Genomic DNA, 270,931 nt, shown 5'->3' on the forward strand with positions numbered 1-270,931 from the left:
TTGTCCCAGACCACATCCAGGTCCCTGTGCAGTCATGAGGAAGTGGAGCAGGGATGTCCGCAGAGGGCTCTCGGTCCCCATGGAGGTGCGGAGGTGACACATGGGGCACATTTCTCTCTCCTTGCTCATTAATACCTGCCATTGCCTGTCCCCTGTATGTCCCCAGAGGAGGGAGCAGGGGACCCCATCGATGTTCTGGCTGTGATGGCTCCAAGTCTCACCTTCCTTTCCCAGCCTGGGCATTGCATCCTTCCCCTCCATGTTTGCTTCTCCTATTGACCAGAAAGCGTGATCCACGGAAAGGACGGCAACAAGATGCCACGTTTAAACCACAGAAAGCACCAAGTCTTCACAGAGGTCACGAAGGCTGACCTCAAACCAGCGGAGCCCCTGGCAGGCTTTGACCTGCACCCCATCTTTTCCAGGCTGGCTCACATCAGCCTCAAACTCCCCTCACCCCAGCCAAGGTGCACAGCTCCCCATGAAATGTGCGGAAGATGTCACAATAAACCAAGCAGATGCTGAGGATTCTGCACGGCAGTAAATCATGAGCCCGCTGTACCTCTTCCCCTTCAAGTGCCGTGTCGAGCCGCCTTACCCCTGCCCGGGATGGGTAAAGGCACAGGTTTAATGGAGTGTGGCCTCATTTCTCCCCGGGGGGAAAGGAGGGAGAGTTATGACCGTCGCTCTCGCACTCAGACGCTGGATCTCGGTGCAGGCGCTGGCTGAGCTCCCAAGTACCTGGGAGAATTGATCATTTTGTGCCTAATAGGCTGGAAAGGGAAACGGGTCCAAAGGCCAGAAATGTGCATAAATGTTGAGATCTGGGAGCTGGAAGGAGCGTGGTTTGGGGCTGGAGGTCTCAGTCCTCTGGGATTTGTCTCTTCCAAATGTATTTTTCCTCCTGTCAGGAGGCCCAGGAGCTGGATACTGGTACCAGTATCCCCAGCACTAGTAACACACTGGTTAGAGAAATGCCTCCAGGCTACACTGCTGGGGTTTGGATGGGCTGAATTTGGGCTTTCAGGACCCAGAGACCTTAATCATTTCCATTAGGTACTGAATCAGCTATGAACTCCTTCAAAAACTCCTTTTCCCCACCAGTAAACCAACCCAACACCCTCTGGCTTTCCCGATGAACCCAATTAGATGTTTTCTGAGGGCAGGACTCTCGGCAGCACTGAATAAAAGGGAGGACTGATCTCTACAGGTGTGCCTAGGCTCTTTGCTCGTCACACCATAGATACTGCATCAAAGCAGCCTAAGTGGCTGTGATAAATTAAGCCTGTCTAAGAAGCTGGATTTGGGGTTTGTTTGCCCTGAAGAGCTGTTTGTGCACATGCATTTCTGTATTCTTCCTGATAAAATATCCCACCGTGTCCTGCTGGGATGGGGAGTGGGACCCCTTTGGCTTGCCGAATTTCACTATCAGCGTTAAAGGCAGGTTAATAAATGTAACTACCTCATCCTCCAAAGCTGACACATGCCCCAGCCCATGCTGCTCCTGGGCTCAGCTTTGGCGCAAGAGGGAACTGGTGTGGCTCGAGGTGTGGCTCGAGATGTGGTGTCCTCTGATCCCAGCGTTGGGTCTGGGGTCCGTGAGCATCACCGAGCTTTGGGTGAGGTCTGAGCATCGCTGCCTTCAAAAGGCAGGCTCCAGATTTGCACCCGAGTTATGGGGAGCAGAATTTGGGTCCCGACCGCTCCTCCTGCCTCCCTTTGTGCCTGTGTGGTCTGAGACAAAGCAGCTCCTCTAAAATATCAAACTATTCTTGGAGGAAAAGGGTGACCAAACCTCCCCTCTCCCTCCCCAGGGCAGTGCCCAGGAGGGCCCCTCCGGCGCTGCCCTTTCCGGGCTGGGGGGCATTATAAAGCGGGGTTTTGCCTTTCCCCACAGCGCCAGGGTGGGCAAAGCTGAACCCACCCCTTCTGCCAGGGCTCACTGCTATTTTTTTCTTTACGCAAGAACCCCCCTCAGAGATGGGGGGGGGGGTGGCCCGGCACCCCAGCTTTGACGTGCAGCCCTGGTGACTCAAGCCTGCGTCAGGGGCTGCGTGTCCCTTCTTATTTATTATTTTTTTTTTCCTTTCTCTCTTTATTTCTTTTATTTTCGGAGCCGAGCGGAGTTACCTTCCCCCCCAGCGAAGGGGAGCGGGGCCGGGCCGAGCCCAGCGCGCATCCGCCGAGCGGTGGCGGGGAAGGGGGGGAAGCAGCGGCGGAAGGAGAGCGGCTGCCCGGCGCGCAGCCACCGGTACCCGCGGAGCTTCTCCGCCCGGTTCCTTACAGCACCGGTAACCGGTTACCGGCCCCGCCGCCCGCTCTCAGTCCCAGGCCGTGGAGGGGGCGGGAAACCTGGTCAGTTTCCCCCGGACTTGGTCAATTTCTCCCGGGAACGGGTCAGGTTCAGCCTCCCCGGGAGCCGCCGGGCAGCCGCCGCAGCGCCGAGGTAAGGCTGCTCCCTTCGCTCCCCGCCCCGGGGGCCCGCTGCCGGGGGTCTCCCCGCCCCACCGGGTGCTGCCTGCTTTGTTTGCCCCCCTCCCCACCGTGCTGGCGGGGTTGTTTTCGGGAAGGAGCTCAGGGCTAAGCTGGGAGGGGGGGGACGCACCTAAGTCTGGAGCCATCAGGCGTGGCCCTAAGGGTGGTGGCTTCGAGGGCTGTGGGGGACATTTAGAGACGGTAGATGGCTTAAAGCACCCCGGAGAGGCTGGGGGTGGCCACCGGGGGGGGTGGCACTGGCCACCTAGCTGAGGTTGGTGGGGGGGCTCATCCCTTCCGAGCCGCTGCCTGAGGGTGGGTAGAAATGCAGCTTCCAGATTGACCTTGACAGTAACATTGGGAGAGGAGAAAGCATTTGGCTGCATTGAATATTTCCTTCCTGGTCCCCCGAAGTGTTGGGGGTTTATTTTATTTATTTATTTATTTATTTACTTTTTTTTTTTTTTTATGCTGCCCTCTGAATGTGGATGGCTGGTTTTGAGGCAGAAAAATGGGGCTTGGGGGCCTGGTTTTGTGCAATTCTCAGTATTGGGTGTGGGGAGTCCTTATTCCCTTCTGTGCATTTATTGCATCGCTGACTGTGCCCAAAGGTGCATGTTTCGGGCTGGCATCTTGGCCAGGTGCAGATTTGCATCACTCCGGGGACGTGAGGCTTAGACCGTCTGAGAAATCTGGTCCTAGCTCTTTGTAAAGGACCCAGAAGGTGAAATCCTTCTGCTTCTCAGATCATGCCTTGTGTCTGAGGCACCTGAGGTTTGAATCCATCAGGAGCTGATGCAACTGTTTCTGGTCTTGGTAGGAAAAAAACCTGAAATGCCACGGCAGCTGAGCTATTCTCGGCAGGGCGTAGAGTTTCTTGCGAATATCTCTCTAGAGGTGTCGGGACTAGGTCAAGGAACCTGGATGGTGGTTTGACTGCTTGGAAGGGAAATAAAATGTGGGTCTGAGCTGTCCTCCAGAATAAATTGGAGACAGCTCCACTAGAATCAATAGGAATAAAAGGGTTTGGTTTAAATCTGGAGTGACTCCACTGCTGCTTCAGGCTTGCACAGAGCAGGAAATCTGGAGTTATAGCAGAGCCAAGCCAGAGTCACGAGGATCAAATGTACCCTAGATCAGATGCTGACCTATGAACATCCAGTCTAAACCATTGCCTTGAGGAGAGACTCTGATTTTACCCGATCCTGGGTTGCATTTGGACTTGTTTGTTTACAAACGTAGCAGCAGCTTCATGAATTGCAATAGGGAAAAGCAGACCTTGCAGAGTGATTTGGATGCTGCCCGTTTGCTGCCTTTTAGGATAAACCCAGACTGGTTTTGGGTTCAGTCACTAACCTTCAGCCGGAGCGGGTGAGTTAAGAGGGATCACTGAGATCTAGCTGGAAAAAGATCATCTGGTGAATCAAAGAGAGCCCTGAAGGAATCATATGATGGTTGGCTTTGGTACAGTGTCACGCTATTGCAGCTGATGTATGTTTTCATGATACTAAATGAGGGATGAAAGGAGACCAAATTCAATGAATCAATGGGCTCATACGCTTCGTGACAAACCCAAGTGCCAAGGCTTCCCCTCCTCCGGTGCTGTTGTGTCTGTCTCATGACCCATCTGCAAAACTGCCCTTTCTGAAGGTTTCATGGTACCTATTGAAGAAAAGAGTCGTCGTAATGTCACAACCTGCCACGGGGCATAAAAAACCCCTGAGCTGGGGGTGGTGAGAAACCGCTGGGGTGGAGCGGGTGGCGATGGCTGGGGTAGCCCCACCTCTGCTTGCTCCTTATAGGAGCTGGGGGTTATTTATAACATCTGGGCGCTTTTGCTGGCAAAAGCCACTTGGGTAGGTGTAAGACAGAAGCGGAGGCAGCTCTGATTCATCAGCGAATGTGAACCGCTCCTGTGTCATGATGCTAAAGCAGGCCTGAGTGTTTGCACGGGAAGGATGTGTCGCAGAGCATCTTCAGCTCCTCCGGCGGGGAAATGCCGGGTGCGTGCCACTGAGCTGCTCTCAACCCCACGCCGAAGCCGGGAGCTCGGTTTCCAGCAAAGCTTCTTGTGGATGCCCTTGTCCTCAGGCACTCCTGTGCTCTCCCATCTGCTCAAAGATGTGCCTGTCCAAAGTTTGTGCCTCTCCACACGTGGGTATAAGGGAGGGAGCACACCAGGATGCAGCTCCGCTGGTGGGACTGAGTCACTGGGTGTCATCTCTGCAGGGCGGTGAGAGCCTGGTGCTAATTAACAGGGATCGTTTAAAGAAGGGGAGAGAGAGGGAGCAGCCCTAATGAGCCCAGATGGCAAAAAACTTCCCTGTGGAGCCAGAGGGGATAAGCAGGGATGCTCCGGCACCGAATAGCTTTAAGATGAAGGCATCTTGCGCTGGCCTTGGCTCATGGAAGGGAGGTTTGTGTGACAGAGGCTGCAGGAGGGTCCTTGGAGCAGGGCTGGGGGGGATCAGAGCTGCAATGCTTCTGTGTTGGGCAAAAATCTCTTCTCAGGGCTTTGAAGCAGAGTTTGGATACTGCTGGGAGGGTCCTGCCCTTGGCCTCTTGCAGTTCGTAAGAGTGAGATACCTCCTGAAGGTGGGATACCTCCCGAAGGACCCACTCTGCGAGGGTGATCCCTCTCCCATGGCAGAGGCACTCCTGACTGTGGGGAGCAGCAGGTAGGGGCCTGGAGCCGGTTTTCTCATGATTTGGTCTCAAAGCTGGGATGTGCATCCAGGGCTCCTTCTCTTTGCTGTATATAGACAGAAAATGGGAGGGATGCTTGTTCCTTCCCGCTGCCTCTCCTCCCCGACCTCTCTGGTTTCTGGGTGACCTTGGATCCATCCTTTCCTCTCCCTGCCTCAGTCTCCCCATCTGCACCAAACAGCCCGACCCTGGGTACAAGGTTTCCCTGGCCCCGTGCATGTCGGGGAGGGTGAGGAGCTGCAAATTGATGCTCAGATCTCCCAGCCCAAACCCAAGAGTGCCCTTCCACCTCCTGAAATCCCTCTGTTCCTCTGGACCTTTTGCTCTTCCCTCCTTTCCCTGCTCTGTGACCTTGATGGAGTGAGCTGGACCTTCCTGGGCCCTGTGAGCTGGATGCTTCACCAGGAGCATCCTTCTAGGAGCTGCGGGGGATTTGCCTGGAAGCCAAGCGCAGCGGGGTCGCAGCTGAAGGAGGAGAGGTGGTGGGGTAGGGAGGGACCAGCAGAGAGTCTCTATGGTTTGCATATTAATTTTGAATTCACGCAATCTCAGCCTCTGTTTTTTTCTTGCCTCGGTTTCCCCTTTATAGATGCACACAGGGTATAAATGTAGAATTTAGACACAGGAGAGGAGAAATCTCCCCCCAAGCTTGTCCTTCAGACCCAGAGCATGTTTGCTGCTGGTGGCTGCTCTCCTTGGAGGCTGCTGTAAATCCCTACCTCCTCCCCACCTGCCTCTGCGCTCTGAGGCCCAGCTGAAAGCTTTGCTGACACGTTTCCAGCCTGCTTTATTGCTCCCCAGCTGCCTTCCTGAGAAAGCAAGGACGGGCTGAGGCAGGACATGCGTCTTGGAGCATCCCTCTTCTGCTGAACCATTCGTGACGCTGCTGGCAGGGCTGGGGGTGCAGTGCCCTCGGCTCCTGGAGGTCTTCGCTCATCCCAAATAGCAGCTTTTCCCCGGTGGGTGTTTCCATCTCCAGCTGGGATTGATGGGAACCTCTGGGCAGGGATTAAACCCCCTGGATGTAGCGCAGCAAGAGCTTTTCCATCTCTACCCCTTTCCCGGGTGGGGTGAATCCAGCTTGTGCCCCGGCAAACCATTGCCACGTGCCTTCGACCCGCTGCAGCGGTGGCTCCTGAGCTGTCAGTGCAAAGGGATACAGTGGCTGAGGCCACCCCTGTGTCACCTGGATGGGGGATTGTCACTTGGTGCAAGCAGGAGCCCTGGGCTCAGCCGGTGAGTCTGGTGTGGCTCGGGGGATGGCGGTTGCTTTGCAAGGGGGCTGAAGCCCTGCAAGGGGTTCGACGTGAAGGCATCCACTGGGGACCATGAAAGTGGGGATCTCATTCAAGGACATACCTAGGGATACCGAGAAGTGGGAGATGCAGGAGGTAAGTTATCCCCAGGGACAACCTCGTGATGCTTTCCCCAGTGTTTCCCCTTGTAACGCCCCACGGGATGTTGTTGGCTGCTCTCAAGCGATCTCTAGAGACACCGGCACCGACCGCAGCACAAAGTGATCTCTTCCCTGGTCCTGCTGTGGGAAAAGCTGTGGTCCCTCTCCAGGCACCTGTGTGGGTGGCATCAACACTGGTTTTACCTGGACAAAGGCACCTCTGGTCCTGCAGCACAAGTGAGGTTATTACAAGCTGTGGGCTCTGAAAGACCCTAATCTGTCTTCTTAAGAGAAAGAAAAAATGCACATTTAAGAAAATTAAGGTCATGAGGGCTAAGTAAACAAGCTGAATCTCCATCTGTCAGTGACAAGGGTTTTCTATCTCTCTCTGGCCTGGAAAGCTCCTGGTTGTCAGCTGATCTGTCTCGTCTTTCTCGCAGGGTGGTTATTATTTTTGGCAGATGAATTTTTGATTAAATTCCTTTTTCAATCAAAGAAATGAGTGGAAATACCTTTCTCAGATGGATTTGGACTGTGCTATCCAATTTGAGGGGTGCAGACCATGGGGCTGATGCACAATGCTGGGGAAATTAGTAGGAAGAGTCCTGTTGATCTCACTGTTCCCTGGATCGAGTCCCCATGCTGTGTGGGTTGGTGGCTTTGTGCTGGTTCTGGCTGGACTCAGCTCGCAGTACCAGCAGGGACGTGGACAGCAAAGGCTGGGTACGCTCACGGCATCTCTGTCGGGAACGGTCCCCTCTCCTTCAGGCCTGGATCTCCTCTGGACGCCACCACCAAGCCCAGGCTGGGGTTGAGCCATTTGGGAGACAGCAGGACCTCCCTCAAGCAAGGGACACAGTGACAGAGCCAGGCCTGGATCAAGATTTGGATGTCTTCCGTGGATTTTCCCTGCTGTAGTTCAATTTGGGCGCATCTCCCATGGGGAGGAAGTCTTGTACCTCTGCTCATTCACTCTCATCTCATCCTCTGGTGTTCTCTTACCCTAATGCCTAGAAAATCCTTGCCCCAGGAGAGCAGCTGAAGATCAATAGATCCCCTTTTGATGCCCAAATCCTTTGGGAATGTCGCTGTCTCAAGCATCCCCCAAGGAGCTGAGAGCTGCTGGGGCTTTGGAGGTGCTTGAAGAAACCTGCTCCTCGAGGACTGCTGTGTCCTGCTGCCTCTCAGCTCTGAAGGATAACACTGGGGGGGCTACACTGAGGAGGGAGAGAGGTAGACATCCAGAGAGAGATGCTGTGGGGTCTGTCCTGACCCCATTGCGCTGGCCTGGCTCAACATCACCTTCCCTGGAGCTGGGTACCTCCCAGGCTTTGCTCCAAGGGGTTGAGCTGTCCCAGGAGAGCAGTTTTGGTGCCCTCGCCATGGGGCACTGAGCTCTGGGGGCTCGGCTAGCAGATCCTAGCTCTTCTGGGCTCTGTCCCTGATATAAAGAGAGACTTTAGCCCCCAAGGGCTCCTGAAGGAGCTTAAGTGGCTGCTGAGCAGACAGAGAGCAGAAAACAACTTGTGGGTGATTCAACCAGGTCCACACTAATCTATACAGAGCCTGATCCAAAATTGGTGGAAATCCCAGTGATTTCCTGGCTGCTGGCTGAGGCCCTTCCCTGCCCTCTGTGCCTGTCCCCATCCTGGCTGAGGATGCTCCAGCCCCAGGCAGCCACATGCCGGTAATTGCCACGATCGAGCCATGAGTGGTTTACGTGAATGAGCCCTCGTTTGGAAATGAAACATTGCAGGGCCAGGCTTGAAAGAATAATTCAAACGGCTTCTCTGGAGGAGCCGGATCCAGGAAAGATGCGGAGCCGACACGGTTGCCTGGCAACGGATGCAGCCAACAGCCGAAAATAGCTTTTTTAATAGGAACGGGGCCTGGCAAAAAGGGAACTTTCTTCAGGAGTGAAAAACCACCAAGCTGAGGGTGAGGGAGGGTGAGGTTTCCTGTTGCCGATGCTTTGCTTCCCTCCCGTGCTGGGTCAGGACCTCAGCTGCTGGTTGGGGACGGGCTTTGCTGCTAAGGCTGAACCTGCTGCTGTGAAAAGGTTTGGGCTTGTGAGCTGAATTGGGTCAAAAAGATGGATGTTTGTCCAAAGGAAACGATTGCTGGAGATGGCTCTGGCAAATCACAGGAGAGTTTTCCCTCAGCTCGCCAGAGGGGGGACAGTGGGAGGCCCGTCCTGCATCACCCATCCTGGTAGAGACTGGCCGCCCACACTGAGGGTTGGCTGCCCCAAGGACTGTGCTGATGGGTTGTGTGTGAGATGCCACCTGGCTCTTATACGAGCTTTGAACTGAACGAGAAAGCCCCCAGGGTAAGGGTGAGATGATGCTGTGGCCAGGCTGGGGTGGGTGAGGTCCCTAGGCCTGGCACCATCGCTCTTCCAGGAGCTGGTGACCAGCCTGGTGTCCCCTGGGAAGTAGGGATGGAGGTGAGAGAAAAGAAGCAAACGTGGCCCTTTGGGAGAGTCATTTTTCCAAGATGTGAGTTTTCTTGTGAGGTTTCTGAGCCGGGTCATGGGCACCCCCTGAAACCCCTCCGTGCAGGGTCACTCCTGCAGCGGGAGCAGTCCCTGGTTCAAACACATGGCCGCCTGTTTGCAAACACGACCCACTGTGCATATCCGCTCATCACTGTGCTGGTGACAAACCCACGCTCCCTCCATGGATCCAAAAATTATCCTGCCTGCACCCATCCCGGCCCTGCACCCATGGGATCTGGTGCCATCAGTTTTGGGAATGAGGTGGTAGGGGCAAACTGGTGTAACTGGTGTAACTGCGTGGATGTTGTGGGACTGGTACAGCTCTCCCTGGCCAAGGCTGGCTGACGGTGAAGGCTGGGAAGGTGGAGGGGTCGGGAGGATTGATGGCTTTGCCTCTGCTGCTGCTGTTTTGCAGCCATTATCTGTTGTAAGGCTGCCTGGGAAGATTTAGCTGCAGGCTCCCAGGCTTTTAAGTCACTCCTGATAATGTCTGGGGATGGAGAGATAGCCTGGGCGTTTGTCACTGTCCCCCCAGCGCTTTTGAGCTGTTGTGGGGCTGAGCTCGGGCTCTGCTGAGGGGCGAGAAGGGGAGGGAGTGGGGCAGGGAGGGCAGAACCCTGGCCAGCCTGGGATGTGGCGTCTTATCAGCCCTCGCCAGTGCTGCTGGCCAAAGAACGGGGTCGTTAGAGGATAAAAGAGGTGTCACAACGATGCGACTGGCTCCATCGCTTGCCACCATCCCCTGCAGTCCGGGGAAATTCCTTCTTCTGGGTTGCAGGAGGCTCTTCTCCATGAATGCTGAGCCACGGGGTTGTTCCTGGACCATCATTCATAGAGAAGGGGGCCCTTAGCATCCCCCAGCCCAGGGGAGGTCCCCAAGGTGTGGGGTGGTGGAGACCCTTCTCCCCATGCTGCTGCCACTCCTGCCAGCACCAGGACACCCTTGAGGAAAGGCAAAACTTTCTGTTGTCCCCTTCCCTGCCCAGGTCCTGCTGATGAAGAGGAGGTGAGGCTTGAGCTGTAGCTCACACGGGTGTTGTTCCCTGTGGGACATTCATCTTCTCCCCTTGCCCCATCCCGTCCCCGGGACCACGTGGAGCCATCCTGATGCCGAAGAACAGCAAGGTGACGCAGCGGGAGCACAGCAGCGAGCATGTCACTGAGTCGGTGGCTGACTTGCTGGCCCACGAAGAGCCCGTGGACTACAAACGCAGCGTCCTCAATGTGACGGGGGAGACCTGGGACAAGCAGAAGGATGGAGAGGAGGAGCTGGATGTGGAGAACCGGCCGGCGTGGAACAGCAAGCTGCAGTACATCCTGGCACAGATCGGCTACTCCGTGGGGCTGGGCAACGTCTGGCGCTTCCCCTACCTCTGCCAGAAGAACGGAGGAGGTGAGAGATGGGGCAGGGATGGGCTCAGCCCTTGGGGAAGGGGGTATGGCCCAATCCTGCCTCGCTGCACGCAGGCTGCTCCCATTGGGGTGTGGGGTTTGGGCTCTGAAGGAGGAAAGGGGCAGTTGGGAGCTGCTCACCACTCTGTGTGCATCGGTGCAGAGATGCAGGATCCTCCAGGATGGCCTCCTCCAGGCCAGGACACTTCCAGGTGTCTGCCTGCCTGCTCCAAAGTCAAGGTGAATCCCAGGCTGGGAGCCAGGATTTCTCACTGCAGACCCCAGTTCCTGTTGGGGTAATTTGGAAACTAGAGGGGAAAAAATGAGAGTCCCTCCATTTCCCTAGGTCCCAAAGCTATGTTGTGTTGGCTCCAGCCCCTTCCCAAACCCTCCTTCCAGCCAGCCCATCCTCCCACCCCACACCATACCCCCTCTTCGGGATTCCAGGAGCAGCCTGGAGGGCCCGGTCTCTTTCAGCCATGCTGAGACCCCACACCCTTCATGACACTGGTGAGAAGGCAGGTTGCTCATCATTAATCCAAACCCAGCCCTCGAGGCCTCTCCCCCGCAGCCCTGACCTTCGCAGCAATGGGAAGCAGCCCCCCCCTGCGCACGAAGCCAGTATCAGCCCAGCTTTCCCCTCTCCCCCTTGCCCTTGCCTGCTCCCGGCACTGCATCGTCGAGTGTGCCCTGAGCCCCAGAGCTGGCAAGCCCACAGCACTCTCAATAATTAAAACATCTCTGGTGTCATCTTCATGATGAGTCATCCTCCCAAACAAAGACCTGTGCAGTCAGCACTTCCCACCCCGGGGCTGCTCGCACCCTCATCACCTTCCCTTCCCGGCTGGGATGGAGTGCGCTGTGGCCGGCATCTGCATCCCAGCATCTCCCCAGCTGCTGGCACACTTAGCTCCTGGTGTCTTAGTTTGGGTCCAGGCTCAGTTTTGGTGCAGCATGGCTTTGCACGGTGTGTTTGCCGTGTTGCAAAGCCAAGGAAGGGGTCTTGGCATGATGTTGGGTTGCAGCGAGCACCTGCAGGCGTTGCAGGGCTCGAACGCCTGTGTTAGCTGCATTGCACGTGCCGGTGCATGTGTGCATCGGACGCAGCGGGGAGGGGTGTATGGTGGCCCAGAGGAGGTTGGAGGCAGAGCCTGGAGTAAATTCAGAGCTGGGATAGATCGATACGGCCATGCTGGCTTCATTACACAGCTCTCCAGTCTGGACTGTGACTTCCAAGCAGGTTTTCTCGATTAAATGAGATCAGGAGCCAGCTCAGACCTGGAGGTTAGAGACCCCGGGTCCCGCTTCTCTGTGAGCACTTAACCCAGCTATGCCTCAGTTTCCCCACTGGCACAGCAGCCAATAACCACTGTAGTTAGTGCAATGAATGAAATGTTCTCAGTTTATTCTGAGGTCTCTACTGTCCTGTGTGTCTGTGGGGCTTTAGCCTCGGCTGTCTCAGGTGCTGGGTAGCACGAGGGGCAGCTTGTGTTCCCCAGCTGGGATTTACCCTAGCAAATCCAGGGCTGAATTGGCTGTCTCTGGGGGGGAAGCGTTAAACAACTGGTTTTAGACAAAAGGCCAGATGGGATGCAATGTGGGGTAAGGGAATTGAACCTGCAACAGCCCTGAGACCTGCTGCAGTGGAGGAGATGGGTGTGCTGGGTTTGAACCCAGCGGCTCGGCCCCATCCTGTGGTGGGACACAGGGGCACTGAGCCAGGCACGTATTGGGACGAGCAGCTGGTTTTAGGAGCTCCTTGCTGTTGTGTAACATCTTTCTACAGCAGATCTCAAGAAAGGCTTTACAAGCTGCCCCAGCCGCTGCCCCAACCATTGCCCCTATTTTACAGACAGGAAAACTGAGGCACAGAGCTCGAGCAGCAGATTGCTCAAGTGCCCTCTCCTTTTTCCCTTCTTTTCTTTCTTTTCCCTTCTTTTCTTTCTTTTCCCTTCTTTTCTTTCTTTTCCCTTCTTTTCTTTCTTTTCCCTTCTTTTCTTTCTTTTCCCTTCCGGCATCATCTCCCCTGTCCCCGGGGGCAGACACTGATTTTCTGCCTTTTCCTCTTGGTCCCTGGCTGGGGTTCCAACTGGGCTGTGAAGCTGGTGCCCAGACGGATGTGGGAGCTGGGGAGTGATGGACAGACCACTTCTGGGTGTGCTGAGCAGCCCCAGGATGTGGTGGCAGCTGCTCCTTTCTCTCCTGTTCCCCAGGTGGGCGTCTGCAGGGGAGAACAGCTACATGCTTGTAGCAAGATGTTCTGGAGCCAAATTTCCAGGACTCGGGGTGCCGGCTCCTGGCACAGGCTGGCAGCGCTGCCCGCTGTGCTTCCATGTTGGTGCTCCTGGGCACAGCAATGCACAGGCATAAGCTGGTTCCTATCTTTCCAGAGATCGCAGGAAGAAAATGTCCAATATTGGAGAAATTTGCATCTGAATCTGTCCATCTGTCTCGTCTCCATCCATCTGCAGGTTGAGATGTGGATGCCCAGGAGGGCATTGCAGAGATGGGTCCTTCCCAAATTACACTGGGCTCCAGCTCTGCTCTGCTCTCTGCCTCTCCTTTCATCCTGCTAATCACCCTGGGCTGCTGCATCTTAATTTATCTCCCCATGAACACATCAATCCCCAGCCCACTGCCAGGGCACTCGGCTCGGGACACTACTGTGGGCTGAATCGCTTTGCAGCACCACTGCTCTGGTGGCTGTCACCGGGGTGTAAATCCAGCCAGGAATTTGCCCAAAGCAACCGGGCTCCGGCATGTGCCTTTGGATCACCTGCTGCCGCACGAGAGCAAGCCACATGCTCCCGAGCCCGTTCCTCAGCCCCTGGCAGGAGGTTGGAGTAATTCATCAGCTGGGCGCTGCAGCGTGAGTCATCGCATCCTTTATGGTCATTTGGTTATGCTTCAGGAACTGCTAATTCTCTCTGGCCTCCTCAATTAGGCAGAGATTAACCGTGTTTCTAATTTGAGCTGTTTCTACCTCTACCAGAGGACCTCGCTGCAGGCTGGGCAACATGTGGAGCGGTGAATGCTGCTGCCAGGGATGTGGGTGTCTGGGGGGGTGCGTGTTGGTGCAGGGGGCTCGGCTGTGCTCAGACACACATGTGCAGGTAGGACCTGGGTGAACAGGAGGATTCCTACCTGACCGTGTGTCTGAGATGGCTGGGAACATGTGCGTGTCCCCATGGGGTGGGTTATGGAGGTGTCTCCTTGGGTGTGGGGTGACGTGCCTGTACAGATGCAGTGTGTCTTTAGGGGTTTTGGGGTCTATTCCACATGTACCCACACTGGCAGGGGATGTTGCACCCTTCCCTTCCATGCATGTGTGTTTGCTCCTCTCTACAGCTGTCTTCTCTGCTGCCCAAGCACTGACCTCCATTCGCAGATCCATTGCAAATGAACTGATGGACATGCAGAGCCTGCCCTAGCTCTGCCCTGCCTGTCCATCCCTGTCTGTCCATCCTTGCCTGGATGAGAGCAGGCAGAGATGGGGCTGTGATGAGCTTTCTCTCCTCTGCCAGGTGCCTACCTGGTCCCATACCTGGTCCTGCTCATCATCATTGGCCTCCCCCTCTTCTTTCTGGAGCTGGCGGTGGGGCAGCGGATCCGCCGGGGCAGCATCGGCGTCTGGAATTACATCTGTCCTCGCCTGGGGGGCATCGGCTATGCCAGCTGCCTTGTGAGTGCACCCATGGGTTCCTTCGGACCCCCGCCTTGGGGTGCGTGGGATGGCTTTGCAAGCCGCAAAGTGGGGGGGGCTGGCCTGGAAGCAAAGCTCGAGGGGCCCCGCGTGGAGGTTTGAGAGGTCAAGCTCCACCATGGGCCTAGGGCTGGGTGGGAATGGGCCCATCCCCTGATCCTAGCAGCCCTGCTCCCCCTGGATCCCTGCCCAGTGGGAGGTGTGCTGGGGATGGTGTCACTGCCCTGTGATTTAATAGTGTCCTCCTTTCTCCCCCCCAGGTCTGTTTTTTTGTTGGTCTCTATTACAATGTTATCATCGGCTGGAGCATCTTTTACTTCTTTAAGTCCTTCCAGTACCCTCTTCCCTGGAGCGAGTGCCCCATCGTGAAAAACGGCTCAGTGGCCAGTAAGGGACGGTTGCTGGCACAGGGGGAGGCTCAGCTGGGAGGGAGCAGTTCCCAGGGAAGGGGGGCTGTGGGACACTGGGGACCCCCCAACATCTGTAGCTATGACAGGTTGGGAACACCAGAGGCTGAGGTGTCTCCTGGGGCACTGGGTCCTCTCCAGTCCAGCTGCCTTGATCATATGCAGATGTTTCCTTTGGGTTGGATGAGTCTCTCCCATGCCCTCCCCTTGGGGTCTGTCCCCACTCATGGGATTTGATGCCGTTTTGGGAATCCAGAACTTGGGTCTCCAGGTGCCTCAGTGCTCGTGGCCAGGATCTGACCCAGGATCATGGAGGGAGGTAGCGGCAGCCAGGCAGGGCTCACCTGGATGCTCCATCAGTGCCCAACAAATGCTGATGGAGCTAATGGTGTTTAATAGCATCTGAGCACCTCCTTGAGACACTGTGGGAGGTTTTATAGCAAATGCAAATGTCTCTCCCTGTATTGAACATCTTATTTTCACTTGACAATGACTTTATGTCCTGACTGTTCTTTTTCCTGCTAAAAGTGAGCCCCATTAATTCCTGTCCCTTAGTTTCCAGGGGCGCCTGCCTTCCCTGGCCAGCTCCAGCAGGTCTTTGACCTTAATTGACATTCATTCCTTAAGAGATGGTGGGTGACTCTCCTCCAGCCCCCTCGCACTCACCTGCCTCTGTTTGGTTGCAGTTGTGGAGACCGAATGTGAGAGGAGCTCGGCCACCACCTACTTCTGGTACCGGGAGACCCTGGACATCTCCAACTCCATCTCGGAAAGCGGAGGGCTCAACTGGAAGATGACCCTTTGTCTGCTGGTGGCCTGGAGCCTTGTTGGCTTGGCCATGATCAAAGGCATCCAGTCTTCAGGGAAGGTGGGTATCAATGGCCACCTGAGCCTGGCTGGGGTGAAACCTCCTGCTTGGACCACGCTCTCCTGCCCTGATCTGGGGTGGCTGGAGTGGTGGGTGGAGGGTGCTGTGTCTACTGGGGGATGCTCAGACCCCCTCCAGAGTTGGGGCCATCTCTGGGGACATCCAGAATAAGATCTGGATCTTTAGGGAAGAGATTTAGTCCAACTGACACCAGTGGCCATGGCCCAGGGCTCAGCCAAATTGCCGGCCCAGCCCCTGCATTCAGGGGCCATCAACTGTCGATCCTCTGATGCATGCCATCTTGATGGATGCTCGTAGAATGTAGGGGTGAGAGCTGAGCCCTCCTTCGGGGGGGAGCACTGGAAATCTGCACAGGAGAAGCATGGCAGCTTTGGGAGAGGGGATGCAGTTAGCTTGCAGAGGCTGTTGACATGTCAAGCAATGCTGTGGAGTCAGATGCAGAAAGGTATGGTCTCCCAGGACACTTGAACATCCCTGTCTCCAGATATGCTCCGCAAAACACCTGGTGCGTTAGCAGGTAGCACAGGGTATGAGAGCCCTGCCCTGCAGCCCCAAGAGCAGCAGGGTGGGAGTGAGCTGCAAGAGCTGGACAACAGCAGCAGGTCTCTTCTGCCCAGGACAAAGTCCCATCTACAGCTGCTCATCGAGGAACTGGAAATGTCCCCCATGCCAGGAACCAGGTGGGGCTGGCTGTGGCCCTGGGCAGATGCTGGGGAAGGGGATGGGAGGGTGCAGAGATGTCCTTCCTTGGGCTCCCTGGGCACCAGCAGTTTGTGTTTCAGGGATTTTCTGACCCAACACCATCATCTCTGCATTCAGCAGCCCCAACAGATTTTCTTTGTCCAAGCACTTTGAAAATCCATTTGAGCTTCAGCACTTGTGGCATCCTGTGCTGCCTGAGGAGCAGACCTCATTTGGGGAGGGGAACCTTCTCTTCGCACCCCTGTTGAGCTGTCCTTGGGTTGTATGGGGAGGTGGTTGAGCTCAGCGGGCGGTAAATGAGATTGTGCCCGTGTTGCATCCCTCTTGCTCTAGGTGATGTACTTCAGCTCGCTCTTCCCCTACGTAGTGCTGGTTTGCTTCTTGGTGCGGGGACTTCTGCTGCGCGGGGCAGTGGATGGGATCATGCACATGTTCACACCCAAGGTAAGAGTCTCCAAGCAGGTTCTCCTCCTGGCTGGTCAGACCCTATTTTCCCTTATGGTCCTCACCCCAAAAGCCAGACTACCAACCCCAAACTACCTTGGGGATCCTGATACATCATCAGGACGTGGCAGCAGCACCCTAAACGCAGGGTATGGCCAGGACAGCCAAGAGCCTTGCAAACTCCCCACCCTGGAGCTGCTTTGAGCCTTAGCATCGCTCCCATCACCTTTAGGTGCCCAGACACCAGTGTGGGGGGAGTGGGGGTGCCTGAGGCAATATATTTGAAGACTTCATGGGAAGATGCTGGCTGGCAGCAAAACCTCCGCTGGTGGTATGCATCCATTAATTAACCAGCTATTAATTAATTAAGCAGAGATGTAGATGAATCAGCTCAGCTGGTGAGGCTGTTAAAGATATTAATTATGATCTCTTGATGAATGATGCTCGGAGGCCTCCAGCCTGCAGCTCTGGCTCGCAGGAGAGGGGGGATGTGGTTGCGGGGAAGGGAGGTTAAACAAAGCTGCCAGCCGAGACATCTGATTTCCAGTGCTCCAGGTGCTCTGGAAGCAGGAGATGGCTGGGGGAGGATGGAGACCCATCGCTGAGTGGCACGTGGGTCCCTTGGGTGGGAGGACGGGGACACCAGCTCTCCAGAGCTGCTGGGTAGTCCACTGGGAAGCTGTAGGGCTTTGCACTGGGAGATTGGGCACCCGGCTTGGGCTCTGGGGCAGATGGAGCATCCAGAGACATGGTCAGGTCAAACCTTCGCCTGCCCTTCTCCGTGCCTCTGTTTCCTCCTCTGTGGGAAGAGCAAAAGGACCTATGAGCGCTTGGTAATGCAAGACCTGATAGTGGTAGATCAAAGCACGTCCATGGCTGCTCCAAAACCATCCCATGTTGTAGGTGCAGCAGCCTTTTAATTTAGCTCTGGCTCCACTGGGATGAGTTGTGGGGCCACCAAATCATGTAACTTCTGTCTCCCCTCCAAGCTGGACAAGATGCTGGACCCCCAGGTGTGGCGGGAGGCAGCTACACAGGTTTTCTTCGCCTTGGGCCTGGGCTTTGGAGGGGTCATTGCCTTCTCCAGCTACAACAAGCAGGACAACAACTGTCACTTTGATGCCACACTCGTCTCCTTCATCAACTTCTTCACGTCTGTCCTGGCCACCCTGGTTGTGTTTGCTGTGCTGGGCTTCAAGGCCAACATCATGAATGAGAAATGTGTGGTGGAGTAAGAGGATTTGCTTTTTCTCCGTTTGGGGTGGGCAGGTCTTTGCTACTGCTGATTGTGGTGGATCTGGAGGCAATAGAGTAAGTGCCCTGGAGTTGGGTGATGCTGTGTTTTGGTGGACCCAAGTTCCTGATGGTCAAGACCTGACCTGATGGATCTCCAGAGATGTCCCTTTGTAGCTGAGGGAGTTGAGTATTCAGCTCCTCCAATCTAAAAATCCAGCCGTAAGATGGGCTCTTAGTCTGCAAATTGAGGGTAAATCCAACATGTCTGGTCACATCACCTGGGTTTCCCCCCAGTTTCCACTTATCGTAGGCTCCACTTGTCTGCAAGGTTAAGGGAGCTGCTGTGCTGTACCCTAGAAGCAGCTGGAGGAAGGTGAGTTTATGCACCTGATGTTGTCTTTAGGCAGTGAACTGCATCCATAAAAACTCTGGCCATGCAGCATGGAGTCCCAGAGCAGGAGATAAGCCTGCAAAGGAGGTGCAGAGAGCCCACTCCTTGGTGGTCCCCCATCTGCATCCTCTGTCATGTGGCCTAATGCAATGTTTACTTACACCTCGTGCAAAGAGGTCCTCTGACTGGGACCTGGGTAACGTGATCCAGGGAGGTTCATCCTGCCTGGTGCAAAGGGATTCCATGGTCAGGCCCCATCCTCCACCCTGGGAAGAAGGGGACATCTCTGGGTGACCAGCTCTGCTCTCCCTTAGGAACGCTGAGAAGATCTTGGGCTACCTGAACACCAACGTGTTGAGCCACGACCTCATCCCACCCCACGTGAACTTCTCCCACCTCACCGCCAAAGACTACAATGAGATGTACAGGGTGATCATGACAGTGAAAGAGGGGCACTTCAAAGAACTGGGCTTGGATGCCTGCTTGTTGGAGGACGAACTCAACAAGGTACCTGGTGGCACTCCTAGTAGGACCAGGAGGTCACCTACCCCATTGCCTCTCCCTGGTAGGATCTGCTCTACTTGTGTCACTCCTGGCACATGGATCTGGAAAAACTGTTTTTAGAGACTGTCCAGGGATGGGGATTCCCTGTCCCTGTGGTCTTCCCTAGCACACAGTGGTCCTTCCCGGGGTGGGGGAAAGGTATCACCATAGCAAGTCTAGCAGGGTCATCGCTGCTTCCAGGCTGGGGTACCAGACTGGATTTTTCTTTCCTTGAAGAGAGGTTCAGTGTGACATGAGAGACCTGAGCCACGCAGGGGCTTGCAGTCTGTGTTGCTGACATGTTTCTTCTCATCTTTTGGTCCTCTCTCCCTCTGAACAGTCAGTGCAAGGAACTGGCCTGGCCTTCATTGCCTTCACAGAAGCCATGACCCACTTCCCAGCCTCACCGTTTTGGTCTGTCATGTTCTTCCTGATGCTGATAAACCTGGGGCTGGGGAGCATGATCGGGACCATGTCAGGCATCACTACACCCATCATTGACACCTTCAAGGTGCGGAAGGAAGTGTTCACAGGTGAGATCTTTTCTCTTGCATCCTCCTGGGGAAGGGGTGGAGGGTCCCCATTGCCCTGGGGAGTCAGTCCAGAAGAGTGTGGACATGGTGGATTGTACTGGGGTGTGTAGGGAGTGGACTGTGTGGCAGAGACATTGCTTCCTCTTGGGGTGCTCTGCTGACCATGCCCGTTTGCTTCACACAGTCGGCTGCTGCATCTTCGCTTTCGTAGTAGGACTGATCTTTGTGCAGCGCTCTGGGAATTACTTTGTCACCATGTTTGATGATTACTCAGCCACGCTGCCGCTTACAGTCGTGGTCATCCTGGAGAACATCGCTGTGGCCTGGATTTACGGCACCAAGAAGTAAGGCATTTTGTACAACAGAAAGAATAACTGTGCTCTAACTCCTGGCTAAAAACCCCCTCCTTCCAGCTCTTGTCCATATGACTTTTTCCCCAGGAGGCCAGCTGTGATGGAGCAAATGCCCCAGGGACAGCTACCTTATAGAGGCAGGAACTCAGTTCACCTTGATCCTCTGCTCTGCCCTAGGTGTAACCCAGCCCCAGGAGCAGGTCCTTCTCATGGGTATCTAGTGTTGGTTATGGTGCTCTGTCACTTGTGATCACACTTTTGTCTGAGGTTTCCAGGTTCTTCTGAAAGAGGACCTTGTTCCTCCAGTGTCTGTTCTTGTTGTTCATGAGTTGGACAGAGCAAGGGAGGTTCTGGCTAATGATCAAATGGCCTTTTCCTGTGGAGGTTCCCAAACAGTCCTACGGACTTGAAGGACACATAGATGCTTGCCTGGATCAGCTGGGCTCTTCTTCAGGCCATGCCTTGAGTGTAACTCACAACGGGAGCCCCTGGGAGGGAGTTTCTCACTTGGAAGTGGCAAATAGCATGTTCCTTCTCTTCTTCTTGGCAGGTTCATGCAGGAGCTGACGGAAATGCTGGGTTTCCAGCCCTATCAGTTCTACTACTACACCTGGAAGTACGTGTCTCCCATCTGCATGGCCGTGCTCATGACAGCCAGCATCATCCAGCTGGGAGTCAGCCCCCCAGGCTACAGTGCATGGATCAGAGAGGAGGTGAGCACAGCTCCCATCCCCACAGCCACCTCCTCCCCAGGTCCAGGCTGAGCAGGGGGCAGCTGAGAGCTGCAGACCACACTGCTCTTCCCAGCTCTGCTCACTTCTCCTCCCCTCTCCTCCTGCTGGGAGATGTCCTGCCTGTGGTTGTTCATCCTCTGCAGGCAATCAGGTTTGTCTACACTGCTCAGAAGTCTCCAGCCAGCTCTGACCATGGGCTGAAGTTTGAGCTTGGATTTTGGTTTGCTTCCACAGCTACACACTACTGTGTGCAGGACTATGTCTTTTTCCTTGGTTTGAACCCACCTTCTGGCAGCTTTGTGTGGTGCCCCTGAGGATGAAGTCTGGCAGGAGGCAGCAGGAGTTGCCTACTACTGAGGAGATGTTGTACCTGGTATGCATCACCTTTGCTGTATCAGCCCCTTGATGCTAATATCTCTCTCTCCCAGGCTGCAGAAAAGTTCCTTTTCTACCCAACGTGGGCCATGGCTATTCTCATCTCTCTGATCATCCTGGCATCCCTTCCTCTGCCTCTGGTCTTCATTCTCCGGCAGTTCCACCTTGTCTCGGATGGCTCCAATACCCTCTCTGTCACCTACAAGAAAGGCCGGATGATGAAGGACATCTCCAATTTGGAAGACAACGATGAGACCCGCTTCATCCTGAGCAAAGTGCCCAGTGAGACCCCGTCCCCCATGCCCACACACCGTTCCTACCTGGGTCCTGGGAGCAACTCCCCCATGGAAATGAGCAGTGCCCCCAATGGACGATACGGGAGTGGGTACCTTCTGGCCAGCACCCCTGAATCTGAACTGTGATGGTTGCCTGCTGACCACCCCCACCGGGAGAGGAGGTCATTGGGGAGTGGATCCTGGCTGTCCAGGCAACAGGAGAATTAATTAATAAGGAAGATGAAGAAGAAAAACCCCTCTTAAAATCGTAACCAAAAGCAGCTGTTTCTAAGGTGACATCGGGAAGAAGGGACTGCGGGAGGGGCAGGACTCCTCCGACAACCCTCATCTGAAAGGCAAGACCCCCCCGGGCTTGCCTTCAGGGAAGGGAGGAGGAGCAAGAGATGCTGCAATATCTTTCCAAGAGTTGTTCTCACGCAGCTCAAATCTGAAGGGAAGAATCTCTCTTTTCTAAGCAGCTAATGGTTGGATAAAGGACCTGGTGTCAGGTGGAAAGCCAGTCATGCTTTCTCCTGTAACCCAGCACTCTTCCGTCCCCATCTGTTGTCCTTTAGCCGGGAGGAGTCATGGCCTTATTCCAACGAGCACAATTAACCATCGATGTTCATAGCACAAAAAGGTGCTGTTGTTGTCACCATCGTTGCTGTTGTTGTTGTTGTTGTATCTCCTGTAGTTTTTATAGCTGTGGACACACCTAGATAACCCTAAAATTTTGACCAGGGTTGGCAGGGAGCAGCATGGGGCTGGCTGAGACATTGCAACGTGTGAGGCTGCGGATGGTGGATCCTTGGTATCTGTTCTGTTACCACCAGCATGGGGACAGCATCTGTGGGTTGTTCTGAGAGATGGAGATGTCGTGTCCATGGGATGAAGTAGTCAGCATACTCCGTGCTTGGGCATTTATTGTGCTGAGTGGCAGAAGGACCTCTGAAGTTGAGGGTGATTTGGGTATGTGAGCATGTGTGAGGTCTGGATAGGGCTACCATGATGGGGGTCAGGACCGCTCTCCTGGATTTACTCCTGACATGTGGGAAGCTCTGCTGAACCAAAATACCTGGCATGGTGATCGTCTCCTCTTGCCACTCTCTTTAGATGTCCCAGAGGGACAAGCAGAGAAGCTGTGGGGCATCCAGTCCTACCACAGTCCTGGTTTAGCTCTCAGGAAACCACTCCCTGACTTATCTCCCTTGCACCCACCGGCTGAGGTGAGCTGGGCAGTGATTATATCTGCACGTGTGTCCTCATTTCTCATAGCTTCAAACCAGGGCATCTGCATTGCCTCCCGTTGCATCTCCACAGGGGCTCACCAGCCTTTGGATGGGGGTAACCAGCTCTTGGGGACAGCAGGGGTCTGCTGAGCAGCAGTTGCTGGGAGTCGGTGCCAGGTCCCAGTGTCCCTGTTAGCTCTTGATCCAGGCTGGTGAGCCCTTGTTAGAGCTCAGGGGCCTCTATCGTGCCCATCCATGTTATGTGAGGACAAGACTGATGTAACCTTATGTTATTTCTCCCCATGCTGTCTAGGAAGGGCTGGGATCTCCCAGCTCAGAGTCTCTCCTACTGGGCCTGAGGATCATTTCCCTGAATCCTACATGTAGCCGAGCATCTCTGTCAAGGGTACCAGTATTATGTGGCATCTTCCTCCTCTCCCCATGCAGCCTGCTCCCTCTTTTCCTCTTAGCATGTTGCTATGGCCTCCAAAAGCCAAAGGAGCTCCTCATCCTTGGTCCTGCTGGGCTCAGATCATGTATGATGGTATTTCAAGCCAGTGTGAAAGCCAAGTTTGTAGGTGCTTGTCCACGAGCCCTTCTCTCTCCTGCTTTCTTATCAATGGGTTTTCTTCCACCTCAATTCTCCTTTTGGTTGGGAGGTGAAGGCAGAAAGTACCTGGTCTGTTCACCACATCCTTGGCTTCTCTTAGCATCCTTGGGTCCAGGAGGTCCCCCACAATGACATTTCTCTTGTGGGTTGTGATCCTTTATTTATAGTCCTTCTCCATGAGCCTGGCTGGTGACCTGGGGACTCTTCCTGGACAATTAGCTCAGGCCCTTTGTTAACCATTTTTTCCAGGGGGAAAACAGAGGCATGGACTGAAGCAAAGCAGCTCAGTCTTTGATGGATCTGAGAAGCACGAGCCCCATCTGGCCAGGATCAGCCATGCTCTTGTCTCTCCTCCAGCGGTCCCCCCTTCACCATCCCTCCTCTGTCTTTCTGTCCTTCCCCTGCCTGTGCAGAGGGACATAGAAATATCCTCACTGCATTATCTTGGAATGGGAGAAGAAGCACAAAACACGTGGCATTTCCCCATCGTTAGGTAAGATGTTCCCTCCCATCTCTTACTTCTCCCTCTGTCCCCAGTTTCTTCCACCCAACCAGCAAAACAGAGGATGAGCCAAATCGTTGCCCAACATCAACTTCCCCGTGCCTCTGAGCCCAGGGGCTGGATTCCCACCATAGCTCCCATGGAGTTAATGGCGCAGGACACCTCCCGTAGCCAAAGTGCTCGGTCCCATCTGCTCCCATGGCATGATGCTCTTCGAACCCTGGGCGGGAAGGATCCGACCCTCCGTCTCTCCCATCACCATTCCCAAACCAGCCAGGGAGGTACTCACTTTCCTCCCCTCTTCTTGCAGCATCAATAAGAGGCAAAGTCAGTAAGAAGGTAACAAAAAAGCTATATTATATATATATAAAATATATACAGAGAGAGGAGATGGAATAATAACCTAGAGATTCTCTATTTCTATTGTATATTTATTCTGTAAATGTCACTGTAAATGCTGTTAAATGACAAAACGTATTCCAAAGTGGCCCGTGACCTATTTTCATTCCCAGTGCTGTACAGATCAATTCTCGTTGTATATCGGGACATGTTTTTACCTTTTTATTTCTTGTGTGTGGCAGGTGGCTGTCGTCCCTCCCCAGTCCCAGGGGTTGTTCCAGCTGCCCTGGGGATCCAGCAGAGAGGAGGAGGAGGGAGGGACACCACCTTTGTTTTTATCCATGGAAATACTGTATTTCTTCGTGGCATTTGCTTGGTGTTAGACACAGGGTGTTGGGGGGGGTGTGTGTGTGTTAAATTTTAAGTGATCCGTGTCATCGCCATGTGAGCGTGCGTTCGTCCGTAGATGCTGTGCGTGGGGGTGCGCACGTGTATGTGTGCGCGGATGTGTTTTGTTTAGGATTCACTTCTCGCTGTACTGGGTCACTTTTGGAGCCTGTGTTGGGGGTTTCTCCCGCTCGCCGGGACAGGCTCTCCCTCCACGCACCTTCTTGGGGTCCTGGGTTGTGGATCGGGCTGACTGCCAGTGGCTTTTAGCCCTAGAAATCACTTTTTTCCCTCTTTTTCTCCACAGAGGCACAGGGAATAGCTGCTAATTGTGAGCACAGGCACTTTTCAGTTTTCCTCTGGGTGGTGGGAGAAGGAGGGGGGAACCACTGTCCTCTCCCCCCATATCAGCTCCCTGCTCGGTTTCCAGCCCTGATCCTGCTGCTCGGAGCAGGATGGTGCCCCTGGCTGGGGGACAAGGAGGTGCTGGGTAGCTCAGGAGGGGTTAAAACCCTGTCCCATCTCTGGGGCAGAGCTGGGGATGGGTTAAGTGGGTCTGGAGAGGGGATGGCTGGTGCTGAGGGCAGAAAGGAGCTGTGCAGGAGGGTGCCCACCCCATGACAGCAGTGCTGTGGTTCCGAGGGTGTGTGCGGTCCCCGTAGGGCTGGAGCTGGGATGGTCCATCTTGGAGCATCAGGCTCAGCTGCCGGTGCAATGGGCAGGGGCTGGATCTGCCCTTGGCCCTGGTGCAAAACAGGGGGACGGCTGGTGCCGGCTGTACTCTGCTGATTTGCACCTTCCCTGGGCGTCCCTTGGCCCATTCCCCTTCATCCCTCCAAAACAGCCCCTGCTTCACGTCCTGGCCCCCCCCCCCAGACCCCGCAGGTCACGTTAGACCCCAGCACCTCCCTGGAGTGACTCCCACTGCCTTCCTCCTGTCCCCCATCCTCCCTTGAGCCTGGGTCTCGCTGGCAGGAGCGGGGAGAAGGGCTGGGCGGCCTTGGTGGCCGGGAGGCACACGGCACAGCCCGGGCAGAGCCATGGCAGCGCGCAGGATGCAGCCGCTTCCCCTGCAGGCAAGCACAACGCTGGTGAAACCCTCCTGTACAGGTAAAAGCACAGATCTCGTAGTAACTTGTCCCATGTATCCTCGTAGCCGGTGTATTTACCACGCGTGCCGTGCTGGCCGGACTCCTCGGCAGTCGAGAGAAACCCTGTAACAGCTGTAACGGAGTCTGATTAAAAGTCTCTTCTTACCAAATCTCTTCTCACCAAGTCTCTTCTCTGCCTCCGTTTCCTTTCTTGGGGTGGGCTTTGGGGTCTCTCTGAGGTTTGGGGTTGCAGAGAACTAAAGCAGTGGGCATTGGGGCTGTCAGCACCCACAGGCATCAATGTCTCTGTCCTTCCCTGTCCTGTCACCCTTACTGTCCTGTCTCCCCTCACTCTCCGGTTCCCTTCCTCTGTCCAGCATCAGCCCCCGGAAGGGGTTTGCTTGGGGCACAGCTGCCCACAGGTGCTTCAGGAGCATTGTGGAGATGGATCTTCCATCCTGGACCACTTCAACCAGTACACAATGGCTTTACGGTGCACACGGATGGGTAAGACACAGTGTCTGCTCCTCTGCACGCTGTGCTGCTAACATTGCTGGTGGCTTATCCTGAGCACTGGGGGTACTGGGAGTCTGGAGACCTTCCCTGGAGAAGATCTAGAGAAGATTTTCAGCAACCCAAAATGACTTCAGTTGCTGGGTATTAGCTTAGTGACAGGCCTGGTGGGGAGCAGAGCTGCCTCTTCCCTTCCCTCCCTTATTCTGTAGCTCCTTTGGCTTCCCAGGGCTGCTCCAGCCCCGAGGAGCATGAGGAAGGGGAGGAGAAAAAGAGGATGGATGGGACCAGATGAGATCCGCCAGCACTGGGGGATGCCATCAGGGTACTGCAGCTGTGAACCGAACTCGTCCCCCTGCACTGGCAGCCGTGTAGGAGCAGGGCAGTTTTTCTGAGCACCTCTGCATCATCTGGAGATGGTGTAGGATAGGGGTGAGCATCTGCAAGGGGAGCTGGAGGAGCAGCACTGCCGGCGCTGGAGGCAGGAGGTGGCACATGGGTTATCTTTGCCCAGAAGCTGTCCAGGACCTGGCTCTGGGGGTAAACATCCCCCAGGAGCGATGACCAGGGGAACGGGACGTGTGGGGCAGCTCTGACCCCAGCACAGCCCCAGTCTGTGGGAGGAGGGATGGAGATGCTCCCAGCTCCTCCTCATCCTCAGTGAGACGGCACAGAGGGAGATACAGGATTAAGGCTGCAGCACCCATTGAGCCTGGCTCAGGGTGATGCCCAGGACTCTGCGGTACCCACATGTGGTGCTCACTGCTGTACTGAGCTGTCCAGCCTCAGCTTGCCCCTGTGCTCCCGCTGCTGGGTGTGCTGGGTGGCTCTGGGCTTGGGAAGAGGCTCAGATCCTGAACCCAGGGAGGGGACACGTGTCCCCACTGCTGGACTGCGTCTGAGGACAGGGCACTGGCAGGCTGCTGTGATGCCAGCTTGTCCCCAGGCCACCCCCCGGCGCGGAGGGGCTGTTTTGTTTTATCCCCTTTTCCTCTCCCAGGCAGGGAGACAGGGCAGCTGCCTGCAAAAGCAAACCCTGCCCACCCCCCACGTAGCGGCTCTGCTGCATCTTTGGGATTGCAGCAATCGTACGGGTCTGGGTGAGCTGCTGCCATGGAAAAACCCTGGGCCAGGGGGGTGAGTGGGGCAGGATTCGGCTCTGTCCACCCCGCAGGGGACTGAGAACGGGTCTGGGGGGTCAGAAACCCCCTGCTCCCAGTGCCAGGGGCTCCCTGCTGAACAGATGAATGAAACAAACTGAAAAGTGATTCTGGCCCTTGTGGGGGCTAGAAAAAAGAGAAACAGGCCCAAATGTTAAAATTAAGCCCAATACATGCTTTTTTAAAAAAAAATAAAAATGAACTGCCTGTGACAGTGAGGCATGGGACCTGCAGAGCTTGGTGTGAGGGGAAGGCTGGTGCTGTCGGATCGGAGTGGTGGTTGTGGGGTGTCCCGTCTCAAAACAGCTCTGGACTGGGGTACAGAAGCATGGTGGGTACAGACACATGGTGGAGCTGCTAACAGCAACATCTCGCTGCGGTTCCCTGAGCACCTCAGAGAGAAAAACAGAGGCAGTTATCCTGACTCTTAAAGACGGGGAAACCGAGGCACAGCACCAGCTCCTGAACCGATGACCACCCACCACCCCTGCTCCAGCCCAGCCTCCTCCCGCTCCCAAAGTGCTTTTATGGAGCAAAATTGCATCAGCGCCGCCGCAGATGGAGCCAGATTCTCTGCTGGACGGAGACACCCTCCACTGCCTTTTATTTTTTTTCCCTGCCTTGTCTCAGGCAGAGTTGCAGGACCCACAAGATGGCACTGTGTGACAGCAGCACGGGGACTCTGCCACCCGCGTCCTCGGGAGAAATTTGGGGTGCAGACCCTACACAAGGCTCAGGGAATGAGCTAGCTCTGCTTCCAGGCAGAGATTGCAGAGGGATGGGGCTGCAAACTCTGTCCGTGCAACCTCTGCAGCACAAATATCCACGCTCGGCTGGCAACGAGCAATTTTAGCTGAAAAATTCACCCCGGCAGAGGCGGATGGCAGAGATGAACCTTGCCCACGGCTTGCGACAGTTTTTTCCGGAAGATCCACCTCCAAGAGAGCGGCCTAAAAGGTTGCTTGGCGTTCATGCCTTGGGGAGCCGCTCTGTGCCATCAGCACCCTGTGGTGTCATGGGTGCCACAGATGGGAGATGGACCTGTCCCACCAAAAGCATGAAGAGAGAGGGCAGAGACCTTGTCTGGAGCATCAATAGGTTGTTGAGGTCAATGTATCTTTTTGTTAACAGGATCCTGGGCTGAAAGGACCTGAAGAGGTTGGTTTGTCCATCTCTGCCCCAAAGCAGGATTGCCTCTCCCCCAAGTGAGCTGCAGTCCACCTTCCTCCTCCATCCCTCCATGGATGGAGACGCTGCGTGATTCCGCTGTCTCCCCAACATCTCCTTTAGGCCACACGGCCCTCTGATCATCCTGTGGCCCGTTACATTGGTCTTGGTGTACCAAGCTGGGGATGTGTCTGATGTGCTGGGTGATGGGCAGGCCCTGGGGTGCTGTGCCGGGTCACGGGCAGACACAGCACAGAGAGCAGTGGAGGGGAGCCAGAGACCCCTTACCATGTCCTCAGGACCCACCCAATGGCTGTGGCTTTCCAGGTTGGAGCTGGATCCTCCTTGAGAACTTCCAGGTCCTTCTTTTTGTTCCATCCTTCACCTGGATGTTATCCGAGATGCCTTCAGCCTTGCAGGAGGTCCCTGCAGAAGTGACTCCCTCTTGCTCCAAAAAGGCCCTTATTCATCAAGCTCTTTCTATTTTCTCTCTTTCTCTCTCTCTCTTTTTTTTTTTTTTCATGGACATTAAAAATCTGAAGGCATATTTAGAGAGCAGACAGCTTTGGGCGGGTGTTGCTGGCTAAAAGATCTCTTCCTTCCCCAGATACAACCCATTTGTCTGCCTGGCCACCCCCTCCCACCCCAGGAACGGCCGTGCACGAAGATCTCTCTGGGATGAAAGTCGCCGGATAAAATATTAGCATCAGGTCGCAGCATTCCTTCCTCCTGGCCAAACTCGCATTACCGATGATGAGGAGCTGAGCTGCGATGCCTGGCCGGTGATGCAAGGCTTGATTTTTCCAGCACGGTTTTCCCTCGGGCTCCACGCTCTCCCGCTGGTGCAGCCCCGGGTGGTTTGGGTGTGGAGCTACGCCAGCCTCCACCCGCTCAGGATCCGGCCCTGGAAGCTGTCGAGTTGCAGTTACAGTTGGAGCAGGGCTTTCTTGGTGGTAAGATTTTAAGCGCGGCTCTCATGCCTCGTGGCTTTTTGGGTGGATCGTTTGCCCCAGCCATCCCAAAGCCCCCCAGTAAGGGGGTGAGAATGTCACTGAGGGGACGAACCTGGGCAAGGGGTGAGGAGGGGCCCTGGGGGGGGACCCTCTGCAGAGCCCAAGGAGGTGCAGAGAGGGATGCGGGGCAGCATCCCACACTCACCATCCCCTCACCCTGCACCAAAGACCCTATTATCCAAGCACTGACTCCCCCCACCCCAATATCAGGTCTGTGCGTGGATTCCATCTGTGACCCCAAAGCAACCATCTGCATCCCCCCTCCCCAGCACTGCCAGTGCAGGAGTAAACAGTGCTGGTGGGACTGGGTCCCTCGGGTCTTCGTCTTGGTGACAGGCTCGTCCCCTGGGGCACCGCAGCTCTTCACATCCTCCCCAGCCCCAGGAGATGGGGCTGAGCATCACCAGCACCCCGGGGGTGTAAGAGCCCCCCCAAAGAGGGGGGGTTTAGGGGAAGGTCCCCTGGGGCAGGGGTGGTTGGTACCCTGTGTCCCAGCCCTGGAGTCGGTGGGCACAGCTCCGGGGAAGGGGCATCTTTCAGGCAGGAGCCGAAACAGGATGGAGATGTGCTCAGAGAGGGGGACAGGGGAGGGTCGCGGGAGGGAAGGACGGCCAGGGCTGGCTGCAGCCACCCTGCTCCCCACCGGCCACGGCCCCGCGCTTGGGGTCGGTCTCTCCTGACCTCTCGGTGAGCGAGGGATTGCGAGCCAGGGAGGGATGGGATCTGCTCGAGCCTCTGCCAAGAGCTGGCTCCAGATCCGCAGGCAGCTCTGGGCTGCATTTCCCCTCCGGCGCGAAGCAGAGCTGGGGTGTCCGGGGTTCACTCCTCGCTGACACTGAGCCCCCCCAGAGCCTCACCGGCACGTCGGGCCCCGCGGGGAGGTGAGCCTGTGGCTGGGGGTGCGGGGGGCCTGGGCGGGGGGGGGGGGCTGGGATGGGGGTGGAGGGGATGGAGGGATGGGAGGATGGAGGGAGGGATGCGGGGACGGAGGAGCGTGGTTGGGAAGGAGGGCAGCGGCGGGGGGCTGTGGGGCTGGGCGCTGGGGCGGGGGGGGGTCCCCGGCCCCCCGGCGGGGCGGCGCCGGCTCCCGTAACCCCGCCGCTCGCTCCCAGCCCCTATAAAAGCCCCGGGCGGCGGCGCTTCCCCCGCCGAGCCCCGAGCAGCCCTCGCCGCCCCCCCGCGCCCAGCCGAGACGGGAGGCAACTGCCGGGGCGCAACAGGCCTCCCCCCCCACCCCCCCCCGCCACACGGGGCTCCCCCCGGCACTGCAGCCCCCCCGCGAGGGCAGGGCCTGGCGGGGGGGGGGGGGGAGGGGAAAGGGGCGCCCCCGTTCCCCCCCCCGCCGGGATCCGGGGAGGCGACCCCCGGCTGCCGCCCCCTCCCCGAGGCCGGCCCGGGGGGGGTGAGGAGGGAGCGCGGAGCCGCTGGAGCGGGAGGGGCGGGCGGCGGCCCCCCCCCGCGCCTGGCGCTGCAGGTACCGGGGGGTGGGGGGGAACGGGACACGGACACGCAGCCCGGCGGGGCTCAGCCCCCCCCCTCCCCCCCTCAGGCCTTGGCAGCAGCATCGTCCTCCCCAGCCGGGCCCGCATCCCCCCGCGGCGGAGCCGGGGCTGCCCGACTCCCCACACCACCCCCCCCAGCTCTGCCCGCGGCCCCCTCCTGCCCGCACTTGTTGCTGCCCGGCAGGGCTGGGCTGGCTCCCGGTGTAGGGCGGTTTTATTAAGGGGGCTGGTTTTGGAGTGGGTGGAGGTTGCAGCCTCCCCTGCCGTCCCCCCGCAGCCAGCGGTGTCCGGCTCGGCTCCAGCCTGCTCCCACTGAGGCCAGAGCCAAGCCTGAGCCCCCCCCTTTTCCCCTCCCCAGTCCCATCTCTGCCCCCTTCTCCCGCCTCCGCTGACCCCCAGCTCCTCGCCCGGAGGAAGAGTGTGCGTAGCGTGCATCTCCCATCCACCGAAATCTATGATCAGCTCGGTGTGTGTCTCCTCCTACCGTGGACGCAAGTCTGGGAACAAACCACCCTCCAAAACATGCCTGAAGGAAGAGATGGGCAAAGGGGAAGAGTCGGACAAGATCACCATCAATGTAGGTGGCACCCGGCATGAGACCTACAAAAGCACCCTACGGACTTTGCCGGGCACCCGCCTGGCCTGGCTCGCCGACCCCGATGCCCAGAGCAACTTTGACTTTGATGGTAAAAGCAATGAATTCTTCTTTGACCGTCACCCCGGGATCTTCTCCTACGTGCTCAACTACTACCGTACCGGCAAGCTGCACTGCCCCGCGGACATCTGCGGACCCCTCTTCGAAGAGGAGCTGACCTACTGGGGCATCGATGAGACGGACGTGGAGCCCTGTTGCTGGATGACCTATCGCCAGCATCGCGATGCCGAAGAGGCCCTGGACATCTTCGAGAGTCCTGAGCCTGGCGGAGGGGCCAGTGGAGAGGAGCCTGAAGAGGAAGGGGGTAGGGAGATGGCCCTTCAACGGCTGGGCATGGATGACAGGCCACCGGGGGCGGCAGGGGCTGCCGGAGGGGGTGGCTGCTGTCGGAATTGGCAGCCCAGGATGTGGGCACTCTTTGAGGATCCCTACTCATCCAAGGCAGCAAGGGTAAGCTCCCAAAATGTGCCGGAGGGGAGGTGGGATGGGGCCATGCTGGGATTGTGTCTTCGTCTCCCCATCCCCTTCAGGGAGAAAAACTATCCCGGTGTGTTACATGCACCCTCCTGTAGCCATCTCCCCCCTACCATGGGGCACGTCGGCCATCTTCCATGCTACAGGAAGTCTCTTCCATCATATCCTCGTCCTCTCCCAACACATTGCTGAAACTGGGGGCAAGCCCACTCCCTGCACCCTTCGCACCCTCGGGTGCTGCCTGGGCACCTCCTGGGCACGTGGAGATGAGGGATTGTCAGGAAGAGTCCTTGGCAGGGCTGAGTCCTGCAGATTTTCAGGATGCTGTAGGACAGGCAGGATGGCTTGGGTTTCTCTCACTGGGTTGTGTGTGTTGTGCCAAACCGCATGTTTAATGGCCCAGGCATGGAGCAGGGGGACAGGGCTGGTGCCTGCTGGCACCCAAATCAGGTCCTGAAGCAAACGGGATCCTCATGGTTGTTCCCAAGGAGCTCGCGCTCCTCTTCTACAGCAGCCCCGAAGGACACCCCATGCCTCTGCGCAAGCATCCCTCCCTGTGCCCTGCAAGTGCCCTCGTCCCTGCACCCCTGTCCCCCACTGTCGCCGCGTCGATGCTGCCCACACGCAGCATACGGTCCCCATCAGCACGTGCGAGCACAGGCTCTCAGCTACGGTTAAGGCACAAACATCCCCCCCCCCAACCCCCTTCATCCACGCACTTCCCTGGGGACCCAGTACACTGTGTACACACACACACACACACACACGAGCACATACATGCACTGACATCCCCCCCGCCATGACCTCACCTTGCACACACAGACGATCCCTACCCACAGACCCTGACGTGCCCGGGATGTATCCCAGGAGCATCTTTGGGTTCCCAGCCCGTCTCGGGCACTATTCTGCACACGTGTTTCCTCTCCAGCTACTCTTAGATCATCCCCAAAGTGCTGCCCACCGACCCCCAGACACCCACCCACGCCGTTCCATACCCATCCGGTCCCATCCCCGCGTGTGTGTCCCCTGTCATGCCCAGCTGATAAATCTGCTGCAGACACACATACAGGCATTTGGGTTCTAAATGAATTCTGGATGCATTTAGAGGTGTAAAAAAACCATCAATGGTAAGAAATCCTGCAGGCATTTCACGCCCACCATCAGCACGCGGGGCAGGGGGTCAGTTTGTCAAGGCGGTGTTTTTGCAGCTAACGTAAGAGTGGCACACACACATGCAGAGGATGCTTGGGCAGCAAGAGGTTTACTCATTTTTTGAAAGGGGTACCCGATCTTTTGCCCATCTCTGAGGGCTCATTGCCTCTGAGAGATGCTCTGAGTGGTGCAAAGCTCCAATTTAAAAAATAAACCCAAGCAGAATAATTCAACAGAGATTTTTCACATTATTATCTGGTCCTGCTTTTCCCATGTGCCGAGCTGCTCTCAGAAAGGCATTTGCTAAACAGAATCAAGAGGAGTGTGTCGGAGGGAGCAGAGATGACTGTGACGTGAGCCCTGACTGGGGTGGGAGAGGGACCAGTCTGTACTGGGAGCTCCCTGCTTCCTTCTTACTGCTCTAAGATAAAGGCTCAGCTTAGCACCACAGGCTCTTCCAGGTCCTATTTTCCACTCTAAAATATCAGTATGGTTGTGCAATAGCTTAGGAGAACTGCTTTGGCAGAAGGGGAAACTGAGGCACAGAGCAGTGCAACTGACCCAAGCAAATGCAACCTGCCCAGTGCACCCAGTTAATGCAGGGAACCGTTACTGGTCTGGAGTCACTATTCAGCACTAGAATGCTCAGGGACACATGAGCATCTCTGCAAGTGCAACATTGATGGTGCTGCCCTGGTGTTTGGGGGTGGCTGAAGTGGGATTTCTTTAATATTGCCCCATTTCGGAGTCTCCCCCTTCCTTTTCAGAGCAAAAGGGGTGCTGCCAGCTGTGGCATTTGGCCCGGGGATGCACCGGAGCAGCCGGTGTGGTGCGCCTTGCCAAACTTGGGCAGCAGCAGTCCCAGGTTGCGTGCATAAACCCTCTCCCTCCATCGTGCGACAGCAGTGACTGAGAGTCTCAGGGGCTGAATTTCTCCGGTCCTTGCTCCTCCTTGCCTGTGGAGCAGCTCCTCGGGCCCTGACTCAGTTGGCTCCTGGCTATTTCCATCTTTCCCTTCCACCAGCACTTCTCCCTCCTGGCACCTCCTGAGTTGGCAATTGCGTGAACGTGTGGTTAGAAATTCTCTCCCCAAGTTTTTTAGCCTCTTTTCCTTGTAGCATCGATGCCCAACAGGATCTTGGCTCCTGTGTCTAGTCCAGTCTCAATGAAAATTTGGTCCTTAGTGTAGCTGCTGTCCCAGCTGGAGTTTAAAACTCTTTTTCTCCCCATGGGCAACTGCCCTGGTTATGATTTTATCTCTAATTCCAAACTCTGCTCACTTGTAGCTCCTCATTATTTTTGACTTTGCAGCCCAACTTGTGGGGTCCTGACCTCACTTCCATTGGGACTTCCAGGCTAGTGAGCCCTTGTAGGGTGGTGGGTTTTTTGGGGAACACCCATCCCATGCTGTTGAGTGCATGTTGAGATCATGCAGATCATCGGCAGGTTCTGGAGGGCTTGTTTGGTGGGGATTTTGGTGCTGTATTGGTGGTCGCTGGGTATATACATAGATTTTATTTTATCCTTAAGACAGTTTTGGAAAAAAAAGTTCAGCTTGGAGCAGAGGCCAAAGCTGAATTAAGACATCTCGGGTCAGACCTTCAGCTGACACAAAACTGGAGCAGCACTATTGACTTTGGGGGGGCGATGGTGGTTGGCACTGGCTGTGAACCTCACTCTCCTATTTTTAGAGGTTGCATTTGTTCCTGGGGCTGAATCAGATCTCACCTACACGGCTCATACAGCAGGGCTGTTTCATTGCCTGAGTGTTTGCAGGTTCCCGCTCTCTTCCTTGATAAGTTTTTTTTTCCTTCCTACTTTGCTTCGAGTCTAAGTTTTTACTCTTCAGGTTTTCCTGTGATTCCCCATATGGCAAAACTCGGGAATGTTACTCAGCCCTCAGCTGGAAAGCAGATTATTTTGGCCATGCCACCACTGTATAGACACGTTTGTCTGGTTAAACTGGCCTTGCTTTAAGATCCCACTGTTTTGTTGGGTTTGCTTTCTGAACTGCGCATGGCTGATGGGCAAGGGCTGCCTTCAGAGCTGCATCACAGCACGTGGTCCAGCGTGGTCTGACCTGAGGGGTATGGAGCATCGTGGCCCATCCCTGAGCAGGTGTCTATCATCTTCCAGGGGTTTCTCCATCAATAAAAGCCCAGCTTAAACTTCACACCTAACTTTTGGAGGGCTGATGCTCCCTGTGCTGGACCCACACAGGTTTGCCCTTGGGGACGTCCCTCAAGGATGCTCTCAGCAGGCTCAGGATTGCCGGCATGGTACCATTGGTGTCCGGGGCCAGGTTTTTCTCAAGCGTGACTCAGACTGTCTCTGCTGCTGATTCACGCCAGCCGAGGACCCGGGCTGTTGGCTTGAGCAGGCTCATGGTGCGGCTGCCTGCTGAACGCAGCCGGTCGGGTGGGCTGGACAGCAAAAGGTCGCATCCTGCTCAGTGTGGGCAGGGTATGCTAGCAGCAAAGGGTGCTGTAGCAGAATCTGCTCCCAGGCAGCCAAACTCACTGTGCTTTTATGCTGGAGGAAGGTAGAAGAAGAGCTTTTCTGCTCGGAGGCTTTTTTTTCGGGGGCTCTTTGGAGACAGATGCTCTGGGTAATGGACTCATCATGAGCTCATCCTGTCGGGGAGGAGCACTGAGCAGGACTGATGGGGGGGGACAACAAAGTCTTTTCTCTCTGACACAGCCTGTGATTTCCACCGCTTGCTGCCAGCCCCTCCTCACTCGCATCCGAAGCGAAGTGGCAGCGTGCTGCGGGGAGGAGGCGGTGTGGAGGGGACAGAGGTCACACTGGTCGGGTGGAGGGGAGAGACGGGAGCATCTGGGTGTCACCAGGTCCAGGCATCACTGAGACACTGAGCTCTGCCTGCTCCTCTCCTCCTCGTCCTGCCCTCTCGGTCCTGGGACCATTTGTGGGCACAACGTACATCACTGACCCTTAGGGAGCAGGGAGGGGGCAAAAGGACGTCTCTGATACATCCAAACCCCAAACCTCACAGTCAAGAATGTGCAAAAATCTCATCTGGGGGCAAGCTCTTTGACTTAGTCCTCTCAAAGTTCCCTTTTCACGTGTGTTCCTAGTGGAGGTTTGCTCCAAACCCAGGCTGTTGCATGTCTCCCTTCATCCCCATCACTGTCATTTCTGGCACATCTCCAGCCACAGCCGGAGCCCAGCACACCTTCCCCTGCACAGATAGATGGTAGCACTTGGAGAAACGTTCTGGACTGATGGCCCCAGACACTGAAGTTTGCTGTCAACTCATGGAACAGGTCCAGGGAGCCATCCCTGTTCTCCATCCTTGGTCTTGGGGAAGTTGGTGGCAGCAGCATAGCTCCTGGGGTGTTTTGAGCCTGTTGCACTCATTTTTATTGAATCTGGACTTCTCCCATCACTGCTATTGCTATTCACTAGCAGGGATTAGAAGAGATGTACCAAAGGCAGGTGTCACCAGAGGTATGACTCAGGGCTGCCCCAAAGTTCTTGTCACAGTGGCTCATAAAATTTCTGCTCTTCTCCAAAGAGGAGAGGCTGACCCAAATCAGCTAATGGCCCGTGTAATTTCTACTTTTGCAGGTAGTTGCTTTTGCCTCGCTTTTCTTCATCCTGGTCTCCATCACAACCTTCTGCCTGGAGACGCACGAGGCCTTCAACATTGATGTCAACGTGACGGAGACCCTCGTGGTTGGCAACACCACGACGATCCTGCTGACACATAAAGTGGAGACGGAGCCCATCCTCACCTACATTGAAGGGGTCTGCGTCCTGTGGTTCACCCTTGAGTTTCTGGTCCGCATCTTCTGCTGTCCAGATAAGCTTCTCTTCATTAAAAACCTGCTCAACATCATTGACTTTGTAGCCATATTGCCCTTCTACCTAGAGGTAGGTCTCAGTGGCCTGTCCTCCAAAGCTGCCCGGGACGTGCTGGGCTTCCTACGGGTGGTCCGTTTCGTCCGGATCCTCCGGATCTTCAAGCTGACACGGCACTTTGTGGGTCTCCGGGTGCTGGGCCACACACTCCGGGCCAGCACCAATGAATTCCTGCTCCTCATCATCTTCCTCGCCTTGGGGGTCTTGATTTTTGCCACTATGATCTACTACGCTGAGCGGATTGGAGCCAAGACATCTGACCCCCGCGGGAGCGACCACACTCACTTTAAGAACATCCCCATTGGGTTCTGGTGGGCTGTAGTCACGATGACGACCCTGGGCTATGGTGACATGTACCCCAAGACCTGGTCAGGCATGGTGGTGGGGGCTCTCTGCGCGTTGGCCGGGGTGCTCACCATTGCCATGCCTGTGCCCGTCATTGTCAATAACTTTGGGATGTACTATTCGTTGGCCATGGCCAAGCAGAAGCTGCCAAAGAAGAAGAAAAAGCATATACCGCGTCCGGCCCCGCTGGACTCCCCTACCTACTGCAAATCCGAGGAAAACTCCCCCCGTAACAGCACCCAGAGCGACACTTGCCCGTTGGCGGTAGAGGAGGGGGCAACTGAGCGGAAACGGTCAGGTGAGGCCCCAAAGGTGGAGCAGAGGGAGGGGGGGACCTCTGGGAGCCCCCAAAGCAGCAGTTTTAGTCCTTTGTGTCCCAGAGTCCCTGGGGACTGTCCTGTTGCAGTACGTGGCCCCCAGTTCTTGGGTTGGTGAGAACTTGGTGCAGAAAGGGCTGGGGCCCTCGGGTGTCTGGGTATTGGGTGCCGTATTGGTGGCCCAGGATGCTGAGATCAAGATCCCCCTCCAAGCAGCGGGGGAAAGGACATATCCTGCTCTCCTAGTGGAATAGATCAAGTCACCGTGGTGTGATTCAAGGTGTCCCTACCTAGCCAACCTCTTCCTCACGCTGACAGAAATAAGACCATTTGCCCGATTGCCATCTTAGCCTGGTAATGCCTTTGGCGTAGATTTTCTCTTCCTTCCTTCCACCATAAATCAGGGCAAGTTTCACCAAAATGGATAAATCCATGGATATTCCCCCCCACCTCCCCATTCATCTTCTCATAGATGTAGCATCCCTGCATGGCAAGGCCAACACAGCTCCAAATCCTGTGCTCGGGCAGGAGCAAAATCAGCTCCTGTACAGTTATTATTTGGTCTCATGCACTGAGCTGAAGTTTGGGGTTTGGCCAGTCTTTCCTTCAGGTCAGGAGAGGGTATGGCCCCAGCTGTGGGCTGTTGTCAGTGAGCAGCATCGCTTGGGCTAAGCTTGGGAGACCGTGAGAGCCCAGCCACGGTACCACTGCTGGCCATGCAGGCTGCTTTGCCCTTTTTGTCTTGGTTCGCTGCCAGTAGCACCTCCGGAGCAGCCGGCTTTGCAGCGTGGAAACAGGAGGGACCACGGTGGGGTTGTCCCCCGCACCGATGTGGCATTCACTGCCCTGAGCAGCCGCACATCTGGCCACACGTGTTTAACAGTGATGGTCCTGTGGGGACACAGGGAGCTCCAAATGCCCCAGATAGGTGTTTTCCTTTATAAATCTCCTTCTTTCACATGCCTAGGCATCCTGTCTGCCCCAGGAGCCCTGGCAGCGGGGAGCAGTGAGAGTAGCTGTCCTGCTCTGGAGGAGCAGGTCAGCCCCATCCCTTCACCCCAATGCCCATCCAGGAGCACAGGCCAGCCCCTCACCTGTGTCATTAGCATAGCATTCTCTCAGCTAATGAACCACAGAGTCAGATGACATAAATTAGCACTTCACCACTAACCTGAGCAGCCTGTATCTCAGTGGTGTGAATTTTGGAGAGCTAATTCCCACCAATTAGGTGGGTGGACCCCAAAGACCAAGGGTGTTTCTTCCTTGGCAAGCCCCTCTTGGCTTCGCTCAGGGTATATAACCCTCAGCAGGAGTAAAAGATGCTGTTTGGGATTAAAATCTGGCATGGTCCTGCTCCCCTGGTCACTCTGAGTTAGCACATTCAGGTTGGGATCAGTACCTGAATTTGTGGGTGTTGCTCTGGGCCATCTGCAGTCTGGTCTTCTGTTTCCTTGCGTGGTCTAAGCAAACTCTTCTGGCCGCCCCGAGCACCTTGTCCTGTGGGTTTGTTGACTGCTGATGGGTCTCTGCCACCTTCTTGCAGACTCTAAGCAGAATGGTGAGGCCAATGTGGTGCTGTCAGATGAGGAGCAGCCGCTGTCGCCGACTGATGAGGAGAAGCGGCCCATGCGGCACTCCAGCACCCGGGATAAGAACAAGAAATCCTCCACGTGCTTCCTGCTGGCCACGGGTGACTTCTCCTGTGCAGCGGATGGAGGCATCCAGAAAGGTATGGCTGCTGCTGGAGTTGTGAGCTGGCCTGTGGGCTGGGGAGGGTGAGATGGAGGAGCGAGGTGGAGGTTTGTTGCATCGATCTGAGACAGTGGTTCATCTCCATCTGCCTGGCTGTTGTTTTCTGCTCCCTAAATCCACTTGTCTTCCTGCCTCTCCATCTGCTTCATCTCCATCCACCGTGTCTCTCCGTGCTAGCTCTATCCTTTTTGTTTTCTCCTCCCCCAAGTTCTCCCCTGATTACCACCATTTGGGGTCTGTGACCTCATGCTGGCTGTATTGCCCTCCTTGGGGACAGCTCTGTCCCTTTGCTGCCCTGTCCCTCCAGCTCTTCTCCCTGGGCTTCAATCACCCATCTAAGGGTGGTGTGGGGGGGACATCTCTCCCAGGGATGTGGTGAGGTTGTGACTGAAGGTGTTCAAAAGGTTTTCAGTTGGGAAAGAAATCCACAGGCTTTTCCTTTCCTCTCCCCCTCTGATGTCTTTTGGTGGGTTCGAGCGTGGGGAGCCGCGATGTGTCAAGTGTTGCCTTGCCAAAAGCACTGGGCTGCCAGAAAGGCTGTCTCCTCTGGGTTTGGAAAGTGAGCTTTGCTAAGTGTTGAGGTTTTCTATGGGAAACTGTGGGGGAGATGAGTCAGGAAAACACAAAACTCTTCCTCCCATGACAAAACAACAGTCTTCTTTAGCCTGGTCCCTTCGCACCATCCTCCAGCCTTCTCTGCTCCACCAGCGAGCATGCCCTGTGCCCGTCTCCCAGCACCCCAGCCCTGGGAGGGTAAATCCAGTGCCTACCTTGAGCCACAAAATCCAGCTTCACCCTTGATTGCTGGGATAATTCTCATTTTTTTAATTCTGCAGTTCATCTTGTGTGTCCAGGGTGGTGTGGGAGGATGTAGCTGCAGAGCTGACCTACCTCTACCTCCTTGGTGCCATCTAATCCCACTTACTCCCAGGGAATGGTGCATGCGAGCTGGGACCAGGCAGGAGAGAAGATGATGTGCTATGTCTCTAAGCTGTACACCAAGATCTGGTGGCTCGTGGTGTTGATGCTTTGGAGGCCCTCAAGGGTTTGTTGCTGTAGCACTGCTTGGGTTGGTAAAGACTGGATGGGTTTGGGAAATTAGGGAGGTGTTTAGGGGCAATTGCATTTATTACATTAGTAGAAGCAAATTGATTGCTTCCTCCTGGGAAATCAAGGATTCCCTTTGGTGTTCCTGCTCAGCCTTGTCCCTTAGAAAGAGGAAAAAAATGAAAAGCTTTGCTCATCTTTGGGCAGAAGGGTACTATAGAAATATTTGCTTGAAAAGCCTCAGGTTTTTCCTGGAAGTGCCTTTTTCTGTGAAGTTAGTCTCTTTTCTTAATGCCTGCTGATGAGAAGAGGTGAGGGGGATCTAGTCCTGCCCCAGGCTGGGGGGGGGACACTGAACTGGAAGGGATGAAAGAGATAGATGAAAGCCAGTGCTGATCTTCATCCTTACAAGATGCTCAAGTCAGGCATCTCTGCAGCTGAAGCACTTGAGCTTGGTCCCAGTGAAGCCAGGAGAACTAGAGTAGATCTAATAGCTGAGGACCCAGTGCTGCTCTTGCTGGGTTCCCAGATCACATTACTTGCAGGAGACCAGGAGGTTTTTTCATGCATGGTGGCAGCAACAGCTATTCAAAAGCACACTTTGGTGATCTTTCTGGTTTGTTCTGGTGTCTTTCCTGCAAATGTCAGAGTGCTTTTTACAATTAAAAGTGTACATGGGTTGGTCACCCCCACCTTGCTGAAATGGTCTTACACCTGGAAGAAAGGTGGATGGGGTGTCCAGAGGGGCTCAAGTGATGCACAAGACCTCTTGGGAAGAGGGAACCTCAATGTCTATATCCTGCTTGGGGCTGTTGGGGCTGGACCATGGGATGCTGTCCCAGGAGGTCAGGGCTGGTGTCTTCCCTGGTGAAATGCTCCAGTGTGGTCAGGGTCAGTGGTGACCAGAGATGATCAGAGGGGCAAAGCAGCCTCCTGTGCTCCAGCCAAAAGCCGTTGGGAGCCGCAAAGGCGCCTCTTCTCTTGGTCCTGATTTATCTCCTGCTGAGGCTGTTTGTTCTGGTACTGGGATGTTGGCAGCTCTGCAAATTGAGATGAGCTTGGTTCTGAGCCCAACTTGCTGATGGCCATCTGTCAGATCCTGGGACAGGTACTGAGGTCTGTACAAGCTGTGGAAATCAGGAGATGGAGCTGGTTCGGGAATATGCTGCAGATCTCAGCATCTGTCATGGTTCGAGCCCGATTCCAGCGGTTGATCTCCTTGGGGCAGCTCAAAGAGAAGAGCTACTCCTGTCCACCACCCCTTGGACCTGCACCTCAGAGAAGACTGAGCTGGATTGCAGTGGATTGCCATGTGGCATCTGTTTCTTGTCCCTATTGCTGCTTCCAGTGGTGTCGCCTTGCTCCCTTGCTGCTGGGGATGGCTCCAGACCCCTTATCTCCCTTCATCACTCAGGTCCTGCTCAGCAGTTCCCCAAAATGTGTCCTGCTGGGGCCCAGACAAGTTGGCATGGATCTGTCTTGGCATGTGAGACCCCGTCCTCTGCTTGGGTGGAGGCATATGGAGGCAGGATGAGTTCAGCATCCCCTGTGCCAGCAAGATTGGCTATGATGGTGTAGGAAGAGGTAGAGATTAGCACCAGAGTGGGATTTCAGGAGGAGCTGTGGGGAACGGGTTAAAGGGAGGGAAGGGCATTTACCCTTTGATGGCATGCTGGCAAAGCAGCAGGTTTTGGCTTGTTTGCCAGAAGCCAGAGCATCATGCAGCTGATTTTACTCTGTTGTTTGCTATCAGTGCAGGGCCGTGACCGGCACGTGGCTTGAGCCGTGTGGGATCGAGTGTGGGCATGCTCATGTGAGCATCCACCGGTGATGCTTGCCTGGGGGGATGAGCAGGGACAAGCTCACGTTTGCACAGGGACACACATGTGAGTGCGTGCAACACGCAGATGAGCGCCAGGCCGCCGTTATAAACAAGCACAGGCGTTCCTGGGCAATGCTGCCTGCTTGCGTTACCCCATCCCCATCTGCTGCTGGCTCAAAGCATGTGCGAGCGTGCACGTGCGCTCGGGAGCTGCGAGCATTTGCACGTGGGGAGCGCGGTATTGCCAGGTCCCTAGTAAGATCCCCCGGGGGTTACCCGCTGCCCCACCACTCTGTTTATAAGATGCCTCCACACGGCACCTTGGCAACAAACCCATTTAAAAAGCAATCCCGGTGACCTCAGTTAGCACATATGTGAGTTGCTGGGATACCGGTTCCGTTAACGAATGGCACCGGTGGCAATTAGCAGAGCACAACCCTCCTGTCCTTTGCGGTTTGACTCCGTGGTGGCACCTGGCCCTGAGCTTGGTGGAAAACCACAATGGCCTTGAGGGGTGGAGTCCTGAGCTCCTTCCCAGGTGCTCCCACGAGTGTGGCTTTATGTGCATTGGGAATTGATTGATGGAGAAAATGAAGGGTTGGGCTTGGGGCAGGTTTACCCTTCACTCAGAGTCACATTGCTGAGGGGGTCTGGAGCAATCAAGCATCTTTATAAAGTGCTGCCCCAAACTGTGATGCTTGAGACTTAATCAAACCTGGCAGCATGATTTTGGCACTGTTCCTATGCTGATTTCCATCCTTTTCTATTCTGTGATCTGAGCAAGCATACAAAGAGCATCCCTATAAAGTGCTCGACCACATCAGCAGGTACTTGCATGGCCAAGGTGGCTTCCAGCAAGCCCTGACCCCATAACACCTCTCGACAAATTGATGTTGTTTGGGTGCCATTGGTAACCCCAAACTTTCAGGAACCAGTTGCATCTCGGCACGCTTGTTTCCCACACATGTGGCTCAGGGTGGGATGTGGGCAAGGAAGTGCGTGAGTTCTTCAAAGAGCCTCAGTGCTTCTAGAAAAAGAGCAAGGTTTGCTGAAGGAAAGGTTTGCAGTTTTTTGGGTTTTTGGGGAAAAAGGGGATCTTTCCATTGGCTGCTGTAGGTGGGAAACATCTCCAGCTCAGGCTGGGGGTCCCCCCTGGCTCGGGGCTGTGCCTGCTTCCCTCCTCGCTCACTGCGTGGATTCATGCCAAAAAGTAAATAAGGAAATTGCTCTTCTCTTTGGGGCCTGATTCTGCTCTTGCTTCCACTGTGGGAAATGGAAAAGCTTTGCTGAAGTCAGCAACAGGTTTAGGCAGGCAGCCCTCTGTCCTCCAGCCCTCTCTCTGCTCTGAGGCTGGAGGAGCTGTGTCTCCTGGGGTGGCTGAGTTTTGGGAAGTGGTTGAAGACTCCTGTGCCTGCCCTGCTGGCTGCTGTGGCTGGGAAATGAAAGGGGCCATCCATCACCTTGTTTTTCTGCTGTCAGGGAGGCACCCCCCTCGCTCGCACACCCTTGCTTTCTCTGGAGCGTGCTGGTGCTTGCAGGGAAGGAAAGGTGAGGCTGGATTTGCTCGCTCGGGCTCTCTCTGGGAAGATGCAGTGAGCATGGCGTGGCGCAGGATCGTTGCGCTCATCACAGCTCAGAACTTCCTTAGTTTTCCGTATTTTAGCAGCAGAGTTGTCTCTGCAAGGTGCAGAGATCCAGAGAACAGATCTTGGGGCTCATCTTTGAACAGGGCTGCTGTTTGGTCCTAAAAATGCAATTTTCAGTGCAAATACTTAGTTTCTTTCTAGAAAGAAAAGTGGCTTTTGACCTGCCAGAGCATTTGTTCTGGCTGTTGCTTTTCAATAAAAGCTGGAGCAATTTCTAGCTCTTTGGGAGAGTGTGAAGGGTTCCCATGCTTAAAGCAATAGAAATATTTCCTCTTTAGTGCAATTTCTTATGTAAAATAATGAGCACGTCTACCTGCTCCTCTCCATACAGAAAGGTGTCAGCAGCAGCCTGCTGCTACAGCTGGCTTAAAAACCAGAGCCAGGGGAATAACTCCTTCCAAATCTCATATTTGTTTGAGTTCTGCTGCTTTTCCCCATTTGCTTCAGCCCACAAAATCCCCAGACTCATTCCTCATTCAGAGCAATTTGGGAAACAAAACCCAACACCCGCCAGGACCGATTTGGTCTCCCAACATCAATGACTCTTGAGTCCTGGATTCGGCCAACGCTGCTAGACTGCATGGAGAGCCAAGGGGAAGGGAGGGGAGGTCTGGAGGATCTGCAGAAGCTTGGTTGCCCTCAAAAAGCCCTTTCTGAATTCTTCAGGGGGGTCAAACTGGGGTGCGGGGCTGGGCGATGCTCACCCTGGTGCTCTCCGCTTTCCGAGCCGTGGGAAGGACGCTGCTTGGCTCTAACCTCTCCGTTTTTTTCACCAAGGCTATGGAAAATCCCGAAGCCTAAGCAGCATAGATGGTGTGGCAGGATCCACGGTGGGCTTGGCTCCCCTCACGTCCCGCTGCAGCTCTCCCTGTCCTCTGCGGCGTCCCTGCTCTCCTGTCCCCTCCATCCTCTAAAACGCCGCCTGGATCCCGCTTTGTTGTGTCGTGTCGCTCTGTCCCCCCCTTCCCCGTGACGCTGTGTCTCCACGGCGGTGCCTGTGCCCAGAGGAGACTGAGCTGGGACATTTCCATCGCTGAGAAGTGGGTTCTGATCTTCTCCAGCCCAGCGCTGCCGCCGTGCTCCCCCTGCCCGGTTTGCAGGATGTGTAACGTCTTCATTGAATTTGTCTCATGTCCATGTGTTTGGGACAGTCCCTGGAGTAGGTCTTGGTTTGTTGGGTTTTTTTTCCCCCTCCCCTTGAAACCTTATTCATCCTAAATAAATTAGGCCAGCCCATGCGATTCCCTCTGGTGTTGAGCCCTCCTTCTCGTGGGCCGTTTGCACTTGGGCTAAAGGGTGGTGGAAATGCAAGGAGGACATGTTGACTCATAAAATTATATATCATTGTGCTGGAAATGGCTGAGTTCGTATAATTTTAGGTCTTTTTTTTTAAAAAAAAGAAAAACAGCCTCAAGTTTCTGAAGGCAACAGATGAATAAACCTCTATTCCCTGCCCAGCAGCAGTTCCCCTCTTCTTTTGTGCCTTTTTCTGCCTAAATCACACTCGTTCCCTCTGTGCTTGTGTCTGTTTCTCCATCCAACCTCAGGGATGCTCCTGGGGCTGAGGGTGGCTTTGGCAGCCTGGAAAACCAGCCCCGAGGTCCCGTGGAGGTGGGAGGCTGTCGGGCCCCGGGCTGGGTGCGGGATCACACAGAGGCAAAGGACTGGCAAAGTATATGCATGGATGCTCCCATGAAGAGCTGGGAGGTGGTGGGGAGGGGGAATGTGGGTCCCTGGGAGTGGTTGAGAAAGCTGCTGCTGCTTTTGAATAGTGGGGAAATGAGAGATTTGAGACAAAATGATGCCTGTATGGATGGGGGATGAATCCTCTTTGGAGATGGACACAGGGTGGTGGGGCAGAGCATCCCCATGGGGATGGGAGCTGGGTTTGAACCACGTCCTCCTCTAGCCTTGGGAGGTTGGAGTGCTGAACTCCCTGTTGCACTGCTGGTTTTTGCTCGTAGATGTTAATTTTTGGGATGATCTGGAAGGATCTCAGGTGTCTTCCTGAGCTAGAACAAAACCTTCAGTCCCCTGGCTTCTGGCTCATTTCTAGCTCCGTTGCCTTGGCTCTGCCTCCCCGGAGGTGTCTGGGTGTCGGGTGGCTGAAAGGGGCTGGTTTGGTCTCGGCTCTCATCCTGGTGCTCGCTTGGCCTCTTTCCTTACTCTGAGCAAATCCAGTTCGGTGGGGCTGCAGCCTGGGGACTTTCAGCCAGAGGAGGGGCAGCAAAGCTTAGCTCTGGGTAGGTTTAAAAAAGAAAGCCCCAAGAGCTTTTTGGGGGTTGGGTCCTTCTCCCCCATCATGGCCAGATCGGAGCTGGTGCTCAGGGGATGATGCGGAGTGAGGATCCCCTTGGTGCAAGGCTGGTCCCCACAACCCCAAGGAGCCGGGCTGGATTTTGGCAGATCCTGCAGCCAGGACCCTCCTGCTCCTTCTTGGGCTCCCCCTGCCTCAGTTTCCCTCAGTGTAGAGAAGATTTAACACTGAGAGCCTCCTGCAGTAAAACTCTTTGCTGCCACAGTGGAAGAGATGCTACGCAAGGAGGAAGCGTTAAATGCCTTGTCTGGCTTATTTTTTTTTTCCTCCCCACTGAGTTGAAGGAGCTGCCAGGAGGAGCCAGTCACTACATCTCTGAAACAACCCCCCTCCAAGCCCTACACGGGGCCAACAAGAAGCCTTTGCCTTTTATTTTGCTTTTCTTCTTTCCTTCCTGCCTTGCCCTGCCCCAGCCGTGCGAGCGGAGCAGCGAGAGTTGAAAGGAAGCCAAAAAGAGGTGAAAAAACTTGGTGCCATGAGCTGGATCCTGGGACTTGATGGCAGGAGCCGAGCACCACATAGACCCAGCGCTGGAGATGGAATTTCTCTGCATTTGAGGACAAATTAGGATGACCTTCATCCCTCCGCTGCCCAGGATGTCCCATAGTGGTTTCTGACTGCGGTGCTGTGAACCGTGTGCCGCGACAGTGATTCACTCCTTGTGGCAGCACCGGAGTTGTAGCTGCATTCCTTGAAGTTCTGTAATTAAAGTGCGTTCCCACACCAAACGGCTGGGGTACATCGGCACATTCAGGAATCACCCAAAAATCCCGTGAGCTGGACGAAGTGACGAGTGTGGCGGCACCACGCAGGTGCTTCTCCGGTGCATCCTGCCCCTTGGAGCGAGCTCTCTGGAAGCAGCAGGAGCTGAAATATCCCCAGCCCGTGCAAGAGGGAAGGTCACCCTCTGTGATTTCAGTGGTCTCTGAATCATAAATGATTTAACCAAGGTCACGCACTGACTTTGGGGACAAACCAGGCATGAAAAACCAGCTCCGCTGCCCTGTCTCTTGCAGAAGAAGCAGATCAAGAGACTCAAACTTTGGGGTTTTTGTCTCTTGAAAGCAGAGGATTAACCCCAGAGCAGATGCAGCCGCAGATCCCAAGAGATCCCATCCCCTCCGCATTCCCCCCACCAGGCTCCTAAATCAGCTCATCCAAACACCAAAGGTGGTTGCCCCATGTGGAAAACCCTTGGTGGACCCCCAAAAAATTTCATCCCCATCAGAGCAACGAGGGTTGTGTATGAGAGCTGACATGGAGCTGGTTCGATGCAATTTTTAGCAGTGGCGTTATGCAACTTGGGAGAAGGGATGACTAATGTGCAAAAAGCTCCTCTAAAACAACCGAGCCCCGAATGGGAGACGGAGGGATTTCAGTGGGAGGCACCAAACTGTTGAAAAACCCATCGCATCATCTCCCTCTTCCTCCCCACCTTCTTCTGAACAAGTGATTTGGGGGATGCAGGAGGGGGAAAACAGCATGTTGTTATTTTTAGGTGGGGTCTGGGTTGGTTTTGGGGGTGAGTTTGCTGGGGTTAATCCCCTGGATAGGATTATAAAAGGAGCTGTAGTGCAGCAGAAGAGCAGACCGCTAAATATCTCTGTAGCCCAGGGTTTTATCTCAGTAGCCAAAATTGGCTGCCTAGAGAATAGGATAAGAATAGAGCAAGAATATACGATACTTCCCCCGAATATCCTCCCAGCCGCTTATCTATGTTTAGGGATCTGGCGAAGAGCGCACGTTCCAGCTAAGGCAACAAGCAGCGGGAGAAAGCAAGGTTGTTTGATTTATTCTTGACGAGCTGAATAAATCAATAGGAGTCCGGCTGCCTCTGCCCAAGTCCTAAAATGGCATTTAAAAAAAAAAAAAAAATCAACTGGTGTTCAGTGACTGTTGGGGCAGTGAGCTTGCTGTCGGCATCTTAGCCGGGAAAGGAGAGTTTCCCATGGGATGGGGTGAGCGTGTCAGGTCTGCACTGCTGTCCTGTTCTCAGCAGGATGCTGTGATTGAGCAGGAACATACAGATAAAGCTCTGTGTATACCATATATACCTGCCCCTTGCCCATGTATAGCCCGGCAGCGTGGTACCCAGGGCAGCTTTAGTGCGCCGTGCTCCTCTCCCCATCGCAGCTGCAAACGCACGTGATGCTCAAGAGTGGGAATGGGATCAGAGATGCTGCGTAGCATGGGGCTGCCTTGATGTTGTTGGAGTCCCTGCATCTGTCTGTCTGCTGAGACCGGCAACGCTTTGGGATGAGGACCAAACCCCTGCAACCACCCACGCCCGGTGCAGAAAGCAGTCGCACAAGGAGCACAACCCAAGCGGCCTCATCCTTTGGATCCGGGGGGATCTGGGGACAGTTCCCCCCTCCATCATCCAGCAGCAGCTTCTTCCTTCTCTCCTCCTCCTGGGAGCCTTGGAGTCCAGTGCTGCGTGGAGACTGTGCCGCCATCCCGGGTTGCATGCGAAGTATTAATTGTTATTGTTGCAACAACTGCTCTGTTTCTCGGGAGATGCCTGAAAGAGCTGAGAAAACACAAAGGCCTGTCAGGCAGCCGGGCAGGAGGTTAAGATGTCAAGAGAGTAATTGCTCTGCCCAGAAGCAGCCTGTTTCTGGCTTCCTCAGCACTGCCAGGAAAAATCCTCAGTGCTTATTTGATGACAATAAAGAGAAAATAAAATAAATAGCAACCCCGTCCCTTGCCCATGCTGACGAGGAATGGGGAGAGCAGAGGCAGATGCAAAATAAGATGCAGTTGAGCTTATAAATAGGTGCCTCCCAGCTCCCAGTCTGTTACTTCGTTACCTCCGCCCGGGCAATCCATCTTCACACTTTTCCCCCATGAAAAGGTAAATGGAGGCTCAGAAAGTATTTTACAAACTGCTGGGGAGCAGGTCGTGCTCCTCCTCTTGCACCTCACTGGGGTAGCACCTCCAGTCCTCACAGCACAGGAGATGCAGGTGGCCGCTGGCTTTTGCTCCATCATCATGAAATCCCCTCGTCTTTACGTGGTCCACGGCGACGGGCGTTACGGGAGATGCAGATGTTGGCTGGGAGATGTTTAGCACCAACACCTGGGGAGCACGGTGGGGTGCTCTGCCCCGCGGCTCTTCACACCCCTCCTGTTGCAGCGATGAAAAGAAAAGGGACCTGCAAAGCGTCCTGGGGTGGCCCGGGGAAGCCTTCGAGGGGGTCTGGGGGCAGGGGGGGGTTGCGATCCCCATCCCTGTGGGACTGTTTTGGCTTTTGGTGATTTCTCTTTCAGCACCTCCTGAGCCTCTTGTCTGCAAACAGATCTTCAATGGGGGGGAAAGAAAAAAAAAAAGAGGAAAAATACAAAATAAAAAAGCAAGTGCACTGGCAGACCAAAGCGGAGTTAGTGTAGGACCTATCCAAACATTGTGCTGGAGCAGGTGGAGGCTGGCAGCTCGTGGAGGCAGCACCTAAGGGTGTTCAGGGAGAAAATTTTTTCGCTGAAGGGTTATCAATCCCTGGAACAGGCTGCCCAGGGAAGTGGTGGAGTCCCCATCCCTGGAGGTGTTTAAAACATGCGTAGACGTGGAGCCTGGGGACGTGGCTTAGTGGTTGGACTGGGCAGGGCCGGGGTTTCATGGTTGGCCTTGATGAGCGCAAAGGTCTTTTCCAACCAAAACGATTCTATGATTCCATTATTCTGTGCTCGTAGGGGGAAAGTGGGACTGTGTGAACTCACCGTCCCTGGAAATGTGGGGAGGTGGCCCTGGCAGCACCGCAGCAAACCCTGGGGATTTTCAGGGCTCGGTCTCGGCCAGGCTGTGCCAAACCTCCTGCCTTGCCCAAGGAGGGGGTGGTGGGGCATCACCCCACCGCAGCTGGGCAGCAGATCTGCACCCAAAAAAGGTGGAGGAAGGAGCTGGACACTGTGGAGCGGCTGCGAGGGCGAGAGGGGCTGGGACCCACCGGCGGTGCGGAATCGAGCTGGTAAGGATAAGCTGAGACAGGAGGGCAGTCTTCTCGTGGCGGCTTTGTCTGGGGGACAGCGATTAAACAACAAAAAAATAAATCTCGGCTGTTGTTATTTATTTTTAGTTGTGCTAATTTTTTCTGAGGCTGGGAAGCTGCTTTCCAAGGCAGGTCCCTGGAGGATGCGGGCAGCAAGTCTCGAGCTAGCACACAAAATGGCTTTGAACGGGGAGGAGGAGATGGGAGTTAAAAGCCGAGTCGTGTCCCTGGTAAATCAATTGACCTGACGGGGAATGTTTCTAGCAGGCCACGAGCCCTGCTGAGAGCTTTTAGCTGCTTGCAGGAGTGATTGAACCAGGAGCCGTCATATTTTTTAGCAGCTGCTTTGTGCGTGGCCAGTGCTGGTCCCCAAATTGTTGCTGGGGGATGATGCTGGGTCCCCTGAACCGGTCCGTCGTGGCAGCTCGGGAAGAGGTGGGGACCTCTTCTGAAAGCCCTGGGATTTAGGGACTTCAATCCCAAGGGTTTTTCTGGGGTGTGGGGCTTTGAAAAGTCTCCATGTCTGGGCACTGCTCGCCCAAACTGCGCAGCGATGCTCGACGGAGGATGAGACCTTTTATTTTGGGGAAAATGAGATGCTTTTGGAGCTGTGTTTGGTTTGTGGCAGGGAAAGCCAGGTCAAACCCATGGTCAGGAGCTAGTGTTGGGTTTTGCAGCAAAATCCCTGGGTGGAAAGGGCAGCAACATGGCTTATCGGGTGGATCAGGCGCTGTCTCCCCGTCTGATGGCCCCTCGCCTGGAAACCGGGTTCTGGCACATGGGTAGAGGCGGTGTTGTGACTCAGAGCTCCAATCAATGTTAATTAATTCAATAATAACAAAGGAGAGGGAGAGAAAGAGAGAGAGACAAGCAAAAACACTGTGAGATATTAATGCACCAGGCTTGGCTTTGGGACATCTGGTTTGGGGTTGGCTTGGGAAGTTTTGGTCAAGAGCAGCTTTCTGGGAGGAGAGGGCTGCAGCAGGGATGACTTCTTTCCTCTACTCTTCCTTTTTACCCTCAAAATCGCTCTGACTCCACGTCTAGTTTCTCTCAGGGAAACTCTCAGATTTCCTAAGTATCCATCTCTGGGTCCATTCTGAGGCTTTTTAAAAACATTTTTTCCTAATTTACTGATGGAATAGCAGCATTTTATCCCTCCAGAGAAGGCCATTTCACTTTGTAGTCACTCTGTTTTCTGCACCCTGCAAAGTTTGGGTCCCCTTGAAGTTCATTCTCTCTCTCCCTCTCCTATTTCTCCACAAACAGCCGATGAAAGCAGTGTCTAACGGTGTGTTTATTACTTGTCTTTAATTGCAGACACCTGCCAAGACGTCCTCTCTTCCAGTTACCCCCAGGGTGAGGTGGTCACCTTCTCCTGAGCCCCAGATGGATGCAGGCAGCGCCCTGGCAAGCGATGCCTTCCCCGAGGGCTGCTCTCCCCAAGGGATGCCTTCCCCAAGGGATGCTTGCCCCAAGGGATGCCTTCTCCGAGGCAGAGGGATGTGTGCCCCATGGGATACTTTCCCCAAGATGGAGGGATGCTGTCCCTGAGGCTAAGGGATGCTTTCTCCAAGGGATGCATTCCTCAAGGCCAAGGGATGCTCTTCCTAAGGCTGAGCGATGCATTCCCCCAGGGATGCTCTCTCCAGATCGCAGGGATGCTCTCCCCGAGGCTGAGGGATGCATTCCCCAAGGGAGATGCTCTCCCCTAAGCCCAGGGACGCTGTCCCCGAGGCTGAGGGATGCTCTTCCCAAGGCTGGGACATGCATGCCCCCAGGGACACTCTCTCCGATGCCGAGGGATACTCTCCTCAAGGAGCTTTGCTTGCCCACCACAGCCCAAAGCTCTGGCTGCCAGCTCTGTGGTTGGGGCGGGGGGGGATAGGCAGCCAGGTCCCCCCCAAAAGGTGGCACAGAGCAGCGGGGCCGGGAGGGGAGGTCGGGGTGCTGGGGACAGCCCCGCTCCCCTGCCTGCTGCCAGCCCTGCCATATACACGCTGCCCGTCTCCCTGGCGCACCCCTGGGCTGCCCCCCTCCCCTCGCCCACGCTTTCGGATGCACCTCGCCCCTCCGCGTCCGGAGACGCGCCAGCTGCTCACTGAGACATCACCGCCTGCGGCTCCATCCATGCTCTGACCTCCTCCGTTGTCAAACGGCCGCTGGGGACCCTTCTCCGGGGTTTCAAAGGCTCCATTTGAGGTGCCGTGAGCAGGTCGCTGCACCATCGCCCCCCTCTCATGGGTGCTTACCCCAGGGTGCAGACCCCGAGTGGGCGGGGGAGGGACGAGCGGGTCAGTTTGGGCACGGGGACAGGGATGGGAAGCAAAAGGTGAATGAGGTGGGGGGAACCCGGCTGGCCTGGAAGGGTCAGTGTCTTTCTAATGCTGTTACATATCTCTGTGATCAAGGCAATACTACTCCCATTTCCGTCGGTCCTGTACGCATGCCTCTACCTGTCCAACCGTACTAGAGTTTGAATAAAGACATCTATGAGCTGAGTCAGCTCCCATACCCCTCCTGCCTTTGTGTTTCCTCACCACCGGCTCCCTGCGTGCCCACGAAGCCCTGTCCTGACCCCAGGTGTCCCTGGCAGCAGGGACGGTGATTTCAGCAGTGACGTCACCTGGATGTTGTGGCCAGGCTCCTTGCTTTCTCACACAGCTTGGAGCAGAGCCCATTGGAAAGCCCAGGGCAGACTAGTTTCAACATCCACGCGATATTCATTTGTTGAAGGAGAGGCACTGCAGAGCTGACAACTGCATTGGCTCTGCCTGCTCTGACTATCAGAGATGAAAAAAAATCAGCATTATGGCCACAGCAGTGCCATCCTTAGGTTTCAGAGTGAACACTGCATTGAGGTGAACAGGCTGGTCCTCCCTGAGCTGTCTGGGCAGCCTGGCTGCAGACACGAGCAGCTGGCACTAAGCTGATTCACGGCTGTAAAGTTAATATTTCACATCCTTTTGGGGCTGGGCTGCTCATGGTATTGCCTTTTGACTGGCTCCGAGGCACAGCGTGAACCCCCAGAGAGCCAAAGAGACCTGGCACTACTCCGATCACTGCTGCAGTGAGTTGGAGTGGCCTCAGCTGACACCTCCAGGACGGCAATTTTGGTTGACAACCTGCCCCAAGGGCATGAGGTCTCTTAATTGAGACCGGTGGCAAAGGGAGAGGCCGGGATGGTTAAAAGCAGGGGGGGAACTGAAAAGCTGCCACGAAACCCAAAAGAAAGCAGTCGCAAATGTGAGCAATCAGTGGCCGGGGGCCAAAGAGCGATTAAAGCAAGAGCCTTCCTGCGAGGCCGGGAGCGAGATGCTCTGCTTCCCGCTGCGGCTGCAGAAAGCCCTTGCGAGAGCCCCGCCATGCTGCTGGATGTGCTGCGGCCCTTCTCTGGCATGGCCGTGGTCACGGATTGATCATTGGATTGATCATCGGATCGATGCCGAGTGCTTGGGCCGGCTGTTGGGGATGCTCGGTCCAGTGATGCTGGATACCTGCATCCCCCCAGGGTCCTGCTCACACAGCATTTGGGGACCGCAAGGGCTCGGATCATCTCAGCGGTGCTCAGGAGCTGCCAGGCTGCTTGAGGATGACCTTGAGGGGACCGGGACAGCCTGAGTCTTTGGGAGGTGGTCACATTGTGGGTGGTTGGTACAAAGGAGATGTCCCCTGTAGTGTCCCCCAGCAGCAGGACAAGGTCCCTTCTCCATCCTGGACAAAGCCTTGTCCCATCACCATTCTGTACCACACCGGCCATTTGCCACCTGTTCCCCACTGACCCCTGTGCAAAAAATTAATCAGAAGGAACAAACGAGTGGCTCAAGGACTGAGTGTGTCCCCAGGGAGCCCCCAGCTCTCCAGGGTGCCCCTCTCCTCCCTCTTTGGCTGTCGGCTCCGTGAGAGAGGTAAGTCCCTCTATGCCCGACCTATAGGATGAGTGCGAAGCATTGCCAAGCCTTTCTGAACCTGCACCAAACTGGACATGAGCCATCAGCCAGGTAAGGTCCTTCATCCCAGGACACTCTGTGGGTGTCTGAGTGCAGGAAGGGGGAGGAAGCCCCTATCCCACCCCCCCCAGCTGGTGCAGGGCTGTCTGAGCTCTTGCTCTAGATCCTCCATCACGCTGGGCTGGCGCTCTGCACTGGCCTGCTGGGCATGGCTGTGGGCACCCTGACTTCCCAATGGACCACAGAGACACAGGAGCATCATGGCAGGTTGGGGGATGGAGATGGGAAGGTCTGGACCCCCGAGGGGGGCAAAACCCTCTTGGGGGAGCACTGGGACCAGCTATGGAGGAGTGACAGCTCCCGGAGGGAGCAGAGAGCCCGAAGGGGAGCAGAAAGTATTTATTGATGCTGCTTGGGACCCTGCCCCGGGGTCCACCACCACGTGCCACCTTGACCGTCCCCACAAGGAATTCAAACTGGTTTTGGATCCAGGCATCCAGCTCCCCAGCGGGCAGTGGGATGCTCCTGGCGTTTGCCATATCCCCACAGAGCAGCCCATCCCCACCAGCAGGCAAGCCTGGCTGAGCCTGACAACTCCAGCAGCCCCAGCCCAGGGCCGGTGGGGATTTCATTAGTGCCGTTGCTCGTTTGGAGCTGCAAGGCTTGGATTTGGTGAATGGAGTTAAATCCAGTTGGCGGCTGGTCACAAGCGGTGTTCCCCAGAGCTCAGTACTGGGCCAGTTCTGTTTAACACCTTCATCAATGATGCGGACAAGGGGATCGAGGGCACCCTCAGATGACACCAAGTTGGGTGGAGTGTTGATCTGCTGGAGGGTAGGAAGGCTCTGCAGAGGGATCTGGACAGGCTGGATCCATGGGCCGAGGTCAGTTGTATGAGGTTCAACAAGGCTCAGTGCCACGTCCTGCACTTGGGTCACAGCAACCCCAGGCAACGCTACAGGCTGGGGGCAGAGTGGCTGGAAACTGCCCAGTGCAAAAGGACCTGGGGGTGTTGGTCGACAATGGCTGAACATGAGCCAGCAGTGTGCCCAGGTGGCCAAGGGGGCCAACAGCACCCTGGCTTGTGTCAGCAATGGTGTGGCCAGCAGGACCAGGGCAGTGATCGTCCCCCTGTACTCGGCACTGGTGAGGCCGCACCTCGAGTGCTGTGTTCAGTGTTGGGTCCCTCACTCCGAGAAGGACATTGAAGTGCTGGAGCATGTCCAGAGAAGGGCAACCAAGTGGTGCAGAGTTTGGAGCACAAGTCTGATGAAGAGCGGCTGAGGGGACTGGGGGTGTTTAGCCTGGAGAAGAGGAGGCTGAGGGGAGACCTGATCGCTGTCTGCAGCTACCTGAAAGGAGGTTGTGGCCAGGTGGTGGGGAGTAGGTCTCTTCTCCCAAGGAACAAGCGATAGGAGAAGAGGAAACGGCCTCAAGTTGTGCCAGGGGAGGTTTAGATTGGAGATTAGGGAAAATGTCCTCACCCAAAGGGTTGTCAAGCCCTGGAACAGGCTGCCCAGGGAAGTGGTGGAGTCACCATCCCTGGAGGGATTTAAAAGACGTGGAGGTGTGGTGCTTGGGGACATGGGTTAGTGGTTGGACTTGGCAGTGCTGGGTTAACAGTTGGACTCAATGATCTTACAGGTCTTTTCCAACCTAAATGATTCTGTGATTCTATGATTTGGGCACTTTTGGCACGACTCCCCTCCTGGCCCGCGTTTCTTGGCTCACCGTCCCTCTGGGTATAAACCCAGCACCAGCCAAGTGGGAGGAGGGAGACAAGGGTGCAGCCTGGCACACCTTTACACCCCCCAATTTTTTTTTCCCAAATATAAATCACCCTTTCCCCCATCTCCAAGAGCATTTTTGACTCTTTTCCTTTATTTTTTAAGCCAAGGAAAGACCAAATGGGGAGGGAGGCACACACGGCACCCGGGGACACGCAGCAGAGAAGGAACATGGACAGAATGACCGGGTGGGGGGGAACAGTGACAGCATCCCTGGCCGCGGGGCTGGGATTAGCTATCGGGTGCACTTAAAGGAATTTTTATCAGCGAAACATGGTGCTGTCAATAAAAACAAGCGAGAGTTTCCGTGGCAGCAGGCCAAGGCGATGAGCGCATGGTTTTTAATCTAGGAAAGTAGCTGCCGGGAGGGAACAGCACACGGGGAGCTGCATCCACGCCAGGAATAACTGAGGGGCTGGATCCAGGCTGGGAGCGGGGCTTCCACCCAGATCCAGGCCACTCTTTGGGCCACCACTCAGGGGAGGTGGTGGGGAAAAGGATGGGGGGTCTGGCGATTGCACGGGGATGTTGGGTTCCTCTACAGCTGGTTTGCTCAGGAACTGTTCTCCCGTGCCTCAGTTTCCCCTTTCCTAAGTGAAGATGCTTAATCACCCCTTAAGACAGGCAGATTTGCTGGGTGGGGGTATAAAAAGAGGGACTGCTTGCAGGGTGTTGGGTGAGGGCAGCAACAGGCTGTGGGACAAGCCTGGAGCAAAGCCCAGGAGAAGGGCAGTGGGAGCTGAGCATCCCTGCCGTGAGCAGATAACCAGGGCTGAGCCAGCTCTGCATGAGGACGGGTTTCCAGAGCTTCGTGCTGCATCTCCATACTGGGGACAAGAGCAGCTGGAGCCGCCGTGCAGAGCGTCAGGCCCGTTCGAGCCAGGCAGTTGCCGTAACCCAGCAGCAGGCAGGTCTTTAAGGGATTGTGAGCGGGGAGACGGCTTGATGCGCGCAGACCCACGTGGGCTTCTCAGCCGGCTGGAAGTCACCTGCTAAAACCAACCCTACCCTGAGCCCACGGTGGGAAGAGCTCTCCCCACTGCCCCTGCCTTTCTCCTGCAGTGACCCGAGCAGGTGGCAGCTCTCTGATGGCCACGTGGGCACCGAGATTCAGGAAAGCCCAAATTACCAGGCCCAGCTCACATCCCTATCAGGTGCATAGAAACCCAGCAGCGATGCTTGCTCTATTGCCTCTCTCACCCCCCCATCACCCCCCAAGCAGTGGGTCTGGTCCCGTCCCGTCCCTTCATTTTGGGGGCTGCAGGAGGAGGTTGTGGCATCACCTGGGGGTATTTTGAAAGGGGGAGGCTCCCTGGCAGGCAGATGTAACTCCTCTTTCCTACTGAATACCTGTGGAAAGATGAGGCGGTTGCTTCCCTGCCCTAATCCTGGCTCTTAATTGAGGACACCTCTGCTTGCCACTGCCTGGAGGAGCCTGTGGGCTGCGGGAGGTGGAGCTGGGAGCACTGGAGAGATTATACCCACCCCCCACCCCCCCCCCCCCGAGCAGCTCTGGGGCTCTCCAAGTCTCTGGCAGTTGACATTGCAGGTCATGGCCTTGGAGAAGGGGTGCAGAAGGTAAGAGAAGTGAGGCAAGGGGCTGCTTTGCTCCATTTGGGATTGGTAGGACCCTACAAAGCCCCTTCCTCCTGCTGAGCACAGCAGAGCCCCAGCCTCGTGGGCTGGGTGCACATCGGCATTGGATAGAAACCCCCTCCCCAAGCTCAGTGCAATTGCTTGGGAAACCCTTTGCAGCCCAGACTCTCCAGCTTCGTTCCCACCATTCCTATTTCTACCACAGCATTGCCCCACTCCAAAGCAACTGGAACCAGTTTTCTGCTGGGAACAGGGGTTCAGTGCCCAGCAAGTTCACCAGGGTCCGGCCCACCACCCTGGCATGGCTCTGCCTGGAAAATGCTGCTATATGCACAGGGTGCTGAGCCAAATGCTGGGGCTGGGATGGATGAACCCCCCCCTCTTCCCACCCCCGCAGAGATTTACAGTGGCTGAACTGGGCAGTCCCAGTTGTCCCTGGCTGCTGCACCTCTGCACATCCCCTCCACATCGGTGATGCTTCAGGCTCTTAGTTTAATAGGGCTGGCGCTGAGGGTTTTGGCACGGAGGGCTAGGGATGGTGGTGTTGACTATATCCAGTTTCCACTCTTTTAATGTGATGAGATCTAATAAATAACTCAAGCCCAGAATGGCTTTTCTTTACCATCAAGGAACGAGACTTGCAGCCCAGTTTTGGCCAGGCCACGTGAGCCTCGCATGGATTTATTTTGCCTCTCTGGCTATTCAGAGCCAATGGTCTTAACATCCACAAAAATGACATAAAATGTTTTTTTCCCCCCTTCTCCCTACGTTGCACTATTGTAACATGTGCTGAGGATGGCTGAGGGACCCTGGGGTGCCTATTCCCCTCCCTGAGGCAGCAAGTTCTGTCCTCAGCCTCATCTGAAATGGTTTATACCAGGAAATTGGCTTTTCCTGCTTAGGGCAGGGGGAGTGTTCCACTGCAAACCACTGTTTGTCACCCACCTTAAATCCTCCCAGTGTGAGCTGGGGATGGCATTTCTCCTGCTTCTCCAGTTCCCGGTGGAAACAAAGGTTTAAAGCAGCATCCCAGGAATGTCGGCTGTTCCTCTCACAGCCAGGACAAAAGCGAATGTGTAAATGCAGAGTTTCCCCGGAAAAATCAACCCCAACTCTCCAGCCAGCTGCTGGGTTGGATGAGTCTCTGCAAAGCTACTTGGATGTGGGTTCATCCCCCTGCCCTGGGTTTTTGAGAGCCTTTTAATTAGGAGACAGAGCTAATTGGGGGTAGGAGAGTTTCTGCGATAGCTGCAGGGGTGTTGCAGGCTGTGACGCTTTGGAGGTGAAGGGCAATGCCTGATCCCCAGCTCTAAGCATGGCTGGGAGAGCTGGAGAACCTGGATTCACTCCTAACTTGCAGACAGGTCTTGAGCAAGCAGGCTTGTGCCTCAGTTTCCCCATCTGGGTGTTCCTTCTTAGGCAAGGGTGTGCTGCTGGGAGAAAGCCTTTTAAAAAAGGAGATGTTTGTGTATTCTGCAAAAAGGTCTGGGAGTCAGCTGAGGACAGTGCTGGCTAATTGGAGAGAGGAGAGCATGGTCTTATTTGCCTATTACGGTCCCAGTAACGCTGGGCTGACACACGGCTGCGAGCACAGCGAGGGTGCTGGCAGCGGAGACAGTCCCGAGGTCCCATGTCCTGGAAGTAACTGCTTGCTGGACCCTGACATCTTTTTCTCAAAGAGATGATATGAGCGGAAAGGGAAAGCACCGTGCCAGGTCACGGCTTGCCGGTGCGCAGCCAAGGTCTCCCCATCCGCAGACTGTCCCCAAACTCCTTGCTGGGGACAGCTGGCTCCTTCCCCCAGCCCACCTTAGTGCTACGTGTGGAGCTTGGCGTGCCAATGAATATGCCACTCCTCCTAGCTGGCTGTGGACCAAGAGAAACCTTGTTTTCTTGCTTTTACACCTGGAAAAGGGCATCTTGGAGAGGTAAAACAAAACCCCCAGGACCCATGTGGTGCACATCTCCAGTTGCTCCTTCTCCATCCCTGCTCTTCCCCACCACACTGGTGCTCCCCACGCCAGGAAGAGGGCTGAGACCCCACTGTTACCTCCCCCATCCCTTTTTTTTTTTTTAGCTGATTCATGAAATTTCTGCTCTGGCATCGCTGTGTTGCTTTAAGCTGTTTATGCGAGTTCAGGAGGCGACAGTGCGCAGGGTATTTTTAGCTTGCTGGGTAGCAGAGCGGGATTAAAATGCAGTCAGTGTTACAGACGCTGGGGCTGAATCAGTATTCTTGCACAAGCCTCTCCGTGCCAGCGTTTTCCATTGAGTGTCTGAAAAACCCAAGTTTCCATGGAGACCCAGCTCCAGGGCAACCTGTTTTCCTTGCAAAAAAAACCCCAAAAAACCCAAACAAAAAAAAAAAACCTCAAAAAAAAAAAAGAAGCAGGTAGGGAGCAGGTGCAAGGGATGGCCAAGCTCTGGCTCCAGGAGGAGAATGGTGGCTATAAATCCCTGGTCCTTTCTCAGCCGGAATGCAGGAGTGGAAGCAGAGATGTGGGCGTTAGGTTGTGAAATGCCATTAAAAGGTGGTTGGGTGTGAGCTGGGTTGCTAGTTTTGTCCCGTACTCCTTTGGTGGTTTTTTTGGGGGTTGGATGCGTTTCCTTGGTGGTGGGTTTGCTAAGTTGATGGTGGAGGTTTGTGGGAGGTCTTGGTCCCTTGCTGTGGGTGAAAGAGAGTGAGGTGGTGCCGAGGGAAAGATGGGTTTGGGTTCACTCTCTGAAATGGTGGAACCAGGAATTTGTCCCCCACCTCCAGGAATTAAATGAGTTAAATCAGTGGATCCCCTTACCTGTGCCCTCTTCTGCCTTGAGGCACCTGTGAAGAGGCTTTGTCAGGGGCAGGTTGTCTCCAGTCCACAGCGTGGGAGCAGAAACACTCTAAGAGGACGTGAGGAGGAAGATGATTGCTTTGGATCACACTGCAGAACTCTCCTGTTTTGGTTTGCCTGTTGGCCAATGTAGAGATGTCAGCCACAAGAGCGTCCCATGGAGAAGAGATCAAAATGGTGCTGTTCTTTATTTTCCTGCTCAGCAAGTCTCCCCTTCTCCCCTTCCTGCTGCATCTATCTTGGAAATTTGGAGAGGGGGAAAAAAAAAAAAAGAAAAATATTAGTTCTTGCTAGACATTAATATAATTTCTCCTGCCTGTCCCCAGCACTGTGGTGGGGGCTCATCTCAGCTGGTGTGGTGACAGTGTGGGGTGGCAAAGCAGGTCAGGGTACAGAAAACTCAGTGCTCCCCGTTTGGCACTGGAGCAGACTGGGCAAGAGAGATCCGGGCCTGGCTGGTCTGCAGCAATGAGAAGATGATTTGCTTGTCCTAATAACTGCAAGATGGTTGGTCTGTGGACCCTTTTGGTGGCACCCTTGGAGGTATTGTTTTGATGGGGATGTGGACATGGGTTATATGTTGAACCCCAGGAGCTGGTCTCCACTCGTATGGCCCCAGCAGCAGGGTCCTGTCTTGGTCATGAGTTTTCCAAGCAAGCCCCATCCTTGAACCCACTGAGACCCAAGCTGGAGCCAAGGCATTTTCTCCCAGTTGCTTTCCCTTTACTATGATGGGACTTTTCCAATGTGGTGATCCAGCATGTAGAAACCCAGAAAACCCAGCCTGGGACCTCTTGTAGCTGCCCCAACGGAGGCTGAAACCAAGCAGTAAAACATGATGATATAAAGCACAAAGCCAAGGCCAGCTCTTGGAGTGGCCAGTCCCACCACTGCCCCCTTGCATGGGACTGCTAGATCTGCAGCGACAGATCCATGGGTGATGTGTAACATGGTGCAACTTCTGGGCAGGGTTGGGATGGATCATCTCTGGAGGGAAGAGCTGCTTTTGGGAGCAGAAGGGCTCCCCAAATCCTCAAGATCTCGTCCTACAGTAGGATCTGAGGGAAGGTGGGCTTCATGGAGAGGCAGAGCAGAGATTTTGACAGAAGACTAGACAGACAGGAGCCACCCAACCCCTGATGCAATCAGGTGCGGCCACGTCCTCTGCAACTGGGTTTCGTATTTTGATTTTTCAAACCAGTTGAGAGTGGCCACGGTTGAACAAAACTACTCAGTTTTCAAAGCAGAGTTTGTGCTTTCCCATCCTTCACCTAGGGGGAAAAAAATGAAATCCCATCTGCAGAAAAACTTCTTCAGTTTCTCATAGGCATTTTCATTAAAAGAGAAATGGATGTTTAAAACCGTGTCCTCTGAGCAAAATCCAAGTTGAGAATTTGTACCAAACAAAATGATTTTTACTGCAGCATTTTTCAGCCTGATGGATTAATATTTTAGTCCAAGCAGAATACTTCCTGTGAAAAGGCTTCTTTTGATCTAAAAACTGTTGTCATTGGCTTTTTTTAATTGAAAACCACTTCCACTTTCATTAATAGCTGTTCTCCCATCCCTAGCCTGCACTCAGCATGCCTGAAACAGCTCCTATCCAACGGGTTATTTTCCAGGACTGGAAACAGCCGACACGTTGGGCTTTTATCTATGTTCACGGTGAATTTAGGCAGACTTGTTCATATTCAGGTCTGTTTTCCTTGTTCTGGGTAATAAAAGCGGGGGGGGGGGGAGGAGGGGGGGCGGGGAAGTCATATTTCAGCCCAGATCCTTGGTTTTGTGTAGTCTTGGAAATTGTTTCTCTCCCCATGGAATCAAGGGGGTGCTGCTAGAGGGACTTGGGTGTCTGAGGTTCATGGTTCAGCTCTTGGATCTTGGCTTTGGCCAACGCTTGGCATGGGTTAGTAGAGGACTAACAGCCCAGCACTCGCCGTGCTGCTGGGTTTGGGGGCAGCCGTTCGGCTGGGGTGCAAGACGTGACCCACCTGGGTACGGTGTCACACCACAGCAGGAGTGTTCCAGGGAGTCCCCTGCGCTCGAGGACCACGTGCTGAGGCCATGCTCTTAACCCTGCCAGACGCTCGGTAGTAACAAGGGGCGTTTTTCATGTGTGTGTCTCAGAGGCTGCATGGAACATATGTAAATGAATTGTCTCTTATCACTGCTGGCCGCCCAGGCTTGCACCATCATCAGCCTTTTGTTTCTTCTCCAGGGTGAGCTAGTCTTTGTCTTTGCTTTCTGCTCACAGAAAATAATATTTGCAGAACAGCCTGCAGAAAAAAACCCAACCAAAAACCACAAAAAACAAACAACAAAAAAACCCAACAACAAAACCCAAAACAAATTGCAGCACTCCGGATGTCTCTTGACTCTATTTCAGTAAGCTGCCTAAATTCAGCGTGGGACCCTGTGACTCTCCTTTGGGAGAGGATGACTTGTGCAGCTTCACTCCCAGCACTGATGGGTGCTGGAGAAGGGGGAGATGCATTATAAACTTGTTGCATTTAAGCCCTGGCAGGAGTGTCGCCCTGTTTGCAGCAGAGCATCGTGCCCTCCCTCGTGCACGGGGACCGCAGGAGGCTTGGCCAGGGACAGAAGGGAGAAGCTCGAAGAGCATCTTGCAGTAAGGATGCTCTGGTTGCTTCCAGCTGGAGTAAATACCATCTCCTTCAGACTGTGAGCAGAGGGAAGGTCAGCTGTGCCCGAGCAGCTCTGCCAGGCTGCGGCGGCACCTCGCAGGGTCAGCGCCGGCATCGTCTCCTTTGAATGTGTTCCCCTTCTCCCTGCAAACCCCCCGGTCCCTCTCCGTGGGATCTCCACACTTCAGCCTCTGCTTTGCATTTATAGCTGCCATTTGCAGCTCTTTTGTTATTTTCTGCTGTTCATTTTAAAAAAGCAGCTGATACCATCTTGCTGTTTGTGGAAGGAAACTATTTAGGGACATAACTAGTGGGTTTTGGAAAACTTACCATAAGGGGAGAGCTGTGGTTCCTTCCAGCCTTGCATCTGCCCAGCTCCCTGCCAGCCAGCTCCGCTTAACGGGACGCTTTTAATGGGATGCTAACGACTCAAATACCACAGAGCAATTTCTGAGTGGAATAATTGGGAGTCAGCTGGAGCTGGGGGCTCTTCGTGCTTCCCGAGCGCTCATCACTCTTGGAGATGGATGTCACATTCCTGTAACTGGTTTAAACGTGTCCTTGGTGCTGACTGGTGTGTTGAAAGCTGATGAGCTTGGCAGGGCTGGGTTTTCTGGGGAGAAATAGCCTTTTGAGAGGCTGGGCCTGAACTGAAACAACCCCTCCGGAGCAGCTCCTGGGAGGCGATTAGAGAGAATCTGGGAGAGGTGCGGGTTCTCCTCTGTGGTCTTGGTTGTGACCATTGTGGGGGGGAAATGTGTTGGCTCTGTGCGGCAGAACAAGGGCTCCTGTATCCCAGAAAATGATGGGTATAAATTGGGGGTGGATGGCAAGGAGACCCCTCAGCATCCCCTGTCCTCTGCTAAAACCCATCAGGAGACACTGTGGGCTAAACATGCCTGGTCATGGAGCTCCTGCTCCACTCTCAGACAGCATCCACTGCCCCTTACCTGCAATTCATGAGGGTTTTTTCTAAATTTCTAAATTTAAGCCCTTTTGGGGTAGGAGGGGTATGGATGGGGGAGAAGGAGGAGGGGCAGCGTTTCTCTCTCCAGGTCTATTGGCTAATCAAAGGGAGCCTGACTTTAAAGGCTTCTTGTTCGGCACGGAGCTGACAGGGAACGTGCATCATTAAAAATGTTCAAGTGCCTCTGTTCCCCAGTGCCTCTTTGAAATCGCTGGTGACTGCATGGCCTCGGCGTGGCAGGGGGGAGCAGCCAGCTGCCCAGCAGAGTCATGTTGTGCTGCTCCCAGCAGCTGTGCAGCCGTTTCCCCTCTGTGCTAGCCCCTGGGTACTGCAACAGGGACCGGGCTTCTGTGAAAAGCAATTTGAATGCAGGAGCTCCCCAAGCTGCAAGCATCTCCCAATCCTGCGCTAGGAATTGTCCTGTTTGCACGTTCACACCCTTTCCCCATTTCCCTCTGGATTTGCACAGATGTTACTGGAGCCAGTGAACTATTTGGGGATAAAACAGCCTGCTTTGGTCCCAGGGATGCTTTTTTCTCTCCTGTGTAAGAAATCAGCTTTGTCCTACAACAGCCATACCCAAAAAGCCAAGCCAGCAGGAGGGAGGTGATGCAAATGCCAGGGCTGAGCTCTCAAAGCTGCATGGTATATTTGGGTCAGGGCCCACGTTCTACCCCCTGACGGGCAGCGTTTGGGGCAGTATGGGGCCAGGACACTCTGCAAAAGGATCTGCTGGTGGCTGGGTGGGGAAGACGTGTGGGTATGGAGGCTGGGAGGGAGCCAGGGGGGCGGTGGGTGCTCTCGGCTGCTCAGGGATGTGCGTGGAGCTCGTGCTGAGGACGCTGCTCTCTGCAAATCGATGCTAATCCCGTTGTCTCTGCTGCAGAGATGGCACCGCCCCGGCAGGCTGAGGGTGATGGGCTGGGCAGGAGCGAAGGAGGGTGCAGGGGGAAGCTGAAGTGCAGGCATAAATCGGGATGGCTCGTATCTCTGAGGCATTTGGGTCCCTCATTGCTGCTGGGCACCTAAAAGGGGTGCAACGGGGGGTCTCCAACTTCCAGAGTGGGCAAGGAACTCTCCGTGCTGTTGAGGGAAGGTCTCCTGCCTCTTGTGGCCACGGTTCATGCCCGTTCTTCTCAAAACCTCACCAGGAGGAAGGAAAAAAAGAGAAGTTTCTTAGCGAGCCCCATCACCTTTGCTCCTGGCTCCTCTCCCCACATGTCCTTGCTGCTTTTCCAGACTGCAGGACAAAACCATCCCCTCTGCCCTGCCACCCCAGCAGGCACTCACACCCCATCCCACCTGAACACCCCATTGCTGCCTGCATTTCCATGGGATCAGCATCTTCCTAAGATGCAGAAAAAAATAATTTTCCAGGTTTCTCCCCCCAAATTTCCCCTGTGGAGGATGCAGGTGGATGGGTTTTTGAATTGAAATTTGGATCACTGCATCCTGGCTGGCAATCAGCCCAGCTAATCACCACCCCGAGCTGCTGCAAAGCAGCTTGCTTTGTGCTGATATGGCACTGAGCAGCTCCCCAAGACCCCCAGCCTTGGTGGAGCCACGCAGTCAGGCTGAGAACGAGGGTAACCTGCTGGGGCTGGCCGGGTCTAATTAGTCTAATGGGGGAGACAATTGCCAGGGGGGAGATGGGAATAATCCAGCCACATTTGGCACAAGCCCATCGTGCCCAAGGCAGGCTCGTGGACACAGGTGGGAGAGGAGCAAATTGCCAGCCATGGTTTCTGCCACCGATGCACTTTTTAGCCTCGGGCACATCGCTTAACTCTCAGATTCAGCTTTGATATCCCAAATCAAGGCTGCCAGCATGCTCTGCTGCTTCCAAAAGGCTGCTTTGTCTTTTCTCTTGGATTATGCTTATTTTTGTGGCTAGAAGAGACCATTGTGTTCAGTAACTTTGACTTCCTGCATTAGACAGGCCATAAAATGCTGCGTGGTACTAAGCCTTATTATTAGCGTTTATTACTGTGGAGGGAACAGGCACGGAAAGCACAGCTCCATGGGTGGGGAGCTTTTTAAAGCAATCACCTACGGCCATGCAACCTGTTATGAAAACTCTCTGCATAACCAGGATGAATTTGTTATGTGCATAGGGGATGTGGGTAATTATAGGAAAATCACCATCTCTTGACAGATAAGAGCCTGCTGTGTTTGTTCTGGAAATTAGGGGGCTTGGTGCAGTTGTAGGTGTTCCCCCCCATCTCAGGGTTGCTTTGCTCGTACAGGCAGGGATGGTGGTGGTTGGCAACCCAAAGGGCTCTGTTTGCTTCTGAAATGCCTGCCCAGATCAGGGCTGGCTGCCTGGCTCTCCTCATGAGTGCAGGGAGCCATACTGGGTTAATTCCTGGGTAGGAAACTGCAGCGCTGAACGCTTGATCATACCTTTGCCTGATCATCCTCCATGTTTGCCACCGGGCTCTGGTGATCGTTTTGGCTCAGATCTGCCTCCTCCGTCCCTGCTGACTAGTGTGGCCAAGAGGATACTGGTGGTTTTCAGCACTGGAAGCTCCAGCCTGGGCAGGACCTCACTGTGTGTGGGGTTGATGGGCATAAAATGGGACTTGCATGGCTAAAGCCTGAGCAGGCTTTGGTTTTGAGTGGAAGGCAAGAGCCCCAGTACGTGCCCTGAGATGGTGGAAGACCTCGAGATGGGGAAGAGCTGGAAGCATAATGAAGTCTTGAGTGGAGGCACAGAGCCTGGGAAGCACAGCTTGGAAGGGAGTTTAGGAAGGGACTAATGGGCACCGTGATCATTGGGACATCCCCAAGGAGCAGGACAGGAGAAGGAAGGGATTTAACCTGGTACAGCATAGGAACTGCAGTCCCTTTGATCTTTATTCCTCCCTTCTTCTGCTCAGCAGCTTCCCCACACCCACCTCCCACCACAGCGTCCCTCTCCATTGCTGGCCAGACAGCCTCTGCCCCTACAGTCCTTATTTTTTTCCCCTCCTGCCTGGTGAAGCTTAGGGAGGAGAAAGGATGAAAGGACCCAAGGAGCCTTTGAGGCCAGATCCAGCCCTGCAGCAGGGTGCTGCCGTGTCCTGGGCAGCGTGGGGACCTTACCCGCTGCTGGAGAAGGGCAGTGCAGGGAGGGGGAGAGATGGGAGAACAGGCTGAACTCATCAAGACACTCAGAGACTGGCTCCCCTCCTCTCTGATTTTGTTTAAATTAAGCCATCTGCCCACATTAAATGGTAAATTATCTCAGCTGTTCCCTGTCTCCCTGTGGGGACAGTGTCCAGAGGAGCAGGGAGAGAGGGGGAATGCTGCAGGGCTGCAGCCCTGGCTTTGGACCTGGGGAAAACATGGCTCCCATGGAGGTGGGTGTCATCTCCCCTTCTGCGTCCCAGAGGTGAGCCCCAGGCAAACCGGAGCTGGTCACCTGGGAAGATCACAGCCCTGCTGCGCTGGCTTTGGAGGAGGGTTAGCGACTGGTCTCTAATCCATCTGAGTGTGGTGTGACCTTCCTTGGCTTGTGTCCTTGGGAGTCCTTTTCCAGGCGGCAGCGCCTGCTTGAGCGATAAGAGCTCTCACTGTGATGCCATGGCTCAGAGAAAGGAAGGGATGCAGCGTACCAGGACGGAGGGTCTGGAGCTGCCATGAGGAATGGTGACCCGGATTAGCTCAGGGTGGGATTTTGCTCCCGTGGAAAGAGGGGAGATATGCACTGGTCTGGTGGCTGAGGGAAGACCTTTTCCCCAGGTTGTTTAGCTTGGAAAGACCTTCCTGGTCCTCCAAGGATGTCTTCAGAGGTGAAGCCTGCTCTGGGTGAGCATCCACAATCGAGGCTGGGGACCGTCTTCCCTTTGCGCAGCTCAGAGCCAGTCTCAAACCCTGCTGTGGGGTCCCAGCCAGGAACCCTCATCCTGGGCTGCCAGATTCAGCTTCACTTGGTGTCTCCTCTGCTCCTGCCACGCTGGATGGGCTCCTGTGGCAGTGGCATCACTTGGCAACACACACAACTGCCACCTCCCCCTCCATGAAGCACCCGATGCTGTGCCAGCACCCAAAAAATAGCCATCCTCTCTGTATAGCTGCTGGCCCCAGGGAGGACACGGGCTTTTGGTGCTCGTTGCCAGCTTCTTGCTGAGACCTGTCTCTTGTCATCACTGCAATGAGTTGTGCAGTCTCTATTTGGGTGGGTCCTCAGGGTTGTGTCAGGGACACGCTGGATGGCAGGACACAGCTCGTCATAAGCCACCCCCTGCCACCAGCACCCTTTAGGGCCCCTTTGCAGGAGCGGGGAGCACTGAAAGGGAAGGGCTGGGATGCCGTGGTTTGCTAGGGGAAGGGGTGGGAGACCATTGGTGCTGGGGGAAAGAATTGGGGTGAAAGAAGCAGGTGAGAAGGAAAAGCAACAGGAGGTAGAGGGGGCATTAGGGGCTTCAAAGTGCCCCATTGCTGGTCACTATCAAAACCCCAGCCCATGTGCTTGGGCTCCCCTGGGGACGTGGGGAAGGGATGGGATGGGTGCTGGTACTCAAGGGAAGAACCTCCCCGCTCCGCAGTGTCCCAGCTGAGTCTGTCTCCAGCTCTCCGAGTCTGCCCTCAGAGAACTCCTCTGTCCCATTCTGCAGTGGCAGCCACCAGCTCTGAGCTCTCCGGCTCCGCTGAAGTGGAAAGGACAACTGTTCTCCCTCAGTTAAAACAGAGCAAACAGCAAATGAGACCATTTCTCTGGCCGTTTTTCTCCTTCTGCCTTTCTGTCACTCAGCCTCTCGTGTCCCTCTTGCATCTGCATTGCTTTAAGTGCAGTGGGAGCCAGGAGCTGGCAGCATGGGTCTGCTCTGTGCTGCGTGCCTGGGTCTGGCTTGCAGCAGCTCGGGGTGTCCTGGACCTGCACCAAGAGCATCTGCAAGCAATTCGCCTTGCAGAAGCTCTTGGCAGCTGGCCTGGCTGGTCCGAGGGCACGGTCCAGGGCTGTCCCAGCCTCAGCAGGAGCGCCGGGGGCTTTGTGGCTATCCATAGCTCCTGGGGACGGTGAAGAAGGTGGTTAGATCCAGTGTGTGGATTGCAACACTCAACTTTTCTCACTTGGTGTAATGTTTTCTGAAGCTGTAGGGTCTCCTCTCCATGTCTCTGTGGTCTCCTGGGGTCAGGTTTCCCCTCTCAGAGGCATTTCAGGGCACCTCGCCCCATCCGTACCTGGTCTCAGTGTGTTTGTCAGGCTGTAGCACGTGGGTGCTGCTGAGCTACTAACAGAGAGGGATCCTGGATCTGTCCTGTGCTGAAATACGGATGCAGGAGTTGATGGAGCATCCCCATGACTGAATGTGCACCGGGACTTTCAAAGGACCTTGGCTGAGAAGGAGTTCTACAGTAAGCCATGCAGTTTCCCCCATCCTCAGCTTCTCTGTCCCATCTCCCAGCCAGAATTTGAGGAGATTTTTTTCCAACAAGCAGACAAATATTCACAGCAGCTTCAGCCTGCAGTCAATGGAGGTGTGAGAAACCACCTCAGTGCCAAACCCTCAACATGTAGCAGGCACCCAGGGAGGAACGGGCTGCACCAGCTCATGCAATTTAGTTTGTTGTGAATGCACCGAGAGTGTTGGCGGTGGTTATTGCATCTCAGCGGAGTGATGGTAACCTGATTACTGGCAGCCTTTACCCTGGGGTCATTAAGAACCAGGAAAAATCAAATGGAGTCTCTTAAAGCTTTCTGGAGAGATTTGGACCAAAATTGAAGCTCTGAGTGTCCTCAGGCTCTGAGATGTGTTTGTTCCTGTACCTGTGCTCTTCCACCTGCCTTGTGGGACGGTTTGGAGGAGCCTGGGTGGGAAATCCAGGCTGGACCCTGATGGTTAAATCTCACTGGTGAAGTGTGGGGGATGCTCACCCAGGACGGTGCAGATGCAAGTTAAAATCCTGCCCCAGGGCGGAGGGGCTGGGGGAGCTTCCCGGGAGGTGGGACCTCAACAGGGACCCATTCCCTCCCTGGGATCCCCATTTTCTGGTTTACTATGTGCTCTTGTCTGTATTTTCTGAGGGATTCCAATGAGTCAGCACTTCACAAGGGTTGGAGGTGTCTGAGCAGCTGGGGAAGTGCCAAAAAAAAAAAAAAGCTAAAGGTGGGTTGCAGGTGAGGAAATTTGGGATGGAAAGCAGGGATGGAAAGCCATGGGGAAGCAGCAAGGACTATTTCCCCTTTTTCTGCTGGGAGCCAGCAGGCAATCCTGCTGCTTCCCGCTCGACCCACCCAAAGGAGCCAGACAAATCCCCACGATCGCCTAAGAAATTCCCAAACCGAAGCAGTCAGGATGAGGGGGAGTCTGCTGTGGGTGGGATGGAGCTTAGCGCCGGGAGTTAATCGCCTGTGAAAAGGACGGATGGTGAGGGTGAGGGGCAGAGCCTGAAGGGCAAATCACACCTGCGGGGAAGATGAATGAGCTGATCGCCCAAGATGAACAACAGCAGCTTCTCAAGGGCACCAGTGAGGACGGGGCAGGAGACCATGGTGGTGATGAAAGGGTTAACGTAGTGAACCGTTTTCTCCTCAGCAGCAAAGACTTGGGTTTTCCACTTGTTTCTATTTCTCCTGGCAGTGTTTAGGTGCAATAAACCCACATGTGTGTACACACACACACGTTGCCCTTCCCCTTAGGGCTTCCTTGGAAAATAACCTCTTCCATCTGCGGGGTCTGTGCGTGGCTCGTGGCCAGGAGGTGCTGGGGGCCTTGTGAGCCCCAGGGATGGGTGATTATCCACAGGTGTCAGATGGGAAAACTGAGATGTAAAGCAGTGAAATGGCTTGGTTGGGGCTGGAAAGTAACGCGGTTTTGGGGCTATGGATGGCCCTGCTATTTTCTTGCAGAAGCTGAGTGCAGCAGGGATGTGCCTTTGATTTTGAGCCTGGACTAAAGATTGGCCCAAAGCATCAGGACTGTGAGCAAATCCTGTCCTGACCATATAGGTTTAGTCTGATTTAAGACTACAGAGGGGCTAAAAGCCCTGGGCAGGGCTGCAGAGGGGAATATTTCACCCTGGTTGCTCTTGGCTGGTGATGAGCAGCACCCTGAAGCAGGAAGGGGGATGGACCCCACCATGCTTTGCCCTGGGCCAACCCTGGCTGCTATTCTTGCTCAGCCATGTCTGCTCTTTTTTGGACTGTTTTTTTTGTCCTCAGCCAGCCAGGCACCCCATCTCCCAGACAGGAGAGATGAAAATGAGCTCTTGTCCTCTGTAGAGGAGAAGATCAGGGAGAGACACGGAGAAAAAGTGAGGGAAATTAAGCAGAAATAGCTTCAGGGGTCATTTAAAAATATCCCCACGACTCCCTTAAATATATATTTAGCAAGAATTCATAGTCCATGGCTGAGGGAGCTCCAGGCACCAAATGTACGAAGTGGTTTTTGATAAAGGCCCATGGGATCTAGCACAGCTTGGAGGGGAAGGAGGTTCGTGGGCTGGAGATGGGGGAGATCCTGCACCATGCTTGGGGCAGAAGCTGCAGTGTTGCTCTCAGCCACCCTCCTGTGCCTGTGAACTGCCCTCACGTGGCCTAAAGCCACATGCTGAGCCTTTTGGGTCTCTAAAAGAAGGTTCTTTTCCATCAAAGTCTACCACCAGGCCAAATCCAAGGCTCCGGCTGATGGGGTAGGGCTGGCAGCACAAGCCTTGGAGACCCCGTGGGCTGCCAGGGCTCTCACCAAGCCTGTCTGCGGCAGGTTTGTGGTGCCACTGCCCCATCCATCATGGTTTTCCTCCCTTGGGAGTAACTTGTGCTGGTCCTTCTGCCTGAGGGAGGATGGCCTGGCTTGGATCCTTGTCCCCATGAAGGCTGGGAGCGGATGAGGAGGTGCTGGACTGAGCCCAGCCCTTCTGGAGAAGGGAACTGCTGACAGACCAGCTAGAGGGATGGAAAGGCATGGCATTGAATCCATAACGCAATGCCTGTGATGAGACACGAGTGGCAGGAATGGTTCTGTGGGAGGAAGAGTATGAAGACACCATGGGGCCAATGCTCAGCGGGTGTGAAGCACCGGGATGGCCAGGAGCAGCACTATGCCCCTCGCACCACCTGGCCCATTGGCATTGAGATCCCAAAGTGTTTTCTGGCTCCCACTCCTCTAGGAGTAAGAAGGTTCCCTCATTCCTAGGGCCATCCTGGGCTAAAGACCCTGTCCCAGCGCAGCCCTTGTTACCCATCTCCCAGGTCTGCCCCAGGAGCTGTGTGATCAGCCAGGCCCCATGAAATATTCATCCCTCCTCCATGGAGGATCCCGTTACACCGTGGAGAAGGGTCTTCTCGAGCAGCAAAATCTTGCTCAGAGCTGTCAGCTTGGAAACCCAAGAGCTCGAGGGAATTCAACTTGCACATTCCTTCCTCGAGCCTAGCGTTGCTCCAATGGCAAGGTCAGGTGGGGTGAAGGTTGGTGGGTGTCTCCTTACAGACCTGCGGGCTTTATTGATTGTCTCCTGCCCAAGTTCCCACCCCGTCCAGATTGTAACTGCTCTCCTCAAGATGACAAATGGAGCTGCCAGCCTCTGATTTATTTTGCCATCTTCCCTTCCTGCTAGCAACGTAAAGACATGACGAATGTGTGCTGGAGTAGCCAAGTTGGAAGGTGCTGAAGGATATTTGATGTTTGGCGGGGGCATCATCCATCGCCACCTGCCCTCTCTGAAGACCCACAGCGTGGAGAAACTGAGACACTAGAGCTGGTTAAGAGGAGGTGGGAATTTGTGCATGGTTGACACATGGGGAAGAGGAAACCAGTGTTGGGCTGCCTGTGCATGGCAAGGGGTGGTAGGGTGGGGAAGGGGGATAATGAGGAAAAAAATCCAGAGTTTTGTGGTCAGCATGTGTGTCCTTACAGTGGAAGGGTTCCAGGCCCCTTCTGGGCTCCTCGCCCACTGCACGGGGCAACTGCATTTCAGCACGACACCTTTTTCACTTGGGAAGGTGTTGGAAGGGAGGGAGGATGTTCTTTCTCCTCTAGGGCTGTGGGCAAAGATGTCCCGATGGGACAGGAGAGGACGTGCTGCTCGGCACGATGCTCTCCGCTCCCACCACGGCTGGAGCATGTCACAGGGACGAGCTGCGAGATGTGACACACGCCACCCTGAAGACTAAAGGGAGATGGAGGACTTCTGCATTTTTGTGACAGCGTTTGGCACAGCAGGAACAAGGTACTGATCCTTAGGGGGGTGGAGCAGAGGCGCAAGGTGCCTGGGAGCTGGCTGGCACGTGGGGCCATCTCCTTGGTCCCCCATGTGAGCGCTGGGTTCCCCACAGGCTCCTGCCCAGCTTCTCCCTTCCCGGCTGCTTGTGCAAATGGTTGAGAAACGTCTTTTGCCGCAGGCTGTGTCCTTGCTGTCCTCTCCGCTGGGACACGGGGAAAGGGCGCAGGTTTCAGCTGCTGGGCACTGATGCCACTGCCTGGCTTTTCACAGCATCCCTCAGCACTGCCTCTCCCTCCCGGAGCAAGTGCCACTCATCCTGGAAACACGTCACGCTTGGCGTGACGTTATAGCTTAGAGCATGGATGGGGAGGGGTCTCCCCCCTCATATTTTGCCTCTCTCCCTGATTAAGAAGAATCCTCCTCCATCAAAGGTACCCAAGAGCCCTGGCTGAGACCAAGACACATCTCAGGTGTTTGGGTCATTTTGGGGCCCCGTGGGTATGCGGGGTTCCCCTCCTCTGGAGCTGCCACCTGTTTGCTGTCTGCCCGGCAAGACCTGGCTTGTGCGAGGCTGCTGCGACGCTCTCTCGTTGTGTCCCGGCTGTGGCGGTGTGTCACCGCACGGTGACACGGCAATGGCTCGAGCAGAGGCTCCAGCGTTTAAAGGCGTCTGCCTGCTGGGATCGTGGTGGGTCTCATCTCTGCTCAGTGTGAGCACAGACAGGCTGAATCCTTCTGGTCCATGCTGCTCCTCCCTGGGAGGACGGCTTCACTTTCCTCCCTGCTCTCAGAGAGAGGAACCGAGGAAGAGAGTGATGACGGACCAGATCGCTGCCTCTCGGTGGAAGGTCTCTGAGAGGAGCAGGATGTAAAACTGGGCTCCTCTGAGCATAGGTAGTGATTGGAAGGCAAAGGCACCAGCTTGCAGGGGGCAGATGGACCGGAGACGGACGTGAGCCAAACCACCTGAAGCCTGTGGATGTACGCAGCTTCCCAGGGCACTGCTTGGCTTCCTCGGGCTGCATCCCCGCAGGAGAGACCAGGGGTGAGCACCCAAAATCAGGTGCCTCCATCCCGTAAGGACATTGCTGTCCTGAGTGGGGCCGTCCCCAGCGAGTCCCAAGGAGAGCAGCTGGGGACTGGAAAGGGCAGGAGACCGAGAGCACAGAGGGTCCCTGGGTGCTCAAATCTTTGTAATTATAGATTCATGTCCAGTAATTATAGATTCATGTCCATGCACCAGCCATCCTCAGGACACAGGGCTTCAGTGAAGGATGTGGCCCTGCAATGTGATCCTGGATCCCCGATCCTGCCTTAATCCTCTCTGCACTTTGGGGGTTTATTTTTCCCTCTCCATTAATCTCTGAATATTAGGTGGAAAGCGAACAATTACTGTGCTAATGGCTCCATAAATTCCTTCATTACTTATTAAACTTGAGCGCTCCCCGTGCAGCGGAGGAAAAGAGACGAAATGGAGAAGAAAAAGGAGCGGAGGGGGAGTCAGAAGGGGCTGCGGACGGCCCGGGGCAGGGCTGCGGCACCGGGGCAGGATCAGGCCCCGGTAATTCATGGGCTACCGCTGCCCTCTGCCGGCAGCGGGACAGGCAGGGGCTGCCTGCACTGTCTGCCGGGCGGGGGGCAGAGTCCCGGGGAGGGGGGGGTGCAGGAAGGTGAGCAGCACCCGGGTGCTCCTTGAGAGGACGCTCCGAGGATGTCAACGGGCGGGATGGGGCGCAGGGACCACCCTGCTTGGAGAACCGCTGCAAAAGCTGTCCCTAAAGCTCTCGGGGATGGTGCTGTGCAGAGCTGAACTAGGGCGACTGGAGCCTGGCTTTAGGCAGCGGTTAACTCGAGCAGAGGCACAGGGCAGGGTGAGGAGTCTTGAACCTGACCCCATCTCCACGCTGCATCAACCGCCGAGGCTGCCAGCGAGCACCGGACACCGCTTTCCTGGCTGCAGGAAGAAATCTGCTCTCTCCCGCCTTTCCTCGAGGTCCTGGGAGCTGCCTTGCAGTTTGTTGCCAAACCTCACCGACATCCCGCAGGGTGGATATTCTCCAGGTTTTTGTTTTTTTTTTTCCTGCTGGCAAAAGCAAGGTCTGGGCCGCTCTGGAGATCGTTGCAAGACTTGCAGCGACTGTTCGGAGAAAGCTTTCGCCTCCTCTCCGGGTCAGCTCGCTTCTGGGCTGGCAGCTCCGGTCCCAGGAGGGCTCTTGTGGCCTCGCCTAAGTGAAGCTAATGTATTTTGACGTCTCTAATGGCCAGCTGGGATACAAGCACATCTCCAGGAAGAAAGGCAGCTTGTCTGAATGCAAAACTGCAAACAAGCAAACGCCTCCCCAGTCAAGATGCTCGCAAGTCTTCTGCCCGTGTCGATCAGCAGGGCTCAGAGCGGGGGCTTTGGGATCCTGCCAGGGAGCTTGCTTTGCTTCTCCTCCTCCGTCAGACTGACCCGTTCCTCTGTGATCATCTCCAGCTAGGCTTATGAAAAGAAGATGCACAGTCAAACCCCTAGAGAAAGGTTTTTGCAGGAAAACAGCAAGTTTCTTTGGTTCTACAACACCCAAGTATCCTCAGGGATGAGCCCAGCTCTGCAGAGGGATCTGGATACCCAACTCCCATGGACACCAAATGTAATTAGATGTTTATATCTAGGCCAGGGGCTCAAGGGCCATCTGGCACCTTAATTATTCATACACGTATATATAAGCGCAGACAGAGCCTGGGCCTGGGGGGAGTTTCTCAGGACCTGACAAAGCACACTCTTCTTCTCCAGGGCTGGTTTCAGGTGCTGTGTCGCCTTTTCCCAGTGCTAAAATCCCCTCCAAAACATCCCAGTGGCGCTGAATGGGGCGCTGCAGAGATCCATGTTGACAGCAACTGATGTGGAGGTGGAAAAATCCAGGAGGAGAAGAGTCCTCCCTTGGAAAGAGTCGGTCGGGAGGACTGAAATCAGATTAAATGTCTGTCAGGAGGGTCCGTCCCTGCGGTGATGTGGCCCAGCAATCCCCCAAGGTGTCTTTTAAACCGTGACTCATCAGCTGAGGAATTTTAATTTCTGTGTTTCTCTCCTCACCTGAGGCAGCACGAGGAAGCGGTTAGGACCTTGGCAGATAGAAGTCTCCATCACAAGCTGTTTAAAGTGATGCGTTTCCTCTCAAGCCGGTGGAGCTGTGCCAGGTTTTACCAGATGTAGCCTCAAAGATGAAGCTGAAATATGGCAAAATAGGGGTTTTTCTCACAGTTTTAGCTTACCTAGCCGAGGAGTGATTTCTCAGCTCCTATGTGGTGCTCTGACAGGCGCCACGGGATATGCAGGAGGGGACCTGGCAGGGGCAGTATCTGCATAGGATGTGGATACATCTGATCCAGACTTAAATGATGCTTTTTTAATTTTTTTTTTAAATTGTATACTGGGATATTCTGCTCTCCAAAGCATGCTGTGGGCTCGGTCTCCTTCCTCAATCAATCCCATCCCATACTTCAGAAACTTTTCTTGCAATTCTGGCCCTGGAAGTGAGCTATTTCTGTAAAATGGTCACACCTTGACAGAATAGCAATTTTTTTTAGGGGAAAAAAAACCCACCACAAGAAAGCCCAAGCTTTATCCTTCAGTTGTGTCTCCCCAGGAAAGCGGCTCGACCTAGACAAGAGCAGCGGTTGCGATAAGCCTGTCTGACAGACTCCACGTCTCGCTCAGCCAAGGCCCCTCCGCGCCGGTGCTGCCACCCCTCCCGCACATACCTTTGTATCACTTCATCTGGATGATCCCCATCCACCTAATTGTATCTGTCTTCCATGTACTTTACAATAATTATTTCCACATGAGCTGAGCACCCATATCATTGCGGGTCTGTCTCCGATACGCCCGTTAGGTTAACTCAGTGTTGTTACGTAGGAGGATCTAATTTTTCAGAAGCTCAACATATATCTCAAATGCAATTTCTACCACTCCTAGGTCTATATTTAGACATCAGCTATTTACCCACCACTGAAAACCCACCCACAATTTCAGGAGCCTCTGTGTACCATCTCTGTCAGAAGGAGATGATACGACAGGGAGAAATGCAGTCTAATGGACCGCTATTAAAAAAAATCTGATTCAATTCTCTCTCTGTTGGATTAAGACGTTCCTGGGGAGCGATCTTATTTCTGCGGGGTGACACAGAGATGCGAGGACATTTCACTCAGAGGCACAGAGAGGGAACATTGCGCTTTCTGCTCTCCTTATTTCAAACCACTTAGGCTGTGATTATAAAACACGGCTCAGGGGGGCCGTAGAATAGCTGGGTTAAATGAAGTTCTTCCTACTGCAGTGTGGTTGCAGGGTTTGGTGGTGGTGTGTTGGCTTTTTTCTTCTCGTCAGGTACTGCTGGATTTCGATGCGTTTCGGTGGCAGCCAAGAAGAACAGACAGATTGTTTGCTGGCACAGCCCTGGGGCGGGGAAATTAGGGTCTGGGGGGATGATTTATGGGAGAGTGGGGTGCAGGGGCAGTACCACTGGGGTCCACCCCTGCCACAGCTCTCTCACCGTTCCAACATTTATTTTTCCCTTCTAGACTACACACAGGCAGGACAAAAAGGAGCAAAAGCAGCACTCGTGTATCCTCACAAGATACGTGGATGAGATCCGCTTGCTCCATGGGGACTGTTTTTCCCTGGCCTGGAGGTCGCAGCGGCTCCAAGCCCTTCACCTCAGAGGAAGACGGAAACCAAAGCTGTCCTTTCCCATCCCTAACTGCCTCTTGAGCTCCGGCTCCCGAGCTAAAGATGAGGACGCTGGTGAAAGCGAGAACGTTATCAGCATGGCTAAGGTTTTCTGCAACGCTTTCAATGGTTTCAACGTCTCCAGCGGGGCAGTAACAGGGTGAGCTGTGACCGTGACAGGCGGCCGGTCCCCGGCCCGGCTCCTGCCGCTCCTCCGATACCCAAGAGGGGAAGGCCGGGGCTGACCCCGGCGCGCTGCCGGCCCAGACACCTGCGGGGCTCCCACCGCCGCCCCGGGAGGTGTTTCAGTGCATTTCCTGGTGCGGACACGTACAAGGAAACAGGCGGAGGGCAGAACACGCACTGACTGTAGGCCAAGCTGTCGTTACCAGCTTGAACACTCCCGCCTTTCCCCCTCCGCCCCTCCTTCCGGTGAAGTTGAGCCCCAGCCCACCCCCGTGGCCTTTATCCCCCAACCGACGGCGCGTCCCTGCGGGCTGAGGAGACGGGCGGAGACTAAAGGCCATGCCGCAGCCCGGCGCGCTCTGAGCCCTCAATCGCGGCCGCACGGCGAACTCTGCCGAGGAACCGCCCTCTGCACCGCTGCGACCAATCAGAGTCAGAGAGAGCATGACTGATCTCCACTTTAGCCTATCCGCAAGCTGGCTGACGACACCCAGTCAGATGCCTGGGGAGATTTTTTTTGCCCAATGATAAACGAAGACGAGAACTTGGGCAGCAGCCCGCGCTTCTTCGGGAGCGGCGTAAACTTCAGCCAATCAGAGCAGGGCAAGAAAGGTTACCAGTGGCCAATGAGAAAAGGGGGTGGGGAAAAAGCAGCTCGCGAGAATTTGAGAGGGACGATGGGAACCCGCGTCTGAGCGAGCGGGCCAATGGGGAACGGTGGGGCGGGGCCGCAGCAGGACCAGTTATAACTGGCAGGTAAGAGAGCCAATCAAAAGGAGGATATAAGCTGGCCCCAATGGCCAATGAGCAGGGGAAGTCCTCCCATGGTTGAACTGCTACGATTGACAGGGGAGAGCCCCCAATCAGAAGGCCGCGCTCTTTCTAACCGTCCAATGAGATAGCCGGGCGGGGAGGAGTGTGGGGGGGGCGGCTCTTCCCGCCCCCACCTCGCGGGCGCGCGAGGCCGGTCGGCGAAAGGACAGCCCGATGAGCCAATCGGAAAGGGCAGAGAGGGGGAATGGGCGGGCCTTCCGCCCGGTGGGGGCGAGGGGGTGGGGGTGACGCGCTCGGCGGCCAACGAGGGCGACGGGCCGGCGTCGAGCGCCCAATGGGCGCCGAGGGGGCGGGGCTGGCTGCCGCCGCGGCTTCCAAGATGGCGGCGGGTGCGTGAGCGCGGCGGTCAGTCAGTCGGTGAGGCCGCCGGCGGGAGCAGGGCCGGGGGCGGGAGGGGGCCCCGCCGCCCGCCGCCATGAAGGGCAAGGAGCGCTCGCCGGCCAAAGCCAAGCGTTCGCGGGGCGGCGGAGGCGGCGAGGACTCGGCGTCCTCCTCCTCGTCGGCGCGGGGCGAGCGGAGCAGCAAGAAGCCGAGCGGCTCCGGCGGCTCCAACGGCAGCGGCGGGAAAGCGGCGGCAGCGGCGGCCTCCAACGAGAGCAACAGCGGGAGCAGCCGGCGCGGCCCGCACCCGGACAAGGCCGGCCGCGCCAGCAGCCGAGAGTACGAGGCCGGGGCGGCGGCGGCGGCGGGCGGCGGGGGCAGCCGACACGGTTACGGCGGCGGCAGCGGCAAAACCGCGGAGGCGTCGCGGAGCAGCAGCAGCCGCGGCGGTGGGGGTGAGTCCCGTGCGCCGGCGGCAGCCCCGTCCTCCTCTTCCTCCGAGTCCGGCGGCGGCGGGGAGTACAAGACGCTGAAGATCAGCGAGCTGGGCTCGGCGCTGAGCGACGAGGCGGTGGAGGACGGGCTCTTCCACGAGTTCAAGCGCTTCGGCGATGTGAGCGTCAAAATCAGCCGCCTCCCGCCTGGTACCGGCGCTGCCGACGAACGTGTGGCCTTTGTCAACTTCCGACGGCCCGAGGATGCCCGTGCTGCCAAGCACGCCCGTGGCCGCCTCGTGCTCTACGACCGCCCGCTGAAAATCGAGGCCGTCTACGTTGGGGGTGCTGGAGGGAGCAGCCGGCGACGCAGCAGCCGTTCCCCGGCGCTGCTGGACAAGGAGTCTCCCTATGGCACGGCAGCCATAGGGGTGGCGGCGGCGGCGGCGGCTGTGCGGCATCCTCCGGCTGGGGCGACGCAACGGGCCTTGTCACCCGCCGGTAGCGGCGGGGCCCTGGGTTATCGAGACTACCGGCTGCAGCAGCTCGCCCTGGGCCGCTTGCCACCTCCGCCCCCTCTGCCCAGGGAGTTGGAGAGGGAGAGGGACTACGGGGGTTTCTACGAAGCGCGAGTGCGGCCGGCCTATGGGCTGGAGCGGGTGGCCGGTGTGGCGGCTGCTGGGGGTTTTCGTGGAGGAGGAGGGGGTGCTGGAGTTGCTGGCGAGGAGGAGATCAGCCCCGAGGACGACCAGAGAGCCAACCGCACGTTGTTCCTGGGCAACTTGGACATCACCGTGAGCGAGTCAGATTTACGCCGGGCTTTTGACCGTTTTGGGGTCATCACTGAGGTGGACATCAAAAGGCCGGGGCGTGGGCAGACCAGCACCTATGGTTTTCTTAAATTTGAAAATCTGGACATGGCACATCGGGCCAAGTTGGCCATGTCAGGAAAGGTGCTTCTGCGCAACCCCATCAAGATCGGGTATGGTAAAGCCACTCCGACTACCAGGCTCTGGGTGGGTGGCCTTGGGCCCTGGGTGCCCCTTGCTGCCCTGGCCAGGGAGTTTGATCGGTTTGGCACCATTCGCACTATCGATTACCGCAAAGGTGATTCCTGGGCCTATATCCAGTATGAGAGCTTGGACGCGGCACAGGCAGCGTGCACCCACATGCGTGGTTTTCCCTTGGGTGGGCCAGATCGCCGCCTCCGCGTTGACTTTGCTGACACTGAGCATCGGTACCAGCAGCCCTACCTGCAGCCTCTGCCCTTGCCACCCCCTGCTCATTATGAGCTCGTGGCGGAGGCAGCTGCTTTTGGGGCTCACCGGGGAGCCCCACCTGATCCTCTTCGGGGGGCCCGGGACAGGACGCCACCGTTACTCTATAGAGACCGCGACAGAGACCTTTATCCTGAGACAGAGTGGGTGCCCCCCCCGCCCCCTGTACGGGATAGGAGTAATCGGGCAGCTGCCTATGACCCACTGGAAAGCCTTGAGCGCCGCCGGGATGGTTGGTCCTTGGAGCGGGACCGAGGGGAGAGGGAATTGGGCAGTAGTAGTAGGGATCAGCCTAGGAAACGGAGACTGGCGGAGGATGGAGGCCGGCACTTGGACCGTTCTCCAGATAGCGAACGCTCTTCTTCCTCCCGGAAGCGTCACTGTTTAGCCACAACCTCTCCACCGGACCGCAGCCCTGAGCTCCTTGGAGGGAGGGAGCGTTACAGTAGTGACCCCGAGCGCTCGTCCTCCCGTTTGCTCCTGTTGGAGCGGCCTTCGCCTGTCCGGGAATCGCGCAGGGGCAGCCTGGAACGGGGCCAGAATGAAAAGCGCGACCGCAAGAATTCCACCGAACGGGAGCGGAAACATCGCGCTTCTGCGGCAGCTGCTGCGCAGGAATGCAAAAGTCCAGCCAAAAAGGATGAACGTGCTACGGAAGGAGGTGGTGGAGGCTCCCGCCTCAAACCTCCTCCTCAGAAACAGCAGCAGGACGGAGCGTCACAGGCCGGGGGAGCCCCCAAGCTGTGCTTGGCTTGGCAGGGGATGCTTCTGCTGAAGAACAGCAACTTCCCGTCCAATATGCATCTGCTTCAGGGGGACCTCGGTGTTGCCAGCAGTCTCCTCGTGGAGGGAGCGACTGGTGGGAAAGTAGCTCAGCTCAAGATCACTCAACGTCTTCGTCTGGACCAGCCCAAGCTGGACGAGGTCAATCGTCGCATCAAAGTGGCGGGTCCCAACGGCTACGCCATCCTTTTGGCCGTGCCTGGCGCATCGGACGGCCGCTCCGCAGCTGGAGCTGCCGAGGCCACCACCACCTCCACCCAGAGGCCACTCAGGAATCTGGTGTCCTATCTAAAGCAAAAGCAGGCTGCTGGGGTGATCAGCCTCCCTGTGGGGGGTAACAAAGACAAGGAGAACAGCGGGGTCCTGCACGCCTTTCCACCCTGCGATTTCTCCCAGCAGTTTCTTGACTCCACAGCCAAGGCGTTGGCCAAATCAGAGGATGACTATCTGGTCATGATCATTGTCCGTGGGGCGTCCTAAGGCCCCTCGTGTTCTCTGTACCCAACCCTGCCTACTCCTCCACACAGCCCCTCCAGTGTGTGCCAGGTGCTACGGGATACAGCCTTAGCCAGCCCTGTCATTATTTTAAATTAGATCTTTGTTTGTAGGTGACTTTCCCTGCCCGTTTTTCTGTTACTACATTTTTCTATAAAGTTAGAAGCCAGAAAGGTTGGTTAGCCGTTAGTGTGAATAGGATATTTTGAGAATCCCCTATCAGTGGGGATAGCAGGGAGGCTAGGCCTGCTTTGATTTACAAAAAAAAAAAAAAGGAAAAAAAAAAGAAAAAAAAAGAAAAAAGAGAAAAACAAAAATTGGGGAGGGAGGGGAAAGAACAAACTCCCGTCTTCTTAATTTTGATTCGTGTCCTTTTTTCATTTCATGTATTTTAAAGCAAGTTCAATAGCTCATCCTTGATAGAGTTACAAACCTAAAAGACCAGATTTAAAGCACTCGGTAGTTTAAACGGAAAACCACATACTCACTAGTGGACTGGTGTCAATTTTTTTTTTTTTTCTCTCTCGAGTCCTTGAAATTCTGTGACGGCCTCAGGCCGGCGGCCCTTTGGCACGCGGGATCCCTTTCCTCAGGAGCCTGCTGGTTTCCCTTTGAGTTGCATGGCTCAAGGTTGATGTCTTTCAGGTGACCGGCACCTGCTCTCGGGTACACTGCAGAACATTGAATTCCTTTAGTGGGTGTTTGAGAATTTCATCCAGCCCCTCAGAATGCATGCACTGAAAGTATGCTTTTTTAACAGGTGTATTTCTCCTATTTCTCTGAGTTCTGTTGTATCCCATATATGCACTTTGGGTTTGTAGCAGTGACAATGTTTGGTAAATAGCTGAGGACTTTGTTACAAACCATGAATGTCTTGTGCTTATTCTGGTATGCAAGAAACAAGGAGGTGCTTTAAGAATAACTTTAGTTCATTGTGGTTTTTTGTTTTTACTGCCTTTTTTTTTTTCTCAAAGAGTTGCAGGTACAGTGGGGTCTGGTTCCACAGTGCAAACTCTGAGCAAGTGTGCTTCTCTCCAGAGATGGTTTTAATTCTGTGATAATTTAATTACATAAAAGTTCTCATTAACGTTTTACCTCTTTGTTAATAGCAAGAAACTGCTGTCTGCTAGGGACTTTTCAGGTACAGCACAATGGGCATTACATGAGGTTTATCATTTTATAGGCATCTGGAGTAAAAGTGTTTTTAGCATCTTGGAGAAGTATTAAAAGTATTCCGAGATGCTGAGGTTTGAGCTCTTGTTCCTCTGATTCTAGGAGGAAGTAGTTTGCTTTTTTTCAGATAACATAGTTCATTTTCTTTTATGCTTTTTCCCCTACTCATTGGACACTTTTCTCCAGCTGTCTTGGCCTATGGCATTTAAGAGGCAAGAGGGGATCTAAATCCCTGTTGTTTTGTTTAACAACTGAAAGGATGTTGCAGCTAGCTTCTAAACTGAAGTGTAAATCTGACTGTATCGATTTACAGGCCCCAAAAATGTAACATTGCACTTAAACCCAGAATGTAATCTTGCACTTAGCCACATTTTCAGAGACTTGGGCAATGTAAAAGCGATGCTGCTTCACTCAGTCCATCCTCCGCGATATTCCTTGGGCGATCGATACAGGGACAAGTTGATTTCTGTTTCAACTTGCACAACACAAAAATCGAGTTCAAAATGCGGAATAGTACACAAAGGAGGAAATGTCTTGAATGTATTTTATGGGCACAGCAGTTCTGAAGTGTGACTGTACTTGCTTGAGATTCAGTGTCTCAAAAAATAGGAATTTCTGTAATGCTGCTTTGCTGACCCACTCGTCAGAGAGTGCTTTGGTTTGAGTGCGTTTTGATTTCCTTTATCTGACCGGAATGAGTAGACGTAGTATCCCAAGCATCGTGGTGAACTGAGAACTTGAATGGCAGCATATCTTGAAAGCAGATTTTGGTTTTATAGCTACTTTTCTTTCTAAATGGAAACGTACAAGCCTCATTTAATGCTCTTAAATGTTTGAGGGTAAAATCCAGGATTTCTGGGTTGTTGTCCTTCAGCGTGAATGTAATACATGGCAGAATTCAGCTGTTCATCTTACTATTAACAATGAGAATTTTTCAAAATGACACCGATAATGCAAATAACTATATGTTTTAGAAGATACGGCGTATTTACCACTTACTGCAAAGAATGTCTGTTTTAATTCTAGCAGGTGTCTGTTGTGTGTCAGCAGGTAATCAACGCTGTTGCTAACTCACTTGCAGTTCTGCTTGCGTTTAGAGTGAATTTTCTCCTTGCATTTGACGTGAGTCGCTTGCAAGTGCAGAGTTTTAAAGGAAAGAAACTTGAACCACTGGGAATTCAAATCTGCCCAAAACAAAAAAAAAAAGCAGCACTAACGTCATTTGTGTTCAACACTTAAACTTGCTGAGAACAGTGTTTGTTACGCTGATATGCAGTAGGCACCTGTTTTTAAATCCCGTAAAACTTGGGGTCAACATAGCTTGTCAAAGCAAACTCGGTGTGGGAACCCTTTTGGAAAGAGCATCCTAGATGCGCTTCCATTATTCCTTGTAAAACAGCAGTGGTTTTACCTGCCATGGGCTTTTATGAGTCAAAATTGTGCTATGCTGGAGGGTAATAAGGAACAGGCAAGGCTGTATTTGATTCCAGGTTTTCTGATTCCTTATTTAATAGAGTACCTGCTTCTTTAAATCTGGTTTATTTGTGGTTGCTGCTCTGTTTTTTTGTAAGCAAGGATTTTAATGCCCTTTGAGGGTTCTTAATGTCAAAACATAGTTGACTGGCAACGTTTTTTTTTTTTTTTTTTTGCCGGCACTTAAGTTGACATGCTGCCATCGAGGCTGGTACAGCTTGGTCGGCTGTGCTTTTCTCTGAGGCTCTGAAGCGTGCACCATTGGAGTAACTGTCCACTAAATTCGTCTTGGCCAGGGCTGACCGTGAGTAGAAGTCCGTACATAATACCACTTCTGTATAGAGCAAAACAGATGTAGCAGACTTTAGCTCTCTCGTGTTTGGCATTATGTTGCTCGAGTGAGAGCTCAGTATTTTTTTGAATGTTATGTGCAGCTGATGTTCCTATATTTCATTAGTTTGTTGAATTAGCGTGGAAAAAGGATGTCCTTTTCCTGAATCATTTCATAGTCGTGCTTTATGCTTTGGGGAAAGAACCTCAAATGACTCATACTTTTGTTTAAGATTTTAGTTGGGTTTTTGTTTGGTTTTTTTTTTTTTTAATTGGAAACTTTATGCAACTTCCTCGGCTGCCGGCCAGTGGCTCGCTTTGCTCCCGTCTAGCTGGGACTGCGGCACAAACGCTGATGTTACCCTCAACTCCAGAGGTTTCAGGTTCCTGGGTTACAAATACCAACTCATCCTTGTAAGCCTCGTAGAGAGAGCAGGGTATTACATGCCAGGCAGACAAATCTTCCCCTCTCTCTTTTTTTTTTTTTTTTTTTAACAAGAATGTTAAGGGATTGAAGTATTTTGGTGACAACTTGCTCAGCCCCCTGTGGAGGGCGGAGAAGAGAGTTTTAGATTTCTCGCATTGGCTGGGGAGCCATCTGGTTGATGGTAACTGAGGTGAAAGGCCTTAAGTATTAATGGGGAGGAGGAGGAGTGAATCAAAATTTGTGAAGACAGGTTCAAAAACTCTGAGGACTCAGGGAAAATGGCTTGGAAAATCCTAGTTCCTGGCTTTAAGAAAAACAGTGTTGAGGGCAGTACTCCTGGGGAGTCTGCTGTAGGCCTGTTGAACAGAAATAAGAGTGGAAGAAATGATTGCTATGTGACTGTAGAGCTTTTGGGGTTCTTTCCCCTTTGTCTCCCCCTTTTTTTATTACTTTCTGCAGATGGCACCGAAGGACAGATATTCCAATGATTTAGAAACTGAATGATGAGATGATTTTTGTATTAGGCTTAAAGCAGACTGTATCGTTCAGAGAATGGTTAAGTGAATATTCAACTTCATGCAGTTTTGATTGTGTGAAAATGATGGATGAGAAATATTACTTGAATAGTAACAATTTTAAATTATATTAGGTGTGTCTTTGATTTGACCTTTTCTTTAATATTGGAGTTGGCTGCTTTTAGAATTCCACAGCAAAATGAAAACAAAAGAGAAACTTGTAACACTACGTTTCGTATTTTTGTTGATGAGTTGCCTTCAGGAAATATTCTTTGAGGAAAGTCAACTGAATTATTAGTAATTTGGTTGGTTTTTCTCCTGGTTAGTTATTTTGTTGATGTGTCCCATTAACTGTTACTGAAAGTTGAATAATCATCAGTACTGTAAGCCTAGTTTAACCTTGGTCCAAAAAAGAAGCCCTGCACTACTTGTTATGCATCTATACATAGAAGGTGACTTCATTTCAAGGTTTTGTGCCCGTGGGTGGTATTGGTGCTTTTTGAAGTCCAAGTAGAATATTCAGAAAGGCCTTGTAGCTCTTTATGTTCATCTGTATAATGTAGGGAGGGGACAGAAAAAAAAAATCTGTTGTATACATTTGTATTGAAATAACGTTTTCTTTCCTCCTGCAAGCAAAGTTGGTGGACTGCAGAAGACAACCGCATGGGATACCAAGCTCTAATGGACCTTTGGGAAGAGAAGCTGTGGCTTGTGTGGAATTTACATGGGCCTCTTGATGGAAGAAAGCTTATCTGTTTAGTATTTGTGCATTTTACTAAAATGGCAGCTTTAAAAAAAAAAAAAAGTTGTGTATCTGCTATTGTGATGCCAATGCCCGTGTTTTAAGTGGAAAAAAAATGACCTCTTTGCTTTGTGCTGTGTACACAAGATTGCTGGAAAAGTAAAGGAATACCCTTTTTATGGCTCACACAGCTTAAAAGTAGCTGTCACTCAAACATGCGCTCACAGTTGAGCTGATTTTGTTTCATTCTAAATAAATTGTTTCTTTTGAGGAAAATGGTTTTTCTGCCTGGAAGTGAATTGACGACAAACGTTTGACCCCTTTGGTTGCAGCGGAGGGGTTACACACTGCTGCTGCTCGAATGTTTGATCTGATAGTTGTGGGTCTTGAGCAAGAAGCAGGGAGAACCGACACTTTCGCGTTGACCAGCCTGTTGTACCAAATCTGAAGAAATCTAGTTGATTGTCTTGCTGTGGCACCCCCTTGGTTTGCAGTGAAAAAGGGGGTCACTGGCTCCTTTACTCCTCATCTTGACGAGGAAGCGGTGCTGATGCTGGCATGCAAGAAGCAGGGAAGCACCACCCTGCGTCTCAGAACGGTGTACAAGTCTGGGGCTTCGCTGGTTTGAAGAGCTGGAGTTCCTGAATTTTAAGTTTCTGATTTATTTTGTTCACCCAACACGTTTGGCTTTAGTTTTGATTATTTTTTTTTTAATTTTTTAATTTTGAAGAAAAAGTTTGAAATTGCTTTGAATCTTGCACGTAAACCTTTGCACCAAATTGCCAAAAGAAAAAGAGAAATGAGTCCTTAAAAGTGTTTAAATGATGTTAATAAAGCCTTTCCTGACATACGCGAGGCGCTCCTCCATCTCCAGGGGCTTTTCAGCAGTTATGCAGTGATGGGTTTAGTGCTGAATGGATGAAGAGTTCCTGAGAGCTAGAGTCGGTAATTTATAAACCTTTGCGTTGGTGTCTCAGTGCCTTATTTTGACCAGTTTTGAAGCAAATGGTTCCACACGCCTCGGATGTGCATGCACCCTGATCGTGCCCCAGGTACGACTGCATGTTTGCTTGCAGTTGCCTCACTGTGTAGTACAGATGGTGAGAGGAGCAAAAAAAATTAATGGAGGCGGCCCGAAAATGTTGTGTGCTGTAGTTGCTGCGTTCTCCTGTATTGGGGGCTCCTGAGCTGTGGAAGGCTGTTCCAGTGCAGGAGTACAACTCCATGTTTGCTGCAGGAGACTTCGGGGCACGTTTGACAACCGCAGACATCAAGAGGAAGCTAACACTGCTGCATCGTTGGCTTCAGAAACCTCTCGTGTTATGCTTGCCGGTCTGTTAGAATTAATGTGACATGCAGATGAAGACACCTTGAAATGCAAGCTTGCCCTGATTGCCTTGACATACTTTAACCTCCCATGGATAACGAACCTAGTGCTGTCCTGCAGCCGTGCAGGATCCTTGCTAGGCTGCAGGTGCCTTTCAACACAAGGATGCCATGGTTGTGCTCTGCAAGGTTCCTGGGGCAAATCCCTAAACCAGGTAAGGGGGTTTAAGAGGTTGAACTGAATTGTAATGTAAAAGAAGATGATTTTGTTATTCGCCTTTTGGTTTTCTTGATTTTTTTTTTTTTTCCCCCAGCCTACTAACTTTTACTAATGTGTTTGCTTCGGTCAACATGCTGCTCCATCCGCTCTGGGGATGGGAGTGAAGGAGCGAAATCTTTGATATAGCGTCTGTGTTTGTTTTGGGGGTTCCCATTAACAAACGTGAGGTTTCTCTGCCTGCCTGGGGCGAGATGCCGCGTGGGTGAAACTAAAGGTTTTCAGCTTGGCGAGCTAGAGCTGTTATTTTGACTTCGTGAACTGCTTGAATTAACACTGCTTTAACCCGGAATACTATTTATAGCTGGTATATGTTGATAGGAAAGCCAAGCCAACGATTAAGCGAAGCTAGCTATGTGTTTATGGGATGCTGGTGTATGCGTTTCAATTAAGCTGTTTATTGGAAACAGGCGCAATTGTAGATGTTGCTGGTAACGTGGGGCAGGGGGGGAGACTCTGGAGATGCCTTTTCTTGCAGAAGTTGGTGTTTGTAGTTAAAATTCATATTTTTGCGATGTATTTCATGTTCTGTTGAGATACAACCTCTGAATCTGGTATAATTTGAAGTGTTGTACAGAAGGTTTGGGGCTGGGGGTGATCGCGAGGGACACATTTCAACCTCTTTAACTCGGCTGGGCGATGATGCCAGCAGGAGATGAGTGATCTGTTGGTGTGACCCAAATAAAGGAGGTGGTTTTGACAAGCTGGCTAGCCACTCGGGTAACCGGGCTTGTGTTTCAGGGGTTGGGCACTCTCCTGCTTTTTTGGGCATGCTTTGACTTGTGTTATGGCAAACGGGGCTGTTGGTGGCAATTCCAGAAGAGGTCTGCCTCTCTGACTCAGATTTCACTTGTATTTAACCGGGAGATTGTTCCCCGTTGTCTTTACGTTATATATTTATTCCCAAGACTTGGAGGTGTCGTGGGATGTGGTGTGGGATGATTCTCCTGCGGTCATTGTTTTTCATGTGCTGGGGCTGCTCCTCTGCCTTCTGAATTGGTTAGAGGGATGCTTCAGGTAAAGCCAGGCTTTTGTTAAAACTGGTCTCTTTGAAGGGTTAAGTGCTCTATATGCATCATATTAATTTGGCTAATGAGACTTCTGGGGAAAGTGGATTTATAAAGAGAACCATTTAATTAACTGCACTGTGGTAGAAAGCGATGCAAGTGGATTAGACGGGGAACTGGTTATTTGAATTCACATGGGTTTTTTTTAGACTTGTGCTTTTACCAGCCACTGCTGATTTAATAAGTAAGTTTAAAACATCAGATGGCCCAGATTCTGCTCTTCGCTAATAACAAGCTTATGTTCGCCTCGTGCTGCTGGTTTACTGTGAAATGGCAAATGCTCTTTGAGGATACGCTCTTGCCATGTGTCCTGGTTTTTGGGGCGAGTCGATTGGGCAAGGCGTCTGCAGAAAGGCCATGGAGAGAAGTGGGAAGTATCTTGGGCTGATGGCTTTGTGATTTCCATTGTGTCTCCTTCGGTTATTGTTTAGTAGCTGTGTGCCTGAGTTTGTTTATAGCTGGCTTGGGAACTGGGTGAAGGAAACTCTGCTGCTGAAGGACTCCGCAGTACTCGCTGTGATGGGTTATTTGGGGCCGATTAACAAGACTGCTGGTGTTCATCCCATTTCTTCATGTGCTGATGGAGTTGAGGTGCTCCTAGCAGGAGTAAAGAATGTGTACATGGTGGCACAAAGGTCTACTATTTTGTCAATCCTTTGTGTCCCACTCCAGGGATGTGTTAATTAAATGCGGTTGAAGAATTGAGGTATGGATGCTGTCAAACACGATGGTGTTGCTGTGAGTTAATGAGTTGCCACCTCCCAGCCCAGCTCCTGCGTCCATGCTGTGGGGTTTGAGCTCGTGCGCGTCGTCCCGGGATCAGGATGGGTTGTGTGTGCGCGCGGATGAGCCGTAGGTTAATTGTGGGTAATAGATATTTCATCTGCTTATCTCCCTGCCTTGACCTTCATACCTAGTTCTGCAATCGGATCTGAAGATTGGGCTGTAGATTTTTAGCTATCTTCAGTATTTCCTGTCCCCAGATCCAGTGATAGGTCAGGCTGACTTTTAGCGACGCGTACAGCTTAATCCGGCGTCCTGCCCCGGACTGGCAGTTTTCCCTGTAATTCCTGCCATTCGTGGCAAGCGAGCGCTCGGATCCTTCAGTCTGTATCTCCTTTCCTGGGCCAGTGCTGCGTTTCAGGCCCATAAAATTAGACATTTTAGGTATGCCTCGGGACACGTAGGATGCAGAAGGATTTCGAGTCCAGGGAAGCCGACGAGGTCTCGGGAGGGTGGTTGCCATCAGAGGGGAGTTGTCCTGCGGCCCAGGGTGGGTGTTTGCAGCCCGCTCAGCCGAGGGATTGTGTTTGGCTGTTGCCCGCAGCGTCAGCAGGACAGCACTGGGGCTCCGGCTCTGAACCCAGCGCCGCTGCCCGCCTGCGCAGAGCTTCGGTGTGGGATAAACCCTTGAACCACCCGAGCTGCTGTTGGGGAGGGCACAGCGAGGAAGGGGACGCCGGCGTTTCTCGTGCTGCTCCTCTTGGGTAGATGAATACAAGATTCTATGTTTCCCCTCTGCCAGCCCAGCTTTCTTCTCTTGCACTAAGGCGTACCGGCACAGAGCTGTGCTAGCCGTCAGACATCTTTTAACCCTTCCCCATCGCACGCAGCCTCGCACCCCAGCAGCAGGTTGAGGCTGGGCGAGCCTGGCCCCAGCTGCCCCATCCCTGCGATCCCCCTGTCGCAGCCTGCTCGGCTGTCACTCCCTTTCCCTGCGGGACCGAAGGCTCCAGGGGTTGGAAATCAACTCACGGGCGTCACGTTAATCACCGGGGTGTTGTAAAGACACCCTTTGCCTCTCCCGAGCCAGAGTGTAATCCTTGACCTACCTCGCCCACGTGAGAAATAATCTGTAGGGGAAAGTTTTGCAAAGCTTGGTGGTGACTTAGGAGGCAAAGTCTGGACCGCTTTGGAAATGGAGACTTTGACCCGTGAATTACTTCTGAACCTGTCCGTGGCCGTGAGCAAGAGCTCCCATCTCCTTTGTGGTTACCGCAGGCTTGAAAGCTTTTCCGTGAGGATCTCTTAGCTAAAGCTAAAACTTCTGTTTTTTCAAACATCTGGTTTAATTTTTTTTTTCGTTAGCATAGCTGATAAATTCCCATTGACTTCAATGAAAGTCGTTATGCTACCTTTAAAGACTAATTTTTTTTTTTTTAAAAAACCCTCTTCACCACCTGCAGAGGCTTTCATCTCGCTGGAAGCGAAACTTTTTAATTCAAGCTTTGCTGAATTTCAGCCTAATAACGCTCTGTGTCACGAATGCAGCTGCGGGACGTGTTCCAGGCAGGGAGGGAAACAAGCACCAAAAAAAAAAAAAAAAGAAGAAAAACCACCCGAGTGTTCCTGTTATCAGCGTGTGTAAGGGCAAGTAAACAGCCGAAACCGCACACGGTATCTGCCAAACAAGCGGGCGAAGGAAGAACAGCCTTGTTTCCTGTTGCTGGAAGGCCGTGTTGTCATATCCTTACCCAACTATTTTAAATTGCTTTTTTCTTTCTTCCTGCGGCTTAAGGTAAAAGCAGAAACCTCAGGAGCATTGGTAGGTGGAGCACCTCATTTGGGGTGGGTTGTGTCACCCAGAAACCAGACCTGTGCCTGTTGCAGCCGTGAAAAAGCTTCTCGTTCTCCTTTAAAATCTGAATTATGTAGATTATTCCCCACCACCACCCCGTGGTTAACGAGCGTCCTGCAAAGCCGGGGTTTCTCGCAGTATCACCGTTGGTGAGAGTCTTGCAGTGGGTTTGTGCGTAAAGAACCAAGGTGCCAAGGGAGGGTCAACGTGAGATCCCAGGGGATGGGGTAAACCCAACGCTTCTGGACCCTCACCCTGGTCTCGGGTCTCCGAGTGATTCCCGGTCGGCTCTGTGAGCTCACCCAGAGCTCGTGCACATCGTGGGGACGGCGGAAACGATTCCAGCCCAGCCCTTGGAGGGGGTTTTACAGCGAGATAAGGGTCATTGCCGATTATGCAATAAACCTCAGGATCAACTTTCTCTGTGTTTAGCACCTGGGTTGGTCAGTCGTCAGCATCTGAGAGGAGCAGCGGGAAAGTCCCAGCCTTGGTTACTAGTAGATTATTTTTTTTATCAAGAAGAGAGACTGTCGATGGAGAGCATGAGGTGGGGAGGCTTATTTTGTGTACTGAGGAATGGCTAAATCCATGTTTTAAAATCTCTGCCCTGATTTTCAATGACCCAGAGCAGGTTTTCACAAATACAGACCGAGGAAGGGGAACCTGCAGCCGACAGCCAGAGCCCTCAGAGGCGTACGATGACTGTATAAAATAATAATATAAAATAATTCCAGCATGAGTTAAGGACTCTGTGCAGCGCCCTTCTCGATGCAGTCTCCGATTGCACCGACTTCCGTAGCTTTTATATACCTGAGCCGAGCCTTAGCAGCTTTTTATCCTGGCTTATGTAAAATCAGTTGAAGCGGGGATTAAGATCCGGCAGGTGCCCACCCCGTAAATCAGTCCTGCCAAAATACCTGGCAGGGGTGCTGGAAGCGGGTCCCAACGGGCGATGGAGGGTGACCCGGCTCTTCTGGGCAGGGCTGTATGGCAGCGACGTCCCCATGCTCTTGTGCTGCTGCTCGCTCCCTTTTTTTTGCCTAGAGCTCTGCCTCCGGAGCTGCCTTGCAGGGTTGTATATGCAGAGTATGTGTATATATATATGCAGCATATATCATTGAATAATGACAGAAAAGCATTTCCCCCCCCCCGGAACTCCCAGGAAGGACGGTAGCCTTGCAGCAGCATGTGCTGTGATGTCTTGTTGGAGAAGCCAAGTCCCTGCTTTCTTCTCCTTTTCTTAATCTTGCGGTGCTAAAATTAATCAGGAATCAGGCTCACAGTCCCTTGTCCATCAGGAAACTATCTAAAAAAGTAGGGGTTTGTTTGAAGGCATTTAGGGGTGTTGCACCAGGTTTCTGTTGGGGTGCAGTGAAAATCGGAGCCTGGCTTCTTGTAAAAGCCTCTCGTCACTCGGAGGCTTTGCCAGCAACCTTTGTTGCTGTATCTTCTGGAGAGAAGTTTAGCATTCGGTTTCTCTGCACCGTCTTCCTGGCGTGAATTTTAGGAAGTTTTTCAAACCGAGGAGTCTTTGGTAAAATGCTCCCAAATCAGATTTCTCATCAAGATGCAAGCGCGGCACGGCCTGCCCTAGCACGTCATCCCAGGCGTCGCGCGTGCAAAAGATGAGCTCGGGGCAGGAAAACGTTCCACCGAGTGGCTCAAGGCGGAGCGCTGAGATTGTTGTTAATTTTACAGGTTGGGTGGTTTTTTGTTTGGGTTTTTCTTTATTCTTTCTTTATTGCAAGTTAAATGATTGCTTTGAAAGGATCTTGGAGGTTGTTAGCAATTTCTTTCTAATACAGAGCCAGGGCGGAGATGATTCTCGAGATGTGCAGGCGGGTTGGAAAGCACGAGGGAATCCAGTCCTCTGCTGCAGGGCTGCCGCTTTCCCAGGGCCAGGAGGGAGAGCTGGGGAGGGCACCACATTTACGCAAAGCGCTTTCCGTGCGGAAGATCATTCTAAGCCACTGCTGCTCCTTTTCTCTAACCTGGATTGTGCGGTTGAGTAAAGGAGCAAGACAGACAGGGATTTGCTGGTCAGCCTAAGAGATTACAGCTTTTAAACTGGTTTGTGTCCCAGCAAACCCTGCTTTTGCATTTATCTAAACAACACGTGATGCTCTTTACTATGCAAAACTGGCTTTATGAAGTTATTTGCAAGATGACTTCAACGGGATGGAAGAAATCTTCCTCCGGGCAGATGTTCCCGTCGTTGCTGCTGTTTGTTTCTCTAATGCGTGTTGCGTATATTTTGCAAGTAAATGAATGGCGCTAGCTTTCAGAGCTGTGGGGAGAACTGAAACATCTGTTCTGTGCTTGCTTTTTCAGCGCAAGGTGTGAGAGGAGAGAAGTGTGTCTGACCACCGGCGGTTATCCCGAGCCTGCTCGCTTGCAAAGACAAAGGCTTGAAGACTCTTCTCCCACCCCCAGCCTGACGGTAGGACTGTGCAGGGCAGCTGGGAGGACTGGCTTATTATGGGGACTGTTTTCCTCAACCTCTTTCATAGATAAGAGGCGAGCGGGGCTAGAGAGGCGATCGGCCTCTGCAGAGGGGCAGATAAAGGCTGGTGGTGCCCATCTGTGGGGTAAGATGCTGTGGGAAATGAGCCGTTTGCTCCTTTGCAGGAGGAAAGAGAGGGCGCAAGCACCGGGGAGACCCGTTTTTCTAAATATGGGGAAGGAATCGGTGGCACGTGTTACTCTGGAGAGGACTCTCCTCCTTAAAAACCTGGTGGTTTTGAAGGGAGCCCATTTGTTGGAGCAGATGGGATGGGAGGTGTGGACACCGCACCCTGCTGCAAGTTGTTTCTTGGTGGCAAAAGAGGAGAAAATGTGGCGGGGCTTGCGCTGAAAGGAGGACAGTGTTGAGCAGAATGCCTTTATTTACAGGGAGAGGAAGAGATTGGGGCACGAGGATAAGTGCTATAAATCGTGTGGGGCGAGGATGCAGTGTGTTGGCTCTTCTTCGTCCCTGCGTTCCTTTGGTCGCTGGGTCTCACGCTTAACAGCGAAAAGCACTACGGAGCTCAAATAGTGTTGGAGAGATGCAGGATAAGAGGATTTTTTTGAAGCTTTTGGATCGGAGAAGCTGAAGCCAGGTGTTCCTAATAGTTCCTATAACAGCAGCAAAGCAGTCCTTTAATTTGTCTTTATTTGTTCAGTCTGAGAGTGATGAACTGTAATGTTTTAAGAGCTGAAGACTCAAATTTGCAAAGGAAAGCTTCATCCCTGCTGCAGACGGCCTCAGCTGAAGGCTCAGTGTGGGACTGGCTTGAGCCAAATTACGCGGTACCCGCTTGCCCATCTTAAACTCCCAGTGCCTTAAATGCTTCCTAAATAGTTTTATCCTTAAATCCTGGTTGCTCAGAAAATGACCCACTGGAGATCCTCTCGTGGATACAGGTGTTAACTGGTACAGCCGAATCCCGTGCTGGGTTTGATGCTGTGGTTCGGGTGTAAAAGGACAATTTCTGAAGTGTTTGCTGCCTGCAGATGGAGTTAGGAGAAGCTGTGACTCAGTGTGTGAAAAATTAACCACTTTGTAGCACTGATATTCCCCATCTACTGCAAATGCAAGGCTAAATTCTTCCCCTTGTTCAAGCGTGCCTAGTTTCTTTGGCATTGTGTAACTGCTGAATTTGCCCCATTATCTGCGAGGGAACTTTCTTGCCTGTGCCAATGTTTTAGCTCCTTAATACCGCTGTAATGTTCTGTAGCTCTTTATTAAATATAGACTGCTTAGTTTTGTGCTCGAAATAACCCATTTGACAGTTGAAAGGAGCATTTCTGTGGGGGAAACAACTCTCTTGTTGGTTTAATATTTTAAAAAAAAAAAGGGGGGGGGGAGGGGAAAAAAAGGATCATTCCAGTGGGTGGGATGGTTGCCATGTAAAACCCTTATGACATCCCAGACCCACATCATAATTTTAAATAACTGGTGATAATGCAAAAAAAAATTGCAGCCTCGCTACCTGAAAAAAAAGTCAAAGCAGCTGTGTTACATCTTGCCCATCCAAATTAAATCTGTAGGATGCTGGTTGAATATAGGTTCAGCGTTGCTGCCCGGCTCTGGAAGCTGCTTTCGTGTGTTCATTGAATCCCCAGGAGTTGCTGGACGATGGGGAGGGTGGGGAGAAGGGGAGCGGAGTCTCTGGGAGATGGGTACGATCTTTGCGTGCTGTACTGGCTTTAATTAGAATTGGTTTTGCTCGCAGGTCCTCTGTGCTGTGGCAAATATCACCGTGCCCGGGAGAACGAGCGGCCGTGGGGCAGCATCCTTCTCGAGGAAACAGAGGTTTTTGTGGAACGGCCGTTCTCCGTGTCCTCATGGAAGTTTAATCCGTATCTCTCTGTACCGTTACTGTCCTTGCATCCCTCCCCGGGGCTAATTATTCACATCTGAATAGAATAAGCTGAAATCTCCTGCTGTGCTTTGGCACTTTTGAGGTCCTTGGCTGCCTCATCCCGAGAGGTGAGTCAGCTTTGCTGTCTCGCGGTGGTTGGGAAAGCTGGGGGGGGGGGCGGCTCTGCGGCTCCGACACCGAGCTGTCGGACTGCACACGGGGGGAAAGCTGAGATACGGAGAGACACGGCTCAGGAGCAAAGTCAAGGTGAAGCCCATGTCCATCCGGGCTGTGGGCCTTGGTTTTTTCCCATCAAATAATGCTTTGCACTATGTGTTTCTCAGATGGCTTTAATCACACGTGCAGGAGAAATATCTAGATATACAAACTGAATCTGTCATCTAAAAAAGTTCCTATTTTCATTTTTGCTGCTGTTTATATTTCCTGGTGCAGAAGGTCTGTGCCGGTGATCGCTTTCCCATCGTGGCTGTGATCAAAGACCGTCCTTTAAAATCTCCGCCGCAGAATCACTTCAGCCGAGCGTGGGGCTGTTGTTCAGGTTGGCTTTTTTTAGCTTCCATTTCTGGGCCGAAGGCTCAAAGAAGAAAGAAATAGGTGAGATGAGAGCACAGGCTCCAGCGAAGACGAAAGAGCAGACATATGTCTGGGTGTAGTCATACAGCCACCCTGCAGGAGAAAAGATTGTTATTAAAGCTGTTGGATTTTTCTCACTGAAAAAAAAAAAAATCATTTTGGGAGGTGGGCGGCAAGCAAAGGATGTGTGTTCTCATTTAAGAATTCCTCAGATATTTTCTTTAAATTATCTTAACTCTTTGTGTGCCTGCTGCTGGGCAGCATTTATACGGACACTTAGCACTGTTGCCATTGGGATAACCAGCAAACTTGTAGGTCATTCTTCCTGGAGCTAACTTTTCCTGATCCTGGTAGTGGATGTGGATTTTAATTTGATTGAATTTAATCCCTGACTTCCCCCCCCCCGTTTAAATGGGCCAAAAGTAGCTGCTGCAGCAGATGGAAGATCCCGTTGGACTAATGAGATGACTTGCATGTGTTGGTGTTTGCAACATCTGGGCTGCAAACTCCAGATTCTCCAGCCTTGCCTTCTCGTGGGCAGCCCCAATTTAACGCAACCTGTCTAATATGAGAGATCCCAGGCCAGGAGCTTGAAGTGAACTTGCTTAAAAGTAGTTTTGCGAGCGCTTAAAAGGAAAAACTCAATTCCATAAAGACTCAGGAATCTGCAAGGGGGCAGGTCACCTTTTAAAATGGCCTCAAAGCGTTTTGCTTAGTTATGGCACATCATCTCGCGTGCAGACAATCCTTTTAAAGGTGGATAATTCCTCCCTTTGAATCTAAAATATCCAAAGTGATGAGGGTTGCTGCTGCACATAATAAAACCCTTAACGTGCTCCCAAATCCGGCCTGGGACGGTTGGACGTCCGAGTCGGGTTAGCAGCTCAGCCAGATCTGCTGCTGGTGTAAAAGGCGATTCCTCCGGTGACATCCGTGGACTCGCGTGATTTACACAAACGTCAGATCCGGCCCAAATTTGGGATTCTTAAAACCAGCTCTGGTTAGGAAGGGAAATAATTTAGTCCCTGGAGCATTGCTGCTGGTGCTGGTAAAATTTGGGGATCTGTGACAAACCAGGGGTGCCAACATTTTCCTTGCTGTAGATTTCCACGGCTGTGGGAAGGTTTTACAAAACAGGGGAAAGGCTGCAGGCTGCTTTGCTCTACCCCGCTTTCAGTTTCTGTTGGCTCCTGCCTTTCTCGGGGGAACTTTCAGCTCTGGTTTGGGTTTTTTCTCAGGGATATCGTGTGAGCCACGGCGCAGCCGAAAGGAGGATCCCGCGGTGCTGGACGTGGTGACGTGGGTGGCTCTCCCGTGACCCTTATGTTTTGGCAGAATGGTTTATTCGCAAAGGTGGGATCTAGTTTGGCTGTCTGAAGGTCTGTGGGATTTGGAGAGGAGAAGGGATACTAACGCAGTCATTTGTAAGACGTACAGGACGGAGTGTTCCAGTTGTGGAGCTCTGATTTATTTAAATTAGTTTTTTAAATATCCTTCAGGATATTTTTTGAAAATTTTGGGGTTTTTCTTCTATAAGCTCTACTTGGTGCTGAAACACCAGTGTTGCCTCTTCGCTGCCAGCACACCGACTGCCTTCCGCCGCATCGCCCCCCAGCCTTTCCAAGCACGTACAGTGTCCGTGCCCCCACTCCCACCCAGAAAATAAATCATTCCTGCTGCAGAAAGCTGAATTAGAAGCTGGTGGTGTGCAAACTTCAGCAAAGCAGCAGTTTTGTAAGCAATGCCGGAAAATCCCTGCCACCTGAGTGGTCCAAGCTAGACGTACTCGTGCTGTGGGCTGCGGTCAGGCCGATCTGTAATCAGAAATTTTGTTTATCCCTGATCTCCTGAGTAGCAATATCTAGTGTGAAGATGCAGGGAAAATTTAGATGAGAGCATCTAAACGCAGGCGGCGGCACAGCTTTCACATGGCTCCATCCCGTCCCCCTTCGCCACGCGATTCTGCTGGGGCTGGAGTTCGCGCGCTGGTTGCTGGAATCGGTTTTGTAATTTTGGATTACGTGGTTTGTTTTATTTCTCTTGCAGTTCGACTTACTGATTTGTACTGTTTATGGAACTAAAATATACTCTTCTCTCCTTAGTTCGCTTGCAGCGTGCCAAAATAATGCCTGTTCTGTTTCGGTTTGGGTTTTTTCGCAGCGCGGCGAAGGCATCCAGCAGAGCTGCCGGGTGAGGAGCAATGAAGGAGCCTTCAAACTTTTCACCCTGTGCTTTCGGTCGGGCCGTCTGCCTCCGGATTTAAGGGCTTTTACTTCAACAGATTTGCAAGTCAGTCACCTTTTCATTGCATTGTGATGGGCTTTGTTCTAGTACGCAAAATAAGCGTTTTTAACCTTTGCAGTTCTCATTATGCCTTGGGTTTCACTGCATTAAAAATACTTGAGTTTTAGGGAGGTCAGCAGCGCTCAGAGGCCCTAAACCCCAGGGTTTAAATCCTGTTCTGTGTTCTGCAAGGAGCAGATGCTTTTGGACACTTAAAATTAATCGGTAGCTTCTGGTCATATTAGTTTTTCACGCTTAATACAGCTGTATTGGAAGAGAAAATTGGAGAATTTATCTTGGATCACAAACCGAGATCCTGAACTCTGAATTGTTTCCCTCTCGCTCTGCCTACAGTGAGACGAATCAGCAAGAGTTTTGCTTCTTGGCTTTATTTGGCCTTTATTTATCCCACCAGTATTAAGAAGACTGATTTTTGTGGACGGCTTTTTGCAAGAAACCTGCTTGCTTTACAAAATCCAGAAGCGTTCACGCGGTGAGTGGTTAGCACTTTCCGAAAGCCAAAGGTTTCCCGTTAGCCCAAATATATTGGAAGCGGATGAAAGCGTAACCGCTATCTTAGCACGTATGATGCATGGATAAGAGAGCGCCAAATTATTTAGCTCTCTTCGTACTGGAGGTTACTGCGTCGGGGAATTTACTGCGATGGTTGTACAGGGATTGCTTTCTGGTGGACATACGTCTTGTATCAGCAGAAGAGATCTTATCCGATGGAAGCTGTGTATCACTGTGACAGCGTAAAGCACGCTGTCAAAGAAATGCTTTAGTTGCTGGAAATTACATCCGTATACAGAGTTTTGCCAACCTAAAAATTTTGATTAAGGAAATCGATTTTTTTCACATGCTCGCGGTAGAGCGGCGTTGCTAAAACTTTGCACGGAGCTGGTATTTCCCAAATCCTTGGCGGCTTCGAGCAAAAGTGCCTCTGCAGTGAGGAGGGCAGGAAGCGATAAATGAAGGAGTTGCCAGGTTTTATTCAGGATACGTTTGCTAGGTGAGTGACGGGACATCGTTCACGCTGATATTTGACCCTGCAGCTTTTTCTAGTCTGCTTGCGTCCTGAGGACCTAGGAAGAGCTGAGACCCTGGTCCCAGCTGCGAGGTACGGTTAAAGGGTCAGCACGGGAAGGAAGAGCTTTGTCCCGGCCAAGATGTTTGGAGGAGAACAAGTCCCTCTCTTGTAAGCAGAGACTGCAGACTCGCTTCTAAGCACTTGAAATCTGCCAGATACTCAAACCTGCCCTGGTTTTCTGGTGGAGGGAGAAGGGGAAAGGCTTTTCATCCTCCTTATCTTTGGGCCCAGGAGCTCTTGTGGCTGAGCTGTGTAATCTTCTTCAAAACCAGAGATTACTGAGACTTCTCCTTACGTTTCAGTGCCTCTGCATGGTGGGACTGCTGCTGAGCCCGTCGTTGCATCACCTTCCTCTCCTCGCCTCCCCTCCAGTCCCTCTGTTCCAAGTTCAGCGTTATAACGTCCCGTCGGGGGTAAAATCCACGGTAACGTCGTTGTTCCTCTTCTGCCGTGGTCAGGGTTAAAATGAGGGGGGGGGGCTTAGCCACCTTTTTTCCACGCAGTTTTTTCCAAACCGCTAGTTGGGTTTTGCAAATTCACGAGCAAAATATTGCCTATGTATAAAGATAAATTTTTGAAATATGGTTGGCTTTTTTTTCTCCCCCCCAACTTGGACAGAAAAACCACCCTTGGATGCATACGGATAGGAGAGCGAACCAGCAGCATGTTTTTATCCCTGGATGTCTGCGGTGGGTAGATATTATATGCAACATTAGAATTAGAATTACCTGCTAGGGGAGGTCCGCCGATGGCTGCTAGCCCAGCAAAGAAAGCAGCAAACCCCAAGTAGCTGTGGAGTTTTTGCACACCCACTAGATCAACCTGTTTGTAAACCAAAACGGATAATTATTGATTGAGTTCATGTGAATGCGCAAGAGATTTATGGTTTTTTTCTGGGAAGGTTCCTCTTCAGCTGCAGTTTTGAAAGGACTTTGCACCCGTAGGTCTGATCCAGCCTGGAATCCGCTCGCCTCCTTAAGGCCAGCACGGAAATTACTGGGATGCGAGATGCTTTTCTGCCTTCCAGCTGCTTGAGCATCTCCTGAAACCAGTAACGCCACTAAGCCTTTGAGGAAGGTGTTTTAAACTCTGAATTCCTTCCCAGAAAGAAACGCCAAATCATAACGATGCCTCCCTATCCGGATCCTGCCCTGTTTGGTCTGTGTGTGTTGCAGATAATTCTGGGATCGGGAGCAGCTATGCCCAACCCTGAGCGTTAGTGAGATGGGGACCAGGATGAATCCGTTTATTTCCCACGACCCGGAGCAGTCTCCTTCAGAAAGGAGGACGTGGAAGGCAATTAGCAGGGCAAGCTCATTAAAAATCAGCAATAAACCGCCAGTGTTTCTGCTGCATCGGGGCTGTGGATACCAGTAAGTGGGTTGGAGAGGAGATTTGGGGCTCCCCACTGGCTTGGACTGGGAAGGCTGGAGGGAGGAACCCTCTCGTGCTGGTCTGCAGCAGCCCAGGGTAGTTCAGCTTTAGGAAAGGGTTTTCAGATAATAATACTGTTGGAAATGCCACATACTGCGTTTTTATTATTATTTGTTTTTAATGAAATCTCCTACTCACCAGCACAGGGAGCACCAGAGCCATGAACCCACCGCAGAAAACGGCGAAGGCCACCGTGTAGGTCATGAGCGACGGGAAGGTGGTGGCCAGAGGACAGAGCAGGTTGGTGATGCCGGCGAGGACGAGGTAAGCCACGTGGTAGTGATACTTCTTGGTCCAGTTCTGGTCGGCAACCCAGCCCGAGAGCAGCTGGCTGACCATCTCCGTGATGCCTGGGGGGAAGAGGAGTTCACTGCAGCCTCAAAGAAAGCTTTATTTTAATTTTAATTTTTTTTTTTGTTTTTTGCTATTTTGCATTGCATTCCCTGAAACGCAGCCCGATTCCACCAGCCGCTCGCTGTAAAAATGTGACCGCAAAGGGCTGAAATGCCAGGAAGTTACAGGAAGGTGTTTCTAGGCTGTTGTAAAATTCATGCTTTTTCTTTTTTTTTTTTTTTCCTTTACCTTGGTGCCTGCTATTGCCAAGTGCCTGTGGGTGCACTAAAGTGGTCTGTAAAAATTCAATTAAGGGCTCTGCGCTCAGCAGAAAACTCTGAAATGTCCTTCAGTAAAAATTGGAAAGATAAGCTTGCTGTTCGATCTCTTTTTCAAGATAGAGAAAAAGCAGAATGTTAAGAAGAAATATGCTTATGAGATTTCAATTTTTTTTTTAAAGAAAAACAGAAGACCAGCATTTTTTTTTAAAGGCTCAGCAAACTTTTGATACTTGGATTTTACATTTCTCAATGTGTTTTTATGCGCTAAAGATCAGAGGATTGCTCACTGCCAGCTAATATCTTGCTGTCCATTGTGTCCCTCCTACTCTTAATTCAAAATGTCAGATTAATTCCTGTGCTCTCCTTCAAGATTCCTTGACAGCGTACGTCATTTCTAAATATTATACGGCAGTGTAGAAGTAAAATTTATTTTTGTACAATAAAATATTTTATGATGACTGAGATTGCAGCCGCTTTCTTAATCCGATGCGACTTTAGTGTTAATCCCTGCTTATAATCAGACATGTGGTTATTTTTATGGGCTGGGGGTTGGCTTGTTTTTTGGTTTTGTGTTTTGGTTTTTTCCCTTGGAGGTGAATATGCCAAATCCAAATGGCTAGATCCAAGTTAATGGGCGCTTTTTTTTTCCCCCCAATATTGAATTTTTCTCACTCTATGCACATTCCTGGGTCAAACTGGAGATCTGTGAATGCCGGGTGACTCTGGATTTCTGTGGCTTGTGGGTTTAAGCAAAGCCGGGGCCGTGGTGGGAAGGCTTTAGGAGGACAGATAGCACCTATGTAACTGGAAACTTGTGTTTGCTCGGTGCAGCGAGGATGGGGGATCATCTAACTTGGGTTGAGAGAACCACCCACCATGTGAGAGCGACTTTGTACGGGTACAGAAGGCAACGCGCTATATACAGAAGAGGGGTAAGGGCTGTGAGCGAAACCTCTTCCACGAAGATTTATTCTAGGACATATTTGGGACTATTTCTTGGCAAGATTTGTGTTGCTTTTCTTTCCTATTTTGGCATCATTGTAATTGTAAATGGGTTTAAAGGATTCTTTTGCCTACCAGCCACTGAAATGAGGTAAGAGGCATCCATGCTGCTTATGCCCAGCGTCCTGGCTCTTGCTACCAGGTGGAAGATGGGCACGAAGTAGGCCAAGTGGCTGAACAAAAACGACCAGGTGAAAATGCAGAAGACAGGATCCTTCAGTGGGGAGAAGTCGAGGAGAGGCTCTGAATTTTTCTTTTCGGTCGGTGGAAGGGATTTGAAGCTCCTCTTGGCCTCGGTGGCTGTTTCTGGTGAGCAGCTGTCCATGGGGGGTTTCTCAAACCCTTCCGAAGCCGATGTATTTACCGGACCAGAGGCATCTCTGCCGTGGAGCATCACGGCTCCCTCTGTGGTGGGAAGGTCCTGCGTGCTGCGAAGCTGTATTTCCCTGCGAGTGCTTTCGTCTGAGCATCCATCGAGGGTTTCTGAATCCTGCTTTGCCATTAAGGACCCACGGTCTCGGCTCGTAGCAGAGGGGCGTTGAGGTGGCTGGGCGCGGCTGGGTCGCAGCAGCATGCTGGAAGGCACCAGGTTTAACATGATGCCTCCAAAAATTAGGAGAGTACCTGAGGGAAGACAGAAGATGTTTTTTTTTTGTTTGGTTGGTTGGTTTGGGGGTTTTTTTGGCATGGGAAAGGAGGAGCAGTAGGAAATGATCTTTCCAGGTCAGGGTGCAGTTTGTGTTGAAGAAAGCTCTGCTGTAAGGAGGAGGTATCTTACAGGAGCTTTGATTCCTGTTTTTCTAGCTGGAAGTCCCTTTCCCTGTGATGCACGCAGCAAATCTAGAGCTACCTCTGGAATTTGGGAGTTTGTTTTGTTTTCTCTCATTACAAGTCCATTACACATGATGGACCTTCAAGATGGCTGGAAAAGTGTAGTAAAAGTAGGGATTTTCAGTTTTGGTTTCTGAGGTCTCTGTTTTGACTCTAACTTAACTTTAATGACTGATTAAGTGCTTAATCATTAACAAGACATCCCCAAACTGTCTTAGAAGAGGCAGAGCTGTTCCTCGGTGCATCCAATTTTAATTTTTAAAAAGAGCCTCTTATCCTGCCCGGGTATCCTTGAACGCCCTCTTAACGCTGACGAATTTGAATAAACAGGAGATGCGCTCACCTTGCCAGCCGTAAAAATCAATGAGAAGTTGAGTGAACGGCGCTATTAGAAACGTCAGCCCCATCCCGGAGCGGGCGATGGCGTTGGAGAAAGCCAACCGTGTCCTGCAGCGCTTGGCCATCATCACCGCAGCCGCCTGGTAAAGGCAGGCGAACCCCATACCTGCGGGAAAGGGAGAAATAAGGTGTTTGTGCCCAAAAAGTGATTGCTTTTTATTGTGAGCCTTAGGGATTCAAAGTCATGCCATCCCAAGCTTGTTGTCCCCATAGCAGAGCTGCTCTGCAGGGTTCATGGGCTGAAAACGGGGGGATTTTTGCTCTTGCAGTCAGCGGAGAACAAGATTTCCTGAGTGGAATTTAATATCTGGGGGGTTTAAGGCTGTGCACTTTTCATAAGGGATTTTAAAAGGCCAGGATTCAGCACATATGTCAGGTCCAGAAAAAAAAAGCAAGGTTAGTTGGGTCTAGCATGTTGACGCTGGTATTTTATGCTCCTGAGCATGAAACGTTGGGGTTTCACATACCACCTCGTGGAAGGGAGCTGGGGGTGGTTTCCTATTAAAGGAACTGCCTGGTTTACCGTGAAAGGAGCACAGGGAAATCTCTGCCTGGCTGCGAGTCACAGGCTGCTCACCCAGGAGGAGTCCCATGGAGACGCAGAGGAAGGGGACGCTGGTGGCCTGGGTGCTGAGCAGGCAGCCCCCTCCAACCAAGCCGGCCCCGATGATGGAGGTCGGCCGCTCGCCCAGCCTCCTGCAGACCACGGCCACGAGCGGGGCTGGAAGGGAAAGGAGGGAGAGGTCTCAGGCTGAAGATGGCAAACGAGGCTTTGAAGGGCTTGGGGACCTGTTCGTGCGTTGTTGCGTCTGGTGCCCTGGCCAGTGGCCTGTGTGCCACCCTAAGAGGGGGGAGGGGGTGATGAGAAATTCAGGAAGGGTTAATATTCCAGAGAGCGGCCGAGAGACCTTGCCCTGTACCCTGGGAGCTCGGGGGACAGGAGAAGGAATCAAAGCCCAAACTTCCAGATGTCCCGAGCCTGCTCCCTAATGCACGCCGTGAATTATTCAGCAACTGGTTTGCTCAGAGGCAATAATATTGGTGAGGCTTTGCTCTGAATGCACGTGATAAACCTGCTGCAGCAAGGCATCATGATCCCCATCCTTGGATCCTCTCCTGCTAAGATACGTGTGGGTACCAGCCGTGGCTGGCTCACGGCAGTCTGGGATGGAGATGGGATCCACAGAGCATCCATGGTGCCCCTTGTATCGCAAGAAACGGGCTTGGGGTCGAAGCGCCGTCCCCATCCTTACGGACGCCAGCTCACCTCCTAAGAAGCGCAGGGAGGACATGATGGAGCCGATCCAGCTGACTTGCTCGGAGGAGCCCCCCACCTCCTCTTGGAACGCCACGAAGAAAATCCCGAAGGTCTTGAGCATCCCCATCACGAGTACATTGACCTGCATTAGAAGCAGACAGAGGTGAGAGGGCTTTTCCTTCCGCTTTTCTTGCGTGGATGATTTGTTGTGTTTGGGGAGAAACAATCTGGGTCATGGTGACTGGAGCAGCCTGTGTTGGGGAATAGCAGCAGGGTGGACCGGTGGTGGCTACGCTGCCGTTTATTAACAGATGCTCAAAAAACCTTCTGTGCAAACTGGCTTTTCCAAAGAAAAGGAACAATATAACACTGGAGCCTGACTCTTGTAGGTTGTTTTTTTTTTTTTCTCTGTAAGTTATTTTTTAATACTAAAAAATAATCTAAATGGGTCTTAGTGCTCAAAGATCACTAGGAGTTGATGAGGTGTTGCACGGGGATGGACATGAGCCGGAGCAGTTTCCCAGGCTTGCCCTGCCACAGGAGCAAAGGACAGTTTATGTCCTTAATTTTAACTCCCTCCCTCCTCCCCAGCAGCGGGTGGTTAATGATTGGCAGCGAGTTCCTTTGGCTGGAGTGGAAGTGGGGAAAGCGTTCCTGTGCTTCCCAGCTTTCCTAGCTGGGGGATGGAATTGTCTTCATCACTGATGAAGATGGCGTGTGGTATCAAAGCCTGTGACATGGAGAATTAGTGCCTTTAGGTGGCGTTGAGATGCTTGGTCCTCCCAGGAGAAAGTAACCGAGTGCACGTGCTGCCCGCACCCTGCGCTGCTCCCGCAGTCGGTCCCTCGGACCCGTCTCAGCTCTGACCCTCCGTTGCCCCAAGATGAGATCTCGCCGTTACCGAAGGTACAGACACCCCTTCGGGGTTTGGCACCCCAGCGATGGTGTGTGTGAGTAGGGAAAAGTCATCTTCTCGTTGCGAGCTGCCTTTTGGCCCTGGGCCGCAGGTTGGGCACCCTGGTTGAGATCCCTGAGATGATTTCAGGTGGCGTTTCATAGGGGAAGGGGGGGGTGTGTCTGCTCAGCCCCTGGTGAAATGGGTGATGGCACTCGGTGTAGCAAAGCAACGCTGATTTTGCCCTTAGCTGGGTGAGATCAGCCTGTCCTGCCCTCAGCTCTGCGAGAGTGAGACTCGAGTCTTTCTCCCAGCCCCAGCAGCGTTTGGGTGATTTTGTTCTCTGCTTACCAGGAAGAAGTGGAACACCACTCCCCATGCCCACCCTCCGTCCGCAGCTTCGGCACCTGGGCTCTTCCCCGCTGCCAGAGCCTCCGGCTCTTCCTCTTTCCTTTCTCCTGGAAATGAGAATTTCAGGACACGTGAACACCTCGTGCCATTGCTGTTTCAATTCAAAAACCTGTTCCCGTGAAAGCGTCAGCTGCCTTTGAACCCTTTTGCTGCTTTGCCGTTCATGAGGTAGGCACTGGTATTTTGCATTCGGCTTGCAACAGCTTTTGAGGGTGGGCGAAATTCTGTCAACCTTATTGCCAACAGATATGAAGTTGCACGTTATCGCTGCCTGCAAACAGTTTAATATCCTTTCTCTTTCCCACCAAATTACTGTAACTACTTAAGCTTTAAGGGATTTTAAGTGACGAGCACCTTACTGCCACTGTAGAGCAGATAGTTCGGTTGGTTTGTGTCAGAAGTCGGGGGGTCACCATCTATCTGTATCCATGGGTGAGCTCTTGTGGGAAGCTCTCCCTTCCCTGCCCTTCCCTGCTCACCTCCCTTCCATCCTCTCACCCATCCCGCACCTCTGGCAGCGGCAGGATCCTGCTCGAGTGAGCAGCAGGACCCTAGAGCAGTCAGGGCTGATGAACCTGAAACTTTTCCTTACCGCCTTGCTGCTGCATGCTGGAAAATCCTCCCCGAAACAGTCGATTGCAGAGAGGAATCGTCTCTTCATTTGCTCCAGAGACTAAATCCCCCCTTCCTGACTTGGCACCCCAAAGTCCCGTCCTTCATTCACCTCCGAGGAGGACGACGGTGCCCATCCTTCCTCACGAGGCCTGAAACGGGACATGGAGCCTGGCAAGTGCTGGGGCTGTGTGAACGGAGCCCGTCCTCCTCCTCCTCCTCCTCCACCTCCCTGGAGGCAGAGCGCTGCTTGGGGGCCCCCAGTCCAGGAGTCCCTCCCCTTCCCCAGCCGGGAGCAGGAAACCCGTGGCACTTGGAGCAGAAATCCTGCTGGGAGGAAAAGGAGGGGAAGCCTGTGAGGGTTATAGCTCCAGGCAAAGCCCTGGATCTTGCCAGACATTGAGCGGAGCAGGAGGTGGCAATGGTGGACTGCAGCGAAGCCTGGGGCTGCTGACGGCTGCAGGGGAGCAGAGGCCTGGTCCCTGCCTGCCCTGCCTCCGCTGCATGGCCCTCGGCCCAGGAAACTGCGTCGTTTAGGAGGGGATAGTCTGGAAAGGTTTAGGTTTTCCAGCTAAGATGTTCGGCAGCTGGAGCAGAGCAGCCGTGCTGCTGCAGCCCTTGAGCAGAGCTGGGAATTGAGTTGGCTCCGTGCCTCTGTTGTAAATACGCACAAACTCCTGGGTAAACACAGCCCTCGTGCTTCCTCGCCCCGTTTTGGTTGACCTGTCACCCCAATCGGCGTTCCTGAGGTCAGATAAAATTGTGGGGTCGTGATACCGATCTCTGTTCCCCTCCCTTGGCAGAGAAGGCAAGGCTCCATCTTACTGGGAGAGCCCCAGATAGATTGGAGCCTATGGAGGAGCTTTCCCTATAGTAGCGCTTCTAATATGTGCATTAAGGTTTTATTTAAGTGGGATGGTTTTTGCAATGAGTATGGTTTAAGGGCTCGAAGGACGGGGCGGGGGGCTTGGCAAGTGGGAGGAAGGTGGCGGCAGCAGCATCCGGTGCAGCATCTGTACTGGGAGCTGTTGGGTATCTGGGAGGAAATGCTCCAGCTGGAGCTGCTCCTGGCCCCGTGGGCTGTCAGAGAGCGGAGAACAGGGACCCTCCAACACCGCTGCACAGCTCGGACACGCCAGCTCCTGCTGCCAAGGCCAGGGGGTTACGCAGCATTAACACCGACCCCGAGGGGTGCACGGAGCCCAGCTGCGCAGGGCAGGCTCGTCCCTACCGCCTGTTTCACGCACAGCAACAACTGCGAGACTGCCACTGTCACTGACAAGCGGAGCTGCTCCTAGCAGTAAAGTCAAAGAAGCACAGATGTAATTTTATTTCTGAGCCAGCCCAATTTGTTAGCTCAAGCTCTGCTGCGAAGCTTCCCTTCCGCTTCACACACGGACAGCTGCAGGCCAGCTCCTTTTTTACTCCCTTACACATTGGAAGCATTTGAGCGGCGTTTCAAGGGGAAAGCCTTTCCGTAGGATTGTTTCCCTGCACCATTTCAAACGCTCGGATCTGTGAGGAAGGAGGCCTGGATTTCTGAGGATGTTATCAACATCCATTTACAGTTCACGCAGGGAACAGGCAGGGCCAGCACGTTTAGGTTTAAACTTCGATCCAAGGCATAGCAAGCAACTCTCGCACAGAACATTTAACTACAGGAGGCTAAACATTTCCTAGGAGAAACTCCTTTTCCAGTGGAGGAGCCTCCATTAATTCAAGTCGTCGTGCAGTGCTCCTTTTCTCTAGAGAAATGCTAGTGGAGAAGGGACTGGGGGAATTTACCTCACTGGGCTTTGGTAACAAGGCAAAGCAAGGGGCCACGGTTCTCACAGCAGCAACAGAGACACACAAAGGTGTGTTTTTGCAGGTAATTTATTGAGTTCTCCAACAAATAAGGCCACACACACACACATATACACCTCGTAGTATCTGATCATTACATGAGCTTGGCAAGTGACCCACATTTCATCCTCAGCAGCACAAGTGCTGTAACGTGAGTTGGAGACCCCGATAGCTGTACAGGAGCTGGTAAGTGGAGAGGGAGGGCCTTTGGCCCAGGGTTGGTACTCCAAGCATGTTCTGTGCTGGAGCAGCAGAGGAGAGTGGTTGTCCAGTGAGGATGGAGCTGGGTCAGAGGGGGGAGCAGAGCGGTAGGCGGGTTCCCAAGGGTCAGGACGCCAGCTTGTGCACTGCTACAGTGATGCTGTCGTGCTTCTGGATCATGATATTCCTAAAAAAGAAAAGTGCTGAGGCAGCTAAGAAGCCAGATGCAACCAGGAGGAGCTGACGTGGGTGGGAAACTGGACAGGCGGGGAATCATTCAGTGGCTGCAGCAACCCCCAGCTCTGTGCTAAGCCTCTTGGTGACTGCATCTCTTCTGCCCACTCCCACGAACAGTGCTGGAGAAGTCTTTGCCTACCACGCTGCCGGGCTACAGCATGGACTTTGTTATCCGTGGGGATCCCAAGTGTGGAAGAAGTACAGAACTACAGTAACCACCACCCTCTGAAAGGTTTCCTACTGCTTTTACCGTTCCTGCTCCCTGCGTTCCTATTAATTTAATGAAGTCATGTGCCTATGACAGTAACTACCTTCCCCCAATGGCTTCAGAGATGGAGCTTCCTCCACAGCTGCCCGTTTCGGTCAAGATGAGGAGAGCTACTCTAGGAATCTGATTCCAGGGAGGGCCCCAGGGCTGGGGGGGGGCAAAAGGCAAACAAGGGAGAGAAGGGGCACCCCTGGGCCGGGAGCTCACCCGCTGTCCGACTCCAGGCACACCACGGGCGTATCGGTGGGATCGGAGGTGAGCTTGGCTGCCTGCTGGGCGAGGACGGAGATGATGCCGGCGTGCTCATCCGACAGGGTTCCTCTGCCTGCGAGAGGGGGGAGACGTTGGCTGAAGCCACGCGTGTTGTGACGGGGCTTCGCGTGAAGCAGCCTCCCCTCCCCGGGGCCAAGGGGGGCTGCTCCTGCCCGGGCCCATTTGCCTCCCCTGGGGGCTGACGCAGCTTCTCCCCTAAATGTGACCCTCAAGCCACTGAAGAGCCTAAATTTAAGTGGCAGGAAGCGCCGGCTCCGGTTATTCTCCCGTGCGCGGGGGAAGTGGAGCACCCTGGTGCAGCAGGGTGCCGGAGGGACCCTGGGGGCCCCACTGAAGCAGGTGGGGGAGGAAGGCTGCAGTAGGGCAGGGCCGGTGCCCCCTCGCTGGGAGGGCTCCAGCGGGGCCGGGCCCGGTGCCCCCCGCGGTCCTTACAGGGCCTGGGCTGAGCCCGGTGCCCCCGGCGGTGCTCGGTTACTTACAGCCCAGGTTGAGCCCCTGCGAGTCGGTGCACAGGACGCCCACCACGGCCGGGCTCTTCATGCTGCGGGGGGAGACAGTGGCGGTCAGCGCCGGGGCGGCCCCGCACGCCCCCGCCGGGCCTCGGGCCGGCCCAGGCCCAGCTCTCCCCTCACCCCCGGCCCCGGTGCGGCCCGGCCAGCCCGGCCCCCGCGTCCCCCCCCCCCGGCCCGTACGTGTCCTCCAGGTGCTGCTCCAGCGTCCCCTCCATGCCGCCAGGCCCCGCGCCCCCCGCTTCCGCCCTACCCGACCGCTCCTGGCAGCGGCGTCACCCACGTGACGCGCGTCGACGGCGGCTCCGCGGGGCCAAAAGGACTCGGTGCGCGAAGGCGCCCGCCCAGCTCCATTGGGGGTAACCCAGGGCGCCCCCCTCCCCCCCAAGCGCTCCCGTCCCCCCTGCCCGCGTCCCTGGGAGCCTCCCGGCGCTCCGTGCAATGCGGCACCCGCCGCAGGCTCATCCACGCACTAATTTGCCGGGATTAGCTGCAAACGCGGCCCCCGCAGCCCCTTGCCCCCCCCCGCAGCCCTCCCCGCGCGATCGTTTTCCCGCACAGTTGCTGTTCTTGGGGTTCCCCCCCCACACCCCCTTTTCTCCACCTTCACACCTCTGAGCGTGGTTTATTTGTGTTTTCCTTCCTCCACGCCACACCGCTCAGGGTTTTTATGGCAAAATGAAATTAAAGAGGTTTTTTTAATGGCGCACACCCTCCCGCCGCGGGGGATGGGGGCACAGGGGGCACAGGGGGGCGTGGGCAGCAGCACAATATTTTGCGGCAAGAAGGGCCGCGCTGGACTGGTGCAGACGGTGCCGGGGGGGGGGGGGGTCGGGACCCCCACCCCGTTCCCACCGTGCGGAGAGGTGTTAAAAGTGATGCTCAGCCTGGCTCTCCTGCAAGGACCCCCCCAAAAACGAGCCTCGCCGCCAGCGAAGGGTAGGAGGTAATTTATGGCGGGCACATCGCAAAGCTCGGCGACGCTAATAAGGTGCTGGCTGAAGCCGTTCCCGATGCGCCTGGCGATAGATCTTGGCTTGTCAGGTCGGAAAATTAAAATGTTATTGATGGGGGAAGTGAAGTGCAGCAGGATTTTTTTATCTTTTTATTTTATTTTTCTTTCTCCTTGGTCAAGCCGAGAGCTCTCTTGGGCAGCACCCAATCCCGCCTGTCCAGGGTGTCCCCACCACATCCCACCCTGCTGGGATGGCTTGGACTTAAATTGCCTTTTTTTTGCATTTTTTTTTTTTTTCCCCTCCACCCCTAGGAAGCAACGCATGAGAAAAATACAAATATGCAGTATGGAGGCCGGGGACTGCATCCTCCCCATCGCATCGGCACCTTCTCAAGGAAACCTCCCCGAAATAACCAGTCCCGAGCCCTTCCCAGCTGCAGGATTTCTGGAGGGGGGGCAGATTTTTGGGAGAGTTGGGATTAATTAGTTCAAGCCTAGGTGGAGGAGACTTTAGCGAAGCAGCGGAACAGCTGCCACATCAAAAGAAGTGCTGGTTTCCACGCAGGGAAGTGCCTGGGCTATTTTTAACTAATTCAATAGACAATTTAGCACCGGACTGCTACTCTACAAAAGCAATTCAACAGAAAAGCCCGATTAAACCGCGGGGCTCTGATCAAACCCCTATTTCAAATCACAGCCCGTCACCTCGGGCCATGTTTCCCCCCCTGGGGCTGAGCCTCTTGGCCGCTCCCAGACCCTAATTTGTCCCCGGAGACCAGGTTGTCAACATTTTGGCAGCCCCAAAATCAGGCTCGAGGATGTTTATTCCTCAGTGGGAAAAGCCAGAAAGGACAAAATTCATAGTGCTGGTGAGGAGCCCTGATACCACGGGGATGGTACCTTCTAATCCAGGGCTGGAAAAATGCATCTTGCTGGGTCAGAATTGCAAACCCAGCTTTATTTTGGGGGGGGGGGGGGATGGAGTTTTATTTCCTGCCCTTGTTGTGCAAAGGATCTTAGCCACGGTCGCTGCTTGCATGGCCCTGGTCAGCACGGCTGCGGGCGCTGGGAGCTTGGTCCTGGGGGCCCTCAGCCGAATCCAGGCTGGACCATGGCAACCCGGGACTGTGTGTTGGCCATGGATAGGTGTTTAAATTTTTTATTATTTTTATTTTTTTTGTATTGCAGGACTCCCAAAGGAGCTGCATGGGATGAGGCAGCAGGTGAGGAACGGCTCCAGCTCCGTGGGAACATCACAGCTCTCCCCAACGGATGCGACTGTGGGGGGCGGTGGGTGTTTTCCCCGAGCATGTTGGGCTGTTGTCCCTTGCATCCTCCCAGGATGTGCAGATTAAAAAAGAAGCAGATAATTCCAGCTTTTCTTGCCTTTTCAGCCACTTCAGCAATCCCTGGTCTTATTCCCTTGTGCTCCCAGGAGATGCCGCAAATGCAATTTGAGGTATAGGGGATATACTTCAAACCGTAAATCAACATATTTACACATTAAATTCAAATACAAACACACCCTCATTACTGAAAAAGACATTATTCCCTCTCTGCCTTCTTTTATTCTCGCAAATAAATGCAGCTGAGTCTTTATTTCTACAGGATATTTATCACCGAGCCACATAATTGCACATTGCGCTCTTACAAGCCGAGAAGTACCAGGCTAACTTCATTCTTGTGTTTTCTTTTAGCTAAATAATCACAAATTCTTAATCCCATTCTTAAGTGCACCTGTCGGGGATAAATGTGGACGTAGAGGTGTACTTGGAAAATCTAGCTGTATTGGCTTAGCTGAAAAATAACCCTGGGACATGGGTGCGGGTGGGAGAGGTGGGGGTTTTTCCCTTCCTCGGCGGTTTATTAATATTTCTTTTATGCCATTAGAGATTCAGGTCTCATCTGCTTATTCTGAGATCATCAGGGGGAAGAAAAAAAGCCCACGGTGGTGGAGCTGCAAGGGGTTATATAGGACGGGAGGTGCGGGGCTGCTGCAGACCTCGGCGCGCAGGGAGACGGCTCCTGCCCCGGCACCATGGGCCGGCTGCTGCAAACCCTCTGTGTGCTCCTGCTCATCACCTCCTGCCCCTGCGCCGTCATCACCGGGGTAAGTGCCGCTCCCATCCCCAACCTGGGGCATTTGTTTATTTTTATTATTATTTTGGGAAATAAGGCAGGAATCAGTGCCTTTCGCTGTTATTTTGGGGATTTTTTTCCCCCAATGTCTTTCTTGTTTTTCCCTCTGCCAGCTCCAGCCCATGTGAGTGTAAAGTCGCTCCGGCGAGCTGCTCTTTCTGCTTCCCAGCACCGTATCAGACCCAGCACGCAGGGAAATGGGGGGTTTAGGAAGTTCTCCAGCAGGGAAAAAAATAATATACCTTTATGGGCATCGCCCAGAGCATGTTCCCAACTGGGACAAAGGCTCGAGTATCCCAGATTGTCTTTCTCGCTCCCAAGTTAAGAGAAATTATTAAAAGAGGGCGGAAATGTCGGGATGCAAAGGAGAGGTACGATGCTCACCCTGCTGTGCTAATGGGCTTTTGGGGCTTGGCGTGTCCGAGAGCTTGGTGCTGAGCCGGACTGAGGTTGATGCTAAAAGCAAGAGGAGCAGCGAGTTTTGGGGACAGAATCCAGGCTTTGCGGCACTTAAGGAGTCAAGATGCTGGTTTTAGCACTCCAGGCTTGGCTGACCATCCCCCCCCCCTTTTTCCCCTGGCAGTGAAAAGTCTGTTTATAAACCATGACAACACGTTTGCACCCCGGCTGCCTGTCTGCCTCCTGGATTTTCCCAGCCGATGGGAGGTTTGTGGTTGACTTCAGCTGGCTCTTGGCTCCTCTTTTCCCAGGCACCCCGTATAGTCAGACCTGTTTCTTTCAAGCCTGTGATTTTTTTTTGGCTGGATCTCCCCAACCTCTACATGCAGCCTCCATCAGCACACCTCCCCCCCACCCCGAGTTTGCAGGCGAGGGTCCGTTGTTGCTGATATCTGATTTTTAACAGTATTTGGGTGTTACAGGGTGCTTTGGATGCTCGGGGAGAATCAGGTTCCTTTCAGGAAAGGGAAGACTCTGCAAAATCCCCTTACTGCCGCCCTGCAAGAGAGTTGCACCCCAAAATTTCCCTGCTCTATCCACTGCCCTCGTGGTTTTGCCGCAGTTGGAAATTACGAGCGATGTGCTTGTGGCCGGGAGATCATGGGAGGGAGACTCAAGGCTCAGCGCTTGGGCCAGGGAGGGAATTTGCTCCTTTTTCCTCTCCATCTCTGGGGAACAAGGAGCTCAGTCCTGTCAGTGCTGCAGAACCTTACGTAGTGGCTTTTAAATACGCTGGTGGCCAAAGGGACAGGTCCATATGTCGGGATCTGCTGGCTTGCAGGATGCCCGGAGGTGCCCTAAGGAGGGGGTCACCCCCGGGGAGGTTGGGTGAGCTCCATCGGTGCTTCTTGTGCTACCAACCCAGCGTCAGGAAAATGGGTCGGGGGTGCGCTGAGCTCCTCTAGTGATGGCCAGCACAGCCTGGGGGGCAAAACGACCTCTTCTCATCATCCGCATGGGCTTCCAGGTGTGGTGGTGAGCTGGTACAGGGTTTGCATCCGTGCCTCAGTTTCCCCATCCTGAGGGGGCTGAGGGGAGGTGACCATTTTCCATTTTACATGGAGAGGCTGAGTTGTTGGCATTAGTCTGCTGCCTGCTAACAACAACAACAACAAAAGCATTGGGCATTTGCATTATTTAGCAGGTTTTACAGGCTCAGATGGGCGATGCATGTGCACGATGGAGGATCCGGACGCTGCTGCTCTGACTTGGCACCAATGCTACTTTTAAGTTGGGCAGCTGCGAAGTTTTCCTGTCCCTCCCATCACTGCGTGCACGAGGGATTTCCTCCTTCACCCTGCAAACCCCGTCACCCCCAATCCAACCCGTGCACTGCCCCAAAACCTCCCTGACCTAACCCAAAATGGGAGAGCTAGGAACAACAAAACAACAAACCCTTCTCCCTTAAATCCCCGTTAAAGGGTTACACCCAGCAGCTTGGCGTGGGAAGAGGGGTAGTGATGCTTTCCCACGCGGGTGCCTCTAACCCACCATCATCCACCTCCCCAGGCCTGCGAGCGGGACCTGCAGTGCGGCAGCGGGACCTGCTGCGCCATCAGCCTCTGGCTGCGAGGGCTGCGGATGTGCACCCCCCTGGGGCAGGAGGGGGACGAGTGCCACCCCTTCAGTCACAAGGTACCGCCGTGGGGATGTCCAGTGGGGCTGGGATGGGGGAACGAGGGCACCAAGCTCCGGGCTCCTCCATTAAAGCTCTGGGATGGAGAAGGGGATCAGTGCGGAGAGGGGCTGGGGTGGATTTGGGATGAGGCTCCGAGCAGCGTCGTGGTGGTCCCCGAGCTGGTGTGGTGCAGCTGGTTTCATCCTCTAAAGTATTTTGAGCAACCCCCTGACTGTCTGCACCACCCTAAATCCTTGGGATGCCCCATGGGTGCTGCGGACCTCGACCTGGAGCTGGGACCGAGCCGCCTGCCCCATTCATTTAAAAGAAAAGTGCACGCTGCGCTGCTCCAAATTGAGTCGTAAATGCTCTGCCAAGCGAGGAGAAGCCAAGTTAATGCCACAGAGCTGCCCCAGCACCGTGATTTCTGTTCAGTAAGAAACCCCAGCGCACTGGGATTAGCCCAAAGTGCGATGCTGCTGCAATCCCTTATCCATGAGGATTTAGCGGCAGCATCCCGACCTCGGGCGGAGCGTCCCACTCCATGCTCCCATATTGATTTTGCATACTGGGAGCAAGATTTAATGACGCTGCGCCGTCTGCTCAAACAAGGAAGGAGCGAAGGGCTTCAGAGGGATCAAAAATTAATTTCAGGCATATCCCTATTAAACCTCTGAGAAGAGCCAGAGATGAATCTCAGGGCTTTGATCCCATTTGACGATTTTATGGTTGTGGCAGAGCCCTGACACCCTCATTTCTCCCGTGTCTCTCTGCAGGTCCCTTTCTTTGGGAAGCGCCAGCACCACACCTGCCCGTGTTTGCCCAACTTCATATGCTCCAGGTTCCTCGACGGTCGCTACCGCTGCTCCATCGACTTCAAGAACATTGATTTTTAGGGGGATGCTCCTGGCTCCCCATCCATGAGCCCTCAGCACCCGTTTCTTGCCCTCTCCCATGGCCATCGGGTGCCCACATAGCTCTACGCAATGTTAAAAGTGTTCTTCCAAGACAGTGTTGTTATAAATATATGTTCTATGGGGAAACTGAGGCATGGTCAGACCAAGCTGCTCTGACATGTGGCTTAGAAGCTCTGTCCCAGCCCGGAGTAGGACCTGGCTCCAGCCTGCTCTGCAGAGGAGCGGCTCAAAGGACAGTGTGTGTGACAAACGTCTGTGGCCTCAAAAATCCCTTTCACAAGACGTTGTCTGTGTGTAGTGGATGCTGTCAGTTAGCTGTCACCCCCCTCCTTTATTTCATACAGTAAAAATCAAGGGTGATGCAATTCGGAAAGACTGAAAGTAGATGCTGAGCACCCAGCAGCCCAGCGCTGCCTCCCGGGGTTTTTACCCTGACATGGGATAAAAATCTGGGATGTGAAGCTGGGCAGCAGCATTTCATCGGCCAAAGCGTCTGCGGGGCCGAGCCCAGCAGTGAAGGGGGTGGTGGAGACCCCCACTAACTATTTTTACACTTTTCAGTTGTGCATTAGGAAAGAAAAAAAAATCAGAGGGGCAGAGACTTCCTCTTGCAGAGAGTTTGAGCATTTTAATCAACAACCAAAACTTCAGCTTCTGCCCAAACTAACCCAAACCTGAATCCTCTGCAACCCCCCCCTGCATCCTCTGAGCTGCTTTAGCTCCCTGGCAATTCCTCCTGGATAAACCACATCTGTCCCCATAATTCCCATCATGATATTGCCCGATTGTGTCTTAGCAGTGTATTTCTTCCCTGGAAGCAGCCCTTCAAGCTGGTGACGGATGATCGAATCTAGCCTGCAATTAAAAGAAATCGATATCAAGTAGCCGTGGGAAATTCAGGAATGGGCTTTCCCCAAAGTTTGAGCGACGCGATGTGTTTGGCAGAGGCTGAAGCAGGGCTGGCTGGGGCCGTGTCGTGCCAGATGTGGGTCTTTGGGATGTAGGAAAATGTTTTCCAGCCTCAACATCTGCCTGGGATTCTGGCACCATATGAGGTTCGGGAACCTCTCTTTGTGTCAGTTGAATTTGAGAAGAGAATGGGGTATTAAAGTTAATTGAATGTGCTAAAAGTTCTCTCAGACACGTGCTTTCAATTCCCCTCTTAAAAACATATTGTGGAAAAATCCTGTGTCACTTGAGGGGTTCCTACAGCAATCCCTGGAAATCATAAATAAAAAGAAATATAGAAAAAAAATAAAAAAGTATAATCAGTATTCACAGGAAAAAAAAAAACCCAACCAAAACCAAACCTGATTGGTTTCCCTTCAAGCAGAAGCAGTGCTTAAAGGCAACGCCTAGTTCTGGGCTGTGAACAAGTGTCCTCGGAGCTGCTCCTTGGGGTTTGGTGCCAGGAACAAGCGGCACCCCCTGTGCTCCAGGCTGTCCCAGTTTGGTGGGGTCTGGTGGGGGTTGGTGGGGTCTGGTGGGAGTTGGTGGGAGTTGGTGGGGTCTGGTGGGGGTTGGTGGGGTCTGGTGGGAGTTGGTGAGGTCTGGTGGGGGTTGGTGGGGTTTGGTGGGGAGTTGGTGGGAGTTGATGGGGTTTGGTGGGATCTGAGGGGGTCCGATGGGAGTTGGTGGGGTTTGGTGGGAGTTGGTGGGGTTTGGTGGGGTTTGGTGGGATCTGGTGGGAGTTGATGGGGTTTGGTGGGGGTCTGGTGGGGGCTGGTGGGGTTTGGTGGGGTCTGGTGAGGTCTGGTGGGGTCTGGTGGGAGTTGGTGGGGTTTGGTGGGGTCTGGTGGGGGTAGGTGGGCTTTGGTGGGGTCTGGTGGGGTTTGGTGCTATAGCAGCAGCTGTTTCTCTTTCTAAAGACCCCAAAGGACACCAGATGTATGGCTGTGGCAGACGCTGCATTATCGTGGAGAGTAAAGTAATTGAGATTGGGTGTTTGAGGTTGGGTGAAAGCTTCCCCGCACTTGTTTCTCCCCCAACATGATATTGTAAATTTGGTGAAAATAAAACACTGCAATGACCGGATTAATTTAATTTCATTTTGGGTTTTTTTCCCACATTGGAAATTTTTCTCGTTATTTACAAAAGAATAGTCCTGCAGCAGGGATGCTGCGTCTGCCCAGGCAGGTCAGTTTACAGTGCCCATCGCTTGGCACTGGGGCCATGGCAGAAGGGCTCGGGGGACACCGTGGGTTGCCAAAGAGAAAGGGGTCCCATAGCAATGCAGAGGGCGAAATAAAGTCAGGAAAAAAGCACAGTGTTTCAGAACAGAGTTAAAAAATGTATAGTTTCCTGGTTTAGGTTTCTTTTATTAAGCTGCCTTACTTTGTTAGAGCCTCTGGCCTTCCCACAAGCTTGGAAATGTGCAGAAAGAGTTGGATTTTTTTTTTTTTTGGTTAATTTTTAGACATCTTCCAATGGGAAATATTGCAAATGATTTTCTCCCAGCAGAAATAGCAACAACAAAAAGAAATAAAACAACCAAACAACTTCTTTCCGTCCTCAATTCCCGCTCTGGGGGGACTGCCCAGACCCTGGGGCAGCGCTGCCTGCTGGGAATTACCAAGCTCCTGCTGGCTTTAAACTACAGGAGGTGACAATTTGATGGGAAGTCACTCCATTTTGGCATAAACCTGTAGAGGGACACCCCCATTGCACGAGCAGGAATTCCTTCTTGATTTAAAATTGTAAATTGAAGAAATCCTAAGTAGCCCAGACCGGGGATGTGCAGCCTGAGCGGGTCCCTGCCCTTGCTCCCGTCTCCCGTGCTCTCACTGGGGACGTGTCCGTGCATGGTTTTACCTGCAGTTTAGCAGGAAAAAAAAAAACAAAACAAAACACACTTTTAAGTTGCTTTAAAAGTGCATTTAGGGGAGCAAAACCTAGCAAATCTCCTTTTATATATATATTTACTTTTTTTTTTCATTAGAGGTGGAAATCCCTATGCAGGGGAAAAAAGCACAAGCAGGAAAGCAAAAGCTCATGTCCTTCTGCGGGGACGGGGACGGAAAAGTCAACACAACCTGGTAATCAGGACCATCGGGGGGGGGGGTGTGTGTTTTCCCCCCACCAAGTGCCCCTCTCGTCCTCCCGCACGTGTGATTCCGCACTCGCTGTTTAATGTTCTGGCTCCAAGGTGAACCCTGCCTGGCGGCAGAAGCCTGTATGCTTTCCAAACAGCATCATGCAATTTCCCCCTCAAAGAGTTACGGCAAACCCATCTCCACTTTTACACCGAGTATATATTACTGCTCCCACCCCACATCTCTCTCTGCAGCAACTTGCAGTGCCCCCCCATCTTGACCACAAAGCAGCTTAGCTAACGGCAGGGTGAAGACTGGACTTCATGAGCTTTATCTATTTATATTATGTATTAAATAGATATATTAAAATATATATAATATAAAATTTATATTTATTTTTATTATTTTATTTATTGTTACACCACACATCATATATATAGTATGTTGCATATAATACATTAATGTTATAACAATAATATCATTACTATTATAACTTTATTAGGTATTACATATTATTTACTTTAATTTTCAATATTATTTTATTATTTTTCTTATTTATTCTTATTTATTTATATTGGGTTTTTGGTTTGGAGTGAAGTTTTGTTCCCAAGGTGGTTTCTGTGCTTGGTCCCAATGGCTTTCCTCATTTCAAATTCATCTTGACCTCATGTCAGACCAAACCGGGACGCACCTTGATGCCTTTTTGGCCTCCATAGCCCAGCCCCAGCCCCTTCCCACTCCTGTAAAGATCAGCGAGACAATTTCAGTTGGTTCCTTTCCCTGTGCTAAAAAAAAAAAAAAATCATTATTAATTCTCGCTTTACTCCATTACAAGAACCAACCCCATCGCAGAAACCCACCGTCCCCGCCCCCGCAGCGGAGGGGACCGCTCTGGCCGTGTGGGGATGGAGTGGCTCTGCCCACAGCATCCTTCCTAAATAGCGGCAACGCCAGTAAGAAATTCAAGTAATAAAGACAACAAAATGGATCCGTTGGCTTTTCCACACAGTTGTCAGAGACACCCGGTCTCCTGCCGCGATACCAGCAGCTGCCACCAAGTTTTGGGGTCCGTGGGGGGGTGTAGTGGCTTGGGACACGCTGCTCAAGTAAAAGCAGCACTGAGTTGGATCCTAATCCGGCGCCTCGCAGCATCGCCCCATGTCCTTTGCCTGCTGCTCTCCTCTTTGCAAACTGCAAAAGGTGTGCTGATGCCCGGAGCCGTTATCGCTGCGGGTGGTACTGAGGCATTCGTTAGGAGTTTTAATCCTGTTTTAATGGTCCCCATATCGCTGGGCAAACCACACCGAGAGGGGTCAGCGTGCTGCAGGGTCACCTTTCCCGCAGCCTGTTTGCATCCCACTTTACTAATTGGTTTTTGCAGATAACGGCGGGCACCAGAGGGTCAAAACGTGCGCAAACCCCTTGTGCCCACCTCCCTGGGGTGTACGCGCATGTTGGCACCCAACGGGGCCCCCCCTTCCCATCCCAACTGGGGGACAAATCGGGGGGAGGTGGGGGTGGTACACCACCCACTGCTGCTTGCAATGGCTTTGGATGCCAAAATGAAAAGCCAGAATGATGCTCCCAGTCAGTGCCTGGTCGTGATGAAGGATCTGGGGTGCTAAAGGATGGAGGGTTTGGAGCGGGGGGTCCAGGCTGGAGCATGAGGGTCCAGGGTAAGGTGTCATGGTCAGCGTGGTGTGATCGCGTGTCCCCCCCCACCTTGCTGGGTGACGTATTGAGGTCAGCCGATGTTTGCCGTGTCCTTCGGTCCCTGGGTGTCACCTGCCTTGGCCGGGTGCCTGCCGGGGAGGATGGGGCAGCAGCGGTCCCGGCTCCTCTTGGCACTGCAGGTGGGGTGCGCAGGGGCTATATAACCAGCTGGGCGTTTGCCCTGGCAGCCCCGACACAATGCGGTTCCTCGTGCTTCTCTGCGCTGCCTCTGCCCTCTCCCAGGGCATCACCAAGTAAGTCACTCCAGCATCGCTCTCACTCGCCATCTGAGTTGATGTGAAAGGGGAAAAAATTCACACTCAGAGCCTTTTAATGGCTTTGGGAAGCGGAGGTGAAGTCTGAGGCTTGGGAAAGCTGCTCCAGGGGTGCAGAGGAGGTGGCGGCACCTCTGTGTGTGTGTGTGTGTGTGTGTGTGTGTGGTTTCTAGAGGTGCTTTGGGGTTTTTCAGAAATCCCCCTGACTCAGTGTTTTGGGGGGGGGTCTGCTGTGCTTCTGCTGTTGGATTAGCACGAATATTGAAGGTGTCAACACTGGCTGCAGGCAGCAAAATCCCGTCTAACTTATCTTTTCCTTGGTGCTTGCACCAGGCTGCCCTTGGAAAGGGGTAAGAAGCTGAGAGAGGTCCTCAGGGAGAAGGGTTTGCTGCACCACTTCTTCCAGCATCACCACTATGACATCGGCACCAAATTCCCACATGCTTTTCCCAATGGAACTGAAGTGGCCACCGAGCCCCTGCTGAACACCCTTGACGTGAGTGTTGGCTTTGATCCCCAGTGGCGCAGCCCCAGGGTGGTTTGTGGGATGCCCATCCCCCTGTTTGTGCTGTGCATGGGCCAAACCCGAACCCTTTTACCCCAAACAAAGCCTTCAGGTCACATTCTTTGCCCCTTTCTGTCCATGCTGGTGGCCCTGGACAGAGCCAGGACACTGAAATGTGCCCCCCAGCAGCTCTGCTAGAAGCAGAGTGTCCCCCCATGAAGAAGGAGACCACAAAGGCTGCAAGCCCAGGGAAGCTCCAGGTTTGGTCATGCCTTAAAAGCAACTCTTGGTCCTGCTGCCCCGCAGATGGAGTACTACGGGACCATCTCCATTGGCACCCCACTGCAGAACTTCACTGTGGTCTTCGACACTGGCTCCTCCAACCTCTGGGTTCCCTCCATCTCCTGCACCAGCCTGGCTTGCCGTAAGTAGGGGCAGGCAAGGCTCCCCATTTTGGCAGAGCTGGCTCCAGCAGAATGTCCTGGGCTTGTAACTGCATGATAAAGCCCAAAGATTGGGGTGACATTGCCAGGAGACTGGGGGCCACCTAGACAGTGCAATGAGCAGACCCTGGGGGGTGGGGGTGGGTCCATAGCATCTGTGAAATGCACTGGAGAGATGAGTATTTGGGGTGTAGGACCTCCTCAGTGCTGTACTCCACAGGGTGATGTGCTCAGTGCCTCTGTGCCTCAGTTTCTCCATCTGTCCAAAGGGCATGATGGGATTTCCTGTGGATCCCTGGTTGCTGGAGGAGGGGCAGGGATGTACAGCAAATGCTCACAGCTAAATTGTTCCTGAAAGCAGGGTAATAAATGGCGGGTCTAAACAGCAATTCAGCAGGGTTCCTCCTCCCACGCTTCCTGTATGGCTCAGCCTTGCTGAAAGTCTTCATTTCTGATTTTCCCACTTACTTTCTAGAAAGCCATCAGATGTTTAACCCGTCACAGTCCTCCACCTACAAAAGCACAGGGCAGAACTTGTCTATTCAGTATGGCACCGGCGACATGGAGGGCATCGTGGGCTCTGACACTGTCACTGTGAGTGTCATGATGGCGTTTCCAGTGGGGGTCCTTTGTGCCTTCTCCACCTGATTAACATCAATATTGCAGTGCCTGATCCAGATCTTACGGCATCCTCCCTGTCCCTAGGTTGCATCTCTGGTGGACACCAATCAGCTCTTCGGCTTAAGCACCACTGAGCCCGGCCAATTCTTTGTCCATGTCAAATTTGATGGGATCCTGGGCTTGGGCTACCCAAATCTGGCTGCTGATGGGATCACACCGGTCTTCGATAACATGGTGAATGAGAGTTTGCTGGAGGAGAACCTCTTTTCAGTCTATCTGTCCCGGTAAGCCATGTGGGTCTCAAGGGCCGGGGAAGGTAGCAGATGCATCTCATGCACATCATTGCATTGTCTGGTGGCTCCAGCTCCTCTGCTGTCACTGCTGCCGTCTGGCTGTTGTCTCTGTCATGACGTGCAAAGGCTGGGGGGCTCGTAGCAGGTGGCCACCAGACTCATTGGGGAGCTTATGACTTGCAGGGAAACCTCTCTAGTTTCCAGCTACATGCTTCCACCATGGCTCCCTTTTCCCCTTTTTCTGGGTCCGAAGACCTGGCACACACTGCTGTTGTACCACTGCCTTGCTGATGCTCTGTATTGAGGAGAGCAGATGCGACCATGGCATCACAAGCAGCATCTCGCCCCACGGGACATGCAGCCCTGCTGTTTTAAGCTACCTGTGCTGAAGCCACATGGCAAACCCTTCACTGTTCTTCTTTTCTGCATCATCCAGCGAGATGACAGGGAGCATGGTCATCTTTGGGGGAATCGATGAATCTTATTTCACTGGCTCCATCAACTGGATCTCCATCTCTTACCAAGGTTACTGGCAGATCTCCATGGACAGGTAATGAAACAGCTCTGCTGATCTATGTTCACTTCTAACCATTGTTTCTGAGGCCTGAGGCCCATCAACATCAGATGCTTTCCACAGCTGTGGGATGCAGAAGGTCAAGGGGCCAAAATCCATAGTACTGTAGTAATTGCCACCCAAAATGGGGATGCCTTGTGCCTGAGACACAGCCCTATTCTTCTCTTACACAAAGCCTGTGCTCTTGGGGATGCCTCTGGTGATGAGTAGAGCAAAACTATGGTCCAAAACCTACTTTTGTTGGGCTGGGTTGGGTCCCAGCTGCTGGGCTGTGTTTGGTGCCTCAGTCCCCATTTGTGCAACGGGGCTGCGACAGCAGCCAGTGTTGCAAACCCCAGGAAGCAAAAAGCTCAAGGGCAGGGAAGCACCAGCACTTTGCATACCCAGCTTTAACTCTTATAAAAGAAGTTTGAAAGCACCGCTAAGATCCAGCTGGTTATTTAATGGCCCCACGCTTTGTCTGTCCCCCCAGCATCATTGTGAACAGCCAGGAGATAGCATGCAGTGGCGGCTGCCAAGCCATCATCGACACTGGCACTTCCCTCGTGGCTGGGCCACCTTCCGGCATTAGTAACATCCAGAGCGCAGTCGGGGCCAGGCATGACGTGTATGGAGAGGTAAGAGCATCCACGGCTTGCTCTGCTCGCCCTGGAGGCAGCCTGGCACTGCCGAGCCCAGTGCCAAGCCTGCTTCCATGCACAGGAAAACCGCGTCTCTGCTCATGGCAAAGCAGCCCTGCTGCTCTGATACCTCCAATGGAGATCACCATGAGACACTCCCAGTCTGTAGTTCATGCCGGTGAAATCAAAATCCTTCACTTCTTTTTGCCCTGCGAACATGTTGCTTCTTACCTAAGAGCCTCTTTCCTCTGCCATCTGCAGTACAACGTGAACTGCAGCTCCATTTCTGCCATGCCTGATGTCATCTTTGTCATCGATGGGGTTCAGTATCCTGTGTCCGCCTTGGCTTACACTGAGCAGGTAAGGGGGAACCAGGTGGTCCTGGTTTCAGGAGCCTTTCTCAAGGTCCTTCTACTTTCTCCAATGGTTCTGGTCACCTTGGCTTCTCCCACTCCCACGGGAGACAGGGGATGGATGGCCATGGGCCTCCAGAGCAATGTAAGAAAAGATACTAGCCCACATTTACCCCTTTTGTCTCTTCATGCTCAGAACGACCAAGGACCTTGCATCAGCAGCTTCCAGAACACCTCTGGGGACCTCTGGATCTTGGGAGACGTCTTCATCAGGGTGTACTACAGCATCTTTGACCGGGCCAACAACCGCGTTGGACTGGCCAAGGCTATTTAGATCCACTGCAATGCCAGTGGTGCTGTGGTTTCAGCACACAATCAGACCACAACCATGGTTTTGGTGTAGCAAGAGATCCCCAAGGAATCTCTCGCTCACACACAAATAAAGTGTTGATGATTCAGTGTTGGCGGCTGCACATTTATTTATAATGAAATGGCAGGAATTAGGAAGGAGCTGGCATACACTTGCTGCTTTGTGGTGGCTATGGAGCATTTGGTCAATGCAACAAGACTTGGGCCTTTGGGAGCTGCGGCTGTGGCCTGCAGGGGCTGAGGGGTGGTTCTCTAGAAAATCAAGACTGGCTTTTGTCTTGGGGCTACATCAAGTGGGCAGTTCTGGAACCCTCAAATTTCCACCCAGGGAGAATGAACTCACCATCCCAGACTCACAATCATGTCCCACCAGGAGCTCATCCATTAACACTCCATCCCCGGGCTCAAGGTTTGTCTCTGTGTCCCCTACATTGTCTCCAATAGCCCAATGACATCTCGAGGCAGTGAATCCCCCAGGATGGTGCGGCTCGGCTGGAGATTTCCCTTGGGTCACCCAAGAGAGCAGGGCAGGAGACAGCTCTCAACCAATGCATGCCCTTCCATCATGAGGCTTTTTGAGAAGCACATCCACAACTGCACATGTGTAGAGGTCATGTCTTAATTCAGTTTCCGTAGTTTAGCGGAATCCACTTAGTTGTTTCGCCATAAAGAATCTCAATTTAATGCCCTTTTCCCAATAATGAACCAGCGTGTGCTCTGAGATGGTAACCAAGAGCCTGGAAACACCAGGTAGTCCTCAGTTACAGTCTTTACTACTGTGCAAAGCATCCATCAAAATCTAATGTGTTTATTTTATGATCATGGTCAGGACTGTTCCTTCTCCAATTTTGTTTCTTTTCTTTAAAGCAGCAGTTCCCATTTTTGAAAAGGAAATTACCTCCATCCATATAAAACCCTATTAAAAATGGAGGCTGCCTCTTTCCTCCTGAGCAGCTACAGTGAAAACGCTCAGCAGGCAGCCAGGAGACAGATCCAAGAGATCCTGCTGCTTCTTCATTTCTACTGTGCTCAGGGATAAGGGGCTATTAATATTGATAAATGAGGCTCCATCACCAGCGGGCCCTGGAGATTCCTTTACCTGATGGGAACAGGGATGTGGAGGGAGAGATCCAGGTGATCGGGGTTGGAAATGAATTTTTCTCTCCTCTCACCATGCAAAAGTTGCCCTCTCTTTGAGCTGACCACAAAGGAGTTTATGATGTGGGATGGTGGAAATGTGATTTATGCCCCCCTCAGCTCCCTGAGCTCACACAGCCCTGGGTCACCAAGCCCCAGCGGGTGGGAATCCCTTGTGCCCAAGAGGGATCTAATCCCAGAGTTTGGGCAGATGGGGCTTTACCTCAGCTCCATCACAGGAATTTTCTCATTGTTATGAGCAACAAGAAATCAGCCTGATGCAGTGGGAACTGTGGCTCTGAGGATCTGCAACCCATGGACCAGCCCCTGCCAGCATGGACAAGACCCAGGAGGAACACCCAGGGGCTGTAGCTATGCTTCTGATGAGTGGGATGGGTGAGGGAGGCCATGTCCTTGTCCTGAGCAGGACCAACAGCCCAAATGCTGTGGCAGGAGGCAGATCCTAAACCTTTCTGGCATGGATATTCTGCACCGGTGCCAAGAGTCCCCAGCAATGGGCTTCCTCCACCCAAGCATCCCCCCATGGCCAAAGCATCCCTTTCCATATCCATGTTCACACATGCAATAAAGAAATAAACCAGTGAAAAGCTTCCAAGCATGAATTAGAGAGGGGGGAAACACATGACAGTACTGTCTACATCCAGGGAAATGTCTATCCTGGAGTGCCATCTCGTGGCTGCGGTGCCAGAACTGTACTCCTGTGCATCAGGATGTTCCAGGACTTGCTTGGAAATTTCAGCTCAAAGGAGGAGGCAGATGATTCTAGCTGACAAATATTTCACATGTGGCCACAGGTTCCAACTTGGTCCGGGGATAAAAAGCAGCCAGGACAGCTTTCTGATAAAGCAAAGAGGTTTCTTGTCTTCTTTTTAGCCTTTTCTGTGGCAGTACAAAATTTCAAGTGGGAATTCAGCCTGCATGCTAGAGGACATGACAGATTGGCTCATTAAGGCTTGACTCAAGAATGGTACAGTTAATAAGAGCCTCTTATGGATTTCACTGAGCTTTGAGCTTTAGGCTTGTATTTGGGAAAGTACTAAGTTGCAAATTGTACGGGAAAATGGGTTTTCTGGCAGGTTTTTATCAAGCACCAGCTGAGTGTTGACACTGGGTATTCATGGCCTGGTTTTCCTCCTCTTCCCTTTAGGATAAATCGGAAATAAGCTATTGTGTCTGGAGAGGTTTAATGCCTCTGACCCCATCCTCATAGCATAAATCAGGGAATCCCCTCGGACCTGGCCTCCTGCAATGGACGGTGCAAGGCAAGGTGCTGGGGAAATCCCTGCAGAGTTTGTCCTCAGCTCACAGATCTGGAGATCTAGAATGTCCCATGTCTCAACCTCCCCCACACAATTCCCAGCTGGGGACCAGCTCCTGTAGAGCAGCACAAAGTCAAGAACAAAAAGTTGAGTCCAAATAAAAAATATTATTTTCTGCATGTAGACGTTGAAGCATCTATTCTTTTATTTGAGAATAAAGTTTACAAGTTAATAAGAATCAGGTTGTTCACCCTTCCATCCTTCCATCCATCCATCCATCCATCCCAGCACCATTTAGGTCCCTGTTTGCTAAGGGAGCAGGAGCAGAGAAGATGTGCCCATAGTGAGCAGGCTGAATAATTCCCAACCCAAACTTTTTCATCAGAGTTTCTTGTGGTGACTTCCCAAGGAATAAACACCAAAAGTGCTTCAGCTTTGACAGGTTGGGAGTGAAGTTTGGGGAGAGGAGCATTAAAAAAATAAAAGAATATTAAAAGTTCATGCTTTCAAGAAGAAAAGGAGAAATAACCTGCTATGAAATAAAAATAGTGATATGGCAGAGTGGCTGGGGGGAATGGAGGGGTGAATGGAGAGGAGCTGGGGATGTCTCAGGGTGCTGCTTTCCAGCTGTGCCCAGCTGTGCCTCCTCCAGCCATCCCCACAGACGATGAGAACTTGAACACAGTGGGAAGGAGACTAAATAGCTCTCACAGCTCCTCCTCCTGTCTGGGATGATGATCTGGGGGTTACGAGGGATGGGGTGAGGAAGAAGATGGTGGAGGGATGGGGAAAAAAACATGGAGAACAGGCGAAAAGGGGGATTTGTCCCAGAGGGAAAAACCTCTCCTGAAGGAATTGTGCTGGTTGTGTTCCAGATCCATCTCCCTGGAGTGCAGAAGACCTCATTGCAGAAAGACAGTCCACAAAAAAACCCCAAAACCAAAATAACAACCCCTCAGGCCAGAGCCAGCACAAGCTCTGCAGCAGAGCTGGTGGGATGCAGGATTTCTGCCCCTGGGAAAATCCCAGCACACCCAAACTCACATTTTTCCATCAGACCAGGAATAAAAAAAATAATCCATCTTTCACCGTTCCTTTCTGAATGAAATTGCAAACCAGAGATGCTGGCATGTTGCGTAATGATCGTGTCAAACCTTTAGGAGATGAGACATCAAGTATAACAGATGTGGGATATAAAAGCGGATGTGTAGACACTGCATGGGAAACTGTGATTTTAACGTAGGCAGAAACATCAAAAAAATCCAAGTGAAACAGTGAAGTTGGAACAAAATGTTTTTGTCGGAAGAAATCCTGCTGGCATTAGAGAGAACGGCAAAATGATCTGTTGCTGGTTTCTCCCATCAAAAGTGCCGACAGAAATGTACATGTTTTAGAAAACCAGAAGTGCCTTTTTACAATACGAAGCCGAGCCGTCAGGAAACTTCTTGTTACTCTGTGCCCCATTTGCAGCAACAGAAGGGACAATAAAAGCTACAAGGTCACAGTGGCTCGTCCCCAAGGGTGTTTGCACACCAGATAACCCCTGAGTCGACCATTTGCTGCAGGAGCAATCCCCTTCCCTCTCTCAGAGCTGTTTTCCATCAGGAAACCCCAGTTTTGAGCCATGGTGCCCTGGACCTTTTTTGGTGGCCATGCCACCATGACAGGTCACCATCCCTCTTCTAATCTCCCCACCCAATAGCTTGGTCCCATCCATCTCTGCCCACCCTGGTCTGCCAACAAAATTATTTAGGTAGGCAGAACAGGGAACTCATCCAGCTAAAAATATAACATTAAATTTTTTTTTTCCCAGCTTATTTTTCAGTCCCAGATCTGGGAATTGGTGAGACCCCCAGGTCCTGAGTGGTGGGTGGGGAGCAACTATTTAAAATGGCTTAAGAAAAACAGGGAGCTGGACCCATCTTCATCCCTGGACAGTTGGGTACCACTGAGCAAAGCATTTCATGTCATTTTGCACATTTTTTCCCCTCTGGTAAATGGAGGAAACCTCTGTATATGGGGAACTCTGCTCTGACACCATGGACAGAGAAGATAAATGTCAAGCAGATGAGCATCAAATAATAAAAACCAGACTGATGGGTAGGGAAGAGAGATAAGAAAGATGGTATTTATTTGAATAGCCACAGGAAATTAGAGATTGAAAAATGTCTAGAAAAAAAAAAAAAGCTGCAGCACATTTGGTTTAAAAAAAAAAAAAATCACAGCGTGCAGATGTTTTATACCTTATCCAGCCAATCCCACCTGAGAGTGCCCAGTCCTCGACCATCATTTTTTGGCCTTGTCTCGAGGGTAACCCCCATTGGTCTTATTGAGCGACTCCATGCTGCCGTTTCCCGTCACCACACTGGTGAGTATTCGCTCCACCTCCCCGGGCAGAATTTGCTTCTCCTCGTTCTCTGTCTCCCTGTGGTAGAAATAGTTGAAGTTTGAGACGATGACGGGGACGGGCAGTGCAATGGTCAATACCCCTGCAATGGCACACAGAGTCCCCACAATCTTTCCACCCAAGGTGGTGGGACACATGTCTCCATAGCCAACGGTTGTCATCGTGACCACGGCCCACCAGAAGCCATCAGGGATGCTGGAGAAATGGGACTGCGGCTCATCCACTTCTGCAAAGTAGACGGCGCTGGAGAAGAGGATGACGCCAATGAAGAGGAAGAAGATGAGCAAGCCCAGCTCCCGCATGCTGGCCTTGAGGGTCTGCCCCAGGATCTGCAGCCCCTTGGAGTGCCGGGAGAGCTTGAAGATGCGGAAGACCCTGACCAGTCGGATGATCCGCAGGATGGCCAAGGACATGTTCTGCTGCCCGTTGAGTTCGCTCTGCTGGATCAGCTCGGTGGTGAGTGTCACGAAGTAGGGGATGATGGACACAATGTCAATAATGTTCATGATGTTCCTGAAGAACTCGGTCTTGCTGGGACACACGATGAACCGGACAAACAGCTCGAAGGAGAACCAGATGATGCAAGCTGTCTCTATGACGAAGAAAGGGTCCGTGAAGGTGCTGTGGGTCAGCAAGGTGTCTGTCAGATTCTTAGAAAGCTCCTGGGTGGACTTAAACTCCCGTTCCTCCCTGAACTCCGGCAGGGTCTCCATGCAGAAGATGATGATAGAGATGACAATGACCAGGACAGAAACCAAAGCTACACCCCTGGCTGCACTGGAGCTTTCAGGGTACTCGAAGAGCAGCCAGAATTGCCTGTGAAAGTCATTGGTTGGTAAGAGGGTCTCAGGGTCCTTAATGAACCCTTCATCCTCCCTGAACTGGTCCATGGCTTCATCACCTAGCTCGTAGAAGGTGATTTCATCAGCAAAAACGTCGATGGGGACGTTGGCCGGGCGCCGTATTTTCCCACCGGACTGGTAATAGTACAGGATCCCATCAAAACTGGGCCTGTTCCTATCGAAGAAATATTCATTCCTCATGGAGTCAAAGTAACGCATCCTCTTTTCTGGGTCCCCAAGCAAGGTCTCAGGGAACTGGTTGAGGGTCTTGAGCCGCGTCTCAAACCTCAGCCCAGCGATGTTGATGATGACTCGTTGGTCACCCTCATCCATGCCCACCCTCTCCCCCACCAGGTGCTCACTGAACTCGGCGGAGAACCTGGAGAAAATTGTCTCATTGTTGGCATTTTCGCTGTTGATGAGGATTCTCAAGTTGGAGAGGAGGTTGGTGCAGCTGGGATGGCCTTTCCGTGACTGGCTGGCAGGGCTGAGGTCGTTTGAATAACAGGGATCCTCCACGATCTGATCAGCGTTGTCAAAACTGACTAGTGCCACCTCCATCTCCTTCCAACTGGACACGTCCATCATACACTAATCAGATTAGCAGCATAAATCCCCAGGTCGGATGCCGGCAGCTTGCGTATTTCCCACGCTATGAGAATCTGCAAGTGAATGGACAGGGAGACAGAGCTGAATTGTGCATATGTATCGCTTAGCTCAACTGAAGAGAATAAAACAAATCTGAGGTCAGAAAACCCTGTATTTTTTCATGCAAACATGAATTTCATTGTCTGGCAAAAGCCTTATACTTCCAGCAAGTCATTCATCTCCAGGTTCTGCAAGCCCTTTTGGCATGGCTTCATTATCATCATTAAACCTCCCAACACCATTTACAGCACCCAAGGATAAAAGGTCAGGCAGTAGCAGAGGATGAAGGTAAACCCAGGTGTCCCACCCATCCTTTCCCCAGCGATCCCAGCCCTGCAGAGCAAGGGGTCATTTCAGAGATTTCCAGATGTGGGTCCAGAGTTTGGAGCAGGATTTGGAGGTATTAGACAAGGGTATCCTGGCTAGCAGCAGCCCTTGCTACAGCTGGAAGAAGCATTGGGTCAAATCCCAGGAGGTCCTGGGCACATTGCAGCTGGTTCAACTGGCGTTTGGAAAGCAGTTCCCAAACTGGGGCCACACTGGGATTTAGGGAGTGCAGCCCAGGAGGAAGGCAGGTCAGGAGGAGAAGGACATGTCCACCAGCCTTGGAGAACTCCTTTGCTCTGCATGAAGAGGGGGATGAACTGGGACCCCTTGTCTTGATCCAGACTTTGGGGCGGGCAGTGGACGAGGTGACATCCTTGAGAGCTCTCCTAGGCTTCCTTCATGATGGACCTGATGTTCCCAGGCACAGGAAGAAGATGAGGACCAAACACTCAGGTCACTCAGAGAGGCTGGAGAGCATCTTTCAGGCCATGGGGTAGATTTTTTCCCAGAGTGGCTCTGTCAGGTGCTCAGCAACAGACTCCATGTCCCCAGAATAATCCTGGGTGCACATCTCCCCAACATGCTGCTGCTGTTGTACTGAACTCGGAGGCAAAGTCAAAGAGGAGCCCAGGGACCAGGCCAAGTTATGGAGCCAGGAAATTACCTGTCCTGCCTCAGGGAGAAGCACAAACAGATATTAGAGGTTAACAGGGAATGGTTCTGGGGAGATTTGCCCAAAAATGCATTTTCCAAATAAATTCAGCCTCCTGATTTATTTCCCCTCCAGCTCTTTCCCCCACAGAAATGTTTTCCGGACATGAGAAACCACAGAAGGACACACAGAGCTGCTCTGTGCGACCGCTAATCACCAAGGGCACGCTGGCTTTCTTACCCAGCGAAGTTCAGAGAGATGGAGCGAAAATACCCAAATGCTCTCAACTGCCAAGAATAGCAATGCAATTTAGGCCATGTCTGCACAGAGCAGCTGTGGCGCTGGGGCTGGTCCTGTGATGGAGATGCTCTCCACCGCAAGCTTTGCTTTGTGGAACCAGATGCTGGGAAGGGATCCATCCTGTCCATGGGGACCGAGCTGCACCTCAACATCCCTATATAACTGGAGCGTTCTGGGGCTCTGAAGTTCTTCCTCCCCTGTTCCCCAGAAGCCAGCCCACCCATCCATGCTGATGCACTACTGGTGAAGTTGGGTAGGGGTAGGACAAACCAGAAATCAAAATCTGTTGCAGAAGTAGATGTCAACATCCCTGCTTGCTACAGATCCTCCCTCTTCTGCTCTCAGCATTACAACCCTGAAAGTAAAACTTCATACCCGAGCTAGCATCCATATCCCAGATGAGGGCTCAACCTCAGCAGTATCATGACATTCTGGATCTGGGGACAAGTCCCACAATTTATCATTAACTTAAAAATCATGTTTCTTTGCTTAAAAAAAAAAAAAGCCATGGAGTATGGCTGTTCTTTCATCCATCTCTGCTTCTGGCTGATTTTGTACCAATTTTCCCACTTGGGGACATGTAGAGAGGAGCATTCAGGGCAATGGGGCAGAAATGATTCCTGAAGGAAGCGGCACCAGCTCAGTTTTGTCCCCAAAAGCAACCTGTTGCAAAGCTGAGGAACCCAAATGACTCCAAACCCAAGTCCTCTCCAGCCCTAGCAACGGACACGTCCTGCTCTGGTGTGCCCAAGGCACAGCAGCTCTCCATGGGGCTGGATTCAGCTCAGGCTTGACGTTTCTTCCACTGAAAAGCTGTTGCGGGTAGAGCGAGATGTCACATCGGGGCAATGGGGGGGTGCAGAAAGTGCAACACAACCTCTGTGGGGAGGCGGCAACCGAGAGCTGCAGATAACCCACCCCTCAGTGCCCGTGTAGCATCAGGAGGAAGGCAAAGGGATACTGCGATAAGCCCAGCCCAAACAAAGCTCTTTTGAATCTTCCAAGGGAAAAATAAGCATTAAAGACAAAAGGAAAAGCAGCACATGTCTTTCCCTTTTCGTGTTCTTATTTTTTCTTCATACAAAACACCAGAGATTATTTGTAAGTCAGAAAAAAAATAAATAAAATCAGTTTCAATCAGGAGAGTGAGAACGTTTAGTGTTCAGCTGGAGGGGTGAGCTGACCTGACCCACCACACACCCTATCACACCTCGGTCCTGGTGGGAGAGCCCAGAGGGGACCATGTGCCCGGGAGCCTCTCTAGACAGTGGAGCAAACTTGGAGCAGCTACAGCTGACCATGCAAGTGCATCCTAAGTCAGCGCCGTGAGATGATCTGGGTATTTTAAGCATTAAGTGTGCTTAACTCTTAATACTGCACGCTGGCACTGTGGGCAAGAAAATTCCCCAGTCCTTGCTTGGTAGGACAGCTTCAACCCGAGACATTTGGTCACAGAAGAAATTGTGTTATCTTGAAACCTGGCTCTGCTCTGGAGCCTCCGTGCACATCAAACTAAGTCCCCCCCCCCCCCAGCATCATCCTCCATGGGGAAACTGAGGCACAGAGCTGTGTAGGGACAATTTGCACATCATAGTCATGATTGAGAGTGGAAAGTTGTGCTCATCCTCTCTGTTGGGCCATGGAAAGGTGGTTTTTTAGCTCCATTTCAAGCCCTCGGGGCAGCTGCTTAAGGGAGGCAGGGCTCTGACTTTCCTTTTCTTGCCTTCAAAGCCCCAAAACATGCTGGCGTCTGCCCTGTGTCCATCACCAGAGATAGGTGCCCCACCTGTCCCCAAACCCGAGACCACCCACCTGTCTCATTTTTAATTTAGACTGAAATTAATGGTGCTGCTCAAAGCCTCAAAGCACCCTCCTAAAGCGAGAAGGGAGCTGCTCACTTTGCAGTGCCCGCTCCGGGCTCCAGCGGAGGCTTGAACTAGAAAGTTGCCTGATTTTTTCCTCCTAAATCACCTAACATCTGCTTCTCAGAATCTGATTAACTAATACCCTTCAGCTGAAATCCCTGGCTGGGGAAAATAATAATAAAAAAAAAAGCAAGTGAGAGAGAGAGAGAGAGAGAGGGCGAAAGAGAAAGGTCATTTTGAGGGAGAGAGTTTGTGTTTTGCCCGGTAAATTGGGGCTGTGGTTTCCACCAGCCCCTCCGCAACCATCGAGACTTCCACATCTGCAATTCCCTTCTGCTTCCCACCCATCGTCCTTTCATCCCCAGTGACCCCTCGCACTCCCGGGGCGAACAACGGCCGTTTCCAAGTTTTTTCCAGAAAATCAGAGATGCTGAGCCTGTCTCCCCCCTCCATCCCCTCCCCACCACCCCTGTGCTGGGATGAGAAAGGATGTGATTCCTCCCATAGCACACACACCCCCCCCCCCAATACCGTCACCTACGGGGACTTACCCGCACAGGGCGTGGAAGTACCAACGCTCTCTGCATCTGGGAAGAGAGTTATTAAACACACATAGGGATGTGTAGGGAAATCAGAGGGAAAAAAAAAAAAAAAAGTCCAGCCATACCCTTGAAAGGTCCCTTTGGGATAACGCAGGCAATGTCATTTAAAAGGCTCGTCTCTATTTGGTTCACTGTATTAATTGGCAGCCCAGCACGCCGGGGATGGGCTTTGGCAGGCACGGCGGCAGGATCCGGCGTGGTTTGGAGCCTCAGCCCCACCATCGCGCTGGGGACCCTAAAAAGAGCCGGGGCTCCATCGGGAAAAGGGGCTGGTGGGGTGCAGGGGACACCCTGTCCCCATGCCCCGCTTGCCTGGGGAGGGGGGACCTGGCCACCCGCCTCCTGCCCCTGCCTGCTCGTCGGCAAGCGAGGCGGGGGAGGACGTGCCCTTCTGGCGGATGCCACCTTTAATCCCCAATAATGCTCCGGATGGTCCAGCAGCGGGGACAAGTCTTGTCCGTGACGTGGCGAAGTCTGAGCTGGTCCCCGGGAGGGAGGTGGAGAGTGAGGACGGGGACTCACACACCACTGGCACCGGGGGAGAGATTTATGGCAGGCGATAGGGCTCTTTTTATTATTAATATATAATAATGATATTAAAAAGAGGAGGGGAGGGGAAGCCCCAGGGTTGGAGCATCCCCCATTGCCCACCTACCTCTCGCCTGTGCCCACGGGTACAGCGGGCTTATTTCCAGGAGGGGACAGCCACGGTGCCACCACCACGTGGGACATCTCCGTCCTCCCCCGGGGTGGCTGGGACCAGTTGCAGCAGCAGGTACAGCCGGCATAGCCCCGTGGAGGGCATCGGTGGGGCATGAGGGAGAGAGGGGATGTGTCCCTTCCTCACACCTGGCTACCCGCTGGCCTCTGGCTCGGACCCCAGTGCCGCGGGGTTTATAACCTCCACTAACAAATAAATAAATAGATGCCGCGGGTGGATGGGACTGGGCACGTTGGTACGATTCACTGAAATAACTGGGAATTATACAGATTTGTTTTTCTTTCCCCATTTTTTCCTTCCTTCCTTTCCGGAGCTTGCTGCGCTCATGGGCATCCTTGCCGCGTGTGCTCCAGGGTGGTTTCTTCCCTGTTGGGTGTCCTCACGTGAGGCCGGGTCCCACCTCTGCCTTCACCCAGGTGACATCCCCACCCCCCTCCTCCTCTTCCTCCCAGGCCTCCGCATTTGGAGAAAGCAGAGGAGGGGGTGGCACCTTTCTACCCGCATGCTTCAGCCTGAATTCCTCCACGGTGACACTCCTTTGCTCTTGAGGGACCCAGTCACCTCAATTTCCCTCCCTCCAGCTTCCTTTTCTGTCCTCTGAGCTATTTCTCCCCCCATGACGTTAATGAGCACATTAAACCGCCCCGTCCCGGAGGAGAGCCTGGGACCTGCCGGCTTGGAGCATCTTATACTCACCTCCAGCCATCCGTGATGCAAGCAGGACACAATATTATCCAGATCTTTTATCAGATCCTTCAGGGTTGGGTTATCATTTTATATACCTCCTTCTGCACCTCTATGGACTGTGGTGCTTATATTTACTCACCCTGGTAAGGCAGCTGGAGATCTACTAACTAAAAGGCATTAAACTGATATTCCTTGCACCTAAATTCAGCCTCAGCCTGTGCCCAACTCCCCTCCAAACCCAGATTTGGGAGGGCTTCGACCTCAGGGTGATGGTGTTTGTGGGCAAAACCTGATCTCTTTTGGGGATTTTTGCCCCCAAAATCTCCCTGAGTCTCAATCCTGCATCTATGGCAGAGGGAAACCCAGAGCATGAAAATCGTCTGTAGAGGCCGATGAGTTGGCTTGGGCTGAGAAGTCAGCTCTAGTAAAAACCTGCTGCTAACAGGAATATCCCTGAAATCAAAGCAGCGTTATGGTCCAGGGGAGACAGGTACGGGGGGGAGATGCCCAGAATAACATCATTGCCTCCAAGAAACAGGACAGTTACACAACTCATCTGGAGAGTTCGGCTGCACCCTGGACACCCTTGGGACAGTTCTGCCTTTGCATTCAACCAAGGTGACTTTCAACACCCCTTTGGCCCGAAGGATTTAAATATGGCCCCCAGCCAGGTTGCCCCAGGTGCCTTGTCCTCCTCCTGCACTCCTTTCCCTCTAATCCTCTGCTCTGCGCTCCTGGCATTGCTAGCTCTGATGGGATTTATCTGACAGACAAATTTGGCCCCCAAAGGTGTCCTGCATCTGGGATGGATGGGTGTCCAGTAGGCGCTGGTACGGGATCACTGCCCAGCAGCTCTGCACACACAGCTCAGCCCCGCTGCAAAGTGATTAGTTGGTAAAGGTTGGGTTGGGTTTTTTTTTTTTTTTTTTTTTTTTGCAGTAGGTCCTTGAATTATTGCTTGGACCCGTATTCACACAGGGAGCTTACTTTTCCCTGTGGGGAAAGTGGCAGAGGACTGACCAGCTCATCGCACCCATTTCCCCTGTGATCTGACATGGGATGAACTGGATCGGGGTGGGAACAAGGAGGAGAAGACAGGAGGGGTCCTGCAGAACCTATCACTGCTGCCACGTAACGAGGCAATGCACTTAATTTGATTTTTCCCTAATTCTCAAGCAAAATGGTGCCCACAGAGACTTCTGCAAAGCAGCGCGTCTGCTGGGCTCCACTCTGTGCCAGGCACACGTTTCAGTCCACAGAGCAATCTACTGCAGTAATGAGCCCCTGCTAATTTTCCTCTTTCTTAGCAGAACTAATTAGCTGGGGTTCAGCACAACTATTTCAGCTACGCAGCTCTTGGATGGAGCTGGATTGGCTCAACAGCACCTCTGTGGCTGTTTGAAATATGGGGTGATTTTTTTCTTATTTCTCAGCCCTGCATGAAACACCCTTAAATTAGCAACACCCTCCACCCCACCCCCACCCCCCCCAGCATCAGGGAGGACTGGATTTTGGGGGACACAAGGGTTGCAATATGCAAAATCACAACCCACACCCTTCAACCCCCTCGATTTAACGCTGGGTTTATGGACTGACTCCAGCTGGATGGGCTGCCCCAGCTCCGAGGGTAATGAAACAGGGGATGGAGATAATTAAGGGAGCATTTGAGCTCTGGATCAGGTACTGAGCATCCTTGAGATGGATGGGGCATCTGCTGCTGCCGGGAACAGGGCAGGAACCATCTCTGGAAGAAAAACCGAGGAGCTTCTAGGTTTGCTGCTGGGGAAGATCCTGCAAAAGTTTGTGGCTCATCCCCCTCCTCAAGTCAAGGCAAATGTGTGAGGCTGCAAGGAATAGGCATGGGGGAGATTCTGGTAGTTTATGAATGATTAAAATATAGGAAAGAATAATTCAAACCTTCAAGGGGATGATAGGAGTCTGGCAAAAGCTGCCTCTGCTTTCACATCCTTGGTGCAGGAGCAGTGGACAAATGGAAAAGGGCTCGAGATGCTGCAATAACACGGTGGCTCAGAGTGAGCCCAAGGTTTGTCCTGCCCCACAGCACCAAAGGAGCCCAGAGCTCAGGAGCAGCCTGGGCTGAGACATTCACTTTTAAAAGAAGAGGTTAGAATGTGTCTCAGGCAAGTCTGGGTACGATGAGCCCCAACATTTAAACCCGCAAATTGCACCAGCAAAGAAATGATCAGCCTGAACCACTGACTCCTATAAGCTACTCCCATCTCTGTGCCTCAGTTTCCCCAGAGCTTGCGATTGTTAATACAGCCAAGCAGGAGCCGGGTGGGAAAAGATGCACGGGAGGAGATCCCAAACTGGATTCCTGGTGCTGGGATGGAGGGGTCCCTCGCTGCTGACTCCCTCGGCAGGCAGAGAAGCGTGCCCAGCCAGACCCCTTTAATCCTCCCCAGTTTGCATACCTCATTCTGATTTTTCCACCCATATTTTTTTAAATTTTAAAAAAATCAGATTAACGGAGAGCCCAGTACATACAGTACACGCCATGAGACAGATGAAACCTTTCTGATACCCAGCCATAGAGTCCAAAATTAATCAGCTACGGATTAACCGGGTCAGGATGTAATTTAATAACAAGCCAGTGCGAGTCCCTGCTAGGAGGGAGCCGGCGCGGTCCTGCACTGGGTGTACCATAAAAGCTGCCGCAGCCCAACACAGGTAGTGGGAAAAGCCAGATGGGGTGAAATGAGCCCTGCGGTGATGCAGGCTGCTCGCCGAAGGGAGCTGGTGATAGCCTGGGTCCGGGCCAGACTCTGCTGCAGCTCAGCCGTCCTCATCTTCCTGGCACTCAGAGTCAGGGTTTTAGCCCAGTTCAGGAAAAGATTTAAATGGGGTTTTGACTGTGAGAGTGCTGTGGTGGCTTTGGGGGATGGTGAATGGGCTTTTTGGAGGCTGGTGGTCTGTTCTCTGCTGGGATTTGCAAAGCATTTGCTGCTGCAAAGTGTTTGACACACTTTAGGAAGCTGCTGGGGGATGGACAGACGGACACAAAGCACTTGTAAAGTGCAAGAACGTATGGGTGCGTGGAGTGACCCCTTTCCCTCCAGCATCCTGGCTCCATCAGGGTGCCTGGATGGGGACGGGGGAGGCAGCCATTCTCCCCGCTCTCACCCTCCTGCTTACCGCGGCTGTAATGTGATAAAGACAATTTGATCCCAAATCGATGGGAAACTTTCCTGGTCTGTCCGAAAGTGCTGGGATAGAGGCAGACCCCCCCACCTTCTCCCTGCCCCCACCCTCACCCCGACCCAGCATCCAGAGCTCAGTGCTGCAACCTCAGTCTGCTGCTAGGGACAAACAAATGACCTTGTTTCCCCCAAAAATCTGCCCTGGCAGCAAACCCTGCTGGGAGGTTGTTGGCCAGAGCCAAAAATGGATATATGGTATAAAGGGAAAGCAATAGGAAGCCACTAGTTGAGTCAGATGGGTACCTGCATTGATCCCGATTTTTGCACCAACAGCAGCTAAAAAGAGCCGGTGGCAGGGTTTGGGGTCCCGGGGTCCGGTGTCACGCGGGGCTTGTGGCATCATGTGCTGAGCCAGAGCCACTGCAGAGATCAGGGCAGCTCTCGCAAGCACATCACAGTAGCCTGTGACCCCACGGTCCTGTCCAGGTGCGGACGTTATAATTTGGACCCGGCAGCAAAAAGTAATTAAGGCTTAAAGTGATTGAGATGATGCCAGTGGGACCCTCCGGCTCCCGGCAAACCTGGGTTTACTGGCAGCATGTCCCCAGCAATGGGGAGCTTGTCCTCCAAGGACAAACTAAACTTCTCCCCTGGTCACCACCACCCAAAAAATACCCAACCAAAAAAGAAATGTGGCACCCAACTGCCCCAAACCCACCCACCAAACCCTCCTCTCCTCCACCCCCAACTTCACCCTGTCACGAAGGCTGCTGCGAAGAAGAAGGGAGCAACAAACCCGGCTTTTGCATCATCCTCCTCCAGCGCGTGTGGCACCTGGTCCCCCTGTCTCCATCCTCCTCCTCCCTCAGCTCCGCTGGCCGGGGACTGCCCGGCGGTGCTGCCCCTTCGCCTCTCGTGGGCACATGGCCACGGCAGCGCGGGGATGCTCGTACCGCTCCTGCGCTGTGCGGAAAGGCGATGCGGGTACCCACGTGAGCCCGGTGGGACTCCTTGCCCTCATTCTCCTTGTGTCTGAAATCAGTTTTTGCTCCTTCACTGGGTCCTCTCCACCAGCAGCAGTGGCATCCAGGACCCCGACCCACCACTTTTGTGTCTGCAAATGCATGCACAGCCTTTACTTTCCAAGCGAGGGTGAGGAAGGAGTGGCCCGGAGCAGAGGAAGAGGAGGTGATGCTCAGATGTGGCCCTTTCTGTCTCCCCCGTGCAGGGCTGCTCGCTGGGATGCTCTGTCACGTTCAGCTGGGATGGTGCTGATCTCACAGGGACCCCATTTGTTGGCACCCGCTTGAAAGGAAGGAGAAGCCAGAAAATCGGGACCCTCTGTTGCTCCCACCGGCATGGCTGCATGCTGAGGTACCAGCCTGGTGGAGGCATCCAGGGCTCCTCCAGCCGGGCTTCTCCTTGGCCGGGCACCTCCTCAGCTGCTGCCAACGTCTGGGCCTGGCTTCGTCCTGGTGCACAAGAAAATCCTCTGTTCCTGGGAGCTTAATTGCCGTTAGCTGCAGAGGGGAGCTCCCAAACTCCCAAAGCTTTGAGAGCAGGAACAGCGCCCCTGCGTGCTTTTTCCATCCTATTTTTATATCGGTGTGGCCAGGGGTGCCTGTTCCTCCGTGAAGCTCTGCAGGAGGGGGGTCACACCTTGCCCGTACAACACTGGCTCCTGGGGCCGTACCCTGGACACAGCCAAGAGCAGCCCCAGCCAGGTGCAGAGCAGCGGTTGCTGGATGTGGCCATAACCCCTCAGTTAGTCCAAAAGCCACTGGGGCTGTGAGCATCACCTATTGCCTTCAGTGAAGGTATCTGAGCTGTCATTTCAAGGCTCTGCCTGCTTTGCTGGCAGGACTTGATGAAACTGCAGCTATTTCCCTTTCCATTTCTTCCCCCAGCCCCCGCAGAGAGTATTTCCTCCTTTCCCTGCCCCAAAACTTCACAAGCAAAGACAAAAATGAGAGCATCGCCCTAGAAAGGGACCCAGCACACAGGAACGGGGCGAGGTACTAGCCAGGGCATCTCTTGACTGACTTCCAAAATCCACCCCCAGCCCTCACCTGCATCCCAAATCCTCCTGCCAGCAGCTCGGGATGTTGAGCCTTTCCCTCAAGCTTTGTTCCAGCCTGTGTAATTGGGGCAGGTTTCCACGCTGTGCCGTTGAATTGGGAAAGGAAAATATTGAGCTCAGCCTGCACTGAACTCTTTTAATGGCATCCTGGCAGCAGGGTGTGCAAAGTCGGGGTCTCCCAGAGGTGCTGCTCAGGAAAAACCCCAGGGAAATAAAAAGAAATAAGAAGAAAACAACATCCTGGAAAATCAGGTCTGGAAAATCTCCCCCCCATCTGTGGAGAAAAGGAGATCTCAAAGCTCAGACAAAGGAAAAAGCTGCTCCTTGGGGTCATCTTCTCCCGACAGCCCCAGGCTCATGTAAATTTGGAGCTGATTTTGCCTCGGAGCAATTTCCCAATCTCCTTCCCACGACCTTTGAAAATGGATACGGCTGAGCTCCACGGCAGCCAAACCCAGAGGGGTGTACGACTGCTGCAGGATGGGGTGCCCTGCTCCCCCCTCTACACCCAGGGCAGCACTTAAGCGACCATGGCAAAGCCACGGCTTTCCCAACTGCATGCCATGAGCTGAATTTCCTCTTGAGATGCAATGGGAAATCATTCACGGGGGCACAGACACACGATCGCGGCTGTAAAAGCTGCAGTTTAAAGCCACTTTTGGGGTAGGGGGAAATGCAGAGGGAACAGCTCGACTAAGGAAGCTAAATTGCATTGCTCTGGGAATCAGCAATACAATAGCCTTTTTTCCCCACTAAAAATTAGGCTTTATTTGGTTGAGGCTTTGCTTGTACGGCATTTTCTACCATCTCTATAGAGACTGCCTCCACCTGAGACCATGACACTCATCTCACATCCACCATGGAACAACTCTTATGGAGTAACCCTGGGGTGATGCTTGCTTGAACCCGAACCCAAAGCTAACCGAGGAAAGTCTCTTTGTCCCCTTCCGAGTCCTTCCGCCCAACCTTTATCCCCAGTGCCTGGTTTTCTATGGGCTTTTTCATTATTGCTTGGAGGATGGAAGCATTCATTAGAGCAAGAGCTGCAGTGAGCATTGAGGCAGCACTAGGACCAGCTCTGCCTGCACTCCTGCACCAACCCACAAGACCAGGGAAGGTGACCTAAACCAGACTCTCTGAAAATTGTATGTTATTCTTCACCACTAAATGCAAACTGTACTGAATCCAGTGGAACTAGAAGCAGTTGTGACCCAATATTCCCATTAACCCTCCCCACACCCTGCTCTGCGTCACCGGTATAAGCTCTGCGAGGCTTTGTGTAGTGGGGATTCCCACGCTCGGTCCCACGGGATGACCTAAAACATCTCTTTTATTTCCAGGCAAGACTAAGGCAACCTAAAAAGCAAGATCCCATTAACTGTTATTATTGCAGCCTGAATCTGATGTCATCGTCTTCCACATCTCATCCCCTCCCCATTTAATTCATCCCAACAGAACGGATGCTCTCGCCGCTGTTTCAGGTTTTAAGTAACTACTTGGCAGCCATAGATTTCAGCCTGTCAGAAATACTGATGAATTATTTCACCCCGGGTCCTTACGGTTTAATTTGAGCAGGCTAAAGGCAACTAATATTTCCTCGCGTGTGTTTCAATGTCTGCAATGTTTCTTGCATATGCTCCAATAAAGCAGATTGCAACGGCTGATGATTTTCTAATGGAAGACTTGCAAAGCATTCAAACCCATTAAAAAGATCACAGCCAAGAGTAACTACTTTATTTAAGTCTTGGAAGAGAAACAAAGGCTGTAAATGCTCAAAGCACAGAGCGTATCTGTCTGGGTTCAGGCACAAACCCAACAGCATCCAAAAATCCTGTATCAGCACAACTTGGTATAAAACCATGAGCCAAGCACCATTTTAGCTGGAGAGAAATGCAAACCTTTTCAGCCAGGTGATTCTTCCACATCTTAGCGATAATAAAGTAAAATAAAAGGAGTGGCTTTATATGGGTGGGAACTTTCCATGGGTGTTGGGCTCAGTTACATTTCCATTATATCATCAATGCCGTACAGGCTTTTGTAAGCATAGTAAATAAAATGAAAACCAGTCACTCACCTGCAGCCTCGTTCAGCCAGCCTAAATTACAGCCCTTCCTCAAGCAAGAAGAGTATCTTGGGTGGTTATGGATGTGGCTGGTGCCTGCGTGTCTCTGACATGCAGGTAAGGATTAGAAAGAGTTTGTCTCAGGAAAGACTCAGATTCAGAAATCCTATACCCTTGTGAAACCCTACCTTGTCTTGCTGTCCTTGGCTTTAAAGGAAACATGGGGAAGAAACGCGGTGCTGCAAGCTGTGGTGCGTCTTCATATGCCGGGGTAACTGCCCTGAACAAACCCAAACTCTTTGGCAACCAGCCCCAAGAGAGGGGTTGTACCCCCAAGAGCTCAGCTCCCGACCTGAACCCCTTCAAGTGATAGCTTCCTTATTTGGGAGCAGATTTGTCCCCATCATTGCTCCATGGGCAACATACACATGGGGTGAGAGATTCCCCTTGATATTGAGAGCTTCCCACCTGGCAGCAACACCTGCTTTAAGAAGCAACATTCACATTTTAAGACTAAAAGGCACCAAAGAGTCCAGCAGCTCTTACCTGCCCAGATGTGGGCTGTACACCAGTCTCTCGGTCCCACCAAGGCACGTTGTTGCATGGCTTCGGGCTGGGGTCCTGGTCTTACTGCTCTTCCCCGTGCAATGCCTAAGGGACACAAGGCCAATACTTTGGGGACTGGTTGACTTGTTTGTCCTTCCATGTCCCAGGGAGGCCCTGGGAGCCTTTTAAGGGGTTTGCCAGGTGGCACTGAGCATCCCATACTGTGGGCAAACTCAAAAAGCGGCCCTGCATTCAGCTCCAAGCAGCAGCATCAGGCAAAGCCAGGGAAGAGGTGACGTACCCCAAGGTTGCAGAAGGGTCTTCCCATTAGCAAAGACTCACCTCGTTCCCTGAGGTGAGAACAGCTGTAGTAGACTTTGGCTGCTCTGATAGGTCCTTCCAAGCCTGTGGTAGGGTGTCCTGGCCATCTTTATCCCATGAATACATGGGATGGGTTAAGCCCATCTAACTTCTGCTTGGTCAGGAGGATGGGAGGAAGGTACATGCTGGAGGCTGCAGGGTAGCCATGAGTTTGTTGACCATGGGTCTTCTCCACCTCTTCTCACTATGCTGAGCTGATTTGCATCTTGGTATCAGGTACCACATCCTATCCTGCAGTAATCATGAACAGCACGTGGTGGAAGAAAAAGTCCATGGCTTGCCCAAGTCATCAGCTTGGCCATCCTGCTTTAACCCAACTCACAAGGAAGCCCCAAAGACTTAGCTTATCCTTTAAGCACCACCCAAAGCCATGCATCCCTGGGAGATGGTACTGCCTCACGGGTATTTCCCAGAGGTTACTGTTACACTGCAGTAATGGGGAATCTCATTAATTACTTGCTCAGCTGAATGGTGGTAACGAAGGCACGGGACATATCAAGAATCATGTTAGCATGGCAAGTGGCACGGGAACACCCAGAAAGGGTGATGCTCCGCAGAAAGGCCTGAAGTTGTTACAAGGGCGTTGGGAGACTTGATACAAAAGGCCTCCTTATTAATAGCTAATGGGCAAATAAATTATGTACCTGCTTGGGTGGATTGTGTTTCTCCCTGCTCACTGAACTCTGCTGTCTCCATCACCTCCTTTCTCCCTGTTTTCTGTCCCACTTGGTTCTTTCTTCTTTATTTTCCTGCTTTACAGGACTTACGTGTGTTTTGCTCACCAATGAAAGCTTCAAAGCTGTAGTGCTGAATCCAGCCTCCCCCCAGGGTCTTGGCTGCCCACATCCATCCAGAGCAGGACAGGGGACCACTGGCCACCCTGAGCCCTCTCTGAGAAGGGTCAGGCACCTCCCCCATCACACCAGGGCTGCTCCCTCTCCCATACACCCAGCGATGCCCTGGAAACACTGAACCTGAAAGAGAAGCTCCAGACAGCAAAACAAAAGCTTCTCACGGTGGCTTTCTCTGGCCTGCTTTGCAGGATGTGACCTGCCCTGCCTGCCATCTGCCCGGCCCCGGCAGGAGCAGCCCGAGCTGCCGGTGGTGCAGGCAGCCAAGCGCCAGCAGCTCTGCACTGGCCACGCTCCGGCAGGTCCCTGGCAGGCAGAGAGGGAAAAGGAAGGCTGGGCAATGGCAGGGAGGAAAGAGGGGGTTGCTCCTTGCACATGGGAGTTGGGGTCCCCAGCACCCCAAAAACCCCAATCAGGAGAAGGGAAAGCTGAGACTAACTTAGTAAAAGTAGGTTTGGGGATCTCCCTGTTCCCTGCATGACTCAGCCACTGCCCCCAGCTTTGCAAACCCAGGGAGGGCACGGATCTGCCTTGTGAGTGCATCCCCGGCTGCAGGTGCAGCAGGTTTGAGCAGCCGCTTGTGGGACCGTCACCCGCTCCTGTTTCAACAGGGGCAGAAGTTTCTTGCCTTCCTGAGCCCTGTTTTCCGTCTGATTTGTGGGCAGCACTCTGGTATCTGCCTGACACTGCAGCCTGTTGGGTCCTTCCCATCAGACGCTCACTCCTCAAGCCATAAATGCTGTTCAGGAGCCCATGTGCACCATTTTGAGAAGAGGCCAACATCTGCTGGAGTGCGTGTTTTGTTCAGCATCTTGGAGCCCACCATCCCACCCCTGTGCTTTGGGGTGGCTCTGGTCAGCAAGAGGAGCACAGAAAATAAGGGATGCTCATACTCCGCTGCTGCTTTGAGTTGGGGACCTCAGGCGGGTCTGTGGTACAACTCATCCCCAATACACAGAGAAGGTGAAGACCACTTAGGGCAGAGCCAGGAGCAGCATCTCAGTCCCCAGACCAGCTCTTTAACTGGAGGACAATGGCCCCACCATCACTGTCCCTGTGCCCCAAGGCCCCATCACCCCAGCCCTCCTCCCTTCTCTAATCTTGCATTATCACCTTCTCTGCCCACTCTGATTTCACCGGGCTGTGCTATGCTATCCCTCATGCCGGGGTGGCATTGGGCAATCTGATCCCCACCCCCTCATCAGGCTGTCTATAAACACTGTCACTAATCACCCTGGACCCCACACTGATCCCGATGAAGTTCCACTCCATGGGTCTTCATAGCCCAATTCAATGCTGCCCCATCAACGGGCGGGATCCTTTTCCACCCCTATCAACTTCTCGGTGGGTGTGCATAACCCTAACCCACGTCATGGCAGCTCCTGGTCACCGAAATCAGGCTATTCTGTATCAGTAATAAGAAACTCTCACCACCTCTGACCAGAGCACATATCTGCTCGCACCGTTGCTTCCTCTCTGGGGAGAGCAGCATCTGATCCCAGCATCCATGAAGGATGACATCAAAGCAGCCATCTCCAGCCCTTATTTAACCCCCACAACAGCATCCTCCATGAAGGGGCCATTGCTTGTCCTTTTTCTATCAGCCAAAGGATGAGGAACCATAGAATAGTTTGGATTGGAAGGGACCTTTAAAGGTCATCTAGTTCCAACCCTCCTGCCATGAGCAGGGACATCTTCAACTAGATCAGGTTGCTCAGAGCCCCATCCAACCTGACCTTGAATGTTTCCAGGGATGGGGCATCTACCACCTCTCTGGGCAACCTGTGCCAGTGTCTCACTACCCTTATGGTAAAATATTTCTTCCTTATATCTAGTCTGATCTCCCCTCTTTTAGTTTAAAACCATTACCCCTTGTCCTATCGCTACAGGCCATACTAAAAAGTCTTTTTATCTTTCTTAGAAGCCCCCTTTAAGTATTGAAAGGCTGCAATAAGGTCTCCCCAGAGCCTTCTCTTCTCCAGGCGGAGCAACCCCAACTCTCTTAGCCTGTCCTCATAGGAGAGGCGTCCCATCCCTCACTTTTGTGGCCTCTTCTGGACCCAGTCCACCAGGTCCATGTCTTTCCTGTGCTGAGGACTTCAGAGCTGGACACAGTACTCCAGGTGGGGACTCACCAGAGCAGAGTAGAGGAGGAGAATCCCCTCCCTCAAATCAGCAGCAAAGAGAGAAGGAGATGCACTCAGCCACCTTGTCTCTGCTGCTGGACTGGTGTAGGGATGTAGATGTCGCTGCACCACATTTTGGGGTGAGCAGTGAAGCAAAGAAGAGGGAGATATAGTTTATTTTCATACAGTCAGGGAAGAAAAGAGAAACAGATGGAAAATAAAAGGCTGCAGCAGGGAAGAGAGGGTGGTAATACCCCTCTGGTGCTCCTGCAAACTAGGGAAGGAAAGATAGAGGAGTAAGGGGAAAAATCTGGAACTGGGACCCCTGCTAGGTCCTCTCTTCTCCCTGCACACAATGGGGACAGCCAGGAGGAAGGCGAGGAGATGGCTCTGGTGCCCTGGTTGTAACCAGCTTCATTGGAGCCATGGTGGAGGGGAAGGCTCTTTCCCACAAGGTGCGGGAGACAAGCATAAGGCAACATCCATCCCAAGCAGATATTCTTGCTTTACAGAGCCACGAGGCCAAGCACAGCTTTACATCATTGTCTCAAAACCCTGCCCAAGGCGAGGTTATACATGGGGAAACCGAGGCACAGAGCACACAAGAGGGCTGAGCTGCCAAACCATCCCTTCGCACCGGGTGAGGGAGGTGCAAGTCTGCTCCCTTCACTCCCTCAATACACAGGCAGCAGCTTGAGGGAGCAGCTCTGCCTGTTCAGGTTACTCTGAGTCTCCAAATCAAGTCCCTGCAGCAGCTAAAGCCTGGTAACATCACAAAGTGCTTGCTGGTGTCCTCAAAGCAGCAGTTTCTGTCTGCTCTGTGGTTACTGGGTCTTGCTGGCTAAGGGTGGCTCTGAAAAAGTGACCAAGAAAATTAAAGTTACTGTCAGTAATCTTAAATTCACCTCGCAGGGGAATTTGTGCCCCTCCCAGAGAAGCTTTAGTGGACGATGAACTGGAAAAGATCAAAGTATCTCATACCAGGAATTATATCCAAGAGTGCCCCTGTCTGGGGGATGGAAATATAGCAGCTTAATCCAAGACATTGTATTTTTACAGCATGCCACAACATTTATTTAAATCTCACCAGGATGGAGGGAAACCCACTGTAGCATCTCACGGTCTCCAGGACCTGATACATCCAGACCCCCCTCCCTTGCTGCCCAAACCCAGGGCTGTGCTGCTGACAAAGTCGGGCTCCCAAGTCCCATCCTCTGCAGCGGGGAGGGATGGCACATGGCAAATTTAGCCAAAAAAAGTGTCCTGCAGGTCTTGACAAGTGGCTGCAATATAACAGTGCAAGTGGCTGTGATATAACAGCTCCAGCCAGAAGAGGACAGTGGTGCATACGTTTTACTTAGGGATGTGGTACCTATGGGCACACATGCACCAAGAGGGATTTTAAGAGCTCCAATTCCTCTCTTCATTATTAAACCCACCCATTTCAACACATATAGCAGGGTATGACAGGGTCAAGGTCATTGCCAGTGATGAAAACCCATCCAGTTGTGGGTACAAACAAAACCATTGCAGTAAGAGATGCTCAGTGGGACATGGGCTGCAGCAGGTCTACGCTCCAACAGCCTCATCGGCTGCTGGGGATGAGCAGGGATGTATTGCACTGAAGGCTGAACCTGGAAACAAAAGGAATTGGTCTTTTGGGGGGAAAACTCTCACCTCAGCTGAAAATGGGACTTACAGGGCTGATTAGAGAGATGTAGAGGAGCTGCTTCCGCTGGTGCCATTACTCTCCGGGGAAGGAGATAAAAATGTTTGCAGGTACATATATATATATATTCCTCTACCTGTGCACATAGAGAGACAAAAGAGAATGCAGACACACACATATCAACGTGCACATCCATATAACTACATAGGAACAGGTATTCAAGCTGTTTCCTGTATCTCAACATATACTCCTAACCCCAGGCTGTGGTTATCTCACCCTGAAGGCAAGACCTGCCCACCGCAGAGGGGCTGGACCAGGTTGCCAGGGTAATTTCTTGCTTGTAACTAAAAAGCTGAGGATTCAGGGTGAAAGCAGAGCTGCAAACCTGCCAGGCCCCACTCATGCACCAGGCTCCTGCTGATACTCCTCACTTCAGGGAGGAAGGCAAGTGTGGAAATACAGGGAAGGACCCTTCTGCTACCAAAAGCCACCGGATTTAGAGGTCTAGGATCAAACTGTCCCAGGGATTTCAGCACCAGCTCTCAGGAGCTTCAATAAGAGGTTGGTTCACAGCTGTTCCATATTCTGGACCTCAAGTTTATATATATACCTCTAAAAAAATATTTCACCTCTGGGATGAAAATCCAGGTTTGTCCCATAACAAGTGTTTTCTCAGCCCCACTCCCCTAGGGCAGTGGGGAGAGGGGGCTCTTTGTGATGGGTACCAACGTTTGCATCAGCCAGGATGCTGCAGGCACTAGAAAGGATCCATTTCCCCTCTCCCACCCCCTCACAGCTTGCTCACCTGCTGAAAAAAAAAAATCTTTTCTGCTGGTTTAGAGCTCAAATAAGCTCATGCCAGAGCTGGGGAAAAGGCAGTACTTTTCTTTGTGGGAATAAAGCGTTAGACAATGAAACTTCACTCCTCCAAAATCCAAAACCTGGTTTCCAGGGAACTCCCAAAGCTTGGCAAGTCGGCGTGACGACCTGTCACGTCCTGCTCCATCACTCCCCTCCACTGCCATGCACAACCAAGCAGAAGTGATGGGAAGAGACCTGACAGATGGGAACCCCTTCACGTTCCTTCGTCCATTCTCTCCCTTTCTCACCCCCAATGTGATGTTTAAAAAGCTGCCATGGGTCCTCAGCTGGTATAAACCTGCCTTGATGTGGTGATACTCCTGGGAGTTAAAGGGGTACAAGTGCCCTCTGCAAAATTTACCCTCTTTGGGGTAAAAAAAGAGGGAAAAAAATCCCCAAACCTACCCACGCAGCACCTTCATTCAGGCCTTTGGGCAGGAAGAGGTTATGCTCAGACCCTCTTAAACGCTGATACATTTATCAGGAGCTCTCAGACACTGATATACGCATCAGCCCAATGGCCATTGCACCCCACAGCCTTCCTGGAGCAAAATAGTTAAAATAGGCATTTGAGAAAAATGAGGTGTTTGCTCTCCAGGTGGCTCCTGGGGGGCCCAAAAAAGTGCCCTCCATCCCCCCCAGCCCTGCTCCTGCCAGCTCAGCAAGCAGCACCGCACCCCCACTTTGACAGCGTAGGTCCTGAAACAAGTCAGCAAAATTCACAAAACAACCCACAGAAACTCACCTCTCCTCATCCTTTCCGTTAACAAACCCTCTTCCGCCCCCCTGGATCCCGCAGGGGAGGACGGTGCAGACAGGAGCTGCCAGAAAGCTGTCACAACATCCCCAGCGCTGCTGCATGTGAAATCCGGATCTGCACCCTCAAATAGTCACATCCTGGGTTTTATTGCTGTCTGATGATCTAAACACAATCCCTGCTCCCCTCTAAGCTCTGCCTAGCCTTGCTCACGCACTTTAACCCAAGGGCAGAGCATACCCAGCTGCCCCAGTTGGACCAGCTGCCCCAGGGATGGTCCCAGACTGGTTTGTCTTTGCAAAGGTCCTTTTCTAACCTCAGGCAGGTGGAGCTGCTCACCAGATTATCTGCCTCATTCCTCAGGTGCCCAACTAGCCTACAGCTTTGGAAGGCTGCAGCTCCCTTGATGATGCTGATGAGCAGGTTTGCCTGCTGGTCAGGACCAGATGTGCTGGTTGGGCTGAAAATGTGGGTGAAAATCTAGGAATTGGGCAGGGAATAGGAAGGAAAAGGGTCTTGGTGGTGATCAGCACCATTTGACCTGTGCTGGTCGCAGCATCCTCCCTCCCCATTCCCCACTGCTTTGCTAAGAGGGTGAAAAGGAGTGATGAAGTGATGATCATCGCTGGAAGATGCTGGGCCACAGGCAGGGGTTGGCCCGTCTTCCCAAATCACACGCAGGGACAAATTCATGCAGAACCAGGCAGGGCTCAGCAGCACAGTCCCCAAGGAACACGTCCCTGGAGATGTGACATAGGAAAGGTCTGGAGATACTGTCCCCAATCCCAGTCCTCCACGGGCAGCTGATGTTGATCAGTCCTGAAGGATTCTGGGGTACATGAGCCTCTGTTTGCAACTGTAAAATGGCAAGATGTGTTGCACGCCTTGGAGAGCTGAACCTTGGGGAGCCTCCAGAAGCAATTCACAAGTGGGAAATAGCTCCATGGATTGTCCCCTCTCCAGTGCTGCCTTTCTGTGCTGGGATGAGGGAGAAATGCTCCTTTTCATCCTAACAATACCTGCGACCATGCTCAGCCCTGCAACCTGCTGCTGTCTCCCCTAGCTCCAGAGGACTTCTTGGAAAATATTTTTAAGCAAAATATTAAAGCTATTCCCTCAGCAAATCCTGGCTGGGACAGATCTTTGCTGCTGTGCACTGAAAGCCTGAGGAGGGACTGCAATTTGGGTCGTCAGAGGTTGAGAAGTTGGCTTTTGGGGGTGGGGTTGCACTGGGGGACCTCCTTGAAATCCCACATCAAACCAGAGCTGCCTCTGGTTTGGACACAGGGACAGCCCTCGGTCAGCTGCCTGGGCACCCCTGTCCTCGCTGGCCATGAGAAGGACAAAATAAGAAATATCTTTTTGGGGGCCAGCAATGACTAATTCTCCTCCAGGAGCAAGGAAATAATTCTGGGTCTTTGCCAGGGAAGGGATAGCCCTTAATTACAAGGCTGAGCAAACCCTCAGTGTAAACTGCCGAATTTCTCTCCTCCTCAGATGAGCTCCTCGCACCTCATTTCTCCATCCGCAAAGTAGGAATGATCCCTCTCTCCCGCCCCACTGGCATGATGCAGCCCTCGCTGGGGTATCTCTATGGGATTAATTTTGCAGAATCATTTAACACTTTTTTTTTTTATTACGGCTGAATAACCTCATAGGGAAGCCCCAGTGATGGTATGTGGCCAAACAGGGAAATGCAGCTTTTCTCATCTGCAAAAACCCTGGGCATCCTCTGTTTGCAGGCTGACAATGGTGAGTCTCTAGCTGTGCAGGCATCCAAATTCTCCCTTCTCTGGCCTTTAATTCCCCCCCCCCCCGGGGGGGTACGCAAGGCAACACCTTCCCAGAAAAAGCTAAAAAATCCTGTGTGGCCACCGGTTACAAACCTAATCCCCCAGAGCTTTGGATGGTGGCTGTTTTGGGCATGGGGAAACTGAGGCACAGAAGGATTGTTCTGTTGGTGCAGGTGTTCAGCTGGGCTCTGGGAGCTGAACCCGGGGCCAAAAGGGTGCAAACCCTGCCCCCTGCCCCAGACTGCAGCTCTGGAGTCGAGGGGCCAAGTCCCCAGCTGGGGTAACACGAGGTATCCCCAGCAGGTCAGGCTGGCCCCCATGTCAGCGATGACTTAGAAGGGGAGATTTTAGGCTGAATAATGGGAAAGTGCCCCTTAGGAAAAGCCCCCCGCGCTTGGCACAGGCCAGGCTGGCAGCAGAGACCGGCTGCTCTGCCGCCCTGGCAGCCCCACGGGGTCCGATCCTGCTCCGAGCTGCGCCGTGAGCTGCCCTTTGGCTGCCCGCTCCCCTCTCGCTGCTCTGCAAAGGGTTTGCAGCCTCCGCGGGGAGGCAGGAGCTATAAAACCCCATTTTAATTTCACTCTCGCTGGGGATGGCAAAGGAAACAGAGCTGCAAATCAAAAAGCCTTGCTCCGCGCCTCCCGCTGCAGGCAAAGAAAATGCAACAGCCTGGAAAGCCGGAGAGGGCCGGATCCTCCCACAGTGGGAACCAGCGGAGTCAAGGGGCAGGGATGTCCTGCTCGTTGCAAAGCACCACAGTGCCACAGCCGGCACGGTGAGACCAGCACTGGCTTCCCTCCCTCTGCACAGGGCTGGGCAGCAGGGCCAGGCTCTGCCATCGCTGGCAGGATGTTCCTGGGTTCTTCTGCATGGCCATCCTGGTGAGACTGGTCCAGCAATAGGCTCACGTTTATTTGGATGCAAACAGGATGCCACCAATTTGAGAACAAGATCTAATCTAAAGGAGAGGAGACACAGGGTTGCAGGGTTTTTTTTCCCAATGTGTTTCTCCCCCACTCCTCCCCTCCAAAAAGTGACTCTGATTTACGTCACCTGCTCCCCTTTAGATCTGAAATGGTGTCAAAACCCATCCGCAGGCTGGTGGGAGTCAGTCCCGATGGGGAGAAGCTGCCAGGGACAGAAAGGAAAAGAGGATTTTCCATCCCCCTTTTGCAGTTGAGGTTTTGAATGCCTTTTTTTTGCCTCGAAGGTGTGATTGAAGCCCTTGAGTCCCCAGAAAAAGTGTCTTGCAGAGAGTTGAGTTATGCTTTCTGCAAGCATCCTTGGGGTAAATTGCTTGGAGGTGAGCAGGAATACAGAGGGATTTGCAGCATATTCCCCAATCGCTGGAAACCACTTGTGTGAACAGTGTTACCTGCGGAAATTGCTCTCTTTTGATCCACACTGGTTGGGCTACAAGACCGTCTGGTGCCAGGGATGCCCAAAGCGATGGCAGTGGGACACAGACCCTTTTGAAATCTCCCCCTTGTTCAGGCACAGGGACACAAAGGCTTGGGGACAAGCCTGGAGCCAGGACTTACACCCACACAGGGCCGTGCCGGTGCCGCAGCATCTCCCACACCCGGAGATCTCCTACGCGCCCAGGCGCGTCAGCAGGGTACCACCGCGTCCTCCCGCTGCACCAGCCCTGTGCCACTTAGAAAGATGTGCAAGGAGGAAAAAATACATCCTGCATTGGTGCCAGGTTCATCTCGCCGTGCCCCCTACGTGCCCGCTCGATTTCCCCCCGGCCACCCCAAGACCCTCCCTCCCTCCCCACCTTCTCGACCACTTTGCCCAGCCTGAAGAGGCCCATCCCTCTGCTGGAGGAATCCTCCTTGCTAAATACAGTGGCCCTTGCCAAGATAAAAGCAAAGCTGTGAATAATTCATGTCTCAATCCTTTTTACCACCGTCTGCTGTAAATATTTAAATAGCACCAAGATGTCTGGAGCTGAACTTGGGGAGGATGAACCTGAGCAGAGCCTCCAGCTTGGGGGGCAGCCCCATGGAGGGGGGAGAGCTGGGAATGGTGCACGGGGAGGGTGGCAGATGCCATGGGGACAGGATAGGACATTTCCTTGGCTGTCTGTACACTGGAGCAGGGCCAAGGGAGCCCCAGGGAGAAAAAGTGATTTATGTCTTGTAAGGAGCAAATGTCCAAGCCTTCCTGCCCTTCTGAAAAAGAGCAATTCAGAAAGGGACGTGTTTCCACTGTAGGAAAGAGGTGAGCATTTTATTGAGAAGAGTATCCAAATGACATGGTTCAACTTTCAGCACTCTCCTCCGCTCTCCTCTGATGCCTTCCCCCAGCTCAAAACCTCGGTGGAATTTTGCCTGAATTTACAATCACCACAAAACCGATCAGCAAATCCCCTCTTCTCTGGTCTCCAGCTCCGTGTTCTCTGCTTTCCACCCGGAAAACAAGAAAATAACATCTGACATTAAAATAACGTGTGACCTTGTGCCATCTCCCAGCCCCTGGTGCAGCATCCAGCCTGGACACGAGGGGCAGCTATTCGGGATAGTTATGGCGAGGGCTCATCCGTTGGATTGGGAGCATTTGGGAGCTCATTACAGGAATCAGGGAGCCCCTCCAGGGACAAACCCCATCCCAACACTGGTTTTATTTTGGTTTTATTCGCAGCATGCAGGAAAACAGCATGTTCCCAGGAAGCTGCTCTGTGCCCGAGTGTTTCCTCCTGCTTCAGCATCACTTTGGTATTTTGCAACCCTTCCCATAGGTAATGGCTCGGATCAATTACTGCCTCCATGTCTGTAGAGATGTGCTGCTCGTGGGCCCTCAGCTGACGTCTCCCTTGACGGCCACCTCACTCCCCCCATGCACGGAGAGCCTGCATCTTGCCAAGGCTCTGCTTTCCTCTTTGGGGATGCACTCAGCTGCTGAAATTCTGGGCATTTTCCTCCTGGAGATTTAGGTGGGTTTCACCAGAATTGGGGGTTTTCCAGCTTTACAAGAGCGGTTTTAAATGCACCAAGTGCCCTTTGCTCTTACATTTCTCCCTGCACCAGCCTGCACATATGAAGACATGCTCGTGGTTCTTCTCCTGGCAAGACTCTGGTTGCAAATTCCTTCATCATCCTCCAGTGAAAAGGCAAAAAAAAAAATCCAGGAGGAGTTTTGCCACTGGCTCCAGCCCTTGCTCCACACCCCAGTGCAATGTACCAGCCACCAAGCTGTCACCCGTGGAGAGGAGACCAGCCAGCACCAGTAGCTCCCACTTCTGCTGTGGTTTAGAGCTCCATCACTGCGATGGTTTTGGGGCCATCCTTGGAAAAAAAGCAGGTCCACTGAGCCTGACCCTATAATCCTTCTTTTAAAGGCAATTTCTGGGCTGGAAACAGCTTTCCCACCTCTGGAGGCTCTTTGGAGGGGTTAGTTGTTTTTCCTTCCTAGAGTAAGTGTAGAGTTTGGGACATCAAAAAGCTTTGCAGTTTGAAAATTTGTATGTGCTGCTTTTAAGCCAAGCATTTCACTCAGTTTTAACCTTTTGAAAGCCTTTTCCCAACCAGCTCAACATTTGAAACAAAAGAGATTTTGTTATTCCAATGGGATGCTTTGAAAACTTCAAATCTTTTTCCTCATCTACATTCCCAAGCCAAGATATTAATCAAAACAATACGTTTCCCACAACAACAACAACAACAACAAAAGGCATTCAGTCAATGAGTCATCATTTTTCTGTGAAAAAAAACACAACATTCCCCCATCTCCCTGCTCAGGAATGGCTCTAATCTCTGCACCAGCCACTGCGGCCAAAGCAGTTGTGGTGGGTCCTGGCCAGACAGGGGGGAGTTTCTGGGTGTAGGTGCAGGTTTAGGTTATCTGGACAGGGTTCACTCCTTCCTCTGAGGTTAATGGCAAGATCTGCAACCTTTGTGGCATCATGAGCTTTACCTGGTTGGCTCGTTCCACCCATCACCAGAGATTTCAAAGCCTGCAAAGGGCAACGAGAGCATGCAGATGAACTAAGCACCAACCTGTGGGTTGGCTGGGGATGGTTTCCCAACTCTTGGTTGCTCTCCCCACCTCTGAGAATGAAAAGAGGGGGAAATTCTCATGCACTGGGGAGATTTTACTCAGTATGTATTGAAGCACCCCATGGTGGGACATCACCCCCTTTCAGCCCAGGGACCGCATTGAGTGCAGCAGAGCACACAGGCAGCTCAGATACCCACTCCATGGGTGTTGGATGCTGGCTGGGCTCAAACTGTCCCCAAAGCCCCAGGGCCGATGGGGGGAGCCCGCTGGGCATGAGGGCATTGGCCGTGGGCCTTCACACCCCGGCACAAGGGGTGGGAGCAGGATGGAGCCCGTCGGGTGCTGGGTTCTGTTGCTGAGGGTGGACCAGGTGGCCTCAGAGAAACACAGAGAGAAAGGGGGCAAAAAAAGAAAACACAAAGATTAAACCCTTGGCTGATCAATTTTCCGCAGAAGGGCGCTGGAAGGCTGACGGGTTTGCTCTGCACTAAGTGGTTTATGGATTTCCTCTAAATAGGAGGATGCAGCTGCCGGTGTACCACGCCGAGGAGGGTACAAATCTGGTGTGGGGGGACAGGGGACAGAGGTGGGGACTTCTGGCTTGGCCTCTGCCTCCTTTCTCCCCCAGCAAGCACATTTAGCAGTAGGCGAGGGGTTAATGGGGGAGACACCCCACTGACTGCTCCTTCCCACCCAGGATAAAACCACCTTGTGCATAACCACAGACAGTGACTCACTGCAGGGGAACGGGATTTTTAAAGCACCCACAGGACACCAAGACCTTTGGGGTTTTTTGAGGGCTTGTGCTAAAGGGACTTGCCCAAGGCCTTGTAGGAGGGAGAAAAGAGGCAGAGCATCCCTCCCTGGGATGCACAGGGCCAGGCCAGCTTGTGGGCATCATCCTGCCTTACCTTGCCCCTACCTTGGCCAAGTCCCAGCAGTGAGGACCCCAGAGTAGGTGCATTCATCCTGCTAACACCTCCACCTCAACCCACTCCAGGGGCCTGGAGTTGGACCCCATGGGTAAGTGGGTGGGCAAGGATAAAACCAGCAAGGTGGGAAAAAAGGTGAAGGAGAGATTTCTCTGATGCTTAAACACTCCCACCTCATCCCAAGGGGAATCACGCTCTGGTACCACCTAGAAGAGTTTGGAGAAGTTTCCATTTAAGCCAAGAAAATGGGGGGTGAGAGGCCTGGAGTCGGAGGGAAGTGACTAATCAATTCACTCATCATTTATTTATAAAAACGGCAGATGCGAGCGTGAGCTGAACCGCTGAAGACAGCAGCCAGCTACAGTCATCGCAGGAAGATTTTGGAGGAAAAATGGACAACCAAGGCAATAGCTTTCAGAGGAAGGTCTTATCTGGAGGGTCCGATCAATAGGGAGGAGAATCATATGAGACTTCTTGTCTCTTCCAAGGCCACTGAAAATCTCCCCATCCTTCTTCCCAATGCTTTTATGAAATAAGCAGGAAGTCACTAAAAAGGAGTGGCTCTGCTCCAGGGTGAAAACATCACCAGGACATGCTGAGAAGGACATTCTTCACTCCCAAGACACTTGGGTTCAGCCTGATCTCCTTGTGGATGCCTCGTCATGTCCTTTGCAGTGTCTTTTGCTCCTCTGTTGGGCAAAGAAATCCTCTTGTAGACAGATCTGGTGGAGAGGACACATCTGCATAGCTTGGGATTGTGTAACCATGAAGCAGTTCCCATGGGCATAGCCTTCAGCCAATATTAAGAGAGCAAGGAATAGAGGATACCCTTAGAAAGAACACGGACACACATGCAAAATATTCACCTCCAGGTGGAGTCTGGGGTCTCCCATGGAGCCCGAAAGGATGAGTATCCCTGCTCCCACAGGACTTGAGCACCTACACCTTCACCACCACACCTGTGCAGCAAAATTTCACTCTTGATGAAGCCAGAGAAGCAGGACCAGGATCTCTAGGCATTTTAAGGTCCATTAACTGGCAATTTAAGGCCTAAGCCTCATCAGGCACAAAATTGGAGTAAATGCAGGTACACGTGCAGGGTCAGGGCACTGGAGCGGTGGCAGAGGGGTGCTGGGGCTCTGGCAGCACTGGGAACCAAAGGCACTCTGAGCTGTGTGGTTGGGGATCAACCAGCTCAGTAGCCCAGGAAATATGTCACTGAGCTGCCACGAAGCCCTGTCGACCCTTGCATTGCCATGGGACCTTGGAGGTCCTCTGGCTTCCTCTTGCAGCACAAGAAACCACTGCAATGAGCAGTGATGACTCAAGGATATGAGAAGATGACTTGTATTTGGTGCAGGGAAAGACAGCACCTATGGGAATCTGGAGCCCCATTGACTCATCTCCTCGTCTCTCACACATATGGAGGCATCCCCAGGAGAACTTCATGTGGTTTTGTTGCCAAGAGCATTGTCATGGTCAGCAGAGAGAAAGAGGCCCTCCACCACATCAATCATCTGGCTTAATTTAGACATCTGCCTTCAGGCCAGAAGAGGAATGCATTAAAAGAACCCATTTCTTTGCATTCATGGTGAAAGGAGTCGGGGAAACAAGCTCAGATGGAGCATAGATGCTCACTGTCAGTGCAAGCAATGTCACACAGCAGAGCCACATGAGGACCCAGCAGTCCTCTACTGCCCACGAAACTGCTTCTCCCATGCTATGGCCAAGGCTCATGGCACCCATGGCATTGTGCTGGCTGGCCATTCAACCCATCTTCACTTGACAAGAGCTTGCCTTGGGAAATCATCTGGCCAAGTGGGCATCATGCCACCACAACAGACGGCGGCAGCACAAGCAGCCGGGAAAGCACATCCCTGGCACGCCAAAGGCACACGGCCCAGAAAAAAGCATCCAGAGGGGTCTTCTTTCTTCTCTGTAAGCATGAAAGGCACCAGCTGAGAGAGTGGGGGGGCATGTCCTTATGGCTTCACTGTGAAAATATGGATCCAGGCATTGAGCTGGTGATGGGAAGCAGTTATAGTGATGCGAATCTCACATGTCAGCACTGCTCTGCCTGGGCACGCGTCAAAGCCATCCCATCCCACACAGCTCCTAGCAGTTAGGTCTTAATAAGGGTTTTTCAGGCATCGATGCCCTGGAAATCTGAGTGGCATCCCTTGCACCAACAGTGAGCATCTACGGTTCATCTGAGTTTGTTTCCCTGACTCCTTTCACCATGAATGCAGAAAAATGGGTTCTTTTAAGGCATGTCTCTTCTGGCCCCGAGGCAAACGCCTAAATTAAGCCAGATGAATCATGTGGAGGAGTCTCTCTCTGCTGACCATAGCAGGACTCCCGACACTGAGACTGAATGGAGACGTCCTCCTGGGGATGCCTCCATAAGCATGAGACATCCCCCAAGGGACCACCCGATGGGGAGCCCGGCTCTAGGCTCTTCACTCCCAAAGAGCACCACCACAGTGACAAATCCTCAGCTCCTGGCCACAAGGTCAGGCCCTGGGGTCGGCACAGGGCGAGAGGGTCATCTCTGCCTGGAAGGAGGTGAGGAGCAGGACAAGGGCAGGGATCGATAGGATAGTCGTCTTCCTGCACATCAGCAGCCTCTCAGAATATATTTAATACACTAAAACACATTCCCCCAACTTTCTATTTATGGCAAATGAATGTCTAATCCTTGAGCCACGTTGTTGCAGCTTTGTGCTGAGCCAGCAGTTCTGCTGATGCTGGTGGGGAGAGAGGATGAGCTCACGGGAGCCGCAGAGCCAAATCGAGCCACCCCCGAGCCCCTGCCAGGGAGAAACCACCTGAGCAAACCCTCTCCCTCCGGCCGAGCATCCCAGTGCCATCCCCTTTATCCTGCACAGCACCAACGCAACGCCTGTGTTGTGGTCAAAGGTGCCTTTGCTTCTCTTTCTGGAGCTGCCAGGGGCTGTGTTCTTCCAGTGACAACTCCCACCATGGTCAAGGTGCTAGCATGCCACCTGAGAACCGCTTAAGCTAAAACCATGAGCTATTTTCACCTATGGCATCATTACTAAGGCTGAACTAGGGCACGGAGGGGAAGGGATCTGAAACCAGTGCTCACTGGGATTTAATGGAAAGCAGTATTTTCAACGAGCTGGTGCATGAGACCAGCTCACCTTCAGCTGCTCCTCCCTCCCTGTGGATGCTGCAGGCAGCGCGAAGGCAAGGACAGACCTGCCCGGAGGAGGCTGCTCTGCCTGACACTGCAAGGATGGAGCTACTGCTGCTTCAGGGAGAGTCCAGGCGCCTGGAGCCTGAGCTCGGACCTGCAGCCGCAAGGCTATGGTGGAGGGCGGTTAATGTTACCTGCCTGGCCGCCAGCCAGAGCGGGGAGGAAGACTGGAGGGGAATTTGTACCGCAGAGCCATGCCAGAGAGCTCTCGTAATGCCCTTTCTCTCCATCCTTGCACAGCCTGTGCGGAGCAAATCCTTCTGAGGTGGCAGACCGAAGCTGTGGGGGTGTCCACCTCCAGGGACCTCGCATCCCTTCCCACTGCGGAAAGGCTGCTGCTCACATAAATGTGCAAATGGCCAAAAATAATGGGATTTTAACATCAGTCTGCTGCATTCACTGCAGGTGGAACAGGAATGTTGGTGGAGGAGGGGGTTACTCATGGAGAGGGGTGTCCCCCCAGCTCTGCACTGGTTTCTCAGAACCACATCCCTGGGCTGTGCAGCACAGGGAGACTTCTAGAAGCTGAATAATAAATAAAACGCCATTAGGGTGGCTGGGAGCTGAGCAGAGTGGGCCCTTGTCCTGCAACCAGCAAAGCTGCAGTAAGAGCTTCTGCATAAGACCATCACCTGTGCTCCTCCGCTGAAATCGCTACAGACAGTTGAGACATCTGAATCTCTTCTTTCCTAACGCACTTTAGAGCTACTAATGAAAAGCACTGTGTAAGAGCCACGTAACGTCATCATCAGAATAATAATAGTTACTATCGATGCCTGCCTGCCTCTTGCCAGCCTTATTGGATGCCACAACCTTTTTTTTTTGGTGTGTGTGTCTGTCTTCATGAAATTACGGCCTGCTATAGCAAATGCTCTGCTGTGGTTTTTTTCATCCTTAAGGGTTTCAGGGCATTACAGTAACCCAAAACCTTTAAAAACATTTGTGAGTAAAGTGCTTTCGGCTGCCTGGCTAGGAGAGGTTATACAAGTGCAGAGCATTCTTCTTATTTGATAGAGGTCCTTCAGGGTTAAATTCTCCTGCCATTTAAAGAGTGGAAATAACCAGCATGTGAATGCTTAAGAGCATGGATCGGACTAGTCTGGAAGTGGAAGAAGTTGCAACCATCTGGACCCCCTGTGCAGCTGCTGGAGGGAGGCCAACAGCCAGCGGGAGCCTCATCCCTCCATCCCTCAGAGGTGCCAGTCTCTCCATCAAGTGCAGAGCCCTAGGTAACCCCAGCAGACCAGGCTGCTTGGTTTTAGACAGCTGAAGCTGGAGAAATGGCTTCCAGTCCTGCTCCTTTCCCCTGGGCCTGCCCAGCCCTCCCACAGGGATAACAGGAGGTTTGGAGCAAAGCCCTTCCACCATGCAGTGGTGGACATGGGACAGAGAGTGGCCACAGCAAAATGGGAAAGAAAGCACCATGCTTCATCTTCCCTTTGCCCTTTCCACCTTCCAGCCTGGTTTTTTTGCGCTCCCCAGGACCCATCTCAAAGATCTCACCCAACCTCAGGGACCTGGGACCAGCCTCCCTCACCTTCCTCTCCAGCACCTACAGTGGGGTGATGCTCTTTCCAGATGGGATTCAGTTGCCTGTAGGCATCTCCTTGGGGATGAGAGGAATTGCCTGCCCAGAGATCAGCAAACACCTTCGTTCGCTCAGGTGGGGCTCACCAAAACTGGTCCCCACGGGACCCAGGTGATCAGTGGGACCTCACCATGGCCATGTCATCTCTGAAGTTCTCCCCAGGGATGACTTGGGAGTTTAGTTGGTCCATCCAACTGATCCTTTTGTAAACTTGGACAACATGGGGCTGTATCCACTATTGCCTCGTTCTACAACTCAGAAATTTATTATCCCCGGAGCCAAAGCTGGTGAGCAGTGAGATAAAAATGCTATTTCTGCCCAGGATTTCTGCAGCTGCCTCCAAGCATTTGCAGCCACTTTCTGGTTATTAAGGCTCAACTATGAAGAACTGTGTTCCTTCGGCAGAGATTTGCCTTTAATTAGCCAAGGATAAAAGGACAGTGGAAGACAACCCCGCGCCTAAGCAGAAAAGGCTATGCTCTCAAGCAATGCGCTGTCGGCATTTTTTTGCAAGGCAGGGAGCAGGTGCCTGGCAGAATAGATTTGTTCTGCTTCCCTTGCCTGCCCCCCACCTTCACCTCTCGCTGGGTAAAAAACACGTCCTTGGGGCCTGATCCTGCCCGGTGCCTGCAGAGTGGAGAGGCAACTGCGGAAGGGAGGTTGCAAAGGGTGTGGGGGCAGCTGGTGGACTGTGCCTGGCTGACCTCTATGCAGATGCAAGGAGCAGCATGACCTTGGCATCTCCAGTTCCCCAAACCCCGGCGCTGCTCTTGCTGGGAGCTGATTTTGACTGCATTAAAGCAGCAGCAAAACAAACTCGCCAGGTTCTCACCAGCCTGGGGTTTCTCTGCTAACCCCGAGGCTGCGGTGCCCGGCTCCCTATGAACACAGAAAGTCATCCTTTAAACCAATAATCTCCCAAAGACTCATCTGTGGAGCATCATGCAGTTCGGGCTTGGATCAATGCCCCCGTCTCCTGTGCTCATCCAGGGTGGTGAGCAAGCTTTGCCCCAATGACAGCAAGCCACAGAGAGCAGGAGGGGGACAAACCTTCTGCTGAGCCTTTGGGAAATCTCCCAGACATCCCGGACCCAGCTTCTTCCACCATTTTTAAGGATAAAAAGCTGAGACAACATGATGTCCAAGCAGGACCTCAGCACACCAGACTGAGAAAGGCAGCTGGGTGCTTGCCTTCCCTAGGAAATTGGGGTAACATTGGAGCAAGGGGCCTAAATATTGGGGTAGCTCTAAATATTTGGGTAGAGCTGGCTTTAATCCTTGAATCACACCTTATTTTGTCTGCCCTAATGCTTCATAGATCCAGGACCTCAGCAGACTCAGTTCTGCATCTGTAAAAGTGTAGATCTATGTTTCTTTAATACACCCAGATATTGCTCTCATTTGCCTCAAGCTCCCCTTCTGCCCTGTACACTGTGCTGGGGTGCGGATGAAAGCACTGCTCCCAGGAATAGGTTTTTCAACACCCAGCACAAATGCAAAGGAGGGAGAAGAAGGAGTAAGAGAAAGTGGGAAGGAGAAAGAGGGACCTGGCCTGATTTCCAGAGCTGCGGGATAAATGTGCATCTCAGCGAGAGCTGTGCAAGTGCTGAACCTTTGCCTAGAGGTTACCTAAAGATAGGCTGCGGGGGCCCCGCTTCACACACCCACCCTTGAAAATTTTTTGCACCCAGCTGCTTGGTTAAGGCTACTCCAAATCGACGGTGCTGCGGCAGTGATGGTTCAACTCTGCATCGGCTCCCACCTGAGCCCCAATGGCCCGGACATCCACAGAGCGTCACCGGGAGGGCGGCAGCATCTCAGCATCTTATTTAATAGCCTCTTTGCAGCTCTGCTCTGGGGGAATGCTTTCAGGATCCAAGTGCCCACTTTGCCAAATGGAAGCAGACTCACTAACAGGCAGCCAGGAGGGCTAAAAATTCCCGCTTGTCCCTGGGGCATACATGATGGGCTGTGATGGGCTGTAATGGGCTTTGAGCAACCTGAGCTTTCCAGGACAAGTAACAGAGGGAGTGCTTTCTTGGCACTTGAACGTTTCCCTTCCTCGACGTAAATGAGCAGGATTTTGAGGGCTTGAGCCCCTCATCAGAGAGAGGAGTTTTTGCAAAAGCGTGTGGTGTGGTCCTCCCCACGCCGAAGAGCATCACTATACCACCTTGGAGACCTCTTTAATTTATGAGCCGGAGTGGATCTGCCAGGGATTTTGTGGGGTTTTGCCTGGCTGAGAGGCAACACTCGGAGAAGAAAGTGGAGGAAAGTAGGTCATTTAGCACAGGCGTAACCAGCCAGGCTGCGCTCAGCAGGGATCAGCTGCTCGCCACAGTCAGGATCGCAGGCTGGGAGCCACCGATCGCGGGGCCAAAAGGGCTGCCCAAGCACTGGGAGGTCTCCGTGTTGGACAGTGTAATTCTTCCATCCCTCTTGTCTCTTTGAATGGTGTAAAAGCACAAGCAGCTCGGCTGGCAGGAGGATGCAACACCCCGATGGTGTCTCCTGCATCTTCCAAGCATGGCTGGGATGGTGCAGCACGCTGACAGACCGTCAGTTTAAAATAATTACTGTATCTGCCTCACAGCCTTCTCCTGCCATCTCTTCAGAGAGCCTGTGCAGAGTAGACTATTCTTCAAACTCCTTGTACCACCTTGTGTTTAGATATTTATAAGCCCACAAGCCAACGGGACACAGATAAGGAAAGAGTTCGCATCTGCCAAAGCCGGCTGGAGCTTCTCCTGGGCTTGGAAGTGGGGCTGAGGAGCACAAACCTGTCCAGTTTGGGGATTGCTTCCATTCAGTGTTATATCAAATACTGTGGCATTTCGCTCAGGATGCATCTCTCATAAATACTTATGTACCCAAATGATTTTTCCATGCTTAAATGTTCAGAATTGACTGCTCTTAAATACCTCCTCTCCTGCTAACAACATCCGTCCATGGGTTCAGCCACCCATTTAAGTATTTTTGCTGCCCCGATACTGAACTAAGCTTTGCAATTTGCTGGGTCCTTGGAGACCACTTAGCAAGCCGTGTTACAGATGGGGAAACTGAGGCATGGAGTGAGACATGACATCCCCTTGGTCACGCAGTGGCTTTGCTGGTAGACGTGACACTTGAACCCAAGGACCCTGACTTTGAGCCCATGTCAGGGGCTCCTCCATGACTCATATGAGGGAACTTGGGGGTGGTTGAGATGGAGATTTAGCACTGCTGTGCTACCCCTTGGGTTATTCCTCCTCTGTGGATAGTGGACAGGCAGCTACATCTGAGACCAAGGAAACTCTTTGGAGGTGGGAAAGCAGATGGAGAAAGCAATGGTATGGTGGACATGGCCATAAGCTTGCTGTGGTCATGGCCAGGGTAGGACATTTTCTAGGGAGTCTGGGTTGTCACTATTGCAAGGAAAAAAATGGTTCCTCAATATGTGGAAGCAAAAAATAGCAAATCCCTGTATGAAGCTCTGGTTCAGCTTGCTCAGTTCATGCTCTCTCCAACTTGGCTGGGATCATCCCAGTATGACATGAGAGGAGGAAAACCATGGGCCCAAAACCCAGCTGGGGAGTCCCTGCAGGCAGCAAGGACTGCACAATTAAAACCAATCTCTTCTCCTTATGTTTTACTCTCCATCCCATGAGCACCGAGTAGGTGGGCTACCTTGGCTCTACCCTGCAAGAAGGGAAGCCCAGAGCAGCATCCTGGCCTGTGAAAGCCACCAAGCAAATGATCAAACCTTGGAACACAAGTACCCAGTGCCCCCATTGCCTTCCCTCCTCCTTGCTGCCCCAAGACACTCATAGGAGAAGAGAAGACAAAACCGCAGGAGAAAATACTGCTACGGTTGCTCCCTGGGGATGGAGCAAACAAACCATTCCTCTGCAAGAGGAGATGACGCCGTCCCCAGAGAGTCCATCCCCATTCCCTGCTGGAGATCCTACTAGGAGACACCTCTTGTGACCTTGCAGAGGACATGCTACTAGAACCATCCCTGCCCGTTTGCTTCTTCCAAGAGGGATCGCAGCTTAAAAAAATACCTGTTGGGTGCCTGCGAGGTTTCTTGAGAGCCGGTTTATCCCCCAGCACCACCCATTCCCCATTACCTGCACGGACATGGCCGATATCCAAGCGGGTGGAGTGGGAAACAATGGGGAATGTGGGCTTGACCAGCCCCTCCCTCTGAGCTGCTGCTGGAGGTTTTTTTGGACCAAATCCCTTGGGGGGGGGTCCCATACACACCATGCAGCATGTCCATCCTCACCAGCGCCCATCACGGAGACCCATCAGCTCCTCCCAGGGGATTTCCCCCTCCAACAGCCCCTGCAGACCAGCTGGTGATGGAGCATAAATTGATTTTTTTCCACAGTTCAGGCTGTTTCTTTCTTTTCTCACAGAAGGTTTAGACATACAGAAAAAAATACCCAGTCTACCAAAAATACAGTTGCTTTTCTTCTCCCCCCCTCCACAGAACTGATATCAAAATAACTCCTCAATAATATACATATTTATTTTCTCTTAATTAGTGCTGATATTTACAAAAATTATGATACTCTGTGAAGAATAAATTATATACACTCATGATAAACCAGACAGCAAATGCTCATTTGGAATACGTATGTACACAGATCTGTATACCTATATACAACAGTCAGCCTTATTGACTCAGGTGCCTCTCAGCCCGTAGATCCACCCGACCCCCAGGACACCCCCGTGTTGTCAATAAGAGCAGTAATGTCTATACACACTGTGCAATTCGGATACAGCTGGTGTCTAAATTTTAGTCTAGCAAACGCATGGTTAAATGACTTGAAATTCCCACGAGTCCTCCTTTAACATTTTATAGGCCTCTCTCCATTCCTGGTCCCATTTCTCCCGTAACCATGGAAACAAAAGGTTCAGCTCCAGCATCCTTAGGATGAGTCCTTCTTGGATTTCCTCTTCCTATCGATTCACTCAAATTAGGCACCGCATGCAGGGTTGATCCAATACCCATTTTTTTTCCCCCTTGCGCTTCGGTGTATGACATTGGAGGACAAGAGCGCGGTCTCAAGCAATGAGAGAGCAAGTGCAAAGGGATAATTACAGTCTTATAGGCAGCAGAAAAAAATAAAAAAACCCCAAAACCAAAAGAAATAAAACCCCAAAAGACCAACCCCAAGCTCAGAACAGCTGGGCAGGGCTGGGGAGGGGACGTGGTCCCCACATGAGAGTCCACATGTGTGGACCTTGTGTGGTTACATGATGTCCAGCAGCTCCTGCAAGATAAATTGTCCCCCCCATCCCTGGAGGTAAAACACAGATAGAGAATTTATCTCTCATCACATTTAACTGGGCTGGGGGATCTCGTCCTTGGGTGTAAATCAATGCTGTGCTCTCAGGGATGATTTGCACCACTGGAGGCTGGTCCCTCTCCCCAGCGATGGGGTGCGGCAGGATCCGAGCACCTGTTTCTGAGAAGAGGGGATGAAATTTGGGCAGCCAAATGCAGTAACATCGTGGGGAGACCGAGGCTACGGGGTGCCCTTCAGACGGGGGCTGGGGAAGGGCACTGCTTTGGCCAGAGGCAGGACAGTGGCTGGTGCATGAGGGGGACCTTTGTCCCCCCTCGGGGCTCCTGTTGGGGGGCAGCAGCTGGTCCCCAACTGGAGGGACCGAGGGATGTGCTAGACGCAGAGGAGGTTGAATGCTGCCAGGGGTGTGAGGAGAGATCCACAGCCTTTTTTGGGTGCAAAGTGAAATGGTTTGGGGCTGACTCCTCCTCTCTTTGCCCCTCAGACCCTTTTGCCCTAGCAGCATGCTGACCAGCCCCCATTGACCAAAGAAACTGCTTGCCCCTCCCCAGCCCTCCTCATGGATGTAGATTCCAAGGTAAACACACCCCAGCTCCAAAACAGGCAGATGCTTTTTGCCACCACCCCAGGACCCAAAGCTAGCTTGGTTCAAGGGACTTACAATCCATCCATCACAAAAAACCCCCTGAAAACCCCCACCTGTTGTGGCACAGTGCTTACATCTCAAACAAATCCCTTCGACTTCTGCTTGGCTTTGCCTGTGCAGTCACAGAAATGGTCATGACGGGCCCAAGCCGGGGATTCAGGATCCAGAGCAGAGATGGTGCAAAGCTGCCGGTTTGCAGAGGGGTGCACGGAACTGGATGCCACCAGCCCCTTGGGGTACCCCCACTTCCAAGGGGAGATCCAGATCTCCTTCTTTGCTTGGGCCTGTCCCTAAGTGTATTGCAAGCTCTGGAAAACCTACAAGACTTTGGCAGCAATGTCAAGGGCTGACCCAGGAATTATCTGATAACAAAGCAAGGCCCTTCCTGAAATACCTCCTCCTCCTCTGTCTTTTTCTCTCCTTCTGTGTATTTATGCACAAATATGCCCATATTTATACACCCACGTGCTACACTCTCATAACACCAATCTAGAGATCCTTTTCTTCATATAGCTCAGTAATCAAATCTGTAGGACTTCGACACAAACCATCACTGCAGAGATTAGTTTTCCTGATAAAACACATTGCTCCACACAGATAATTTGTCCCTAGCAGCCCTAGTCACTTGGTGGTGTCCAGCCAGTGTATGAGCCTCAATCCATTGCCCTTAGCAGAGATTTTGGAAGGTATTAAAGGGCTAGTGGATTGCTTGCAGGCTTGGGCACGTGGTTGGGTGTTAGAAGACAACCTGCACTGTAATCACTGCTTTCCATCTCTCCAAAACCACAGTACAAAGGATAAAACTAAAATACAGGTGCTGTCTCCTCTGGGTGCCAGCCCAGGGGCACCTCCACAGACCAGAGAGCTTCAGTCCTCCATCCCACCCCTGGAGAAAGGCAAACATCTCCACGGTAGGAGGAAAGGAACCAGACCACCTACATTAGGTGGCCTGATGCAATCTCATGTAGATAGCGAGACCCTCCACTTCCCTGGTCCCTAATTTAGCATCCTCTGTCTCAGCCACTTTGCAGCTCATTTTTGCACCCTTTCAGACTCAAGGGGAGCTTTGGATGCTCAGCATCTCCACAGAAACAGGCCCAGAATCAAACCATATTCCTCAAGAAAAAAAAAAAAAGGAGAAAAAAGGAAAAAAGAAAACAAAAAAGAAAACAAAAAAGAAAACAAAAAAGAAAACAAAAAAGAAAACAAAAAAGAAAACAAAAAAGAAAACAAAGAAAAGAAAACAAAAAAGAAAAAAGAAAAAAAATCACAGTCTCCTCCTGAAAACTGGTTCAAGATCACATCAGTGAGTCAGAAGCAAAGCTAGAAATAGCACTAGAGCTCCGACCTGCAGGCACAAATCCCATTAAAGGCTATAGGGGAAACCATTTCTCTGTGTGTGGGAGAAACCTGGAACCTTCTGCTTCATGGGCCCTGACAGGTCGCTTCCAGCCATGGCCCCCACAGACCTTTTTCGCCCTGAACCAAGCATCCAAGTGCTTATCCGCGTGTTTTCCCGATTTCCCAAACATGGTGCCAAGGGCAGCACAGAGATGCTTTCTCACCAGGGCTTGTTTTCCCCAGGAGCATCTGCCTGGGTCAATGCAAGAGGTGCAGGTTCCATCCTAAGGAAGGGATCAGCTGTGCTGGCCCCTGCCATGGGGACAGATGTCAGCTCACATCGGTGATGACAGGAGGAACGTGGCCTCTTGCTCTTCAGCCCCACTCATCCCTGTGATGCACCTCTGGGGCTTCCCAAGGCAGCTGGGACCCTCCAGCTTGGTAAATGGGTTTGGATATGCCTGATCCTGCTCATGGACCTTCCCTCCCCTCCTGCCCGGCCTCGGAAACCCTACGGGGACACCGTGCCCAAAACAACACCTCCCCGAAAAACCCATGATCTTCCTCTGTACTAAACCACGATGGCGCTCACGCTCCCAAGATGCACCCAATACTTTGGCAAACGCTCCCCTCAAATCATTCAAAGCCCACAGGCATTAAACAACCAGGCGCTTTGCAACGTCTCACTGAGTGCCAGCATCCTTCCAAAAAACCTGCAGCAACCTGCCCTCAGTGCTTTCCTGCACACCAGAGATGGGATCACCCAGTGCTAGGGGCACCCGTGGGTTGGTGGGCAGCATCCTGGGGCATCGAGCAGCTTCCCTATGCAAGCTCACATCCCCACGCACCCACCACAAGCTGGATCGATGGAAGCTGGCCAACCTCCCTGGGAATTGCACCGGAGCTGGTGGCTCACGCCAGCCCATCCCATTTGACAGGATGAGTTTCAGAAGCAGAGCTTTATTGCTTTCAGTTGCATCGCTTCTTTTTGTGTGTAAGATGTTAATGGGCTTCAGGGGCTCCCGTTTCAGAGGCGCAGCAGCAGAGAGGGAGGAGAGGGCTCCGAATATAACAAGATGTAATTAAAGACAGGCCGGGGGCCCCATGCTGTGTGGTGCTGAGCACCTTTGAGACACAACGCATTGATGCTGCTGGTCCTCTGCACCAAGCAGAAACCAGGACTCTCATGCACTAACTGTGGACACTTGGTATTAATTATAGCCAGGCCTGAATCAATCAATAAAATAAAAATGAGGAGTGATTCCACCTGGCTGAGTGGAGCCTCATCAGCACGAGAGATGGATCCAGCCCTAAAGCAGCATTTTGAACCATTGCTGTAGAATACGCTAGCACCGTTTATTTTATTGTTATTAGTATGGTTTTCCTCTCTGAGCTCGGGAAGGGTCCGACTGACCTCCCTCACACGCCCTGCGATGGGGTTCCCTCCTTGTGCCCATACTTCACTGCAGTGGTACCGCACTGACCCTGCCCTAATTCAGCCCAAATTCACCCCAACTCTACAGGCTGCTAAACCCCATCCCGTACCCCAGGGAGGCTTTGCTCAACCATCACCTTGGAAGAGGTTTGCATCCCTCTCCCCTGACCTGGCAGAGGAACAGGGCGCCAGTCCCTGGGGATTGTCAGCAATGGGGGGGAAAACAGAAGGAAATCTGGGTGGGGATGGGAAAAGCAGACCAGATCCCCCTGGACCAACAGCTCCCACCCATCCCCAAATAACATCGGGGATGAAGAAGAAACAGAGACAACCTCGGCGTCTCTGCACCTCGACTCACTCCTCCTAAAAACCCTGGAAGAAGGCAAAGCAAAGGTTCAGAGGTGCCAGTTGGGATCCAGCCCACCCTCAGCACATCCATAAAGGAATAAACCACCAGCCCTGAGGCTCTACGTGGGTGAAAAGGAGTTTTCCAGCCCAGAACGCACCCTGCCCTGCTGATCCCACGGGCACCACAGGGCTGGTTGTCCTGCTCCAGCCCTTGTCCCACCATTCCGGCACTCCTGAGCGAGGAAGTCCCTGATGCCCCAAGCGCTCACATTTGCTGAGGATTCGGCCCTATAGTCGCTCTCTAAATATCTATATACACACACACAATAATTATATGGGAAATGGCTGAAAATTGCTGAACAAACAAGTCAGGAGAGCCGATACCTGCTATTCCACCTGCTCCTTGTGCCCTCTCCAATCCGCTGCGGTTTCTGCTCATGACACCAAGATTAATGACTAATTACTCACCCCATAATGAGTGCAGGTATTTAACTTTCAGCTCACCTTCCCTCGCTCGCATTAGTTGGCTCTTGTGTCTGGATGCTCGGACACTCAGGCTTTGCCTTGCCCTGTTATCTATCAAACTGTTGTCAGCACATGCCTTCCCCATTCAGTTTTTAAATATAATGGAGATTTTTTAACTCCCATGAATCTCCTTCGAGCCATCGGAGAATCTATAAACACTATAAACATGAATACTGTATAGTCTACTAAGAAAATATATATTTGTGTGTGTATTAAATATTCAGATTCATGCAACAAATATCCATGCAGCTGTACTGTATTACTGGTTAAATTTCACTGCAGTATAAATATATTATAGGCCACAGCATAGTTGCTCCAGTTTTATATATAGATATAAAAAAAGATGCTTTTTCCAACTCATTTTCAATGTGTCAGTGGAGGTGTCTTTGGTGATCCTGGAAATATTGGTGATGGAAGTGTCATCTAAATAAATAAATAAAATCCAAGCGCTTGATTTATTTACTTGTCCCTCCTGATGCCTAGCATAGAAAATTTAAGACTTAATAAATAATGTGCTGTCATACTAATTATCCCTCCCCTGGGCCTCACACTGGCATACTGCAGTGGCTGAAACTATTGCAGCATGCAGCATTTTCAGTTATGAAACATGAGCCTGGGCGATGTGTTCGCACTTGGCATTCCCGGGGCAGAAACACGAGCCTTCAAGCAATTTGGACACACGACTGCATCTTCCCTTCATTAAGCTCTGCCTGACCCTTCCCAGCCGTTCGCTGTGCCTGGAAGCTGGCTGTCACCCAGCTCCACGGGACAGGGACCGGCATTTGTGGTACCCCGGGATTGCCTGGACCTGCTCCCACCCCCCCCAGCATCCTCATCCCATTGCTCGAAACACCCAACTGCTCCGTATCTTTGGAAACCCACAAACCTGGGATGGGAGAAGGGAAACAAAATGGTTGTTTGGGTTTGGGTTTTTTTGCACGAACGCTTATTCAGGGTGGAAATCAAAGGTTAAAAGTCACTTACACAGCTATTGCTTCCCATGCAGAACCAAATATACACCGTAGAAAATACTGTATTAACTACAATGCAGAGCAGCACTCAATATCTGCAATTGTTCCACTTCAGCTTTAAATACGTTACTAGATTTTAGCGACTAAACATCGGTTAGCATTTTGGTGATATTCACATAGTTTGTGTTAGCTAGGGTGCAATTGGCTGTCTTCAAGTTCTCCTCCCTAAAATCCTCATTGCTATTGTTTACGCCTTCCTGAATCTCCATATAATCAGACTTACTAATAGTAGAGGCACTTCTGCTTTTCTTTAGGTCAGGGGAAGAGGGGATCTTTGGGCAGCTGGTTACTTGCAAATATTGAGCCTGCTCCTCTCCCTCTGTCTCCCGGTGGTAGAAGTAATTGAAGTTAGACACTATGACGGGCACTGGTAAGGCAATCGTTAATACGCCAGCGATGGCACACAAGGAACCCACTATTTTCCCCCCAATGGTTGTGGGGACCATGTCTCCGTAGCCAACAGTCGTCATGGAAACCACGGCCCACCAGAAGGCATCGGGGATGCTCGGGAACTGGGACTCGCTCTCGTCGGCCTCGGCAAAGTAGACGGCGCTGGAGAAGAGAATGACGCCGATGAAGAGGAAAAATATCAAGAGGCCCAGCTCCCGCATACTGGCCTTGAGAGTCTGCCCCAGGATCTGCAGCCCCTTGGAGTGTCGGGAGAGCTTGAAGATCCTGAAGACCCGCACCAAGCGAATGACTCGAAGGATGGCTAGGGACATGGCTTGCTGGCCTTGCTGACCATCCTCCGGCTTCTCAGCCAGCTCCGTCCCTAAGGTGATGAAATAGGGAATGATGGCTACGATGTCTATAATGTTCATGATGTTGGTAAAAAACCCAGCCTTGCTGGGGCAGGCGAAAAACCTCACCAAGAACTCAAAGGAGAACCAGATGATGCAAAGTGTCTCCACGATGAAGAAGGGGTCTGTGAAAGAAGTTGACTGCTGGTACCCCATGCTGCTGTTGGAGTAGGGGGGATGGCTCAGCCCACTGCCGTGCATGTCTTCATTCTCATCCCGAAAAATGGGCAACGTTTCCAGGCAAAAGCTGACGATGGAGATCAAAATCACCATGACGGAGACAATAGCTATAATCCTGGCAGGTCCTGAGCTCTCGGGGTACTCAAACAGCAACCACACTTGTCTCTGAAACTCGTTCTCAGGCAACGGTCTTTCCTCTTCTTTGATGTAGCCTTCATCCTCCCGAAACATCTCCATTGCTTCTTCCCCCAGTTCATAGAAACGAATCTCTTCTGAGAAGATATCTAAGGGCACGTTAACTGGCCTCCGCAACCTACCACCAGACTGGTAATAGTACAAAATCGCATCAAAGCTGGGTCTGTTCCGGTCAAAGAAATACTCATTCCGGAGTGGGTCAAAATATCTCATTCTCTTTTTAGGATCCCCTAGTAAGGTCTCTGGAAACTGGGCTAATGTCTTGAGCTGTGTCTCAAAGCGCAGACCCGAAATATTGATGACCACCCTCTCGCAGCATTCATGGTCGGTCTCAGGGTTATACGTGTCCTGCGGGTGACCGGGAAGAGCTGCAGCTTCATCTGCAGGATCTCCGGTAGCAACTGTCATATTGGGGTTTAAAAGAAATCCTTATGCTAAACTCTTCCCAGTGCCCGGTGGTGGGATCGGATTCAGGGCAGGGCTACTATCCTGCAGAAGGACAGGTACGTAGGTTTGGAAGTGTCTCATGAAAAGGTGAAGGGATGATAAAAGAAAAGAGGAAAAAAAAAAAAAGGAAAGAAAATTGCCCCTGCTGAGAAAGAGAGAGATGAAATAAAGTTGGGGGGAGGAGAGCAGCTCCCTTCACTAGCATGTCTATGCCCTTCCTCGGGGGGGTTAATTTGCCTTCTTTGGGACAGAGTTCAAAAACTCCCATCTGAACCCATTAGGTGGAAGAGAGAAAACACCTGAGGAACCGTCACCTATTCAAAACCAGCGTGGAAAACTTGGTGTTGGCAAACCAGAACTTTTTTTTTTTTTTGCTAAAAACAAAAATTCCAATTTATTAAAAAAAAAAAAAAACCCAAACACAAAATGAGGGAGAAGGGAAGAAAAAGGAAGGAAGAAAAATAACCCCATCCAGCCCTAAAGTGGCGAGGGGACCCTGCAGGGTGCCAGGGAGAGGCGGACCAGGCTCAGCTCATTTCCAGACATGCAGCTAAGGGTTAACATTTAACCGTGCAATTTCAGGCAAACTACCCTGCTAATGGGCTCCGGTTTTAAGTTCGACACCTTCCCGATCCTCTTGCCCTGGCCATAAAGCGGTGAGAAGACATGCTGCCCTCCCTGCCTGCAGCCAGCCGGGCAAGCTTTGCGGCTGCCTGAATTTGCAGCCACGGATGGAAGCTGCCCCATGGACCGCTGCAGTCCCCCTCCTCGACCGCTGGTGTCCCGGCTCCTGTCATCCTCTGCAAACCACCATGGCACACAGAAAACAAATCACATTACCTGGAGAAGCCAAATCTTAGTGTCTCTTAGTAACACCGATTATCTGACCCTGGGGAAATCCTAGAGAGAAATACAGGCTTCCAAGATCCCCATAATTTCCTCTCTCTTCAAAGTTAAAAATAATGGTGAGTCATCGTAGAAAAAGGAGAAGGGACATAAAAGGGGTTAGATTCCCAGATGGTGGAAGTCAGGTCTTGTAATGGTTTGGACTGGAGAGAGAGAGAAAGAGAGACAGAGAGACAGACAGAGTCTTCTCGGTAGCTGTTGCAGATCTGCACTTCAGGGCAGATGAGCGCCTGTCTGATGCCTTCGGTACGACGGTGAAAAGATGCTAAGCTCAGCAAAACCCGGTGTCCCCAGTGTCCTCGGGAGGTGTGGCATCGCCTGGAAAAAACACCAAGAAGGTAACAAGCTTCTGGGGGCTTGAAAGGAGCATCTGCAAAGCCCCGGCTGCTCCAGGCACCCCCTTTTCCCTCCCTGCGAGCTGTTTGCCCGCTGCCTGGCCAACCTGCACTGCAACACGGGAGGAGGGCGAGAGCGCGCTAGCGGCAAGGCGGAAAAAACCAGAGCCCCATCTCCCTCCGCTCTCGCTCAACGCCACGGCATGCAGCGGGGCCGGGCTGCCCATGGGAGCCGGTGCCAGGCGAAGGGGAGGGGGGGAACGGCGCAGCCCCCGCCCCAGCTACCGAGGCTCTGCAAAGCCACGGTGGGTTCCCACCACCTCCGGGCACCCAGGAGTCGCTGGTACCCACTGGGTGCAGTGCCCACGCCATCGTGTCGTGCTCCCGGGTGGTTCGGGAGACTCCAGCTTCATCCGCGAGACTGAACCCCCCACCAGTCCCTGTTTCCCCCCCGCCAAGGCCACCTGCCCCCCCAGATGGCTCCGAGGAGCCCCGAGCATCATGGGCCCGACCATGGGATCCACGCGACCTGTATCCGCCCTCCCCATCCTCCCCAAAGCCAACCCCCCGGCCGACCCACCCCCGTGGGAATTCGACTCCGGTGGGCAAAATTTCTCATGGGGATATTGAGGCTCTGGCCCCGGTCTCTGCCAGGTCATCAGCATCCCTGCTCCTAATGAGCACTCATTTAGATCATCCTGCATTTCCTTATACTGTGGAGATGCTCAGCCCAGCAAGGTCCAAGCAACCTCTCATTTTTTCCTTTTTTTTTCCCTCCCAAAGAGAAAAAAAACCCCTCTAACCTCCCTTCTTCAGCTCCAACTCCACTTGTCTACTTTGAGCCAGGATTACAAAACCGGGTAGGGGAGGCAGGTGGAAAATAACCCCGTGGTCCCAATCTCCTCGGCAAAGATTTCAGCCATCTCCAGGCCATTTATGCCTGTTGGTTCCTCTCCTCAGCACCCGAGGTGCAAATATTGCCGCAGATCCCTCTTTTCTTGGAAATTTCCCTCTTCTGTGCAACCTCCTCTCCCTTCTCCTTATGCACTAGAAAAAATAGTACAACCCTGACAAGGCTTGCAGCATTCAACTGCTTCGCTTAACCCTTTTCTGCCAGGCCCAGAGGAGAGGAGGTTGCATTTGTCCCAGTTTTTCTCCTTTTCCTGCATTTTCTCCCCACCGCTCGCTCCCCAGTGGCTGGCTCAGGAGTTCGGCTGGATTTGACCTTCCCTGGTTCCTCTGAGCATCATGCTAAAATACCACCAACACCATCTTTCTGCTGCTGCAAAAAATATCCGGCAGCCACGAACCCCCATTTCACCAAAAATCAACCAACCTTGATTTTTTTTTTCTAAATACAGTTTTTTCCTGCCTGTAAACTCTCTCCTCCCCTTTCTCCCTTCCCCAAACACTCCAGGTTTGTTTAACAGCACAGAGATTTACATTTTGTTTTTACATGTTGCTTTTTATTTGACATGAGGTCTAGGCTTCTCCGTCCGAGTCCAAATCCAAGCAGTGATGCTTGGTGCTTATCAGAGATGGTTACAGCATCATCTGAGTTGACATCACACATCCCAGCACTCGCTTTCTCCTACTTTCTCCCCATCGCATGCCTTCCTGGCAAACACCCCCCTCCCCAAGTATCTTTGGGGTTAATTCATGCAAATGTGGGGGTTGGAGGGGAGGGAGAACATGCAGGAGGTGAAGAAGATTTGCCCAAAGACCCTCACTTTTCTCCCTGCCTGCACAGACCACTGCAGGCAGGAGCCATGCCTGCATTTCGGAGGGGTGAGATTTCAGGTTGCATGCCTTGAAGACAAGATCGTGTTTGCGACTAAAACACGAATCCCTCCATTTGCACAGTTTATGGCCAGGCTGGATTTAAGCAGGGCAGCAGTGGGAAGGGAGGGGGGCAGGATGCAAAGCAGGGGGGAAGAAAAAAAGGCACCAACTTACAATTGGCTCTGCAGTCAGGCATGCGGTGAATGCACAAGCAGCCGCTCTGCTCCGCGCTGCTGCCGGCACCTCTCACCTACGGCCCCCCAAATTCGTACCCCAGGAGTCAACCTCCGAAGGCAGCAGAGTCTCACCATGTATATTCATAAGATTAATATGAGCATCTTCCCCCCCCCTCCACCTCCCTCCTCCCAAGCAAGAGACCTAGATTTCAACCACTGGGAAATAATCATATCCCTGGATACGTGATGCTGCTTTACCGTGTGGCTCTGATCCATACCATATTCTTGGTAATAGCCTGGATCTGCTTGGGGAAATCGGAGCGGGGGGAGAGAACCACCAGCTCTGTGCAGCTTTGGGGAAGGAGATGGGGCAGGATCGGACTCACAGGGTCCACTCTGCTCTTGGTCGGTGTGAGGATGTAAAAAGCAATAATTTTATATCACTTTGCACTTACAGACTTCCCTTCACAAGGAGGCATCTCCCACCCCCAAAGGAGGGAGAGGGCCAGGCTCCTACAAACTTGGCATATAAAAACTACAGGTCAGCCCCTGCCTTAGGGCATGAGGGAGCTGCAGGTGCTTGGACTGCTCTGCCATCACCCCGCAGCTCCAAGGAGAGCATTGGGGCAGCAACAAGTCCCGCAAGGCACCTGGCACCCAGCAAACACGAGCGCTGGAGGAGGTGATGGAAATATCTCCATGCCCATATGCAGTCACCGAATTTGCAAGGGGCTGTTGGTGCCAGCAGCGATCGACCCAGGGTCAACAGCCCAAGGTGGGGAGGGAGGGCATGGACCACTCTGACTTCCCAAGGAAATCAGTGCTGAGTGTAATGCCCAGCCAGCCAGGGGGGTGTGGGGATGTGGTAGGGCTAAACCATATTATTTTAGCTCGCTGAGGTGCCAGGAGCAGTGGGTGGCACAGAGCGAGAGACGGGGTGCAGGACCAGGGGGTGCGAGGGGGATGCTATCGCCGACTGCTCCTCCCAACATCCCTCTTTTATGTCCTGAAACAAAAATATATTTCCCCAAGCCCCAGCCAGATCCCAATATTGAAAATGAATTTCTAACCCTACAGCAAAATCGAGAATCCTTCATTCCCTGCCGCAAACAGCCCTTGCACATACGGGTTTTCTTACTGCACACATCCAACTGGACAGGAGGCTACTCTGGATGAGGGTTTTTATGTCATCTGCATCATTTTAGCCTTTTCTGAAGGCAGATCTGCCATAGCAGGGTAGGCTGGATCCAGAAAATTATTTGCCTGAGGCTAATCCTTATGCAATATGCAGAAACTGAGGCTGGGCAGAGAACAATTCAAGTGAAGCTGAATTTCTAACTTCTTATTCCTGCTGCCGCCTTGCGAAGGTTTTGCAAAACCAGGGAGATTTTTCGTATAAACAGCACCAGCTCCTTACAAAGAACCAAAATCCTGGCTCTAGCAAATCAGGGGAATTTCTCTGAATTGAGTGACGCTCTCCTGATTTACTATCCTAATTGTGGAACTATTATTATAGTCTGTGTGTCTGCACCCGCCTCCCTCAGCCACGCTGACAGCTCCAGACATAACCCAGCCTTTCAGAGAACTAGACGAGCTGATGCGCTGCACCCACTTGTCTGTTTTACATGGATTTAACCAGCCGATGTCTTCACATCAATATTAGAATTAAAAAAATAAGTCTCTTCTGGAATATTTCTCTTATCCAAATGGACTTTATAGTCATCCAAACTGGAAACCTTACCCCATCTGCATGTGTGTGGCCCTGGGAAAGTCACTTGGTGTGGGGATGTCCCAGGGACCAGGAGATCTGGTGTCCAGGTCCCATCAGGAAGCAGAGGAGCTCCCCTTGCTTAGCTGCCTTTATTCCCAGGGAAGCGCCCCAGGGCTGTTCAGACCTTGCAGTCAGCCTGCCTCCTACAAACAAAAAGCAAAAATGTGCTTTTTCCCCCATTTTTCCCCCATATCTTGCTGGCAGTGGGTTTGGGGGCTGCTCCATGATGCTCCATGGGGCTCCCTCACTCCGTCCCAGAGAGGGGTGGGAGTAGCTCTGCAGAGAGGACAGACCCTGTCCCACCACCTTCACACGTCCTGCACAGCCTCAGACGATGGCATCTCCCCGTGGTGTCCCTCCTGGGGACCCCATGCCACCTCCTGCAAAGCCAGAGGGACTTTGAGGGTTGGAATGGACACCACCAGCCATGCCAGAGGGAAGAGCCAGGCTGGACCAAGGCTTGACCATGGTACCGAGCAGAGCGGGCTTGGATGGGGTAGCTGAATCCCCATCTCCATCTGAGCCATGGCTTTCCAGCCCAAGGGGTTGACATAACTGGGCCCTGTGTCATTTTAGATGCTGTGAAAACTGTCAGTGAGTTTCCCCGGGGCTGTGCGTCACCCTCTGGGGAAAGCATCCGACCTCCCACCACTGCTTGCATCAGAAGATCAAGCTCCTGGTCCCCAGAACCCTAGCACCCATGCCTTGGTGCGTGGTGGCAAGAGGAGGGGATGCCAAGAGATGTTGGTGACCCCGATGCGGTGGCACGCCATCTAAAAATGAAGGCAGCTGAGGAACAAAGTGACACGGACCTGCGGAGCAGACTTTGCTCTTCCATAGCAGATGTTGCTGGTGAATCCCAAAATATCATGGTAAGATAGGTCAGAGCGGCTCCTCCTGTCTGGGGAGATGGGGGAGAGGTTCAGGGTTTTGCCCAAGGTTAGGCAGGAAAGGAGGAGCAAAGCAAAAAGTGTTGCTGGGCTCTGCAGGACCTGGGCAGGGCTCCTGGTCCCTGGGAGCAGCTCCTGGTCCCCGGGAAGGCACATCATGGCCAAAAGGAAAACAGCAAATATCACCTGTCTATAAAGTTAATGTTAAACATGTTCTCCCTCTGTATGTCTCCAAGGTGATTTGCATAATAAAATAGCTGATTATTTTAAAAATAACTCCTTTGGGTACCAGTCTGAATTCTCGTTTGGTCAAGATTGCTGAGTTGCACCATCTTTGCCCCCAAAGATGCTCCACCAGCCTGAACGGCCAGTCTGGAGAGGAGCCGGGCACCATTCATTGAAAATAAAAGTCATTTAGCTCAACTGAAACCCTGTAAAGAACTTTAGTTCTTGAGGGCTTTGGAGCTCGTTGAGATGATTGTGAATATTTCATGCCAGGCTGCCGCTTGCTCCAGGAGAGCTAATGGACCCGCTGCCGGGCTGGCGCAGGGCAAGCATCGGTCCTGGGTGGGTGCCTCCCGCTTGGGCTGCTCCAGCCACTCTGGTTAAAAGGTTCTCAAAGCTGCTTTATTTCACTTGCACAAACAAAAAGGCCGGGACAAGCCAAATTAGCGAATGGAAAAGAAATCGATAGCCTCCTTCCAGCCAGGCACGAGTACTTTCTGCACTGGAAAGAAAGCCCAACAGCTCGCAAGCCTGTGCATCGCCCGTGGACAGAGTCCCCCCATCCCGCCCTGGGGCTGGGGCTTTATTTAAGGTATCAGCTGAGCCTGTGTCCTCGCAGGCTGGCTGTGGAGCCAGCCCTGTCCCTCTGTCCTTCCAGCCCTCCCACTCCAGAGGGATCAGGAAAGCAGAGTTGCTTCAGGGGTCTACAAGTGCCTTCATCCAAGATGCCAACGGAACCCCTGCTTTGCTGAGCCAGGGCTGCTCGTGTGACCCCAAGACAGAGGTGAGGTGATGAACATCTCGTTTTCTCTCTGAAAATGATGTTCATCATCTCATTTTCATCTTCCCCAGGTCTGAACCAGTCCGTGCCCATCTGCCTGACAGAGCATCCCTCCTCCTCTAGCTTTGAGTGGGGCGGGGAGGTGTGTGTGTGTGATGCTTACCAAGAAGTGCGGAAATAGGGCTAAAAGTCAAAACCTTCTGGTTGTTGAGCTTAGGGAGGAGAAGACTAAGGGGACATGGGACAAACCTTCAGTGGAGACGGCCAGCACCTGTAGACAGATTGCCTTTGCCTTGGGGGAGCAGTTACGTGACCTCAGGGTCCCCTCTGCACTGCCATGATGGGGCACAACTCCTTTTAGCCCTCAGTCCTGGGACGGTTTCCCCATGCAGGTGATGACCAAGATGACAGCATCTCCCATCGCAGCACAAATGGGACAAGCAGCCCCAGAGAAGCTATTTTTAGACCCTGTGGGTCTCAGCCCAAGTGTCTGCTGGTGCTGGGTGGGGGCCAAGAGCTGCCGAAGATCAGATCTGAGCCATGGAATGGGATGAGATGTTCCCATCACCCCAGACATTCATCCCTGCAGACAAGCCAGGAGGAAAAATGGTTTGAGAGGATGATTTGCCTCTTCTCTTCCTCCCACGCGGAGATGCTGCAGGGAGGAGATGCAGCGGGTAGGGACACTCGCGGTGGGGAGCACCTTCCTCACGGCTTGGTGGTGTGGGCACAATGGCAGCTTAGGCACGACAGCTCTGCGGGCACGGTTGCACCACGGCAGCTTCAGCCACGAGATGGCACTGCGTGGCACGGCACACAGCACCGCTGAGCCTGGCCGCTGGGCCAAATCCTGGGCTGGGCCAAGTCGTGGGGCATGCCAGCCCCGTGGCCGTGCCAGACTGTGAGCCGTGCCAAGTCATGGGTCGTGCCAAACCACGGGCTGTGCCAGATTGTGAGCCATGCCAAAGAGTGAGCTGTGCCAAACTGTGGGCCGCACCAGGTCATGAGCTGTGCCAAATTGCGTGCCGTGCCAGCCCACTCCGGCTTGGCCCCTAACCACACCGTAAGCCTCCAGCTGCCCTCATGCTCCAGCCAAGACCCCCGTGTTCCTGCTGCCCAGCATGGCTCCCTTCCTTGCAGGGTCTCTCTTTGAGCCGTGCCATGGTGGAAAATTCCTAGAAGAAAAAAAAAAACAAAAAACCAAACCCAGATTTTGTGCACTTTCTCCAAGGGCTCGGAGGAAATTCAGTATTTTATCGCTGCTGCCCGGCTGCCAGGAGCAGCTGGAGATGCCCCATCATGGTGACACTGAGCTGGCCCCGCAAGCGTGTCCCCAGCAGCTCCGGGCTCGCTGTTCTTACTGGTGACTCAGGCAGGTGACAGCCGCAGGGCCATGGGTGACACTGGGGAGGACACAAGGTGACGTGCCCAAGGCTACACAGGCAGGGTCAGAGCCCCACCTGCTCCCCCCGCATCCAGACGTGCTCGGACCCCACAGCCCCCTCCCCTCGATCCATGGGGAATGCCACCGACTCACAGCATCCTCTTCCCCCGTCATTCCTTTGCCATATTTACTATTTCTTCATCTCCCACCCCCTCTTTTGGGAAGAGACAGACTTCCCCGTTTCCATGGAAACCCTCCCCCTCTCCCCTCATTTCTTCAAAGAGATTTTCATCTGTTTCTTTCAAAAATAGCTATTTTTAGCCAAGGCTTCCCCTTCTCCCCCTCCCCACCCTTCACTCTCAGCTCATACTTTCCCAGACAAGCAGCACCCACCGGGGCCACCGCCGAGCACCCATGGGAGTCACTGCACCACCCGTGTGGCTGCTGACTGGGCAGCAGCAAGAGCAGCTTCGGTCCCTGCTCAGGTCTGTGGTCCAGATCCTGGCAGTTCCCTTAATTTGTGTTTAATTCCCCTTGAGGTTTGCAAATACTGGGGTATAAAGGAAATGCTGCTGTTCTGCAGGACATCCTGGGAGCATGCGAAATCCCCACCACTCCACGGGCTGGGTCCTCGGGAGTGACTGTCCTTGCAGTATCGTCATTCCACAATCCCATGAAGCCAGGGAATATTTCCTTTCCTGCAGTCACAGAGGGGACAGAGCCCCAGGTAGACCCAGGTAACCCTGACCTGAAGCTCAGGAGCTCTGTGGACATCAGTTCCTGTGCTGGGATGAAGGTAGGTTGCTCAAATGGAGCTGAGAAAGCCACATGTGGTGGTGGTCACCACCTGGGACAGACAAGGAGAGCATGGTCCCCTCTGTCATTCCCCCCTTTGCAAAGCCAAGCATCTGCCAACGCCCCCTATAATGACGTTTGTTGGTTGGTGACTTCATCCCATCTACACTTCACAGCGCACATCTCATTCACGTTGATGGATAAATCAAGAGGAGATTTGCATGGTAACGTCTGCCTGGAAGAGCAGGAGATGAAGTCTGCTTCCACCCTTCACAAACACAGGCAGGGCAAAAACGCTGCCTAAATCCTTGGTATCAGAACTGCCTGCAGATGAGCACACTGAGGTCCTAAAACTGAAACCCTGGTAGAAGAAGTTCAAGAGTATATAAATAAAATGAGTAGTAGCAAATGGCCAGGACCAGGTGGTGTTAAGTAAAGGAGATTTCCACGAGGGAAACTATAACCTTAGCTGTCCCATGGGTAAATATAACAGCAGAGGGATGGCCAACGACCCTTGCAGAAAGATGTCTTTACACACTGGTTGGAATAGAAAGGAAGATCCTTTCAGGTACCAACATCTGTTTGAAAGATAGGAAGTGAAGTATCTAATACAAGGTGTCCTTAGCAAGGCCTGGTCTGGGGAGAGAGGAAATACCCAGCAGGAACCTGGCTCCAAGCTGGAAGAGCCCCTCTGCAGCATCCTGGAAAAGCCACGGCTGGAAGAGCTGGATGCTCTGGCTTGGAAAGAGGAATACGACACACGTCATTAAAATCCTGCATAGTGGTGAGATGGTGAGTAGGGAACGATTAATCAATATTTCTTCATAATGCAAGAAGGAAATGGCATCCAGGGAAATTTCCATGCAGCAAATTTCAAGGCAGTGAGTGAAGGATTTATTGCACACGTTGCACTGGTGTGCAGAGCCGCGCTGCTAGAGAATGCCTGCAGCCATGCAGACCCACATGGGGATGCCTGGGTATGGAGGTGAGCAAAACATCAGCCAAAAGGACAGCAGAAACCAGCCCTTCAGCAGCCCAGCTCCTCCAGATCCTTATTTTAAGATGAATTTGTACATCGCAAACTCAGGCAGCACCAGTGCTTGCTCCGTGTGCGGCTCCAAACACTCTCCACTGTGTTACTGCCACGGCGACATTTACCCGCTGCTGTTTATAACCTCCAGAGATGAAGTGTGAGACACCCATCCTGTTGTCACACTGTGCCACCCCTGGGCTGACCTACATCCCGCAGCCTCTGCGCTCCTCTCAGCTCCTCCCTCCAAAAACCAACAAGTTGGTAAATAAAATCCAGCTCGGGGCAGATGAGCTGCCGGGACTGACCATGTCCAGTCCCTCTGCAGCTCTTTGGTGCAAAGTCTTCTCCATGCGTTTATCACCCCAGGTATGGGCTGGAAACCCTGCAAAACCCATGAGGTCTGCGTGTGTGCCTCAAATCAAGGTTCACCCCTGAGGTCCTGGTGATGGGTTGGGAATGGGGACATCACCCTCCACTCATCAGTGGTGCCATGGAAGGTGTCTCCTGTTGCTCTTGAAGCAAACCCAGGTGGCATGTGCCAGACACGGCCTTCCTCCGGGGCAGGTTTTGGCTGATGGTATTCACACTGCCGTCTGCATCTCAAACTTTGCGACATCCTGTTTTTCACGGATGCTTAAGGACCTCTGCAGTTAACCGCACATCAACTGAAACCTGCAGCTGGAAACACCACAACCCTGAGGGGAGCTGATACAGAAATCAAGGTCACAGCAAAGAGAGAAGCACCAAGAGCTGCTAAACCGCACTGCTCTGGCTCTGAGCACCCTTGAATCAAAGAGGTTCCCTCCTCCCAGCCTCAAATCTGCCCCTGCCATCAACACTGGCCAGAATCTAGTTTGGCCCCATCCAGTAAAGCCACTATGAGATAATTTGGAAATAACTGCTGAAGCTGATGCAAAGGGATTTTGCTCATCGCGGGTCATCTACCACCCAGCTCATCCTCCCCAGCAGACCTGGTGCTCACAGCAAACCTAGAGAGCAAAGAGAGACAAAACCACACAAACCAGTCCCGGGGCTCAGTGCTACTTTTCTAGGAAAGATGCTTTGTAAAATTCAAGAATTCGAGGTTCTCCATCATTGCTGAATTCGCCTGGTTTTATCCTGCCCAGGGTGGCCATGGGCATGCTTGGCTGCTGCTCTGCTCCCAGTCCTGAGCCTCCCAGCTCAGCAACTGGAGCCTCATGCAGGATTTCTGCCTGGATTTCAGTCCTAGGAAGGGGATTTTCAAAAAACACCCGCATCACTCAGGATAAAAGTCTGTGTTCCTGGCTGAGTGACCACTAAAATAAAATCCTTCTTGACAGAGCCCGGGCCCTCCAGCCATGGGACACAGCACCAGCACTTGTGTTTGCAGTTCAAGCCATTTTATCCCCATCTCTAATAATTGATGACTCAGGGGTCCCCTTTGAGTGATTCAGATCCTGAACCAGACCCAGCCTTCCCCATGCTTCGCCCGCCTCAAGCAGCTCATCCTGAATCTCAGCTGGGGTTTCGGCTGAGCCGTGGCTCCGCTTGCTTCATGATCTCCAGCTGTTTTCCCCAAACCAAGAAGGTGCATCTTGCTTTTTAAATTACATCTGCAAATTCCAGAAACAGGTGATTTAGAAGCAAAACAAACCAGAAAAACTTCCAATTTTTAGCTGCTCTTGGAAATCCTCTCCTGGCCAGTCTCTAATTGCGTGCAGGTTGTGGGAGTGCAGGAGTGAAACCAGTCACAATTGCTGCCAATTAAATGTGGCTTGTAAAATCCTAACTTCTTTTTCCTTTCTCACTATTCAATATTTTTAAGACAACCGGTAACCTAAAAAAAGCTCTGACATTGTTTGGCCACGTTCGTTTTTGGGTGAAGCTCAAAGACATGGTACAAAGCCAAGGGCAGGGTTTCCAAATGAGCTTCAAAGCTCGTTTCGCAACATCCCTGCCTGCGATCAGGACGAGTGGGCACCTCCACTTTGCCAAAGCATCGCCAGAGACATCCCTTCTTGTGACACTTATAATTAACATTTTCAAGAATTTGCCTGGAGCTTCTTCAATCTATAAGAAAGCGCAGTTCTCCAGAGGGCTGGTTGGGCTGATGAAAATGTGCAGATCTTATCCCAAGATTTTATTTCTCTAATGGAGTAAATTTTATTCCTGAGAATGACATTAAATTTCAGATTATTTCATCCTGAGAAATGAATTCATCCAGGGAATGCACCTCAAACCTCATCCTTGCACCACCCTTTGCATCCCCAACATCTCCCCTCCGCCCCATTTCAGTTACAAACCACCACGTGCTGTGTGTTTCAGCCATTTTATTGAACTTTGCATATGAAATAAGTTTCAAGTTCTAATGAAAAAAAAATAAAAAAATAAATTCAACATCAGGTAAAAAAATCACACAACCAAAAAAAACCCAAATCACTTTTTTTTACTGGTAACTGAACACAAGGCCCACACCACGGTGGATGTCACCACGACGACGGGATGCAGCAGCTCGTTTTAGCATCAGACTGGTATCAAAAGAACAAGTTTAAACAGTTGCAACATAGCTCACTGGCAAAACTAGAGTTTAAACCAAAATCAGAGTAACAAGACTGTGCTTTACATCTCCAGTCCAAAATTGCATCATTTCTGTGGCACCTGATTAGTCAGGATTTAGTCTAGTTTTTCAGTCTGACACACCAAATTTCACGAGGCGGTATTTCACTGTTCGAATGTACCCAACGTGTGTTCCAGTTGAGACAGTGATGGAAACATTTCAGCATTACCCAGCTGCACACGCCAACGAGGGAAAGCAAAATCAAAATTATATCCAGCCATCTCAGTCCCAGGAAGATACCATGAAAATAAGTTGCATAGTAAAGGATGGGAAATAAGAAACACAAGCTGCTTCTGTGTTGGAGGTTGAGGCAACGTCCCCCATTTGCAAGGTTTTGGGACCTCAGGTGGTGAACTAAGAGCCCGTTCTCCTTGACAGATGCTAAATTCACCCGTGGGAATATCTCACCTTCAGCAATGAAGACGATTTTCCTGCAAAACCTGAGTAATTTGAATAACCAAGTCCCATTTCCAGTCTACTAATGGCAGAGCAAGGGACATGGCAGCAAACACATCATTTTGCATTAAACTGCCCTATTTCAGGCACTGCTTTACAATTTCCTGGCTATGTCCCTGCTTAATACCATTCCATGTGTGAGTCCAGCTCTACCAATGATTTGTGTATTGCCAGATGACTTGTCCTGCTCCGAAACCATCCTCAGGAATAGGAGTGATGCATTTAAAACACAGCATCAGTGGCCTGGCTGTGTTATGGAAAACACCAGTCGGTGACAGCAGCATCTTGAAGCGTTCCCTTTAAAGATGCACTGATGACGTCATCTTGGAGAAAGCAGGAAAAAAAAATGTGAAAAAGAAACATAATTCAGAGACTGGTGGATGAAAACATGGGGATTACAGAGCTGGGTAATTTAATTCACCCAGGGCTGCTACTTGGCTTTAGTCTCAGCTCAAGGGACAACTTTCTAACTGACTGTGTGCAATGGAAAAAAAAAAAACCAAACCAAGAGAGTGGGGAGCACGCCAGCTCCCAAAGCTTTTTAGGGGAGAAAAATGCTATCCCATGAATTCCTTAATTTTAAAAGGATTCAGTAGCAATAACAGCTTTTGAACGTCTGTCTCGGAAAACATCCAAGTGCGTGTGTAATAAAAGCCTCCAGGGTGCTCAAAGGCTGGTTTCTGAGGCGTTAATATTGCAGGCTTTTTGCCTGGAGGCCAGGACGGGACTGCAGGAATCCTGACTTTTCCCCCAAATCTAGCAGGGCAAGCAAAGCAGCCTCACAGTATTTCATATGTTGTCTCTGAAAGCCTTCTCCAGCCACACTGTTAAGCCCCATCCCATGTGATGTGTCCACTGAGCCTTCGTTAGTGCCCTTAACCACTTTTTAAGACATTTTACTTTCTAATTTTGCTGCCTTCTTAAAACATCTCAAAACTTTTTCTTAAAACAAGTGGCTTCATGCGAGTCTTTACCTGCCCAGCTTCCTCGATCTGATTTTCCTGCCCATCCACCAGAATGGACCCAACGGCAGAGCTCTCCTCACTTTAATTGCACCCTAAAATTAAAAAGGGGGAAGGGATGGCGTACAGCATTTGCTGGAGACGGCAGCTGTGCTGGGTGCAGAGGAGAAACGTCTACGTGTTCAGCGTCTAAAGAGCACATCTAATGCACGGCATCTCAGAGATGCTCTCGGCATCAGAGTGCGGCTTTGAAGGGCTATGAATAAAGATGAGCAGCCTGCCTTTGGATGATTATGGGAATCAATGCATGCTATTTTTTGGATCTTCTCTTGATGTCAGGCATCATTAAATCGCTCCCTTTTTTGGTTTTTTAATCGACTGGATACATTTTTAATTTGTCTTCCCTTACCAAATCCAACCCTCTGCTCCAAACGACATTTCAACACCGTTGTCCTGGTATGATGGTTATCTTTAAAAAGCACAAGGCTAGAGTCAGAGTTGTGGCAACACAGATTAATATACCAGACTGACAGTTAAAGACTATCAAACTCTCAATTATTTTGAAAAAGTACATTAACATTTAGCTGGTTCAGCAACCAAGCAAAAAAAACCTAACAGCATGGAGCAACATCATCAACGCCAGTATGTACAACGACATTGTACATACACTTCTCAATAAGAAGAGGTTGAAATTTAGCAAGATCGTCATGGGTGTAAGATGTCCGTGGGGTGGGTTTGGTGCTGGCCAGGAGGAGTGGAGCGGCCGGCAGCCACGGGCTGAGCTCTGCTCCGGGAACGGGGCATTTCTGGGACCCACCAACCCAGATGGGTGAAGGGATCTGGGGTTTCCCGTCACTTTGCTCATCAAAATACAGTTTTGAACCATAACAGAGAGACATTTTAACAAAGTGGCTATTGAAAACAGACGAGGTATAATTATGTTACATACACACATGCCATAAAAAAGCTCTCTGTTACGCCAGTGAAAAATAAAAATAACTTTAGTGCTGATACATTCTATCCCCCATTTTAAGGGCTGCTAGATCATGTTCCAAAAGAAACTAAATTTAACACCTTTGGGACCAGGGCTTCCCAAGATCCAGGTCTCTGTTGCAATTCAGAAAATCAATTCTCCTCCTGTTAACGTGCCGTTACCCCATGGGCAACCCAGGGCTGTCTGCAGGGGTGCGGGGGGATGCTGGATCAGACCTTCAGCGGGTGCTTTGGCTGTTTCCAGCCCAAAACCATCAGCATGGTAGAAACGCGCTTTTTGGGTCAGGCCCTCGAGATTTCAGAGTTGCTAAAGCTTGTGCTCAATCTTTGCAGCCTCAAGAGCACGCTGCAAACCCATCACACTGCAGGGAAGGATGCAAACAAACACATTTTGCAGTTCCTTAGTGGTTTTGGAGGTGAGATCAGTTCCCCTTTGCAGGAGACAGGGGATGGGTGCCTGGGAGGAGGCTTTGGCTGTGCCACATTAAGATACAGTCAGCCACGAATCAAAAAAGCTCTGCAAGCCCATCCTCAGACCAGCTCCGGCGGCAGCACTGCGGTTACTGCCAGATCCCCGGGGATTTGCCAGCAGAGCAATTTGCTGGAGGATCCCATGGAAGAGGTCTCTCTCCCTGCCCCCCACCGGCTAGCCTCAGGGCAGGGCACAGCCAAATGTGAAGTTAATGAGAGCCACCGCTCCAATTAGCTTTAATTTGTGCAGAGGGCTTTCAATCCAGATTGATTTCACACCGTGGGGTACTTCACCTCCACGATTCCCTGGCATCCCTCTGTGGAGCCTTGGCACTTCCAGCTCATCATCTCCATGGGCTCAGGAACCTTGCTCCTTGGGCTCCTCCAGCAGCCCTGGTCCCCAACCCACGTCCCTCTGCAAAAGCCGCAATAAAACCAGGTGCCAGCAGCACCAGCCCTAATTCATTTATCCACAGCTCCAGTGACCGCAGGGGTTCTGCCATGCTGGGAATAAATAAATAAATGCAAACAAGCCCAAGGAGCAATGTCCCATTAAGGGCCAGATCCACACTTGCTCTTTGTTCCCCAAAGGGAGCAATGCAGCTTGGACTAAAACTGCTGTTTTTTTCACTTTTGTTTCTTTTCTCTCCATCTTGGCCCGTTCTCCCAAGCCCACACCTATGCAGAGCCCCAGAGACTCCTGTCTTTGGGAGCCCATCAACAAGGCCTTCATCACCAACGTTACAGATGCCATGACAGAAGGAGGAATTCAAGCCAAGAAATTATTCATGTTTAAAACCCAAATAAAATAAATGTGACCTCACCAAAGTCAATGCATCAAACCACATCATTTCCCCACTGTTAAGGGAATTTCTCAATCCTAATTTTGGATGAAGTTTCCATGAGGGGCTTAGACAGCCAGAAAGGAGGATGTCTTCTTCTGCTGAATGACAGAGAGGTCTGGAGCAATTCCAGCCCCAGACAACAGCTCAGAAACCCACTTGGGTCTCATTCGTCTTCAAAGCTCTTCTGCAGGGAGAGCTGCATGGTGCAGACAGCTGGTTGCTTTGCCACGAATATTTCCCTGCACTGTCCCATTTTGGAGCCTTTCTTCCAGGTAGAGTGTTTATTTTTAAACACATCCTCACTCGGATTGTGCCTCAAAGCATCCCACATGTGTCTCCTGTGGATGTTCCTCATCTTCTGCCTGGGATCTGGTTTGAAATGCAGGTTAATGGCTCTGCTTGGTGAAGGATCCAGGTTTTGGTGCTGCCCTCCGGGCAGAGTGGTCCTCGCTCCACTTTCCACCTACCCAGTGGGGGCCTCAAGGCTTGTCCTGGGATGCAGACCTAAAGCAATCAGCAGCGTGAATTCAAGAGTCTGCTTCACATGCCTAAAGAATTTGTCTCCTGTTACCTCCCCTTGAGCATCCTCTGCTTCGGAGTGAGCTCCAGCTCTCATCGCTTGCTCCAGTTGAAATTACCATTCCCTGAACCACCCCTGGTGAATTATTGCAATGGAGATGCAGAGGTTCCTCTGCTTGCCTGAGTCCCACCAACATTATTTTCACCCAGCAACCCAATGCTGTCATGAATATCGCCTTGTTCCTCTGATGGACTATGTGCCGGGCAGGTTTTAGTCTTAAAGCTGAGGCGGAGGCAGCGTGCCGAGGCAGGTGAGGCTGGGGTGAGAGGCGGAAGGCAGAAACAGGAGAGACCACCGACCCCTTTGCTGTTTGCATTTGTGCCTTTGCAGACCATTTATCCCATTGCACTGGGATATCATTTACCTGTACGGCCCTAAGAAATGCAGTGAGGTTAGAGAGACCCCACTTTTAACAGCTTTGCAGCCCAGCCTGGGCAGCCCATGGCTCTTAACCTGCCACAGAAAAAACCCCAAACCTCAGCGTGCAAAATGAAACAGCAATGGGCAAAGGAGTGATGATTTCCCGTTTATTATAGTATTAGCAACACAATACTATAATATTCCCTCGGGACTGAAGTACCATGGAACAGCAGAGAAGGGCACACGGGCTCTTGTGAAAGGAACCAGCGGCACAACCAGCCAGATTGGGTTTTGTACCTTTTCCACCCCTGGAAATTCGATTTTACTTAGTTTTTCATGGAGCGATCCTGAAAGCAAGGCACAACTCGTTGACTGTTCGACACCATTTTCCTCAGCATTGGCAGCGATGTTACTTTCTTAAGAAGGGCTTAAAATAAATCACAGCCTTTGATACAGCACATACCTCCTTATAAAGAGCATTTACAGGAAAGTCAGAAAAATGGACCAGAAATTATGTCGCAGCGCCGAAAACAGCCCGTGGCCTTTGACAGGGAACAGTGAGAGTAACTGAATTTCCCCCATCTCCCTCCCACCCCTAACAAAACACTTGGACTGCTTATTAGCAGCTCTGGTTAACGTTTCCTTTCTGGTTGCATAATCTTTCAAGAGATTTTTTTAAATTAAAAAAAAAAAAAAAAGACTGAAATCATGTCCAAATGATTTCCACCTCCCCTCCTCCTTTTTCCTGGCTTTGTTCAGTCTCATTATATTGCACATGATTTGAAGATAAACTTCCAGCTGCAAAGATGTTCCCTTCTACATAATGCACTTGTTAGAAAACACAGATAACATGGCAAATATTTCATATCTATGAAATATGAAATGGGTTTAACTGGGGAGGACAGACCCTCCGTTGGTCGGGTGCACTGCAGCATCAGTCACCGTGTCCGTGATGTTTGCCATTTCCTTGGAGACATTTGATTTCTCAACACAGTCCTGAAGGTCTTAATTTTGAAACCTCTTCTGTTATCTGTTGGGCAGAGCAAAGAACCACTTTTATGCACAGTCTGGTTTGGAAAACAAGCAACAGGCTATTATTTTTTTTAAGGTAAAGTAGAATAAATATTGCACATTGCTCCCCTTCGACAATTTCACATCCCCATTCCTCACAAAAAAAAAAAAAGGGAAAATTTGCTAATTAAAATTGTTTAACAAAATGCAACAGAGTCTAAAGCGAGATAAAGATAGAACAAAGATTCATTAAATATATTCCAGTTACTATTATCACACATTAATGGCAAGTTCCAAATCCAGGATAATTAGCGCAACGTGGGTTTTCCTCATCATGGTTTTATCTTAATCAAGCTGGGTTTGTTCTGACCCGGTACGATTCACATGATATTAAGCAATTGCTTGATGTTATAAATCTGATACAGGGGACGGAGGGAGCCGGGGCTGATCCCACACGCAGCTCTGGGAACGTGGAGTCGCTCCTGCAGACCTCAAACCCGAGACCCCGTTTTGATGCAGGGATGTCTCTGTCTAGCAAAGGACAAAAAAAAATTCCCCCAACCTCTGCGGTGCCGGAGCTGCCGAGCCTCCAGTGCACGAACCCCGCTAGTATTGCAACAGGTCGGCTCTGAAGCTTAATAACCCTGCAGCGTGAAGGGACTCATCCTGACTCCTTTTTTAATACAGTGAGATGCTCTGCTCTGTCTTTAAGAGACTGAAACTCTTAGAAACTTCATGCAACTGCTTATATCCTTCTTGTTTTCTGAAAAAATGTATGCTCTGCTGGTGCTTCACACCACGGCAATCGGAGCATCCCATCGGAGCATGCCCGCCCGCGGATGGGGCATGGCGAAATTTCCTGAGGGTTTAAACCCTGCGCAAGTCAGCAGGAGTCACACCCCCCGATTCTGGCCTTTTCGCAGTGATTTTTCAAGTGGGAATTAGTAAAGCTTCCTATAGCAAGGTTCATTAACTATATTAAAACCAGTGTGTGGTGCACACTAATAAGATGAGCGCTACCACCAAATCAGATTATGTGAGCCGGATGCTTCATTAGCAGCCGGTGATGAGACGAGGGTAGGAAGGATCTGTATGCATGGTTCTGAGCCCAGCCTAACGCATCGGGACCTGCCTGGTCCCAAGTCATCCCCAAAAATGAGCCTGTTTTCCCAAAAGGACGAGTCAGAACGGAGATATGCAAGATGGGATAGGATCCATGCACCAAGGAGGGTGAGACCCGACTCTGGGTGTTGCAGGGATGAAGTTGCGGGGATGGCGTTGTGGGGATGATGTTGCGGGACGCTAAAAGCAGGCAGAGGAAGGAGAGAGGTGGGATTTCCCACAAGAAGCAAAGGCAGCATCGCACTCAGGCAAATAAGCTACCAGAGGGGCTTAGTTCTCCTTGCAGAGCCTCAGACCAGCCGGTTATTTAAGTACCGGCTTATCTTGAAGTGCCAGAAGGACTATTCATGGGCTTAAAGCTAACTGGGGTTTATGCTTTATTGGACTGGGCTTGCTGGGGGGATTACACCCCGCTCCCACCTGCCAGCAGGGAAGGACTCCTGCTTTTTTGCAAAGCAACGGTCAAACTGCCGGCATCCTCGTGCATCGCTGGAGTATTATACAAATAAACCCCAAACAGCACCTTCAGCCCGGCATGGCCTGGGAAATACCGTTGGTTTGGCTGAGAAGGGGACGGCAGAGCTGGGGCTCTGCAGGTTAAGTGGTAAATAACAATTTTCTCAAACCTGGCAAATAATCCAGTGCTTTGGGGTACCCTGGTGCCTTTTCAGGCTGTATCTTTGCCCTTGTAAAAAGAAATCCCCCATCCTCGACCTAACGATGACGTTATTTCACCAAATTCAGCAAGAGCAGCAGTGGGAGTGAGAAGTCGGAAGCATTCAGGAGATATTTCTGCTCCAGATCCTGAAGGGATCCAGATGTATTCCCATCATATGGGGGTGATGAAATCCTCTCCACTCCAAGAGAAACAGAGGATATTAAACAGCAGCCACAAAAATTAGACGTTTTTAAATCGGATGAGCCAAATAACTTGTATCTAAGCATTTGGAGCTGGCGAAGCAGCTCGTGAGACTGCAAGTATTGAGTATCTCTTTAGCCCTGGACCTGGTAAAAATCCACAGGACTGGAAAATAGCTCCTGTTGGGCCAATTTTTTTTAAGGGATAAACAAAAAATGACCTGCAAAAATGATGGGTCTGGCCATCTGTCTCTGATCCCAAACAATATGCTGGAACGGCTGAGTCTCTTAATACAGAATTAAAAAGGAAGATACAATTGATGCCAATCAATGCGGGGTTAGGGAAAACAGATCTTATCATATTAACTTGATATCTCCTCTTACTGACTTCCAAGTTTGGCTGATAAAGGTAAATGCTTGTGTAATGCTCTCCTCTAAGGGAGCTGCACGACAGCTCGCTTAGGAAAAGGGACCAATAAAGCCAGTTCCCAGGAGATATCACAAGCCAGAAAACCAGCTGAACCCAGGTCACGTTCACTGGCTCGTGTCTCCTCGTGCACGCTTTGCTTTCTCAGAGCATTTTGCAACCAGGATGGCAGAGACCTTGCTGAAAGGTTTCCAGCCCCAGGAGAGAACAGCCCAGGCTTGTTTCAGATGCAGCAGAAAGATTTCCTCCTTTAATTTGAAGGTTTTTGAAGTGCAGAATATCATTCAAGCACCCGAAGGGTAAAGCATGAGTGCTGGGTGCCAGCATCCACCGATGCACGCGTGGAGGTAGGAAACCCCTCTAGCCTGCAGTGCTACACTCAGCTCACAGCAAACTCCTTTCACATCCCTCCTGCAAGCTCAAATTTACAGCAGACAGGTTCATTTTAAGCCCAGACTCCGTACGCCTCATTTCTGACCTGCTGCAACAGCCTGAGGTTCGAATCCTTACCGAGCCGTGGTGGCAGCTCCAAGCAGAGAGCAGCGAGGAGGGAGAAGTGGGATTTTGACTATAAATGCACAGAGATTTCAGGAGAAATGGGCCGTAAGGATGGAAAAGCAAGTTCAAAGATGCAGAGTGAAGGAACTGGAGGAGAGGAGGATGGTTATGGGAAGGGGAGCCGTAGGGCAGAGCTGGTGTCCCCCGGAAGCTGGGTGAAACCCTGGGGGAAATAACTGCAGTTATGGGGTATCAGGGGGAGGGTTTGCATGCTTCGCAAGCTGAACTCCATAAAGCCTTTGGAAGATTCTTTACTTCTTGCTCTGTGTTTCAAAACTGCCTCTTCCTCCCACGGCGTGTTTCATCACTGCATTTCCAAACACTTAATGAAGCTGCTCAACGTCATCTACAGATGGGGAAACTGAGGCCCGGAGGAGCTGACCTGCCCAAGACCACCCAGCAGGCCAACAGCAAACACCCAGCAAACACCACAGTGCTCCCATCCTCCAGGTCCGGGATGCACATTGTCATGGACCAACTCCATGACAAAATCCCTCTGAGCAGCACAGCATCGCCCACCACCCTGCGTTGCACTCAGCTGATTTATTGCAACCAACTCAAACAGCAAACGCATCTCTCTGCAAATGCAAAAAACCACTTTGCAAAGTGCGTGTTCATCCCATCCATGCTCCACTGCAATCTTAGCTTCCCGTGAGAGCAAGACCCCAAGCACAGACCCTGGTGCCAGCAGCCCCACTCGCCCCGCAGAGGCTGAGCCTTCAGTGCTTCCACCACCGATCGAACCATGACACAACCCCAAAGGATTTTCTGGATCTGTCCATGACGATGCTTCGGAGGAAGCAAAGCAAAGCAGCTGAGCAGCTGGTACTGATCAGCATCAAAACAGAATTGACTGTACTCTGCATCCTTGCCAGCGAGAGCGGAGATAGCCACTCGCTAATCTAGTCGTGCAAGCCACGCAACCAAACCAAGGCTTCCCACCCAGTATGTGCTAAAGATGCTAAAAATGAAGTGCAACAACTGTAGAAAAGCAACAGACATGACAGAATTTAAACATGCTCAGAAAAGCATCTGAATTACAAGTCTGAAGGAAATGAATCATTCTTAAACAAACCGAGCAGCGCGCGCTGCTGTCTGCGTCGTTGAGCGGGGGTCTTAAAATGAGTGTGCAGCGCCGTTAGGAAAAGACTATTCCTGTTCTGAGTCAGTGAAGACGAGCTATCGGGAAGTATTTTAGCTACTCCTAACTCAAATGACAAGCTGAACAAGATAGGAGACAGGTTTTAATTTACTTGAGCATGTCCTGGTTCATAAGAAGGAGAAAACTGACGGTGCCCTGCAGGGAGGTTCATGCGTGAAGGCTTCCCTGCCCTGCTGCAGAGCATCCTCTGTGCTGAAAATTCAGGCTCTGAGTAGTGATGAGACACGGATGGACCCTGAAATTTGGGGGTCTCATAACGCAGCACCTTGTTCGTGGAAGGAAAAGCACACGCCGGCTCACGGGAGATTTTCTCACAGCACTTTTGACTGGGTTTTGCCAGCAGCAAGGGTAAAAGGGCTCCAGCTCCAAGGGACCCTGCGCACATCCCTCTTCCACATGGAGGACGGTTCTTGTGAGCAAAAAATGGGATTCACTGGGCAATAAAGAGCAGGAGCCCTGATGCCTTCCCAGCCCAAAGCAGCAAACATGCATCCCGTCAAGTGGGATGAATATTGCTTTGTCGGAAACACCATTACTCACTTTCCTGTTTGGGAAGCCAAGTACGGGAGTAAAAGGTCTCGATTGTGTCCCAGGCTCAACCACAGTGGAGCCGGGAGAGCTTCGGCTGGGGGAAGAGCCAGATGCTGTGGAGACGGAGCTCGGGCTGCTCGGCAGGGCTCCCCCCAGCAGCAAAGGTGCCCCCCGCCATGGGATGGCTCTGCCCCACAGCAGGGCTGTACCCCCTCCTCGTGCCAGTCCCGTGTGTGCCCTACAGATGCCCCATATCACCACCCCCTAAAATGAAGCCAAAACCCTCCCGCTGCCGGAGAAGCGATTCCCAGCTGGGATGAGGCACCTCAGGGCACCCACCCCGAAACATCCCCAAAATGTCCCCGTCAGAGCGGTGATGGCCGCAGTCCCACGGCTGTTTCCAAGGAACCCCTCCTGCCGGGGAAGCGCATCACTCCAGCCCTGCATGCTCAGCACCCGACTCCCACCGCTGGCACAGGAGAGGGCTCGCACCACCCAGCACCCGCAGCGCAGCACCCATTGGGCTTGCCCGGACCCAGCTGCGTTAGTGTGGACCGTGCCAGGTAAACAATGCTCAGGGAAACGAGGAAAGGCAGCAACATCCTGGCCTGAACACGTCCTCCAGCTATACAACACCCCCCAAAGTTGAGCCAAGCACCCTGTTCAGGCTCTGGGTGCAGATCTATAGCAGGGAAGGGTGCAGAAGAGCAGTACTGGCTCCATACCAGGAAATGAAACAATTTATAGGATATTGCTCTGCCCTGTAATGTCCAGAAAGTCCCTATTTCCCTGCACCCGTCATCCATACGACTGCCTTTGCACAAGGATACCGGTGCTCTGAGCTCTCCTTCCTGGTACATGCAGCGATTGAGACCAAAGGGCAAAATGAGTCGCATTTAAATCCTGTTTGCCTGTTCGCACTCACAGGTTTGCAGCCTACCCAGAGATCACTTGTTAAAGCACTTAAAAATGGGGAAAAAAAAAAAAAAAAGTTCTGCCTTCCATCAGGCTGCTATGGGAGCCTCCACGTGCTCTCACCAAGATATGCATATTTTAAAAGCTTGGCAGGAAGAGGGCTCCAAACTACACAATTAAACAGATTTCATGCAGAATGCTCTCCGTACACACCAACCGCTGCAGAGGACCCTTCCCCTGCGTTGCAGCTCTGCCAGGAGAGACCCCTTGGCAGCTGATGAGCTCTGGATGGCTCCTGCCCTTCTGCCACTTGTCCGCCCTTTGCCTCCACATAACTGTCCATAAACTGGGGATTAAAAACAAAACCCGACTTCTTTTGTTAAGTGATGGAGCAGGAACAATTGCCCGGAAAGAAATTTAACCCTCCTGGAGGAAAGAGATCTCCCCAGCCCTTGTTTGTGTCCACAGGTGGGGTGGGATGGATACTGCTCTGCTCTCCTGGCCACCCCAAGCACCTGAAGGGCATCTATTGTGCTGGAGAACAACAGAACCGTTTTAGAAGAGTTCAGGCCTGAAAAGACACAAAAAAGGGCAAATAAGCAGGAGAAAAAGGTGAGGGTGTCAAGGTACCAAGCGAAGGGGCCAGGGTTGGGGCTGCTGTGTGTCCCCTGTGTCCCCTGGACGCAAGGGACCAAGGATGCCTCTGTCCCTGTTTCAAGGTGGCATCCAGAGCTTAAACAGGGGAAGGGAACAGGACCTAAAATACAAGCAGAGGGAAAGGGAAAGGAGCCTGAGACAGGAGATCGGAAGCTGTCCAAGGCTCTCTATCGCCCAGTGCCCCCATATAAAGTGAGTACATAAAGCAGCTGGGGAGGCAGCTGGGGTGGGAGCTGCCTGCTCCCCTCCTCCCTCCCGTCCTTTGGTGCCAGCCGTGTCACTTCGTCTCTCAGATGACAGGTACGAAAGACGGGAGGAGGAGGACATTTCAGAGAGCATCACTGCCACACCACACACACAGACAACAAGCTGGGGAGTCCACGCCGGGGACTACCTAGGGACACAGCCTTTCCCCCGCCTGCTTTCTGTGCCATCTTAAATGTCAGCCAGCAGCTTTCGGTAATGCACTTTCCTCTGTTTAATGTAATAAGCTGAGTCTAGGCAAGCCCTCCGCCGTGCCTGGGGAAGGCTCTGCAGCAGGCAGGCAGACAGCAGGCAGGCAGGCAGCTCCACCACCAACACTAATCTCCTAATGCTGCCCCCTCTAAGCACATTAGAAACAGTCGAGTCCAACGCGCTGCAAAGGCTGAGGCTCATCTTTAACTCCCCAGTGACCGTTAAAACAGTCCTAAATCCTAACAGGAGGCACACTGCAAGAGAGCAAAGTAAGTTAAATAAGCAGCTGGCTGCAAAGAGAGCAATCTTTCAGCGATCTCTGCAATTCCTGGCACAACGCACGCGGCAGCCAGTTTGAGAGCAGCCGTCAGACCGTGTGGCAACAGCAAGCATTTATCTCGCTGAACGGTACCTAATGAGACAGCGCGGAGGGAAGAGGCAGACAGAAATGGGGAAGAGCATCACAAGGATATCCCCGTTTTTTCTGTGTCTTAAAGACAGAGCAGCAGCGCTTTTATATTTTTCAGCGATGCTATTCGGTACTGGTGCAAAACTGCCTTTTACCACAGTGGATGAAGCGGTTTCCTTGCCACCTCTCCCATACAGAGTCTTTCACTGTCAATAAAATCCAACTGAAATTCATCTGCCCCAACAAAATACGGCAGGGAGTAGCCAGGGAAGCAAACTAACCACCCGCAAGGTTTCTGCTTATTTCAGATGGCAGACAAAACGAAAATTGTACTGTGCCATTTCCAGGAGAACATGTGGTTTCCGTACCCCGTGCAGCTGCCACGGAGAAAACGCAGACTCAGAACTCATCTGCAAAGTCTCCCGAGTGGGACTGTTTCCACTGCTTTTAAACTCAACTCCTCCTTTTAGGAACAGGTGTGTGGAAAAGCTTTAATAACAATAAAAAGTGAGAGGTCATAGGCAGAAAGGACATTTCAGCCTGGGGAAAAGGCACACCGGGGTGTTCCCAGTTATTCCGGACAAGGGATCCCAGTTATCCCAGACAAGGGAACCCAGGTTTGTCACCTACTGCGATGCTCCAGAGCATCTCCCTAATAAGGATAATTTGTTAGATCCTTGGCTGCTGAAAACGATGGTCACTCAAACAAAGCTGTCGCATACCTTTAGCCAAGAGGCTGCTTCGATGGTTTTCTTGGTTGTAAGGGTTTTATTAACTGGGGCTAAGGCAAGGCTAAGGGAGAGTGGTACAGACTGTCCTGATCCTTTTAAGTCTGCGTAAAATCCCAGCTAAAATCTGATTTTTGGCGTGGTGGGCACCTCTCAGGACAAATCTCCCTTTCCACACACCTGGGAAATATGTCACTCGCACAGGTTGGCGTCAAATCTTTCTTGGTCATAAGAGGTATTTAACAGCATCCCTGGGCAGTTCACTACTTGGAAGGAAACTGGTTTTATTTAACCCAAAACCCAGCAAAACAGAGCAGAGCTGGAGCCGAGGCGCTCGAGGCTGAACAGCCAGGCCCTGCCTTCAGCCTGCTTTGATGGCAGGGGTCGGACCGAAGCAATAAACCACTGCAAATAACCTTTTTTAGCACAGAATTGAAGAAATTCAGGTGCAAAAAAAGCAGCAGGGTTTCCCTCCTATGCATAGCACTAAAAAGCAAAGTGAAAAGCAAATATAAGCAGAGGAGCTATGGGATGTTATCCCACTTTACCTGACATGACAAAAATACTGAAGGGCAGCAGGGTAAGCTGGAAAATAAAACTAGTGGAAAACATGAGGTTTGTCCCTAAAACAACAACGCGACCTTACGATGCATTAAACTCTACCCCGTGCAAAGCTCACCTGATCCCATCAGATGTCCCGTGGCACCTGGTGCACATGCAAAGATGAAGCCGGTGTATTTTCCCTGGTGGGGTTTTGGTTATTTTTCAAATCCTGCTCTTTATATATCTGTCCCCCTTGTTTCAAAAAGCTGCCGGGGTTTCTCAGCCGAGCTTTCCCGCTGGCTGCTCAGTGCCATTTTGCACCGGGTTTGGGGAAACCGCCGGGTTTCGTGTGGCGTGGGGGGAGCACGGGGTCCTTCGTGGCGAAGCAGGCACTCGTGTTTGCAGGACGAGCAACTCCATCCCCAAATTTCACTGCCAAGGTGTGAGCTCCTCTGCGAGGGAGAGGTGGATTTGTGGTGTGCTTATTGCCTACGGGCGCTTTATTCTGCACAGGGGAAGCCGCGGCGGGGGGGGGGGGGGGGGGGGAAACGACGCGGGCCGGGAAGGGGGTGCCAGGATGGGGGTCACATAGTGGGGCAGAGCCGCGGCGTCCTGCGGGATGACAGGGCTGGAACCATCTGGAAAGGTTCTTTTGCGGGAAGAGCGAGGACCAAGGGGGATGGGAGAAGGGATGCCATGACAACCTTTGGGGGTTTCCCAGGAAACCAGGGTCACCATGGCAACTACATCACTCCGGTCCGAATTAGTGACTTCCGCTGGAAGGCGTGTTCGCCACTTTAATCTTCTTGTGATAAGCGGCTGCATCTCTCCCAAATGCATTGCAAAAAAAGAGGAAATATCCCTTTGTCTCCAGCTGGGTGGGTTTGAGGCTGCACAGCCGCGGCGAGGAGCCCGTCATGGATCCTGCATCCCCCAGTCCACGCCGGCATCGCTCCCCACGCACCGTTGGCTCCTGAAACCATTCCATTTTGCCTTTTGCCTCCCTCCTCCCCGCACACAGACCCACTGCACGGCCACAAACTTGACATTGGATGAAATAATGCCATAGGGTTGCAGGGGAAGGGAATTAAGAATAGAAAATGAGGGCTTTTTTTTTTTTTCCCTTTCTATTTCTATCAGCACTGATTACTCTCGTCTCTGACCAGATTAGAATTTCATAAATGATCTAACGGGGGAGAAAAGGGAATCTGTGATGTGCCTGTAATGGCACACCACATGTTTCAATATTAAGCATCATTTAACAATGTGGTAACAGAGACTCTCTGCAAAATTAAATGGTTGTTTCCTCCCAACCCCCTTCCAGTACGCTCTGCAACATGTTTTCCTCGCTTCCCCACCCAACCCCGGGTTGTTAATCCAACAAGTGAGCTTATGGGATGGAAGGGAAATCGGCTGCACGCTGCCTTTAGGGAAGGGGGGGGAAATTCAGGAGTAAAGCAAGATATCCCCAAAACCAAGAAAACAAAAGCAGCCCTGCAACACGTTGCAGAACAAACACCTGTTTTGACGGTGAGTGTGTTTTGTCTTCATCTTCCTTCTCTTTACCCTTTAGCTCTCCTCTTCTTCGGAGAATTTTAAATCCTTTTTTTTTTTTTGGATCTTTAGAAAGGAAGGATCTAAAAAAATAAATGTATAAAAACGAGGGCGCACACAGACCGACGATGGTGCATGTTCCACACAATACCGAGTACACAGTCACTTTGCATTATTTTTGTTATTATTATTTTTTTACTGCATCCTCAGATTTTGTTGCTGTTTGTTTTGTTTTGGTTTTTTTTTTAAACATCCGTAAAGATCTTTTTGATGTTCACACAGTTGGGATTGTTTGTGGTAGTGCAGTTGCCTGTCTTAAAGGCAGCCTGTTTGAATGCACTGTGGTTGATTCCCCCTTCCTCGATCACCATGTACTCGGACTTGCTGAGGGTGGAATTGCTGCGAGCCTTCCTCATCTCCTCACTGGACGAGAGATGCTGGCAGCTCCCAACGTGCATGTATTGGGCTTGCTCCTCACCTTCTGTCTCCCGGTGGTAGAAATAGTTGAAATTGGAGACTATCACGGGCACGGGGAGAGCGATGGTTAGCACCCCTGCAATGGCACAGAGAGAGCCCACAATCTTGCCCCCAATGGTGATGGGGTGCATGTCCCCATAGCCCACTGTGGTCATGGTCACCACCGCCCACCAGAAGGCATCTGGGATGCTACTGAAACCTGAACTGGGATCGTCGGCTTCTGCGAAGTAGACGGCGCTGGAGAAGAGGATGACACCAATGAAGAGGAAGAAAATGAGCAAGCCCAGCTCCCGCATGCTGGCCTTGAGGGTCTGCCCCAGGATCTGCAGCCCCTTGGAGTGCCTGGAAAGCTTGAAGATGCGGAAGACCCTGACCAGCCGGATGACTCTGAGGATGGCTAAGGACATGGCTTGCTGGCCATTGCCTTGCCTCTCAGCCAGCTCGGTGCCCAGCGTGATGAAGTAAGGAATGATGGCCACAATGTCAATGATGTTCATGATGTTCTTGGAGAAGGTGGCCTTGCTGGGGCAGGCAAAGAAGCGGACCAGCAGCTCGAAGGAGAACCAGATGATGCACAAAGTCTCCACTACAAAGAAAGGGTCAGTGAAGGACGACACCATGGAAGCAGCTGAGGATGAAGAGTTGGTGAAGACATCAGGTGGGAGAGGGCCACCACCCGTCCCAAAGGTCCCCCCAGTTCCCTCATAGTCATGGTCATCCCTGAATTCAGGCAGGGTCTCCAGACAGAAGATGACGATAGAGATAAGGATGACCAGGACAGAGACTATGGCAATGCCTCGGGCTGGCCCAGAGCTCTCAGGGTACTCGAAGAGAAGCCACACTTGGCGCTGAAACTCCTTGTCAGGAAGCGGCCGCTGCTCCTCCCGAATGAAACCCTCATCCTCCCGAAACTTCTCCATGGCCTCCTCCCCCAGCTGGTAGAAGCGGATCTCCTCGGAGAAGATATCGATGGGGACATTGACGGGTCGCCGGATGCGCCCACCCGACTGGTAGTAGTAGAGGATGGCGTCGAAGCTGGGACGGTTACGGTCAAAAAAATACTCGTTGCGGAGGGGGTCAAAGTAGCGCATCCTCTTGCGCGGGTCCCCCAGCAGCGTCTCCGGGAACTGCGCCAGCGTCTTCAGCTGGGTCTCAAACCGCAGCCCTGAGATGTTGATCACTACCCGCTCGCAGCACTCATGCTCCCCACCGCCCGCGGGCTGGCCGGCGGGGACAGCGGCCGGAGTCGGGGGGTGATCGTAGCGGTCCCCCCCTAGCAAAGGATGAGGATGCTGTGGCTCTTCCAGCAAAGGGTCTCCGCCACCCCCCACCACAGTCATGCTGCCTTCCTCCCCTTCTTCACCCTCTTCCTCCTCTTGCTCGGGGACTGGCTGGGGGGCGGCGGGGGGCAGCTGCTCGGTGTAGCCCAGGTTGTGGTGGCTGCTGCTCGAGTCGCCCCGCGGATGCCGGCTGGCGGAGGAGGCAGCCGGAGAGTAGAGCAAGCTCCGGCGCTCGTCCATAAAGGTGTGGGGCGGAGGGGAAGGGGGGGGGGGAGGATCGGAAAGGCGGCAGCTGAAGCCTCTTCTTCCTCTTCTTTCTTCCTCTTCTTCCTCTTCTTCCTCTTCTTCCTCCTCCTCCGGACGGAGAGGGAGAAACAGCCGCCAACTCCTCCAGCCGCCGCCGCTGCTCTGAAGAGCTGAGGCTCTTCTCAAAAAATCCGCCCCCAGCGCTGGCACCGCCTCGCTCAGTCACCGCTCCCGGAGACACCCACCAGCACCCCCGGCCCTGCCCCGCGGCCCCCAGCCGGCTGCGGGCACCCCCCGCCCCCGCCTCTACCCCCTGCCCGGGGGGGGGCCCGATCCGTGCCCCCACCCAGCGACACAGAGAGGGGCTTCGGTCCCCTCCTCGGAAGCATCCTTTGATGCTTGGCGGGTTGGAAGCGGGGAGAGTTTTTTTCCTGGCAGAACCGTTGCCTTAGAAAGAGTTTTTCTGCCCGTCTCCCGGGAAGGAGAAATGTAATTTTTGTTATTAATTTTGGGGTTTGCCGGTTTGTTTCAAGTCACCGTTTCATGCCGCGGCAGGGCTGTGGGCAATGGGAAGCAGACAGCGGCAGCCGGAGCCGCCAACAGTTGTTTTGAATCAGCGTTTCGGCTGAAGTGCTGGGGATTTTTTTTTTTTTCTGTATAGGAGAAAGAGTGCGTGTGTGTGCACATGCGTGTGTGTGCATGTGTGTGTTTGCACACGTGTGTGTGCGTGTGCTTCCCCATGGCAAAATAAATATAGAAGGAAGCTGAGCCAGCCCTCGACCAAGGCAGTTTCAGTCTGAAACCAAATCTGCATTTCAGATTTTCCTGCAAGAAAGCCAAAGGGCTTCAAATTATTTTTTTCTCCCTTCAATTGATCTTCTTATGCAAATAGTTCAATTTTGGTCAAAAAGAGATTTTTTTTTTTTTAAGGTGAAAGCCTCCTCTGCTGGACTTCAGCGCTGGAAAACACTCCGTCCCCAGGAGATGTGCACCAGGGACATCTCTGATCTCTGCACCCGGCTGTGCCCATCTCCTCCTGGGCCCCCCATGGGTCCCCATTTTTCCAACCACCCCCCGACAGCAGAAGTGCTTTAATCCCCAGCCACGTGCCAAGCATGGTTTAGGCAATTCAGGGAGTTCCCAGCTTGGGAAAAAGCCTGACCACGAGGGTCAGGGAGAGGCGAGAAGGGTGACCCTGCTGCCATTCCCATGCCAGCCGGGTGGTCCCACATGATGGAGGTTAAAACCCCTCCACCAGCCACACTGTAGCTCATCACTGTGGTTATTTTTAACCAGCACAGGCTCCAGAAGGTAGGGAGAAAAACAGATGAAAAGATCAAAATTATTTATATTTTAAATTAGAAACAAGCTGTACAAAATATACAAACTGGAGGGTGGGGTGGGAGCAGAACAACAATAAATATTGGTGTAAGAGCTGACTCCAGACTGTAAATGGCAGATTAACACTGTGGACGAGGACTGAGCGAGCTGAGCCCCCCTTCCTCTTTGCTGATGGACAGAAAAAATCCCTCTGCCACCAGAAATCGGGGGGTTTCCTGGGGGAATTACCTCGGCGAGCTCCTGTGGATGAAAAGGAGGACCTGACTGTGGTCCAAACCCAACATTAGGTGAGACATTAGGGGAGCTGCCTGCTCTGCCTCCATCTCCTGGTGTTGGCATGGCCAATGCTGGGATTTTCACACCAGCAGTAAGGCAGCAGCTCGTCATGGCCATTGGAAGACGTTCACCAGCGGTCATATGCAGGGACACTCATCTCCAGACCCTGTCACCTTGCTCCAGACCAGACACGTGTCCCTTGTTGCCACCTCTGTCCTTGGCTTTAAGCCCCGCTTTTGAGTCCCATTTCGCTTGAGGCTGCAGATCCCCTGGGATGAGGGAGTTGGGGCAATGGGTGCCCTGTCGTGCTCCCCCCATCATTCCTACAGCAATTAATAATAGTGCTAATCAGCAACATGCTGCCAGCAAGAGCATCCACTCCTCCTTTCCAACACACAGCATCTCCCAAACCCCAGACAAAGCAGGCGGCAAAGCCCTGGAGCATCATTAACTCTTGTGCTGCCCATGTTGCTTGTAGGTTGAGAAAAATTCCTGGAAACAACTGTTGACATCCAAATTTGAGACTCTATTTTCCGCAGGTTTCATGAGCATGAAATAACCATCATCTGCTCACTACATACATGTGTGAGGCATTTGAAGACTTGTCTGGCTCATCTCTTTCCTCTGCTAGGATTTCTGCCAATAAATCACTGTCGTCTGGTCTAAGGCAAACAAACAAGGCTGCTTTAAACCATAAACATTTATTGATGACAAAAGGCTTGAGGCAGCGAGGGATAACTTCCATAATTGCAACAGTTTACTCTGGATCTCAGTCAGGGGCAAACTCTGCGGAAATTATTGAGAGAGCCACAGACCTTGGGGATGCTGCAAGGAAAAGTCCTTCCCTTAAAACCGGGAGGAGGATTAAGCTGTTACCCCCCATCAGCTGCAGCACAGCAGCAGACATTAACCCCTGAGCTCCGGGCAGCTTTGGTCCAGCATCACGCTGGCTCAAAGGATTTTGCTGGGGGCTACATCCCGGTGGCCCCAGGCACTGCGTGGCCTCCTGGCCCTGTTTACTCCTCCACTGCTTCCACGTAATCCTATCAAAGCCAATTAAGCTGTGCCAGACGAGCAGCGTCGCTGCAGGCAGAGTGGCCGGGGGGGGGGGGGGCAGATCATCTCCTCCCCAGCAAAGTCCCCTCAGCTTCTTCCTTCTCGTGGGGTGCCCAGCCAAGGTTTGGTTTAGCATCGGGGATGCAGCAACAGCATCAGCTCCTGCTTGGCATCAGCCACCGCCAGCCCCACGCGTGTTCCCCAGAGGGGTTTGCGTACAGACACTGCACCAAGCCCAAAATTCGTCAAGCAGCAACAGAGGTGGCCTAGGTCACGTCCCAAAACCAGGAGGTCTGAGCACAAGGGCAGAGGCAGGGGAATAAAAACCCAGGGGAAGGGATATCTCTGCGATGTTCAACCCCGCCAGCACTTTCCTGCGAGCTGGGAGCTCGTTGTGCGAGGTGCAGCATCCGATCTGCTCCTCAAGGCTGCGGCTTTTCTGTCTAATGCAAGATGTCCAGGTCCTCCCTCTGTGAGTTTCTCTCTGCTTTTTTCATCCAGCTCTTCTGCTGCACCTGGTCTCAACAAATTTAATTTTATTCCTAACAGCCATTTAAGAAATCCCCCTGTGCAATGATCTACAGGCTGACCTGTAACATCAGACACAGTTTCTACAGAGCAGCAGAGCAAGCATCACTCTTTTCCTTCTTTAATGGTCTTCTTGGGGCAGACTTCCAAGCAGAGGGGACACACAGCTTCCCCTCTACCACAGCCAGACCCAGACCACGAGGGGAACCCCTCCAGCATCCCTCCCCAGGGTGCGCAGGAGGACAACGGGCTGCGCAGAACATCTCAGGACCTTCACCCCGACCCTCAGCTATTCCCAGGTATGGGGCTGCCTTAGCTGCCTGCACCCACTTGGACATTCTTCTGCCTCCTTGCTGAACCCCATCGCCTCTCAAGCAGCCTTCTGGGGTTGTCCTTCCCCTACCGAAATCCTCCTCGTCCCCCGTTAGCACCAGGCAGCCGGGCAGAGCGGGACAGCATCCAGTCCGGCTGCCGCAGCGAGCGGGATCTCACCGGGGTCTCACCCGCTCTCCCCTCCCTCGTGTTTGAATGGGAACCCTGCCTCCATTGATAAATCCGGGACAAATCTGCTGTTCTTTATTTCAGAGGATCAGAAATGTTTCAGCGCAAACGCTGTTACAGTAATACCTTAATGCACTGTAAATGTATTGTCTCTCCTCCCACAGTGGGGAACGTGCAAAGCCCCACCTGCTACGTCAAGGCAGCGCAGCATTAACTCGCTGACGAGGTTTCTCGTGTCATCTCAGAAACGTGAGCTCTACCTCTGCCGCTCAGAGCCGTAATCTGGACAAACGTTACAGATAACGGCTCGAGGTTGTCACTCGGGTCACCAATTGTCGCCTGAAACCTCTGCGGGCAGGACTGCAGAGGACCGTTAGCATCAGAAGGCCAGTTCAGCATCAACCCAGCTTTTCAAGATTATCGTGGACCAATACATACATTATGCAGCTAAAACATATATTATACAGCTAAAACACGTGAATAGATGCTCTAACCCTGCTCTGCTTGGCTTGCTTCAGCCGGGTTCGGCCGCTTGCCCTCCCTGTAACCTTCAATTCACTCTTTCCCACCAGATTATCCCTGATTTAATTGTGATTATTTGCTCGGCAATTGGGGAATAAGTTGTACAACGTGACCTCCGGCTCCAGACTGACCAGTCCCGCCATCCTCACCTTCTCTGTTGCGGAGATGTGAGGTGGGAGCATCCCCGCAGTCCCCGAGGCTCACGCCTTTCCAGGAGAGCCGTGCTGTTATCCCAACGTACACCACGGTGGGGTCACTGACCCCATTCCCAGAAATCAGGCATCCCATCTCATCTCCTCGTCCAGCCACAAAGGCATGCCATGAGGGTTACTCCTCTGGGCTAACAGTTTGGGGTAAGAGCAATTCTCTGCCGATGCCACCCAGGGAGGCAGCGGGAGGGACGGGAACTGCATCTCCATTTCCCAGAATGAATTTAGTGCTCTGACTCTGGAGCACATGGTCCCTATTCCTGTCCTCGTCTTAGTCAGACTGCGGGTGGAACTCAGTCGCGGAGTGAATCCTTCAATCTCTCCGTGCCTCAGTTTCTCATCTGCACATTAAGAGAATATTTCTCGCCTCCCACCTAGAGTCTATTTAAATCCTACACCAGAAGCTTTTTGCTGTGCTCATGGTTGCAGAAAATGAGAAAGATACTGAAATTTGGAAGAGGGAGAAAAATTCAATGCTGTCTGAATACTGCGGCTTGCTTAGCACTCAGCTCAGGTAAAGAGCATCGCTGCGAGCTCCGTAGGGATAACCGGTGCCGCTCTTTAACTGGGTATTTAGCACCAAGCACAACAGGACCCCGAACACCCCGGGATCCTCTCTGCCTGCTGTCATCCAGCAGCTACTGAAAGCAGCGTGTCTAGAGAAGTCATTTCTGTTAACAGATGGGGGGAAGTGAAAATTGAACTGCTAACCCAAAATAACTGAGCATGGATGGGAGCTGTTTTTCATAGTTTTTCCCATGATGCTGTGGATTTAGCAATAGTATTACTGGGCCAGCAAAAAACAAGGTTTGGTGGCTGAAAATGATCAGCCACGTTGCTCTGCATCGCTCGGTTATTTCACACAGCGACTCTGTCGGCTTTACTGGAGGTGCTGGAGCTAAATCCCATCCAACACTTCGGGGATCGAAGGGGTTACAACTTCGGATATAGTCAGACCTATTCTAATATTCTAAAAATGGGATTAACTGGGTGGGATTATGGTGGCCAAACAATGTTAATGCAAATTCCACCATAATGGGGATCATGTTCCAAGGCCTTCACAATGACAGCAAAAATGATACCCAGCCACTTCTTACGCAGCTCCTGTTGCACACCAGTATTTGGTCATTAAGATATAAGATTACATTGACAAAGCAATTTAACCGCAAATCCAGGGAGACAACAGGGCAACATTACCGTGTTTTCATTACGAAGGTAAAAATGTCCACAGGAGTGGAAGACAACCTGCATTTCAGCGCCGGGGAGGAGGAAAGCCAGGGTGCTCCTCAGGGACTCGAGGAGATGCCAGGAGAGCGTTGGTGCCGAGTCAGACGCAGCCTCCGCGTAAAGACACGGAAGCTCTAATTTCTGGCAGCAAAAAGCATTGTGTGGGCAAGAGGTGACGGCTCGCCCCTTGAATAAGTTGTTCCATGGATGTTGCTTCTGTTCGGGGTTGGTGACAGTCACCCAGCGAGGCGGCACGAGGCAAGGCGCAGTCTTTGCGCCTCCTGAAGCCGAGCGAACTGTGATGCCGTCCCACGGCAGCAAAAACTCTCGATAGCAGCCCCTACAACCAAACCCAGCAACCGCGCTCTGTCTAAATGAAGGTGGTCGGAGCAGATTGCCCTAAAATACAGGATCAGTCTCTTCACAAGATTATTTTAAGTTGAATTTTCAGAGGATGCTCAAGATATTCAGGGTGAATTGGTGCCTAACTCCCTTCGGCCGCACAAACAACTCTAGTTTAAAGTAATATGATTTTGCCTTGAATAAAAATACTGGAGAATCTATGTCACCACTGTGTCACAAAGCATCTCTTGTATGGGCTCAAATGTTTATTTTCAGAACATGCCCTCTTCAACTTTTTCCCACTCTTTAGCCAGTTACATTCAGAAAAATAAATTGCCTCACAGACATGAAGTGATTTTTCCCGTGTAGGGTAGCTGGGATGGAGCCTGCCTCAGCTCTCCTCTGCCCCGGCACCAGGCACCAGGGCAGTTAGATCAGCGGGAGCTGGGCAAGGAGATTTATCAAGGGCACTGAGCTGTCTCACCCAAGCACAGGATCCCCGTGACAGTCGCTGTGCTGCCTGGAAAGCAGGCAAGGACTTTCAAACTGTGTTTTGCCTCTTGGATTTCTCCGCCTTTCCCCAATCCTCCCAATTTACCATGACTTTTTATTTGTTAGTTCAGTGAACATCGTGTTAGAGAGGAGAGAGATGAAATCTGAGCTTGCAGGAGTTTGATCAACAGAGCCCGGGAGCAAATAATGAGGGAGGATGCATTGCCATCATGTTGTGCTCAAGTGGGACACGACTGCCATCGACCACACGTCTCTGGCATCGCTGGGGAAGAGCCATCATTTAGCAAATTTGGTGTCAGGAAGGAGCATGAGGAATGCAAGCATCAATACATTCAGCTCTTGGAGAACCAGGCTTGACCCCCACAGCATCCCAGTGCCCTAACAGGGAGCAGGACTGGGGGAGCCTGACCCAGCTCTGGGTGCCCGCAGTCCCCATGAGACTAGCGTAACCCAAGAAACCAAAGCGAGGAAGCTCTCTGGTTTCCACCGAAATCACATGACAGATTTTGCCGGAGATGAAACTGCTGGTGGTTAAAATGGGGAACACGACGGGTAGGGGAGAGCCAAGAAGGAACAGAAAAACCCTTTTGCAGCTCATCGCTTTATGCCTTCTAACAAACACAGGAGCAAACTCACTTTGGTATAATTATTCTGAAGCCATCAAACTTCCATTAGAGTTTGATAAAGTTGTGGAAAGAAACAGGGCAACGGCTGCCCGGCTGCAGTGAGACCCACCTTACAAAGCTCCAGCCCACCGGATCCTCCAGCAACACGGTCCTCGGGCTTTCGGTATCAAAGGAAACAGCTAAATAGAAAATTAAAACTTGCACAGGTCACCAGGCAAAACACATTACTGCAGCCCTGGCTTCCTGGCTTAAGTTAATTAGTTAATGCTTGTACAGTGCTTTGAAACAAAACAAACAACAAAAATAAAACCAAAAACCTGCATTAAGTGCTAATATTGTCATCAGTTGTTTTCCAGCTGGCAATCCAGGGGAAATTCTCTCCTGCCCCAAGGTTCTTCTGTCTGTCCTCCCCATCTTCACCGTGAGTTTAGCCCTCAATCACCAGTGCTGGGAACTGGTTTGTCGCACAAAGCCCTCCCTCAGTTGTAATGTTATCATCTGGGGGCTATTTTCTGCAGAGGAGACGCGTGTGCCCAGAGCTCGCCGTTTTCAAACACAGGCAGCCAGTTTGTCTGCATTTAGCTGTAACATCTGGATGCTGGTAGATCTGCACAGCCCACAGGCAAAGGCTTCATTTCTAGCTGGGAAACCCAAACCAGCAAAACTTTAGAGCAAAGGAATTTGTGCAGCATCACAGGGAGGCAGCTCAACCCTGTGACTTATTTTTAAGCAGATTTCTTGCTTTTTAGCTACAGCACTTCTTCTCTGGGATCCCCCTTCTTGCGCAGCCCGTTTCCGAGAAACCTTGAAACCCGGCTCGGAAATCTCCTCGTATCATGGGGGAGGAAAACGGGGTGCAGGGGAGCAGATGAGTCATTTTTTTGTTGTCTGACGCCCTCTCGTTGGGGCCAAGGGGTGGATGCTGGGCGATGGGTGCCACAGCCCTGCCAGGACATCACCCATGGGTGCCACAGGGGGCAGGTTCCTTTTGCTGATCAATGACCTTTTTGGCAAAAGCTAGCAATAACGAACAAGACCTGCTAAAAATTAACACTAGATTCTCTCAAATGACTTTTCTTACGCAACATCCAAAGCAAAAGTAAAAGCCACCACATCCCTCTTTTCCATTTCTCTAAGCCCAAAATGACAAGATAACCAATTTGGTGATGTTTTCTTGAGAGGGAGCTGGCTTTTTTTTTGTTTTTTCTTTGATATATTAGGAAAAACAGGTCCTCGCTCAGCTTGGGGACACCAGGAAGGCTGATCCGCTCCGTCACCTGTGACAGTAACCCCAGCAACAGCTCGGCTGCTGGCAGAGGCAGGAGAGGATGCTGACTCACTGCCTGCTTCATTTTCGCAGCTCACCCTTCATAAAAAGCATTGCTGGAAGAGGCTTGCTATTCCTTTCCTCTAACCCTCCCTCCCCTTAAAAAAAAATAATTAAGAAACCTCAATTATAAATGAAGACATGAGAAAAAGTAGCAGTGAATTATGAAGGAAAAGTTTCATTCCAGGAAGGAATTCATTTCGGTTCAAAAGGCAGTGCCCACCATTAATTCCCTGAAGTCATTACAAACAGAAATGACTCCCGAGATGGAAGGGTTTGCTGCAAATATAAATCACAGAATTATAACAGCCTGGAGACAGCAAGAAAGGGGAGAAAACTTGAGAAGACCTTCTTAAAAGAAGAATTCTTCCCAAAATGACTCTTCTCTCCTTTCCTTTGACCTTATTTCTTTGTCTGCTGCTTGCTTTCTTTTTTAATGCAAATCTTGTGCTTTCTCTGCTGCTTTGTTCCCCTTCTTCTCTTGGGGAAGCACAAAATGAGATCCAGAACAGCCAAGAGAGAGAAAACCAGTTGACGTTGCCTTTTCTCACAGTTCTTCCTCCTGGTAAAGTCATTTTGGCCAGAGAGCGATGGGAAGACAGTGCAGGCACAGCAGGGAGATGCTGGTGGGGGCTGGACCCAAGGGCGGATTCCAGCATCCGAGGGAGGGAGCGGGGAGGGAGCCAAGATGTCACGGGGGTCCTTTGCCTCCTTGGGAACAAAGCTCTCCGATACCCCCCCCAACAAACAGTGAATTCAGTGATGCTTTTTTAATTGCCAGGGTTTATTTCTGCTTTTGATTCATCCGTTTGGTCCATCACAAGGAGTATGTCCGGGTAGCCCCGACACACTGTAAAGCCACCTGGGCGGGCTTGCTGGACGTGGCAATGGGTTCCCTCTCCTGCCGACCCCAACTCCCGCCAGCCAGCAGTGATGGAAAACCCTCGCCTTTCCTCAAAGGGTGAGTTTCCAGCCCTCATGCAGAGCAGAGCCAGCAAAACCCCAGCACGAGATGATGATGATGATGATGATGATGACGACGACGACGACGACGATAATCTTCCAAAAACCTCATGAGGTTCCTGATGACTTCAGGGAGGGGGAAGAGCAGAGGATGAGATCTGACTCTTGGCTGGGAAGCACAGGAGGGTGGCAGAGCCTGTTAGAGAAAAATCAACCCAGAAGATCCCTCCTTGCTCAACAGTTATCATAAGCCAGAATTCAACAGGGAAATCCTGCTAAATCCTCCAATTTCTGCAACACGTACAACCATGTTCGGCACCGCAGGAATCCAACGATGCCAGAGCACAGGGCACATGGATCTTGTGGGTCTGGGGATATGGTGGGATATTGAAGAAGCTTTGCCAGCCATAGAGATCCTACACACACCCCACACACACCTTTCTTCCCAATTCACCCACGTTCAGGTGACAACCAGCACCGACAGATAAGCCTCCCTAGGAGCCCCTATACCATAAGGCCAGGTCCCTCTGTGCCCAGCAAGCAACCTTTGTGCCGAGGAGATGCTGCAGGCAGGTCCAGCCTCCTCCTCCTGCTCCTGGCATGGGAAACGGGTGAGAAAACGTAGTTTTTACCCCGCGCCCTCTGCAGCAGAGTTTCAGGCTGTACCTCCCTGTGTCTATTGTCTGCCGCCTGCCTTACATGGGAGCTTTTAATAGCTCCATTAGGGCAGCAAAGACGGTGCGAGGCATCTCTGCAAAGCTGAATTGGAAATGCTTTTTAATGAGGATGATTCACGGTAGCTCCCAGCCCCGGTGTCAGCCATGGCACTGCGGACGGGGCGCTGCCTTGCACTGACATTTCATCCCGAGGGAAGCTTGGAAGAAAAGCTTACGGCTGCCAGTATCTCCTGGCTTTTTGCAGCATGGAGAAGAGACTGGGGTTTGGACCTGAGGCCCATCTCTGCTTGTCTGAATTTCCAAAGCAAAGAGGTGAAAGGGTTTTTTGAGCTCCAAAGTTTGCAGGAATGCCCCAAAATGTGATGTGAGCAATACCACAACTGCCTCCTCCACCAGCCCAACTCAAGGACAGGGATAAAGCTCCAGAGCAGGGACAGAAGAAGGTCCCGGACCTCTATTTTGGAGGCTGCTTCACCATTTAAAGATACCTGAACCACAATTCAGGGTCAGGGAAAAGCCAGGAGGCTCGACCCAGTGCCCATGTCTAGGTCTGGTTTAGCCCATCATTCATTAGTCCATTAAACAGATGACTTTGGGACTATTTCCCAAGGTGATGCACAAAATTTTGGGGAAAAAGGACTAAACCCCACATCTTCTCATCCCCATCACTGAAGCTCTGCAATGCCCTCGGGTAATGGTGCCTCAGTCTCCCCATCTGTAAAATGGGTTGCAGGTATTAACCTTCCTTTGTGGAATGCCCTGAAATCTAGGGAAGACATGATTAGGGAGGTGATTAAAATTATTTACACCACCATAATGGAATGTTAGAGCCCATCATGGTTGTGGCTGGATTTCTAATATTTGTTAGAAAGCGATAAAAGCTTTTTTTGCTGGTCCGTCTGAAGGCTTTCAGGCTGTCTTTGATGTACTGTGGCTAACAGCCCCATCATTTGATTAATTTTCATTTCTGCCGTCGGTCTTTAAGAGCTGCCACACAGACTTTGTGAATGGATTGGAAGAGACGGAGCAGCGATCCCCCCTTGAAAGCTGCTCCAATTCTCATTAATACAAATCCCTGCAGGGTGAACTCCCAGCCCCACGCTCGTGTGCAAGGAAGCCGAAAATAGCAACATTTATAATAATAATAAATAACAGGGCGGGTGCTAGAAACCATGAAGTGCCTCCGACGGAATTTGTGTGTGTGTGTATGTGTGCAGGAAGGTCCCAAAACGCAAGTGACAGCAATAATCGAGGCTTTTGTCAGAGCGTGAGTGTTAGGAATAATTGAATCGCTGCCTTGTTACATACGGACCGATTTAGACCCTCATTATGCATTTGGCAAGTACTTAGCATAATGAATCAATTTAAAACGGCACATGAGACTCAAGTTATTCATAATGAAACTCCAAATCAAGATTACAAGGCAAGACTAAGCCTCCCCAGCTCAAATTAACGGGATGGAGAGGCAGCCCATGATGAAGATGAGCTGGGGGTGCAGAACAGGCTGGAGGAAGCCTCAAAGCCTCTGCCACCACCTCCCGCGTGGCCTTGGGTCAGGCTTTTAAGTCTCCTGGGGGCTCTGGACCCTTGTACCAAAATCGCACATGTGGTATTTCTATTTCAGAGAGTACTTCATGTCTGGCTCTGTTCACAAACAAGAGAGGCAAGGTCTGGTCTGGGGTTGCTGCGGGGTGTCCCTGGCTGTGTCACATCTTCGTCTCTCTTGCTAGTCATGAAACAGCCCCACATCTAACTAGTTACTTCTCCTGAACTTCCCCCTGCAAAAGCCCCTTGCCCCCCATGGCATATGATCTTACTGCAGGTCTGCCATCCCTCTCTGCTGAGCCACAATACTTCCCTGCCTCCCAAAAATCACGGAGCTTAAAACAGTGAGATGGGGGAAGAGGCATCAGACGAGTCGCGTGGGTGAGCTGGGGTACCCAAGACAGGACCATGGTGGAAATGAAGCACGTAAATCCAGACAGGCTTCACGCACATCCCTACACAGGCGTACGCAACAAATCCAACACACGATGGCAAAACTTAGCAAAAAGGGCCCAGCTGCTGTCCGAGAGGCACGGAACAAGGCAGAGCCCAGCATAAGCTGCGCTCAAGTCCAGCTTTACGCGCCCAAGGCAGCAGAGGAACGTAACAGCACATTCTCACCGCAGCTGTCTGCTAAGGCTTTACCTCTGTGCATTTTAGGAATTATGCAGCTGGGATTAAAAATGCCTCCCACCCCTTCATATTTAAATATAGGTTTTCAGGCTAACAGGAAAAAAAAAAAAAAGACAGAGACAAGGCTTTGCTCCAGTAGAGCTGAATAATTAGGGATGACTAATATGACATACTGTGGGAAAGCGCAGGAGAGACTCTTGCAAGGATGCAGACCCTGGCTGATAAAGCCTACTACGTCCACAGGACAGGTCATCTGGGGTTTCTGGGATACTGCTGTTTCACGTTTACAGCCTCCCTGTCTTCCAAGTCTCCAAACAGGCTGTTTTGTTCTAACGTCATGAGTAAAAAATGACTCCACGGGGAGTTTACAGCCGATGAAAAGCACCCAAGCGCCCTGAGTCTGCAGCGCAGGGGCTGATGCTTGGCAGCAGGAGGAAGATGCTCCTGCAGAATCCCTTTGCTCCCCAGTTAACCTCTATTCCTCGTCCCAAAAAAAAGATTAGGAGGGGATTTTTTTCATAGGTAATTCTAAATCTCTGCTCTTGGGTTCAGCCTGACATCTCATCCTGGCTTCTGGCTTAACAGCGTAGGTCAGCTATAGGTATTTTCCAGCCTTGCTGCTCCATGCAGTAGTTCCCAGTCATAGGGTGACAAAAAGAAGTTACGAGGCTCCTGAAGGCAGATGCAATCCTTAATCTACGCATTATAATGTAAATCATACTATGAAAAGTATTTGGGGTCTTCTGATATTCCCAATGCTGCTGAAGTTGCTACCCAGTGCCACACATATAGATATTAGGTACGTGCAGTGGCAGCCCCGATGTGGGGGTTTTTTTTGGAGATCTCAGAAAAAACATGGAGGGGGGGGTGTGTGCATGCACATTTAATGAAAGAGATTTAAGAGAACAGCATCATATCCAGTATCACAGTGGAATAATTTTCGCTGAAAGGTATCTCTGGAGGGATGCTGTGCAGGTGCACAGGAACCCTTAAAGCAGTCAAGCATCGTACAAAAAATACTCATGGAGATTTGTTGTAAGTTGTGACAAATCAAGATGCTACCTGTTGCATTGTTTCCCTAGACTTTTTTTTTTTAATTAATGCTTAAGTTATACAACTCAAGAGAAGATGAGAGTTCATTCCCCAAAATGTGTTCACAATAATGCTACCTAAAATACTTCATATTCTGACTTCATTCAAGTTTGCCCATCCTTATAAATTTATTTGGAAAACCACAATTCCCAGGAAATCCCCAGAAAAGGTGGGGAAGAAAAAAAATCAAAGGGGGAAATCATGGGAAACAGAAAATTTGGTTCACATCCAGTTCTAAGGGATGTACTGCTAACACAGAGCCCGTCTCCAGTGAAAACACGGGACTCAGAGCATCTCTAGAGAGATTAGAGAGTTTGGATAGAAAATGGTGAACTTGGTTACCTAAGCCAGCGAAGGAGCGTGTGTGTGCACGCACGCGCGTGTTCACAGGTAACTGAGAAGTGTGGATGGTGCATTTGGTTAGAAATTAATGTGCTCCAGTGACAGTTCTTCATTAATACTTTGCAAGGCGCATCCAGGGCGGACTGCTTTCCCCAGGACCCAAGGAGCTGGCTCCTCCGCAGCCACGCGGAGCTCCTTCCACGGTCACGATGCTGACCCTGGTCGAAAACCAAGCCCGGATAGCGCAGGATCGGCGCGTCTTCTGTGGTTCCAGCGACTCGCCCTGTGTCACCCAGAACGAGAGCAGGTTTATAGGTTGTCACGTAACCTCCTCCTGCCGTTCTGTGCCTATGTAGGACACACAGCCCCCAGGGAGGCTCCAGCGCTGATACAGCGTTCTTGATTTACCGAGGTTTGTGCTGCAACATGTTCATTGGCAGATGGATTATCTGGGCCAAATCCTGCACTCGGGGATACCCAACGTATCTCTCGATGGTTTCATTAAACCTCCCGATCCTGCTGAGCCACACAGGTGGTGTGACCCTGCGGTCTGTGTGCAGCCACTGGCACAGCCTCCCCCGTGTCCCCCGTGTCCCCCGTGTCCCTGGCACACAGGGCACAGCACGGGGATGGCGGGACAGGGCGGGATGCAGCCACCCATGGTGGGGATGTCCCTCTCAGAGTGACAAGGAGCATCTGCGCACCCCAGCCACTGGGAAAGGCAGAAGGAAAAGGATGGATTGGGTTTGGGGTTTTTTAAGTTAAGGGATGGGCTGGTCAACACTGATTTCAATTCCTGCGCATTGTACTGAGCACTTACTCTAAATCCTCCCAAAATCTCAGATCTTGAGAGAAGCCAGGTCCCAGTTTCATGTATGATTATAAACCCTTTCCTAAGGAGAACCTACTCTTCCATCCTCCCACCGCCCACACAAATCGATGTCCTCTTCCTTGTGGGGAAAGGACCTGACCTCATTTCCAGCTGTGCCCCCTCCAGAGCAATGGGGGAAGATGACACAGTTTGGAGATCCAGCTGTGGCGTACAGTGTACGAGCTGGTGCCTTGGGCTTCCTTAGAGCATCCTGCAAGAGTCATACTAAACTAGGAGGGGTGAAAGTTTCAGCGCCTACCACCTGCTGCAACGAGCTCTCCTAAAAAGCTGACTTGCTACTAAAACACCCAAAAAGAGCTTCACACTACTAAAAATTCTTGTCCCTGGTAAACGACTGCTCCGAAATTCCAATAGCTGACGTTTAGCCGTTTCTTGGGAAACGTCCCCCAAACTGTCCCCCCAAAGCACAGACTACATCCATTCTTATTTGACAAAGAGTTTAAGAAAATGATCTGGGCTTCCCCACATCTGGTTCGATGTTAGTACGAAACACAGATTTAAAGGCCAGCAGGAAGGCTTTTCATTGTGTCTTTCTCCCCGTTTAAAATAAAACAACTTTTTGCCCTGTAATTCCCACATCCAGCCTGGTTTGCAGCAGAGCTGGAGGAGGTCTTTAAAGTTACACCTCATCTCACTGCAAAATTTCCACTACTTTTTTCATTCCCTCTTTATTCCATGGCTCAGTTTATTTAGCTACATCCTACAGACACTCCCATGAAGAGCCCTTTCACTTCTGCGGAAGATAGTCTTTGAACTGCAAATCTTGAGGTCTGAGCTCAAAACATGATGGAAATGGAGCCACCGTTTGAAAGGAGAGAAGAGGAAGAGCATCTCTCTGCCAAGTATTTTAGTGCTTGAGCCTACCGGATACAGACACACAGCTTAGCCCAGCTTCGTATTAATTCTTTCTGAGACGCAGTGTTTGAATGGAAAATGCAATTTTGCTTAGGAAGAAAACTTTATCTCTGCAAGACAGCCAAGGGAGAGAATGTGCCACGGCTGTCGGCACCGTCCTGGAGCAAACGCAGCAATCGATCTCGGCCATTTGAGGTTGAGGAGTTTGTTTCTTATCCTGTTTTAACACCAGCTGGGTCCAGGTGGCGGAAAGACAGAACAAATGCAGTTGGCCAAAGCTGTTGATTTAATTTCTATTTGTCTCCTTCAATTTTGTTCAATGCTGAACCTATTACTTTTGATACATCTCATGAAGATGCTGCGCTGCTCTTCTCGGGAAGTGCTTCTATGCATTATCCAAGCAAAGCAAGCTGAGCAGTGACCAAATCCTTTCTGGTTCTTGCATTAATCCCCACTCTCTCCATTTTACCTAGTAATCTCCGTGTTGCTCTATTTATACTGCTCTGCTGACCTCCAGCTCTACAGATTCTCCTGCACTCCCCATCTAGGAAAGCCAGGGATTAGGCTTGTGAATTTTTCAGGCATATACCCAGGTGATGTGTTAAAAATCCTGGCTTCAGATTCACAATCTCATCTGTTCCTATTTTTTTTTTCTTTTCCTGGTTTTGGAGACTGAAAATTGTGTGAGCTGTGGGGTTTGGGGGACAAAACTGCCACAGCAGCTCCCAGCCCCATCTGCAAAGGTGGGCACCCAGGAGTGATGTGAGGGACGAAGAGCTGAGGATCCTCCAGGTGGACTTTTCACTCATCTCAGACCGATCCGGCCATAAATACACGCAGATAAAATAAGAGGAAAAAAAGACTATTTTTAGCCATCACTGGGTGGATGGGAAGGTTCACTTCTGAGGCTTGAAGACCGACCTTTGCAGGTCCAGAGACTGGAGCTCAACCAAGCATAAGGAGTTCATCCAGAAAACCTGCTGCCCTTGGTTATTAGCGCTGCTTTAATACAGATGCTACAAGACTCGACTCTGCCTCGCTAGTCGTGAAGTCTGTCCTTGGGGAGGCTGCGACAGCACACAGACACCCAGCGCGGTCCCTTCGCCTGCACATTTCTACACCTCTACACACACACGCACGATCCCCATCTCCTCCAAGGCAACATGCAGAGCCCCAACGCAATCTCAACTTCTGCTCGTGTGCCTGGGGGTGTGCGTGTGTGTGACAAGCATGGAGATGTTTTCCAGAGAGCAGAAAACCTCACAGATTTCCCCGAGTCTTCCCCCAGACGCCTTCAACTCCCAACCAGCCTCTCTGACAGAGCTGCGTGCATTAAAATCAGATGCAAATCTCCCTGCTGCAGAAATATCCGACTGATAGGAGCCTTTGTTCCTTCCCAGGCATAATTGCAATTTGAGGACTGCTCTCCTCTTAGAGAAACATCTATTTAAGTTCTGCATTATCTAGAGGTGGTTAAACTCCCTCTGTCCATCTGCAGCAGCTGATAGGGAAACACTGAAGGCAGCTGATACCATCTTTCATTTCTCATCGGTAACCCCACAGCTAGCCTGCTGCCAGCCGGCTTATTTTCCATTGTGCAAGGCACCAGCTGCATCCTTCCGGGTCCTAACAGCCCACTTTTATATCTATTCACAGCCTGTCATTTCTACCAACATCATTAATGACAAGATTTGGGACAAAGTGTTTTGCACCTTGGTTTTTTTATTCATTTTATAGTCGCAGCTGGGAGAAGGAGGTTTGTTTTTAGCTTTGCAAAGGAAGCTGCTAGGAGAATGACAAGCCTTTGTTCTTCCTAGGGCGCTCGGAGAATTGGCACTTACAGAATTCAAGTCCTTAGGAGGCCATTCAGACCCAAGGCTGTTAAGAAAATTGATTATAAATTCCATTAAGCAAGTCAAGATGAACCGAAGCTGGCACCAATGATTGCCAGCACTGCCTGCCTCGAACCAAGACTCCCAAAACCCTGAGAAATCCAGGCACCAGCTTTGAGAAAAACCCTTTCTGCAAAGTTCAGCTGAATAGCCCAGACACAGAAAGCCAGGGCCAAGCCTCCGTGACATGTCTACGATAGTCACGCAGTCTCAGGCAGTCTGGCTGTGGCAGAGCCTCCACCCAAACCCATTAACAAAACATCTTGCAAACTCTCTAGCAAGAGCTGGAAAATGAAAGGCAGCAAACAAGCAAACCCACCATCACATCCTCAGTAGCGAGTCTGGCACTGGGATGAAGATGGGGCACTGAATGGCACAAACTGACCGCAGCGGATGCCCCAAGCTCCTGCCATGGACCCCACCGCAAGGAGAGGTTGTCCCTCCTTGCCACAGGTCCTGGCTGACCATGAGATGTGCTCATAACTCCTGGAGAGCTTGGAAAGCACTGCATCACCGCCAGCATCCAACATGCATCCCTAGCACCTCAAGGAGACATCTCTGGGCCTTTTATTGGTCCTGCGTGCAATGGGACAATCTCTTCTTCCGTGGGCTGGCACTGGTAACCCCCACCACAGGAAGAGCAGAGTGTATCCACCCAATAACCAAAAGGTCTCTGCCAGGCTCTGCTGCCCATGGTGTCAGGTCCTGCCTACACAGCTACCAAAAGACCACTTTTGTGCCAAAAAGCTACAGCTGAAAGTGCTAACCTTGTGTCAGAGATAGGAAACTGAGGCACAAGGTTTCCTCCAGCAGACTCATCTCAGAAACCATGAGCAGATCTCTCACCTCAGCATCCCTGCCACTAAACCACAGGCACCTCCCGGCCCAGCAAGGCATACCCTTACAGCTTCTGGCGGAGCCGAACAGCAGCTCATTTTTGTTGCCTTTGCATAAAGGCATCTGAATTCTCCCCATTTCCATCACACAGGCTGCAGCAGGATCTGTTCCCACCCCAAGTGCCTGGCCGACATCAGCTCACCAGGTGAGATGTGATGGGGGATGTGTGACGCACCAGCACGCCTCTATTTTAAGGTGCTGCTGTGCGACTGCTGGAGAGGTGTTTTTCTTTTTCCAAATCTTCAACGCTGTGAACATAGCATCAGGGGGAAGGTGGAGACGGTCACCCCATCAGAGTGCAGTCACGTGTTTAGCTGTGCAATGGGAACAACACTCACATTTTCAACCTGAGTCATCACAGACACATGGAGAAAGCACCTTCCCTTCCCTTCCCTTCCCTTCTCTTCCCTGGTGTGGAGGACAGCTTAGGATGGGAGAGAATCGAGTGCCCAGTACCATGCAGACCTCCATCACCTCTTGGTGTCACCAGTGCCTGATGACAACACCTTCAACCACTTCCCTCTGGCCACGTGGAGACCACCATCCCAAACCACTCGCTAGGCAAGAGCAGATGGCAGTGCCCAGCTCAGAGCCGACTGCTCCGTCCCTTATTCCAGCGGCTCCGTTTTTCTTTCTACCCACCCTGCCAACTCACACACCCGGGCAGGCAGCTGAACTCACGGTGGAGAGAGGTATGTGCCCCACCAGCCCTGCCGTGAGAAGACACATTGTGCTGAGCTCCCTCCTGGCCGGGAGTTATTTGTCTTCTGGCGTTTGGGAGGGTTATTAATACAGCAGCAAAACTAAGCAGACAATAAACCCACAGTGTCAGAGCAGCAGCACATGTTGTTTCAGGAAACTTAAAAATCCTGTCAACAGAGACTTCAGCCCAGCAGTGGCTAACCCTGTTCTGTTAAGCATGGTTGTGTTTATTTTTAATAATAATTCTTCTATTAAATCTGCAGTGATTGGGGGTTGAGGAAACAGGAAGGTTAAAAAAGGGGACACTGAACCAGGAAACCCAGGCAGGGACTTCTGCTGTTTTCCTTATCCTGATCAAAATAATCCTAAAAACAAGAAAAGGCTTGTCTTCCCGGCAGTCCGTCCTTTCATTTGCAGGGAGGGATCTACAAACCCTTTGGCAGACCCGGTACAGCAAAGGAGAAAGACCTGCACGCTGACCTGCCTCTGATAACTAAGTAAACCCACATTTATGGGATTAGCTCAGCTAATCCCTGGTAAATGCAGTTTTGTTGCACCATGTTTGGATTCAGAAAACAACCGAGCATAAAAACCAGGACAAAAAGCAGAGGTGCGGATATTCGGATCCCAACATGGAGAGGCTGGGAGGGCAGGTGATGGTAAACACTAAAATCCAGCAATCAACTAAAAATTGAGCCTAGGGGAGAATTTACGGTAGATGAAGGTATTTGAGGGAAGGTGTCAGGGTTGCTGCCTTTACATTTGGCTGTGCATTTAATGCTCAACTCTGTGACACCCTCATAGAGCAAGAGAAATGGGCCTTAGGGCTTCATTTTAGCTTGGATTGGACCCAAAACCCACCAGAAATACATTCAGACGGGGCTGTTGCACATAACGAGGTGCTTCCCCACCTCTTCCTGGCAAACTTCGATCGGGAAACCCAGCAATGCTCAGCGCTGCTGCTAGTGAGAATGAATTTAATAACTTGGCTGATGGACCAGACGCCCCAGGGATGTCTCCAGTCCCCCTCTACATGTTCCAACACCTCCTGCTCTCTGCCATACCGCAACCTGCGCTTCCCCCGTAAAGAAACCCACAGCAAGGGGTGCTCCTTCCCCATCTCAACACCGAGGATCTCAAAATGGAAAGAGGGTGATGCCATCCAGCACGTCTGTGGCCACATGAAGAATGCAAATGCAAATCCCTTCTGCAGGCACAGCTGGACGTGTTTCAAACCCCACGAGACCTCACCCCAGACAGTGCTTTCCTTTCAGGCCCGCAGTAACTGATTTTCTTGCTTTAAAGTGACTTGACATGAGGGTTTTTTTCCCCAGGTACGCTGTCTGTCTTTTCCTCTCTCTTTCTGGTTTCTTGATGGCTGCAAAGCTGTCAGCCTCATCCTGCTGCGTGGCAGGGGCTGGTCCAGCTGCTTGGAGAGGGCAGAGCTCTGCAATACCAGGGCAGACGGGGGATTTTCACTGGAGGGAAAGCTACGAGATGCTATTTTCTTCCCTTTAGTTGCAAAGAGGGGGTTAGCTCTTGATCCCTTCTTTCCCACAGGGACAGCTTTTCATGAGGACTATGTATTTCCACAGCACCTTGCACAAGGACACCACGAATCACAGCTAGGTCCCGAAAAAATCCAGATCCTAGAGATTTTAATGCAAAATAAGGTGCTGAATAGCTGGAGAGACCCTGCAATACTCCACTGCTGCAACTGTGGAGGTGCAGGGCTACACACAAGAACCCAAGACTCATGATCTGTATAGCTTGAGATTTACTTTGAAGACAAAAACCTCTCCCAGCTCCCATCCCCTTTGCCACGTCCCTTCTCAGCAGCTACAGCCTGGCGAGCTCAGACTTGGTGTGCCAGATGGTGGACCTTCAGGCAAGCAAGCACGGTTGGATTTAATGTGCTGAGCAATCCTGTAGAAATCCTGGGCCCAGATCCTACATCTGCTCTGGTAGCCCAACAGCGCCTGCAGCCAACCTCTGCGGGGTTCCCTGCGTGTAGGGAATCCCGGCACAACACCAATACTCAGTGTGGCGAGAGAAAACAGGGCTCGGGCAAGGAAATCAAGCTATTTCCATGAAAGCACCTTGGAGACGTACTGTCGTGGCCTAGGAGCTGATTTCAGTGACACGTGGGGCCACCAGCCAACGTCAAGACCATAAAACAGGGCTGGGTTGTTGCTCTGCTCTAGCAGAGGCTGCGTATCGGTGCTGCGTATCAGATAAGGCTGAATTAGCCCTGTGTCCTGCACCCCACTTTATGGCAGCGTGCTGCAGACCCCCCCAAACCACACCTGCAGTGCCAGCAGCCAGCAAGCACCCGAGCCAGCACCACCACCTGCGTTTTCATGCTCTATGTCTACGTTTTCTAGTCCACTGCAGCAGGGCAGAAAAGTCCCAGGAACTCCAGGTCTGGCGTCCTTCCAGTGTGCCGGGAGACCCATCGTGAAGGGAGGGCGATGGAGTTGCTGTGGATGCCGAGTGTGGCAGGATCCTTGGTGCAAGCTATCTTTAGAAGGAACACATGCTATGCTCAATTCCTTCTGCTCTATTTCCTACATGAAACCCTTCACGGTGCACGCTCGCAGGGGCGTGGAGGGAGGGGGGGTTCCCTGTGTCCCACAGCTAGTACTAACAAGACCAGTCAATGAGCACCACGCAGGTTGGTGTTTAAACTACAATATCGTAATGCATCTCCTCCTGCTGAGGACTTTGTTGTCACTTTACTGTGAGCCATGGGAACATGTCGCTCCAGTGGGGCATGGAACGGAGCCGCTTTCTGCAGAGCCACCCTCACCACCCATGGCCAGGTCCAGGGCAGGAAGGCTGGTGTAAGCCCTGGTGCAAGAAGTATAAGGATCCATCCTTAAACTCACAGTCCAGCATCCAGACTCATCCAAGTCCAGGAGCTGGTGACTTCCATCCTTTTATACACACACAAATGCCAACCTTTTAGTAACTGCTATACAAGCATGCCCTATGGAAATCTATAGGGCCAGTAGGTCTCTGCATGAAAGAACCAACCAGGACATCATATTGTCTGCTTGGAGTGGAAGCTGTTAAGTGAGGTCTTTCCCGTGAGTTTTTCCATCCTTAGTAGAGATGAATTTCAACACCCTTGGGCTGGACTCCAACCTCTGCTTCCTGGTGGAATGTTTTCACTGCTAGACTCTGCTGTAAATGGGACAAAATTGCATTGCCTGCCTTGCAGAGTCTGCAGGAAAAGTGCTGATGGTTTTTGTGGGATTTGGGCGTGATCTCAGCCTTCCACCTCATGGTACTCCTGAGGCTTAGTCATACCGTGCCCTGGTTTGCAAACCTGAGAGGTCAATGCCAAGGGAGAAGCTCTGAGCTCAGACCAGCTGAGGCATTTCCCCTGGATTTCAGAGGCTTCCATGCTTTATGGGAATCTGTCCCCAAAACCCATGTAAGGAGTAAATGGCAAGCATTTGCACCACCTGGGAAGGGGGTCAGGAGAAAGAAATTCCCCTCTGGGGGACAAATTAAACCCTAGTGCAGCCCTGAAGGAGAAACAGGAGTGAAGAGACACCCGGATTGTCCCTGTCTGCACTCTCCCATCCCTGAAAGTCTTCTCAGTCTGCCCTCACCTCTGGGGGTCACCATCTAGGCAAACCACGTGAAGTAGAAAGAAAAATGTCTGGCAAGGAGTTGGAGGCTGCTCTTCTGGGCTGCCAAACATCATCACAGCTGCCTGTGGGCAAAGCGGGGCTCTGCCACCTCCGTGCAACATTGCACACAGCCACCCACAGGCCCCACCGCGGCTCCAGGGCAGGAGAAAAACATCCTGCCAGCCAAGGTGAGCAGACACTGCCCAATACACTTGGCTCCTGATAGACCCAAGGTAGGATTTTTAACAAGGCCATCGTCTCTATTAAAAAAACAAACAAACAACCAACCAAAACAAAACAACCCAAAACCTAAATAGAGAGATGGGTCATTTATTGTCTTCAGTGAATGTAAGCACAATCAATACCACACTGGTGCGTGATTTATCAGAGGGGTGACAAGGCTGTCACCCGTAATAACCGTGTCCGTTGTGTGCTGACAGTCACCCACGGCGGAGGCCGGCGTGCAGCCCCCTCTCAGGCAGGGCTGGCGGACACAAGGCTGACTGGCGAGACAGCTCGCATGACTTCTGGGCCATTGCATCAGCAGAGGGGATGCAATCACAGGAGCTTATTGCAGGGAGAAAGCTGCTCGGTAGAGTTTAAATTCCTCTTTTGCAAGACGTTGCTCATTGCGAGATGCCAACTCCTGTTTATTTTGCAGCGGTTAAGAGAGAGGGAATGTGGGAATCTTGCAAATGAATCCAAACTGCCCCAATCCAGGAGGGAGCAGCATCCATCCTCAGTTCTGGCAAAGAGGGAATTTGCCTCCTCTGCTCCCCAAAGTCATGCACTTAGAAGGGATGCAAGGGGCTTAGTGGTTCTCCAGCTCTCTGGGCATCTGGAGCACAAGTCCCACACACCTCATTTCTCACTGAACCCAGGAGGGATGGGGAAAAGCACAAGGCTCCTAGCAGATATTTATTTCTCCTTTCTAAGAGGAACAAGAACAAAAAAGTCCCAGCGGTCTCCTGCAGCAAGCAGCCCAGCAGATCGTCTGGCCAGACAAGCAATTAACACATTGCCAGGAAAGCAGGAGAACAGCCCTAATGACTGCAACGCAGAGCAGCCTCTGGCTTCTTCCCTTTTGTTTTGGAGCCAAAGGAAAACAGAGGAAGGAGTCGCTCGCCCTGTTGGTCAAAGGTCCAATTTGACTTGATCACATCAACACGAAGCAGCCTGATGCACCCTGATTGCCAAGCTGAAACGGAGGTAAGCTGACTACGGCCAGGCAGGCAGGGGCTGGAGGCATGATGAGGAGCTCTCCTCTGCCTCTGCCCTGCCAGGGGACGTTAGAGAAGGCCACTCTTGTCCCAAAATGTTCAGCTATGCCTCCAGCCAAGCAGGGTTGTCCTGATATTTCTCGCAGCTTCCTCCACGCACCATCAGAACTCCAAAGGAAAAAAAACAAAGTCTGGAGGTAGGAGAGGGCTCATTTCTCAAGGCATTTCTACCAAAAATGACTTAGGGAGTTCTGGTTTCAAATCTCTACTGGCACTGAGGAAACAGGACAGCAGACCTGTTCTCCTGAGGGACGCCCAGCGCTGGCTGAACCTCTTCTTGTAGCAGGCATCTCAACCCACTTTGTTGCTGGCTTTAATGCCACGATCCTGCTCCATCTGGTACAGAAACCCAGGCTGGGAATGAGGTTTCAAACCGTGATTTTCAATCTCTGCAGGAATATAGAGATTTTGGACAACCTCACAGGGCACGAGCACCATTCACAGGCAGCATCAGGAGCAGGATGAGGGGAATCCTCACACCAGACTGGGTGCTCTGACCCTTTGTACATCAGCAATAAAAGCAAAAGAGTTACAGAGCCACAGAGGGAAGAGTTAAGCCCCTGAGACAGGGGAGGTCACAACTCAAGGCTGGCTTTTTAGATGGCACAGCAGCAAGTTTGGCTCCTTCTGCCCAGGAACGCACTTGAACTCAGCTGAAACAAGAAATTAACAGGGGGACGGGGGGTGCTTGATTAAATATTCATATGAAAAAGCATTACTTTCCCTCATAAACAACAAAAATGTGTTCCTCCTCAATTAATATGCATCACTACTAACTTCTCTAATGAAGCCAAGCTGTATTGCAGGAACTGAACACTAATGCTTTCTGTCAGCAACACACAGCAGCACTCAGAATATTTTTCGGTCATTTTTTTCCTGATTTTCCTCCCGAGGTGGTAGTTCCCTGAACAGCATAAGCTAAGGACCCATAGCCACAATATGTGAGAAAGAGCATCATGCTGGAAATACAGGAGCAATCAGGCTGCACCAGGTGGTGCTACCCATCCCTGGTGGGTTGGGTTTTTTCCTTAACTAGGAGTATAAGCAATCCCTCTTGCTGGCCTATATTTGGACTAGGATATTTAAAGACGTCAAAAGAGGAAGACATGGAAATCCCCCTGCGGGAAGAGGCTGTTATCAGAAAAGATAAAGGTTGCAGGGAGCCACACATACCCCATATTGTCCATTTTGCCAGCACACGCCCCCCCCCAACAGATGATTAGCAGATGATGATGCTAAGGTCCAAACCCAGACACAGCATAAACCACCTCAAGGCAGAGCTGAGCTCCACTTTGCACCACTCGAGACCCTCACAGAGGGGGTTCGGGATGTGCCCAGGGCAGTTGTGGGCCCATATCCAAACACAGATGGATTATGTGGATTATGGTTCAGCTGAGACTCTGCTTCATGTCTCACTACAAGTCCTTCAGAAAAGTCCTTGACCAGTTGCTTGTGTCTTCCACATTAGCTACACTCTCCCCCAGAGTCCCTTCTGATTGCCTGGATCTGTCCTTTCACAAAAGGCCAGTACACCGCACTTGCTGCCTCCGGCACTCTCTGCCCCCACCACACAATGCAGCCAGCCGACACCACCGTCTCTCGCCTCCCTAGCTGCCATATGTCACTGCCTGACTTCAATCACTGTCATCTGCAGCTTGTGCTAACGGGGCAGGCTGTGAACCGTGGCAGCAGGACGCACACACGTGTGAGCACTAAGCTAGCCCTCCTGCAGGGACAGTCACCTCCAGGCAGCTGAAAAGGTAGCTCCTTCCACAGCATCAGCAAGATTCAGCAGAGCTGGGCTGTCAAAGTCTTTAAGCCCTGAAGATCACAGCTGCTCCACAGAGGTGCACTGATGTCTCCTGAAACCACCCTGAAACCTCCATGGGTGCAACTCGCAGGGAAAGCTGCAGCATCTGTCCTGCTGGTCACAAATTCATAGAATCCCAGACTGGTTTGGGTGGGAAAGGACCTCAAAGCCCAGCTATTTCCACCCCCTGCCATGGGCAGGGACACCCTCCACTAGCCCAGGTTGCCCAAAACCCCATCCAACCTGGCCTTGAACACTTCCAGGGATAGGGGCATCTATAGCTTCTCTGGGCAACCTGTGCCAGTATCTCACCACCCTCACAGGGAAGGATTTCTGCCTCAGATCTCATCTAAATCTCCTCTCCTTCAGCTTCAGGCCATTCCCCCTTGTCCTGTCACTAGGGGTACCCCAACTCTCAGCCTGTCTCCATAGCAGAGGTGCTCCAGCCCTTGGATCATCTCCATGGCCTCCTCTGGACTCGCTCCAACAGCTCCATGTCCTTCTTGTCCTGGGGACCCCAGAGCTGGATGCAGCACTGCAGGGGGGTCTTACCAGAGCAGAGGGGCAGAATCCCCTCCCTCGACCTGCTGGTCACGCTGCTGGTGATGCAGCCCAGGACATGGTTGGCACTTTCTGGGCTATGAGCATGCATTGCTGGGTCATGTTGAGCTTCTCATCCACCAACACCCCAAGTCCTTCTCCTCAGGGCTTAGGATTGTCCCAACCCATGTGCAGGACCTTGTACTTGGCCTTGTTGAACTCCATGCAGTTTGCATGGTCCCTCTGGATGGCATCCCTTCCCTCCAGCGTGTCGTCGGCAACTTGCTGAGGGTGCACTGGATTCTATCGTCCGTGTCACCAACAAAGATGTTAAACATCACCTGTTGCTTTGGCTGCAGTGAGTTGACTTGGACAGACATAGAGCCAGCTGGCTGTGCCCAAAAGAACATCACCATGGGTCACCACTCTCCACTTCCACAGCTGCTCTGCCCACCATCTTCCAGAACCCCCAAACTAGTTGAGAAATGTGATTTTAATCCTGCCCCCCCATGTCCAATGGCTGCCAAGAGGCAGAAAGCCAAACACCAGCACTAGTAGTCCTTCCAAAGGGGAAATTTGGGGTCTTTTTAGTCAAAGAGCAGACGACAGATCCCATGCAGCCTGAAGTCTACAAGCAACTTCTGAAACTGCCGTGCTGGTACCATCCTCCTCCTCTCTCAACTCCTGCCCCAGAGAGAAGTGTCACAAAGAGGGAGCAGAGGAGTGCAGGAGCCAGACCAGCTCACGGCAGCTTTGCAGACGAGTATTTGAGTGAGTTTCCCCATTTAATCCCTCAAAATCAGACTTGCATAGACTTCTGCCTCACTCTTTCGCTAATTCCTACTGACAGTTCACACTACACCATGCTTACACCACCACAGTGCCAGAGATCATACAAATAAACAAGAAATAGTGCCTGGTTTAAAACCTCCTTATGCAGGTCCCATTTAGGAGGACCTGGAATTGATGGGTCCCAAATTTTCTTTCACTGGGTTGACCAAAACCTTGTATCTGCTTGAGAGAGCATGTGATGTTACACTATAGGAGAGCCAGGAGCAATACTTCTAATCCTGCATTAACAAACATGACTCACCCATTTATTTTCACTGGTATGTTCATGGTTATTTTAAGCTTTGTCTAAAGAATGCCAGCTACTGTATAATAACTGGAATGAAAGATGGCAGTGTTTTTATTTTGCTTTACAACTAAAGATTTATATTTAGTACCTTTAAAAAAAAAAACAAACTTAAAAGTGAAACTGGCATGTAAATTATTTTAAACACTTGGCACTGATTTCCTAAAGCAGATCCATGTAAGCAAGTCCCACCTCCAGGCCAGAGTCACCAACAGGGAATATTGGTGGTGCAGGTGCTCCCCAGGAGTCAGCCTGGCTGCCAGGACATCCCAGGCAAATCCCACCTCACAAATGAGGGTTTAAGAGATAAGACTTGGCTTTGCAGGACCTTTAGTTCAAGCCCAGGTCCAAACAGCCCTGCTGCATTTCCCCAGCCTCTTCCCAGCACTTAAGCAGGGTAAGATTAATTCTTGGCGTGCTGGATCTGTCCTTGCTCTGCTCCCCGTCATGCTAGTTTGCAATCTGGAGCACTCCCCACGCAGGGGTTGCCCTGTGCAGTTACACTATAAGCTTGTTTCGGGCAGTCATCTGTTCCCACGGTGAGCGGGTGGGTGTTCTCTGGAGGTTACGGGCAGTGGGGAAGATGCAAGTCAGGACTCCTGGGCTCCGTTCCTATAGACAAACCAATGGAGGGGAGTGAGAATACCCAGAGACTCAGGTTGTCCTCTCTGCTTCAGAAGCGGGGGGAAAAGGAAAACAACACGCAACACCCAGCCCAGCCATGGAGAAACTTGTTACTGAGCAGTCAGAGCCTAAGGTTCAATGAGCTTGTTAGGAAAAGAGGAGTGAAAAATCAGTACTCCTGGCTTCCTTCTCCTTGCCAAGGTTCAAAGATGCTCATTTGACCCCCAGCACTGGAAGAAGGGCTGCCTGGGGCTTGGCTGAAGCCTGCAGGGAAGGACAAGCTGGGACTCCTGGCTGCTTCTCCCTGTGGTGCCAGATGCACAGCATGTCGCAAAACACCCCGGACACCCTGACAGGAGCTGCACAACCAGGGGTTAGGCTCCTGTTCGCATGGGTGATGACTTTAGTTTTGCACAAAATCCTCTAACAGCTTCCTCAATGCTGGCACACATGGAGCTCCCCAGGGCCAAGGCTGGTTGCTTTGACCTGGCCACAGCAGGGATTTCCCTCAGCCAGATCTAAGCAAAGCAAAGAGCAGCCACCCTGAGAGCTGCTGTGCACACTCGAGGCAACGGGTCTCCCCGGACACTCCACCACGCACATCAGTGGTGGTGGGTGGTTTGGATGCACAGGGGGTAACATACATCTCCCTCCATCACACCAATTTCCAGGCTAGTGCATTGGTGTAAACCACAATCCCTGTTTGGGAGACAGAGGGATGAGGGTAGCTGTGACTCTACTCCTACAAAATCCACAACTGTTCATACAGGGTGCTCACAGCAGCAACGCTTCTCTTGTTTTTGCTCTCTGCTCCATGTTTACCCCAGCTCTCCTGGCAAATCCACAATATGCTTCTGCCTCCGAGCAGACCAGAGCATCCCTAAGAATTTTCCATCAGGAAGTCAGTCAGGCTCCCAGAGCCACATGCCTTTCTGCAGCCGTTTTCTGCCCTCTTGTGAAGCTCTGCAGAAATCCACAGCTGGAGCTCTGCAAACCCACGTTCCCAAGCCAGCTTGTTTCCCATGCAGAGACATGAAGAGATGATGACTGTCCCCAACTTGCATCACCAAAGATTTCCTGAGCATGAATGAAGGGCTCCCCATCACCTCTCCCCAAAAAAGAGCACTGCTACAAGTTCTGCAACACCTCGCACTGGGCTCAACCCTATTTTGTCCTGCAATCGATCACTTTTTAAAGCCCTGAGCCAGGAGATTCCCCCTCGCACTGCTGGCCTTGGCTGAGACAAAGCTCTCGCTCTCTCCATCCAGCCTAGCCCCAGGATCCTGTGGGAGTAAAGGCTGATCAATCTATTGATTATAAAAAACCTGAGCATGTGTATGTGCCCTTCCTACCACCAGCTCCCCAGGTGCACCAGCCAGCATGTTGCAGGGGTCATCCCTCCCCTTTCCAGGACCTTATTTTGGGTATTGCCTCCACGGGACACCAGAATTTGGTGGTTTATCCCAGGGTATACAGCTGGGAAAGGGCAGGGGTGCAGCCTGGAGCTTGGCATGTTCCTGCCTGCTGAAGACAAAACAGTTATTTGCCCAGAAGAAGCAGGAATCTTTGGCTGTAACCCAGCATGGGCCCTACCAGCACGACCCAAATTTCCACTTCAATCTCTCCCATTAGCTGCATGGAGGGACAGAAGGGACGTGACTCATCCAGAAACCGAGACAGACCAGGGACAGAAGGGGAGGTGCGCTGCCTGCTGTGCACATTGCCCTCCAAGCACACCCCCCTCCCCTCCACCTGAAACCCCGCTGCCCTGCCATCTGATCAACAAGTTCAGAGAAAATTGTACATCTTGCACCAACCCAACCCAGCCCAGCCAGATGGGTCCTTCCATAAATCCATAGCTGAACTCCCCCGTGCCTACAACCTGCAGCACTCCCCCTTTACAACAGGGAAACTGAGGCACAAAAAAGGGCTGTGATTTGAAAATACTGAGCCCTGTTAGAGCCCAGAGGATTCACCCACATGCCCTGGCTACAAAAGCCACCCCAAGTCAAACTCCATGCAGCAATCTGCATTCTCCTCCCTCCCAAAAGCGTCAGAGACAGATGCCACAGGCTCCCTGAGGTGCCTTTCATCTTCCCAAAGCAATTAATGTTCTCATATTGATTGTTACTGGTCCCATCAATTACTTGACTTTGGCATGATGACGCAATACAAAATACATGCTGCATAGCCTGGTGGCTTTTAAATGCCATGGACATAAGGAGAACAAACTCCATTTGGTCTCCTCCAGTCATTTGTCACCGCCATTGCAGGACTGTTCCTTAAAATACAGAGCTTTATTCTGGATTGTGTGATTGCATCCGACAGGATGACACCACCACACCGATCCTTTTCCCTTCCAAAAGCCTTTATTTTCATCACTTGGGCTCTAAACCATACAGGTGCTGCCAGGGAGCTGCTTGTATCAACGCCGGCCCCATCCCAAAAGCTGACAATCAGCGCAATACAACGCATCCGGAGCCACAGGCCAGATGGCACGGCCACCCCGCTCCGCTCCCAGACAAACACTCAGCGACTCACAGCCCAACCCGCTCTGACAAGTAAAACAGGAGGAAGGTCAAACCATCTGTTTGCCGAGAGCTTGGTGCCACATTTAAGTACAAAGCATTTAAAGACTGGAAAGCTGATCTTAAACTTCTCTATAATTGCTTTAGTCTTTCTTCTACCAACTCTCCGGGAGCTTGCAATCACTTTTGAGTGCTAAAGCTGAACAAGAACAGAGCTGGGAAAGCCCCAAACACCTACAAGGAGCAGCAGGACAGTTCTTCTCAAAGTGATGCTCCCTCAGTGAAGCATCATGCCACCAGACAAAGCCAGACCTGACTGTATGCTCAGAAAAGGAAAAAGACTGTTATTTTTCATTGTTTAAGTTTCTGAAGCCCTTATTGCTAAAATATTTTGAATTCTCCCTACAGTTTCTTTCTCTTCCCAGTGCAAAGCAGCTGGTGCCTTTCATCACAAGCAGCTGCATTTCAGGAGGCTGCAACTATTGCCAAGAGTTTGGGGGAGCCCTGAGACACACAGGCCCATCTACTCAAGCTTATTAATTCCTCCTGCAAACAGAGAGACTTTTTTTTGTTTAAACCTAGTACTCCTACACACCTAAACCATACCTTGAGCTCCTTGGTTGTCTCCTGGCTGATGTTGCTTTGAATAGGAGAGCTGGACTACATGACCTTCTGAGCTCTCTCAGCCTCAATTTTTGGGCTGTTATTTCTAACTCTGAATAGGAAAAACCCTAACAAGCTGTTTTAGACCCATTAATCTGCTCATTTGCCTTCAAGGAAAGCAGCTATAATACACAGACAGGAGCTACATGGAGAGATGACTCAGGGGAGGCTTCCTTCACCCCACCCCCCACACCCCTTGGTGCCCCTGGGACCCTCCAAGACCTGGCAAACATCCCCAGCCTACAGACTTAAGATTCCGTCCCACCTACAATATCAATATACACAGAGCAACCTAAGAAGAAGATCTAACCTGCAAAAAAAAAAAAAAAAAAAAGGAGGGAAGGAAGACGAGGCCCGCCCGCCCGCCCGCCCACCCACAGCACAGCTCAGCCCAGCCCCAGCCCAACTCATCACCTCAGTGAGGGGCAGCGGCGCCCGCCCAGCCTTTTATAGCCGCGTGGGGGGGCGGGGCCTCCTGCCCTCACTCTTGCCCTTCTCCAACATGGCGGGCCCCCGCCAAGGCCGGCCTTGCGCATGCGTGTGTCGGGAGCCTTTAAAAATGTAAGGGGAAGGCACGTTGGGATTCGGTTTTGTTTTGGTTTTTTGCTATGAGTGGATTTAATTCTTTTTGTGGGACGATATGGAGCTGGAAGAGAAAGGTGTAGTGGGGTGGCGGTTGTGTGACGTGAGCGAGGCTGGGAGGAATGGAGGGCGGCCCCGGCCGGGCCGCTGCTCGCCAGGGTCGGGGGGTGCCCGGCTCTTGGGGCAGGGTCTGCCCTCGCACCGGGGCTTCTGTTAGCGGTGCCGAGGCAGGGCCGTCACCCCTCCATCGGGCTATGCCGCCCGGCCGTGCCCTGAGGACCCCTTCAGCGGCCTCGGCCCTTCTGAGGGGTTTCACCGCTCAGTCCGCCCTGGGCCGGCGGCCCTGAGGTGCGCTCAGGGTGGAAGGCCCAGGGACGCGGCTGCCTCTTTGCTGACTGTGTCTGAGGCAAGTGGCCGAGCAACAGGCTGGGCCACTTGTCACTAACGCCCGCTCCCAAACCGGGGCGGAGTTTGGTTCTCCTGATTTTTTTTTGGCTTTTTAAATGGCTGCCATTATTAGTAGAAAATGCTAAATGCCCCAGAAAAGATAAGGAGGGTTTTCTGCAAGTTGTGGTTTTTATCTTTAGAGCCTGAGAATCTCCTTTTTGTTAAACTGCTCGTGTCAGATCGTCAGAGGCTGTCTCAGAGCCTGTAGGTTTCTGCATCCTTGTGCTGGTGAGGGTCTTAAAACGTTTGAGTAGCAAAGTCTGCCTTTTCCTTGGGCTTTTCTCTTTCCAGAATGTGTTTTGTGGCTGCTGACTTGTGTCCTGGGAGGCACCAGCAAGCCTACAGCCAAGAGCACTGAAAAACCTCAGCAGTGTGGGTATGACTGCAGGGGACAGACACACCAGAATGGTTGAGTGTGACTCTGGCAGCTCTTCCCAGCTTTTCTCCCCTGCCTGGAAGGAGGGGATGATGTCATTTTGCTCTGATACCATGTAACATCTACTGCTAAGGTAGTTTATTAGTGTAACAGGGTGATCTTACTAATTTCCTCAGACTGGAAATGATCTGCTTCAAATGCCTCCTTGTCCTTAAAGCCCCATGTGCACAGGGAAGGATCCACAGCAGAGACTCAGCCTTGCTGCAGCAGTCTGTTTGTGAGCACCCTGTGCTGCAGCCTTTGCCTGCAGCCGTAGGACACCTGTGAAGTCAGTGTTTTCATCACCCTTAGGACAGTTCATCTGGCTGTTGTAGACAGTGATGTCATGTCAGGTGCCTGAATGAGATACTTGTCACATGAGCAGGGGAAGGGTTTCTCTAATGTTAAATATAGTATAGTCTGGAGGTTTGTGTGCCACATTCCTGTTACTGGGGGGGGGGGGGGGGGAATGTATGTTGGGGCACTTCTGGGAGCTGCCAAAGTCACAGAAGTACCAATGTTAAGGCAAGGTTCTAGTATGGATCATTAATACCTTTTTTTTTTCCTTTCCTACTTATAATAAAGGTTGTTCATGAAATCGTTGGCAAAAATGTTGTTCATGTTGTCAACTCTGGCAAAATCAGTGTTTTGGAAGGAGGGCAGGCAGATGGGACCGTGGTCTCTGGGACCAGCCTCAGCCTTTTCTGGTGAGGCGTGATTTGTTTCCAGGTCAATGCTATGTGCTGATATAACACTTGAGCTGCACGGGGTGAGCACAGCGTGTGTTGCCAAGCTGAGAGAAACAGCGTTTCCCTCCGTGTGGGCAAGTTCAGACCCCTGTCAGAGACACACCTTTGTTCATGCTCCTGTTTCAGTGCACTAAGCTGGGGAGGTGCCAAGGAAACTCCTTTATTAATCACTTTACAGACAGTTTAGAGACAAATAAACAAACAACCCCCCCCCAAAAAAAAACCCCAACCAACCAAACCCATTCAGCTTCTGTGAAGGTGGAAGAGACATAAATTGATTTTTGCCAAGATTAGACTCTTACATGAGAAGATTCCAACCCAAAATAAAACTGTTATCTTGAATTTCTACAGTGATTTCTTTCTTCCCCCCCACTGTAGCTGCAGGGAATGCCCAGTTTCCCTGTTTTGGATGCTGTGGCATCACAGGTTGCTTCCGATTATTCTGAGAAGCAGCAAGGCAGTGGAGGCTAGGCTTGTATGTGGGGACAGGACACAGGCTGTAGGGAAGACTGATGAATCCTTTGGTGGTGGGATGGTAAATGTGAAGCCAAAACCAGAACTTGCACCATTTTGTTCCAGGATGTAACAGAGGATACAGCCTGGGCTAAACCCTGTGGACCCTGAGAGAGAGCAACAAGGAGTGGTCTGTCTCTGTTCTGGAAATCTCGCAGGAGCTTTGCTTTTCTGTCAAGCCACGAGCCCTCTCCAGCTCACCATCTTGCAGTCAGTAACTTTTTTCAAGTGCCTTTTGCATCAGTAGCTTTAGGGTTCAAAATCCTTCCTGGTCCTGCACAGGATTTGTCCCTGCCAGGGATCTGCCAAGTGTCATGGCTCTTTTAGATCGGTGTTGGGCACTGATACAAGTATAGCTGGATTAGGAAATTTTGGGAGGTGACTCAGTACACAGCTTGGATGAGCTCAGCCCCTCCTGACCTCTGCCTCTTGCCCTGTACATCCTGCCTAGCTAAAAGCTTCCTCCTCCAGGGTGATGCATTTAGAGTAGCCAGACACCGCTGTCTAAGGGAAAATGATTTTCTGTTACACGTGACTGAGTGAAAAAACATTTGAGACGTGGCTTTTCCTTTTTTTTTCTCAGTTGCAGGAGATGCTATTTCTGGACATCCAGTGGTCTGCATGGGAAGCAACGCACCTACTGCTCACAGCTAGTTAAATTCCACAAATCACAGCAGTACCAGCTCATCCGCCGCACATTTAATGTATTTGTTGAGGTATGTGCTAGTGCTTGAAGTCTGACAAACTGCACATCCATTTCAAAGCGGTGAGGTGATTCATTGTCCCACAGAAATGCACAGAAATTAATTTCTCAAAGTCTTTCTCTTGAAATGAATTGCACATCAGAAACTGTACGTGGCTTAGGAACACCGCTGGATTCCCAGAACAGTGCAGCCCTGAGGTCACAGTTTTGTCATTGCAGAAGATCTGTGAAAGAAACGTTTCGATCTGGCGTCAGCTCAACGCTAAAATATGCCACCTTGGGAAGTCAAGATAACCCCTTGGCATCTGTCAGCCTGTTCCCTGCTGTGTTCTGACTAGGCTGCTGGGTTGGCTTCTTGGTCATTTTAATGCCACAGGAGGAAAATCTTGGTTTGGGTATTGCCCTGTATTGTCAGTCATTTTGTGAATGCACATGGATTCCTTTGTTTATTTGGCTATCTGAAGTGGTGCTTCAGACTGGGCCACCCTAGATGGCCAGTTTGCTCAAGGCCAAGCTTGGCTTTGTCCCCAAAGCTGCGGTGAAGAAATGAGACAAATAAGCAGTGTTCCCCTGCTAGGAGCTGTTTCTGACCCAATGACAGAGACATGACACGTGCCAAACAGCACGAGGCTTTTTGGCCTGGTAAACCAGATCTAAACCTCAGGGCATGATGCAGGGATGCATGCAATCTGTGTCCCATCCTGGTGCAGGGCAGAGAGGGGCCAAGAAACAGCGACTGCATTTTCACAGCAGGGTTTCTCAGTTACCCTTTATGCCATCTGGGTCACTCCTCCTCACATCACCTGGATTTCTTCTACATTACAAGCCCCATTGGTGGGGTCTGGGTGCCTCTCACTGACACAAAGCCCACCCAGGGTTGTGTCAACAGGTTTGCAATTTATTTTTTTTCCACTCCTTGCTCCTTTTGAAAGACACCAGGGCAGTCCGAGGGTTAGACAGACAGGGAGAGATGGCAGTACCTGCTGGTGTGGAGTAAGCAGGTGGAGACTTGGCTTCTCTTTATTTTCCACTATAAACACTATTTACTTCTTGGTGCTGCAAGATTGGGTAAAAAGTTAAAACAAATGGATTTAGAAACTATCTCAATAATGCAGGGATGCGATTATGAATAAAACATAGCCTGTGTGGCCGCCTCCGTGGTTTTGGTTTGCGATTTGAGTAATACAGTTGTCCAGCTGTGTTTGGAAAGCAGTGTAATAATGTGCCACATTTCTTGCTCCCTGCCCACGCTGCTGTGTTAGGGGAGGAGGGCTTGAACCTAAGGCTTGAAGCAGTGGGAATGTTGTTGCTTCTGCAAGGCTGGCTTTATTTTTTTTTTGCCCTTGTCTTGGAGGTGGGCATCAAAGTTTTTCTTCAAGAGCTTCCTTTGCGTGGCTTACCAGTGGGTCTCAAATGCCACATCCCTCTTGCATCCGAAAAGCAGCACAGGGCAGCTTCTGGAATTGACTCTTCTCATTGCAGTTAATCCTTAGGGGTTCCTCACACCTTATGGCATAGATGGAAAACTATTTCCAGTGCATTTGTTCTCTTCAGTAGGCATGGAATACATTTATTCCTCTCTTCCTGAGTCTTCAGTTTTCCTTTGCAGTTCAGCAGTGGGATCTGCAATGCTCAGGCAAGGTGTGTGCAAGGAGCTTAGTGGCTTGGCTCCTGGGTGGAGCTGGGTGGTGACATGCACTACTCCCACATGGAATTGCGCCTGCATTAACACTGTGCCGATGGTGCTTGGACAGCAAGAGTTTGGGATTTAGGGGAGACTGCAGCCCTGTTAGCACCAGCATGTCCAGTACAGCTGCTATGTGATCATCAGGGTTGCTTTGCAGGCCTCTTGCATAGATCAGGGCTATATCCAGCCACAAAACTCACCCAGCACTGCCTCAACCCACAGCAAGAGGGAGAGAAACATCTCCTAGGTGGTTTTGGAAGCCTTTTTACCTGAAAGCATTGGGTAGATTTCCAGGTATCTCAGAGAAATATGTCCAAGCTCTTACTGTTTGTGTTGGACAGCTGTTTCTGCTCTTGCCCAGCTTTCAGTGCTGCTTTTCCCTGTAGCAGTTTCCCAATGTCTCACCTAGCTGCAAGGCTAAGAAGGCTTTGTATTTCTGGATGCATAATCAATAGATCACTGTGTTTGGCAGACTTTCCCCCCATCTTTACTTCTTTATTGACCTGTTCCTCTACAGAAACCTCAGGAGGCAGATTAAGCCACAAGTTGTTACCCGGACTCTGTATTTTTACCCTTTTGTAGGCAAACTCAAACCCTGAAATTGTGAAACCAGGAGAATGACTTGGGTTGTGATTTCTTTAATAATCCAGTCACCTTCTCCACTCCCTGGGATGAGGTTTGGTAACCTGTTACAAATGGGGCAAGACAGTTTTGAGCAGCATCTTGTAAGACTCTTGTATACCAGGGAATATTTGCTGTTTCTTACCTCCCAAGAGGCTGGAAACTTGGGCTGAAACCTCAGGGTGCCACTAAAGCAATCCACCAGCTTGGGGAAGCAGCTTTTCTCTCTGGAGGGCTCTGCTGACCGCCCCTGGGCTGCTTCCCCAACACATCAGCATCACATGTAGCCCTCCACATCGCCTGGAGCTTCAGCAGCTAAGTGCACACCTTAGGAACACATTGCAGTGTAGTCATTTTATTTTAATGAGTGGCCTTAGGTATTAAGACATCACGTCATCCACTTCTGCCCACTGCTGTTGTTTCACTGGACGTTTGGCTTAGAGGTTTATGTCAAACAGATAAAAGACAGCAAGAGCATGGACAGAAACAGAAGCAAGCTGGGAACAGCTACAGCTGAGTATTGGCTGGCTGTAGAAAAAACCTCTGAAGCTGTCCTGGGCAGCTGCTTTCTTGTGGCTTGAGTGCTTGGTGTTAGCAGAGGTGATGAAGATAAATGGAAATGAGGGAGGACCTTTCTCTATACTGTTCAGAGGCTGCAGTTTCTTGCTAGCATATGAAGCTGGAGTGGTAGCTGCTTTGCAGGAATTGTCGCCTGGCATACTGAAATCTGCATCCAAGATCTATGGGGCATCTTCAGGATCGGTTGTAGCTACAGTTGCACTGTGTGAGTGTGATATAGGTAAGGGCTATGCTCTTTCATTTATTCTGTGTCTAAAGAGATCGAATGTCTGGAAGTTTTGGAGTTGCAAAAGATCACTTTTTTAACACTTATCCTTAATCAGTGGTTGATTCCTCAGAATTTTACTTCATTGACTTCTTTAACAGTGGAAAACACTGGTAAATTAACCAGCACAGAGAAAATAGGCTATATGTAGTTATTAAATAAGTCATTGCATCTTATTAATTTGAATAATGGTAAACATATCTTTCATAAGAAACGGAAGTGCCCTCCCTAAGAAGGCATTTGGGGTTGTTGGTAGATTCCCAAAACACAGAGGGGAAAGAAGATACTGAATATGGAGAAGATCAGCATTGCTGTTGCATGAAGTGAAGAGAGAGTTGTAGTCACAGAGCTGAGAAATACATTAGGGAGCAGATGCAGAGCCAACAGGAGGAAATGGTATGCAAAGATTTCCTGTCAATTTTCTCCCACATCTCAAAGAATTTTAAAGATGTCTTATGGAGGAAATGGGAAAATAAATCAAAATACTTCTGCTTCCTGCAATATTGAAGGTCCTTGGAAAATCTGGATCCACTCATGAGAGCTTCAGCCCTAATGAAAATAATGGTTCTTTATGAGCATTTACGAGGTGGAAGTGCAGCCTAGAAGGTACGTAAATAATAATATAAGGGATGTGGAGTAATTGTTTTGCTTTGCTTTAGATGACATGAAGCTGTCCTTCTTCAGTGCTCTGAAAACCTCTTTCTGGGGGCATCTTCCTGGAAGAAAAGTCCTTAGAGTCTTAAAGAACGTATTAAACAAACACCTGCCTGAGAACGCCCATCAGCTGGTATCTGGAAAGCTGCACATTATCCTCACCCGTCTGCACGACTGGAGAAGCGTGCTGGTTTCAGAGTTTGCCTCGAAGGAGGACCTCATTCAGGTGAGAGCAGCCACTGCCACCCTGTGAGGGAAGGAGCTGCGTGAGCTTTACTGCCTCTCCGTGCGGCCACGCAGCAGTCCGTGCCGTGATTTCTGTCCTTGCTACCCCCTGAACCCAGACAGGGTCACAAACTAAAAATAATTAAAAAATCAGCCCTTTTTGATTGCTGGCTGAGTTATCTACAGGGCCTGAGTACGCAGGGAGAAAAATGAGGCATTTCACAGATTACTACTACTCCAACCCTGGCCACGGATATCAGACATGGTCTGGTCCACAGTAGCGAGTGGTGCCCAATAACCCAGCTGTGGGTCCCCATTTTGGCATTTTCCTTCTCTGGAGATATTCAAAACCCACCTGGATGCAATCCTGTGCAACCTGCTCTAAGTGATCCTGCTCTAGCAGGGGGGTTGGACTTGATGATCTCCAGAGGTCCCTTCCAACCCCGACCAGTCTGGGATTCTGTGACTCACAGATGAGCCACCATTCCCAAAGGCAACAGGTTTTTGTGGCTCTCTGCTCACGTCTGTGCTTTCCGTCTCACCCACAGGCCTTGGTCTGCAGCTGCTTCGTCCCTCTGTATTTTGGACTTTTACCTCCTATGTACCGTGGGGTGGTGAGTAGCCTTGTGGTCTGGAAACCCTGTCCCAGGTCAGGCCAAAGGTCCATCTAGCCTTTGTCCTTTCTCCAGTGGTGGCATTAAACATGTTTATACCCGTGTTTGCCACCAAATTTGCTTGGTGCTGTGATCACACAGTGTCTGCAGAGGGAAGAACTGAACCTGGGTGCCCCACAATCTGACCTCACTGCAGACAGAACTGACCTTCTCACCAAAGCATCCACCCTCAGCCCGTCCGTGGGGTTAGCTCAACTCCTTTCTGCTGCACTTTCCCCCGATTTCATTAAAGAGTAATTTTTTAGCTAGAAGGGAAGGGGTGGTGGGTGTAGACCTGGAGCACATGGGGCTGTGGTCAGGGCTGTTCCCTGGAAGGGAACCTCTGTAGCCCCAGTACCTCAGTCTGGTTTGGGGCTGGGTGGGGAAGAAACCCCAAATGCATGCACGTGTGACATAGCATTCTTCTCTCTGAAAAGAGGAAGACTCAGGGTTCTTTGTTTTCTCTCCTAGCGTTACATTGATGGGGAACTCGGCATGTGGCGGGCCAACTTCGTGTCCCGGACCACGATCACCGTGTCTGCTTTCGCTGGTGAATACGACATCTGTCCCAAAGATGGCCCTGCTGCCTTCTTCACTTTCCAACTCTCTGATTGTATTCTACAGATATCAAAAAGAAACATCCGTCGCTTGCAGTATATTTTTCAGCTTCCCACACATCAAGTGAGCTGCTTCTACAGGTACCCAGAGCCATGAGGCCCCTATAGCTGGCCCATCTGCCCTGACTGCCGCTTCCCCCCTGCAGGTTCTGGACCAGTTTTATATCCATGGCTACCAGGACACAGTCTCCTTCTTAAAAAGACTGAGTAAGTGATTGGGAGTAAGGAGCAGGTAGGTCAGGTGCTTCTCCTACGATGTTGGTTTGCTGACAGAAGGTAGGAGATGCTGCCAGTGCATCTAGAATGACCAGGGTAGAGAGATCCCTGCAGCCTTGGAACTGCCAGGATTACTTGAGTCCCATCCTCTCTATGGCCTCTCCTGAAGCTCCCTGTTCACCCCTTCCCCTCTGATGGTGTTAGGTCCCTTCTTCTTTGCCACACTGGGCATGGTAGAGCTTTCCAGAGAATGCAGGTCCCCAGGACCTAGACGGTGGTGTTAGGCTGATAACCACTGATCTGCAAAGCGGCAATGTTTGGTGATCCCTGCCCCAGAAACCCAGATTAGCCATGGACTGTGGTCATCAGTCCCCCTATTTTCTAGTCAACCCTGGTCATGCCTCACATTGCTGGAGACCTGGTAGCTGAGCAACAAGCAGTGAGAGCTGGATTCTCTTCCCACCAGGTGAATTTGGTATAAATTACCTTGATGAGGACTTTATGCTTCCATTGACCAATGAATCATGTCAGAAGGGTGAAGGGACCCTGCACTGGAAGCCGGAAACAAGAGTACTTCGCTTCAGAGCCACAGACCCTGAGGATGTCACCAAAGAGAATCCAGAGAGCAGCTGGGCAGCAGATGAAGTGGAAGAAGAAGCCTCACACCACCTTCCCCACCATCAGAAAGGTAGAGGCACTTCCTTTACTCCATCAGTTTTCATTAGCTAAGTGACACTTGCCCAGGGCTCTCACTACCGAAAGAGGCTGGCTGGGTTTTTGCAGACTTGAGTAGGTGAGAACATCAGGGTTGGGAGAGAGTTCCCTCTTGGGTCAGTGGTTATGAGTGAAGCCTCACGCTGAACTTGTTTTGGGTGAGGTTTGAGGACTTAGGCTCTGGTTTCTCTTTGGAGAAACAGCTCTTTCTATGAAGAAAGCCATTTACTCACCTTGCAAGGTAGTAACAGGTTCTGCCCACGCATCATTTCATTAAGGGTGAGGGAAGGAGCAGTGTCTCACTGTTACAGCTGGGTTTACTGAGCCCATCAAATCAAAATTTCTACTTAGTTACTCTGGTGTGCAGCCACGTGTAAATACTTAAGTGCAAGAAAAGCTTATTAGAGCTACAGGTAAACCTCTACCTGTATAGTTTTTAAGCAACATATAAGGCAGGTTTAAATCCAAACTTCTAGTTTTCTGCAATCCTATGCAAAATAATGTCCTCTCCAGTTTCAGTTTTGACATGGAAAACCAGGGAACCTGCAGCATTTCAGATTCCAGTTTGTCTTATTGTTACTAGTGGAATACGAAGAAGTATGTGCTGGAGTGCAACATTTCTTTCAATTTTATTATTTATTTTCTTTTTCTTTTTCTGAGTCTTTCAACATTTCAGAATTTGTCAGCTTAGGAAAAATTACACCGCTTTTCCAACATGATGATGGTTTAAAATGTTGCCACATAAATAAATGGTGAAAAAAGACCCAAACATTGTTCTGCTGTATCTATGAGGATACACCAAATGAGGAATATAAAGGGGAAGGAACAGGACTGTTACCATTCCAGATCTAAAAATAAAAGCTTGGAAAACATAAAATAAAAGCAAAGAAGACATTTCCATTGAAAATAAAACAACTCTACCTATGGGAAGAGGCCCACTGTAGAAATGCAGGACACAAAGTTAGGCTGTACAGTTTGTTTCCATGCTTGTTTTTTTTAAAGGCTTCATCAGTCTGAACTATGTGGAGCTTTTGAAAGCAACATAGTAGGAACCAGGTTTCTTTGGAGGTTGGGCAGGCTTTGGGCTATCAGGAGTCTCTTGGTCTCTGGTCTGCAGCTGGGCTGCAACATTTTTCACCAACCTAAGGTCACCTGTGGAAGGACTCAAGACTCATTTGTTAGAGAGCAACCAAGAGGTAAGTCAGGGCTCTCAGTCTCTAGGGGAGAAGTACATCAGAATTTTCAGGTGTGGGAAGGAAAAGCCCTCATGATCTAGGCCATGAAAAGGCTATTTTACTGTTTATCTGCACAATACTGTAATATGATTGGTTTTACCAAATAAGTGAGGGTATAAACCTGCACACAACTTGCACCCATTTTCCCAAATAAGTCAGAATATCTCCAAAGAACACACCAGCAAGGCTCAGGCTGGATTACCAGGTTAACCACAAGCATTTGCATTTTTATCCATGTGCCCACCAGGACAACTGAACAATAAGTTGCACCCTCTTTAATATCTAGACTAGAAGCAGAATCTGGCATAAAGCATCTGCAGCCAACAGGCAGAGACACAGGCAGGACTGGATGCGTTTGGTTTTGTTTGGCTTGGTTGCATGGCTCAGGCGCCAGGACTCCCCTTCTCACTAAATCTGCAGTGGGAGAGAAAGCTCCTGCTGACTTAGGTTGTCTCCAAACTCTCATCCTGTCCACCTCAGGCTTCACATCTCTGAGTTCGATGCAGACCAGGACGAGCAACAAGACAGTGGTATGGGGCCAGTATTTTAAGGATATCAAAACCCACTTATCCCATTACACTGCAGAAAACAGGGGGGAGGGAAGCAGCCCTCGTCAGGTATTTGAATGCAGTTTGTCTCACAAGAACTGCCAGAAGTGTCTGTCAGATTGGCCAATGTGGTTTTACTCCCTTTAGGATAATGCCAGCCACAGAAGAACATTTTTGACCCTGCTGTTGCCTTTGGCCTCAGTTCATCTTTTAAAGAGAGAAAGAGCCACTTGCAACCCAGGCCGCAGACAGATACTGAGCTGCACTGAAGAACACACTGTGGCAGCAATGTCACCAGCACAGGCAGGGCCACAGCACCCCCTCTATCCCCCCAAAGACCCCAGGTGGTTCCTGTGACCCACCTTTAAAGCAGGCATTTCAGGCTGAAGACAGTTTCTGTTGCAGCTGGTCTGAACTGGGTGCAGCCAGGTTTCCCGGCTTGCTTCCCTAGGGGTGAAACAAGCTCAAAGGGATAATTCAAAGAGATGCCAAACTTTGCCTACGGCAAAGCCTCCTTTTGCCATTAGCTCCCAGCTCATGCAGAGGAGACAGCATCACATATGCTTGCTTGAAAAGGTGGGGAATTAATAGAGCAAAAGACAGCTGATTTGAATGATGAGTCATTAAATACTTATATCTTGCACATCTCTGCATGTTTGGAGCAGGAGGGCTCTGTGCTGTGACAGTTTTGGTCTGTGTGTTCTTGTAGGTTGTTTTTTGCTAAAGTTCTCAAAGTTTTACTAACTTTTTATGATCAAGCGCTATGCTATGTAGTGCTCCTGTTTGTGGCTGAGTTTTGCAGACAAATTTAGTGGATTTGGATGTCCAATTCCTATATGAGAATTTTCTTTTGGGGATTTTAATTCCCATTTGAATAAGGATAGTGAAACTGCCTGAGGCTGACTGAAATGGTTCTATCCTGCCTGGAGGTGGTGGTGCTTGCTAGGAGGACCAGGACCCTGGTAGAAGGGCTGTTGCAGAGCCTGGGAGGGAAAGCAGAAGTGCACTATGACCAAAAGCAAATGACAAGCGGACTGGTCCCGCTCCTGCCCAGGGAGCGGTGGGTGTCTCTGTGCCCTCTCTACTTCGATCTGTGGCAGGAACATAGTCACAGTTCATGAGCAGGTTTTGAGCAGCCCAGCTTTGGCTGCAGGGGTTGAGATGTAAATCCATCCAGGATGGAAGGAAGACAGGAGGAAGTTTTGATGGATCCAATGCAAATAAGCATCCAGGTTTCTTTTAGGTAGCTCATTGCAGAGAAAATATTTCCAGGTCATTGATTTCAACCAGAGATAGAACATAAATATTTGTCTTTCACTGAGCATTCATAGTTAACTTTGAATCTGTTTACATCACTGCAGCCTTCAGCTATTCCCCACATTCATGCCTGCAATCTCCAGGGCACTTGGGATGTAACTTCCCACTGTAGCATTTCCCTTTGTGCAATTAAACAAGGTGTTTATTCAAATAAACAGCCTGTGCTGTTGTGATCTGTTTGTTGCCCATTGGGAACCAACAAACAGGGGAGACTCAGTTGGGGTAAAGCCAATCCATCAGCATCTGATGTACAAAATGTATTTGGGATGATTAAGAGCACTGCCAATTCATTCTATGTACAGACCAGCAACACGAGGTGTGTTTGCCTGGTCCGTACGCTGTTTGTAGCAGCGAGTTACAGAAAATTGCATGAAAAGAACTAATATATTTGTGAAATGTCAGCTCTCTCGGTGCAATAGGAGATGCAGTCTGCAAGACTGTGGTACTTTGAAATAGGAGGAGGTTAATCTTTAAGTTTTTCTATCCTTCTCCACAGCTGCTAATTCTGAGGGTTCCGAATGTGTGCCTACCTCCATGGGCAGGAGAAGCAAGCCTCCGAAGGTGTATGAAGCTGAAGAATAGGTAATTGGTAAAATAACTTCAGGAAACTGGATAAACAGTGTGATGTTCCCTAAGGCTTTTCCCTCTCCCTGTTTTCTGTTTGATGAATCTCTGAAAGTTTTTGAGTGGAAGGCAAACACTCAAAATGTGACATTTCCTGGCAAATGCCTGCCCTTTAATCTGCATTAAATCGGGGGAGGGATGCTGCTGGTGATCAGCAAGTGCAGTGGCCGGGGAAACGGGCGACTGGGCTGTACACGCATGCGAGTAAAGATGGTCGATCTCCCCTGTGCATATTCGGCCGTCATGTTAAAGCAGGTCAGGCCTGGGCAGGGGGGCCGAGGCAGCAGCACTGGAAACAAAATCAGCCGGTTTCCCCAAGTGAAAAAAAAAAACCAAAACCAACCACTCCCAAAAAACTCCATAAAATACCAGCAGCCATGCCGCTGTGTGAATTGAGCTCCAGTGACACCCTCCGCTTCCTGGGGCAGCAGAACCAAGTGGCATCAGAGACCCCCAGGGCACATCCAGGATGGTTACCTAAGGGAACAAGCGGGCAGTTAGTTGAGTCAGGGTCGATGAACAGGGACAAGTAGCCCCAGGGACGTTTGATGATACTGACGGGCTTTTTCATGGCTCGGGAGAAATCATTCTGTGCGAGTCTCTTCGCCAGCTGCACACGAAATAATTTGCAAGCAGGTTTTAGGGAGGTATGGCTTAAAAACTATCTGTGTGACAAGTTAAATGCCTTGAATCCTTGAGAGTTTAGTGCCAAAACACCTCTCAGGATCTTGGTGAACGTGCCTGATGTCCTGCTGGGACAGAGCCCAGCAGGTAAGTGCTCTGGAAGAAGAGTATGTTGCCATAGAGAAGTGGCACTAAGCTAGTTCATAGCTTCTTTCAGGTGTCACTAAATAAATAATATAATGGGGACAAAAATTAGCTACTCTTAATGTGAGGTGTCCCAGATTTGGAATTTTTAGCCGTGGTCAGCATCAGTGACCCATGGGTGAGGTCCACCAGGGTTTCCCTGCTCTGCACCCTGCCCTCCCTCTGCCAATGGTCTGCATCCCCTGAGCACCTCACCTGCTCACCACAGCTCTCTTAGGCAAACCAGGCACCATGGTTTGGAGGAGCTTCTGGAACTGTTTTGCCACAGTGCTCATACCTTCCAGCAGCCCCCACAGCTTCTTCAGCCTGCAAAACCAAAATAAACAGGCAGATTTTAATGACTGGTAAATGCAACAATAGGCAGAAGGTGCTAATGGTAAATGCACACTGTAATACTCTTTTCCATAACCAGCAGATGTGCATCAGCTTGCCCTGGTCCATGGAAAAGGAGAGACTTGCTACTAGCCCGCACTGTTCTGTGTGTTCCCTGCGGAGCTGCCGTCAGAAGGATGCGACAGCCCATTGCACACCCCAACACTGGGCTTGAAGGGACGCCTGCATGCCTCGTGCTAATCTTGCACCGTGTCCCTTCAGCTGTCTTGCCACTGCTGAAGGCACAGCCCCTGGTTTCTGTATCACTCTCAGCTTCGATGCCTCTATTGAGATGTTCTTACCCCTTTCTGACAAAAGCTGGCAGCCTGTACGGCTGCAACAGGACCTTTGACAGTGGATCCTGCAGTCCAGTCATCTGCTCCTTCCTCCAGAGAGCCAAGCCTGTGCCCATGAATGACAACACAGAAGTAAATAAAGACCAGTAACTAGAAATAACCCAATAAATGCAATAATTCCTCTTGTCCAGCAACTTTTGCTGCAGCTCAGCCTGTAGGTACTGAAGCCCAGGCCAGAATCCAGCTTATGCTGCTCTTACAAAGCCTCTTTGTGAATGGCTACTGCAGAGCTAGAAATATTTGCTATAATAAATAACTCAATAATGCCTTAAATATAATACTGCAATATAATACTTAAATATAAGACTGCAGCAGCCACCCCCAAAACCCAAGATCAGTCCCCCAAATCCTCTACCTGGCAGGAAGCAAGGAGCCAGACCCTGCGGTACCCTTTTGAATAGGCCGGTGAATGACCTCTTGGGTTGTGTGAAGTTGTTCTTCCCACACATGCTGGCGAAGCGGAAATTGCCGTCGAAGTAGTTAAAGCCAAAAGCATCTGTGAGGCACAAAAAGAAAGGGCTGATATTGGGCCTGTTGCATTGGCCACGCAATGCCGATGGGCAGTGGGTCACACTGCTGGGCTGCCCTTCGGGTCTTGGGGTAACACTTACTGTTCCTGTACAGGAAAAGGGCAGTGTCCTGGTACCCTTGGGAGAAAATGTCGTTCAAGACCTGCAAGGAGAAATGCTTGAGGTCACTAAAGAGCTCTCCATCCAGGCACCGGCAAGATCTGTCCAAGGCTGTTTGACTGTGGAGGGTTGGGATGGCCCATTTGGGAAGGCAGCAAGCATAGTCTGTTTTCCAGCCACCCTTTGGTGGTCCTTTGCAGGTTGTCAAACCAGGGTGGATGCCATCCCCAGCTGTCCACCCATCAGCAGTGTCCACCAAAAAAATGCACTGCCCTTGAAATCTGATTCATTAACGATGGAGATTGAGCTGAACCTTAAAGCTTGGGATGGCAGGTCCAGCATTAATTTGTTTTAACCAAAACAAAGCTGGGAAGAAGACCTGGTGGGCTTACCAAGGTGCTAGGTGGAAAGAGAGCATAGCTAATCCTGCAGAGGTTTTCTATTGAGATCTGGATGCTGCCATTGAAGATCTGGAAACAGAAGAAGATAGCGGGACAATCCCGTGGACAGATATCGAGCTCTCCAGTGAATGGGGACACAGTGATCACGGCTTCCTCCAAGCTGGAAACGGGCTGCAGGCCAGTGAATCCTCCATCAATGTATCGCTGAGAGGGAAGAGCAGAGGGAGGGTTTGCTTTGAGAATTGCTACAGCGTGCAAGGGCAGGGTCACCAAGAGGAAAGCAAGCAGCTGCAAAGGGGATACCTCCTGTCTTGAGCCAGTCCCAGATAGTCCTCCCTTCGCACTTGCAACAGCATCTCTTCCCACCCCCTTGCTCTTTATCCTTTGCCAGCTCTTTCTGCTGCCCTGCCCGTGGCACCCAGCCAGCTCCTCAGCCACGTTCTGTAATCCACAGCAGTTATTAAAATAGAATTATTTTAATTCACAAAGCTTTGTAAAATTGTTTTGGCAGTCATTAGCCAATTCAAACATCACTGAATTCGCAGAGTCGTATGGATTTCAAGTCCTGAGCTCAAGCAGTAGGGCTCCCACATTTAATAATTGCTTGCAAATCCCTGGAGGATTACTCACTGGGCAAGGAAATTGTTGTTCACTGTATTCCAAAAGGAATCTGAATTTACCACCCGCCTCAGTGGGATTTGAGATTGCAAGGACTGCAGCTCATCAAATTAAATGCTCGTGAAATAACAGTGCAGAGGGGCCTCATGCAGCAACGGCGCCAAGCTCTGTGTCCTGCAAACTTTGTGGGCAAGCCCTGCAGTCCTGGGTAAGCTGGAGATCTGACCTGACAGCCAGGTACAGACATCTGAGGACTAAATAGGCTCAATCAGTGCAGACCAACAAGAGTCAAGGCAGGATCCTAGCTCTGTTCCAGCTGCAAATCTGGTATTGTGGCTTTGTGAGCTTTGACACACAAGCAGGTTATGATGCGCGGGCTCTGTGGTCCATCTGCCCATGCTTCACCACCACACTGCCATGCTCCTCCTTCACTGAGGGTTAGGAACAAGCCAGCCCAAATTTCTTGACTTCACTGCAGTGTTTCACAGAGTATGAATATGCACACAGTTGGGGGAGGATCCTCCCACAAACTTTTGATATTTCAGCCATGCAAGTCTGCACCTGAGCTAATGGAGACATCTGCACTGCAGACAGATCCTGCCCAGGATAACTGGATTGCGTGTCAAAGTCCCGAGTGTGGGCGTCCTCTCATCTTACTTTGGAGATCTGCAAGGCAAGATCTAGTCATCCAGGCTCTGTCCGTAGGAGAGGGCTCTCCAGATGGCAATTCCACCCAGCTATCATCTTAGGATGGGATGAAGAACAAGCTAAAAGGCTTTATCATCCTCCATTAACTAAAGAAGAGCCTAACATATATATTGCTCTCTACTCAAGGGAATGTGAATTTCAAACCCAAGAACATACTCCTGGGAGCATATGTTTTATTGGAAATAACACTCACCACACCTCGGTAGGATGGAGGGATGAATCCACAGTAGATAGGAAGAAAGCAGCTGCAGAGCAGAGCCTGGGGGAGGAGACGGATTGCAGAAGTAAATGTTCCTGTCAAAGTTCTCCTGGACAAAAGCTGTTGACTGGGTGCCTGTGAATTCAGGCTTGACAAATCGTATGGAGCCAGGATGTCAGTACCACCTGGACTTTGCACTTGACTGTGTCAAGAAGAAAGGTTTCAAGAAGGGGAAAACATCTCATTTCAGTCAAATTGAAACACTTCTCTTGAGAAGGACATAGCACTTCATTTTTTATTTTTATAGCTGCCAGCAATATAAGTGTTGTATATCTATATATCACTGTCCAAACATTGCCCTTTGATGGTGGCAAGGTGAAGCTTTGGGGTCATTTTTTGTATTTGCGGGTTTTTGGACAAAACCAAGACATTCTCACAATGCATTTTCATTCTGCTGAGATTTATCAATGGTAAAGCCACTGCTGAATCGCTTGCAACTATTTTCCACCAATCTCATCAGCTGGGAACGAGCATCCCGGGCTCCTGGGTTGACCTGGGGCAGGCACCACAGGGTGAACTCCTACATCTCCATGGACTTGCCATCCTCTACTGTCTCCCTGGGACAAGCAAACCCACAACCTCATGGTCAGCTTTGTTAGGGTTTTACCCTGGGATTCTTTCCCCAGCAGCTAATTTACTGGTTAATCAGCTGCTTGTTGTTTGGCAGCACAGACGCTTTGTCCAGCTCCCAGGAAAGTGCTGAGGCAACGAGGAAAATTACTGCCAATGGGACTTGGCCGAGGGGAGACCTGTCCAGAAAGCTGAGAGGTCATGTTAGCATTAACACAGCTCTTTGTAAAGAGTCATTAGCACTTATTAGAGCTGGCCAACATACCAGCATCAGCTTTTTGAGGCTGAAAACAAACCTTCTGCTTTTTTAGCATGATTTATTCCCAGCTGGCTCTGGACCTGACAACATCTTCCTCCTTCCATCCAAGCCTGATGGAGCTCACTGTGGTGGGACCACAGCTCTGGCAGGGCTTCCTGACACTGTCCCCGTCTTGGGTAGAAAACAGTGCTGTTGAAGTCATCAACACTTAGGTACCTCCACCCCAAGCAGTAGGCAGAGCTCTTCCTATGGCATCAGAGGAAGGTGCCTTTACCTGGATGAGCTCCTCCTTTGAGTTGAACTCAGAGGCCATGACGTTCTGGCCGTCCATCACCCGCGTCAGCGAGATGTGCAGCCGCCCTGAAGCCAGCTGGTAGGAGTCCTCTGGTAGCATCCGCTGCAAAACAGTCTTGATATTGGCCAGCAAGCTGCACTTGGGAGAGAGAGGGCCCAGGATGGTTTTCCTGACTTCTTTTGCCATGGCAAAGAAAAATTCCTTTAGGTCGTCTGACACAGAGCAGTGAGGAGGAAAGATAGAGAGAAAGTCAATATCCTTGCTTCCCTAACCATTATATTTTTAATCCTATTTTAACACTCCTCACAAATAAAGCGTCTTGCAGCCCCTATGCATGACCCCAGGATGATACTGCTGCTACAGTGGGGGACATTGTGGCAGGACAGAAAGGGGAAGATCACCCCCATGATGTCCTCAAAGGACAACATATTGCTGAGCGCAACCCCACTAGTAAAATCGTCATCTGCACCGGAGACGGGTGCTGAAGAAGTGCCTGGCCAGGGATTCGGGAAGGGCTCCAAAGAGCCCCAGGAAGGGGATGCAGGTGCAGACATGGAGTTATCGGTGCCAATGTGACTTGCACAACACGTTCCTGCCTTCCACCTCCGAATTTGCACGTGGGCAGCCCCAGGTTTCACGGAGGGGCTGGGACTGCTTAGGGTTTTCCTGCAAGCCAGGCACCCTGGCTCCATTGTGCTGGGACTCCCTGTTCATCTGAGCTCCCCTGGTGACCTCCCAGCCGGTGTTAATAGTCATTACATGCGTCTGCACGTCTCAGAAGCTGGATTAAAGGAGCAGAGCTGCAGAGCCCCGGCCAAGGGCTCATGAGACACCAGGTTTTAAAGGCTGCGCGGTGATGGGGGAGAAAAGGGATGCAGCAAACCCCATGGTCACCCTGATCTCAGGGAGGGAGGTTGGTCCCTTTGCTGAAATGCGCTTGCTTGGGAGAATAACGCACCTTGGGAGGTTAAACTCTTGCAGCAAAAAGCTTGTCCTGCTCAATGCTGCAAAGAGCCGTCCTTGTGCCCAGGTGGGTTCCCAGGGACCCTAGAGCAGCACAAAGCCACAGGCTTGCCTTAGCACCATGGTCTTTTAGGGAAAAAGGTTTTGGGGCTGTCCCGTGAGATTGCTTTAAAAGCACGGACACGCAGATGGATTAGATGGAGTGTCTCGAAGGCAAATGGAGTAACACAGGTATTAAGAGGGGTTATAAATGTTTGAGCGGATGTTCAGGCCATGTGGCATGATGATTAGTGCTCGGCGGGTTCACGCAGGGTCCTCGAGGATGCCAAAAGAGACGGAGACACCCCAGGCAGGTGATGCGCCAGCGGGCAGCTGTCTGGCTGCTCTGTGTCCTGGAAGTGGGGGAAAACTGGGAAAACTGCCCACGAGCTTCTGGGTAGGAGGGAGAGCTGACCCCAGCTTTGGGGCTTTGGCTCTGGACGGGGCTTTGATTCCGGGCAAGCAAGGGATGACCCTGGCATGCAATGCTGTGGCTGTCCCTGCCTGCACCAGCTTGGTGGTGACAAGCGTGTGCCCAGGAGGTGACCTGGGGGGTGGCAGAGGACAGCCTGGCTCGGAGAGCTCAGAGCTCCTCAGCAGCCCAGGTCAGGGCAGGGGCTGGGTACATGACTGCAGCCACCCCGTGGGACACCCCACCAGGAGCCCAACACACCTTTATCCCTCTTTTTGCCCCAGTCCTCCCTAATGGGCGTTGGGCAGAGTTTGTACCACGTTCATTTTCCTTATTAGAAATCCAACCAGAGTCATTACTGCCCAAAAGGTCTTTTCTTCCCCCGGGGAAGATGTTTTGGGAACAAGATCATCTGAGCACCTCTAAGTGGATGGTGCCTAACCACCCCCAGTGAAGCAGACCCATATTTCAGTGCTGATGCCCACAGCAAGAACAGTTACCAATGATTTATATCTGCTGGACAGTCCCAGCTCCATCCAGCATGAGGAATCAGAGAGGAAAGTTTTGGGGCCCTTGCTGATTTGTAGAGGAGGTCATCCCCATGTGGGCAGAAAGGTTCCATTCTGCTTTGTCTAAACATATTTGCCAAAGTTTTGAATTATTTTTAGCTCCAGCAGAGTGGTTCTAACATTCACCAGAGGCTTGGACCCTAAAACCCCTGCTCCTCCTAAATGTCCCCAGTGCTTGAAGTGGGGTTGGATCAGCCTTCGAAGACTTAAGTCTTGTGTACACTTATTTACACATGGACACTAATTGGAAATATGGGAGGATGTGATTATTAAAAGTGGATTAACTGCTCTGAATTAATTCTACACATAGATGATCTTATTGCTCGTGGGGCCCATTTCCACGTTGTCTAAAGAGGTTCAGAGGTGTTCCACTACGTGGAAATGGGAATCGCATCACATCTTCCCTTATGCTGGGAAAGGTGAGTGGGATAACCCAAAGCAACATGCAGACAGGGCTGTCAGTGCTATAGATACCTATGTGACTGCCACTCGTGTCCCTTGGTAGCTACAGATGCCAAGGGACCGGATCCATAGGGGACAAGGGGCTTTACTTGGGCATATCCGCCCACCGCGGCCGCATTGACTTGCTTTGGGATGCATCTCAGCATCAGACCTCATAGCAGAAGAGAAGGAGATCTGCTCCTTCAGCAGGAGCAGGGAAATGAGCCAATAAAATACAGGTACGTCCAGATTTACCCATGCAATATCTACCCAGCCATCTGAGATAACAGTCAGACAGCAATAACCAGCTTTTTCAGCTTACACTATCCAAAATTGTTCCAGGGTGGCTGCCAAAAGTGGCAACATCTGCAGATTTCTTTTATGCCTTGTGAATGATAGGAGTTACACCAGTATCACATCCCCACTGGTGCTTTAAGGTATCAGCTCCTCTATTTCTATTTTGAAATGAAAAAAAAAAATCTGTGGTAAGGAAATCTAGACAATAATTGTCTTACCAAGGCTGATGCCGCACACCACGGCAGCGGCGATGATCGAACCAGCGGATGACCCGTAGACCTTACATGCAGACTTGAGGAGTTCAGGAGCCAGCTCCAGGAGGGACTGCACCACTCCGACCTGGTACAGGGCAAGAAAGCCACTGCCCGAAAAGGAGAGCGAGAAGGGAGTGCTCGAACCCCGGAGATCCTCCTCAGCCATCTTGAGATCAAATGGGCGTATCTGGCTCGGTGTCTCAGGTTGTCCTTTTTCACCAAGTGAACCTCAAGCTCTTGTCTCCTCTGCTTTCTCCAGGCTCATTTCTGGCTGCAGTGGAGTCCAGAAGATGGATTTTCTGCCTTCTTTTATGACAGTTCCCCGAGGTGTTTAGATTCACAAGCTATTTTAATTGCTGCCTGTGCTAAAAACAGAATTCTTCCCCTGATCAAAACAGCTCTTGTAATCCTCAACCACAGCCAGCTCAGATGCTCAGGGCTGAATCAAGGCTCCTCTTTTATACCAAGCCATCCGAAGTGCCCCGGAAGCCCTCCTGGTGATGGTCCCTGCTTTACCATGCCGTCACTCTTGGAAACATCCATGCAAAATTTCCTCTTTGCTTCGTGCTTTCTTCATCAAGGGTGTTTTCCTAAATAGGATTCTCCGTCAATCCCGGCTTAGGAACAGCTCAGTACTGAGTGAGTAAAGCCTTGTATAAGACACTTAAAGCCAGAGGGTGTTACACAAGGGGTGGATGCAGTGCGGTACGCTGACTTAGATTTGGAAATACTGCTTATATTTGCTCCCTACTGGAAGGGGTTTGTCCTTGCCTGATTCTTGGATATCCTTTGGAGGGGAAAAACAAGGAGCTGGATTAGCTTTTCACCTCCCTTCCAGCACTGTGCTTTATAAGGCTCCAGAAGGTTGCCTGTACCGGCACTGTGTTCCCCAAATCTGGGGTTACTGAACCAAAATCAAACTGCCCTCCATCTGTCTTCATTGGCTGGGTGATAGTTAAAAAAATATGGAGAAATTCAGTAGATTTCTTGTGTCTTTTCAGCCTTAATAACTTAATGCTGCTGCCAAGATGCTGAATAAATGCCATTTTAAACAGATGTATTTATTAAATATTACTAAATACTGTGTCACTTATGTTGTCCAAATACATATTTGGACATATTTGTCCATGTCGGAAGGTCGTGAGTGTTTGCACACTGGAAGAAATTGCTCGTGTTCTCTGTGCATTAACTCTGCCAATTATGTGCGTCAGGCCCCCAGGGATTCAACAGGCACTGCATGGAAGAGGCGTAGCATGCTCCTGCTTCGCTCAGCACTTCCACCTCTTCGGTCGAGCCCAGCCCCAGCTGCCAAACTTCAGGAAAGGTATAAACAATCCCATGGGACCTGCAGGAACATGCTTCTCCATCCGGTGCATGGCACGAGGATGGTTTCCCCAACAGGAGCTTGAGTTGCTACAAAATGGGGAGCTGCAGGAGCACGTCATGACTGCAAACACTGCTGAGCTGGGAGATGTTCCCTGCCCCCAGGCTCTCTTTTGGGCATATTCTAATAGTTTCTTCCCTTGCAGCTGCCGCGAAGTAACATATTAAATGGGATTTTCCATTCCCAGAGCCAGATGAAGGACCGTGCGGTTGCCACGAAGAAGCCGTTATCTCTGCAAGAAGACAAGTGAGTAGCTCCCTGGGGAGGTGCACAATGAATGCAAGAAGGTCCCTAAGAAGGAGAAAGCCCGGCAGATGGCACAGCCCCACGCTGAGGCAGGGCCAGCCCCAGGAGAGGGGCAGGGGAAGCAAGGCAGGACGGACAAGAGGACGAGCGTCCATGCGCAGTGAAGGACAGGAGACATCTGACCCGGCAAGGGGAGGGCAGCATCCCAAAAAACAGTGGTTCAGACCTGCGAGGACTTCACGGTGTGCTCAGAATACCCCCTGGGGTCCCCTTGGGATCCTCAAGCCCAGGAGGAGCTGGGCCTTGGGGACACTCCTGCGGGGGTCTGCCAGCCGAGGGGGTGCACAGCCACATCACAGCATTTCCCACCAATTCCCTGCCCTGCAGTGAGTTACAGGGGGCTTCTCAAGGCAGGGGGGATATGCAAAACCTGCCCTGCACCCTGTCCTGCTGCAAACACCGAGGCCCCAGGACAGCATCCCTGGGGACAACATCCTCCCTGGCCCAGTGCCATGCTCCCGTGAGATGAAACCTTGTCATCATCCTCTTAGTGACAGCGAATTTTGCATTAATTGGCCCATTAAGTGCCAGGCTGATTTTCTAAGCTGCCCTCCCCCACCTGGCACTCGACAAAGCAGGATTAGCAGGGGACTAATGGCTTTGGAGACGCAGGATCCCAGAAGCAGCCTGAGATGCTGTCAGGAGAAGGCTCCCCGGCTCGCATTGAGTTCCAGGTGGGCAGGGGGCTGTGGGGGGCACGGGGCTGCTTTCTGCCCCAGCAGGTCAGTGCCCAGATGGCTGGTGTCCATGATCCCAGGGATTTTTGGGTGATGCGATTGCTTGAAGCCATGGCAGAGCGTTTAGGGAAGGATGAAGTTAATACCAAGAGTTGGAACCTGATCAAAACCCTCAGGCTAATAACTTGCCCTTCTTTAATGCCTTTTTAATATCTTCAGTGGCCACAGGCAATCAGGGTCTCAATTTTATAACTAAGAGGTTAAGTCAAGATGCCGGAGTCGCTCACGAGAAGGGACCTGGGCTCCAAGAGCCACCAGCCCTAGGGTGCTGCACTGATAGCAGCTGTGGCTGCTCCCAACCTCATCCCACCACGCCGGGCTGGAGCAGCATCCTGCTTTGGGTTGGGTTATTTGGGACCGGGAGCCCCCTGTGCAAGGGGCTGTGCAGGTTTTGCTCCTTGTTTCCCTGGCACCACTGCCCTAATGCTTGGGAAAAGGTCCAGCAGCCCCAGAAGGAGGATATTTGGTTCAGCTGTGATGTCAGGAAACGTGCAGGAGGGGGGAATGGGAGAGACGAGTTGTTTTTCTCACAGGTGTTTTGCCTGGCAGGCACGTCCCATATGCCTGGGGAAGATGATGTCCTCCGGGAAGTCAGCAAGGAGACAAAACCCTTTTCTGCTCCATGCAAATCCCAATCCACACCTGGCACCGCATGAGCTCAGATGCAAAACAAATAGGGGCATCGCATCATCCTCCCACCAGGTCCCCACCGTGTCCGCGACCCCAGCTCACCCTGCTCCGGTCACAGCCCCAGCACGGTCCCCTGGGCAGGGGACAGGAACATCATGACAGTCACAAACAGGCAAGAGCAGTTTCAGTTTCTCCTGCAGTAAAAGTCTCCCAGCTTGGTTCCCAGCCAAGAGGAAACACGATGCTGGCGCTGTGCTTGTTGCTGGCATCACCAGGCAGGATCTAGGAGGGGGAATTTGGTGTTTTTCACAGTCCTAATTACCCTGGGCTAAATTAGACGGAGCCCCTGCATTTCATCGCCCATCCTTGGGGCTCTTTGGCAGCCAGTGATTCAACACTCTGCATCTCTAGCAAACATTTCTTTAAAGGCTTCACAAACAGGATGATTCCGTGGGGAAGCACTCCTTCCTTCCTACAAGGGCCCCTCTTCCCCACTTTGTTTTACTTCGGGTTTTAAAAGGACTGAAAAGATCAGATCCTGCAGGAGAGGAGGTGCTGAGCAGACATGGGCTGTCACCCCACCGTGGCACTGACCCAGACCCACAGGTTTGTTTGCCACCATCATTACCTTCAATCCTCCAGATCATTCCACCTCTTGCACACTGTAAGCCCCAAAATTTTGTCCCCTTCACCCCAGACCGGGTCCAGACCTGGCAAGGGAGATGGTCCTGCTGGTGCCACCACACTGAGCACTGGCAATCCCCCCTGGCCCCGAGCTGCTTTAATCTATGGCCCTACTTAGGGGTCTGGGCAAAGATTAGCTGGGAACATTCCCAGCGATTAGGGTTTAATCGCTTTGACATTTCACAGCTTCTTAGGCCTCCTAGGTGAGACCCCAGCAGCCGTAAATCCCCTCGGTCCTCGAGGGAGCGACAGCAAGGGCAGCTCCTGCGCCGCTCGGGAACAAGCTTTACCCAGTTCTTGGTGTCAGATCAAGCTGCTTTGGCTAATAAATCTCCTTCTGCTGGAAAGGGAAAGGCTATAAATAGTAAAAAAATAGCAGGACCGCACTGTGTAGCTGCTGTAAGACTCCCTTTGTGCCATTTTGCATCTGGCTTGAAAGGGGCAGCCCACAACTGCTGTAGCAAAGCAAATCCATGCGTAACGGCCATACACATCACCCATTAGACAAGTCTGGCTGTCATTTAGGGACCAATTTATTTGAGTTTTAATTTTTTTTTCCTGAACCGGACGCTTGGCCGACAGCAGAAGCTACAAAAATTATGTTGTACATCCACAGATATGTATAGAAAAGCAGGTAAATAAATACACATACACAAACACAAAGAAACCATGAGGGTCAACATATGCACTTGGTGGGAGCTAAAACACAAATACAGGGCAATTTCCAAAATTTAGGTTTTGTTTGATTTAGACTCTTTGCCCCGAGCCAGGTGGGTTTTAAGCATTTCATGCTGCTCTGGCTATTGCTGTAGTTTTCCTTAGAAGATTTTAAATCCACAGCTCAGAAAATCACCCCACATCCAGGTCACCAACAGGGACTGTCCCCCCCATCAGTAAATCCGCATCCTTGGGTTCCCGGGCACCACAGGCCCTTTGGAGAAGCCGATGTCAGTCTGGGCTCTCGCAGATGTCTGTGCTGAACTTTTCTTTGTTCTGCTGAGACAGAAGAAAACATTTGTGAGCCCCCTTCCCAAACTGAGCTGGTGCTATTGGTTTTCTAGATGGCTTCAGGAGGAAGTTCTCCCCGAGGAAAGCTGTGGTTACACCAGGTTGCAGCAATGATGTGCACTACGGGGCATCTCCCAGCTGCGGAGATGCAGCGGGCAGGGAGCAAAGCAAGTCCTGCTCCTTGCGTGGGCCACGCTTACGTTGGAGAAAGACAAAGGCAGCTCAAACAGCACGGGGCAAGATCCAGCACCCAGTCGTGCCCCCCCAGCACAAGCCAGCATGACTGCTACCCACCCAGGTCTGTCGATCACCCTAAAATTACACCGCTTGCCCTAATTGCTGCTGGAAGCTCAGCCCCAGACTCAGTGCTCCTCCTCACCTGCAGAATTTTGCTGTAGGACAAGGGTGCAAACGAATCTTCCAGGTAGCGGTTGCCGAAGCCCATGATCCTGTTCACTGCCTGGTTGCAGATGCCCGCCACCTTGGCGGTGAGGTGCACTGTGAAGGCAAACTGGATCTCTTGGGGGTTGATGTCGGGTCTGCTGGCCGTCATTTCCTTGTGGACATAGGCATCGGCCAAGTTCTTGAAGGAGCTGTAGGACATGTCTTTGAAGAACATCCGTAGCCGTGCGTCTTCTTTCACCTGGTTAAGAAGCAAGTGAATACACACATTATGAGTGAATAACTCTGTGTGTTGTTGCGTTGATGCCTTCAGTCCACGCTAAGATTGTGGTTGAGGGAGGTCAGCCAGCCAGCCATGATCACACCCAGTCGGGGAATTCAAAGATGCCATTTCCTTGATTTTACTGAGCATTTCCTCGCACTAGGGAAATCGATGGAGTTGCTGTATTTTACAGCAGTACAGAGCTTAGCCCAAATTCCCTCGACCCCACCGCCGCTCTCCTCTCACCTGCCTGTCCAGCTCATCTCCCGCACTCTGGAGAAGGGCGACGATTCTCCTGATGGCTTCGTCTGCAGAGAGATCCCACGTTATCCCCAGCCCTTTCTGCAAGCCCCACACCCAGATGCTCCAAGGGGGCTGTGTTGCCTGTTTAGCATCCCCTGAAAAATTCCCTGAGCAACGTGCATCCACCTCCATCCCTCTAAAACCCATTTCAGCTGATTGCCAAGTGCCTTGGTATCCTCAGCCAGCAAAAACCCCCTCCTGCCTTTGAATTTCTCTCTCCCCAGATCAAGCCCTGATGATAAAAGTCTCCCCCAAAGTTTTCATGTGACTGTTCAAGTCACATGAGCCCCTGAGAGTCAGGATTGAAGCAGGGTATGGGTCCCATGCAGGCTCCGCATGAAGACAAGTATCATGCACGTATGTTTTCTATATGTGCCAGCAGCAAAGCGCTTGCAACGGCAACACTCACCAACCCCATCAGCACTGGTCGGCCGTGGTGGCTCCCTGCAGACACACGCTCTGCTCCCCTGGTTCTCGCTGCCCTGCACGATCAGCCCAATCTCTTCCGAGACTTGTGCGTAGTAACCATCGGGCTGCTCCACATCTGCTGGAAGAAAAACATGTATGCAGAAATTAGGATTTTTTTTTTTCTTGGCCATTCACTGAAAAGAAAAGCAGCTGCAGTAGTAACTGCATCCACGTGATGCTTGTGCCCACCCTGTGTTAGTGCATACCGCTGGTGAACGATGGGGCTACGCTCTCTCAACTATAACCAAGCGGCTGTGACTTGCCCCAAATCCACTGAAGCTTCACAGAAATCCCCTTGCTGGCTTTTCGCCAGAGGGAGGCTGGGGCAGGGATGGGGGTGTCCCGCAGGCTCTGCTGCCGTGCTACCCGCACCCTTCCCTGCAGCAAATCAAAAGCAGCTTAATATTGGCCCTAGAGTGGCTTAAGATTTAATCTCAGGTCTTGAATGCAGATTTAAACTAAACCACCATATCCTTCCTTTGCTAGAGAGGGAAAACCTGTGCTTGGATGGTAACGTGCTGTGCTCACGAGTCAGAGCAATGACATGCGCTCAGAGAACGGGCAGACTGACCCTTTTCTGGGGCAGCAGGTTGAGATCAGAGTCCCCCAGAACCTATCCCAGACCCCAGAAAGCAACAGGAGGGTGATACTTAGGGTTAGGAACCAGCACTAAGCACTCTTGCTTTCCCAAATGATGCCCGACGGAGGTACCATTGGCCGTAGGGTTGGGTTAAGGTTGGGATAGGGGTGGTGGGGGTCCCACCTGGCATGGCCGGTGCCTGGATGTGCCGCAGTGGAAGGCAGCCAGGTCGCTTGGTCCTGACCCCGGCTGCTGCCTCTCCCCGCTCCTCCTCCGCATGCTTCTTGAAGGAGAAAACCTTCTTGAGGCTGGGTCTCTTCTTCAGGGCTCTGCCCAGCGGTGGGGATGTGCTCAAGTCCCCTCTGGGTCTTTTACTCCCTTCTGGTTTGGAGCTGTGAAGAGCTTTGGCATCTTTTTCCTTTGCTTTTTGCCCTGCATTTTCCTTCTGCTCCTCAGGGCTCTTCTTGATGAGGATATTTAAGAAACTTTTGAACCAGGTGCGTTGGGTTTTGCCCTGGAAAGAGTTTTTTGTGCTTTTCCTCTTGGGCTCTGGCTCCTCTTTAGGGACCTCCCCGGGAGGTTTGCTCTCATCATCCAGAGCCTCATCCAGGTCCGGTACTTTGGGTCGCTCCTCCTGGTCCTTCTTGGGGCCAGGTTTGCCACACGAATACTCACAGAAGTCACTTTTCGACCGTTGCAGCCCATCTGCCTTCCTCCCTCGCCGTCCGGCTCTCTTCTGAAGCGTTTTTTTGGCCATCAGTGAGTTTTCACAGCAGCTCAGCGAGCGGCTGACGTAGATCTCCAGCACTTTCTTGGCTCCGTGCCTGTCCAGCGAGAGGATCTTGCCCGACGGCTGCCTCCCCGCATCCCACGGAGGCTTCTCCGCAGCCAGAGCCCGCACGTTGCTGGAGAAGAAACCAACATTTTCAGCCTGTTTTTTGTTTTCCCCAGGATGCTGCGCAGCCACGTGGGGCACGGTGGAAATCACCCTCATTTTGGCTAACGATCGAGCCCAAAGGTGCTTTGGGAGTCCGAGGCTGTTTATGTTCCCCGTAAATGATCAACCCCTTTTATGGTTATTACCTGAGTGCTCCTTACACAGATTGCACACGCAGGGTTCTATGATAAAGTTTTGCTGGTAAAGGAAGTGAAATTGCAGGGAAGGGGGGAGACGAGCTGGGCACGTCTGCGAGGGGGATCCTAGTTATCATCCAGAGGGTTTGATCCAGCTAGGGTATCACGCAGACACCATGGTGCTGTATCTTCCCCTACTATGATGAAAACCTACACGCCAGGAGCGCCATCCCCCCGATGAATCGCACAACCCAGATTTTTTAGTATCTACCCTTGAAGTATTGGCTGCTAAAAAAAAAAATAAAAAAATAAAAAAAAAATTCCCCAGCAAGGCTGGGTGCTTCCAGCCCTTGGAGAAGTCAGCGTGGGCTCTTGCAAATATACTTAATCACTGCCAATATTGGCTGAGCGCCTTGCGATGATGCAGCCCCTCCATGAGCTCTCACCAGCATAGGGCTCGGAGCACTCAGTCCCTGCACTTCCCATCACCCTTTTCCTTCACATTTTCAAGCAAAATTAAACAGGAGATGCTACTATTGAAAACCCAAAGAGCTGCGCCTCATGCTGGCTCTGCTTCCGAAACCAAATTCACCCTTCAGAGAAGCAGAACCAAACCAGACTTTCTCCACTACTGAACAGGGAGTGGGAAGCCAGCACCAAAATCCGGCACACTCGGGTGTACAAACCACCCTGGAGCCAGGCATAAGCCTCCGCTCAGTCTAGATAAGCTTCATCACAACACACAAGCACACCCACCTGCCCCACCATGGCCTTTTTTTGGATAAAGGAGGCAAATTTCCTTCATCCAAGCCAACAGCAAAGCCACCCGACCACCCGATAATAAATTGTTCGATTAGATGTAATCACAGCAAAGCAATAACCCCCATCCTACTTCAATTGATTCCAGTACATTGGCCGCATTGTTCTTTATTCGCTCTTTTGGTATTTACCTTTCCATCAGTATTTCTGCGCTTCTGGACATATGTCAAGACAAACTCCTCAGCCACGGGCACTAAGAGTTGTCAGACTCTCCTGGGAGGTGCCTTTTTTATACCCAGGGCTGGTGCCTGGCTGAGTTAAGTCCTATTTTTAGCAGCCATTCAGGTAGGAGAGCGGCCAGTGCTTCCGCCTGGGATCCCTGCTATCACCTCCCTCGTGGCAGAAAACCTGCGGGCGTGAGTTTCGCTGGAGGAGAAAACCATTTCCTTATAGCAAACCAGCATAAAACTCACCTGTCACCTGGTGTAAGCGCTGGCCTTTGAAACCAGCCGAGTCAGCTGTCTGGCACTTGTTTGTTGGTGCGTTGGGTTTTTTTAATGGGTGTGATGCCATGTATGAGATTTTCTGGGTTGATTTTGTAAGGAGCAGTCATAACTTTCTCAGATAAATGGGGTTTCAACGCAGCAAGCAGATCACCCTGCTCACATCCCAGAAGCTTCCAGGAAAGTGGACATTGCAGCTGTTGCAGGACCACAGATGCTCTGGGCAAGGTGCTATCAGGTTGTTGCCTAACCCTGAGCATGGCTGAGCTGCAACTTCTTTGAAACCCACCCTGGGGTCCTTCAGACAGCCCGTGCACCCACCCTAAAACACAGAACAGGACCCACTTTGCCACCCGAATCCTTTGCACCCACACGGCTCCCACTCAGCCTTGCCCAGGGGCAGAGCATCTCCCAGAGCTGAATGTACACAACACAGATCCGTGCATCCCAACATCTGCAATCTGCCCCTGGGCCAAACAAATCTTCTTACACCTTTCTTACATCAGCAATCCATTTGGCCCCACGGCCATCCCTTTGCACCCCTGTGCCTCTTGCACCCTCCTGCAGGCTGCTGCCCGCCTTCCTCATTGCTATTTTGCCATCTGATGGCAATATTTCGCACTGCATCTTGCAGGGACGTGCTGGATGCAGATGCATTTGCTGGGTGGCGGCTTTGGAAAACCCCTCGGCAAGATTTCCACCCGCGCAGTGCTGCGTTTTCTCTAGTTTTCAGCTAGGATGATGTGCTGCCAAGGTGCCTCCCACATTAAAATGGGTCTTTTTCTGATAATGTGTTCAACTTGCAATTGAACCAGTCTAGGATTATTTTCTTTCTGTTTCTACAAACTGTCTGTGCCATAATTTCCTGTAATTGGGAGAGATCAAATCCATTTCCCTCCATTTCTCCTGAGCCCACATCAATAAATCAGAGTCTGCTATTGATTAGGAATTACCTGGCTTTGTTTTTCAGCATCCCCAGCTACTTCTGATAAATAATTAAACCATCCATCAGGAGCTCCAAAGCTGCTAACTAGCATGTAACCACGTCCTTTCATAAGCAGGTCGATTCCAGTGGGTGAGAAGGAGTTTCACAATCAATTTTGTTTGGGGTTTTTTTTCTTTGCAACATCCATATAACAAAAAACCCCACATCCACTCTGGCCGTGGGGCACAGTTTGGCCGTCTCCAGTTTGGAGATCTTGCTACTGGAGATCATCCAAACACTGTTGCTGCTCATGGAGGACTTCTCATGATTAAACTGGGAATCAGCATTGACTTATGGCCTCTTCCAGGCTTTTCCTCTTCGTAGTAACATTTCTGGACACAGCCTGAAGATGGGACACCCAAAGTGACACCAGGAAAAATCTTGATCTGAATTGTGAATCTGGATCCAGACCTTTATCCAAGTTCAGATCCCTTCTGGGATTTTGGACATGCTCAAACCTGATGGGAGAGAGGCAGAAGAAAAAGATGTTTGCAAGAGACCTGAGACAAAGCAAAATCCCCATTACCGGAGTTGGGGGAAGAGATCTGGATCCAAACGAGTCCACTTTTCTCATCCATACTGGGAGAGAATGAAGAATCCGGTTGGAAACTCAGTCATGTGGAGAGAGAGCACACCGTGCCAAGGTTGGTATCTTCAGGCCAGCAACGCTGGAGGGAAAAGCAGAACTAAAAGCATGGGGACAACTCGCTTATTTACAGGAACTTGCTCCAGGAAATGGAAGAAACCCAAGGGAGAGGTATTCCCTACACGGAGCTGTGAGGTGAGGAGCACCATCCTAAGATTTGGCTAGCCAAAGCCACAGCCAACCTGACTGGGTATTGGAGGTGATTGTGTTTTAAGCGGACCACAAAGGTCCCTTTGAGCCAACACCAGCCACCTGGGCACAAAAATACCTGCAGTTTCAGATCTGAACCACGACGGGGATGTTGAGGGCAGCCACTGCTCCCTGCACCAGCCATGGTTTGGCCAGATGGCACAGCCAACACATGGCCTTGGTGGAAACCTCTCACCCCAGTTGTGCAGTGCCTCTGATCCAAGAGGGTGGCGGGCACAAGCCCCCAAAGCAAATTCTCTTTTCCTCCATCCCTGGGACCGATTTTAGCTGCTTCGCTCAGCGGATGAGCCCTGTGAGACAGCAGCGGGCACGCACGGGCATTTGCTGCCATGCAACACCTTCCCCAAACACCAGACATGGGGCTGCTGACACGTGGATGATGACCTCCAGAGAATGAGGCACCTGCAAACCTTTGGGAAAGCTATCTGCATGCCACCACCCCTGGACTTCTGCCATGGCAACATTCACCGGCTGCTGCGTGCTCTCCCTCCCCACACCCCCACGCCAAACTCCCTGGCGCAAGCGGCGGTTACTCGGCTGTTTACTGAGAGGGATGGGTCCTCCTCCCAGAGGAGCAGCAGGTTTACAGCCCTCCCAACTCCGTTTACTGCAGGGAACGGAGACACATCGCCCCAGGAAGGACACAAGGGCTTCCTGGGACCATGGAAAGAGCTCATCATTGCAGCCCATCCTAGCAAAGGTGGCCTTTGGTTTTCACCCTCCAAGTTCCCTCCAGAGCCGTGGCAGCACAGCACGGCCTAAGGAGGGTTGAGCACTTTTGGCTGCTTCCCAGCCAGGAGAGGAAATCCCCGTCCAAGTCCAACAGGATCCTTAGTCATTGCAGGAAAAGCAGGTGAGGAGAGGGCATCTCGCACACTCCCTGCGAGCGCAGCACAAGCACCGGGGTCGCCGACTGTCACCTGCTCCAACAAAACAAACCACACAGGCTGGACAAGTGATGGGATGCTCAGGAGTCACCAGGACTGTTCCTCAGGAAGAAAGTGGTGGGGATGAGTTGTTAGGAAGAAGGTCAGGAAAAATGCACCCATAGGTGCTTATCCCAAAAGTGACACAGGGCCAGGCCAGGCACTGAGAAAGGTCTGCTTTCCCACCAAAGCTGTTCCTCAGGGCTGGGCAGGACTTACTTACACTGACCCTCTGCTGGATTTCACCCCAAGAAAGATCTGGCTTTATTCTCCTCTGGGACAAAAAGCACCCTTTGTGGAAAGAAAGATGAGGTCTGGGTGCTTCACTGCACCTTCCTGGTATGGTGCATCCCCAGGCTGCAGCTTGGCCGGGTGCTAGCCAACCTCCAGCCCCCTCTCCTAGCAGAAATTG

The 270,931-nt window shown here is 51.8% G+C and overlaps 13 protein-coding genes and 1 long non-coding RNA gene across 38 annotated transcripts; 7 read left to right on the forward strand and 7 right to left on the reverse strand.

Moving 5' to 3' along the window:
• Nucleotides 1-2,069: 2,069 nt before the first annotated feature.
• On the forward strand, nt 2,070-25,369 carry SLC6A17 (solute carrier family 6 member 17). 2 transcript variants are annotated; one of them, XM_054804152.1, is made up of 12 exons: nt 2,070-2,446; nt 10,061-10,467; nt 13,991-14,148; nt 14,430-14,556; nt 15,263-15,444; nt 16,501-16,611; nt 17,601-17,842; nt 18,553-18,745; nt 19,122-19,314; nt 19,499-19,658; nt 20,218-20,380; nt 20,830-25,369. In XM_054804152.1, exons 2-12 carry the CDS (start codon nt 10,182-10,184, stop codon nt 21,196-21,198), a joined length of 2,184 nt encoding a protein of 727 aa, XP_054660127.1. In that variant the 5' UTR covers nt 2,070-2,446; nt 10,061-10,181; the 3' UTR covers nt 21,199-25,369. The 2 variants fall into 2 exon arrangements, with proteins under 2 accessions (XP_054660127.1, XP_054660128.1); XM_054804153.1 differs by lacking the exon at nt 2,070-2,446 and having other exon boundaries at nt 10,192-10,467; nt 14,056-14,148.
• Nucleotides 25,370-27,864: 2,495 nt separating this feature from the next.
• KCNC4 (potassium voltage-gated channel subfamily C member 4) lies at nt 27,865-52,436 on the forward strand. 5 transcript variants are annotated; one of them, XM_054804262.1, is made up of 5 exons: nt 27,865-29,002; nt 30,923-31,669; nt 36,434-37,370; nt 38,933-39,118; nt 46,387-46,742. In XM_054804262.1, exons 1-5 carry the CDS (start codon nt 28,835-28,837, stop codon nt 46,539-46,541), a joined length of 2,193 nt encoding a protein of 730 aa, XP_054660237.1. In that variant the 5' UTR covers nt 27,865-28,834; the 3' UTR covers nt 46,542-46,742. The 5 variants fall into 5 exon arrangements, with proteins under 5 accessions (XP_054660237.1, XP_054660238.1, XP_054660239.1 ...); XM_054804263.1 differs by lacking the exon at nt 46,387-46,742 and adding an exon at nt 44,434-45,082; XM_054804264.1 differs by lacking the exon at nt 46,387-46,742 and adding an exon at nt 51,280-52,436 and having other exon boundaries at nt 27,868-29,002.
• Nucleotides 52,437-78,942: 26,506 nt separating this feature from the next.
• RBM15 (RNA binding motif protein 15) lies at nt 78,943-87,377 on the forward strand. Of its 3 annotated transcripts, none has more exons than XR_008574156.1 (2): nt 78,943-84,873; nt 86,475-87,377. XR_008574156.1 is itself a non-coding variant. In XM_054803702.1 (1 exon), exon 1 carries the CDS (start codon nt 79,029-79,031, stop codon nt 81,906-81,908), a length of 2,880 nt encoding a protein of 959 aa, XP_054659677.1. In that variant the 5' UTR covers nt 78,943-79,028; the 3' UTR covers nt 81,909-87,377. The 3 variants fall into 3 exon arrangements, 1 of the variants encoding a protein (XP_054659677.1); XR_008574157.1 differs by having other exon boundaries at nt 86,480-87,377; XM_054803702.1 differs by having other exon boundaries at nt 78,943-87,377.
• A 4,201-nt stretch (nt 87,378-91,578) lies between these two features.
• Nucleotides 91,579-96,179, forward strand: LOC129196358 (uncharacterized). The gene is made up of 3 exons (XR_008574159.1): nt 91,579-91,798; nt 94,163-94,271; nt 96,049-96,179. It is a non-coding gene; the product is annotated as an uncharacterized LOC129196358 (long non-coding RNA).
• SLC16A4 (solute carrier family 16 member 4) lies at nt 94,699-107,905 on the reverse strand. Of its 5 annotated transcripts, XM_054803704.1 has the most exons (9): nt 107,581-107,899; nt 106,929-107,035; nt 105,692-105,824; nt 105,002-105,145; nt 104,369-104,530; nt 103,270-103,818; nt 101,717-101,928; nt 100,873-100,966; nt 94,699-96,864 (listed from the first exon to the last, which is right to left on the reverse strand). In XM_054803704.1, exons 1-9 carry the CDS (start codon nt 107,594-107,596, stop codon nt 96,710-96,712), a joined length of 1,572 nt encoding a protein of 523 aa, XP_054659679.1. In that variant the 5' UTR covers nt 107,597-107,899; the 3' UTR covers nt 94,699-96,709. The 5 variants fall into 5 exon arrangements, with proteins under 5 accessions (XP_054659679.1, XP_054659682.1, XP_054659680.1 ...); XM_054803707.1 differs by lacking the exon at nt 105,002-105,145 and having other exon boundaries at nt 107,581-107,905; XM_054803705.1 differs by lacking the exon at nt 106,929-107,035 and having other exon boundaries at nt 107,581-107,901.
• Nucleotides 106,328-118,201, forward strand: PROK1 (prokineticin 1). 6 transcript variants are annotated; one of them, XM_054803709.1, is made up of 8 exons: nt 106,328-106,588; nt 106,932-107,156; nt 113,077-113,178; nt 113,283-113,347; nt 113,779-113,998; nt 114,611-114,693; nt 115,996-116,121; nt 116,881-118,201. In XM_054803709.1, the coding sequence occupies exons 3-8, from the start codon at nt 113,100-113,102 to the stop codon at nt 116,998-117,000; spliced, it is 693 nt and encodes a 230-aa protein (XP_054659684.1). In that variant the 5' UTR covers nt 106,328-106,588; nt 106,932-107,156; nt 113,077-113,099; the 3' UTR covers nt 117,001-118,201. The 6 variants fall into 6 exon arrangements, with proteins under 6 accessions (XP_054659684.1, XP_054659685.1, XP_054659683.1 ...); XM_054803710.1 differs by having other exon boundaries at nt 113,077-113,111; XM_054803708.1 differs by having other exon boundaries at nt 113,077-113,347.
• On the reverse strand, nt 109,460-111,244 carry LAMTOR5 (late endosomal/lysosomal adaptor, MAPK and MTOR activator 5). Its single transcript, XM_054803714.1, has 4 exons — nt 111,117-111,244; nt 110,904-110,965; nt 110,359-110,476; nt 109,460-109,833 (listed from the first exon to the last, which is right to left on the reverse strand). Exons 1-4 carry the CDS (start codon nt 111,149-111,151, stop codon nt 109,773-109,775), a joined length of 276 nt encoding a protein of 91 aa, XP_054659689.1. The 5' UTR covers nt 111,152-111,244; the 3' UTR covers nt 109,460-109,772.
• Nucleotides 118,202-121,964: 3,763 nt separating the features above from the next.
• Nucleotides 121,965-125,784, forward strand: LOC129196518 (embryonic pepsinogen). The gene is made up of 9 exons (XM_054804133.1): nt 121,965-122,020; nt 122,375-122,537; nt 122,853-122,970; nt 123,465-123,583; nt 123,695-123,894; nt 124,340-124,453; nt 124,950-125,094; nt 125,359-125,457; nt 125,647-125,784. Exons 1-9 carry the CDS (start codon nt 121,965-121,967, stop codon nt 125,782-125,784), a joined length of 1,152 nt encoding a protein of 383 aa, XP_054660108.1.
• A 4,738-nt stretch (nt 125,785-130,522) lies between these two features.
• KCNA10 (potassium voltage-gated channel subfamily A member 10) lies at nt 130,523-176,455 on the reverse strand. Its single transcript, XM_054804132.1, has 2 exons — nt 176,402-176,455; nt 130,523-132,147 (listed from the first exon to the last, which is right to left on the reverse strand). Exon 2 carries the CDS (start codon nt 132,071-132,073, stop codon nt 130,523-130,525), a length of 1,551 nt encoding a protein of 516 aa, XP_054660107.1. The 5' UTR covers nt 132,074-132,147; nt 176,402-176,455.
• KCNA2 (potassium voltage-gated channel subfamily A member 2) lies at nt 167,812-176,525 on the reverse strand. 3 transcript variants are annotated; one of them, XM_054804129.1, is made up of 3 exons: nt 176,402-176,525; nt 174,163-175,706; nt 167,812-168,772 (listed from the first exon to the last, which is right to left on the reverse strand). In XM_054804129.1, exons 2-3 carry the CDS (start codon nt 175,520-175,522, stop codon nt 168,483-168,485), a joined length of 1,650 nt encoding a protein of 549 aa, XP_054660104.1. In that variant the 5' UTR covers nt 175,523-175,706; nt 176,402-176,525; the 3' UTR covers nt 167,812-168,482. The 3 variants fall into 3 exon arrangements, with proteins under 3 accessions (XP_054660104.1, XP_054660105.1, XP_054660106.1); XM_054804130.1 differs by having other exon boundaries at nt 174,163-175,703; nt 176,402-176,459; XM_054804131.1 differs by having other exon boundaries at nt 167,812-175,706.
• Nucleotides 176,526-187,954: 11,429 nt separating this feature from the next.
• KCNA3 (potassium voltage-gated channel subfamily A member 3) lies at nt 187,955-205,983 on the reverse strand. Of its 2 annotated transcripts, none has more exons than XM_054804124.1 (2): nt 202,419-205,983; nt 187,955-193,935 (listed from the first exon to the last, which is right to left on the reverse strand). In XM_054804124.1, the coding sequence occupies exon 1, from the start codon at nt 205,831-205,833 to the stop codon at nt 204,082-204,084; it is 1,752 nt and encodes a 583-aa protein (XP_054660099.1). In that variant the 5' UTR covers nt 205,834-205,983; the 3' UTR covers nt 187,955-193,935; nt 202,419-204,081. The 2 variants fall into 2 exon arrangements, with proteins under 2 accessions (XP_054660099.1, XP_054660100.1); XM_054804125.1 differs by lacking the exon at nt 187,955-193,935 and adding an exon at nt 199,849-200,060.
• Nucleotides 205,984-237,523: 31,540 nt separating this feature from the next.
• Nucleotides 237,524-252,354, forward strand: LOC129196565 (omega-hydroxyceramide transacylase-like). Of its 4 annotated transcripts, XM_054804284.1 has the most exons (10): nt 237,524-237,579; nt 239,791-239,934; nt 240,308-240,440; nt 244,239-244,459; nt 245,007-245,072; nt 245,583-245,792; nt 245,875-245,935; nt 246,411-246,632; nt 250,255-250,340; nt 251,626-252,349. In XM_054804284.1, exons 4-9 carry the CDS (start codon nt 244,244-244,246, stop codon nt 250,338-250,340), a joined length of 861 nt encoding a protein of 286 aa, XP_054660259.1. In that variant the 5' UTR covers nt 237,524-237,579; nt 239,791-239,934; nt 240,308-240,440; nt 244,239-244,243; the 3' UTR covers nt 251,626-252,349. The 4 variants fall into 4 exon arrangements, with proteins under 4 accessions (XP_054660259.1, XP_054660261.1, XP_054660260.1 ...); XM_054804285.1 differs by lacking the exon at nt 239,791-239,934 and having other exon boundaries at nt 237,525-237,579; XM_054804286.1 differs by lacking the exons at nt 239,791-239,934; nt 240,308-240,440 and having other exon boundaries at nt 251,626-252,350.
• Nucleotides 250,361-259,337, reverse strand: PNPLA1 (patatin like phospholipase domain containing 1). The gene is made up of 9 exons (XM_054804282.1): nt 258,617-259,337; nt 255,657-255,889; nt 254,488-254,553; nt 252,960-253,172; nt 252,550-252,610; nt 252,294-252,434; nt 251,885-251,984; nt 251,406-251,516; nt 250,361-250,859 (listed from the first exon to the last, which is right to left on the reverse strand). The coding sequence occupies exons 1-9, from the start codon at nt 258,816-258,818 to the stop codon at nt 250,856-250,858; spliced, it is 1,131 nt and encodes a 376-aa protein (XP_054660257.1). The 5' UTR covers nt 258,819-259,337; the 3' UTR covers nt 250,361-250,855.
• Nucleotides 259,338-262,930: 3,593 nt separating this feature from the next.
• On the reverse strand, nt 262,931-267,469 carry LOC129196472 (uncharacterized). 3 transcript variants are annotated; one of them, XM_054804041.1, is made up of 6 exons: nt 267,441-267,469; nt 265,600-266,321; nt 264,778-264,912; nt 264,312-264,373; nt 263,781-264,044; nt 262,931-263,389 (listed from the first exon to the last, which is right to left on the reverse strand). In XM_054804041.1, the coding sequence occupies exons 1-6, from the start codon at nt 267,446-267,448 to the stop codon at nt 263,342-263,344; spliced, it is 1,239 nt and encodes a 412-aa protein (XP_054660016.1). In that variant the 5' UTR covers nt 267,449-267,469; the 3' UTR covers nt 262,931-263,341. The 3 variants fall into 3 exon arrangements, with proteins under 3 accessions (XP_054660016.1, XP_054660017.1, XP_054660015.1); XM_054804042.1 differs by having other exon boundaries at nt 262,931-263,386; nt 264,778-264,915; XM_054804040.1 differs by having other exon boundaries at nt 264,778-264,915.
• Between the last annotated feature and the right edge of the window lie 3,462 nt (nt 267,470-270,931).

Source organism: Grus americana, chromosome 25 (genome assembly GCF_028858705.1).
Source record: "Grus americana isolate bGruAme1 chromosome 25, bGruAme1.mat, whole genome shotgun sequence".
Lineage (NCBI taxonomy): Eukaryota > Metazoa > Chordata > Aves > Gruiformes > Gruidae > Grus > Grus americana.

Coding starts and splice junctions, on each gene's coding strand:
- SLC6A17 (XM_054804152.1), top strand. CDS start 10,182: ATGCCGAAGAACAGCAAGGTGACGCAGCGGGAGCACAGCAGCGAGCAT. Junction 14,149..14,429: donor TCGGCTATGCCAGCTGCCTT/GTGAGTGCACCC, acceptor TCTCCCCCCCAG/GTCTGTTTTTTTGTTGGTCT. Junction 17,843..18,552: donor AATGAGAAATGTGTGGTGGA/GTAAGAGGATTT, acceptor GCTCTCCCTTAG/GAACGCTGAGAAGATCTTGG.
- KCNC4 (XM_054804262.1), top strand. CDS start 28,835: ATGCAAGGCTTGATTTTTCCAGCACGGTTTTCCCTCGGGCTCCACGCT. Junction 29,003..30,922: donor GGAGCAGGGCTTTCTTGGTG/GTAAGATTTTAA, acceptor TCCCCTCCCCAG/TCCCATCTCTGCCCCCTTCT. Junction 37,371..38,932: donor AACTGAGCGGAAACGGTCAG/GTGAGGCCCCAA, acceptor ACCTTCTTGCAG/ACTCTAAGCAGAATGGTGAG.
- RBM15 (XM_054803702.1), top strand. CDS start 79,029: ATGAAGGGCAAGGAGCGCTCGCCGGCCAAAGCCAAGCGTTCGCGGGGC.
- SLC16A4 (XM_054803703.1), bottom strand. CDS start 106,739: ATGAAACGCCACCTGAAATCATCTCAGGGATCTCAACCAGGGTGCCCA. Junction 103,819..104,368: donor TGATTTTTACGGCTGGCAAG/GTGAGCGCATCT, acceptor GTCTTCCCTCAG/GTACTCTCCTAATTTTTGGA. Junction 100,967..101,716: donor CTCTGGTGCTCCCTGTGCTG/GTGAGTAGGAGA, acceptor GTTTACAAACAG/GTTGATCTAGTGGGTGTGCA.
- PROK1 (XM_054803708.1), top strand. Junction 113,348..113,778: donor TGCCGCAAATGCAATTTGAG/GTATAGGGGATA, acceptor TTATGCCATTAG/AGATTCAGGTCTCATCTGCT. Junction 116,122..116,880: donor GCCACCCCTTCAGTCACAAG/GTACCGCCGTGG, acceptor GTCTCTCTGCAG/GTCCCTTTCTTTGGGAAGCG.
- LAMTOR5 (XM_054803714.1), bottom strand. CDS start 111,151: ATGGAGGGGACGCTGGAGCAGCACCTGGAGGACAC. Junction 110,966..111,116: donor GAGCAGCACCTGGAGGACAC/GTACGGGCCGGG, acceptor CTCCCCCCGCAG/CATGAAGAGCCCGGCCGTGG. Junction 109,834..110,358: donor TGCCTGGAGTCGGACAGCGG/GTGAGCTCCCGG, acceptor TTTCTTTTTTAG/GAATATCATGATCCAGAAGC.
- LOC129196518 (XM_054804133.1), top strand. CDS start 121,965: ATGCGGTTCCTCGTGCTTCTCTGCGCTGCCTCTGCCCTCTCCCAGGGC. Junction 123,895..124,339: donor TTTTCAGTCTATCTGTCCCG/GTAAGCCATGTG, acceptor TGCATCATCCAG/CGAGATGACAGGGAGCATGG. Junction 124,454..124,949: donor TGGCAGATCTCCATGGACAG/GTAATGAAACAG, acceptor CTGTCCCCCCAG/CATCATTGTGAACAGCCAGG.
- KCNA10 (XM_054804132.1), bottom strand. CDS start 132,073: ATGATGGACGTGTCCAGTTGGAAGGAGATGGAGGTGGCACTAGTCAGT.
- KCNA2 (XM_054804129.1), bottom strand. CDS start 175,522: ATGACAGTTGCTACCGGAGATCCTGCAGATGAAGCTGCAGCTCTTCCC. Junction 168,773..174,162: donor CAGAAGTGCCTCTACTATTA/GTAAGTCTGATT, acceptor CCCTCTTCTCAG/AAACAGGTGCTCGGATCCTG.
- KCNA3 (XM_054804124.1), bottom strand. CDS start 205,833: ATGGACGAGCGCCGGAGCTTGCTCTACTCTCCGGCTGCCTCCTCCGCC.
- LOC129196565 (XM_054804283.1), top strand. CDS start 244,151: ATGAGCATTTACGAGGTGGAAGTGCAGCCTAGAAG. Junction 245,073..245,582: donor CTCCTATGTACCGTGGGGTG/GTGAGTAGCCTT, acceptor TTTCTCTCCTAG/CGTTACATTGATGGGGAACT. Junction 245,793..245,874: donor TTCAGCTTCCCACACATCAA/GTGAGCTGCTTC, acceptor TCCCCCCTGCAG/GTTCTGGACCAGTTTTATAT.
- PNPLA1 (XM_054804282.1), bottom strand. CDS start 258,818: ATGGCTGAGGAGGATCTCCGGGGTTCGAGCACTCCCTTCTCGCTCTCC. Junction 253,173..254,487: donor CTCCATCCTACCGAGGTGTG/GTGAGTGTTATT, acceptor CTTCCCTCTCAG/CGATACATTGATGGAGGATT. Junction 251,517..251,884: donor CCAGCTTTTGTCAGAAAGGG/GTAAGAACATCT, acceptor TTGGTTTTGCAG/GCTGAAGAAGCTGTGGGGGC.
- LOC129196472 (XM_054804040.1), bottom strand. Junction 264,916..265,599: donor CCAGGCACCGGCCATGCCAG/GTGGGACCCCCA, acceptor TTTTTCTTCCAG/CAGATGTGGAGCAGCCCGAT. Junction 263,390..263,780: donor CCTACAGCAAAATTCTGCAG/GTGAGGAGGAGC, acceptor CTTCTGTCTCAG/CAGAACAAAGAAAAGTTCAG.